Source organism: Heterocephalus glaber, unplaced genomic scaffold, assembly GCF_053883595.1.
Source record: "Heterocephalus glaber isolate CG9 unplaced genomic scaffold, H.glaber_assembly_v1.0 deba00001538, whole genome shotgun sequence".
Lineage (NCBI taxonomy): Eukaryota > Metazoa > Chordata > Mammalia > Rodentia > Bathyergidae > Heterocephalus > Heterocephalus glaber.
Genome location: NW_028258333.1, coordinates 21,545,127 through 21,833,484, shown reverse-complemented (window position 1 = coordinate 21,833,484; position 288,358 = coordinate 21,545,127). Strand labels below are relative to the sequence as shown.

The following is a 288,358-nucleotide window of genomic DNA, read 5'->3' as shown; positions in this document are numbered from 1 at the left end:
TGTGAAAACGCAAACTGGTCATTTGAAAAATGTTTTGAGGTTCCCTAAGAAACCATGGTTCATCTCCACTCTGGCAAACAACTGAACATTTAGTAGAGGGTTTGAAAAGAAGTCAAAAACTATAAGTCCAAGTGTGTAGCTTTACCAGATTGTATGTACATGACACAGTTAAGTTGTAGTAAATCTGTATGGTTTACAGAAAACAGGAAAAAACAGTCACTACTCTTTCATGTTGGTGTGAAAATTTAATTGTCTTTCTCTTCTCTTTGGGTCTCGCCTAAATAGCTTTGTGGCTTAGGAAGAAGCCTCTGCCATCCAAGTCTCCAGTGGCTTCTCATTTCCAAGCTAAACACCCTGTATTCTCAAAGAGAATTCCTTCCTTTTGGCTAAACAATATATTAATCAATAAATTAATTATATAATACAGGCTGCAAGCAAGCCTGTTTTTCTCATATTTTTCTTTTTTCTAGACTCCTTTAAACTTTCTACATTAATCTTATTCTTTTAACTTCTGCTGGGATTTATACTTTTAGTGTAACACAAAGAAAAACAATTAGGGTTAAATTAAAACCATGGGGTCTATTGTGAAGAGCAGAAATAAGGAAGACAGGCATGCCAGATGTTAGACTAGAACCCTCATCCCTTTACCAACTACCACATAAAAAATAGTTTTGAGGGAAAAGGAAAGTCAATAAAGATGGCATTGCCACATGGTTATCCATGCAGTTCCAGCCACTAAATTCTCTCATTTCCTCTGTGGTAGGGTGAGCTTGGAAGATAGTTTCATTTCCCATCTTTGGGATGATTCAGTGATTCTGCCTGCCTTTCTTGTTCCCTGTAATCAGATACGCTCCCACTTCTCAGTTTCTGATTTATCAGAGGAAAGATCTAACTAGTGCAGATGGTGTCAAGACCAGCTTTTCCATCCTGTTTTAGTTCTCAGCCCCTTTTTATTGTTCTACATAATCCTGTGAATGTTTTAATCATCTTTTTGCAATGAAAGTTATTAAACATGATTGAATGAAAATATCTCAGGCTTAAAAATTAACAACTGATCTTTTTATAATATATAAGAACATTAAAATGACATTTTCATAGATAGAGACTCATACAATTTAATGTGATTAACCAGTTAACAAAAATGTATGATTTATTAACAAATTCATTTTTAAGGGTTTTCACATCTTTGGTTTTAAAACCCAGTATAAATTTAAGTTTAGTGGTTTTATTGTATTGAGGTTGAGAAAAATGCTACCATGACCTTGAATTATTTTGTTCTGTTTTACAAGAAATGCAACTGACTTATTCTTATAACGTCTATAGTTTACTTTAAAAGACAAAATTTTTAATCATTTCTATGTAAATTACCCATTAAAAACATAGATGTTTACTATTTACTACTAAATGAAAATTCAAATCAGATTTATTTATCATAATATTTTTCTCTCTCTCTAATATAGGCCTTTGAAATATTAGGGAGGCTTTTGTATCTATATACTAGTTGACCAAATAAATACAAATTATATTTATTCAAAGGTATTTTAAAGTGAAGTTACAGAATTATCATTTATGTATTACTCATTAAGTTTTACTTCGACCTTAATAAATTTAATTCTTTCTGAGTTTAACTAATAGGCCATTACATGCATAAATTAAATAATACGTTACTAAGAACACAATAAATACATTGAAGTTATTAATTGTAGATTCTTGTTTTCAGTAATGTGCTAAATTACATACATGAGTGACTCTCTTGATTGAAATAATTAAAATGCTAAGGAATAATTAAGATAATTATTTTAAATGAGTTGCTGACCTGTTGTAAGAGAGGAGTCTACTGATCTCACAAAACAGTTTAAGCCGGACCTCTGTTGGAAAGTAGATAAGGCTGAGACAGCTTTGCCCTGGGAGTTCCTTCTGAACTATAGAGATTTGGGGCTTCCATTTGGATGTGGCTCCCCACACAGGATACAGCGTATAAGGCATAGTCATTCTCTAGAGAATCTAAGAAGTGAGCTCCACATAATCCTGGAATGTTAAGAGGACACCTTCAGTGTGAAGTTAAACGAAAAGCAAACATTGGCTTGCAAAAGAGGACAGCAAGGGAACATGTTTATCTCATTCTAGGTATCAAGGGAAGGAAAAATCTCCTGCAACAGTTCATTTTTCAAAATAGTCTCCGTACATATTTCATTTCGAATTTATGTTTTATGGTCCGTAAGACTGAAGTGGATAATTCAAGTCAAGTGTTTCTGGCTTTAGTTATGGAAAAATACAATGATATTCACTAAGTATTCCGAAAGCTTTCTTACATTTTCCAGCACCCCTTCAACTGGGCGGGATTAGGTGACTAATTCTGACCAATTGACTGTGAGTGTAAAAGACGCGGGCTATTTCTGGGCACAATGGTAGAGCTGATGAGGCAAGACTGAGGAAGACACGTGTTCCACATAAAGAAGCTATAAAATATAGGAAACTCAATCATCTTCTATGGAAGTCACATGACTTGAAGGGGGTCCCTGGATTTACAATGGACTTTGCATCAACAAGAAATTAGCCTTTGTTGTGTCAAGCAACTGTAATTCCAGACGTATTAGCCTAACCTGACTATCGAATACATTGCCAGGGTGATTGATAGAAGCAGATACAACTAATCTCAGAAAGAATTCAACTTGTACCAGTACTGAGAAACATACCACAGATAAAAATCTAGGAACATGAACAATTCAACAACCAAACTTCATTAACTACAAAAAAGTTACAATGAATGAAATGCAGATGAAACAACTATTAGTAGAAATAGACCGCTAAAACTTTAAATATCATAAATATCCAATGCACAACAGGAAATAACATGACAACACCCCTCTTTCATCCACAGGGAAATGTTGCAGGTTAGTCCACTGATATCTGAAACCATAAAGAATAATAGACCTTATATACACTATGCTTTTTATGTACATTGATATCAAAAACAAAGTTTAACTTATAAGTCAGACACAATAAGAAATGAATAGTAGTAACTAATAATAAAGTAGGACAATAATAACAATATGTTGTAATAAAAGTTATTTAAAACATTAATTATTTATTTCTGGAATTTTTATTCAATATTTTTGCACCAAAGTTGACCATGGGTATGCAGATAAGGGAGTGGGTTAAGGGCTATGTTGCATTTAAGATACAAAAGTACAGTTAGAAAATTTAATCAAGAAATAAGAAGCTGTAAAAACTATGAAGATTAAAAATGAATTCAATAGAACTAGTAGAAACAAAGCATAACTGAAATTGCACACTTAATGAGTTAAACAGCAAGTTATAAATCGAAGAAGCAAATCTGAAGACAAAGCTAAATAAATCATATAAGATGCAGTCAGGCAAATATGGAAGGAGTTTAAGAGAGACAAAATAAAGGAAGAAGGTATAACATATATCTAATTAGAGTTTTAGAAAGTCAGTAGAATCTGCAAAAAGTAATATCAAATAATTACATACTGTTTGAGAATTGTTGAAATACACCAGTCCTTAGAACCTCTCTGCAACTAATTTTCTTAACAGGTTAAAGACACATCCTAGGCCTGTCAAGTGAAAAACTACAACTTAGGGAGAAGGAGAACCATTAACAGGGCATTCTCAGAAATATGTCTGCTCCCTTCTGGGAGATATATATTCATTCTTTTCAAATGAGAACCAGACACCCAGCAAATTGAACTCTCAAAATGAATGAGAAATAAATACATTTCACACAACAGGAAATTGAGAGTGTTTGCTGCCAGGAGACAGTGAAAGGAAATCTTAAGAAGTACATTAAGCACAGGGAAATTTTGGAAAGTCTATGATGCAAACAAAAAAGAACAATATGTAAATACATTGTTAAATATGTGGCTGATACCATTCAAATATTGGCAAAACCCAAACTAATACACTAAAATCCAATACATTGTAAATTTTTAAAATCCAAATTTAAAATACTAATCAGCAAAAGCTTACAAATTGTAAAGAGAGGTGATCAAATTTGGCCTTTTTATAATTAAGAGGATAAAGGTAAATATTATTATATTAAATACACATGTAGTTATAGGACATATAAATTTTAAATAACCAGAAGAAAGAAAATGGAAAAAAACTCAAACAAAAATAAGAATGTAAGGACAAAAGGGGAAAAGAAATAGAAAAAGATAAAGTGGGGCCAGGGATTTAGCTCAGTGGAATGCCTGCCTGCCTCACAAGTGCAAGGTCTTGAGTTTGATCCCCGGTACCAAAAAGAAAAAAAAGATAAAGTGATACAAATACAAGAGACCTAGTGAGATGGTAGAAATTAACCCAAATATACAAGTATTCTGAAGAAATTATATAAATATATTCCTCCTTGAACATCCAACAGAAATGCTACTCCACACAAAGCCATGCACTCAAGTGTTCTGAGCAGCATAATACACAGACCCAGATACAGTACCAGAAATTTCTCAGACAACCATTCCACAGTAGAATGAAAAATAAATTATGGTATGCAGATGCTCCTTGACTGATGATGGGGTTATAATGAAATAAACCTGTCTAAATTGAACATGCATTTACTAAACCAAACCTACTGCCCATCATAGACTAGCAGCACAGTACACTGTAGAGTATTGTTTGTTTCTCCTTGTTTCCCCTCTTTTTTTTTAATTAAATTATTTTATAGGTACATTGTAGGTATACAACACAATTACATTTCTCATTGGGAATTGTACCTTTACATAATGCATCTTGGTTCTTATTTTTTCCCCATTCCTAGCCCTCCCTTCATGCCCTCCACCCTTCCCTATTTACAAAGATTTTATTTCCATTTTTTCCATTTCTCAGCATTTTTCCTTTCCCTTCTTTCCTTTCCCCTCCCCCTCTCACTACCCCTACCCCTTTGGACCTTTTCTTCCTATTTTACATTATCAATTATTCATTCTAACAGTTGGTACATTTTAGGTATACAATATAATAACATTCATCATTGGAAATTTGCACCTTTACATAGTCTCTCTTGGTTCTTATTTTTCACCCTTGCCCAGCCCTCCCTTCAACCCCTCCAGTCCTCCCTATTTACAAAGATTTTGTTCCTATTTTTCCATTTTCTCATATTAATCCCATTCCCTTCTAGCCTTTCCCCTAGCCCTCCCACCTCCTTCCCCTTTGCCCCTTTTCTTCCTATTTCACATTACCTATTACACATTTAGTCCTTATTTACACTTTCAGTTTCTCACACCAGAGAAACTATTTGGTATTTACACATGTGTGTCCCATTTATTTCACTTAAGAGTATCGCCTCAATGTGCATCCACTTAGCTATAAAAGTCTCTAATTTCTCATTTCTTATGGCTGAGTAGTACTCCATTTTATAAAAAAAAAACCCACATTTTCTTTATCCAGTCTCCAGTGGATGGGCATTTGGGCTGTTTCCAAGTTTCCCCTCTTGACCCTGTGGCTGACTAGGAGCTGTAGCTCAAGCTTTTTCCCAGCCTCATGAGAGAAGCCCCACTATATATACCTAGTCTTGGAAAATACCAGTTCAAAATTCAAAGCACAGTTTCTGCTGAATGCTATGCTTATGCACAATCATAAATTTGAAAAATCATAAATTGAGCCATTATGAGCCAGGGATTGTCTGTACGGTATAAAATAGAATCCCATATGTATTGGAAATGAGCAGCTGACAACTACATGAAACAATAGGGAAGAATCTCTCAAACATGTTGACCGAAAAGAGATAAGTGCAGAAGGGAAAATGGTGTATGAGTCCATTTACTTAAAGCACAAAAGCAGCCAAACGTAACCACGACGTTAGAGGTCAGGATACCGGGAGGAAGAGGAGGAGGAAGAAGATGTGACTTGAAGAGGGAGGGACACTGACAGTTGGTAAGATTTTCTTTCTTTTCCTGGTATAATTACACACATAAGTCCAGTTTTTAAAAATTCATTAAATGACATATTCATGATTTATCATTTTTTTGTGTATTTATAAAATTTTAGTAAATTGTGTTAGAAATCCAGCTTCATGTTATTCATAAAAGTCCTACTTATCATTCAAGGAAACAGAAATATTAGAAGTCAAAAAATGGAAAATACCTAGTAGTAGCTAATTGAATGATTAAACAAAATGGACTCTAAGGTTATAAAGCATTACTAGAAATACAGGCATTTGCTAAAAAACTACATGAAAGTTCTAAATTTGCACCTAATATAAATTCAAAATATGCAAAGTGAATTTTGCTAAACTAAAGCTATTGCCAAATTTGCAAATATAAAATATTTGAGTACACGTCTGTCAACAAAGAATCAAGCAGAAAAAAAATACCAATCATGTATAGATTAACATATACAGATAACAGCACAATTTAAAAGCTGAGCTAGTAGACTCATTGTTCCCAACAATAGGAGGATATATATTTTTTCTTCAACATACACTGAATGTGTATCAAAATCAGCCACATATCCTATCATAAATCTGGCTTTGGCAAATTTTAAGAACCGATTATCCCACAGATCTCATTTTCTAGCCAGAAGTTAGTTGAATTAAAAATCATTAACAAAAAAGTAACTAAGAATAAATAAGTTTTATTTGGAAATTTTAAATCCACATACATAATTATATTCAAATATATAAAAACAAGTCATTGTGCAAAGAAAAAATAATGATAAAATAATAAAAATATTGTATGTATGAAAATTCAGAGAAAAATTTACATGTTTATATTATATATGAAGCTTCAAAATTAATGAGTTGCAAATATCTCATGAAAGTGTTTAGGGGTTACCCAAAGAAGGAGAGAAACTTAGCAGAAATTTGTGAAATAAAAATCACAGATACAACAGAGATATCAGCAAAGCCAGAAGTTGCACCTTTGAAAATTTCACTGATAGGTAAATTTTGGGAAAAAATACAGCTTACTAAAATTTATTTTAGAAGAAAATTTCTATAGTCTTTTAAAAATTGAATAAGGCAGGGATGGTGGCAAATGTCTATAAGTCCAGCACTCTGAGTGGCAGAGGAAGGAGGATTACCAGTTCAAGTCCAGCCTGGGATACATATCGACTTAGCAAGATCCTATATCAAATCAAAATCTCACTCTTAAATATAGAAGGGAAAATTTTATGCAATTGACACACCAAAACCAGCAATAAATGTGAAATGACCGGTGTGACTATATTCCAAGAAAACAGGAAACTGATTATATATAATTTGCTACATTAATGAGAAAACATGGTTATTTTTCAGCAGATGCAGAAAAAGCATTTAATAAATGAAAATCCATTCACAAAGAAATCTCTCAGCACATTGGAGAGGTGGTCACTATTTCCTGTTGCTCTCCAGACTCGTCTCTGCCTGTCTCTACCTTCTCCTGGGCTCTGGGGTGTCAACCCCCAAGGACTGCTTCATTTGGCCAAACTTACCCTCAGCTACATGTGGGCGAGGAAACTTTAGGTGGGAAGAAAGGCCAGCATATTTCCACTGAGCTCAGGCTGTGTGACTGCAGCTCACTGTGTGTAGCAATTGCAGGTCCAGGAAAGATAAACATTTTTCTGTTGTGTACCTAAACTGTCTTTTATTCATTTTCACAAACCTGCCCAAGCCTATATAAGTTTCTTTTCAATACTCTTCAAAATCGTATCTTATAAAACCTATGCTATGGGTTGAATTTTGTTGCTCCCTCACATTTATATGTTACCCATAGGACAGTAGAATGTAAGAATGGAAATAAGGTACTAAAGAAAGCAATTAAATTAAAATGGGTCTTTAGGGTGGGTGCAGATCATTAGGATTGCCATCCTTACCAGAAAAGATTAGGACATAGCCATACCCAAAGCAATGCCTAAGTGAGGACGTCATTGAGAAGGGGTCACATACAAACCAAAAGGAGAAGTCACAGACTAAACTCAACCCTGCCAACATCTTGAGCTTGACTTTCTGGTCTCTAGATCTGTAAGAAAATACATGTCCATTGTTTCAGTCATGCAACCTGTGGTATTTTGTTAGAGCAGCACTAGAAAACTGATACAACCCATTAAGGACAACTACTAAAAAGACAAAACAAAACAAAAACAATATAGCAAGCATGATAATTAATAATGAAGTGATAAATATATTTCCTCTATTTTGAGTAAGAAAAAAGGATTCTCTATGTCACCTGTTCAACATTACAGTAGAAGTCCTAGCCAGTCTAGACAATAGGACAAGGTAGTAAAACAAAAAAGAAAAAGAAAAAATAGAATTAAAAGTATAAAAATTGGAAACAAATGACTGAAACTAACACTGTTAATCAAACAAATTACTCTGATTTGCAGACATACGAAAAGACTGTCTTTTGTTTTTTAGGAGGTTTTTTTTTGGTACCGGGGATCGAACTCTGGACCTTGAGCTTGCGAGGCAGGTGCCAGAACCACTGAGCTAAATCCCCGGCCCTGAAAAAACTGTCTACATGGAAAACCCAAAAGAATTTACAGATAAATTATTACAGTAAGTAAGTTTATCCAACTTGCTTTTTTACAAAATAAATATGCCAAAATTAATTGCATGTCTACATTCCAATAATAATCAGTTTAAAAGGTTAACTTTAAACATTAGCTATCACAACAGCAATAAGATGGAATAACTTAGGAATAACTCTAACAAAAATCTATAAGATTTTATGAAAATAAAATTTTTTAAGGCAGCAGATATGAAAAGATATACCATGACCTAGAAAACGAGAACTCAATATCATAAAATGAGTTTCTCCCTATATTCCTTAGTGGTAATCCAATCTCAATAGATTGTTTCTTAAAATTTAGCAATCTCACTCAAAAGTATTTATGAAAGGGATGAGAGCAAGGCAAGTTAATATACTTCTGCCAACCGTGAAGGCTTATTATAAAGCTATAGTCAAAATAATTAGTGTCAGAACAAAGATTGACAAATAGAACTTGGAATGGAATGGATTGGACTGGACTGGACTGGGCTAGACTAGATTAGACTAGACAAGACTAGAATAGAAATGTCAGAGAAACTATTTAAAAAGCTCACATGAAAGTGGAAACTTAATTTATGAAAAAAGTAATTGTGATTTATACAACAGTGAGTAAAGAGTGCTTTATAACTGCAAATAGTGTTGGCACAGTTGAGAAAAATTGTTTCCAAGTGAATTTAACATACAATATTAAAGCAAAAACTACAAACAGTTACAATTAAAAATAGAATATATTGTTGACTCCTGGGTAGGGAAGGAAAAACCAGGTACTAGTAGTATGCACAAGGCCCTGAATTCAATCCCCAGCAAAGAAGGAAGGAAAAAGGGAAGAAAAGAAGAAGGAAGGAAGGAAGGAAGGAAGGAAGGAAGGAAGGAAGGAAGGAACTAATATTAAAAACTTCAATCAATCAATAAGAAAAAGACAATTAAAACCCCTCCTCCTAACCAAAAAAGGGAAATGTTATACTGAACATAAGAATAAACACAAATTTTTCATATAAAAAGTAAAAGATCCTTTTTACATTTTTATCAGAGAAATAAAAATCAAAACCACTATGATACCATTTCGTATTTAACTGGCAAAAAATTAGAAAGCTGGTCAATTCCAAGTGTAGGTGAATATATTGAGTAATGTGACCTCTCATCTAGAAAACTTAAAGAAATAATGACAGCCATTTTAGAAAACAACATTGCACTCGCATATACTAGCATTCCACTTCCAAATAAATAACTTAGGAAAATATTTGTACATACACACCGGGAACCGGGAATTTAGGGAAGTATTTGTACATACACATCAGGAATATTATGTTCATAAATAAGCACATAAATATCATCAGCAACAAAATATGTAAATGAAACAATCAGTTTATGTGGTAGACTAGCAATGAACACAAATAAGCCACTTAGACATCATATTATGTGAATGAAAGAAATAATAAAATCAAAGAGAGGAGATGGGCTTGGGAATATACTTTTCCAGGTTACACCTCCAGCAATCTACCTCCCATTGGTCCCTACCTCCTCATAGCACATTCAAGCACAGAACCCATTAATGGATAAATCCACTGTTGAGTACAGCACCAGATAACCCAATCACCTTCCAAATACATGAGAGTTTTGAGAGACATTTTAGATTTAAATCATAACATCCAATAATTCAATTTAAAAATGAGCAAAAGACTTGAACTTTAGAAGTTGTGTAAAGACGTGCACATGACCAAAAGGTATACCATATTTTTAAAATGTTGATTTACTCATTAACAGAAAAATGCAAATCAAAACTATGAGGAAATATCACCTCCACCTGTTCTGATGGTTATCAATTTTAAAAAGTGTTATTGAGGATACGAAGAAATCGAAACTCACATTGTTGGTGAGAGTGCAAATGGTGCAGCTGCCATGGAAAAGGTAAGGAAGTTCCTCAGAAAATTAAAAACGGAACTTCCGTATGATCCAGGAATCTAACTTGGGATTTTTATCCAGAAGTACTGATATCCAGATCTTGAAGGGATATTAGCACTTCCATGTACTTTGCAGCATGATTCACAATATGTAGCAATAACCTAAATGTTCACTGATGAATGAATGCAGAAATTGTGGCATGCACTTGTAATGGAATATGACTGAGCCTTAAAAAAAGAAGGAAATCCTGTCATATGTGAAAATATGGATGAACCTTGAGAACGTTATACTAAGTGTAACAAGCCAGTCATAGAAAGACAAATACTGCATGATACAAATTATATGAGATATCTAAAATGGTCAAATTCATAGAATCAAAGAGTGGAGGGCAAATGGGAAGCTACTAATCAATGGACATAAAGTTTCTATTAAACAAGATGAATAAGTTCTAGAGATCTTCTGTATAACATTTTACCTCTAGTCAACGAAATGGTAAAAAAATAAAAATAAGCAATGACATGTAAAACAGTAACAAATTGACCTCAGTTATCATGCTTGTGCTCCCATTAGACCCCTGGCTACATTTGCTGCTTTTGGCCCACATGCCAGTCTCTAGCCTGATAGGCACAGAGGCAGCATCACCAGGTCCAAGTTCAGCAATCTCTGCTGGAGGAATCATCTGGAGCTGAGTGGCTCAGAAGAGTCTGTGATTTAACACTTTACTATGTTTATAAATATATGTAAACATATACCTATACATAAAACAGCATAAAATATTTCTGTCTCACATAATATTTTTCACTTTTATAATTGGTACTGGCAGTGAAGATACTTGAGCATTGTTTGTTATTCATTTTTTAACAAATGAAAACTCCACAGAGAGATACCAAATTTTGGCATAATTCTGAGAGATGAAATTGCCTTTTAAAACTAAAATGTATCCCATCACACACATAACGTAAATGTAAAAAAATGCATATGCAAATTAAATGAAATATGTATGTCTTAGTTACTATTCTTGTTGAGACACAATACCTGAAACTCACAAGTTAAAAGAAGAAAAGTTTATTTCAGCTCACAGTTTGTAGAGGCTTCAGTCCACAGTCGGCTGGCTCCAAGGCAGGGGTGTGGCACAGGGTGTCACACAGGAGACAATCCATGCAAGTAGGGTAGGCAGAAGGCAGTAAATCACCAAAGTAAGGGGAGCCACAGACATCGCTGTTCCTTTACATTCCCTTTATATTCCTTCCCTTTATATTCCATCTAAACTACCTGCCTTTTGGGTGGGGCCACCTACACCCAGAGCGGGGTGCCCTTCATCCCAGCATCACATCCTTTATCCCAGCATCACATCCTTTATCCCTGCATCACACATCCTAATTCAACCACCTTTGAAATTCCCAACCTATGACCTCATAAGGCTTTGGGGAGCCATCTCGATACAAGCCATAACAATGTATAAATAGAGAATTTATAGACTATGAAGTGGGCAAATCTATATAAACTTATATAAACCCTGAAATGATCTGCATATATATTTTCATTTTTCAACTTTATGGAGAGGTGCTTAATTATGATTTTCTTTTGTCTATTCTCAATAATACCACTAATTAACATCTTCATTTTCATTTTCACCTCTTCATTACAATTTTAAGTGACTCTCCATTGTTAAAAACAAATGATTGAGACTCTGAAACTTGACGTTTTTCTGACCCTCCCAGTTTGTAGGCCATGCTTCTCTGTGCTTCTGCACTCTAGTCACAATTATCTTCTTAGTACTCACTAATCCTCCAAACCTCTCTTCTATTACTGGAAAGATTCCTAGATCACTCACATTCTCTGTATCAGTCAGGACAAAGTTAAAACACAGAATCAAATAATACAAACATTTCAGTGGTTTGAAATAAACCTGGATTTACTTCTTACTCATAACTAAAGTCAGTTTGCACATTTGTTGTGTTCATAGATTACTTCCTACTTCTGATTGGTATTTGTAATGATAGATATTTTGTATATACTTTAATTTTATTGATCAGCCTATCTTATAATCAAGATATGATGAAACCAACATAAGTGTCCATTAACTAATAGCTGGATAAAGATGTGGTACCTATATACAATGGAATAAAAAAGAATGGAATTCTGTCACTTGTGATAACATGATGAAACTGGAGATCATTGTGCTGTGTGAAATAACCACGGAACATACAAACTCACTCATATCTATTATCTTAAAAAATGATCTCAGCCAGGCCTGCTGGCACACACTAGCTACTTCGGAGGCTGAGGCAAAAGGATTACAACTTCAAGTCCAGGCTGGGAAACACAGAAAAACTCTGTCTCAAAAAAACAAACAAAAGTTGGTCTCATAGAAGTTGAGTGTATAAAGACGGTTACCACATGTCAGGGAGAGTAAGGTAAGGGAGTGACAGGGAAATGTTGATCCGTGAGCACCAAGTTATAGTTAGATAGGAATAAGAAGCTCTGGTGTGCTGCTACACAGTAGGGTGACTATAGACAGCAGTTATGTACTGTATACCTCGAAAAGTAATAAGTAAGGGTACTGAATGTTTTCACCAAGAAGAAATGATTGAGAAGATAGATATATTTAACCTGATTTAAATACTAATGGAGCCAGGTATGTTGTCATACACCTGTGATCCTGGCACTCTAAGAGGCTGAGGTAGGAGGATTGTGAGTTGGAGCCCAGCCTTGGCAGCTTAGCAAATTAGCAAGACCCTGACTCAAGATTTACAAGAAAAATAAGAAATCAGTTAAGGATGTATTTCAGTAAGGAGGCCTTAGTTCAGTCTAGCACCACACACACACACACACACACACACACACACACACACACATACACACACACAAAGATTAATACTGTACAATGTATATATGTATATTGAAACATCACATATTGTCTTATTGCTATGTACTTTTTTATATTTTTAGGTATGATTTTAATTTTTTAAATAACATATTCAAATCACAGATGTTTTTCTCCAAATACTTCCAAATATTGTCTATCCTTTACTGTTTCTCACCTGAGTAAGTTCCTACAGTTCCTACCAGTCTGCCAAAACATGAATTGTGCAGATTACAGCCTTATCTTCAAGATTCATGTATGTGTGTGCATGATCATTCTCTATCAATTTTCCTAACAAAAACTTTCATCATTTTGAGAGTAAGAATCATATCTAACACTAAAAGTATGTTTTAAAATAAATACTGAAATTCATATTCTAACAACGTATCAAAATCCTTCTTACTTTCTCCACTCTTCACCACTTCAGCATAAAAAATAAGAAATCAGCTAGGGATGCACCTCACCAATGTTCAATGTTCAATTTTTTTCCCCTCTTTCAATTTGGGTAGTTTCTATTACTGTGCCAAGTTTGCTGATACTTTCTCTGCACCACCAGTGTAGTTATTATTTCATATATTATATATTTCAGTTACATGCTCACTTTGTACGTTTTCTATATTACTTAATTTTTTCTTCATAACACCCATGTTTTAATCACATGAAATATACTTATAATAGCTGTTTAACATTTCTGCTTACTAATTATGTCCACTACTTACTTTTGAGTCTTTTTTTATTTATTGACATCTCCCCACCCTGGTTATGCATTACATTTTCTTGCTTCTTTGCATGTCGAATAATTGTTTATTGGCTATCAGGTACCATACATTGTGAATTTCATAGTTTGGATGTTGAACTTTATTATATTCCTATAAAATATTTTTGTACTTTTTCTTAGATGTAGTTAAGTTACTTGGCATTAGTTTTACCCTTTCAAAAACTGTTGTTAAGCTTTGCCAGGGATACTTGGACACTTTTGGTCTAGGTTTAATTTGATTCCACTACTCAGACAACATCTTTTTCAGAACTTCACATGATACCTCATGCATTAAGGGGTCTTTTTATTCCAGCTACTGGAAACAGAAGTTGTTCTAGCTTTGTCTGAGCTACCACATTTATGCCTCTTTCTCCTTTCGTATGGCCCCTTCCTGTGGCAGACTACCATGACCTAAGAGCAGGCTGTAATATGGAGCGGGCATTTTCCCCTCATAATTGGCTATAATGTACTTGGGGCTTGGCCAAAGCCTACATGACTCACAGAAGCATGTCTGATGGTGGGGTGGCCTAGTACAGTTTCTGCACCAACGGCTGCCATGGAGATCTAAGATTTGATTTGTGAAGCAGCAGGGCTCCTAGTTATATAATGATGGTAGCCGAGGACCACCGGGCTCCAATCCACATTCCTTCCATAGAGCTGCCCATCCATTAATTTTTTTCAGTAACTTACTAGTTAACCATAACTGACCTTTGGTGAGTTCTGCAAGTATGTCTGAGCCTCCTTTCTACAATCCTTGCTCATGTCAGCTGATATCACCAGCTGCCACATGGGTCCCTCTACCCTATTTTTACCCAGGCCTGTATAATCAATAATATGGATGGACCTGATTGTTTGTGGTCCTCGCTACATGCTTGGCCTCATCACCATATGCACATGGTCCACCCCAGTTCCCTGCTTTCTATTTAAGTCTTGTTTCTGTGTCTTTCTTTCACCTTGCATCATATTGCCTTGCAGGAGATTGGGACTCTGGGCTGGGGACCCAATACCTTCCTTGTCATTGGTAGTTTCTGCACACACATGCATTGATCAATATTCAACCAAAGATGAGTGGGGCTCTATGCACACCTCCAGACTAGCACTTCCTCTGTCTCTCTTGTTCCCTTTTCCTCTCTTCTCCTCTTGAAAGTCTTCATCCTAGTACTTTGCCTGCAAATTCTACCCATCGTGGTCTCTGTGCATTTACAACTCTCTCTCTCTCTGCCCACTTGGGGAGATGCTGTGCTCCCTTTGGGTCCTGCACTGTGACCTGGAATATCTCTAGGAGTAAGCTGGAGCAATTGTAACATTTGCCTTAGTTGCTTCTCTTTCTCTGGGGATTGCTCCCATACACTGCCTGTTGTCCAGTGTCTATAACCATTGTTTTATATATTGCCGACTGTTCTCTACCTCCACAATTAGTTTTGTCCTTCCCTAGTAGCATCATTTGAGACTGTCTTGCATATGTTATCAAAAATGTAGTAGCCATAGACTCTGCGCTTGAAAATCTGAAATCCAATGTGTCCACAACTGGAGAAACTCTAGGGGTTAAGCTGACTAAATTCCTGTTTTCAAATTCTTGCAGTTTTTAGAAGTACTGTAGATGATGGTTCATTTAATCTCTTCTATCGTGTAAAAAAAAAATGTAATCACAAGCAACTTTTCCTGTCCTAAATTCCAGGACTCTCAACCCATTGGTCTATTCTCTTTGACGAAGTGATGTGTGAATATCTATCACTTGTAACTATGAGGATTAATGACTCATTGTTCCAACCATAAGAGAAAATATTCTTATTGAACTATTGTTAATAATTGCCTTGACTCCTAAGCAGGATTTGACCCAGGATAGGCCCTCCTGCAATATGGTTATCTGTGCCATCTCCACTGCCCTGAGTCTAGAGTTTTTTCTGGAATACATGGTATAGCATAACAAGGTTCTAAGTGTACAGGTGCTGATGTTAGGGATACTTAGTCTTCCTCCTCTGCCTCTTGCTAACCCTAATTTCCTCATATGTTAAATAAGGATAAAAAGAGTATTCCCATCATGGATGTGCTGTAAGATTTAAATAATTCAGAACACTGAGGTGTTTAGCATTCATTCTGAATCTTAGTGAGAAATCATTAACATTCATTGTTGTAACTATTTTATTATATTATGACAAACTTTCCCCTAGAACACTTATTTTTAGCAACAGAAGCTGAATGGGGTCTCTTCTTGAAAATCAAAAACATTATTGTATTTACTTTTACTTAGCTCTGTAGGGTTTGGCAGAATAACCAAGTAATTCTTTGTTCCACTAGAATGATTCAAACTCTCTTTATGCTTGGATACCTGTGAGTTTGTACAGCACAAGAATTTAATGCTGTTTTAATTGAACATTGCAAAAGCTGTATAAATCTTGAATGTAATGTGGAAAAATACATGAAACACAGAGAGAAACAACAGCAGGTTTGAACAAATTATGCCTTTTAGAGATGTTGATTTTGCAGGGAATGGGCAAACTTCTTTCTACAACCTACCATGTGTTTAAATTAAGTAATCTGGCCAATTTTATTGCCCAGCTTAAAAAATCAGACAAAAGCTATAAACTAATACACGCTTAATTTCCTTCAATACATGTCGAGTGTTAGTTGGGATTATTGGCTGTATAATCATACATACATGAAACCACTTGTCACCTTCAAACTACTCTAACAGTTTATTGAGGTCCACTTCAAATCATTGTCCATGAATAGCAATTGAGTTCATTCTTTTGATTCACACTTAGTAACTGCTTCCAGGAACCTTTCCAAATTCTGCATTTCCAGTAGATACTTTACAAGACAGAATCCTAACATCATTACCCAAATATGCCCTAAATTCTGGTTTGGTTGTTAAAGTGCATGAATAAGGAGGGTAATTTATTAGAACAGAGCAACACCTTTCACTCCCCATCCCTTTTATCAGCCCCTGTAGTGGGAAAAACACAGATTATAGTTGTTTCTAAATCTCTCATTTAGCATGACTTTATATTTGGCAGAGAATCAGAGAACATGAAATGTTAGAAAATGTAAGTGTATCTCAGTGAAAACTAGTGATCAAAAATTGAATCATATTAAATAGCAAAGAAAAGATTTACCCAAAAGTCATCTGGGGAAAATGCGAGGAGACAGACTGAGGAACACAAAACATCTTCATTCTAAATTCCAAAGAGATTGCCACCATGTTTTCTTATTATAAAATTTGGATAGCCTTTTAATAGCTATTTATATGTGAATAACATACTCTTGGAAGTTGTGTTATTGCTAATGTAACAAGAGTATGAATTTTACAGATCAATTTTTTACAAGAAGTTATTTATTTATATATATAAGTTGCTTGAGACAGAATCACCATGAATGAAAAATACATAGTAAGAGAATTAGAGATCATTCAAAAGCAGAAAATTTCTCTTCAAAATGGAAAAAATCATGGTCTGTTTGTTACCTTTATATGTGTAATTCAATCTGTAATATGGTATAGAAAAGCCAACTACTCTTTCAAAACCAGTATTTTCTGCTTTTGCACTGACCCATATTTTCTTTTCCAACATGCTTTTTGGTAAAATACAAAAATAAAAACAAAACTGGCTTATAGTTTCATATCATAGGAATGCACACAAACATTCATGGGAGGGTGATGATGAGTGATAAAAAATGTTTATTGAGTGCTTGCTCTTCGCTGGGCTTTATGTGCACTGCCTCACTTGATTGTCACAATATTCATACAAGGTGGGTACTATTTCCATATTTATTTTACAGATGAGAAAAGAAGACCTTCTTTCTGAAAAGAGCAGATCTTTCAGTCACAAACATACTTCATTAATACGGAATGTCATAGGGTGCTTCTTACCTGGTTATGTCCTCATTAGCCACTATAATTGCCATTGAGATTTTTGTGGGGGGGGGGTTGTTTGTTTGTTTGTTTTTTGGAGATCTGTGGGTTGTTTTTTTTTTGTTGTTGTTGTTTTTTGTACCAGGGATCAAACTCAGGACTTTGCACTTGCAAGGCAGGCGCCACAACCACTGAGCTAAATCCCCGCCCCTATAATTGCCATTGAATAGCCAGTGAGGAATCACTCGACCATTTATCCTTAAACTTAAACAAGGTCTTAACAGAGTTGCAAAGAGGCCTGAATGAAACCCTACTGAGAACTACACTTACAAATGACAATTCATGATGATATAAGAAAAAAGTGATATTGCAGTTTCCTCTTTTTTCCCCCTACAAATCAGATGATGCTGTTTACCCTCTGTATCTAAGAGAAAGTTGCCTGTCCCTAGCTATTCTCAACCCTCCTCTAGTTTCCCCTATTATCTTGGGGGACATTTGTTTCTTCCTTCAGAGACCTTAAAATCACCCATAGTTCCTCAATTTCATGTGTTCAGTGTTTGTTACTAATTTCTGTAGAAAGTTTTGTTTTCCTCTAATTCATTTTCAAAAATACCAGCAGCTCTCTTTTCTAGTTAACAAAAAGGTTCACATGATCCTGCAGCTCTGTCTGTCTCTAGCTTAGTGTTCTCTATCTGTGCCCTCTGTGGTAGTATATTCTCTGATTTCTCCTCTCCTTTGTATTAACACCTGTTGTAAGGAGCCTTCCTTCCTGTTTGGACCCTGAACTGAGAACATTACTGAGAGCAAATTCCAGCTTTTGGGAAACACTATGAACATGCCCCAGCATAAGAATTCTGTATTTGGAAACCAAGATAAGATAAATGCCCATCAACTGGTGACTGGATAAAGAAAATGTGGTTTTTTTATAAAATGGAGTACTACTCAGCCATAAAAAATGAGAAATTAGAGACATTTATAGCTAAGTGAATGCACATTGAGGCAATACTCTTAAGTGAAATAAATAGGACACAGATGTGTAAATACCGAATAGTTTCTCTGGTGTGAGAAACTGAAAGTGTAAATAAGGACTAAATGTATAATAGGTAATGTGAAATAGGAAGAAAAGGGGCAAAGGGGAAGGAAGTGGGAGGGCTAGGGGGAAGGATAGAAGAGAATGGGATTAATATGAGAAAATGGAAAAATAAGAACAAAATTTTTGTAAATAGGGAGGGCTGGAGGGGTTGAAGGGAGGGCTGGGCAAGGGTGAAAAATAAGAACCAAGAGAAACTATGTAAAGGTGCAAATTTCCAGTGATGAATGTCATTATATTGTATACCTAAAATGTACCAATGATTAGAATGAATAATTGATAATGTAAAATAGGAAGAAAAGGTCCAAAGGGGTAGGGGTAGTGGGAGGCACAGGGGAAAGGAAAGAAGGGAAAGGAAAAAATGATGAGAAATGGAAAAAATGGAAATAAAGTCTTTGTAAATAGGGAAGGGTGGAGGGGGTGAAGGGAGGGCTAGGAATGGGGAAAAAATAAGAACCAAGATGCATTATATAAAGGTACAATTCCCAATGAGAAATGTAATTGTGTTGTATACCTACAATGTACCAATAAAAGAATTTAATACAAAAAAAAAGATTACCTTCTTCACTACTTTGAAACCTAATACCTGAACGTGATATGACTATGCACAGGAAAATTATTTCTAAAGTAACTAGGACAAGGTTATTATTAATAAGTAATTTTGTACCTAAATACTAGTTGGACAAAGTTCCACTCTTGATTCCATGTTGCAATCCTAAAGTTGGACAAATTACAAATCAAGAAGCTGGGACTTTGAGTCACTAGACCACTAATGTTCTAGGTCTACAGTAAGATACCCTGAATTCTGTGCCATGTTAGAGTGTTCATTGTCTCCACCTAAGAGAGAAGTGTTTTGGATGTACTTTAGAATGGTCCCAAAAATGCAGTGCATTCTCTTAACAGCTCCTAATGAGAACCAAAGGACAAAGTTCAATTTTGTAATATGAGTTTAGAACAAACTCATTTTAAATAGGAGAGAATATGTTGTAATTGTTTTTGAATGCAATGAGTTGGTTTTAAAAATTATCACTATTGAGAAAACCTGTGGAAAAGGAAAACTTGTGATGTATCAGTTATGCTAGGTAATTCTTTTCCCTTTTTTGAAGTTCAAGTACCTTCACACATGAAGAGGCATCTTTGTGGCATTGCTGAGTTTTTAGCTATGGTTAAGATAAAACAAAACAAATTATTTGTATTTGTACAACATCTTTCATCTGGGTTCTTTGCAGAACTTCCAGTACAGTCCCCTTAATCTCCCCAGTGTTTTATTGAGGTATGCCTACTGGTTTATTCCTTAGGAATTTACATACTATGTAATTAATTGGCAATAGTCACCCTTATGAAAATAGGATCCTAATTTTGTGACTGTTTTCTGGCATGTTCAATGTTTCCTCTTTTTTATTGTTTGTTCTCAGTTATTCCCAAAGCAATTTCATCATTAATTTTTACTTTCAATCTATTTAAATGTGTATCTTTTTGAAGACTTATTTTTACCAACCTGAATTATACAGCCTTGTCATGGTGCCCACATTACTTTAAATCTGTGTTCTCCAAAATGAACTTCCAAACTCTGGTTTGGACAAAGTCCTTTGCTCAGGCTGATATTTTCAGTTGTGTTTTAATGGAACATTTTTTTCCTTTCAATAGTTTTGAGCTTCCTAAAAAAGCACATAGGTTTTTCAAGAAATAAAGGTAAATGATATTATTTTACTACTCTGTTTAAATTTGGTCATTCATAGGTTCCTTTCTAGCACTTTCTTATTCACAGAGACTCACTGTCACACACACACACACACACACACACACACACACAAGTGCTCACAAGTGCTCTTACCTGTATTCTAGAACAAATTGATGTTGAGTTTAAAATTAAAAGTCTGGCATCTTGCACCAAAAATCAGCAGACCTTGAGGGATCGTAGAAGTGTACACCAAAAGGATGAACAATTTTACATAGATTTGGAGGCCAAGACAATCCTATCTTGTCTCTCCAGTTTGAAACCTGATATCTAAATCTGACTGGTGTGACCATGCACAAGAACAGTGGCAGCTTTTAAAACAATATGGATCCAAATAATTCCTACTCTTTCTATACACCTCTGTAGCACCCAGAGATTAACTCAGTAAAGAACTGGGTGATCACTCTTTTTGCATGGCTTGAGTCAGTTACTAAGGGAGCCAAGAGTCTGAGTCTATAGACACCTGGATAGTCCTCCAGTGTAGCCCTACATTATAGAAAGTTGTAGGGCACAAATAGGCATAGGGGATCATTATCTGAAATCTCCATAGAAGGGGAAAAACTCCAAGCAGAGAACATTGGCAACTCATTCTACATGGTTATTGTCCATCAATAAGCAGCATGCACAGGTGCACCTCACTTGTACATAGTTTCTGAGTGGCCTTGCTCACTCATAAAATGTTAACAACCATCTTTATGCTGATATTCCTCCAGTTCTGATCTCCAATTATGAATTCCCTTCTCAAATTCAGGGCCAAATAGCCAATAGTCTACTATTATTATGATTCCAATTCCTCGCTAAACTGAGCTCCCAATCTCTCCTATATCTGCTCCTCCCTCTGTATTCTGTATGCCAGGCATCATTATAGCAATATAGTAGTCAAAATCAAATTCTATAGCCATCCTCAATTTCATCCTCTCTACAGCTCCAATACACCATTCACTCCCCCTCCAAAATCACATACTGAATCTGCCCTTCATCTCTACTCCATTGTCCCAACCATCATGGCCAATCAGGTTCACATCATCTCTAGCTCAAAGAAATGTAATAACTTTCTAATAAGTTAGTAAACTAACTTTCTAACAAGTTAGACTCTAGTAAGCTAGTCTCCTGGCCTCCATTCTTACTTCTCCCCTGCCAGCCCTCCAGACTTGTCTCTCCACTGTAAACAGGTGCTTACAGTTCCTCCAAGGCTGTTTGTTTGTTTGTTTGTTTGTTTGTTTTAGTACTGGGGATTGAACTTGGGACCTTTGGGCTTGCAAGGCAAGCGGTGGAAACACTGAGCTAAATCCCCAGCCCTCCAAGGCTGCTTTTACTCTTACACCTGGGGCTGCATATACAGTTCCCTCCAGGTGGACTCTTCTGATCTACTACCGATCCCTCAAATCTCAGCCTAGATATCTCTGACTTTACCTCCAAATCTAAATGCTTCCTTTATGGTTCCCAAAGACTCACTACTTTCCTTGTTACAGGATTGAGCTAGAATTCCTGCTTGCTTGTTTATAGTCCCAGGAGACTGCAGGCTCCTTGGGACCCAGAACCTGACCTGCCTTGCTTACCACTACATCCCTTGCAGGTGGCCTGGTTTGGGGCATAGTAAGTATTCACCAAATATTTATGATCTCAGAAGAAGAGAGAATGAAAGTAGGAAAAAAGAAAAATAGGAGGAGGGAGATTAGATATAAAGCCAATGGCTTTGTAAATATGTATGTAAATGTAAATAAATGTATAAGTAAATAAATCCCTGAAATCAGGGTTCTTTTTCTTGTTATTTGCCTCTCTATTATAAAACTATTATAAAGAAAATTATAAAATTATAAAGAAAAAATAAAGTCTATATTAGTATTTTTTCCTTTTCTCATATTTATTCCTTTCTCTTCTTTCCTTTCCCCTACCACTCCCACTTCCCCTTTCCCTTAGCACCTTTTCTTTCAATTTCACATTATCTATCATACATTTTTATCCTCATTTACACTTTCATTTTCTCACACCAGAGAAATGATTCAATATTTACACCTGTGTATCCTATTTATTTCACTTTAGAGTATGGCCTTAACGTGCATCCATTTAGCTATATATGTCTCTAGTTTCTCATTCTTTATGGTTGAGTAGTACCCCACTTTATTTTAAAAGAAGCGCACATCTCCTCTTTATCCATTCTCCACTTGATGGGCAATTGGACTGTTTCCAAGTTTTAGCTATTGCAAACTGTGTTGCTATAAACATGGGTGTGCATATATCTCTGTGGTATGATTCTTTTAATTCTTTTGGAAAGATACCCAGCAGCAGAATAGCTGGGTCAAATGGGATCTCTAATCCTAGTTCTTTGAGTTATCTCCACACTGATTTCCATAGTGCTTGCACCAGCCTACACTCCCACCAACAGTGGAGCAGGATTCCTTTTTCCCCAGAGCTCCACCAGCATTTGCTATTGGTTGATTTTTGATACCAGCCATTCTTTCTAGGGTGAGGTGGAATCTCATCATTCTTCTCATTTGCATCTCTTGAAAGACCAGTGATGTTGAACATTTTTTCATATCTTTATTTGCTATTTCTACTTCTTTGAGAAATGTCTGTTCATTTCAGGTGCTCATTTTTGCATCGTTCTTCAAATTTGGGAGGTCTGATTTTTTTTTTTTTTAGGTTCTTTATATATTCTAGATAGTAAGCCTTTGTCTGAGGAACAGCTGGTAAGAATTTTTTTTTCCACATTGTGGGTTGTCACTTCATGACTTTGGTGGTTTCTCTCGCTGTGCAGAAGCTTTTTAATAAAATGAGGTTCCAGTTGTTGATTATTTGTGCTATTTCACATGCAAATGAGGTTTTGTTCATAAAATATTTTCCTTTGCCAATGTCTTCAAGCGTTCTACCTAACCCCTCTTACAGCCAGGTTAGTGTTTCTGTTTAAATCTTTGATCCATTTTCAATTTAGTGTAGTGCATGGTGAGAGCTATAGGTCTAGTTTTAATCTTTGGCAAGTTGAAACCCAATTTTTCCGCCAGCATTTATTAAAGAGGCTATCTTTCCTCCAGTGAGGGTGTTTGGATCCTTTGTCAGAGATGAGGTGGCTGAGTATGTCTGGAGTTGTTTCTGCATCTTCTAGGCTATTCCACTGTTCCTCAGGTCTCTTTCTTTGCCAGTACCATGCTGTTTTTATCACAGCAGCTTTGTAGTATAGTTTCAAGTTGGGGATTGTGATACCCTCTGCCTTGTCTTTGTTGCCTAGAATTGCTTTTGCTATTCTACTTATCTTCTTGTTCCAAATGAATTTTTGGATTGTTTTCTCTAGTTTTGTGAAATATGCTGTTGGAATTTCAACTGGGATTGTATTGCTATATAGCAGTTTTGGAAGTATGACCATTTTCTCTCTGTCAGTTCTTCCTACCCAAGAACAAGGAATGTCTTTCCATTTTCTGATATCTTCTTACATCTCTTTTTTTCAGAATGCTGTAGTTTTCAGAGAAGAGGTCTTTGATTTCTTTCATTAGATTGATTCCTAGGTATTTCTTTTTTTTTTTTTTTGGATGCTACTGTGAAGGGAGTTGTTTCTCCAGTTTCTCTCTCAGTGAACCTATTGTTTGTGTACAGGAAAGCTATTGATTTTTGTGTGTTGGCCTTGTATCCAGCTACTCTACTGAATTTGGTTGTTAAGTTTAGAAGACTTTGGTGGAATTCTTAGGGTCTTCTATCTAGAGTATTATGTCATCTGCAAATAATGACAAGTTGACTTCTTTGTTTCCTATCTTTATTCCTTTTATTTCTTTCTGTTGTCTAATTGCTGTGGCTAGTGTTTCCAAATCTATATTGCACAGGACTGGTGATCTTGTTCCTGATTTTAGTGTGAAGGATTTCAGTTTTTGACCACTTAGTATGATATTGGCTGTTGGTTTTTCATAGATGCCTTTTATCAAGTTGAGATAGAGACCATGTGTTCCAATTTTCTGTAGGGTTTTTATCATGAATGAGTGTTGGCAGGATATAGTGTGATGGAAAATTTAGGAGAATTTCTAGAACCTCTCCTCACAGGAATTCTTCAAAGGGATCTATTTAGTTTTCTTCATGCCCCAAATCTTTGCAGAAGGCTTAATCATTTAAGTTATTAATAATCTTTTGTTTGCTTGTCTTTCTTTAAAAAAAAAGAATGATGTGTATTTTGGTTAGTTGTAGACCATCTTGTTTTTCCAAGCAGCAAGCCCATCTGTTAACACGATGAAAACTTATTTTGTTACCATCTTTCACAAATATTCATTAAGATTTACAAGTACTGTTGCTCCTTTCTCCTTTCCTTTTGTTGTGTCTTTTGTTTGCTTAGTTTTGGATATTCAGGGTCAATACTAACCCATAGATATTCTACAGTTAATAAAATTTTAAAATAATTCTATCTTCCACTGAGAAACACACATAAGCAAGTCTTCTCATAAAACCTCTGAATCTTGTTTTTATTTTTAATAACTATAACCTTGGGCATATTTCTGCATTCATCTCTTTATAGTTTTATCTCCATCATCAGCATGCAATCTTCTTTAAGTAAGAAACAAAATATTGTCTGATTATTTACATCCTTTCTCCTTTGTAAGATTCTAAGGCACTTTATTTGTACTAATGTTAATACCTTTAGGAAAGACAGTTAGGACTATATATTTCATCTATCACAGAAAACCTACCACAGATTTCACCTACCACAGAAAACTCCTTATACTACAAATTCACTAAAAGTTTATAAATAAATGCTTGACTGAAAGAATGTAATGTACAGTATATTATATTAGCTATATATTTTAACTATCTTCCTTGATTTGTCTGCATCTCTAAATTGTAAGTTCAATAAATGAATGATTGATGACAAAATGAGTAGCAAAGTGAGTAAGCAAAGAAGCACAAGTTTACCTAGGTTCAAAGACCTTGTCTTTGAACTCTTTTCTTCCATCATACACCCCAAGATGTGATGACTTCTTTGCTGCTTCTGAAAGCCATGCAATCCATTTATAAGAGAGGACAAATGAACCCAGCAAGCATCAAAGTGAGTTGTTAGTCTTGAGTCTGTGGAGAAGGGTAGAGACTGATGAAATGAGAGCTAAAATTGTGAGCATTGTTTGCCAGTAGTAGTGAGCTATGTGATGTGCAGCTCTGAGAGAGGAAGTGCAGACATTCTGACCATAGCTGAAATATGTGAATATTAAAATATGCCTTTTATACTCTCTACTTAACTCATTATGCCTGCTCTTTTTAAGGAAAGGTATTTAAAAACCCTGTGGTTGACTCTGTACAACACTAGAAAAATTTCATCCTCTTTTGTTGCTGTTAAATCATTTAATATGATCACAGATGCTAAGTTTCTTACCTTACATAGGCAATTGTTTTGAAACTAAGTCAAGAAAAACATTCTTCCTCCTTTTTGCCAACTTCCCATTTCTACCTGGTTTATAACTGTAAGAAGTAGAAGAAAATTCTAGAGTAAGTTATGAGTTGGCACCGATTGGTGGCACCCACAACCAGGAGAAATATCTTAAATCTCTACCTGGACACTCTAATTTTTAGTCTATTCCTAGGGGCCAAATCCTTTTATAGGTGGCCAACCATTGTGCATATGTTAAAGGAAAGGAAGTTGAAAAACCACTGATTTGTTATATGACTCAATATATTTTGAAGGCTGGAAATGTTTTTAATAATCTTACTAGGAAAGAAAAGACAAATATAATGGTTTCTACCCTTCAAAACCCTAAATTGGAGAACAAACAAAAAGAGTAGAACCAGGTTTACCTCTTCAGCTTTGTCACTAAAAATATTAATGTGATGTTTTCAGCTCTTATTTTTTCACTTTTAATTTTTAATTAGTACATGTTTACAGTATATGATTACGTTCCTCATGGGGAGTTGATACATACACACAACACATCTTAATTCTTTTTAGTCCCCCTTCTCCTCCCTCCAGCCCTCCCTCTTTCCTCCATATCTTGGTCCCCTTTTCTTTTGTAAAAGATCTATCCCATTTCCTATTATCTATCTTGTATTTTGCTCTTCATTTATATTGTGGGTTTCTCATATAGGAGAAATCATGTACTATGGCAAATAAAAGTCTTTGTAACCATGGGGGTAGCAGGGTCATTATTTTGTTTTTGCGTACCTTGCATCCAGGATGTATAAAATGATTAATCAGTATGAATTAGTCAAGATTTCTATCAGTACCTACTACACTTCATAAGCAGTTCATACTCTGAAAAGAAGAAAAAATTTATAAATGATGTGATGGAAGTGTAGCCACGTAGCTTTAAGGAAGCCTAATGTTTCATGGGGAGAAGATGAAAGACCCCTTAGTGTAAGATTAGAATAGGCTTTGTTGAGTGATTTATGTAAGAAACCTGAGAAGCTACACAGGGAGTCTCTTTTGCTGATCAAAGTGTGCAGATTTTTTTCCCTTGATGCTGTACTACACAACTGCTCCAAAGTGAAGGGAAGACTTCAGGCCAAGAGCACTCACTCAAGTTCTAAAATTGCCTGCGTCAGCTTAGAGAATGCCTGTGCCTCAGAATATAGCAACAGCACAGGTAATAAACTTTTCTTGTCTTGTCCAACACTTTATCCATCTCCAGTAGCTGGTATATGCTCTAATATTTATTTGGTGAAGAAAAAATCTTAGTAACAATAAAAATTGTTTCCACAAATTAAGAACTTATAAACACATGAGATTGTGCTAAGTTCTAAATCTATACTCCCTTAAACAAGCCCTGTACATTTTGAGAAGGAAAGAGTCTCTTGGGATTTATTTTGTTTTCAATATAGCCTTTCTATTTTAATTTAATTTTATTGTACATGTTTGCAATTTATCAAGTTCACATTCACCTTAGGGCATAAGTACGTGTACATAATACATTTCGGTTCTTTTTATTTCCCTTGGCCTCCCTACTCACCTCCCTCCCTCTATCTTGATATCCCCTGTCCCCATATTCATTGTTATTATTCTTATTACTTTTACTTCTTGTTTACATTCCTTGTAGGTATTTGGTATGTGTACTTGATACATCTTAAATCTTTTTATTTTCCCTCGCCCCTCCCTTTCCCCTTCTCCTTGATCTCTTGGACCCCTTCCCTTTTGCAAAAAACCTATCTCCTTGTTTCCTTTTATTGATCCATTATATTGCTCTTTATTTACACTTTGCCATATTCAAATGAGAGATACCATACAGTACTTAACCTTGTGTACCTCATTTATGTCACTTAACATTATACTTTCCAGGTGTATCCACGTTCCTACAAATGTCTTGAATTTATCTTTTATTATAGCTGAGTAGTATTCCATTATCTATAGACACATTGTCTTTATTCATTAGTCTTTTGATGGACATAAAAACTGCTTACTGGATTTGGCCATTATAAATTGTGTTGTTATAAATATCAGTATGCATGTAATATGATTCCTTTAGCTCTTCGGGGAAGATACCTAGAAGGGGAATAGCTGGGTCAAATAGAATTTCTATTTTAGTTCCCTAAGAAATCCCCATACTGATTTTCATAATGGTTGTACCAATTGTCAATGTAGAATTATTCCTTTATCACCACAGCAATTTAGTATTTATTATTTGAATCCTAATGATTGTCATCCCCTCTCATGAAGTTGAAATCTTAGTACTGTTTCAATCTGCATTTCTATATTGTTCAAAGATGTTAACAATCTTTTTGTATGTTTATTGGCCATTTTTACTTCTTATTCTGAGAAGTGTCTATTCATCACTTGCTCATGTTTTATTGAATCTTTTATTTTAAGTAGTCTAAATTTTTTGAGTTCTTTATATATTCTAGATAGTTTTCTTCGGTCTAAGGAATAGCTAGCAAATTTTTTTCCAATTCTACAAGTTGTCTCTTCACTCTTTCAGTGGTTTCCTTTGCTGTGCAGAAGCTTTTTAATGTGCATAATCCCATTTGTTGATTCTTGTTACTTCTTGTGCAATTGGAGTTCTTTTCAGAAAGTCCTTGCCTATTCCTATGATTTCAAGAGTTTTAACTATTTTACTTTAAAGCAGATTAAGTGTTTCTGTTGTAACATTTAAATCCTTGATCCATTTCGATTTTAGTTTAGGACATGATGAGAGAGATGGGTCCAGCTTCAATCATAGATAGATAGATAGACAGATAGACAGTTTTTCTATCACCATTTGTTAGATAAGCTGACTTTCCTCCAAAATATGTTTTGATTGCTTTCTCCAGGTTAAAAAGCTGAATGTGCCTGAGGATAGCTGAATGTGTCTGAGGATGTTTCTGCATCCTCTATGCTGATTTATTGATCCATATGTCTATGTTTGTGCCAATACCATTCCATTTTATCACTGGTGCTTTGTAGTATACCTTGAATCAGGTGTTGTGATGACTCCTGATTTGCTCTTATTGCCCAGGACTACTTTTGCTATTCTGAGTTTCTTCTGGTTCCATATAAATTTTAGGATAGTTTTCTCTAGTTCTGTGAGGAATGCTGTTGGTATTTTGATTGATTGTGTTGGATATATATGTAAAATTTTTGAGAGTATGGCAATTTTTGACAATATTGGTTCTGCCTATTCAAGAATAGAGGGCATCTTTCCATTTTCTGAGGTCCTCTTTAATCTCCTTTTTTAGAGTACTGTAGTTTCTGTTGTAGATGTCTTTCATTTCCATGGTTAGGTTAAGTCCTAGGTATTTAATTTTTCTTGAAGGTATTATAAATGGTATTGCTACCATTTTTTCTCAGTAGGTTCATAATTGGTATATATTAATGCTATTGATTTTTGGGCACTGATTTTGTGTCCTGCTGCATTGCTGAAATTGGTTATTAAATCTAAATGTTTTGGTGGAATTCTTTGAGTCTTCTACTAAGAGTATCATGACTACTTCCTTTCCTATATGTATCTTTTTTATTTCTTTCTCTTGCTTGAATGCTCTGGATAATGTTTTGAGTAGTATGTTGAACAGAATGGAGATAGTGGGCATCCTTGTCTTGCTCCTGATTACAAAGGAAAATTTTTCAGCTTTTCCTGACTTAATATGATGTTGTCATAAATGGCTTTTATCAGATTAAGGGAAGATTTCTTTGTGGTTCTTGATCATCAAAGGATGTTGGATTTTTGTCAAAAGCTTTTTCTGCATATATTTATAAGACCATGCAGTTATTTTCCTTGATTCTGTTTTTGTGGTGTATTACATTTATTGGTTTGCATAAGTTTAACCCACTTTGCAACCCTAAGATGAAACCTGCCTGGTCATGATGTATGACCCTTTTGATGATGTGTTGCATTGTGTTTTCCAGTATTTTACCAATGATATATGTATTTATGTTCATTAAGGAGATTGGCCTGAAGTTGTCATTTTTAGTGAGGTCTTTGTCCGGTTTGGGAACAAGAGTGATGCTGAGTTCCAGAAATAAGTTTGGAAGCACTCTTTCTCTTTCATTTCATTGAAGAATTTGAAGAGTATTAGTGATATCATGTCCTTATAGGTTTTGTAAAATTCAGGAGTAAATCCATCGGGTCCTTGGCTTTTTCAGTTGGTAGATATTTAATTGTATTTTATTTTATTTTATTTTATTGGTACATGTTTGCAGTACATGCATTTTACAATCATCTTGGGAAGTTGGTACATGTACATAATATAGTTTCTTTCTTTTAACTGCTTTACCTCCTCTTCCCTTCCTCTTCCTCCAGTTCTCCTTTCCCCCTTTTCACTCTTGTTGATATTGTTAATCTTAGTTCATGTTTATGGCATTTAATGTCCACATCCACAGAGGTCATTATGACCTTGTACCTGGCATATCTTCATTCTATTTCCTCATCTCAGCCCCTTCACCTCAATCCCTTGGACCACTGGATCATTTCTCCTCTGCAAGTGATCCATCTCCTTGTCTTGATCAATGCTGCTTTTATTTCTCTCAGTTTGTACTTTGCCTTACTCAGATGAGAGATACCATACAGTATTCAAGTTTGTGTGCCTGATTTCATTCATCAATATATTTTCAAATTGAATACATTTTCCGAAAAGTGTCTCAAACTAGTCCTTCTTTGTAGCCAAGTAGTATTCCATTATATACAGATATCAGGCTGTTTCCAAGACTTAGATATTATGAATTATGTTACTATAAACATTGGTATGCATGTATCACTGTAGATAATGTCTTAAATTCTTTGGGGATGATACCAACAACGGGGATAGATGGGTCATATGGAATTTCTAATTTTAGTTCTTTAAGAAATCTCCATAGTGATTCCTTTTTTTAAATTAATTTTATTGGTACATTTTAGGTATACATTATAATGACATTCATCATTGGAAATTTCTACCTTTCTATAATCTCTCTTGGTTCTTATTTTTCCCCATTCCCCTGAACTCACATTAATCCCTCCATCACTCCCCATTTACAAAGACTTTGTTTCCATTTTTTCATTTTCTAATATTAATTCCATTCACTTCTTTCCTTTCCTCACAATTCCACTTCCCCTTTGTTTCTTTTCTTCCTATTTCACATTACCTATTATAGCTTTTAGTTCTTATTTATACTTTCAGTTTCTCACACTACAGAAACCATTCGGTACTTAGACATGTGTGTCCTATTTATTTCACTTAAGAATATCACGTCAATGTGCATCCATTTAGCTATAAATGTCTCTAGTTCCCCATTTCTTATGGCTGAGTAGTACTCCATTTTATAAAAAAAAAAACGACACATTTTCTTTATCTAGTCTCCAGCTGATGGGCAATTAGGCTGCTTCCAAGTTTTAGCTATTACAAATTGTGCTGCTATGAACATGGGTGCACATATATCACTGTGGTGTGATTCATTTAATTCTTTGGGCAAGATACCCAGCAGGGGAATAGCTGGGTCAAATGGGACTTCCAGTCCTAGTTCTGTGAGTTATGTCCATACAGATTTCCACAATGGTTGCAACAGTCTACACTTCCATCAGCAGTGGAGCAGTGTTCCTCTTTCCCCACAGCCCCATCAGCATTTGTTATTGGTTGATTTCTTGATAGCAGCCATTCTTTCTGGGGTGAGGGGAATCTCAGTGTTGTTTTCATCTGCATCTCATAAATGACAAGTGATGTTGAACATTTTTTCATATGTTTATTTGCTATTTCTACTTCTTTGTCTGAGAAATGTCTGTTCATTTCAGATGCCCATTTTCTGATTGGGTCTTTAAATTTGGGAGGTCTGATTTTTTTAAGTTCTTTATAAATTCTAGATAGTTGACCTTTGTCTGAGGAAGAGCAGATGAAGATTTTTTTCCCACATTGTGGGTTGTCTCTTCACACTGTTGGTGGTTTCCCTTGCTGTGCAAAAGCTTTTTCATAAGAAGAGGTCCCACTTGTTGATTGTTTGTGCCAGATCACAAGCAACAGAGGTTTTGTTCATAAAATCTTTCCCTACACCAATGCCTTCGAGGGCTCTACCTAACCTCTATTCCAGCTGGTTCAGGGTTTCTGTTTTAATATTTAGATCTTTAATTCATTTTGATTTAGTTTAGTGCATGGTGAGAGATACAGGTCTAGATTCAATCTTTCACAAGTTGAAACCCAATTTTTCCAGCACTCTTACTAAAGAGGCTATCTTTCCTCCAGGGAGGGTATTTAGTTCCTTTGTTGAAGATGAGGTGGGTGAGCATGTCTGAAGTTGTTTCTGCATCTTCTACTCTGTTCCACTGGTCCTCAGGTCTGTTTTGTTGCCAGTACGATGCTGGTTTTATCACAGTAGCTTTGTAGTATAGTTTCAAGTTGGGGATTGTAATAACCCCTGCCATGTTTCTGTTGCCCAGAGTTGCTTTTGCTATTCTACATCTTTTCTTCCAAATGAATCTTTGGATTATTTTCTCAAGGTCTGTGAAATATGCTGCTGGAATTATCATTGGGATTGCATTGAATCTATATGGCAGTTTTGGAAGTAGAGCCATTTTCACAATGTTGATTCTTCATACCCAGAAGCAAGGAATGTTTTTCCATCATCTTCAATCTCTTTTTTCAGAGTGCTATAGATTTCAGAGAAGAGGTTTTGATTTCTTTTCTTAGGTTGACTCCTAGGCATTTCAGTTTCTTGGATGCTGTTGTCAAAGGAATTGTTTGTTCTATTTCCCTCTCAGTGAGTCTGTTGTCCGTGTAGAGGAAAGCTATTGATTTTTGTGTGTTGACCTTGTAACAAGCTACTTGACTGAATTTGGTTATTAAGTCTAGAAGACTTTTGGCGAAGTTCTTGGGGTCTTCTATATAGAGTATCATGTCATCTGCAAATAATGACAATTTGAATTCTTCATTTCCTATCTTTATTCCTTTTATTTCTTTCTCTTGTCTAATTGCAGTGGCTAATGTTTCCAGAACTATATTGAACAAGAGTGGTGATAGTGGACATCCTTGTCTTGTTCCTGATTTTACTGTGAAGGATTTCAGTTTTTGACCATTTAGTATGATATTGGCAGTTGGGTTTTCATAGATGGCTTTTATCAGATTGAGGTAGAGACTGTCTATTCTAATTTTTGTAGAGTTTTTATCATTAATGCATGTTGGATTTTGTCCAATGCTTTTTCTGCGTCTATGGAGATAATCATATGGTTTTTGTCTTTGGCTCTATTGATATAGTTAGTGTATTACATTGATTGATTTGCATATGTTGAACTATGCCTGCATCCCTGGGCTGAATCCCACTTGGTCAGGGTGTATGATCTCCTTGATGATCTTCTGCATTCTATTTGCCAGTATCTTATTAAGGATTTTTTCATCTATGTTCATTAGTGAGATTGGCCTATAGTTCTTTATTGGTTTGATCTTTCTCTGTTTTGGGGATCAAGGTGATGTTTACTTCCAGGAATGAGTTTGGGAGTATTGCATCCCTTTCAATTTCATTGAAGAGTTTAAACAGTAGTGGCAGTAGTTCCTCTCTAAATGTCATGTAGAATTCAGTAGTGAAGCCATCAGGACCTGGACTTTTCTTTGTTGGTACATTTTTCATTATGTTTTTGATTTCATTGATTGATACTGGGTCATTTAGAATTTTTAGGTCTTCTTCGTTTAACTTTGATAAATCATATGTATCTAGGAATCTGTGCATTTCTTCTGTGTTTTGATATTGGTGCATTGGTTCTCAAAGTAAGTATTGATGATCCTCTGGATTTCTAATGGGTCTGTTGTAATTTTATCCTTTTCATTCCTAACTGCACGGACTTGGGACTTTTCTTTCCTTTTTCTGATAAGGTGGCCTATGAGTTTGTCAATTTTGTTTATTCTTTTGAAGAACCAACTCTTGGCTTCATTGATTTTTTGTGTTGTTCTCTTAATCTCCATGGCATTGATTTCTGCTCTGATCTTTATAATGTCCTCCCTAGTATGAACTTTGGGTTTGTCCTGCTCTTCTTTTTCTAGAAGCTTGAGGTTCAGCATCAGGCTGTTTAATTTGGCTGGCTCCATTTTCGTAATATGAGTATTCACTGCTGTGAGTTTCCCTCGTACAACTGCTTTGATTGTGTTCCATAGATTCCAATATGTTGTATTGTTATTGTCATTTAATTGTAGGAATTGTCTGATTTCTTCTTTAATTTCCTCTGTGACCCATTGGTTATTCAGAAGTGTGTTGTTCCATTTCCATATGTTTATGAAATTCTTGCATTTTCTTTTGCTATTGAGCTCCAATTTCATTGCACTGTGGACTAAAAGTACACAGCAGATAACCTCAGCTCCTTTGCACTTACTTAAACATGTTCTATCAACAACTATGTGCTCTATTTTGAAGAACCACCCTTGTGCAGCTGAAAAGAATGTGTATTTTGATTTTGTGGGGTGGAACACTCTGTAAACCTATATTAAGTTCATTTGTTCAAGAGTTTGATTTAGTTGTAGCATTTCATTGTTTATTTTTTGTCTGGTTGATCTACCTATTTGTGACAGTGGGGAATTGAGGTCACCCAACACTATTGTATTAGTACATACATGACTTTTCATGTCTGTTAGTATTTCTTTTATATAGTTGGACTCTCTAGAATTTGGTGCATATATATTTATGATTGTCATATCTTCCTCTTGGATTGTTCCCTTTACAAGGATGTAGTGTCCTTCTTTGTCTCTCTTAATCAGTGTTGGTTTGAAATCCACTTGGTCTGCAAAGAGGATAGCTACTCCTGCTTTTTGGGGGGTTCCTATCACATGGATATTGTTTTCCACCCATTAATTTTCAGTCTAAGAATTTCTTTTTGAATTACGTGTGTTTCTTGTATGCAGCATATTGTTGGGTCTTGCTTCTTGACCCATTCTGCCAGTCTGTTTCTTTTGATTGTTGAATTGAGACCATTAACATTGATGGTTATAATTGATATGTATTGACTTATCCTTGTCATGACTTTTTCTTTTTGTTGGATTCTCCCCCTTTGTGTTTAGTTTCTTGTGCCCAATGGACTCATTCTGCTGGGCTTCCTGAGGTGGTGATCCTCATTGTCTTTTCCTAGGAAAATTTTTTGGAGAGCTGGTTTAGTATTCATGGAATTCCTAACATGCTCTTTGTCATGAAAGTATCTTATTTCTCCATCAATTTTGAAAGATAGTTTTGCAAGGTACATCAATCTGGGTTGGAGATTGTTTTCCTTTAGGGCTTGAAATACATCACTCCAAGCTCCTCTTGTCTTGATGGTTTGTGTTGAGAAGTCTGCTGTGATTCTGATGGGCTTTCCTTTGTATGTGCTTTGTTCTTTTCTCTAACTGCTTGTAGAATTTTGTTCTGTTAAGTTTCTGAAATCTTAACTATTATATGCCTATGTGTAGCTTTTTTTTTGATCAAGGCTAGTTAGAGTCCTATATGCCTCACTTATCTGTATGTCAAGTTCTTTTTCCCTTCTTGGGAAGTTTTCTGCCATCACTTCTGTGAACAGATTTTTTTATGTCGTCTGCACTCTCTCCTGTTTATTTCTCCATTGACTCCAATTAGTCTTATGTTATTGTTCTTTGCATTGTTTAGCAGCTGCTGGATTGATTTCTCATGGTCCCTTACTATTTTAAAGAGATTTTTCTTTTCCTGGTCACTAATTGCAACCTTATCTTCTATATCTGAAATTCTGTCTTCATATTGGCTCATTCTGCTGTGTAAATTTTCAATGGAGTTTTTACTCTCCAGGAAATCTGTTTGCATCTGTTTTATGGATTCCATTCATTTCCTATGTTGGGATTCCATCATGTTCCTCAGCTCCTCTATTTTTTCATCTCTGTCCTCTCTAGATTTATTAATCATGTCTTGCACTATGGTAACAATCTTTGCTCTTATCTGAGAAATTATTTCTGATTTCATTTTTTCCAGATCCTCTTTTGTTGCCAGTTCAGGGAGTCCAGGTTGTTGAATATCATATTGTTCTATCTTGTTTCCCTTTTGGGTTGCTTTAGGTGATCTGTGAGTCTGGTTTTGAAATTTGTTTACTTGTCTTCTCATTTCAATGGGGTGGAGGGGGAAGAAGTGTGTGCTGCTGGCACCTGCAAGGCTCACCTCCTCAGCACTTGGGGAGGCTCTGTTCCTTCGCACTGGGAGCAGTGGTTAGGCTGCTCAGAAATCTCACCTCCTGGACCCTCAGGGTGACTCTGTTCCTCATCACTGGGGGTGGTAGTACAGCTGCCCAGAATTCTCACGTCCTCCATGCTGTGGGTGGCTCTGCTCCCATGCTGATTTCTATAATGCTTGTACTAGTTTACATACCCACCAACAATGTAGGAGGATTTCTTTTTCACCACAGCCATGTCAGCATTTGTTATTGATTGTTTTCTTGATGATTGGCCTTCTTTCTGGAATCTTACCTTTGTTTTAATTTTCATCCCTTTAGTGGTCAGAGATGTTGATCATATTTTCATATTGTTGGCCATTGGTTCTTTGTCCTCTATGAGCTATCTCTTCATTTTGCTTGCCCATTTCTTAACTAAATCTTTAATTTTAGGTCGTTAAATTTTTTTGAATTTTTTATATATTCAAGATATCAGTCCTATGTCTAAGGAATAGCTGGCAACAACTTTTTCCTATTCTGTAGGTTGTTTCTTCATTGTACTAATTGATTCTTTTGCTGTATAGAACCTTGGTAAGTATTTTATTATTGCCTCATTCCATTGATCATTATTGGATTGTTCAAAATTTTTACATCTATTTGGTTTAGTTTTGGCAATTCATGGAATTTAGTAATCAGCCTACTTCTGCAAGGTTTTTCTAATTTGTTGGAATTTTTCACTGTACTTACTGCCATCTGAATTTCAACAGTGTTGGTTCTGATTTCACCATTTTCATTTGTAATTGCCTTGATGTAAGTCATTTCTCTCTTTTTATAAGTTTAGCTAAGTGTTTATCTATTTTGTTTATTCTTTCAAAGAACCAGGTCTTTAATTCATTGATTCTTTGTGTGTTTTTAGTCTCTATTTCATTTATTTCTTCTCTGAACTTTATGATTTCCCTCATTAATTTCAGTTTGGGCTTGAAATTTTTCTTGTATTTTAAGTACAGTGTCTTGATGTTCCTCATTAGGTTATTTATTTGAACTTGCTCTTTTTTTTTTCTAATGTGAGCATTGATTGCAATAAACTTCCATCTTAGGACAGTTTTCATTGTGTCCCATAGGTCCTGGTGTATTATATATTTATTTCCATAAAATGTTTAATTTCTTCATTGATTTCTCCAGTGGCTCTTTGGGGCTTCAGAATATTTTATTAAGTTTCAAGTTGTTTCTAAATTTTCTGGGTTTTTTTCTGTAGTTGATTTCTCATTTCATTGCACAATGGTCTGATGATAAACATGGGCTGATTTTGATTCTTTCATATTTGTTTAAGCTGGTTTTCTGAATTAGCATGTGGTTTATTTTGGAGAAGGTTCCGTATGCTGTTGAGAGGAATGTGTACTATGCTGCAGTAGGGTAGAATACTCTGCTGACTCAATAGATATATATTAATTCTATATGTTCAAGGATGTAGTCCAGCTCCAATTTTTCTTTGGTTTTTCATTTAGTCTATCAATCACTTTGCAAAAGTGGGATATTGAATTCACACAGTATGATTGTGTTAGCATTTATTTGATCTTTCATGTCCAGCAATATTTTCTTTGAAGATAAGCACTCCAATATTTGGTGCCTATATATTTACAGGTGTTATGCTTTCTTGTTAGATTATTCACTTAACAAGTATGAAATGACTTTCTTTGTTTCATCAGTTTTAACTTGAAGTTTAAATTGTCCAAGAGTAAACTTATTTTTGGCATCCTGGTGCTTGAAATACAATTTTCTATCCTTTAATTCTAGTCAATGAATAGTTTTTTGGATTAGAGGAGTTTCTTGAATACAACAGAACTATGAATGCTTGGGTTTTTGTTTTTTGTTTTTTGATCCAGTCTGATAATCTGTGTTTTTTTAATTGGGGAATTAAGGTTATTAATATTGAGAGTTATTACTGAGAAGTGTTGATTTATATCTATCATTTCACTCATTTACCCTTGATAGCTCCTTTTTCTTTTTTTAAAAAATGTATTCACCTTGCTTGATGAATTCATTCCATGTGTATTTTTGGCTTTGTTGGCTTACTCATCTCTGTCTAGGATATTCTTCAGTATTTTCTGAAGGGCTGATTTCATGTTCATAAATCACTTGCATTGTTCTTTTTCCTCAAATGTCCTCATTTATCCATTTATATTGGGGGGAAATGTTTTCCTGGTAAGTTAATCTTGGTTAGAATTTGTTTGCTTTTAGGGCTTGAAATACTTCACTCCAAGATCCTCTGGCCTTTAAAGTTCATGTTGTGAAAAGACTTTGAGCCAAGGGAAAAGGTCCCAGCACATTGGTGGGAATTGAACCAAGGGCCTCATACATGCTGGTAGGAATGGACATACTGTCCCACATACAGTCCAGCAGCCTGTTCTGAGGGCATCTGGAGGAACCCCCTGTTTCCAGGCCTGAGCAGCAGCGTGGCACTCCCAGATGCCTGGTCCAGAAAGCCCTTTTTGTACTCATCGTATGTGTACATCATGGACTCGTTGTTCTTGAAGAGATCAACCCACACATTGCCACCTTTTCAGTGAACATGCTTTGAACTATTGGAAAGTAGGATAAGAATTCAGAGGACTGAAGAAAATTATGCCGAAGATTGTGCATGCCATACTTTTGTAGCCACAATACAATTTTGTTTATATCTAAGGGAAAATTACTCTGTGGTCTCTGGAATTTGAAGAAGAGACACCCACCAGCCACAGGGGCAGAGCTGTGTGGGCAGAGCACCATGGGCTGACTGAGCCCAGCTCTGTCCAGCAGGACATGCCCACTTGTGACCAGGAGCCAGTGAGGACCCCCAGGCACACCCACCAGCCACCAGCAGAGTCACACAGGTGTCTTCAACAACAGAGGGCCCCCACTCCCACCTCTGGCCTCTTGACTGTGCAGCCACCTGGTTCCACACTACGAGGCACAAGGGGACATAAAGGACATTGCCCTGAGCTGCAGAAGTGAACAACAGAGAGAGGGCCTCTCTCAGGCTCCCTGATGAAAACTGAAGCCCAGTGGAAAAGTGAAGAGAATCTCTGCAATGAAGGCACACCAGATCACCGTACTTGGTAAGTTGGAGGGATCATCACCTCCCATTGGAACCTGGACTATCTTCAGGGGAAAGACAGCTGGAACCTGCAATAGAACCTTCCACAATTCAACCCTGCAGGAGGACAGGGAGCTCAACTTGGGACCTGCAGCCAGAAATCTGCCTGAATCTCATGGGTCTGTGACTGGCTTACTGAGACTCATTAACTTATAACTGCACACTGCTGCCCATGTTCTCTGTTGTGACAGGAGAAACATACCCTGAAGAAGTCCCTTCACTTTTATCTTTTATTTGTTATTTTCAAAATTGCCACTATTTTTTTGCTGTTATTTTAAATTTTTTCCCTTCTTTTTCTACTCTTTTAAAATTTTTATTTTTGTTTTTTTTTTTCTTTTCTCTTTTCTTTCTCTCTCTCCCTCACTCTTTGCTGTCCCACATTATTCTTTATTTTCCTTTGTGTTCCTGTTCTGGACCTAATTCTTATTTCTTCTTTATTTTTCTTTTCTTCTCTTTAGTTCTCTCACCTGTGTCCTCAGGCCTCACTGCTAACCTTCACCTATCCTTCTGCCTACCTATTCCTCCCTCTCCAACTCCTAACTCCCCATTCTGAAGGGTAAAGTTGCTTTATTGAAGAGTTTATTCACTATAAATGTATTTTGGGTTGGTCCTTGATTTTTTTTTTTTTTTTTGGTACTGGGGATAGAACTCAGGTCCGTGTGCTTGTGAGCCAGGCATCGGAACCACTGAGCTAAATCCCCAGCCCCAGTCCTTGATTTTGATCTAATTCACACAGTTAAAGGTTATCACATTTAACTACCACAATTAACTACCACAAATTGTCATTTTCTAAAATGTACTTGATGCTATTGTGTTGCTGATTGTATCACTTGGGCTAAGGTGTTGTGATTGATCTAATGAGTTGTCCTTCCTGGTATAATGAAAATGACATAGACTCAGAGCCATTAGAGACTCAGAACCTAAAGACCAGCTATATTTGGAAGACACCTCTGAGAAGAAACCATTCCATAAGGATTCTAAATACATCAACAAAGATACTTACAATAAGCAACTTCAAAGTATCAACCCAGGAACTAAACCTATGACAGTACCAAAAACAAAAATGAGAAGACACTTAAGTAAGACACAAACTCAGACTTCCGCCCCACAAAATGCAAATTCTGGGGGAAATGAGGTGGAAAAGTCCAATAATCAATCACCTAGACACCCTGAACTGATAGAACAGGAAGTAACAGAACAGATGAATGAGGCTTTAGAAAAATTCAAAACAGAAATATCCTCCCAGATAGCTACAAAGATGTGAGCAGAGTGAAAGACCAGATTAGAGGCTCTAGAACAGAAACAGATAAAAAAAATAGATGAGCTCAGAAATATGCTGGAAGCCAAGAATGCCCAGCAAAACAAAGAAATGGAAACCATGATAGCCCAACATAAAAAAGAAATGGAATCCATGAAACAGATTCAGATATTCAGGAGATTAAAACCTCCATTGAAAGCATGCAGAGCAGATTAAGGGAATCTGAAGATAGAATATCATATATAGAAGACAGGATTGCAGTTAAGGACCATGAAAACAGAGATTTCTTTTTTATTTTACTGTATATCATTTTATTGGTACATTTTAGGCATATGATATAATGACATTCATCATTGGAAATTTGCACCTTTACATACTGTATTGGTTCTTATTTTTCCCCCTTCCCCTGCCCTGCCATCAACCCCTCCATCCTTCCCTATTTACAAAGACTTTGTTTCATTTTTTTTAATTTTCTCATATTAATTCCATTCCCTTCTTTCCTTTCCTCCCACTTCCACTTCCCCTTTGCCCATTTTTTCCTATTTCATAGTATCTATTATACCTTTTAGTCCTTATTTACACTTTCAGTTTCTCACACTAGAGAAACTATTTAGCATTTACACATGTGTGTCCTATTTATTTCACTTAAGAGTATCACCTCAATTTGCATCCATTTAGCAATAAATGTCACTCATTACTCACTTTTTTATGGCTGAGTGGTACTCAATTTTATAAAAAAAAATTCTTTATCCCATCTCTAGTTGATGGGCATTTGGGCTGTTTCCAAGTTTTAGCTATTACAAACTGCACTGTTATGAACATGGGTGCACATATATCACTGTAGTATGATTCTTTTAATTCCTTGGGGAAGATACCCAGCAGGGGAAAACCTGGGTCACATGGGACTTCCAGTTCTAGATCTTTGAGGTATCTCCATACTGATTTCTACAGTGGTTGCACCAGTCTACAGTCCCACCAGCAGTGTAACAGTGTTTGTCTTTCCCCACAACCCTGCCAGCATTTGTTATTGGTTGATTTCTCAATACCAGCCATTCCTACTGAGGTGAGGTGGAATCTCAGCATTGTTTTAATTTGCCTCTCTCAAATGACCAGTGATATTGAAAATTTTTTCATACATTTATTTTCCATTTCTACTACTTTGTGTGAGAAATGTCTGTTCATTTCAGATGCCCATTTTTGGATTGGGTCTTTAAATTTAGGAGGTCTGATTTTTTTAAGTGCTTTATAGATTTGAAATACTAGACATTTGTCTGAGGAACAGCAGGTGAAAAATTTTTCCCACTTTGTGGGTTGTCTCTTCACACTGCTGGTGGTTTATCTTGCTGTGCAGAAGCCTTTTAGTAAGAAGAGATCCCTCTTGTTGATTGTTTGTGCTAGTTGACAGGCAATTGAGGTTTTGTTCATAAAATCTTTTCCTGCACCAATGTCTTCAACAGTTCTACCTAACCTCTGTTCCAACTGGTTCAGCATTTCTGTTTTAATATTTAGATCTTTAATCCATTTTGATTTTAGTTTAGTGCATGGTGAGAGATATATATAGGTCTAGATTTAATCTTTCACAAGTTGAAACCCAATTTTTCCAGCATTATTTATTAAAGAGGCTATTTTTCCTCCCGTGAGGCTGTTTGGCTCCTTGTGGAAGATGAGGTGGCTGAGTGTGTCTGGAATTGTTTGTGCATTTTCTAATCTGTTCCACTGGTCCACAGGTCTGTTTCTTTGCCAGTATGATGCTGTTTTTATCACAGTAGCTTTGCAGTATAGTTTCAAGTTGGGGATTGTGATACCTCCTGCCATGTTTCTGTTGTCTAGAATTGCTTTTGGTATCCTAAGTCTCTTCTTGTTCCAAATGAATTTTTGGATTGTTTTCTCAAGGTCCATGAAGTATGCTGCTGGGATTTCAATTGGAATTGCATTGAATCTATACAGCAGTTTTGGAAGTATGGCCATTTTCACTATGTTGATCCTTCCTACTCAGGAGCAAGGGATGTCTTTCCATTTTTCTGATATCATCTTTAATCTCTCTTTTCAAAGGGCTATAATTTTCAGAAAAGAGGTCTTTGATTTCTTTTGTTAGGTTGATTCCTAAGTATTTCAGTTTTTTGGATGCTATTGTGAAAGGAATTATTTGCCCTATTTCTCTCTCAGTGAGTCTTTTGTTCATGTAGAAGAAAGCTGTTGATTTTTGTGTTTTAGCCTTATATCCAGCTACTTTACTGAATTTAGTTATTGAGTCTAGAAGACTTTTGGTAGAGTTCTTGGGGTCTTCTGGATAGAGTATCATGTTGTCTGCAAATAATGACAATTTGACTTCATTTCCTATTTTTATTCCTTTTATTTCTTTCTCTTGTCTAATTGCCATGGCTAATGTTTCCAGAACTATATTGGACAAGAGTGGTGATAGTGGACATCCTTATCTTGTTCCTGATTTTAGTGTGAAGAATTTCAGTTTTTGACCATTTAGTATGATATTGCCTGTTGGTTTTTCAAAGACACCTTTAACTCAGATTGAGGTAGAGACCATCTATTCCAATTTTTGTAGGGTTTTTATCATATATGCAGGTTGGATTTTGTCAAATGCTTTTTCTGAATCTATTGAGATGATCATATGGTTTTTGTCCCTGGCTCTATTGATATAGTGTATTACATGATTGATTTTCATATGTTGTGACTTCCCTGCATCCCTGGGATGAATCCTACTTGATCGGGGTGTATGATCTTCTTGATGATCTTCTGCATTCTATTTGCCAGTATCTCATTAAGGATTTTTACACTTATGTTCATTAGTGAGATTGGCCTATAGTTCTTTATCAGTTTGGTCTTTCTCTGCTTTGGGGATCAAGGTGATGCTTGCTTCCAGGAATGAATTCAGGAGTATTGCTTCCCTTTCCATCTCCTTGAAGAGTTTAAACAGTAGTGGCAGTAGTTCCTCCCTAAATGTCATGTAGAATTCAGTGGTGAAGCCATCAGGATCTGAGCTTTTCTTAGTTGATAAGTTTTTAATTATCTTTTCAATTTCATTTATTGATATTGTGTTATTTAGAATTTTTATGTCTTCTTTTTTCAACTTTGGTAATTAATACTTCTCTGGGAATCTGTCCATTTCTTCTAAGTTTTCCATCTTATTGGTGTATAGGTTCTCAAAGCAGGTATTGGTGATCCTGTGAATTTCTACTGGGTCCATTGTAATTTCATGTTTTTCATTCCTAATTGCATGGATTTGGGCCTTTTCTTTCCCTTTGCTGATAAGGTTGGCTAAGGGTTTGTCAATTTTGTTTATTCTTTTGAAGAACCAAATCTTGGCTTCATTGATTTTTTTGTATCGTTCGCTTAGTCTCCATTGCATTGATTTCTGCCCTGATCATTATAACTTCCTCCTTTCTATGGGCTTTGTGTTTGTCCTGCTCTACTTTTTCTAGAAGCTTGAGGTTCAGCATCAGGTTGTTTAATTGGGCTCGCTCTGTTTTCCTAATATGCATATTCACTGCTGTGAATTTTCCTCATAAGACTGCTTTCATTGTGTCCCATAGATTCTGATATGTTGTATTGTCATTGTCATTTAATTGAAGGAACTGTCTGATTTCTTCTTTAATTTCCTCTGTGACCCATTGGTTATTCAGAAGTGTGTCATTCAATTTCCATGTGTTTATGTAATTCTTGCCATTTCTTTTGCTGTTGAGCTTCAATTTCATCACACTATGGTCTCGTAATACACAGGGGATAACTTGAATTCCTTTGCACTTACTTAAACTTGTTCTATTAGCAAGTATGGGCTCTATTTTGGAGCACAACCCATGTACAGGTGAAAAGAATGTATATTCTGATTTTGTGGGGTGGAACACTCTGTAAACATCTGGTAAGTTCATTTGTTCAAGAGTTTCATTGAGTTCTAGTATTTCATTGCTTGTATTTTGTCTAGTTGATCTATTTGTGACAGTAGGGTATTGAGGTCCCCCACCACTCTCGTATTAGTGCTTATATGATTATTCATGTACGTTAGTATTTGTTTTATATAGTTGGGTGCAATAGTGTTTGGTGTATGGAAATTCATGATTGTCATGTCTTCCTCTAGGATTGTTCCCTTTACAAGGATGTAGTGTCCTTCTTTGTCTCTCTTAATCAGTGTTGGTTTGAAATCCACTTGGTCTGCAAAGAGGATAGCTTCTCCTGCTTTGTTTCAGGTTCCTGTCACATGGAGTATTTCTTTTCCACCCTTTAACTTTCAGCCTATGAGTTTCCTTTTGAATTAAGTGTGTTTCTTGTATGCAGCATATTGTTGGATCTTGCTTCTTAACCCATTCTACAAGTCTACTTCTTTAATTGGTGAGTTGAGACCATTAACATTGATGGTTATACCTGATATGAATTGACTTATCATTGTCATGACATTTTCTTTTTGTTGGATTCTCCCCCTTTGCTTTTAACTTCTTGTCATGCCCAGTGGAATCATTCTGCTGGGCTTCCTGTGGTTGTGATCCTCATTGTCTTTTCCTAGGATTTTGTCTAAAATTTTTGGAGTCCTGGTTTTGTAATCATGAAGTTTCTTAGGTGTTCTTTGTCATGAAAGTATCTTATTTCTCCATCAATTTTGAAAGACAGTTTTGCAGGGTACATCAATCTGGGTTGGAGGCTGCTTTTCTTTAGGGCTTGAAATATGTCAATCCAACCTCTTCTTCCTTTGAGGATGTGCATTGAGAAGTCTGCTGTGATTCTTATGGGCTTTCCTTTGTATGTGATTTGTTTCTTTTCTCTAACTGCTTGTAAAACATTGTTCTTCTGTTAGGTTTCTGGAATCTTAACTCTTATATGCCTATGTGTAGATTATTTTTTTTTATCAAGTCTAGTTGGAGTCCTATATGCCTCACTTATCTCTGTATGTCAAGTTCTTTTCCCCTGCTTGGGAAGTTTTCTGCCATCACTTCTGTGAACAGATTTTTTATGTCATCTGTGCTCTCTCCTGTTTGTTTCTTCATTGACTCCGATTAGTCTTATGTTATTTTTCTTTACATTGTCTAGCAGCTGCTCGATTGATTTCTCATGGTCCCTTACTATTTTAAAGAGATTTTTCTTTTCCTGGTCATTAATTGCAACCTTGTCTTCTATATCTGAAATTCTGTCCTCACATTGACTCATTCTGCTGCATAGACTTTCAATGGAGTTTTTAATCTACTGGAAATCTGTTTGCATCTGCTTTATGGATTCCATCTATTTCCTATATTGGGAATCCATCATGTTCCTCAGCTCCTCTATTTTTTCATCTTTATCCTCTCTAGATTTATTAATCATGTCTTGCACTGTGGGCACAATCTTTGCTGTTATGTGAGAAATTATTTCTCATTTTGTTTTTTCCAGATCCTCTTTCATTACTATTTCAGGAAGTCCAGGTGGATGAGTATCAGAGTGTTCCATCCATCTCATTTCCCTTTGGTGTTGCTGTAGGTGATCTGAAACTCTGGTTCTGAGGCTTGTTTACATGTCTTCTCATTTCAGTGGGGGGCGGGGGGGTGCTCCTGCCCACATGGCTCACCTCCTCTGTGCTTGGAGCAGTGGTACGTTCACCTGGAAGCCTCCTACTTTGCACTGGAAGCTGTGGCAGGTTGAGCCGGAAGCCTCCTCTGTGCTGAGCATTGTGGCATGCCAACCTGGAAGCCTCTTCTGCACTGGGAGCTGTGGCACATTGACCTGGAATCCCTTGATGTGTTCAGAGCTGTCCAGAGACTTCTTAACAATAGTAAGGGACCACGAGAAATCAATCCAGCAACTGCTAGATGATGGAAAGAAGAATAACATAAGACTGATAGGAGTCTACTAAAAAACAGTAGAAAGTACAATTAACTTAAAAAACTGTTCACAAAAGTATTAGTAGAAAACTTCCCAGACAGAGGTGGAAAATTGGACAGACAGATAACTGAGGCATATAGAACTCCAACTAGCCATGATCAAAAAAAATCTACACTTAGATATACAATAGTCAAGATCCCAGAAACCCAACAGAAGAACAAAATCCTACAGGCAGTTAGAGAAAAGAAACAAATCACATAAAAAGGAAAGTCCATCAGAATCATGGCAGACTTCTCAACACAAACCCTCAAATCAAGGAAAGCATGGAGTGAAGTATTTCAAGCCCTAAAAGAAAATAACTTCCAACCTACACTGTTGTATCTTTCAAAATCAATGGGGGAATTAGATACTTCCACAACAAAGAACACCTGAGAACTTTCATGAACACCAAACCAGCACACCAAACAATTCTAAGCAATATCCTAGAAAAATACAATGATGGTCACAACTCCATGATGCTCAATAGAGGGAAGCCACCAGACAAGGTAAGACACTAAAGGGAAAGGAGGAAGAAAAAAGAAATAAAAGAGCCAGTAACAGTGAAACATCATGACAATGATGAGTCAATCTCTATCAATTATAACTATCAGTGTTAATGGCCTCAATTCACCAGTCAAAAGAAGTAGACTGACAGAATGGATTAAGAAGCAAAATCCAGCAATATGTTGTATACAAGAAACACAACTAACTGAAAAGGAAATTCATAGACTGAAAATGAAAGGGTAGAAAATGCTTTTCCATGTGACAGGAACCCAGAAAAAAAGCAGGAGTAGCAATCTTTTTTGCAGACAAAGTAGATTTCAAACCAAAACTAAGAGAGACAAAGATGGCCACTACATCCTTGTGAAGGGAACAATCCAAGAGAAAGAGATGACAATCCTAAATATATATGCACCAAATATGAATGCCCCCAACTATACAAATATTGATGGACAAATATTAATGGAAATGAAAAATCAAATAAACACAAATATACTTTTAGTGGGGGACCTCAATAACCCACTATCACAAATAGACAGATCATCTAGACAAACATTAACAATGAAATTCTAGAACTGAACCAAGCTATTAAACAAATGGACTTAATAGATATTTACAGAGTGTTCCACTTCACAAAATCAGAGTACACATTCTTTTCAGCTGCACACAGGTCATTCTCCAAAATAGATAACATGCTAACTCATAGGACAAATCTAAGTAAATGTAAAAGAATTTAAGTTATCCCCTGTATATTATCAGATCATAGTGCAATAAAATTGGAGAACAATAACTTAAGAAACCACAAAACTCCTACTTGGAAATTGAATAACACCCTCCTGAACAACCAATAGGCCACAGAGGAAATTAAAGAAGAAATTAGACAGTTTCTACAAGTAAATGATAATGCTAGTACAACATACAGGAATCTATAGGACACAATGAAAGCAGTTCTACATAGGAAGTTCATAGCAGTGAATGCCCATATTAGGAAAACAGAGAGAACTCAGTTAAATAACCTAATGCAGAACCTCAAGCTCCTAAAAAAAGAAGAGAACAACAAACTCAAAGCTCAAACAAGAGAGGAAATTTTAAGGATCAGAGCAGAAATCAATGCAACGGATACTAAGAGAATGATACAAAAAGTTAATGAATGAAAGAGTTGGTTTTTTGAAAGAGCAAATAAAATCGATAAACCTTTAGCCAACCTTATCAAAAAGGGAAAAAAAGGCTCAAATCTGTGCAATTAAGAAAAAAAAAGGGGAGAACATGCTGAATCAGCCTGCTGCAGACAGACAGGTCTGTGCATGCCCTACCAAGGTCCTGAGTCTCGGGGAAGATGCCTAATCACCCCAGTGCAGACAGGCAGGTCTGCCCATGCCCTACCAAGGTCCTGAGTTGCACAGAACATGCTGAATCAGCCTGCTGCAGACAGGCAGGTCTGTGCATGCCCTACTGAGGTCCTGAGTCACGTGGAACACACACTGAATCAGCCCACTGCAGACAGGCAGGTCTGTGCATGCCCTACCTAGGTCCTGAGTCATGCAGAAGACAGTGAATCACCCTGCTGCAGACAGGCAGCCACCTGATTCCACACTACAAAGACGCAGAAGATACCAGACCACCAGACCAAGGTACTGAGTCCCAATGTTCCCGGCCCAGAGGTAGGAGCTTCTGAGCCATCATCCTACTGCTCCTGGTCCAGAGGAAGGGGCTTCCCAGTCAACATCCCTCCCACTGCTCCCAGCCCAGAGGAAAGAGCTTTTGGACCACCTTCTGTCCCGCTGCTCCTGGCCCAGAGGAAGGGGTTTCTGGGCCACCATCCCTCCCACCACTCATGTCCCAGAGGGAGGGGCTTCTGAGCCACCATCCCACTGCTCCTGCTCCAGAGGAAAGGGTTTGCCGGCCACCATCTCTCCGGCTGCTCCCAGCCCACAGGAAAGGGATTTTGGGTCACCATCCCTACCACTGCTCGCAGGCCCTGGCCCACCTCACCCAGCTCAGAGGAGGTAATCCCGGTAGGCGCTAACAGACCCCCACCCCAGTCGAAATGAGAAAACATGTAAATAAGTCTCAAAACCAGACTCCCAGATAACCTAGAGCAGCCCCAAAGGGAAATGAGATGGAACACTCTGATACTCAACCACCTGGACCCACTGAACTGGCAACAAAAGGGGATCTGGAAAAAAGGAAATCAGAAATAATTTTTCACATAACAGGAGAAATTGTGCTTCTAGTGCAAGACATGATTAATAAATCTAGAGAGGAGCTGAGGAACATGATGGAATCCCAACATAAGAAATAAATGGAATCCATAAAACAGATGCAAATAGATTTCCAGGACATGAAAAACTCCATTGAAAGTCTACACAGCAGAATGAGCCAATGTGAGGACAGAATTTCAGATAAAGAAGATAAGATTGCAATTAGTGACCAGGAAAAGAAAAATTGCTTCCAAATTATAAGGGAACATGAGAAATCAATCCAGCAGCTGCTAGATGATGCAAAAAAGAATAACATAAGACTGATTGGGCTCAATGAAGAAACAGGAGAGAGTGGTGATGACATAAAAAATCTCTTCACAGAAATAATGGCAGAAAACTTCCCAAGCAGGGGAAAAGAGCTTGACATACAGATAAGTGAGGCATATAGGACTCCAAATAGCCTTGATCAAAAAAAATCTACACATAGGCATATAATTGTTAAGATTCCAGAAACACAACAGAAGAACAAAGTTCTCCAAGCAGTCAGAGAAAAGAAACAAATCACATACAAAGGAAAGCCCATCAGAATCACAGCAGACTTCTCAACACAAACCATCAAGGCAAGAAGAGCTTGGAGTGACATATTCCAAGCCCTAAAAGAAGACAGCCTCCAACCCAGATTGATGTACCCTGCAAAACTATCTTTCAAAATGGATGGAGAAATAAGATACTTTCATGACAAAGAGCACCTTAGGAACTTCGTGAATACCAAAACAGCACTCCAAAGAATTTTACACAATAGCCTAGGAACAGACATTGAGGATCACAACCCTAGGAAGCAAAGTAGAATGAACCCATCTGGCATGACAAGAAATTAAATGTAAAGGGGGAGAACCCAACAAAAAGAAAAACTCATGGCAATGACAAGTCAATAGGTTTCAGTTATAACCATCAATGTTAATGGTCTCAATTCACCAATCAAAAGAAATAGACTGGCAGAATGGGTCAAGAAGCAAAATCCAACAATATGCTTCATACAAGAAACACACTTAATTCAAAAGGAAACTCATAGACTGAAAGTTAAAGGGTGGAAAACAATATTCCATGTGACAGGAACCCAAAAAAAAGCAGGAGTAGCTATACTCTTTGCAGATCAAGTAGATTTCAAACCAACACTGATTAAGAGAGATGAAGAAGGACACTACATCCTTGTAAAGGGAAGGATCCAAGAGGAAGAGATGACAATCATAAATATCTATGCACCAAACACTTGTGCACCCAACTATATAAAACAAATACTAACGGACATGAAAAGTCATATATGCACTAATACAATTGTAGTGGGTGACCTCAACACCCCACTGTCACAAATAGATAGATCAACGAGACAAAAAATAAGTAATGAAATACTAGAACTCAATCGAACTCTTGAAAAAATGAACTTAACAGATGTTTACAGAGTCTTCCACCCCACAAAATCAGAATACACATTCTTCTCAGCTGCACATGGGTCATTCTCCAAAATAGACCACATACTCACACATAGAACATGTTTAAGGAAGTGCAAAGGAATTCAAGTTATCCCCTGTATATTATCAGAACATAGTGCGATGAAATTGGAGATCCATAGCAAAAGAAACTAAAAAAATTTCATAAACACGTGGAAATGGAACAACACACTTCTGAATAACCAATGGGTCACAGAGGAAATTGAAGAAGAAATCAGACAGTTCCTTCAATTAAATGACAATGACAATATAACATATTGGAATTTATGGGACACAATGAAAGCAGTCTTAAGAGGGAAATTCATAGCAGTGAATATGCATATTAGGAAAACAGAACGAGCCCAATTAAACAACCTGATGCTGAACCTCAAGTTTCAAGAAAAAGAAGAGCAGGACAACCCCAAAGTTCATACAAGGGAGGAAATTTTAAAGATCAGAGGAGAAATCAATGCAATGGAGACTAAGAGAACAATACAAAAAAATCAATGAAGCCAAGAATTGGTTCTTTGAACGAATCAACAAAACTGACAAACCTTTAGCCAACCTTGTCAGAAAAAGGAAAGAAAAGGCCCAAATCCATGCACTTAGGAATGAAAAGGGTGAAATGACAACAGACCCAGCAGAAATCCAGATGATCATCAATACCTACATCCAGAACCTATACGCCAATAAGATGGAAAACACAGAAGAAATGGACAGATTCCTAGATACATATGAATTACCAAAGTTGAACAAAGAAGACCTAAAAATTCTGAAAAACCCAATATCAACCAATGAAATTGAAAATGTAATTAAAAACCTATCAACTAAGAAAAGGCCATGCCCTGATGGCTTCACTGCTGAATTCTACAAGACATTTAGAGAGGAACTGCTGCCACTACTGTTTAAACTCTTCAATGAAATTGAAAGGGAAGCAATACTCCCAAATTCATTCCTGGAAGCAAGCATCACCTTGATCCCCAAAGCAGAGAAAGACCCAACTGAAAAAGAGAACTATAGGCCAATCCCACTAATGAACATAGATGCAAAAATCCTTAATAAGATAATGGCAAACAGAATGCAGAAGATCATCAAGAAGATCATACACCCTGATCAAGGAGGATTCATCCCAGGGATGCAGGGATGGTTCAATATATGAAAATCAATTAATGTAATACACTATATCAATAGAGCCAAGGACAAAAGCCATATGATTATCTCCATAGATGCAGAAAAAACATTTGACAAAATCCAGCATGCATTTATGATAAAAACCCTACAAAAAATTGGAATAGATGGTCTCTACCTCAAACTGATAGAAGCCATCTATGAAAACCCAACTGCCAATATCATACTAAATGATCAAAACCTGAAATCTTTCACACTCAAATCAGGAACAAGACAAGGATGTCCACTATCACCAGTCTTGTCCAATACAGTTCTGGAAACATTAGCCACGGCAATTAGACAAGAGAAAGAAATAAAAGGAATAAAGACAGGTAATGAAGAAGTCAAATTGTCATTATTTGCAGATGACATGATACTCTATATAGAAGACCCCAAGAACTCCACCAAAAGTTTTCTAGACTTAATAACCAAATTCAGTCAAGTAGCTGGTTACAAGATCAACACACAAAAATCAATAGCTTTCCTCTACAACAATGACAGACTCACTGAGAGAGAAATAGGGCAAATAATTCCTTTCACAATAGCATCCAAAAAACTGAAATACCTAGGAATCATCCTAATGAAAGAAATCAAAGACCTCTTCTCTGAAAACTGTGGCACTCTGAAAAGGGAGATTGAAGATGATATCAGAAAATGGACAGACATCCCCTGCTCCTGGGTAGGAAGGATTAATAAAGTGAAAATGTCCATACTTCCAAAACTACTATATAGATTTAATGCAATTCCAATTGAGATCCCAGCAGCATACTTCATAGACCTAGAGAAAACAATCCAAAAATTCATTTGGAGCAAGAAGAGACCCAGAATAGCAAAAGCAATTCTAGGTAACAGAGACATGGCAGGGGGTATCACAATCCCCAACCTGCAACTATACTACAAAGCTACTGTGATAAAAACAGCATGGGACTGGCAAAGAAACAGACTTGAGGACCAGTGGAACATATTAGAAGATGCAGAAACAATACCAGACACACTCAGCCATCTCATCTTTGATAAAGGAGCCAAACACCCTCACTGGAGGAAAGATAGCTTCTTTATTAAATGGTACTGGAAAACTTAGGCTTCATCTTGCCAAAGATTAAAACCAGACCTGTATCTCTCACCGTGCACTAAACTAAAATCAAAATGGATTAAAGATCTAAATATTAAAATAGAAACTCTGAACCAGTTGGAACAGAGGTTAGATAGAACCCTTGAAGACATCGGTGTAGGAAAAGATTTTATGAACAAAACCTCAGTTGCCCATGAACTAGCACAAACAATCAACAAATGGGATCTCTTCTTATTAAAAAGCTTCTGCACAGCAAGATAAACCACCAGCAGTGTGAAGAGACAACCCACAATGTGGGAAAAAATCTTCACCTGCTCTTCCTCAGACAAAGGTCTACTATCTCGAATCTATAAAGAACTTAAAAAGATCAGACCTCCCAAATTTAAAGACCCAATCAAAAAATGGGCATCTGAAATGAATAGACATTTCTCACACAAAGAAGGAGAAATAACAAATAAATACATGAAAAAATGTTCAACATCACTGGTCATTCGAGAGATGCAAATCAAAACAACGCTGAGATTCCACTTCACTCCAGAAAGAATGGCTGCTATCATGAAATCAACCAATAACAAATGCTGGCTGGGCTGTGGGGAAAGAGGAACCCTGCTCCACTCCTGGTGGGAGTGTAGACTGGTGCAACCACTGTGGAAATCAGTATGGAGATACCTCAAAGAACTAGAACTGGAAGTCCCATTTGACCCCACTATTCCACTGCTGGGGATCTTCCCCAAAGAATTAAAAGAATCATACCACAGTGATATATGTGCACCCATGTTCATAGCAGCACAGTTTGTAATAGCTAAAACTTGGAAACACCCAGAAGAGAAAAGCAATAACATTAGCATTTTAAGAAGAGTAGTAAACTCAACTATTATAATTTTACCTGGATATTAAGCATTTTGGAATAAAAATATAGTTAAACGACTGTTATTACTGTCAATTATGGTTGTTCTTGTGGTTGAATCCCTAAGTAGCTATCTTTTTATAGGACATAATCTAAGGAAAATAAATCAGCCTGCAAGTGTGCTTATTATCATAGGTGCCTGGAGCATAAGAGAAAGGCAAATATCTGAATCAAAAGGTTATTACCATGAACAATATGTTGGAAGACCCATACAACTAGAGGGCATGAATACATTTTGTACACCAGAAATGGAGCAGTAATAAATATCACAGTTACATAAAACCTTATGTTCTTCAATATACTTTGCCATTTTGGCCTATAGGCAGGAGAGCTAGGCCTAATCAACTGGTTTTTCCCTAAAATTATGTAGCATTGCTCCCGACATGAGAAACTGAAAGTGTAAATAAGAATTTAAATGATTAAAATGAATAATTGATAATTTGAAATACGAAGAAAATGTCCAAAGGGGTAGGGGTGGTGAGAGGGGAAGGGGAAAGGAAAGGAGGGAAAGGAAAAATTATGAGAAAAGAAAAAAAATGGAAACGAAGTCTATGTAAATAGGGAGGAGTGGAGGTGGTGAAGGGCGCACAGGTAATGGGGGAAAAAATAAGAACCAAGATACATCACGTACAGGTACACGCACCCAATGATAAATGTAAATGTATTGTATACCTAAAATGTACCAATAAAAGAATTTAAGGAAAAAAATAAAGTTTATGTTGAAAGGTCTGCTATAGTTCTAATGGGTTAGCTTTTATATGTGATTTTTTTTCCTTTTTTCTGACAGTTTAAAAAATTTTTTGTTAAACATCTGGCAGTTTAATTATAATGTGTTGGAGGAGCTTCTTCGTTGCAGTTGTTTGATGTTCTGTAAGCCCCACTTATTGTATGTTGAACTCTTTTCTCTTTCTTGGCAAGTTTACTGTTAGGAGATCTGTAAACAAATTTGTTATTCCACATGTGCTGCCTTCCTGTTTCCATCTAACTCCAGTTAGCCTTACATTGGTGTTCTTAGTATTCTCTAGTAGCTTTGGGATGCATTTATCTGTTTTTATTGTTTATAAGTCTTCTTTGAATAATTCATTGTAATTTAACATTTTGTCCTCAGTGTCACAAACTCTATCTTCACATTGATCATTTCTGTAATTTTATAAATTTCATAGAATTTTTTTATATTTGGTATTTCTTTCTGTTTGATTCTATATCTTTGGTTAATTTGTCATTTGTATTTTGAACAGTTTTAGTCAGTTCTTCCAATTTTTTGTTTCCCCAAAATTGACATTGGTCATTTTGTATGACAATTCTGTAAACTTTTAGATCATTTCCCTCTTTGAACTCACCAAGTTTCTTTAACTCCCCTTTAATCAATTTGTAAAGATCCACTTCCTGATGCTTGCTCTCCTCTGCATCAGTGCTCCCTGGGTTTACCTTGGGAGAAATAAAAGCAAATATATATTTTGTTTTGTTTTCTTTTTTGGTGCTGAGGCTTGAAGTCAAGTAGGGTAAGGAGAGGTTGTAATGAATATAAAGATCTCTTTATATGATACTGTAAGATATGCCTTTCACTGATGTGTTTTCAGCTTTATTTGTGCAGAGTTAGTATTTACCCCTTCAACTATTTAATGTACATATGACCACTATGCCAAAAAGCCTGAGTGTTCACACAAGTCCCTTCTTGGCTTAGTTGCAGTCTGACTGCCGATGGCCTCATCAAATGCCCCTCTCTTGCTCAGCATTCAAAACCTGAACAAACCCAGTCTTAAGAATTCTCCCCTCCAGGTTGCAGACAGAATCTGACATTGTCCCTGTGCTTGGCTTAGAAACACCCCACCGCCCCACTCCTCTCCTGCTCCCCATGATGAGATAACGGAGTTTGGAGCAGGTTCACTCACAGGCAGGGTCTGTGGACTCTGTGGAAGTGGCCAGTGGGAATCCACATGAATTTGAGAGCACAGTTGCATGCCAGCAGGGGCTCTGTAGGAATTAGCTGATGTGTTTTCTCGCAGGTATAGGACCATAGAGCTGGCAGGCAACGATTAGGCAGGGACCACAGAGTCTGCGGGCAGGAGTGTGTACCCATGGAAGTCTGCAGGTCCTGTTCACTTGTTTAACCTCTCTCTGCCCAGAATGTGTGTGGGCAGGTGCTTCCCTTGCCCTCAGCGTGCACTGGTATGCCCTTGCCCTTGGTGAGTGCTGGTGAGGATGCTGCTGGGCTGCAGTGTGTGCAGTAGAAGTGATAGGGAGAAAGGGCTGGTATATGCAGAGTCCAGGAGTATACCTAGGAGTCCAACCTCTGGTGGTATTCATTCATTCTTTCCTTCAGACTATTTGAAATGCTCTATAGTAGCTGCTCCCCCGAGCAGTGATGCCTGTGGCAGTGCGGACCAGCCATGGTGGCTCCACTTCTCCTCTTCAGTGAACTAGATGTTAAGTTTAATCTACAAGTATTGCCTTTCCAATTAATTTTCTGATTCATTGTGCAAGACACTCCCTCAGTGCAGAGTACCCATAGCTTCAGTGAATCCTTAGACCCTCTAATGTGACACCTCCTTTAGTCAACCTTGGTAGATCTCTGAATTCCCTCATTATCACCTTTCTGAAAAATTATGGCCAAAATGCTTTATGATAAAATTAAGTGAATTAAAATTTAATATTAGAAAATTTCTGAGTTGAAAACATTTTCATGATCATGAAAAATAAAAAATTTTTAAATTTTTTCTCTTTATAAATTTGCAAGATTGTAGAAAAGGGACTTTTGAGGTCATCCACTCCATTTCCCTAATTTTACAAAGGAAGAAATGATGCACAAATTGAATTAAACTCAGTGTTACACACTTAACTTGTGACAGAGACAGGAGTGGACACTGTGATGCAATACACAGGTCCCAGTGGCTTATTTTGTGGTATTCTTTTTCTACTCCCTTCAAGATTGTTAGAATTGAGCACTGGGAATGTAGCTCAGTGGTAGAGCACTTGCCTAGCATGCAGAAGGTCTTGGATTCTATCCTCAGTACCACAAAAGATTGTTAGAGTTGATAATTATCTAGAAATTATTAGATCAATAAGGTAAAATTAAACACAGTTACTGCACCATCTCTCATTTCTGGGGTAAATTTAATGAGCTGTCATTAAACACTGAAGCATGACTCAGTGAAGATTCTTAAGAAAGTGACTGTGACCCCAATCAGTAGGAATAAGGGGGTGAGTAAAGTAATAGCTACATTATACAGCAGATTTCCCATAAGCTTTTCTCTGTGTGGCTTCCAATTAAAAAAATAAATTACCATACCTATAATCCCATCACTCTAGAAAACTGAGGCAGGAGTATTGCAAGTTTGGTCCCAGTTCAGGCAATTTAGTGACTCAGCAAAACCCTGTCTCACAATAAAAAATTATAAAAAGGCTAGGGATGTAGCTTAGAATGAAGGACATGGGTCCAATCCTCAGCATTACAATCAATCAATCAATAAACAAATAAGTAAATTTTTTTTAAATCACAAGTTTTCATGGATGATTGTCCTTTGGGTAATTTTATTTTCATCTTTTAAGTGGGTCTCCCTAAGAAAAATGTTTGAGATCTTCTGTTTTGTGCCCCAAGGTAATATTGTCTCTTAAATTCTTGTGGAAGGAGGAAGCCATGGTTGCAGTTCAAGGTCAGAAGTCACAGCTACCCAGGCCTATAGAGCTGACATAAGCAATTACCAAAAAATCAAGATCCTGTTTCTTTATCTGTGAATGGATGCATGCCGTGGGATGTCCTGCCACCCCAAGACTTCAGAATTGGTTCTATAACATCTGCAAATGTGCTATTTGTATGACCATAGCTTATTTATCTGGTCATAGGAACTATATATTTGGATCTAGAATGTCTACCAACAGGCCATGTTTCAGGGCTTAGTGTGTAATATGGTGCTGTTGGTAGGCAGTGGGATGTTTGGGAAGTGAGGCCTAGTGTAAAGTCTTTAGATCATTGAGGTTGTCAGTCTGGAGCAATTCTACATAATTTTGGGGAACAATCATTTCACAATTAAATCATGATTAGGGCCTAGTTTTCCTGCCTACAGGCCAGCTATGGCATGTCTAGACATAACTTCATCTTTGTCTCTGGTCACACCTAAATGGTCCAGTGATACTGTGACACTCCAAATTACGCCAGCTAAAGACATCCCCGGAGAAACAAAATCTTCATCTGCATAGTTCCTCATTGTTCTGGGATTTTCACCCGCTGCCCTTTGAGTCACCTTTTACATTTGTTACTCTCCCCATGTACTGAACTCTCTCTGCCCTGAGTCATCTGTTACATTTCTTTCTCCCGATGTACTGAATAAAGGTGTGGTGAGCTCGTGGGCTTTCGTCTTTGAGGCCCAGAGCAGCACTGATCAGACCCAAAGCTCAGCTTCTTCTCTAAGTCTTATTTCTTCTATCTTTTCTGTCTATAGATTTTAGTACATGTGTCTATAGATTAATTAATTCACCTTGTGCTGTCATGGCTCACAGGAGACTAGGACTTACTGCAGAGGTTCTAGTAATGTCCCCTTTCCCTGTTCTCTATAGTTATCTTCTTGAAAAGGATTGTGGGATCACAGCTCATTCTCACTCTCTTTTGCTTCCTGGACATAAGGTGAGCATTTGTTCCACAATACATCCCTCCTATGATATGCTGTCTTGCCACAGGGCCAAAATAACAGGGCCAAAAGATCATGATCTTAAACCTCATGGACTTAAGCCTCCAAAAGTATACATCACAATAAGCCTTTCTTTTTTATGTTATTTTGTTATAGTGACAGAAAGTTGACTAACACTGGAAACTTTAGGTAACTCACAAAATAACTAACTGGAAAGTGGCAATTATTTTTTAGAGAAAGAGAAAATCCATAAGGATTATGACATATCCTTATAAATGCAGTTTGATGGTTCAGTTTCATCTGGTCTTCATCAAGCCAAATTGTGAAAGAAATTTTACAGTGCTTCCATCTATTAGAAAGGACCATATGGTAAATGTCCTCATTTAAGGAGAATCTGGTCTGGTATTTTATGTTACTTTTTTTTTTTTTATGATACCAAGGATTGAACTCAGGACCTTATGTTTGCAAGGCAGGCAGTGGAACCACTGAGCTAAATCCCAGGCCCTGATCTGTTATTTTAAAACAAGAGTTATAAAGGCCAGCATTACAATCCTCCCAATATTTAGTTCATCCGCAATCCAAACATTATAGTAATCTCTCACATTACTCAAGTGTCTAACAAAGTAAATTAAGCTTGAAAAGATGCATTTGAAACCAAACAACTCAATTCTACACTGCTTTTGTAGAGTCAGAACATTAAGAGAACATTTCTTAGTTCAACTTAGGAATGGACAATATAGTTATGCTATACCCTCAGTGAGGGAACCAAAAGACACAGTCTTTGATTTTAGCTCTGGTAAACAAGTCTTAATTTCAGAAATATAAATGTTTCAAGTCGGTCAACATCACAACGCATTAACCTATCCTGATAATCTAATGTAAACAAGATGCTCCACACAATAGATTGGAAAATCTAGACCAGAATCTAATATTATTTTTTCCTTTATGTCAAATACTGTCAACTTTATTTATTTAGGATCATCTCAGATATAGATTTTACAAACAGATTCAAGCTTCTCCCTCCCCCCCCCCAAAAAGAAGAATTCTTTGCAATTTCATAAGGTCTGCAGTGGGAAGATTTTTTTTTTTTGTACCTTGTTCTTTCTTTTGGAAGAAATGATTTAAAACCTCATGGCTAAGGGTTTTCCTGTAGTCAGACTCATGATTAGTTCCTAAGTTTTTAGTGTGAATTTATGATCACAGAGCTGAACCAGCTGCAGTGTTTCACTTCAAAAATTTTCTCCTTCATCGCATTAAGTATCTCTGGAATATCAAAACAAGGCTTTTGACAGCCCATTTCAGGAATGTTCATGTAGAGTTATGTAGAAACTCCTCAAGATTTCAGAGAAAGGAATTTTTCATATAATACTGACTATGTTGCATGATAATTCAGAACACGTAAGGAAGGTGGTTTAAATATCAAACAATGATTATATCAGAAGGACAATATAATAGCCTAACATAAACCTACAGGATGAGACTTCAAGGGTAGAAGACAATCATATGAATGAGCTACCTATCCAGGACATCTCCCAGCTTGGCAAGTCTTCTGATGACTGCATCATTGAAGACACTTTGACTCAACTGTCAGAAAATTCTGAGACTGAATCTTGCAGTTAAACTGATTTATGAATTTTTGGCCCACAGAGACTGGGAGTTTCATCAATTTTGTAATGAGTTTTACACAGCATTAGATATAAATGTGGGAATTACAATTAACTAAAGGTTTGATGTCACAATCTACAACCTGGAGTATAGTCTTAGCCATGATAATAGTAAGGAAGAAGTAAACAAAAATATTACAAGAGACAAAACCTAGGGTTTTTTTAAATAAAAGAGGCAAGGAAAAGAGATAAACCAAGATGGCATTATGAAGGTATGAGAATGGTGATGCCCACAATACAAAATATCAGTAGGGAATAGGAGAAGTGGCATTAGGGAAAATCACCTTTTAATCTTGTAAGTGTAGAAAAAAGGAGCTATAGTAATAACTATAAATTGTTGAATTTATAAAGATTTCTTAAAAATTGGTTAGGTCAATTACCTTATTTTAAGGGTAAAGCCAAAGCATTCACAAAGGTCCCTGTGATTAGAAGGGCAGGGTACTTGGTTTAGTGCTCTGCATGTGCCATTTTGAACTTCTTAATAATCTTTCAACAAAGGCCCTATATTTTCAGTTTTCATTGGATTCATAGATGAAGTGGCTGGTCTCCTGTACATTTCAACTTTTCTTTGTTGATTCTGAAACAATTACTTGATGAGCATGGCATCACCTGTTTCTCTTACAATCCTAAAACTGTGAGATGGGAGAGGGGCTGATAGAATGATTTTTTTCTTACAGCATTGCATTGTTTGTCATACATTTTGTTTGTTCCTATTAATAGCTGTTTTCATGGTGGTAAATCACCATAATGACAATTCATTTGAGACACAGATTGCCTTTAAACTGTTAACAAGTGACATCCCTGAGTATCAAATATAGATTCTTCATCAAGGAAATGGGGAATCCCACTATGGAGATGCTGCTACACACTGGAGAATGCTGAGTCTACAGTTATATTGCATAATATTGTGTGATATGTGTTAAAACATTCAAGGTGACTGAGGCTGATATAACTGTAGTCAAAATATTGAAGAAATGCCATATTCTTCTCTGTGAACTCTAGTTTATTATAGCAATCTAGACAATTTTCTTCCAGAACCAATGTCATTTAGTAATGATAAGCTATTATGCCAAAATATGGTTCTTTTGTTAGGAGGCAAAGTTTATAAGAAGTAGAATGCAGATCCTCAGTATATTCCAACATTAATCATTACAAATAATAGTTCAGAAAAAGAGGCAGGAATAGAAAAAAAAACACGTGCCCCACCCCAGCTGATGACAATGCTGGCTCCCTGGCCCTGCATGACCTGTCGTGGAGACAGGAGCAGAGAGACTTCCCCACCACTACTGCAAGAGCACAGAGGCCGAAATACCAAATCCTATCTCATTTTACTGCTGGATCCTCCACAGCACAGGGCAGAAGTGACAACCAAAAGACTGAACTGATTGAAGACAAGACATTTACCCAGGAAGAGAGTTTCGTTCCAAGACTGAAGTACTAATGCCATGACTGAGACCAGGTAAGAGGCAGCCTTGGGAGACAGGCTTGGAGAGGGTGGCAGGTAAACAGTGATCCCCTGGGAGACTCAGGCTCAGGGCAGAAGAAATATGGGGACAGTATACTGCAAAGGGATCCCAGGTTCAGTGGTATAATCTTCAGGGGGGGTGGACCTGAAGAAATGGCATTTAATCCAGTGGTATGCTTAAACTCTTTCACAGCTACCTTCCAGCAGAAATTAGTGGTCTGAATCACTACCATAGGTTAATATCTGGGTGGCCCGAGTGTCTTCCCTAAAATCATAGACCTCTTTGCTCTATTTAAAGGGACTTTGTGAGTGGTTCTTAGGATTTGTTAGTATCTAGTTGAGTGACATAGATATTTCTGTCAGTTGGTTTTCTCTATATGCCAAATCTTTGTTCACTCCCAAAAAACAGAGAACTGGGAAAAAGCACCCCAAAACCCCAGCACAAAGCACAAGCAAACAAAAAAATAGAAACATGAAAGGACAAGGCAATAAAATGCCTCCAAAAACTCCCAACTCCCACAAAACCAATTCAGGGACCATGAAAGAGGAAGAAATCATAAACCACATAGCAGAAAGACCTGAAAGGGTATCAGTGGAGGTAAAAATAGCTCAGTAACATACTTGGCAAATTTAGAGAAGATGTAATAAATCAGATAATGACCCTAATGAAACAAATGATCACCCCATCTAGAGGAGACACCAACAGAAATCTAGTGAAGCTAGAGAAAGATTCAAAATGTGATTGCTCAGCAGAGAAAAGAATGAATCTACAAAAAAAAAGCTTCAAACAGAAATTTTAGAGATTTAAAATACAATTAAATTAAATTATGTGTACCAGAAGGGACCAATGTGAAGAGAGGGTGTCAAATCTAGAGGGACAGATTGGAATCAAGGATTAATTAATGAGAGATACCTTAAAAACAAGAAGAGAATGTGAAAAATGGATTTAGCAGCTGTGAGATAACTCAAAGAAGACTAATATAAAGGTAATTATAATTAATGAAAGTTGATATAAAATTAATTGAAATTAGAAGACAGCACAAAGGACATAAAAAATGTTTACATAAGTAATAACCAAAAATTTACCAGATATAGAAAAAGAATTTAATAGACAGATAAGTGAGACATATAGAATGCCAGTTAGCCATGATCAGAAAAAAGCACTCCATACCACATAATACTTAAAATACCAGAAATTCCACACAAGAGAAAAATAATGAATCACCTATAAAGGGAAACCCATCAGAATTACAACAGATAAGTCAACACAAACCTTAAAGGTAAGGAAAACTTGGAATAAAATGTTTCAAGCTCTGAAAGAAAACAACTTCCAACCCAGACTGTTTTATCTTACAAACTTTTCTTTCAAACTTGATAGAGAAGTAAAATATTTCAATGATCAAGAGAACCTAAAGAAATTCATGACTCCCAAACCGACATTCAAAAAAATTCACAAAGATATCCTAGAAGAAAACAATGAAGCTAACAATGTCAAAATATCCAATACAATGAATGCATTAGTTAGGTTAATTGATGTAATCTGAAAACATAATGTCAAGTGAAATAAATCAGACACAAATTTAAACGTTTCATGGTTTCTCTTTATGAGAAACTCAAAAATATATATATATATATGCAAATAAGGAGCAAAATAGAAGATAGAAGGAAGATGAAAAGGAAGTGGAGAAAGGTTCAGATGGTTCCCCAAATTACCTATTCCCATGTTTCAAAATGTTTTACTATATATGTTAATTTGCTTTATTTATAATACTAGTGTCTCTTAGTTCTTAGAAAGTTTTATAACAGTATCTGTTTGTTTCTTCTTTGTAAGAGGGAATCTTTTATGTAGATGCCTGGTACTAACTACTCTGAAGATAGTGATGCACAGTGTATGAACAATTGTTATTCTCTTTTTATTTTGTTATAAAATTTTGAGTTTTTTCATAAAAAAAAATAATAGTTTTACATGGAAATAGATCTCTTAATCTCAAGATCCACCTACTTCATCCCTTTAATAGTAGCCAACACGTACTAGATAGAGGTGTTTGAAACCATATTATTTTATGCAATATAGGATATTTGTAATCCTTATATTTCTAGAACACTGTAATTTAATTATTTAATACTGATATTTTCATGTATTTAGGAAGAAAAAACATAAATATTCCTGGGAGCAAAAAATAATAATAATAATAGTAAGAAATCATCTTTTTATATGAAACTATAATCATTGCCAATAAATACACAAAATTAAACATTCAGAACCAAATAATGGTGACAGGAAATGGGGCACATTACAAAGGTTTTGTGTGCTTGAGTAATTAGTTCTTATAATTAACTAATTGGAATGATAGAAGGGTTTTTCTTTCAGCTATCTAGTATTGTGTGCTGCTTTCTAGGTTATTACAAAAAAACAAGATTTCTTATTTCACCTAACAAGCTTGCAGCAGTGCAATTTCATAAGTGTTAGAACAGGACATCTTAACCTTGATCTGTGGACTTCCAAAGGTCCATAAGACTATAAAGGCTTGAAAACTTTCCTTGATTTGCATACAAAATGTAATATAGATATTGCCGTGTGGAGAGCAATATGGTATTTCTTAGGGGTAGAATTCAGGCCTTCTTGTCTATCTCATTCCCACCTGATTCTAGAGGCCAATTTCAAATCCCATCTCCTTCTAGAATCTTTCTCCTAATCACTAGACTCCTCTACCCTCCCTGATCTTGGGAGGCTCTCCTACCTTTAGACCCCTGGGCTTCTTCTCATCTATATCATCCAGCTGTCTACTGGCACATTTTAGTCTGTTTCTCCAATATGTTGGGAGGTCCTACAGGGCAAGCATCATTGTGACTTTTTGCAGTTGTCTTGCCCCATAATACTTTCAGTATTATGCTTTTAGAATGATCGCAGTCTTAAAGATTCTTCCCTAGCACATTTCACATTTCACAGGACCTGAAAAACTGACCAAAATATTTCCCTACTTCACCTTGCCCCTACCTTCATGATGCCCTCATTAGATTCTCCTTCATATCAACTCACGTTTTCTTGAATATCTTATCTTACATTCTTTCATCCTGTGAAGGTTAAGTTTGTCCACTTGTCTAGATTAAGAGATGCCCAGTGAGGTGATTGGATGATGTGTGTGCTGTGCTCATCAGTGGATTAATCCTACTGATGTTCACAGCTGAATGTGTTGGTAGGAGGTGGGTTACTGGGTAGGTGCCTTTGGAGGTTAAATCCCTTGCTAGGGCTCTTCCTCTGTGCTTTGCTTTCTGGTTCCCACGAACAAGAAACCTTTGCTCTGCCACACCTTTGAGCCATGATATCGCTGCATTGGAGTCTGCTGATCATAATCTGAAACTTCTGAAAGTATGAGCCAAAACAAACCCGCCCTCATTTAATTTTTTAGATGTGAGATATTTTGTCCCAGTAATGGGAAATTTGGCCAATACAAATCTCACTTCCATTCTGCCTTTATGTTAATTGTATTGACAAGAAATGCTCAGATCTGGGTTAGGGAAACAGTATTTCTAGATCATAATATTGTGTGATACAGTTTTCCAGGATTTTAAATATTTGTGTCATGGAATAATAAATAAATCTCTTGATTATGCTTTAATTTACCCCAAGAAAGAAAGTATTTGCTTGAAAATTTTGCCACGGTGCCATATGGTGGACACATGTAATCCCAGCACTGTGGAAGGCTGAAGCAGGAAGATCATAAGTTTGAGCCCAGCCTGGGCAACTTAGTGACTTAGTGAAATGCTGTCTCAAAATTAAAAAAAAAAATTAAAGGGCTGGAAATGTAATTTAATGTGAAAGCCCTAGAAGTACCACCAAAAAAAAAAAAAATCCTTCACTCTCTTTCAGTTAACCTGTGATAAAAAGTGCAGGAGCCATGCAGTGTAAATTAATAGGACTGGCTTTAGAAGCCTAAAATCCACTTAGTACATGTGTATGTGAATGCATACGTGGTACATGTGTTTATGTATTTTGTTAGATGTTGTCTCCACTTCTAATATAGTTCCTGCCAAAATCTGTTTTATATTAGAATTGTTTATACAATTTGCCCTCCTCTTCTAAATTAGAGATCCCTAAGGGATGGGGGCCAGAACTCATTGTTCTTGGAGTCTTCCATACCATGTTTGCAGATGGAATATTCCTAATACATTTTAGCTTCATTTAAAATGGTGAATGATAAGGGGATACTCATCCAAGCACCATACATCTGGGCAAGAAAGTAGCATCTGACATGCGCTTCCTTGAACTGTTCTGTCCACATGAATAGTGGACAAAAGGGAGATTGAAATTGCCTATCAACAAAAATAGCATGTCTTTTTTACTTGAGAAACATCCCCAACCTTACTGATATGGGAAGTTCTGAAACATAGAAGGTTTAGAGTCCGAAAGAGCTGGAACTTTCTTCCCTTGACCAACTCAGAGGCAAGTCTTCCCAAATAAGTTTCTGAAAGAGTATGTCTCTAAGTTGTCACTGGCAGAGCTTTCTTCTCCACTAAGGCTGAGAACTGTGCTTTCAGATCCAGCTCTTCCTTCAAGCATTTTCATTGTATTTAGGTAGCATCACCGCTGCTTGGCACTGCAGGTGTGTGCAACACCTAGACATCAGTTAAAGCCCTGGTGGAGTAGTTTCATTTTCTGTCAAGCACTGTGGAAACCATTGTCCCAGTACACAGGGGATCAGAAAGTGTCTATGACAACCAGAGGCATTTGATTGAACTGCCTTATGGTGGGGTCTGAGGACCCCCTCCCTCCACATACACCACCCACAGCATATTTTCCCTTCATTGTTGAAGGCCTCAATTAAATTTATGGAAACTTTTAAAAGATTCTGTTTTAGTTGCATGGAACTTTCCTCCAGATGAAGAATGAAACTCAAGCTTATCTAGTCACAAAAACCTTTTTATTTAGACCACTTCTGGCAAACAGAGCAAGAAGAAACACTCTGGAAATAAATATATATTATTGTCTTTTTTCTCCATTTAGAAATATTTATCTCAAAGCACTTCACAAAATATAAAAAACAAAAATCTAACCAATTGCAGGCTAAAGATAGTAGCTAGTCACTATAGAACAACTAGCCTTTTCTATTCTTATTACTTTCATAAGATTTACATATAAAATTTTATTAAAGACTTTTAGTTTCCTTTTGAAAAAAGAAAAACAAATTTTTTTAATTCAAGATTCAAATATCTCCTCCTTCTTAAATTCAGCCCTTCTCTTAATTTTACCTACTGGCCATCCTGTTTCATTCAGATGCAGTTGCACAAGTTGTCTCCAAGGGTATTAGCTGGTCAAGTAGCCCGTGCTCATGTCGGCTTTCTAGGCTCATGTACATAAACTAATATGTCATGTGTGTTTCCTTGCCTCCCACAGATCTCTGTGGGTTACTCTATAATTCTGAAGTACTTGGCAAATTGCTGTCTAGTTAGCATCCAGCTAAACTGTATTTCACTCAAGTTTGCCATAGAGATTTAAGGAAATAACACATCAGATTACAGTAACTACTTAAGGGAATTCAGTTGTGAGTGTTTCTTAACATATGCTTAGCTTGAAGAAAAACAAAAGGAAGTATCTGGGTGCCCTTAGATACTACCAGGTACTAAAAATTGAAAAATACACACTTGGATTCTCAAGCACAACTGGCAAAGTGGCCCTCCATAAAATTATTCCAGCAGGAGAGTGGATTTGGTCTTTGTGGCTGGCGGTGACAATGCTGAGAAGAAAGGGTGGCATACCGGCTCTTCTATTGGTCCCAGTGTCTCCCCCATTCAGGCCACATTCCTATTGAAAACCGCAGTATTTCCCTCATTGTTTTCTGATTACCAGAATGGTTGACACCCTTTGTTTTACTTTGGAAGGAAAGATGATCTTTTCTTATAAATGTACACCAAACTCTGGCTAATTTGTAAGGGAAAGGGAATATTATGGAAGTCTGACCTTCCTCTGTACAAACACAGATCCTTTGCAGAGGTACACATGCTGCCCTTCCCAAGTTCACAAATGTGTTGGACACAGATGTAAAATTTCCTAAGTCATTACAGAGAGTAAACAGGGTCTTACTTAAAAATACTCTAAACATAAAAAAAAAAATCTCTAAAGCTGGTTTTAACTTACATGCTAAGCACTGGCTCATGTACTTGAGAGAGGAGAATGACAAGACAAGGGAATAAGGAAGTTGTGGAAGATGAAAGGAAAGAAAAAAGGAGGGAGGGAGAGAAAGAAGCAGAAAGAGAAGAAATAAAGGAAAGAAGGAACAAAACGAAGAAAGAGGGAAGGAAATCATCAATCAAGAAGTCATTATGTTTTTAGGCACTATGTTGTATGCTTTCCTACAAAAAGGAGAAATTAGGATGTGAATACGTTGTATTATCTTCCCAGTGCCATATTCCAGTAGGATACAGGGCCAGGTTATCTCCACACACAGCTTCTCTTGTTTCCACACATTTCCATTTGCCTCTCCTCAAAAATACTTGCTAGCTTTCCATTAGTGGTGACAGAACAAAACTCTCCACGAGTGCGTGTATGTATTCATCATTTTTACCTTTTGAGGTGCAGAGGTTTGCACCCTCTAAAAGGAGTCTATACCCCTTAGAAATGTGTAACAAAGTTAGAATGATTTGGTTACTGTTAAGTAAAATTTTCCTGAGGTTATCATGAAGAAAAGGTCTAGTGTTCAATAATTTCCAGGACTTTTGTTAAATATTGGCAACATGTATTGAAAACAAGTTGATGAGTAAATTTTTAGTTAGCTCTAGGGAAGACATTAAAGGGCTTTCTAGGTGACAGATAAGGGACATGAGCTTTACAAACATGTACCAGGTAGATATTCTTATTCCCATTTATCAAGTGAAGAAATGACAGCTTGCAAATCTTATGATTCACCAAGCTGTGTAACAAATCAACATATTTTTATTTCTAAGTCCATAAAATTAACTTCTACTTATACTATTAGCCAACATTATATTTATATATTTAACATCATAATGCTAACATAACTATTAGTGTTATGATTATGGTATACAATGTTGACATAACTAAAATCTAGACAATTAGGTACAATAATTAGAGACTACACAATTTTTATTTTGAGAAATCAGTATATACTACTTTATTGATAATTATTCTAAACTGAGGATAAATTGTGTTCAAGTCATTTTGCAACTGCAGTATTAGGTGTCATACAAGACTCTCCCATCTGCTCTAAGATTGAATTGCAGTGTGTTCATAATAACTAAAAGGCTAAGTATATGTATATACTTAATATCAGTATGACCATTGATGTAACTATTAGCTTCCTTGTTTAGATCCAACTGAAGCACCAAGTGTTTAAGTAACTTGCCTAAGATTCCGAACCTTATATATAGACCTTGAACTGAAGCCAACTTTTTTCACAGCTTGTGCTATTAATGATTTTTGCCTAATTTGTGCAAGCAAAACGGATGCACATATATGTTGAAAAATAAACAAATATGTAAGACTACTAGTACACACTCATCAAAAATCTCAACGTCCCTTGTGTGAGAAACCAAAAATGTAAATAAGGACCAAAATGGAGAATAGATATTGAGAAGTAGAAACAAAATGTTCAAATGGGAAGGGGAAAAAAAGAGAGGGGAGCGGTAAGGGAAGGAAGGGAAAAGAAAAGAAGAGAAGAGAAGGAAAACATGGAAACTTTTTTTTAAATAAGAAAGGGGGAAAATGTTGAAAGGAGGGGAAGGGAATTGGGGAAAAAGAAGAATAAAGTTTTATTATGTACAGGTACAAATTCCTTATGATGAATATGATCATTGTGTATATCAAAAGTGTACCAATAAATTTAATTTTAAAAGAAGTAAAATGTGCTATGTACATATACCAGCTAACCACAATGAGTGTTATTTTATGTACTGCATGAATGTACCAATGAAAAATTTTAAAAAAGAAAAATCCTGCAATCATTGAAAAAAATTAAAGAAACATGATGCTCAAATGTAAAACATGATCCTAAATGAAACCTGGTCTGGGAAAAACACACATATGCATAGCTCTAAAGGACATTTGGGGACAATTTTGGAAATTTTGGTATGGACTATGTGTGTATTAGATGAGATTTTTATCTCAGTGTTAAATTTCTTGACTGTCATTATTCTATTGTGGATGTACATAAAAGATTGTCTTTTTAGATCCTATGTGTAAATGTATTTAGAGTTCCAGTCTTGTACTGTCTATAATTTTCTATCCAATGATTCAGATATATATCTTTGGGATTTATTGTATTCCCATGGATCTATAATAGATATTCAGGAGACATTTAAGGAAAGATCATCCTCTCTTACTTATGTCTGAGTTCTACTCTTTCATCTTCTATTAGCTTTTTATTAACAGGAAAAAGCTAGCTTCTGAAATTTATATTCAGTGGCCTTATTTTAGAACTGGATTCTGCCTCTAAAACTTTCCAAAAATTTCTGAGAAGTTTTTGTAAAAATGAAAGACATTCAGAGTCACTGTTTTGGGTGCTTTTGTAGAAAGTAATCTGTGGATCAGAAAGAAAAATAATGCCCAACTGAAAAATAATGCCCAAACTGAAAATCTATGGGTGATGAAAGGGAGAAAAGATCCTTTATGAGATCTACTGGTGAGTTTTCAACATACAAACCTTTTGCTTCTCTAACCAGTCACCAATGAGAAAAGCACATGCCTCTTATATTATCTTTACATTTTTTGTTCTTTGATGATGACTATGGCAAATTCTCCTACTTTTGATCAGTTGGTTTCTCATTTTCTCTGTGGTACTATTAATGGAATTAACTAGAAGTCTGGAGGCTGGACATAGGATAAGCTGTAAGGAGTGAGGTGGGCTTTAAACTGTTTTAAGAGGGTGTTGGAAGCAAAATAGATGAGGAGTCACAGTTACAAATGCAGCCAGAGCACAACATGAAGGAAGAAAGCAAGTCTAGGTATAAAAACTACTCTTCTCTCTGACAGAATCTCCCCGTGTGTTCCCCTAGAAACATGGAGCTTTGACTTGGTTTTTCCACTCTTAATAGTGATCTGGGCATAGAAATATATTTTTCTAGTCTAAAAACAACAAAAATTGGACTGAAATAATAAATAGAAACTAGCATGTGGCTTGGGGTAGAGGGCAAAAAGGGTGAACTCAACAGGGCAGGTGCCACTTAACAGGAAGACACAGCTTAGCACAAGTAAGTTGCTAACAGGTGGGAATGTGAGCCTGGGGGACAGCTAAGATCTGAATGTTGGTGTCACACCCAAATTCCTACTTTAAAATCTAATATTCAGTGTGACGGTATTAAGAGGTAGGGGATCCAGGCATGACGACACAGCCCTGTAATCCCAGAACTCTAGGAGGCTGAGGCAAGCGAATCAGAAGTTTGAGGCCAGCCTGGGCAACCTAGGGAAAGCCTATAAAAACACACAAACAAACAAAAAAACAACAGCAAAAAAAGATGGAGCCTTGGAGAAGTGTGTAAGTCACCAGGGCTCTGTCCTCAGGCATGAGATTAGTGCGTATATAAAAGAGGCTCACAGGGGCTGGGGATTTAGCTCAGTGGTTTCTGCCGCCTGCCTCAAAAGCACAAGGTCCCAAGTTCAATCCCTGGTACCACCAAAAAAAAAAAAAAACAACAAACAAAAAGAGGCTCAGAGGAGCTCCCTTCTCCCTTGCCCCTTTTCTAGTGCAAAGATACCCTACAAAGTGCAAGCCATGAGGAACAGACCTCCCCTGATGCCAAATATACTGGCACCTTGATCCTGGATGCCCCAGCCTCAAGGACTGTGACTAATAAATTTCTGAAGCTTATAATTTGCTTCATCATGGCAACCTTAGCAGACAAAGACAAGTCAGATAGTATTTTTTCATGAAGAGCTGTAGGTATCAATTTTATGGTAAAATCTCCCAATTTAAAAATTTTGACTCAATGTATTTTAGATTGAGAGAAAGTTAATTCATTGAAAGAAATCAATGAGCTGCATTTAACGCCAATGCTAAAACTGCTATCATTCTCTCTCTCTCTCTCTTTCTCTCTCTATATATTGTTTTATTGTATGAAACATTAAAACCTAAACTATGTTTTTGTCTTAAATTATAATAGTAGTATTAGAAGTTTAACATTATGAAAAGTATTATCATTTGGAAGATTAGTGTAGTTGATGAAGATGGTTGGACTCTTAAGAAAAATGTTTTTGAGGGCCAGGGATTTAGCTCAGTGGTTCTGCCACCTGTCACACAAGCAAAAGGTCCCCCCGGTACCAAAAAAACAGAAAGAAAAATGTTTTTGAGAAGGATAATTTTGATAATAGCCTGACTTTACAGTAGCAACATAAAGTCCCAGGATGACCAAAGCCCTACATGGGCTTTTGAGTTCAGGAAGATAATTAGCCAACTGAATCAAACAAAGAAATCATTTCCATTTGATCTCATAACATTCAAGAATTTGAGCCTGTTTAAATGTTGTATGAGAGAAGGCATGATAGATAACCTTGTACAACTTCAGTGAAACAAATCCCCCTGTCTCAAGTACAATTTGAGATGGGTCCCCTGAGTGTCCATGGACAGAAATAAGGTCTTGTCTTATCATATGAATGCTGAGCAAAGTTGTTTGCTTTTAAGTATGAAAATATCATGATGTGTTCCCCTTGGCAGCCATGTCTTCCTCATATAAGCAACCCTGGCACACTGAACTTCTGTGAATCACTTGATGTCCTTGCACTATTAGTCAATAGCAGGCAAGAGATAAGGCAAAGAGGCCAAAGAGGAAGCCATGCCTCCATCCAACCAGATGATCAGTTTATTTAAGTAGAAATGCTGAGGTAGAATTTGCCTGCGTTCACCCTGGCCCTGCCATATAGCAAAAGAGTTTGTCTCATGACTTCAAACAAATGAAGATCCCCACAGACATAGCAGAGGGCCTGGAAGGGCCAGGAAGAGCCTCTGGCCATGGTGGCTTTGGCAGGAACTGCTACAGTGCCAAGCTGCCAAGTCTCCCAGCTGCATTTGGCTTCTCCCAGCCCTCAGAACATCTCCTCTTTCTCCATGAGAAATTAGGCTGCTAAGTACACCATATGTTGAACATAGGAAAAAGTAATTTCTCGTTAAAATTTTTTTAAAAGAAACACTGTGGATAACATGCTAATTTCCTATCTATTGTCTCTCCTTTTACAGTTTCTAAGTTGCCAGTGATGCTGGTGATTTATTCAGAAAATGAACCAAAAAGTTTCAGAACTTCTGAAAGCACTTCTATTCTCCTCCCATCTCCTGCCTCCTGTGGCTGGCCACTCACCCCAGAAACACACCTTATGGGAAACCACGGAATGGAAGGCTGGAGTAAAACTCCAATCCGTGTGACTGAGAAGATATAGATAGATAGATAGATAGATAGATAGATAGATAGATAGATAGATAGATAGATGATAGATAGATGGATAGATAGATAGATAGAGATTAGATACAGATTAGATATAGATATCAAAGTGGATCAGTGTTCCCAGGCTGAAGGCCAACTAACTGAAAAGGAAAGGGACAGCAGGCCAACAGTTAAGTAAGAAAACAAATACATTTATTCTTCCTATTTTCCTCTTTCTTCCCCTACCCTCTTCCTCCTTTTTTCTCTCCCTACTCAGTGAAACTTGAGGGTTAATGAATCCAGAATACTGGGAAGAAACATTTGAGGTGATCCACATGGCCTATCCTTGAAGGCTGACCCACATTTCCTAGCCACAGAATGATCTCGTCTATGCTTCTGGTACTGGCTTCAAGTGTAGCTCACACAATTCCCATTGCTTCCTTATGACGTGAGATTAAAGAAAAACAGCAGCAAGTAACAGTCTCTTGTTTTGCCCATACCAAACCTTGTTGTATCTCTAGCAAAGGGTTCCAAATCATGCAAAGACCCACATGCCACCTTCTAGATGAAAATTATGGGAAGCATTGTTCTCTTCAAAGCCAGGCCATGAAACCCTGAAGCCAGGAAAATGCCCTATAATTTATTTTTCCCATGTGGAAAGCCCAAGAGAGGAAGAAAGTAGATGATAAGCAAAAAAGGATGCAGGATCTGAGCAAGTTCTTGCTTACAATTTGGAAAAAAAAAAAGAGAGAGAGAGAGAGAGAATTAAATGACAATAAATACAATGGTTAATGGTTAAGAAAAACTTTTAACAAGATCTCTAGGTGTTAGCATTTTTAAATTATTTTCGCTGTTTTAGGAGTGTTGAGGATAGCATAGGGAAAGCCAGCCTTAAGGGGACTTTCGTGCTGAAACGTGCAAGGGAAAACAAACCAAGTGATACACAGCCAGGCCAATCTCTCCATCATCCACAGAACTCCAGAGTCTCACTGGCTTTGAGCTCAGGTTTTCAGGTTTGTACAAAGGATCTGGTTTCTTTAGGCTCAGAGGGAGACCTGCCCAGAGGCCTCTGTCTCATAAGCAGTAGCTACCCTTGAGATGTCATGGGACAGGCCTTGCTTGGCCCAATTTTGTGACCTGAGAAACAACATTCATATCTCTCAGCCTTGATTGCCTAGTCTCTAAAATGGACAAGTTGAGTAGCTGTCATCAAGTATGACAACTTTGAGTTAAAAATAAGTTCTACCTCAGGACCCAGTATAAATATATTTATAATTACAAATTAATATAAAAATTAAAACATACATTAAATAACTGAAATGAAATATTCTATTAAATAATATTTACTCTTCCTACCTGTAGTATACTTTGATATTGCTTATTTTTCTCTTTTCTTAATCCTCATCAGAGGCCTTTAAATTAATATCATAAAGTGTGGGCAAAGGTACAGATTAAAACCTCTGGTCTAGACCATGCATTCAACAGATATTTATTAAATATTAACATGTACGAGGTTGCCAGGTACAGTTGCAAGTTGAGCAGTCAATTAAAGTAACACAATTACCCTCATCATGCTTACAAATATACGATCCATACTACTAACTATAAAGTATGTCAGGAGCAGACAGTGTTGGTGTCCCACCCAGTTCCTGGACCTCATCCTGCCCGTGTGCTTCTCCTCCCTCATCATTCTCAGGTGCTCCTTCCTCCTCACCATGCCAGTGTGCTCCTCCTTCTTCACCACACCACTATGCCTCCTCCTATTCCAGAGACCAGCTTCTGCATTTCTTTTCTCTGGGATTTTTACCAGAGTCACAGCAGCCTTGTTTACCAACCTAGAGAAGTGCCAGTAAATTCACACATTCCTCCCAAGTATCCCACAACCAGTAATAAATGAAAGTTAGCATGTGAGATAGCCCAATTCCTTCCCCCTTAGATGGGATAACTGAGGCCTCTCCTAGTAACACTTGCACTGGAATTCTTGGCATAAATTCTACATCTGTGTAACTCAAACTATGAAAGGAAAGAAGTACTATGGTATTAAGTAAAGGAACTTCTTTTAAATGAGTAGGCCAGGGGAGGCCTCACTGAAAGGAAACAAGTGGTATTTGAGGAAAAACCTGAAGGAAGGAGGGGAGAAAGACATGTGGCTATAGGGCAGGGCACAGGGAACAGCTGGTGCAATGGTACAGAAGCAAGAGTAAGTTGACCAGTGGACTGAATGTGTGCCTGCCTGACCTCATATGTTAAAGCAGATTATAAGTGTGATGGCATTTGGGTCTTCAGGAGGTGACTAGGTTTAGAAGAAGCTGTGAAGGTGGAGCTCTCATTATTGGATAAGTGCCTCTATAAGGAGGTAAAGGGAACTCAAGCTTTCTCCTCCATGTAAGGATACAGTTAGAAGCCAGCCACCTGTGGACTAGAAAGAAAGCCCTCATCTGGAACCTGACCAAACTGGCACCATGATCTCAGACTCCACGTCTCCAGAATTATGAGATATAAATGTTTGTTGTTAAGCCATAGTCTGTAGTATTCTATATAGTAGCCCAAATTGACTAAGAAAAAAATCATCGCTATATAGTGGAAAAAACAGAGTAGTGAAAGTGAAGACCAGAGATACAATAGTCAGATGTAAGTAGGTGCTTTTGACTCTGACATTTTATTTTATGACTATATAAATGATTAAGGGTTGCAACATCTAGAAAAATGATTCAAAAATACGGCTTGCTGTTTTATGTCAAGACAAGCAGAGAAGCTGGTGGAGGTACAGTGTGCAATGGATGCTAACATCTCAGGACCCCCACCCACATGCACCTGTGGCGCTGTTAGACTAATGCACATTAACTTGTGCAGTTTCCTGCTTTTAACCAATTCCGACTGCCAGGCCTCAAGAGTCTCAGAAGTGTTCATGTTTCTGATCATCAGCTGAACTTAACTTTTCATGTGTTATTCCTACTCTAACAGAGCTGCCTTTGGACATTAGTTTCATTTAAAAGATGGTTCTACCAATTCTAAACACCAGGGACACCATCTTGTCCATTTGAGATAAACCAAACCGTTCCCCTTGGTGGGATTAGAAAAGTAGCAAGAGTATCAAAGATGGTGAGAAATAAGACATGAGTGTAAAGGGAATTCCCTTACTTTTCTAGAGTCACATTTTAGAGAAGAGAACTCTTGCAACATGGGAATTTCAATTCTTAACCATCATTAGTTACAGGAAAACCTCTCCGTCATTTTGTCTTCTATTTCTTCCATCAACATTTTAGTTTTCTTTCTTTATATCTCTTATTTTTTGTTTAAATTTATTCTCAGGTATCTTTAGGTGTCATTTAAAATGAGATTGTTTTTTATTTTCTTTTCAGGTAGTTGATTTCTAAGTGTACAGAAACAGAACTGATTTTTCCCATTAATTTGAATATACTCCAAAGAACTTTCCTACAAACTCAGAAAAAAAATTTTTCATGTGACAATACTAAATACTCTGAAGAAAATCAGCCTGCTTTTCTCTCCTTTTTTCGTGAGCCAATCCATCATCAAGTCTATAGGTCATTCATTTTGTGATGAGATTTCTAGCACTTGGACATAACTTAGAGAATCAACTTGTCAATAATATTAGCTTTAAAGTTTACTTACTGCATGCTCAATGTTGTTCTAAGTGAATTTACATCAATTACCTAATCCAATACTGAAAATAGTTCCGTAAAGGAAGTACACTTTATTCACATATCCTATATAAGAGTAATATGAAACACAGAAGTTAAGAATTTGCCAAAGACACATAACTGGTACGTAATGAAACCAGTCACCCAGACTGGTTAGTCTGACCGCAGAGCTCCTATTATTCAAGGCCACTCCATGCTGTTACCTCTCCTTTAACAAGGCCGTGGCTAGTTAGTAGAGTCCAGACAAGACAGACCACTGCTCTTTCCTCCATTTTACATAATCCTAACTATGGATACAATGTTCTTGGGCAAAAAAAAGGAGCACAGAGAGTGAGAAGTGAAGTACAGAATTTCCAAATCCAGATTCCGAGGAGAGCTGTTGAGTTTTTGCTTCTGTTACCAAAAGGAATCAACACTACTGATAAATTTAGTCAGGAGCACGAACACTGCCAATAACATAAAGGAGGTCTTGCTTCAGGAAAGACTGAAACTCTCCCTAATTCCCATGCTTTAGACACAAGTGAAGACAAAACTCAGCAAAGTCTTCATCTTGAACCAGGAAGGAAGTAATGGACTCCAGCCATTGGTTCTTGTCACCTGAGGCTGTTGAGATGGTGAAAATTCAATGGTGAAAGCTTCCTTTGTGTAGTTTTCCTTTTCCTTCAAGGAATGGAAGGTGGAATAAGGAAAAAAGGATGGCCTCTGGTCACAAAGCTGACCTGAAAGATTTAATCAAGAAAGTGAACTTTTGGGAAGGGTTCAGGAGGCAAAAAAAATCTCAGAAAATGAAATCCAGGAGGGAGACAGAGATGATAATCCTTAATAGTATTAGTCCATAGCAACAGCCAGGATGATTCAATTAAAATGAAAGCCAGCTCATGTCACTCTTCAACACTTTAGTGGCTTTCCTCTCTTTGCAGGAAGACCCTGTTCTAGACAGGTGCTATATAGTTATTATAACCTGGGTTCTGAACACCCCTCAAAGGTCCATATGTTGAAGGCTTAGTCCCCAGGCCATGGTGCTGCTGGGAGGTGATGGAACCTTTAGTAGGTAGGGTATATTAGAAGGAAGTTAGCTCCCTGGGGGAGGGGTGCCATTCAAGGGAATATTGGGATCTTGACCCTTTCTTGTCTCTCTCTTAACTTCTTGATTACCATGAGGTAAATAGGCCTCGTGTATCCTGAACTCCTACTATGATGTACTGTACTACCACAGGCCCAAAGCAATAAGACCCAGTGATCACGACCTGAAACCTTTGAAACTCTGAACAAAAATAAATATTTCCTCCTCTAAGTTGACTGCTATTTTGTATTTTGTCACAGTAAGAACTAACGCAATAGTCCTTATTCAGGAATCTGCTTAATTGATATAATCACTGAGGCCTATGCTGACTCCATTGGCTTAATTTCTACCTTGTCTTATCTCTTTTCTCTGCTTGGTTTTTTTACTTAGGATGTATTACAATCCTGCATATGGTTTACTTGTTTGTTTATAATGTGCCTTTCACTCACTGGAATATAATACCATAAAGGAATTATCAAACTGAGGCTGTCTCTGGAACTTAGTCTGGGATTTGTTGGTGAATGAAAAAAATAAAGTAGATAGGGAAAGAAGACAGCAAAAGGAAAAATAATTCCAATCAGTAAAGATATCTAAAAAATTAGATATGTAATCTAAATATGGATAGAAAGATGAGAGAAGGTGAGAACTGATAAGTTTCAAAAATAGGAATCTAACTAGGGCCCTATTTTAATAGCTCTTTCTCTTGCCTCCCCAAAATAAAAGATTCCAATACCTTCTACGTATTAAGCCAGCCACATGATTTGCATTAGCTCCAGTCTTCATAATGAACCTAAAATTAATTAATTTCTGTCCTGATTTTCCAGTGAAGAAAATGATGGCAAAATTTAAGAAGCTTATTCACAGTAGCCAAAAATGGAAACAATACAAGTGTCTATGGATGGATGAATAAACAAAAGCCAATATATTCATACAATAGAAAAATATTTGGCCATAAAAAGAAATAAACATAAAAAGGCCCCAACACTTGAGAGTTGACATTCTAGGAAATTTCCTTCAATATTGAACCTGAAAATGACGGAAGATGAAGACTGCTCATTGGTTTTTATTGAACATATTCCAAGCTCCTAATTTTGTGGACATTCCAACTATCCATAGATTTTAATTTTGCTCCTCACCTAATTGGAGAATGGTAGGGCTGAAAAGCACCTACACATTAGTACCTACACATTTAATATAGGCATTCTTAACCTAAACCCATGGAAAAGTTTCAGAATTCTCTGAACTCCTTAGAATTATATACAAAATTTTTTATTTAAGTACATATACAAACATTGCTTCTGGAAAGTGTTCATTGTTTTTGTACTATTTTCAGAAGTACATAAGAGCCCAACCTAAAAACCTCTGTATGAAAAAAGAAATGATCAATAAAATAAAAAGTCAATGTAGGGAATAACAAAAAATATTTAAAATAATATCTCTGGTAAGGGACAACATCCAAAATACATTTATAGAGCTCCTACAAGGCAATAGCAAAAAAATAAAAGCCTGAGTAAAAATAGTCAAAAACTTGAATAGCTATTTTTCCAAAGAAGGCATTCAAGTTTTCAGCAGATATATGAAAAAGTGTTCAATATTACTAATTAGCAGAAAGTACCACTCAAAACAATATTGAAATATTACCTTATAGCTGTTAGAATGGCTATTATTAAAAAAAATAATAACAATTGGTGAAGAGGTAGACAAATTGAGACCCTTGCACAAAGTTAGTGGGAAAGCAAATGAAGCAACACTATAGAAAACAATATGGAAGTTCCTAAGAAAATGAAAAATGGAATTACATATGATCCATTACAGGGTATATAAACTAAAGACATAAAATCAATATCTCAAATGGAGACTGGATAAAGAAGATGTGGGTTTTGTTTTTTTTTTAAATGGAGTACTACTCAGCCATAAAGAATGAGAAACTAGAGACATTTATAGTTAAGTGGATGAACATTGAGGCCATACTCTTAAGTGAAATAAATAGAACACACATGTGTAAATACTGAATAGTTTCTCTGGTGTGAAAAACTAAAAGTGTAAATAAGGATCAAAATGTATAACTGATATTGTGAAATAGGAAGAAAAGGTCTAAAAGAATGGGGGAAAAGGGAGAGAAAGGGGAAAGAAGGGAAAAGAAAAAATATGAGAAAAGGAAAAAATGGAAACAAATTATTTGTAAATAGGGAAGGGTGGAGGGGTGAAGGGAGGGCTGGAGAATGAGGTAAAAATAAGAACCAAGATACATCATGTAAAGGTACAAGATCCCAATGATGAATGCAACTATATTGTATACCTAAATGTACCAATACATAAACTTAATTAAAAAAATCTCAAAGAGCCATTAGCACTTCCATGTACATTACAGAATTATTCACAATAGCTAAGATATATTAACAACCTGAATAGCCCTCAACAGATGAATGAATAAAGAAAATGTGGTAATATATACCATGGAATACTATTCAGCCTTTAAACAGAAGAAAATCCTGTCATATATATGATGATATAGATGAACCTCTGAGACCTTATGGTAAATGAAATAAGTCAGAAACACAAGTAAAAATACTGCATTGTTTCATTTACATGAGGTTTTCTGAAATAGTCAAATACATAGAAACAGTAGAATGGTGGTAGCTAGAGGCTCATGGGAAGACCTAATGAAGAATTTTGTTCAATAAGTATAAAGTTTCAGTTATGCAAGGTAAGTTCTACAAGTGATACATTATAAAGCAATATGTATATTTCAGAGTATTATAGTGTATCTTACAATATTGTTGATAAGTCCCATGGTAAGTATTCTTATAACAAATGTGTGTGTGTGTGTGTGTGTGTGTGTGTGTGTGTGTGTGTGGTAACAGAAACCAAATTTGAAATTTACTTAACAGGGTATTTTCAGTCATATGATTCCTCGGTTTTAGAACTGGAAAGTGAAATTTATAACACAAGCCTATCTGTGGGGGGCCTTGCCCCCCCGCTAGAACTCTTGAGTGCCTTTTACGGACATATCCGGGCCTGCTGCAAATCTACCCGGCAACAAGGAAGTAGCCCCAGTACCCTCCTCTTGCTCCTCCCCTCTAGCCCTACGGTATATATGTTGTAACAGCTTCTGCAATAAACGAGACTTGATCAGAAACCTGTCTTGTCTCCATCTCTCGTGTCCCCTGTCCCCTCTCATCCTCGCTCCCCCTCTAGGGTCTCCGTTGACTTACCCGCGGGCCGGGACACCTATCCTTATATCTCATGGCACAAATAGAGAGTGGAAAGCATGTAAGTATTGTAAGCCCTAAAGGAAAACAACCACCAACACATATTGATGTACCCTGCAAAACTATTTCAAAATTGATAGAGAAATAAGATACTTTCATGACAAAGAATACCTGAAGAACTTCATGAATACCAGACCAACACTCCAAAAGCTTTTTAAAAATATCCTAGGAAAGGACAATGAGGATCACAAACCCCAGGAAGCCCAGCAGAATGAATCCATCAGGCACAACAAAAAATTAAATGCAAAGGGGGAGAATCCAAGAACATTAAAAGGTCGTGACAAGGAGAATTCAATACATATCAGTTATAACCATCAATGGTAATGGTCTCAATTCACCAATCAAAGGAAATAGACTGGCAGAATGGGTCAAGAAGCAAGATCCAACAATATTCTGCATATAAGAAACACACTTAATTCAAAAAGAAACTCATAAACTGAAAATTAAAGGGTAGAAAACAATACTCCATGCAACAGGAACCCCCCAAAAAAGCAGGAGTAGCTATCCTATTTGGAGATAAAATGGATTTCAAACAAAGGCTAATTAAGAGAGACAAAGAGCATGACATCCTTGTAAAGGGAACAATCCAAGAGGAAGAGATGACGATCATAAATATATATGCACCAAATAATAGGACTCCCAACTATATAAAACAAATATTAATGGACATGAAAAATGAAATAAGCACTAATGCAATAGTAGTGGGGGACCTCAATACCCCACTGTCATAAATAGATAGATCAACTAGACAAAAAATAAACAACGGAATACTAGAACTCAACAAAACTCTTGAAGAAATGGACTTAACAGATGTCTACAGTGTTCCATCCCCAAAAAATCAGAATACACATTCTTTTCAGCTGCACAAGGGTTGTTCCCAAAATAGACCACATACTTGCTCATAGAACATGTTTAAGTAAATGCAAAAGAATTGAAGTTATCCCCTGTGCATTATCAGATCATAGTGTGATCAAATAGAAAATCAATAGCAAAAGAAACCACAAGAATTTCATAAACACATGGAAATTGAACAACACACTTCTGAACAACTAATGGGTCACAAAGGAAATTAAAGAAGAAATTAGACAGTTTCTACAATTAAATGACAATGCCAGTAAAACGATTTGGAATTTATAGGACACAATGAAAGCAGTCTTACAAGGGAAATTCATAGCAGTGAATACTCATATTAGGAAAACAGCAGGCTCAAATAAATAACCTGATGCTGAACCTCAAACTTCTAGCAAAAAGAAGAGCAGGACAAACCCAAAGCTCATACAAGGGAAGAAATAATAATGATCAGAGCAGAAATCAATTCAGTGACGACTAAGAGAACGATACAAAAAATCAATGAAGCAAGGAGTTGGTTCTTTGAAAGAATAAACAAAATTGACAAACCCTTAGCCAACCTTATCAAAAAAAGGAAAGAAAAGGCCCAAATCCATAGAATTAGAAATAAAATGGGTGAAATTACAACAGAATCTTCTGGGAAAATTTATTAAATACAATTTCCCAGGCTTTTTTTTCCTAGAGACAAGAGGCCTGGAGCAGGCCATGAAATGTGCCTTTAAATGGCCACCCCATGTGATTCTGATGCCAAACTGTATTTGGAAATTACAGTTGTAAAACACAGCCCCTTCAGAGAGGTAGACTTAGCTCTTCAAGATGATCTAAAACATTGAAGAAAGAAAATAATTTCTAAGAAAAAAATAAATTAGCTGTATATTCAGCACTGAGGTTGACAACGATGTCTTCACTCAATTCTCAAATTAGCTCAACACAATTACTGGAAGAAGCTACAAAATATATATCCAAAATGCAAGGAAGTTCAGTAAACACAGGGGTTTCCAGAGTTCCCCACTTCTTGATTAGCCATTTATGTGCTTCATGCATATCATCAACATAGCTTATTTTATAAAGTCAAGATCTTTAAAATATGAAACTTAACAAAACATTGCTATAAAATAGAGAGTATAAAAATGTTTGCTGGGCCGGGGATTTAGCTCAGTGGTTCCACCGCTTGCTTTGCAAGCTAAGGACCCAGATTCAATCCCCGGTACCAAAAAATAAAAATGTTTGCTACCAGACAGGTTTCCTGTTTGTTTCATAGCAAAGCAATAAAAAATGTTGTTGGATTTAAATATTAATTTTCCATTTCCTTTATTATTGGTATGTGTTTACAATATGTAATAATTACTTATTTATTTTTAATCTCCCTATGTTTCCTTTCATAGAAAAAAATGTTTACAAAATGTGAATCTTGAAAGTATGATGCTAAATAAAAGAAGCTAGTTCAAAGGACTGCATGTTCTACAATTCTACTTATGTGACAGTCTGGAAAAGATAAAACTTTAGGAACAGAAAATGGATCAGTAGTTGCCAGACAAACAGAGAATGGAAGGGTTGACAACAAAAGATCTTGAGGGAATTTGGAATGAGGGGTGGTGAAAAAGTTCTTCTGTATCTAGTTGTGTTTACATAACCTTTTCTGTTTTAAGTTTTCCTACAAATGTATACTAAAATGTATGATATCTTGGTTACTTTCTCATTGCTGAGACAAAATACCTGACACCCACAGGTTAGTGGAACAAAAGTTTATTTTGGCTCACAGTTTGTACAGGTCTCAGTACACAGTTGGCTCCAAGGTGGGGTGTCATGACAGAGGGTTATCACAGAGGAGAAACAGTCCATGGCAGAGTAGGCAGGGGGCAGCAAGAAGCAAGCCTCTTTTTCCCTTCTATGCCATCCAAACTACAAGGCTTTTGGGTGGTGCCACTCACACCCAGGGTGAGCTTTCTTATTACCCACAGCCATAAACCAATTAGTGGACTAATTCAGCAGCTCAAACCCTTAATCACAGTATCACACACCCAGCCACCTCCAAAAAGCCCCAACTATGAACTCATGAAGCTTTAGGAAGACATCCAGATACAAGTCATAACATAAATTTTATGATATGTAATTAACACCCTACTAAACATGACCCTTTAACAAACTAGTGAATAAGTGTTGCCTCCCCCCAAAAAATCCTAACTACATTTTGTGCAATATTTTTTAAAATTGAAAATAAATTGAATTTAGAACCATATCTTTAACTCACTGTCTTGAAATGTTAGGCCAACATCTTTTTTACAACTGAAGCATACTGAATCTCAATATTTTGATAATTAATTAAAATATTAAAGAAACAAATGATTTATTCTATTAGTTTAAATATTTTTCTTTAATTCTATCTCATTCTCTAAAATTGCAGCCTTCATGTATTTGTAATATAGTATGAAAAAATTACTAATATATAATTTGTAAGTGGGAATGATGTATTTGGAAAGAAATATTCAAAATGATTTTAATGCTGAGACAATGAGCAAAAACCTTGGAGATCATTTCTCTAGTACATAATTTTTCAAACTCGAATGTGCATATGAACTACAGGGGGATATTTTTGAACTACAAGGTCTGACTCAGAGGGCAGAGGTGGGTCTGAGAGCCTACATTTCTAAGAGGGTCCTGAGTGATGCCTGTGTAGCTGATCCAGGGCCTACACTTTGAATAGGAAGACTCACAGTGAAATCACCTAAAGAAAACCATATAGCTATTACACAGTAACAATAACTGCACTTTGTGCAGCGTGCTTTGTCCTCCCTCCTTGGGTTTAGGAAATATGAGTCCTTATCAGGTAACAGGCCAGCTCTTTTAGCATCTTCCTGCTGCATGTCCCCATGGAGAAAATTATTCCTGTTCCCTTTCTCATAATGGTTGGTTGTACTTAGCCTCTTTGCTTACCCACTGCATAGATTTCTTTAGAAGGAAGGAAAGACTATCTAATAATAGTGGTTCCTTATATTTATAAATGGTTTATAATTTACCAAATATACGCACACATATCCACATATATCAGCCCCACAATGATCCCTGGAATAGAAGAGAGCAGATGTATTACAAACCCATTTACAAGTGCTACATTGCAGACACAAGAAGAGAGCTTTCAGAGTCAGGGTGATCAGGAACAACTTGACTAAGAAAGAACATGGAGCTGAAGATCAGGAACTAGGAGGGTTTTAAGTACATGAGAGGTGGGGGAAATAGTATTCTAAAGAAGGGAGAATGGATTCAAACACACTATACATAATGATTGAGTCATTATTCAAAAACCTAATAAAATCATCAGAATCAAAGATATTTAACTTTATTTTGTGAGAAGTAAGCACCATTAAAATTTTTAATTTAGAGACTGACATAATCATACTTCACAGGGAAGCATTTGAGTCTGATGTAGGCAAAATTAGCCCAGCTAGAGACCTACTGAAGAGGAAAAAGTAAATAATGAAGATATATACTAAGGTGGTAACACAGGGGAAAGGGGGAAAAAGTGTCCAGGTCTTGGTTCCTGACTGAATATAAAATGTGCCAGAGAGAACATTGGAAGTTGAAGCCATCAAAAAAGATAAGCTCAAGGTTTGTAGAAATATGCCTGCCCTTTGACCTAATTATGCCTCATCCATAATTTGAGACTAAGGAAATAAATTCCCCAAAGGCAAAATCTCTTTCTACATTTTTCACAGCTATGTTCATTGTAACATTATTTATAAAATTAAAAATTTGAAAACAACCTAAATGTTCATAATATGAAATGATTTAAGTAAATTGTAGTGCAGTGAGATTATAATGACATTATAAGATTAAGTATAATTTTGAAGGTTAAAACTAAACCTTTTAGAGAGATATATATCCTGGTTGGAAAGAACTAATGCCTTAATTAATATATGAAGATTAAATAAAGCCAGAGAAATTTTCATTTGGACAAATTAATCCTAAAATTTCATGAAAAGTAAATATATAACATTTATTATGAAAATTTTATAAGGAAAGAGATTGCACTAATAGGTAGCAGAATATACTATTTTTACAATTATAATATCAAAACTGCATTTGCGGCACACAATAGGCACCTCAAAGAAACAGATTGATGTCCAGAATAAGTATAACCCTATGAAACTGCAATGTGTGGTGTATAACATGAGAAACCAATGGAGAAATTTGGGGTTCTTTCAGTGAGTTGTAACAGAATAACTGACTATGCATTCAAAAGAAAATTAACTGAGTTATAATTTAAAAATGAATCCTAGCATAGTTAAAGATCTAATAATTTTTTAAAAATCCTTATCAGTAATAGATACAATGAAGGAAGACAGAAAATTCAGAAGACTTCGTGAATGGCTTTGAGGCGGTGAAAATTTAAAACTTTATGCAATGAAACAGTCCATAAACGAAATCATGGGAAACATGACTGGAAATTATGTAATACATTTTATAGTGTTAATATGTCTAATATGAAACCCCAAACTTTTAAAAAGACAAATATCTCAAAAGAAAAGTAGGACTAGGATTGAGCACCCATAACATAAAGGAAAAACTCAAATTGTAATAACCCCATGAACTCAGTCTAATGAAAAGTCATAAGACTGAACTAGAACAACCCACATCATATTTTTCTTATCAAAGTGGAAAGATTACTTGACAAAGTCTAGTCTAGTATTTGGCAAAGGTGTGAGAAAACACACTTGGTAGGAGTATATATTAATAAGCATTTGAGTATGCAATTTGGCAGTGTATATGAAAATTTTAAATGTTCCTACTGAATGCCTCAGTAACCTCACTTTTAGAACTTTCAACTACATTTGTAGAGACTTATTTGGTAACTACCTATCAAAATTTTAATGGTCATTTTCTTTGACCCAAACATGTCATTTCTAAGTGTATATTCAAAGACACGTGCAAAGATAAATAGGGCAGCACTTTGACCATAAAAAGGTGGCATTACCAAAGATCTAGGGAAGAATGAAAGAATAAATTATAAACTATGTGGTCACTAGAAAGAATGGAATAAATCTCTAGGTAGTGATATAACATGTATAATTACATTAAATTTTAAAGAGATGGGGTGGAAGTTCTTGCATTTTGAGTTCTAAAATATATGCATGTGCATATAGAGATATTACAATTTATACATATGAAAAAGGACAGATATGCACCTACTTGTTAATGATGGTTTCCTCTGAGAATGGCATTAGATGCAAGAAAGAGTATGTATGAATTGGATTATTTTTTACTTTATAGATATAGGTGTAGAGGTGGGATTGGGGATGATTTTTTTATTCTTTTGATATTTTCAGCATGTCTATTTTTAAGAAGGAAGGTAATTTTTTGTATTGGTTATTTTCCTGTTGCTGGGACAAAATACCCAGCACCCACAATTTAAAGGAGAAGAGGTTTATTTGGCTCATAAATTCAGAGGGTTCAGTCCATGGTTAGTTGACTATAAGGCAGAAATGGCATTATGGAGAAAATCTGCTCAGCTCATGGCTATTAAGAGAGAGAGGAAAAAGAAGAAGGAGGAGGAGGTGGAGGAGGAGGAGGGGCAGGAGGTGGAGGAGGAGGAGGGGGAGGAGGAGGAGGAAGGAGGAGGAGGAGGAGGAAGAAGGAGAAGGAGAGACAGAGGAGGGCAGAGAAGGTGGGGATGCCACAGAAAGACAGTTGAGTAGTAATGGAGAAAGCTAGGGAAAGGATTAAATTCCAAAGACGGCGGTGTGCAGCCAGTAGTGAGTACCATGCAATTAAAGCTTGAGAGGGAAATAAGTGAAGGAAGAAGGAAGGAAGGAGTGAATTAAGTTATGAAGCTACCCAAAAGGTTATCAGGGTCAGGGGAGAAGTGAGAAAGTTGTAGGTTAGAATGAAGAAGCTGATAGGGCAGAAAAGACTGAACAGGCAAGAAAGGCGCAAGAAAGGGGAAGGGAAAACAAGAATTTAAAGTTTCTTAACTTTCTACTACACAGCAGGCATTTCATATATGCTATCACCATTATTATTCCTCTTTCTGGATTTTGGGGCATATGTTACTGTCTTCCATTTACACTGATTAAATGATGCTCAGAGAAGCCAAGTGGTTAGGAAAGGCACAAACTGATGAGAATGTCTGGGCTCTTTCCTCTCTACTGAAACATGGAACAAGGTCTTAGAGGCAGTGAGCAGATATGAAGTCTAAGGCACAGCTAGAGAAGTCATCTATGTGAAAAGGAAGAACACATCCACCAAGACAGAGGCAGAAATGAACAAGAAGAGAACGCAAGAAGAGGCCCAGAGCTTGCCAGTGTTTAGAGAAGGAGGCAGTGAAAAACAGCTATGGGGCACAGAAGAGGGTGAGGATCAGCACCAACTCCCTCCATCATCACAGTAGCACTGGAGCAAAGTAATTCACTGACAGTGAACGCTGGTGGCTTAGAGACAGTGCACATCTGAGCAGAAAGCCAGCCTTGACCCTCCCTCCCAGGGACATGTGAAGTAGTCACCCCACAGCAACCTGTCACCTTCTGTAAACCATGGGTACAGATGAACTGAGCTGCCTGTAGCTGAGGAAAAGCAATGTCCCTGCCTTCCAAGAGCCACAGTCTGGAGTTACCTATGGTGATTTTTTTTCACTATTTGTTGAAAGAGTCTAATTAGGAAAAAAAAAACAAACCTATAGAACTGAAAAATCCTCTCCTTTCCAAAGGTAGTATATATAAATACAGACAGTCCCCAATCTATGATGGTTTTAAGATTTTCAATTCTTAATGATGCAAAAGCATAGTTGCACAACCACTCTGCTAAAATAAAGTTTATGTGAGATAATTTTTTTCCAAAATGTAGGCTAATGTAAGCATCTGAGTGTGTTTAAGGCAGGTTAGGCTAAGCTATGATGTTCAGTAAATGCATTTTTTACTTACAATATTTTCAATATAATGATGAGTTTATAGGGACATACCCTCACTATTATATCCAGAAGTGTGTAAGTTCTCTGCAAGTGAATATGTCGTCCACTGGTTTTGAAAATGAGGGAATTGTATACCTTTATTCACACTCATAACCAAAAGTAAATATACCTCCATCACTGCAGGAAGCATGGATGGGATGTGCAAGAAAGAAAACCAGAAGGAGTCCGGGGCTTAACTTGTAGAAGGGCAGGTTACTGAACAGGAAGCATTAGATTGCTATGTCTATGCTGGTGTCTCTGGCTTCCAATTCAAAACGATCACCAAAGCATCATGGGATTTTCATAGCTTCCTGCAGCTTGGCAGGTAGCCACTGAAGAATGTGATTTGCCAGTTATTGTAAAGCCAAGTGTTCCAATAACTTTTTTTTGAAACTCAATAGCCTCTGTTTAAAACAGATCCTTGGTGGCTCTTTGGGTTATTTAACTGTCAGATGCAATATTAACAAATGGCATCAGACACTAGCAAAGTACTTACTCAGAGTAACTATCTGAGTCAGGAAGTATTTGTTTCCTTACTTTTTTCTTTGCAGGAGAAAACATGATGGATTTTTCAAGAGAAAAAGTGGTGGTAGTTGTGTGTGGGTTACTATCAAAATTAAAATAAAATTCAGAACATATACCCCTACTAGAAAAGATAAGTTCTACATCTGTGGAAAACAATAAAACTAGGTTGCTTAGGTACTACCTGTATTTCAGTATTATTTTGATGTGCCAGAGCAAAAACCCAGCACCCTAGAAGTTTTGACTTTAGGTATTAAAAAAGAAAGCAAAACCTCTTTAGGTCACTGGCTGTTCCCTTTGCCTTCTTTTCTTTGCCTCCTTCTCCTGGAAGGTGAGATTCAAATTTCTGCAGCCCTTCTCAAATATGGTCAAACTGCTGCTCAGTATTGTTCTGAAATAAGGAAAGAATTTTTACACCAAGTCTCAACATCTTGATTGCCTGGAAAAATATCATCTTTGAGGTCATTCGACATTTTTATTATTGTTTTATCTATTTGGGGGTACAGTTTCAATGGCAGATGTATGGCCCTGATCATGCAAAACCAATCTAGGAAGAATCAGTGATTTCTTCTCCCTATCTTCTCTGCATTCCTGCTCCCCCAGCTGCCTCTGTCACCTTGCAAAACTGGCAGGCTCTGGGCATTTTGCACGCTGGAGAAAATCACTGTTTTGCCTCCAGCAAGGAACAGAAATGTTGTAACACTGACTCCTCCTCTAATGAAGAAAGAGTGAACAAGTGCACCTAGCGGAGCTTCTCAGAGCCACCCGGGCTGGGGACGCTGGAGCGGAGGCTGCAATCCCCAGACCCCCGTCTTCTGGGGTGGGCTTTCCCCGCCTTCCTTTTTTCTATTTTACTCAGCTGCTCTCCCGCTCTTTGGATTTTACCGGCTGTTCAGGAAACAGCTTGACACACCATGGGTATCCAAGTCCTCGCGCGGCAAGTGCTCCTGGCCTGATAGGGCAGACTTTGCTCCCTGGCAAAAGTGAGTAGTCGGGCAGGCGGGCGGGAGCTGTCCCCAGCTGAGGGTTCGAGGCCGCGCGCGGGACTGAGGCGAGCGTGGCTGCCGGCGCGGGCTGCTGGGGAAAACGCCAGCAGTGAAGCCAAAGCCTGCAGCAGCGAGAATTCCCCGGCTGTGACCGCAGCCGGCCTTGGTGTCCCTCATCGGGGGACCTCTCAGGTGTTTGCCACCCCACGCCAGCTTTTAAGCTGCACTGGGCACCCATTAGGCTCTTTAAACCGCATCTGCACGTGCGCCCCTGAGAACGAGTCTCGACGTGATCCTGAGAGTCTCAGAATGTGCGTTATTTGCGTCAAAATGAAAAGTGGTGGGAAAATAGTGGGGAGGGGCAGGGGCTCCAACAAGTGGTGCGAGGATACCAGGGGTCTCCCACCTCCATCGCGGCCTCCGGCCTCCGGTGGGGAAAGTTCAGCGTCTTTTGCGCTGACTCCAAAGGTGTGGCTCCTGCACGCCTCACCTCCAGCCTGCGGGGCCTGGCAGATAACCAGCCTCGGACTGGAACCCGAGCTACACCGCCGCGCTAGGAATTCCAACCCCAGAGGAAGCGGGAAGGAGAATGGGCAAACTCGGTACCCGGAAGCCAGCGGGCTGTGGAAAGGGAAGGTATGGGTTAGAGTTCGAGCTCCAGGAGTAGGAAAATATCCTTTTAGTGACCTCTACCTGTATCCTGAGGAAGCAACTCACATTTCCCTCATAACAAACAATTTAGGATTTTCTACGACTGGATTTGAAAATGGTTGCATACATTATTAATGTGGACGCATCCTCTTGTCTTTATTCAAGGGGTTGGCTGACAAAGATTTCCCACCTGAGTCTCTTGACCAGTGGACTGCTGCTAATCATACAGCGTATAGGTTGGCTGTGCAACCTTGGGCAAGACACTCTCTCTGGACCTCAGTTACACAGCAAAATTTAATGGGCCAGAAGTGCTGAACACTGCAAGGAAGAAAAAGCAGCTGAAATTTTTAATTTTAGTGAGTTTTTTTTAAGTGAGGGTCCAGGGAGATAGATATTTTGCAATTAGGAAGGGGACCAAGATATGGAAGGAGGGGGGAGAGGAGGGGAAGGAGAAGTAAAAACAATTGAGATGTGCTATGTCCCTACATGTATCAACTCCCCACAATGAATGCAATCATTATGTACTGCAAACATGTACGGATAAAAATTTTTAATTTTTTAAAAAATTAAAAAGTAGGGATCATGGATCCTTTTGAGAATTAGCTGTTGAGTTTTCTCCCCATGACAGAGAAGAGGAGGCTTCTTATGGAATGCACACAGAATTTCACATGCCATCCCTGAGAGTTTGCAGACACCTCTCCAGACCATACCTGCATCCCAGGTGAAAATCCACTGCCTCTAAGGACCTGCATCAAGACCACCTAGCCAAGCCCCTAAGGGCAGCCGGGTCAACTATGGGAGAAACTGGCAAACCTTCTCAGAGGGGTCAACCACACTGCTGAAGGAGACGGCCTTCCTTCCTGGGGTAACTCCTCAGACAGCCTCTCAATGGCTTCACAGTCTTTGCCTCATGCAGACCTTTCCTCCTAAGCCTTTCTAAAAAAAACTTTCCTAAGGCAACAGTCCTCACCTCTGGAGGTTGTGGTCCTATAAACAACACTGGAGACCCATCTGAAGAGGGTCACTGTCCAAAGAAAAAATGCTGTTAAGGTCACCCAGCTAGATGTAGACAGAGAGACCAAGCTTTTATTTGAAAATGAAATATGATTTGCTCCATAGTGCACAGTATGACTAGGTAATGGTTTTCATTTGAACCTCTGTACCTTGTTTTTTGAGGGACTAAGTGTTCATATGTTGTGGGGACCCAGGTTTTCCACTGGCATTGCCAGCAAGGTGTAGCTCTGGCCTGTGAACAGGAAAGCACACAGGGTTTTGGAAACCAATGTACTTTGCTTAAAATCATGACTCCCACACTTTTGTAACCCATTGAACTTTTTTAAGCCTTACTTTTCCTGTCTGCAAAATGTACAACTTTCTTGTACAGTTCTTGAGAGAAGAGAAACACTATTCATGTCATGCCTGACTCAGAGTCAATGATGACTTGCTATTAATATTAATGTGAGATTATAATTAAGTGTCCAGTGGTCTAACCTTTTTAGAGTGGCTTTCTCTTCTACAGGGTTTGTATTAGTAGACTGAGTGAAATCAGCTCTGGTCTAACTACTCTCAAAGATGAATGTGGTTCAGATCGCAGAGTCTCGTTACTACTTCAATTGTGCTAGGTCAAAGCAGAGAACTCTGTTTTGTCAACAAGTAAAATATAACCAGATGGTTGGATTCTCTATCCTTCTCTCTGTTCTCTTTTAGCCCATATTCTTGAACACAGATCATCTATCTGTGCCTGTAGCTACAAAACACTGGGCATGGAAAGAAGAGAACTCTCATGCATGGATCTATCACCAAACCTACCAGAAACTGTCCCTGTAGAGAGGTCTATAGTGTGATCTTTCACTGCTTGGCTTAGATTTGGCTAGAAACAGTTCATACCCACTGTTTCTCTCTGTCACTCTCTGGAGTCCTGGCCTCTTAGTCACCAGTGATTACATGACAGGGAAATGTGGGAAAGAAATATCAGAACATTAAAACAAAGTTGCATACCCACATAGTAGGCAAAGATTGATCAGCATATTCTGGGAAGGCATTCTGGTTTGCAAATGATAATACTGATAGTTGTTATTCATTGAGCCTTGAAGGTGAACTTTCATACGTTACCTCAATTAATTTTTGTAACAATGCTGCAGAAAATGAGTATCATTTAAAGCTTCAGATATAAGAAAACTGTGGAATAAAGACATTTACATAATTTGCCTAGCATGCTTAGCATGGGATTCAAATCCTGGTTTCCTTGACTCTATTTTTTTTTTGTATTAAATTCTTTTATTGGTACATCTTAGGTACACAACACAATTACATTTCTCATTGGGAATTGTACCTTTACATAATGCATCTTGGTTTTTATTTTTTCACCATTCCTAGCCCTCCCTTCACCCCCTCCACTCTTCCCTATTTACAAAGATTTTATTTCCATTTTTTCCATTTCTCAGCATTTTTCCTTTCCCTTCTGTCCTTTCCCCTCCACCTCCCACTACCCCTACCCCTTTGGACCTTTTCTTCCTATTTTACATTATCAATTATTCATTCTAACAATTGGTACATTTTAGGTATACAATATAATGACTTTCATCATTGGAAATTTGCACCTTTACATAGTCTCTCTTGGTTCTTATTTTTCACCCTTGCCCAGCCCTCCCTTCAACCCCTCCAGTCCTCCCTATTTCAAAGATTTTGTTCCTATTTTTCCATTTTCTCATATTAATCCCATTCCCTTCTATCCTTTCCCCTAGCCCTCCCACTTCCTTCCCCTTTGCCTCTTTTCTTCCTATTTCACATTACCTATTATACATTTAGTCCTTATTTACACTTTCAGTTTCTCACACCAGAGAAACTATTCAGTATTTACACATGTGTGTCCTATTGATTTCACTTAAGAGTATTGCCTCAATGTGCATCCACTTAGCTATAAATGTCTTTAATTTCTCATTTTTTATGGCTAAGTAGTACTCCATTTTATTTTAAAAAACCACATTTTCTTTATCCAGTCTCCAGTTGATGGGCATTTGGGCTGTTTCCAAGTTTTAGCTATTACAAACTGTGCTGCCATGAACATGGGTGCACATATATCACTGTGGTATGATTCTTTTAATTCTTTGGGGAAGATCCCCAGCATTGGAACAGCGGGGTCAAATGGGACTTCCAGTCCTAGTTCTTTGAGGTATCTCCATACTGATTTCCACAGCGGTTGCACCAGTCTGCATTCCCACCAGCAGTGGAGCAGGGTTCCTCTTTCCCCACACCCTCGCCAGGATTTGTTATTGGTTGATTTCATGATAGCAGCCATTCTTTCTGGAGTGAAGTGGAATCTCAGCATTGTTTTCATTTGCATCTCTCGAATGACCAGTGATGTTGAACATTTTTTCCTGTATTTATTTGCTATTTCTACTTCTTTGTCTGAGAAATGTCTGTTCATTTCAGATGCCCATTTTTGGATTGGGTCTTTAAATTTGGGAGGTCTGATCTTTTTAAGTTCTTTATAGATTCGAGATAGTAGACCTTTGTCTGAGGAAGAGCAGGTGAAGGTTTTTTTCCACATTGTGGGCTGTCTCTCAACACTCCTGGTGGTTTCTCTTGCTGTGCAGAAGCCTTTTAATAAGAAGAGATCCCACTTGTTGATTGTTTGTGCTAGTTCATGGGCAACTGAGGTTTTTTTCATAAAATCTTTTCCTACACCGATGTCTTCAAGGGTTCTACCTAACCTCTGTTCCAACTGGTTCAGAGTTTCTATTTTAATATTTAGATCTTTAATCCATTTTGATTTTAGTTTAGTGCATGGTGAGAGATACAGGTCTAGTTTTAATCTTTGGCAAGATGAAGCCCAATTTTTCCAGCACCATTTATTAAAGAGGCTATCTTTCCTCCAGTGAGGGTGTTTGGCTCCTTTGTCAAAGATGAGATGGCTGAATGTGTCTGGCATTGTTTCTGGATCTTCTAATCTGTTCCACTGGTCCTCAAGTCTGTTTCTTTGCCAGTACCATGCTGTTTTTATCACAGTAGCTTTGTAGTAGAGTTGCAGGTTGGGGATTGTAATACCCCCTGCCATGTCTCTGTTACCTAGAATTGCTTTTGCTATTCTGGGCCTCTTCTTGCTCCAAATGAATTTTTGGATTGTTTTCTCTAGGTCTATGAAGTATGCTGCTGGGATCTCAATTGGAATTGCATTAAATCTATATAGTAGTTTTGGAAGTATGGCCATTTTCACTATATAATCCTTCCTACCCAGGATGTCTGTCCATTTTCTGATATCATCTTCAATCTCTCTTTTCAGAGTGCCATAGTTTTCAGAGAAGAGGTCTTTGATTTCTTTTGTTAGGATGATTCCTAGGTATTTCAGTTTTTTGGATTCTATTGTGAAAGGAATTATTTGCCCTATTTCTCTCTCAGTGAGTCTGTCATTGGTGTAGAGGAAAGCTATTGATTTTTGTGTGTTGATCTTGTAACCAGCTACTTGACTGAATTTGGTTATTAAGTCTAGAAAACTTTTGGTGGAGTTCTTGGGGTCTTCTATATAGAGTATCATGTCATCTGCAAATAATGACAATTTGACTTCTTCATTACCTATCTTTATTCCTTTTATTTCTTTCTCTTGCCTAATTGCCATGGCTAATGTTTCCAGAACTGTATTGAACAAGACTGGTGATAGTGGACATCTTTGTCTTGTTTCTGATTTTAGTGGGAAGGATTTCAGGTTTTGACCATTTAGTATGATATTGGCTGTTGGTTTTTCATAGATGGCTTCTATCAGTTTGAGGTAGAGACCATCTATTACAATTTTTTGTAGGGTTTTTATCATAAATGCATGTTGGATTTTGTCAAATGTTTTTTCTGCATCTATGGAGATAATCATATGGTTTTTGTCCTTGGCTCTATTGATATAGTGTATTACATTGATTGATTTTCGTATATTGAACCATCCCTGCATCCCTGGGATGAATCCTACTTGATCAGGGTGTATGATCTTCTTGATGATCTTCTGCATTCTGTTTGCCAGTATCTTATTAAGGATTTTTTCATCTATGTTCATTAGTGAGATTGGCCTATAGTTCACTTTTTCAGTTGGGTCTTTCTCTGCTTTGGGGATCAGGTGATGCTTGCTTCCAGGAATGAATTTGGGAGTATTGCTTCCCTTTCAATTTCACTGAAGAGTTTAAACAGTAGTGGCAGCAGTTCCTCTCTAAATGTCTTGTAGAATTCAGCAGTGAAGCCATCAGGACCTGGGCTTTTCTTAGTTGATAAGTTTTTAATTACATTTTCAATTTCATTGGTTGATATTGGGTTGGTCAGAATTTTTAGGTCTTCTTCATTCAACTTTGGTAATTCATATGTATCTAGGAATCTGTCCATTTCTTCTGTTTTTCCATCTTGTTGGCGTATAGGTTCTGGAAGTAGGTATTGATGATCATCTGGATTTCTTCTGGGTCTGTTGTAATTTCACCCTTTTCATTGCTAATTGCATGGATTTGGGCCTTTTCTTTCCTTTTTCTGACAATGTTGGCTAAAGGTTTGTCAATTTGCTTGATTCTCTCGAAGAACCAACTCTTGGCTTCATTGATTTTTTGTATTGTTCTCTTAGTCTCCATTGCCTTGATTTCTCCTCTGATCTTTATAATTTCCTCCCTTGTATGAGCTTTGGGGTTGTCCTGCTCTTCTTTTTCTAGAAGCTTGAGGTTCAGCATCAGGTTGTTTAATTGGGCTCGTTCTGTTTTCCTAATATGCGTATTCATGGCTATGAATTTCCCTTGTAAGACTGCTTTCATTGTGTCCCATAGATTCCGATATGTTGTATTGTCATTGTCATTTGATTGAAGGACCTGTCTGATTTCTTCTTTAATTTCCTCTGTGACCCATTGGTTATTCAGAAGTGTGCTGTTCCATTTCCATGTGTTTATGAAATTTTTTGAGTTTCTTTTGCTATGGATCTCCAATTTCATCTCACTATGGTCTGATAATGTACAGGGGAAAACTTCAATTCCTTTGCACTTACTTTAACATGTTCTATGTGTGAGTATGTGGTCTATTTTGGAGAATGACCCATGTGCAGCTGAGAAGAATGTGTATTCTGATTTTGTGGGGTGGAAGACTCTGCAAACATCTGTTAAGTTCATTTGTTCAAGAGTTCGATTGAGTTCTAGTGTTTCATTACTTATTTTTAGTCTAGTTTGTCTATCTATTTGTGACCGTGTGGTGTTGAGGTCCCCCACTACAATTGTATTAGTGCATATATGACTTTTTATGTCCATTAGTATTTGTTTTATATAGTTGGGTGCACTAGTGTTTGGTGCACAGATATTTATGATTGTCATCTTTTCCTCTTGGATTCTTCCCTTTACAAGGATGTAGTGTCCTTCTTCATCTCTCTTAATCAGTGTTGGTTTGAAATCTACTTGAGCTGCAAAGAGGATAGCTACTCCTGCTTTTTTTCGGGTTCCTGTCACATGGAGTATTGTTTTGCACCCTTTAACTTTCAGTCTATGAGTTTCCTTTTGAATTAAGTGTGTTTCTTGTATGCAGCATATTGTTGAATTTTGCTTCTTGACCCATTCTGCCAGTCTATTTCTTTTGATTGGTGAATTGAGACCATTAACGTTGATGGTTATAGCTGAAACGTATTGATTTGTCATTGCCATGAGTTTTTCTTTTTGTTGGGTTCTCCCCCTTTACATTTAATTTCTTGTCATGCCAGATGGGTTCATTCTACTTTGCTTCCTGGGGTTGTGATCCTCAATGTCTGTTCCTAGGATATTGTGTAAAATTCTTTGGAGTGCTGGTTTGGTATTCACGAAGTTCCTAAGGTGCTCTTTGTCATGAAAGTATCTTATTTCTCCATCCATTTTGAAAGATAGTTTTGCAGGGTACATCAATCTGGGTTGGAGGCTGTCTTCTTTTAGGGCTTGGAATATGTCACTCCAAGCTCTTCTTGCCTTGATGGTTTGTGTTGAGAAGTCTGCTGTGATTCTGATGGGCTTTCCTTTGTATGTGATTTGTTTCTTTTCTCTGACTGCTTGGAGAACTTTGTTCTTCTGTTGTGTTTCTGGAATCTTAACAATTATATGCCTATGTGTAGATTTTTTTTGATCAAGGCTATTTGGAGTCCTATATGCCTCACTTATCTGTATGTCAAGCTCTTTTCCCCTGCTTGGGAAGTTTTCTGCCACTATTTCTGTGAAGAGATTTTTTATGTCATCACCACTCTCTCCTGTTTCTTCATTGAGCCCAATCAGTCTTATATTATTCTTCTTTGCATCATCTAGCAGCTGCTGGATTGATTTCTCATGTTCCCTTATAATTTTGAAGCAATTTTTCTTTTCCTGGTCACTAATTCCAATCTTATCTTCTTTATCTGAAATTCTGTCCTCACATTGGCTCATTCTGCTGTGTAGACTTTCAATGGAGCTTTTCATGTCCTGCAAATCTATTTGCATCTGTTTTATGGATTCCATTTATTTCTTATGTTGGGATTCCATCATGTTCCTCAGCTCCTCTCTAGATTTATTAATCATGTCTTGCACTAGGGGCACAATTTCTCCTGTTATCTGAGAAATTATTTCTGATTTCATTTTTTCCAGATCCCCTTTTGCTGCCACTTCAGTGGGTCGAGGTGGTTGAGTGTCAGAGTGTTCCATCTCATTTCCCTTTGGGGTTGCTGTAGGTGATCTGGAAGTCTGTTTTTGAGGCTTATTTATGTGTTTTCTCATTTCAACTGGGGCGGGGAGCTGTTAGCACCTGCAGGGATTACCTCCTCTGAGCTGGGTGAGGTGGACCAGGGGCCGCAAGCAGTAGGGATGGTGACCCAAAAGCCCTTTCCTGTGGGCTGGGAGCAGCGGGAGGGATGGTGGCTGGGAAGCCCCTTTCTCTGGAGCAGGAGCAGTGGGATGGTGGCTCAGAAGCCCCTCCCTCTGGGCCAGGAGCAGTGGGAGGGGTGGTGGCCTGGAAGCCCCTTCCTCTGGGCCAGGAGCAGTGGGGCAGAAGGTGGCCCAAAAGCCCTTTCCTCTGGGCTGGGAGCAGCGGGAGGAATGGTGACCAGCAAGCCCCGTCCTCTGGACCAGGAGCAGTGGGACAACGACTCAGAAGCCCCTACCTCTGGGCCGGGAACAGTGGGACTCAGTACCTTGGTCTGGTGGTCTGGTGTCCTCTGCGTCTTTGTAGTGTGGAACCAGGTGGCTGCCTGTCCGCAGCGGGGTAATTCAGTGTCTTCTGCGGGACTCAGGACCTCGGTAGGGCGTGCACAGACCTTCCTGTGTGCAGCAGGGTGATTTGGCATCTTCCGCCAGGACCTCGGCATGGCATGCACAGACCCACCTGTCTGCAGCGGGCTGATTTTGCGGGCTTTCATTTGCTTGACTTTAACACCCACCCTTTTTCCATTATACCTAATGCTGCCAACCCCTCTGGCATCATAAAATTTCATCATGCCAAATGGATTTGGATTATTCTTAAGGGCACAGATAACCAAGTCTGGTGAATGATCTTATGTGGTGATAACATATACTTTATTCATGATACATAGTAACAGGTAGCAAGTTAGGAGAATAACTCCTGATCCCTCCTAAGCCCAGCTGATAGATGAACCTGGCTCTCCACCACTAACTTCCTAGTCATCCTTCTAGGTAAAAAGAGCTTCATACTTTACCACTTTTAGAATCACACCATTTACATTTACCTTCTGTGTTAGTGCTTTTTTCACTCATGTATTCAACAAACTCTTGTTGAGTTCTGTTTTGCTCTGGGCATTTGACAGTAGAACCTCTTATAGAGCTTCATGGTATGACAGTGTGAAAGACAAAAGGCAGGGGAACAAACACCTAAGGATTATTTCAGATATTAATAAATGCTATTGAGAAAATATAGGCTGGGGCTAGAGAGTAATGGGGCTGGGGAAAACTTTAAAGAAGAATTCAGAGAGGATGTTCTTAAGAAGGTTATCATTTGGGTCAGAGATTTAGCTCGGTGGTACTGCTGCCTGCCTTGCAAGCCCAAGGTCTTGAGTTCGATCCCCAGTACCAGAAAAAAAAAAAAAAAGGTGACCATTAAAACTTAAACTTGAATTAAGAAAAAGGAAGAGCCTGACATGGGAAGGTCTATGGAAAGGGTTGCCTTAGCAGAAGAAATTACAAGGGAAAGACCCTGAAGTGAAATAAGCGAAATCTAAAGATGGGCCCTTTAGAAAACAGGTTGAATGTAATATAGGGGGAATTATTGCTTGAGTGCTTATTATACCATTATATTCTAGTCTGTGCTGTATACCTTATATCTGTCTTATTTAATCTGCCCAACTATCTGGTGAGTTAGCTATTTTCATCTTGACTTTATCATTGAAAGAACTGAGACTCATAGAGGTAAAGCAGCTAGTCCAAGGTTACAAAGCTGGTATTAGAATCATTTAGTAAGTGAACATTCTCTAAGTGTCACATGAATGATACAATTAGTTTTAGGCTTCCAGGGAGCTGCATGCCATAAGCTTTAAAGTATATTGAAAAAGATTGGGTAAAAGTTGGGCATTGAGGCATAAAATGTTAGATCAAAGACAAAAGGAGAGGAGATGAAAGGACATCCCACATATGGTGAAATGCACAACTGTATGGCAATGGATATGTGCACAGGAGTTTTGGTTTGCTAACACAGCAATGACCTTTGAGATAATCTCTTCTGGGAGATGGTGAGAGCACCAACAGAAGGAAAATCCAAATGTATATTAGTTAATTATTGACAATGATTCCTATGTGATGTCTCATTGCAGTTAGTGTGTCTGGACTTGCACTTTTCAGTACAGTAGCCATCAGCCACATTTGGCTGTTGAACAGTTGATATGTGGCTAATCCAAATTGAGATGTGCTGTAAGTGTAAATTACACCATAGATCTCAAAGACCTTTTACCCCCACATAAAAAAGTAAAATCTCTGATTTTTATTATGATTACAGGTTATAATATGTGATATTATTCAATTTGTGGTGTGATTACAAGTTATAATGTTTCAGGTATATTGGTTTAGATGAAACGTATTAAATTAATCACCCATTCACTTCCTCTTAATTTGTTTTAATGTGGTTTAATATAAAATTCAAATCATACATATGATTCACTTTATATTTTCATTGAATAGCACCGGTTTCAACTAGTAAATTGACAAAAATATATCGGGAATATTTCCCCCTATTTTTGGGCAACCTTTCCCGCTATTCTTCGCTCAATTTTTTCTCGTTTGCCCCCAAATTTAGTCATTTGGTGAAAAAGGAGAGAGAAGAGGTCCATCTCTTCCACACTCATCCTCCTCCTGCTGGTGAGCAGGTAGTAATTCGAAGGCTGCTATATTATGTCATTATTGGATTTGATGAAAAAGACTCATTGCTTACATTTATCACCAGGACTCATCCCCTCATGCAGGTGAACCTCAACAGGCTTTCAGAGAGCCTGTGACTAAAGGGGCATTTAAATTCTGGATTTAAAGTTTTACCTTTAAATTACTTCCTAAGAGAATCTCCTTGTAGATCTTGGCCCTTTAAAAGATCAGATGAGGAGACAGCCAGGATTTTAGGGTTGTTTTTTGATTTGGGGGTTTTTTTGAAGCTCATTAAATAAGTCATGATAAGTGTTCCTCTCCTTCTGTCTTCTTCATTATAGCAGCTTTAACAGCCCCAGTTTCCAGAAGGGCTGCTTCAGAGCCATTTCAAAAGGCTACCTCTGGTTTCTTTTGTTCACTAGCTAAAATGGCCCTCAGCTATGTCAGTGAATGATGTATAAATATAATTTTCCTTGGGGAATTTATTCCAAAGGGAAGAGCAGTCAGGTTGCAGTGTTTTTGGAGAAAGACTTTGGCCTGAGAGATCACAGGCGTAGATTCTACTTCTATCTACTAATTTGTGTGTTACCCTCAGCCTCCTTCTCCCCAAAAATCCTGAAGTTTAGAGTTCACGAGATTTCACGTAAAATGCTAATGGGGAAATATGCAATAAAAATTAGCTGCTGTTATCAATGATGACCTGGGTCCTGATGGCTGCTGTAGACATTTGCCTATAAGGAAGTTTTATAAAGCTACAACAAAAGACTAGGTACTTGGAGATACAAAAATGTCAGTGATTCATTTCCACTTAAAATAAAAATCTGAGGGAAATGGCCATAAGGAAGCTGACTCAAGTGAACTTTAGTATATCTATGTAAATAGCAACACTTATTTTTCAGCATCTTATAAAACAAGGCATCTATGCTAGACTCCATGAAGGAAATGAAAATGGAAGAATAAAGCAAAGTCTTTGTTCTGAAGGGAGGAGCATAGTCCTTAATTGAGAAGATGGATTTAAACATAATATGCCAGGAGCAATGTAAGAGAACAGTCTCTAAGTGTTATATGAATGACCCAATTAGAGTTTTGGGATTCCAGAGGGCAACATCCCACAAGCTTTAAAACATATTGAGAAAGACCAGATAAAAGTTGGGCATTGAGGAATAAAATGTTAGATCAAAGACAAAAAGAGAGGAGGAGAAAGACACCCCCTACAGGGGGAAATGCACAGCTGTATGGAAATGGATATGTGGATGGGGTTTTTGGTAATGTGGAGAAAAAACAGTTAGCTTAATTCAATGGCTCCATGTAGAACTAGCTTTACATCAGAATCTTTAAAGCACTAATGTCTCAGCTCCATCTCCAGAGCTTTCATTTAATCAGTTCAAGATGGGGGCCTAAATACCAGTGAGGATTTTTGTTTCTGTGATTGTTTTTGTTTTAATTCCCCTGAATATTGTAATTAATGTGAAGCCAGAGTTGATAATAACTGAGCAAAAACTCAGATATTTGTATCATAATCATGAGAAATGAAGTATTCTTTTAGAGAGGATTAAATGGTCAACCAAGCAATGTGGTCTTTACATTATGCAAATTTTATGTACACATGTAGTCTTTTTAAATTCAAGAAAATTCCTAGAATGATTCTATCAAAGGACATGGCCATGGCCTCTTGGTAACCAGCCCCTTCCAACTTCTGTGATTTGGGCTTGCTCTACAGTCAATTCCAGCTGAAGTGTGGGACAATTGGTATCTCATATCAGCTGGTAGCCACCAGGCTTCATGTAATTATTGCATAGGACTATATTATCATGCCTATTAGTGCCTGTGGTAGCTATTTTGTAATAATCTGTAAGCTTTCCTCGCCTCTTCAGTTTTACAAATTGGGAAATTGAATCAATTACTTGCCTGGGGCCATGGGTCTAGCCAGTGGTGGCAAACCTGTGGTATATGTGCCTCAGCCAGCTATTTGTTCTCACTGAAAGCTCTAAAAGGTTCACCATCACTAGGTTTAGCTGATGATAAAGATTCAATTAGAATTCTCAGCTGCTGAATTCCTTATATCTTATTAGATGACTAAGGTAAGAGTGGTGGTTAAGCTTGTGTTGATTTGATTGGCTCGTGAGCCACTGAGAGGATTATTAAAGTACACTTCTGGCTGTATCTAGGTGGGATACAGAGGCATGACCTGGACTGTATGTTGTCCCTGCCCACTCGCCTCATTGCAAGTTCTTTTCATTTGAGACAAGATTCCCTAAGTCTCTGCTCAAGAAGAACCTTCTAACTTCTCCAGGATTAATTTCACTATGCTTAGCCATTCAGACACTCAGAGGATGCTGCTTTCACAGTTCAAGGGGGCCTGGCTGCTACCCATGCTGTGGCAGATCTTGGTGTCATCCACATGATGCTAGTTTTACTGGCATGCAGAATACAAGAGTTGTAAGGTCATGGAGGCTTTGACCCACATTTCAAAGGAAGGACTGAGAGGCCAGCCAAGGATCCCTTGAGAGTGCAGGGCATGAAACTCTGGGAATGAAGCCAGAGAGTCACTGGAGACCCGCGGAAGTTGGAGATGCCAGGAAAGTAGAATATCTATCTTCCAAGCAAAGCTGCAGGCTCTGAGGAAAGCCAGCCCAAATGAGAGGGCTGCCATCAACAAGGCTATGGGGGTGGGGCCATCCAAACCCTCTGGAATTCATACCTAACCAACACGTACCCCAGATGATGGATATGGAGCTATAGGGTTTCATGCTTGACATGCTGCATTTCAGTCTTGCTTTTGCACAGTTCTTTTCTATCCCTTTATTCTTAACTTTTTGAATGAGAATATTTACCCAGTAGCATTGTACTTTGGTATTATGTAACTTGTTTTCATTCTTACAGAGGTTCAAAGCTATGAGTTTGCCTTGAGTCAGAATAGACTTTGACTTGGCCTCTTAAAAAATGCTAGAACTGGTTTTTTCCTTGTTTTTGTTTGTTTGTTTGTTTGGGGGGTTGTTTCATTTTCTTGGCAATACTAGGAATTGAACCCAGAACTATGTTTCCAGCTCTTTATTATTTTTTAATTTTGAGACATGGACTCACTGAGTCACTAAGTTGCCCAGGCTGTACTTGGACTTTTGATCTTTCTACTTCAGCCTCCAATACTACTTGGATAATAGGTGTGTGACACAAAATCCAGCTTAAAGTACTGGAACTGTTGAGACTTCAGGAAAAAGATCACTACATTCTTCATTGTGCATAGGGATAGTTGTAATAACATGTAGGGGAGAATTATTCACTTGTGGTTTTGGAGATTAAGTATGGTTTAAGGAGATGCATTTGGGTATCAAGTTGACAAGAGGTGAAATGTGGTAGTTAAGCTTAATTGTGTCAACTTGATTGGCTTGGAAGCCTTTGAAGGGACTAATAAGGCACACTTCTGGGCATGTCTGGGTGGGCCTAGGTGGATTATAGAGGCATGACCTTGAGAACTATATCTGGTCCCTCACCCCTTCCTCTCTGGATCTGTTCCTCTGCTTTGTTTGCAAGCTGTCATGAACTGAGCAGTTTTGCTCTACCTCACCCTTCTACCATGAAGTTTCTTACTTAGACCCAGCCAATCATTGCCTGAAACCTCTGAAACCACGAGCCAATTTAAACCTCTGCTTACATTCTGGACATTAGGTATTATGTCTTAGTGACAGGAAAGCTGACTAATAGAATAGTCTGCCAAATCTCCTGTTGGTTCATAGCAATGTCATTTCTTACATGAATGAATTAGTGTTGCAAATAAATAGGTGAAGATGACTAATTCATCTCAACTGCTAACACTGTGATCATATGAATGTCAGCTGCATGAGGGGAGCCAGAGCAATCCCATGAGTCCAATCCCCATCACTTTGGTGTCTACACTCAAATGAAGTTTGGACATGTCCACTTGCAGTTAATCCACTCTTACCTATACAATGTGAAGATTCTGGTTTTGTTACTGCTCCTCCACATCCCCAGTGCTTGACAGCTTGACTGATGTTTCTTGTCTGAAGTACCTATTCATTGAAAGGATGTCAACTCTTTGTTATATCCTTGAAAAAGAAGAAAGGCTAGCATTTTAAAAGAATTCCTTCTTTGTATTGGAAACTTCTAGGTTCATTAACAATGAGACAGGAGTGTGGGGACTCCTTCTGAAGGATGATAGAAGAAACCTAGAGTGCCTGAAGAGGCAATGTAGCATCTTTAGTGTGAGTGGGTGGGTCAATCTGTGCCATCTCAAAAGATTTTCTTGTTCTCTATCTCCACATCTACTATGGATTTAAGAGTAGTTTGGAAAAACTTTATAGCAAAAGTCAAACCTCTACAACAGTGGTCACAGTGGTCTTGAATACTGATTGCACCTGAGAATCATCTTAGGAGCTTTGAAAGTAATTAATAAAATAATACCTAGGCCCATTGAGTCAGAATTCTGGGAATGGGGCCTCAGTGGCTTTATTTATTCATTCACAGTTCTCCAAGTAATTATGATCTGCATTCAAGACCAAGAACTACCCTTTGGCTAAGATTCAAATCTTGATTACTTATATCTATTTCTTCATTTGCCTTGTCTTGGGTTACATGATCCAGAGAAACCTTCAAACCATTGTATTCTTTAGGAAGCATGATTCTTTTAGCATATTAAGTTTTCTAATTCTTTAAACAGACCTCATGCTCAGTGTCTCTGAGTAGCCTCATGATTAAAATTCCTTTTTCAAAATAACTATTTTATTAGTACATGTTTGCAGTACATGAAGTTTACATTCATCTTAGGGAGTAGGTACATATACATAACATATCTTGATTCTTTTTTATTCCCCACTCACCTACCTCCCTCTATCTCTATGCAGTATGAAAATTGAGTGGCCATAAGCTAGATAATTATGAAATTGAAAGATAAAGCTTAAGTTTACCTGTAACCTATGTACTAAATTTCCAAATTGTTATGTCAGTCTTTAATTAAGACTTGCTTTCTTGTCCCAGCTATTTAAAGGCCAATTAATTCCATTCCTTTTCACACCCTTATTAAAAATATAATTACAGCAATAGTCTCCAGATAATGTCATTGGCTAAACTTTACCAATGTGAGTTGGCCAAGAACTAACTGGATTGCATAATGCTCTCTCACATGCAGAAAGTCACTTGGGTTACAAAGGCTGTTCGTTTCACACTGGACTAGGGGAGTAATAGACTTTGGTTTGGAGGGAGCTAATTCCAAGTCACACTAAATATGGAAGAACCTGGAATGAGGAGAATAATTCTAGAATCAATTACCCCAGGCTCAGTTAAGTTCAAGACTCCAACACTTCTCAGAAAGTTGTATTAATGCCAAAAAAGGAACAGGTTTTCACATTAGATTTGACAGATGAATGGAGAGACAAAGGATAATGTGCCATTTTTATTTTTCTGTGATGCTTATATTGAAAGATTAGAAGACATACACATTGCTAAGGAGATTACAGGGAGACAGATGGACAAAGCAAGTATTATGGGCATCAGAATTTTGTATTTCCTCAACTAGCAAAGTTCTACTAATGAAAATTCTATCATGTTCCAAGGATCTTCTGTAGGAGCTGTAGATGGAGTGATGAAGTTTCTGCTTCTCTGGAACTTATGTTCCACTGAGGAAGAAAAACAATTGTTCACATATTGAAAAATTAAATTAAAGAGATTAGTGGGTGCTAAAATTAAATAGAAGGAATAGTGTTGTGAGGGCTACTTTGAATCAAATGGAATATGTTATCCTGTCTGTGGAGGTGGCGGTTGAGTTAGCACATCCATGCTAAAGATAAAACCACACAAGAATGTGAGAAGGGTCCAAGCAGAGGAAACAATAAGAGCAAGGTTGGAAAACATCTATTATGTTCAGGAAACACAAAAAAGACTCGCATGGCTGGACCTCAGCAGGGAAATGATAGAGCCCAGGTCTTTAGAAGGAATTAAGATTTTAACTGCTCTAAGGAAATTACTGATAGATTTTGAGCAGAGAACAAACATGTTTAACAATGCATGTTAGAGTTTTCAGAGGGTTCTGTATGGATAATGAGCTGAAGACTGGAAGCAGAGGGACTGTGGAAAGCTGAGGAGAAGTACAAGCAAAGAGGAGGAACATTGTGCTCTGGTGACAGTAGTGGAGTGGAAGGCTGTTGGATTCAAGATGGAATCAGAACAGTAGGTCAATCCAGGTCTCAGTTGGACAGGCTGGTCAGAGTACTACGAAACCTAGTTTGATCTGAGATAATTGCTCCTACCCCAAACCAATTTGGACCACAGGTTTTGAACCAGAATGGAATAACATGAAGTGCAATTCAAAAACATTAAAAATTTTGACCTTAGTTTATTTAAGCAGGAAAAAAAATCGTCACCCAAGGAAAAATTTGTTTGCTGCTTTTTACCTTTCAACCATAAACATTTCATCTTGTGTCAAGATCATTCTGATGGAGTTTGATGTTTTGATTACTCTTTTATGTAAGTGCTGGAATGGTCACTTTCACATTGTTAGTTTACCTCTTTTCCAAGTATTTTGGCCCTGGCTGTTTTTACCAAGTCCTTCCTGCTGTTAGACATTTACTGCTTTATGCAGTTGGTCAGTTTCTCTATATAAATACTAACATCATAATAACAAGCATTTAATGAGCACTTTCTATATGTTAAAATATTTTAAGAATTTCTTGTCTTTATTTAATCCTCACAGTCACCCTTAATGGGTACTCTTATCATTCCAAAGATTAAGAAATGAGGCTCAAAAAAGAGTGTAAGTCATTGGCCCAAGATCGTGTTGCTGTTAAGAGGCAAAGCTAGGTTTTGAACTGAGTTTGGCTGCAGAACTCTGGCTTCTTTGCCACTATGTTGTGTTCTTTCTCACAGAGCTCTTTTGTTTCTTCCCTTTATAACTGTCCCCTCCAGAATTAAACTTCTTTCTCCCATAAAAATTCCAAGGTGCCACTCAGAGGCACATCATCTGGGCAGGGCTTATAGCCATGGAACTGTTGAGGAGATAGCATAATTTGGAAATTGAATAATCCAGCTCCACAGAAAGGCCCACATCTCAACCACCTGCTATCTGCCAAGAATGATACCTCTCCCCTTGGCAATTGGCTGACACAGCTGGCAGCACTAGAGGACTCCATTCCCTATCAAACCCTCTCTGCCCACTATTCATTGTTCTATGTTGTACCCACCTACTTGCCCTTTCTCATGGGACTGAAGAAAGGAAAATCACTCCATAAAACATGTAGTGAATTGTAGTTGCTTCCTAGAACCTGTGGAAACTTTAAGAATTCATTAATCCATTTTTTCCACATTATTTGCTTTAAAAATATTGTAAGTTTCTATTCAGAATTTTAGTAGAAGTGAAGTAAGCCTGATACTTGCTTCAAGAAAATTCTTCTCCCATGTGACTTAATATCTCAATAAGGACTGTGAAAGTAACAGGGCTTGCTCTCTTCCTAGTGATGATAAAAGTAATGGAGTTAGCAGGATGGAAGGTTATACAAAGAAATTCATCAAGATTTCTTTAACCTACATAATGAATTCTTGAGCGATGGAAAGGCAATAATTGTAATGATTCATCTTCTATGCTACAAGTTTAAACTTGAAAAATATTTTAGTTCATTAGAAGGTCATCTTTTTCTGTCTTCAATTGCCATAGGGTAATTTCAATAGAGACTGACATGCATTCATTGGAAGTGTTGGATTTATCTAATCAAATCACCAAAAATGTACCAATATAATTAATTTTTTTAAAAAATCACCAATCTGTTCCTGTTTGATTTTTCAATAAAAGTACTATTTTAAAATATTAAACAACACTTGTTAGATATTTTGTATGGTTATATTAACTTCCAAATCCAAAACTTCAAAGGGAAAGAGGAACTGTAAATATAGTTGCATTAAACTATGCTGTTAATTTAGTTTTGAAGATTGCACTGACATCAATTAAAATTTTAAAGCCATTCAAGTCTTTGAATATTCTCCAGATAGCTCAGAGCTTAACTTTTTAAAAAATCAAGTTCAAGCAAGCGATGTAAATTGTTCCTTTATTGGGACAGTTTTGGTTAAAGCAGCAGAAATTAAATGTGTATCATGAGTAACTGTGTTCCAACCTAAAATCGTCATTTGAAGATCAGAGCAATGTAATGGCAGTGATGTGATCCATATGAATGGCTCCATCACCTTATTCAGGGCTTCACTCTATGAATTTCCTTTTAGCACATTTTCTGATTTTACCTTTCAAAGGATCTCACTGAAAACATAACATTGATCTCATTTGTGGCTTTTTAAACTATATTTTTGTACATGGTTTAAAATTCAAAGGTGCAAAAATATTCATGTAAAATATGTCCCTCACTCCTCTCCCTCAACCTTTAAAATATACACCATGTATATGAACACAGTGTTCTTTTAAGTCCTTTCATATCTGAGATGCTATGACTGTGAAAAAAGAGAATATTGACTGTTGCTGACTTACATTACTACTGCCATTCTCTTTACTGGTCCTAAAACTTCTATTATAAACTCAAGTATATTATTCAGTGTGGCTATTTGAGGATAAACAGACATACTTTCAGAGAAGAATTTCTCTTCTAAGTACAGAGGGAGGGATGAATTTACACTAACTGCCCTCATATGGGTATTGATGGACATACACTATTAATGGTAACTGTATAAGAAATTCAGCTGGAGTTGTGAAATATTAGCATGAGACTCTTGAGATTTGAGACTTCTCAGGCTCAGTCTTCTCCATGGACTTGGGCTTGTTAGGATTTACATAGGCCCCCTAAACTGCCAGTCATATTCATTTTCACAAGGCTAGAGATGCAAGATCCTCCCTACATTCAAAGTCTCAGGCCATTACAGGTCTTAGATATTCCAAGTAGCAAAGAATCGCATGCACTGAATATACAGAAGGATAGATAGACTTGAAAATCAGTCAATGGAGCTGCCTACTTGTTAAAATTTGGGAAGTGGATGTGTGGAGACAAATTCTGTGACCTGAAGGAGAATTTTAGAATATACTCACTCCTTTCATGGCATTGCTCTATCACCTTCATTTATCACCTTGTGTAAAAGATCCATATACTTCTTGGTTGACACCACTACATCGTAAGCAACTTGAGGGCAGCATTATGATTAATTCTCTTTTCTACACCCTGCTCCAGACCCTAACAATTGCTTTTAAATTGTTCTATTCAATAATTGAGTTAAACCTAGTGAATTACTTCAAATAATTACAGATTTCAGATGGTTAAAAACCAAATCCTTATCAGCTCAGATAAGTTTGAACAAAATGTCTGCCCATGTACCCTAAAGTGGAATTTTAGCTAATTATCTATGTAGATCTGTGCTGGCTTTTGTGTTGACCTAAGTCACAGGTTGTCCATGGTCATTATATACTAGTGACCATTTATATGTGTATCTCCTCTAGGAATCATATGGGGCACCCTCTCATTTTTACTTCTCCACTACTATTATCTTATTCTGCTTCAGAAAGAATTTCTTTTGCCTCTACATACCCCACTGAGATGCCCAATATAAGCCTCTGAGTCCTTCTCTTTTCTTTTTCGTCTCCTTTCTACTTTTCTATTTTCCTCTAAAATAACTTCCTCCTCTGAACTGATTTTTTCTAGGAATATGCCAAATAATCCTATAAATGATTCTAGCTACTATGGCTCAAGAAATACATACTACCATCTTGTTGATTTTCATAGCAGTGGTGGAAGCTTCACTAGCAGCTAGCACCTAGGTGAAGGAAACATTGTGAGAGCAGGCGAAACCTCCAGTCACATCTTGTAGTAGATTATTTTGGTGCTACATGCCATACTACAATTGTTAAGGGTTTTGTTGGTATCCAGCTGACTCACAAGTAAGCAGAGCTCTTACTTCTAATCCTAAATGTCAATGGGTTAGGCCTATCCAAGAGCCAAGAACTTGGATTCAGGATAAGAGTCTTTTGCATATCTTACAAATGAGACCATTCACCGGTATCAGACATAACAGCACAAATCTCAGCTCTAATTTTTCAGAGGTGAAGCTATGAAGCAAGTCAATTATACCTCTCTGCTTTACCTTTTCACTTGTTTAATGTAAAATATATGTTTTTCATAATTGAACAAATAAGATAAGATATAGAAAGCAGTTGGCACCACTCAGTTCATGGAACTCTTTAGTATTACCCTCACCAAAGAGAACATGACTTATTGAGAGAGACAAACAAATGTAAGTACAGCCACTAAGGCAAAATTCTAAAAGCATGGGACAAGTGTTGAGTCTGAGCTGTACACAAGTTAATGAGCCTCGAAAGTGTTAAAAATGTTCCATGACTCAGTAATATTTCCCTTCTTTTTTAACTTCAGCAATAAACCAACATGGCACTTCTGGCCGACAGCATTTATAAAAGAATTTACTTTCTCTGAGTACAAAACAATACATTTCTTCTTTCTGCTGTGTTTACTTCAAGGCTGTGCCACTGAGTTGGGTGACCCTGTGAAACTTTTCTAAATTTCTTTTGAGCCTCAGGCTCTTTGTTTGTAGAAGTAGAGAAGTTAATCCCAGGACTTATTTTGAAGATAGAGTAAGATAATGAATGAGAAGACTCTCATCTATCATTGGCCCTCAAAGGATTTCCCCTTTCCCCTGTGATCCCACGTATGCATTCAGATACTTTGAGCAGTGTGTCACACAGGAAGAAAGATGCTAAAATTATGACAAGTCATTTGTCGATTTGTGGCTTTGTCCACTCGGTCACAAATGGCACACTTTCAAGGCCATTGTTCTTACCAAATACTTATCTAAAGAGTGAGGTTATGAATGTCTTTGGAATCCAAATCTGATACACATGCAGGAAAACTCCTTAAGAGAGATGATCTAAGAGATTACCTGAATGTACCTTTTCATTTGCCCTATATTTGATGCCAGCAGGCAAATGAGAGCTGGTTGGGCAGTTGGGCGGTGTACAATTCCCAGAAGTGGAGAGAGAACAGGAGCACCTGTTCTTCCTCTGGTAAAGCCAAGGCAAATGGAAAAGCTCAGAAATGCATAAGCACCATTGTCAAGAAGCACAATAGGAAAAATCACATTGCTGGTGAAAGCATGGTTCCCTATGGCATGAGAGAGCCTGTCAGACTGGCCCCAGACTGGGCAAAGGCCTGAGTGACCAGGAACTGGGCTGGTCTTGCAGGAACTGAGCTCCAGGCACTGAGAATTAAAAACTAACCTAACAAAACAGATCTGTCTCCATTTGTGAGAAATGAAATGATATGGGTTTTGTGGCTCACTAAACTATCCATAAGGCCAAACAATTACAAAAGTCAGATGCCTTACAAACACACCTTGAGGTAGCAGGTATTTTAAGTTAACTATCTGTTGAGTTATATAGCAGATCATCTCCCCCCTTCCTGAGGTAATGGAAGGAACAGTGTGGCTGAACCAAGTTGAACAAAGCAAGAAGAAGCTGAAGATCAGCCAGGCCTCATAAGATCTGACAAAGCAATACAAAGCCTTTAGGGTATTTTGAGTAGGGGGATAGTATGATCTGCTTGGTATTCTTTAAGAACCACTCCGGTTACTCATTGGAAAATTGCATAAGGTAAGCTTAGGTGCCTATGAACTTGTTAAGAATTTAAGACCAACTGTTGGTAAGAAAAATGTGAAAAGATGAAGCTGGGCATGGTGGTGCACACCTGTAATCCCAGCACTCACGAGGCTGAAGAAGGAGGATCAGCATGAGTTTAAGGCCAGTCTAGGTTACATAGTGAGTTCAAGGCCAGCCTTGAACATATTTCCTGTCTCAAAGAACCAAAAGTAAAAAATGGAAAATGAGGTAAGAAAGCTCGTATGATTTTTTATAATGGGTATGAAGGTGGCACAAGCCCATGTATCATTGCACAAATGTTCTCCTTTGGAACCATGTGGAAATAAATGGTGTATACCACACTGCTTGGCTGAACTCTGAGTTTTAATATTTTGGGATCTCTAGCATCTACCTGAGAGGATAAGAAAAGAGATTTAATTAAAACTGTTTAGAAACTCAGTAGACATGATTTCCCTTTACATTTACTTGGAATTTCATCTCCATGAATTATTCCCAGCAATAAGCCAGCTGTTGTTGATATATCCTCCAGGACTGGCCAGGACTGCACAGCATGTCTTAAGTATTCTTGTGGTTGTTAAAAGTTTTGGCATTTTGATTTTGGTTTGTTTTATTTTATTTTGTTTTGTTTTGCTTTGTTTTTGCCCCAGGAAAAGAATCTTTATTCTTTTGTTTTGATAGATGAAGTATAAGAACATTTGATTATGTGTGTTTGATACTTCAAAAAGGTGGAAGAAAGTAATTTTACATCAGGATATGAGTGACAGGTATCCAGCAAATTATGGAGTGGGTTCTGGAAGTGACTGGAATGTTAAGAAAGGGAAATTGTATATAGGCTTAAAATTTTATATTTTAACATTATACAGTGGAATTAAGAAATTTGATATCACCCAGAAAAAAATCACTTTGATGGTGAATTTTTGCATCTATCATTTTTTAAAAGTCAGGAATATATTGTATATATATTGTTCAAATCATTCTTATTGTTATTTGACAGTTAATAATAAATATGTACATAAGTAGCACTGAATAGTTTCTGAAAATTATTTTTAAAGTTATATAACACTCCATTATATGAATGTACTGATTTTGCTAATTTAATGTCTAATATAATATTCATTTCCATTTCTCTGATTACCAGTTACAATTAATTTTTTCATACATTTACCACTCATCATGTTTCTTCTTTTATAAATTTCCCTTGTGAGCCAATTTTCAAAATTTCCATTTGGCTCTCAAGATTTTAATTTTTTTAAAATGAACTCTAAATTTTAAGGTTAGTTATTTGTTTGACTTGTTATGAATATTTCCCCTATTTAATGTTTCTAATTTGCTTAATGTTTTACAAACTAATAAAATTTTGTACTTTGAAACCTATTTTTTTCCTTTGTGATCACTTTTAGCTGTTGATTTAATAAATATATTCAGGGTCTATAACATGTCAGGCACCAAAGCAAGAGGCTAGGGTGAAACAAAAACAAAACAGGAATGCCTTTGCTTTCTGAAAGTTTACAGTGTAATGAGGGAGATAGTCAGGCAAAAGCCAGGCCATTGTAAAATATCATAAACTATGCAAGAGGAAAGACAAGGTGGTGTGAAGAACGTGATCTGGCCTTGAAAGGGTAAGGAAGGACTTCTTCTAGAAGGAAATAACTTTCTATCTGAAAATAAAGAGACAGGAGCAATGTGAATTTAAGAAGAGGAAACTGTAATACTAAAGTCATTGTTCAATGATCTAAATAGTAAGTGTCCTCTGTTCCTAGAAGGAGGGAAGAAAGAAGGGAGGGAGGGAGGGAGGGAAGGAGGGATTCTTGTCTCATTAGAGACAAGAGAAAGAGAAGAATAGAGAAAGAGAGAGAGAGAGTACAGGATGAGGAGAGCAGTGGTTAAGAGTTTTAGAGACAGTTGGGGAGACTATGGTGGCCCAAAATAGTATGGATGATGAGGATGAATGGAAACGTTAAACAGCTCAACCTTTTCCACTGAAGAAGCAATGCTTCAGTGGATATTAAGTTCTTATTCATATTAAAATTGAGTATTCCAGAGTAATCTATTCCAGAATATTTATTTAGTTTTATTGATAGGTCAATTCTTAGGCCAGCACTTCACTTAAACTGGTAAGGTATCTCTAACTGCTTTTTACTTTCAAAATGTATTTATCTACTCTTGCCAATATGTTCTAAAAGGTACACTTCAACATGATTTTGAAAAGTTAAAAAATTACATGTATATGTGTGTATTGAATATATAGTGTATATATATATATAGGTATATGTGTATAGCTCTCTCTATATATATAGAGAGAGAGAGAGAGAGAAAGGTATATGTATACACATATACTTAGTAAAATCTCACATTGATAACTTGATTGGGAACACATTAATTCTGTAGGTCAGTTGTGGAAAGACTGACATTCACCCATAAAGAAGCATTGAACATCTCCAGACTTGCATCTGTAAGTTCCAACATCTGAATGTTTGTATATTTACTTTCTATCTCATTGGAATTAATTACAAAAGTTTGTAATTCATCACAATAGTTTGAATCCTGGTATATATAAGTGATAATTGTTCCCATTCTAATAATCACATCTAATTTTATTTGATGTCTTATAGCATTGATCATAATTTGTAATGTTAAATAATAATAATAATAGTGAGCATCTAATCTTAATATCAGTTTCAAGAAGAATGACTTGTAGCATTTGTCAATGTCCTATGGATGCTAATAAAATTAAGGTAGGAAAAGATACTAATGAAATCCTATGTCTCAAGGTTTCATAATTCATATGACTGCATTAAAATCAACTGACTTTAGTCCAGCATTTCAAGAATGTATTTGACTACACAAGTACATCTTTCATTGAGAAATTTACATTATGACACTCAAAATTACATTAATTTGGCTTTACTTCTTTTCGGTTTTTTGAAAATTTTTTTTTCTGCTTCCTTGTCTTTTCTTTTTGGTCTACCTGTTGCAATATGAATTTGCAATATGAATGTGACAGTTAAACTGGATTGTCAATTTGCCTGGCTTAAGAGCTGCCATGGGGATTAATGAAGCACACATCTGGTTATATACCAGGGGGTTATGGAAGTATGACCCTGGCTACTGTAACTGGTCCCTGACCCCTTCTTTCTAATGCTGTTCCTCTGCTCTATTTCTCATCTACCATTCAGTAAACAACTATGCTGTACCACACAGTTTGGCATGATGTTTCTGCTTTGGAACCGGCCCACCATGGACTGAGCTCTTTGTAATCATGAGAAAATTAAACCTCTCCACTTTTAAGTTGTGTGTATTGGATATTGTGTCCCAGTGATGGGATAGCTAACTAATACAATGGACTGTAGTTTGGCTTCACATTTAAATTTTGTAGTAATTTAGAAGATAGTCATCTTTTTTTTAATTTCTACAAAACATTTCTAAGGTTTCCAAAGCATTTCTACCAATATTTCATACTTATCAAAGTCAGAGATGGTCATATATTTTTCTAATCAACTTCCAAACAAAATAGTATCTTTGGGTAACCTTACTAAAAGTGAGAAATTTAATTCAGTTTTACTTCCAACACTTTTCTCAGTATTTGTACAAATACTTTAAATATTTCTTATTCAGGTTTCTATCAGCAAACGTTTTACATGACTTCTCTTTTGTAATTTCTTTATGAAATACCATAGATTTTATAATATATTCTTGGGCATTTCTGTGGTTATTTGGTTCATGTGTCACTTTTTACATCTTAATTTTAGTTCCTATGTCAAACAGCTAAAAAATAGCTTGAAGAATTACCCTAAGTAGAACAAGTTGTATGTTTCAATGCCTTAATGAATTTAGAAAGAATTTCTATTGGTTTTAAACATAAAGAATGACTTGTATGGATATGAAATTCTTGTCTCACTATCATTTTTGCCTTTTACATTGAGTCACACAGCAGAAAAATCTGAGATCATCCATAGTTATGTTTCTTAATAACTTGTTTATCCTTCAGAATAATTATGCTTTTATTTAGCTTTTATAATTTATATATTTGGTCACAATATATCTAAGCATGAGTTTTGGGTTTGTTTTTTTTTTTACTTATTTTTCGTAGTACTTGAATCATTTCAATTTGCAGAGTTAGATTTTCACTTACCATGACCTCTGGGACATTTTCTTTTTTAGTTTCTTTTAAATTTCATACATTCCTTCCATTACATTTTATTTTGTTTTGTTTAAAAATACATTTTTGAAACTCCAACTCTTCCTTCTTAGAGTTAAATTTTATATCCAGTGAAATACAGAGATGATGCATGTACAGTTTGATTGGCTTTTCGAAGTGCATATATCTGCATAGCTCACATTCCTATTAGGATACAGAATATTTACATCACTCCAGAAAACTTCCTCCTCCCCCTGCCCAGGCAATCACAGTACCAGAAGCAACTGCTGATCTGATTCCTAGCATGTTAACTTAGTTTTTCCTGCTCTGAAAATTATGTAAATGGATTATACAATATTATGTGTCAGAATTATTTCTACTTTTTTCACTTTTTTCTCATGTGTTTTGAGATTTTTCCAAGTTGTTGCTTGTATTCAAAGTTTACTTCATTTATTGCTAAGTAGTATTCTATTATATAAATATAGTGTAATTTGTTTCTTATCTTATTTCTGATTCTTGGGGTGTTTCAAGTTTTGGATTACTTAGGTTACGTTTGTTATGCTTATAGTTTTCATTTCTTTAAATAATTACCTTGCAGTAGAATTTTGGAGTCAAAAGATATATGTTTAATTGTGAAGAAACTTCCAAAAGTTTACAAAGTGATTTTGCCATTTTACCTGCTTTCCAGCAATTTCTGAGAGTTTTAATTACTCTATCCTTTACAATGCTTGATACTATCTTTCATTTTCTCTATCCTAGTAGAGTATAGTGCTACCTTATGGACATCACCAATTTGTTTTTCATGAGCACAAATTAACACTAATTTGACTATTTCCTATCATATGTACCTGCCATCTTTCATCCCATGTATTCCTTTTAGAGTATATAGGGTAAGACATCTGTGTTTGGGAAAGTACTGATTCATTTTCCTATACTGTCAGTTTGGTCTCTCATTCCTTTCATGAAACAAGCAATTGTTTCATTTTTGGCTACCCTGAGATTCCTCATCTCACTCAGTATGCTTTTCCTCTCATTCTTTAATGTCATAATGACTGTCAATTTTCACAGCATTTTTTTACGTCAGTTGAGGATGAGAAATATTTTTCTAAAATTGTCAGTGAGATGATATTTCAGCTCTCTTGTTTTGCAATTTTTCCACTGTCTATGCTATTTGTTTTTCATGCTTACTCACTCACGAATGAAAAAAAACCAATCTACTCAGATCCAATATTTGTGAACATTTAGCATGTGCAATGTGTTCTTAAACCTGTTCAATACGTACTAGGCCATAAGTTTTCCAGTCCACAGTTGGAGGGCAGAATGACATGACCTAGCTCAATATTAGCTTCTAACAGGAATGTGGTGATGTGGCTTTCGATTTTGAGATATAATCTGCTCTTCCTTCACTGCCTCTTCACCTGCACACAAAATAGAGAACTCATTTAGGGGGACCCTTTCTTTTAAAATCTTTCCTTTCTCTCCACCTCCTACCCCTTTAGTCTGTGCTGAGCCAGTGACCAGTCCTCTAACATCCAACTACACTGTTTTCTGAAGCTTGTAATTTTATACAGATATAGAAGGGATGATTCTGTTAAGCTGAGGGATTGCTGAACAGTTTTCAGGAAGTGAATCAACTATATCCTAGGAGTATGCTTGGTTTTTGTTTATTTTTGTTTGTTTGTTTGTTTGTTTTTCCAGAAGGAAATGATATATTGGATAATAATTCTGATTCTCAACTCAGCAATATGGGTGATGTTAGTCATGACACATCCTCCAAGTTTTTGGCTATGAAGTAACTCTATGTCTTGGTTTTTATATTGTTGGGAGTTTTCCTTCTTCCTCCTCTCATGCTATGTCTTCTAAAGCAGTCAAAAATAGGAACTTCTTTGCAGGCATCTAATACATCTTTTTTGTAGGTCTTTTCTAGTTTTAGTATTTTTATTAACCTACATATTTCTCCCATGAACCTCAGCTGAATTCCTCATTTAACCAAGTCCAAGTCTCTATGAACAACTTACATGGTTTCTACACACATAAACATATTCAAATACATAGTGAACTTTAGCAATCTTTAGTATTTTAGTGTATAGTCTCATCCAAAAAACTCTTTTACAGATAACAAAAATCCTGAGGAAAAAGGGTGAGGGAAACCTAGCTAATCATATTTTTACTACTTTCATCAAAGCGTAATTGAGTTTGTGTATCCAAAGATGTGACATCGTCCCTGAGCAGCACGTGTTTTCAACTACTCTTTACTGAGCCCTAGTATGTATCAAGCACTGCACTAGAAAAATAGATATAAAACATGTATAAGACATGGCCATTGGCACTGGGTAACTTAGGGTCCTTCTCCTAGTTCTACCAGTGTCACTGTGGCTGATAAATCCAGTCTCGATTCAGAGTCCAAGGTTTTCTCTGCTACATTGCACTCATCCCTCCAATGCAGCATCTACCTTGCTGAATTCCACCAAAGATATCATAATGAGAATATTGCCTGTGGGAAGCAAGCAACAAGTGGGTTCTCTTGTTATCAGATCTATCTTATATAGGAGGAAAAGGAGACAAAAAGCAGTTATTCAAGGCCACACAGCTATTTAGGCGATCCAAACCAAATCTCTAGTCTCACCTAGAACACTTTACCTTGTCTTGATTTAGAGGTCTTGATGCGTTTGTCTATGTCCTCCCTGATTGGGAAGCAAAATCTGTCTTCCAGAATCAATATGATAAATGCCAAGTTTGAAACTGAAAAAGTTATTATATATAATAACACAGACCTCAGGGTCAAGGAGTGAAGGAAACTCACCCCAGCCATATTTCCAAATACCCTTTCCTTTACCTGTTCATGGCTATTTGATCCCATACATCAGGAGATAAGGAGTGTAAGTCTCATAAGGGCAAAAGAGTACTTACAAGGATGTGGAAAGAATATTAATGGATTTAACAGACTTTTGAGATGCTGGAAGCACTTTGTATTTACTACTCAACAGACTGAAGTTTGCAGGCTACAAATCTAAGAGAGAGATTATGTGCCTGATAAATATTGCTTGTTGGGTTTTGTTCAAATATGCATGGAGAAAATGCAAAAGATATTGTGGTGGAGCCTGAAGTCAAATCAGGACAGGCAGACCCTGCAAGTGTTTATATTTGTTGATATCAATGATATCTAAACAGGCCATTCTTTTACTTTACACTTAACAAAAGCATAAAGTATCATTATGCTTGGAAGCACAAATTTTAAATATATTTTTACAACATGACTCAAGTTCTGTGATTTTACAACTCACCTACTGTGTTTTGAATTTCCGTAGCAGTCAAATCCTTCATTGGGAATGAATATTTGTTGGAGGTTTGTGACAGTTAAGCTTGTTAACTTGACAGGATTGTGAGATATATGGAAAGGTGGTTGGATCGGGGGCACTACACTCATCTGTGGATTAATCCACTGAAGCTCATAGCCGAATTTGCTGTGGAGATAGAGCCTTCTTGGAGGAGGTGGAACACTGGGGACAGCCCTTGGAGGGCACATCTCTCACTGGTGCTCTTCTCCTATACCTGGCTCCCTGTCTCCACAAAGTGAGCGACTTTCTTCAAACACAACCTTCTCTTCCATGATCTTTTTGTACTGGAACTAGCCAACCATGGATTGAAACATCTAAAATAAACCTTGTTACAAGTGCCAAGTAGTTATGTCCCAGCGATGAGAATGTGTCCAGTACTGTGATGCCTCCTACTTTTCTCTTTTTGTTCAGGATTGCCCTGGGTATTCTGGATGTTTTCTGATTCCTTATGAATTTTAAAATTTTTTTTCTAGTTCTGTGAAGAATGTTGTTGGTATTTTCATAAGAATTGCATTAAAACTAGGTTGCTTTTGGTAATATTGCCATTTTCACCATATTAGTTCTTCTAGTCCAAAAACAAGGTTTGTCTTTCCATTTCTTTTTTTCTTTTTGTGGTACCAGGGATCGAACTCGGGTACTTAGCCTGCGAGGCAGGTGGTGGAACCACTGAGCTAAATCCCCTGCCCGTCTTTCCATTTCTAACACCCTCTTCAATTTCTTTTTTCAGAGTTCTCTAATTTTCACTGGATAGGTAGGTACTTCACCTCCTTGGTTTTGTTGACTCCTAGGTATTTAATTTTTTAAACTATTGTGAAAGGAATCATTTACCCGATTTTTTTCTTCGTGGATTCATTACTGGTTTACAGAAATGCTATTAATATTTGTGTGTTGGTTTTACATATTGTCACTTTGCTGAATTTACTTATTAGATCCAAAAGTCTTCTGGTAGAGTCTTTGGGGGTCCTCTGTAAAGAATCATTTCATTTCCAAATAAGGATAATTTGACTTCCTTTCTCATTCATATCACTTTTGTATCTTTCTCTTTTCTGATTTCTCTGACCAAAGTTGTGAATAGGACATTGAATAGGTGTAAGAGTGGACACCTTATTCTCAGTCCTGGTTTTAGAGAAAATCTGTTCAGTTTTTCCCCATTCAGTATCATAGTGGCTGTGGGTTTGCAATTTATGGTTTTTTACCAGTTTCAAATAAGATTCTTTTTTGGCCCTGCCCTTAGCCGGCCCCGGCTGGCGGGAAATGCGGGCCATCGGATCTCGGCTGTGTCTGAGTCTCCTGGCCTGTAATTCCCGCGCTGGGGGACGAAACTGAGACTTCCCCATCCCAAATCTCCGAAACGAGGCGGCGATGCGCTCGCCACGCCTAGGAGCGGCTGAAAGGCCCAGGTTGTGCGGTCCTGCGCAGAAAGCCGGTTTGCAGGGTGAAGTAATCAGGCAGACATTTCTAAAAGGAAATCGATCAGTAGGAAACCACTGTCAACCAAGGATCAAGGAGTCGCTGCCACCGCAGGAAGCAGTGGAGAGGACAAAAAAGTCAAACCTGTTCCATGAGTGGAAAAATAGTGAACTAAGATCCTGATAATTAAAGTCTGTAGTTGGAGGAGCTGATACAGAGGTAAAGAAAACACAGGGCTGGGGCTTTAGCTCAGTAGTTCCACCGCCTGCCTCGCAAGTGCCGAGACTCGAGTTCGATCCCCTCCGCCCAAAATGTGTGGATGAAGTTGCTTTCCAAGAAGAAGTGGTTGCAGTGCTGAAAAAAATCTTTAGAAGGAGCTGACCTTCCTAATCTCTGGTTTTATGGGCCACCTGGAACTGGAAAGACATCTACTATTTTGGCAGCAGCTCAAGAACTCTGGGCCTGAACTGTTTCGATCAAGAGTTCTTGAGTTAAATGAATCCGATGAACGTGGAATACAAGAAGTTCGAGAGAAAGTGAAAAATTTTGCTCAGCTGTATCAGGAAGTCGTTCCGTTGGGAAGCCATGTCCTCCTTTTAAGATTATGATTTTGGATGAAGCAGACTCAATGACCTCGACTGCTCAGGCCGAAAACCACACGATTCTGACTCATCTGTAACTATGTCAGTCGAATAATTGAACCACTGACCTCTAGATGTTCAAAGTTCCGCTTCAAGCCTCTCTCGGATAAAATTCAACAGCAACGGTTATTAGACATTGCTGAGAAGGAAAATGTCAAAATTAGCAATGAGGGAATAGCTTATCTTGTTAAAGTGTCAAGAGGAGACTTAAGGAAAGTCATTACATTTTTTCAAAGTACTACTCGATTAACAGGTGGAAAGGAAGTCACGGAAAAAGTGATCACAGACATTGCTGGGGTAATACCAGCTGAGACAATTGATAAGATATTTGCTGCATGTCAGAGTGGCTCTTTTGACAAACTGGAAGCTGTTGTGAAGAGCTTAATAAATGAAGGTCACGCAGCAGCTCAGCTTGTAAATCAAGTTTACGATGCAATTGTAGAGAATGATAACCTTTCTGATAAACAGAAGTCTATTATGACAGAGAAACTTGCTGAAGCTGATAAAGGCTTAGCAGATGATGCTGATGAATACCTGCAATTGATAAGCCTTTGTGCAACTGTGATGCAGCAACTAACGCAGAATTGTTAGTCTGAAAACTGACCAAAAGCTCACAAGAAATGCTTTGTAAAATACAGGTTGTGAAAATAAAAATGACCAAACTACAGGAAAAAAAAAAAAAAAGATTCTTCTTTACCTATTTTCATCAGGCTTTTTTTTTAATCATGAAAAGTTGTTAGATTTTGTCATCCATTGAAATGACCTTGTAATTTTTATCACTGATTCTATTTATTTGGTATATTACATTTACTGATTTATGTACATTGGACCACTTTGTATCCTCCCTATGAAATCAACTTGGTCTTGGTGATTAATCTTTTTAATGAGTTGCTAAATTCTATTTGCAAGAATTTTATTGAGGGTTTTTTCATCTATGTTCATAAAGGATATTTGCCTGTAGTTTGCTTTTCTTTTTTTTCCTGAGTCATAATCCAGTTTTGGTATCAGAGCAATGTTAATTTCTGAGTTTGAAAGCATTCTTTTGCTTCCTATTACATGGTAAATTTTGAAAAGTATTAGTATTAGTTCATTTCTAAAGGTCTGGTAAAATTCAGCAGTAAATCCTTGGAGTACTAAGCATTCCTTAGTTTATATAGTTTTTATTACTGCATCAATCTTCTTGTTATTGACCTCTTTAGATTTATTTGTGTCTTCTTGTCTCAATTTTGGTAGGTCGTATGTCTGGAAATTCATCCATTTCTTTGAGAGTCTTTAATTTGTTGAAATATATGATTTTAGAATAATTTCTTATACTTCTCTAGATTTCAATTATGTCTACTATGATTTTACCTTTTTATCTCTAACTTTGTCATATGGGTCTCTTTCTCTTTTTGCAAGGTTAGCTGAAGGTTCATTAATCTTGCTTATATTTTTAAGGAACCAATTCTTTTATTCATTGATCCAGTATGGCAGTTTTAACTTCATTTCTGCTATGCTGTTTCTTATTTCTTTCCTACTACTTGATTTGGGATAGATTTATTTTTGTTTTATTTTGTTATATATTCTGGATTACTCTGTTCTTCTAAGATTACAGCACTCATACCTGTCATCTTTCCTCTTAGAACTACTTTTATTTTGTCCCAGGGATTCTCATAAACTGAGTTTCCATTATCATTTTTAATTAAATAAAATTAAATTTAATTAATTAATTTTATTGGTACATTTTAGGTATACAATATAATGACATTCATCATTGGAAATTTGCACCTTTATGTAATCTCTCTTGGTTCTTATTTTTCCCCCTTCCCGTGCCCTCCCTTCAACCCCTCTACTCTTCGCTATTTACAAAGATTTTGTTTCCATTTTTTCATTTTCTCATATTAATTTCATTACCTTCTTTCCTTTCCCCTACCCCTCCCACTTCCCCTTCCCCATTGCCCCTTTTCTTCCTATTTCACATTATCTATTATACCTTTTAGTCCTTATTTACACTTTCAATTTCTCACACTACAGAAACTATTCAGTACTTACACGTGTGTCCTATTTATTTCACTTCAGAGTATCGCCTCAATGTGCATCCATTTAAATATAAATGTCTCTAATTTCTCATTTTTTATAGCCGAGTAGTATTCCATTTTATTAAAAAGCCACATTTTCCTCATCCAGTCTCCAGTTGATGGGCAATTGGGCTGCTTCCAAGTTTTAGCTATTACAAATTGTGCTGCTATGAACATGGGTGCACATATATCACTGTGGTATGATTCTTTTAATTCTATGGGGAAGATACCCAGCATAGAAATAGCTGGGTAAAATGGGACTTTCAGTCCTAGTTCTTTGAGGTATCTCCATACTGATTTCCACAGTGCTTGCACCAGTCTACACTCCCACCAGCAGTGGAGGAGGGTTTATCTTTCCCCACAGCCCCACCAGCATTTGTTATTGGTTGATTTCATGATAGCAGCCATTCTTTCTGGGGTGAGGTGGAATCTCAGCATTGTTTTCATTTACATCTCTCAAATGACCAGTGATGTTGAACATTTTTTCATCTGTTTATTTGCAATTTCTACTTCTTTGTGTGAGAAATGTCTATTCATTTCAGATGCCCATTTTTGGATTGGGTCTTTAAATTTGGGAGGTCTGACTTTTTTTAAGTTCTTTACAGATTCTAGATAGTAGACCTTTGTCTGAGGAACAGCAGATGAAATTTTATTCCAACATTGTGGGTTATCTCTTCACACTGTTGGTGGTTCCTCTTGCTGTGAAGAAGCTTTTTAATAACAAGAGATCCCACTTGTTGATTGTTTGTGCTGGGCAACTGAGGTTTTGTTCATAAAATCTTTTCCTACACCAATGTCTTCAAGACTTCCACCTAACCTAAGTTCCAGCCAGTTCAGCATTTCTGTTTTAATATTTAGATGTTCAATCCATTTCAATTTTAGTTTAGTGCATGGTGAGAGATATAGGTCCAGTTTTAATTTTTGACAAGTTGAAAACCAATTTTACCAGCACCATTTATTAAAGAGGCTATCTTTCCTCTAGTGAGGGTGTTTGGCTCCTTTGTTGAAGATGAGGTGGCTGAGTGTGTCTGAAGTTGTTTCTACATCTTCTAATCAGTTCCACTGGTCCTCAGGTCTGTTTCTTTGCCAGCACCATGTTGGTTTTACCACAGTAGCTTTATAGTATAGTGTCAAGTTGGGGGTTGTGATACCCCCTGCCATGTCTCTGTTGCCTAGAATTGCTTTTGCTATTCTAGGTCTCCTCTTGTTCCAAATGTATTTTTGGATTGTTTTCTCAAGGTTAATGAAGTATGCTGTTGGAATTTCAATTAAGATTGCACTGAATCTATGGAAGTATGGACGTATGGCCATATGGAAGTATGGCCACTTTCACTATGTTCATTCTTCCTACCAAGGAGCAAGGGATGTCTTTCGATTTTCTTTCTTTTGGTACCAGGGATCAAACTCCAGTCCTTGCGCTTGCGAGGCTGCCAGCAGAACCACTGAGCTAAATCCCTGGCCTGGCAAATGTCCTTCCATTTTCTGATATCGTCTTCAATCTCTCTTTTCAGAGTGCTATAGTTTTCAAAGAAGGGGTTTTGATTTCTTTTCTTAGGTTGATTGCTAGGTATTCGAGTTTTTTGGATGCACTGTGAAAGGAATTGTTTGCCCTATTTCTCTCCCAGTGAGTCTATTGTTCATGTAGAGGAAAGCTATTGATTTTTATGTGTTGACCTTGAATTCAGCTACTTTACTGAATTTGGTTATTAAGTCTAGAAGACTTTTGGTGGAGTTCTTGGGGTCTTCTATATAGAGTATCATTCCATCTGAAAACAATGGCAATTTGACTTCTTCATTTCCAATCTTTATTCCTTTTATTTCTTTCTCTTGTTTAATTGCTGTGGCTAATATTTCCAAAACTATATTGAACAGGAGTGGTGATAGTGGACATCCTTGTCTTGTTCCTGATTTGAGTGTGAAGGATTTCAGGTTTTGACCATTTAGTATGATATTGCCTGTTGGTTTTTCATAGATGGCTTTTATTAGATTGAGGTAGAGACCATCTATTCCAATTTTTTGTAGTTTTTATTATAGATGCATGTTGAATTTTGTCGAATGCTTTTTCTGCATCTCTTGAGATGACCATATGGTTTTTGTCCTTGGTTCTATTGATACAGTGTCTTACATTGATTGATTTGCATATGTTGAACCATCCCTGCATCCCTGGGATGAATCCCACTTGGTCAGGGTGTATGATCTTCTTGATGATCTTCTGCATTCTATTTGCCAGTATCTTATTAAGGATTTTTTCATCTATGTTCATTAGTGAGATTGGCCTATAGTTCTCTTTTTCAGCTGGGTCTTTCTTTGCTTTGGGGATCAAAGTGATGCTTGCTTCCAGGAATGAATTTGGGACTATTGGTTCCCTTTCAATTTCATTGAAGAGTTTAAACAGTATTAGCCGTAGTTCCTCTCTGAATGTCTTGTAAAATTCAACAGTTAAGACATCTGGACTGGGGCTTTTTTTAGTTGGTAAGTTTTTAATTATGTTTTCAATTTCGTTGATTGATATTGGGTCATTTAGAATTTTTAGGTCATCTTGGTTCAACTTTGGCAATTCATACATATCTAGGAATCTGTCCATTTCTTCTGTGTTTTCCATCTTATTGGCATATATGTTCTCAAAGTAGGTATTTATGATCCCCTGGATTTCTGCTGGGTCCATTGTAATTTCACCCTTTTCATTTTTAATTGCATGAATTTGGGCCTTTTCTTTCCTTTTTCTGACAAGGTTGGCTTAGGGTTTGTCAACTTTGTTTATTCTTTCAAAGAACCAACTTTTGGCTTTCTTAATTTTTTGTATCATTCTCTTAGTCTCCATGGCATTGATTTCTGCTCTGATCTTTATAATTTCCTCCCTTGTATAAGCTTCAGGTTTGTCCTGCTCTTCTTTTTCTAGAAGCTTGAGGTTCACCATCAGGTTTTTTAATTGGGCTTGCTCTGTTTTCCTAATATGAGTATTTAGTGCTATGAATTTCCCTCGTAGGACTCCTTTCATTGTGTCCCATAGATTCTGATATGTTGTATTGTCATTATCATTTAATTGTAGAAATTATCTGATTTCTTCTTTAATTTCCTCTGTGACACATTGGTTATTCGGAAGTATGTTATTTAATTTCCATGTGTTTATGAAATTCTTGCATTTTCTTTTGCTATTGAGCTCCAATTTCATTGCACTATGGTCTGATAATATACAGGGGATAACCTCAGTTCCTTTCCACTTACTTAAACATGTCCTATGAGCAAGTATGTGCTGTATTTTGAGGAACGACCCGTGTGCAGCTGAAAAGAATGTGTGTTTTGATTTTATGGGGTGGAACACTCTGTAAACATCTGTTAAGTTCATTTGTTCAAGAGTTTGATTGAGTTCTAGTATTTCATTACTTATTTTTAGTCTAGTTGATCTATCTATTTGTGACAGTGAGGAATTGAGGTCACCCAGTACTATTGTATTAGTGCATATATGACTTTTCATGTCCATTAGTATTTCTTTTATATAGTTGGGTGCACTAGTGTTTGGTGCATATATATTTATGTCTGTCATCTCTTCCTCTTGGATTGTTCCCTTTACAAGGATGTAGTGTCCTTTTTTGTCTCTCTTAATCACTCTTGGTTTGAAACCCACTTGATCTGCAAAGAGGATAGCTACTCCTGCTTTTTGGTGGGTTCCCGTCACATGGAGCATTGTTTTCCACCCTTTAACTTTCAGTCTATGAGTTTCATTTTGAATTAAGTGTGTTTCTTGCATGCTGCATATTGTTTGGTCTTTTTCTTGACCCATCCTGCCATTCTATTTCTTTTGATTGGTGAATTGAGACCGTTAACATTGATGGTTATAACTGATACATACTGATTTATCCTTGTCATGACTTTTTCTTTTTGTTTGATTCTCCACCTTTGTGTTTAATTTCTTGTCTTGCCCAATGGATTCCTTTTGCAGGGCTTCCTGGGGTTCTGATCCTCAATGTCTGTTCCTAGGATATTGTGTAAAATTTTTTGGAGTCCGGGTTTGGTATTTGTGAAATTCCTAAGGTGCTCTTTGTCATGAAAGTACCTTATTTCCCATCAATTTTGAAAGATAGTTTTCCAAGGTACGTCATTCAGGGCTGGAGGCTGTTTTCCTTTAGGGCTTGAAATATGGCACTCCAAGCTCTTTTTTCCTTGAGAATTTGCATTGAGAAGTCTGCTGTGATTCTGATGGGCTTTCCTTTGTATGTGATTTGTTTCTTTTCTCTAACTGCTTGTAGAATTTTGTTCTCCTGCTGGGTTTCTGTTATCTTAACTATTATATGCCCATGTGTTGATTTTTTTTTTTAATCAAGGCTAGTTGGAGTCCTATATGCCTCCTATATGCCTCACTTATCTGTATGTCAAGTTCTTTTTCCCTGCTTGGGAAGTTTTCTGCCATCACTTCTGTGAACAGTTTTTGTATGTTATCTGCACTCTCTCTTGTTTGTTTCTTCATTGACTCTGATTAGCCTTATGTTATTGTTCTTTGCATCATCTAGCAGCTGCTGGATTGATTTCTCATGGTCCCTTACTATTTTAAAGAAATTTTTCTTTTCGTGGTCACTAATTGCAATCTTATCGTCTATATCTGAAATTCTGTCCTCACATTGGCTCATTCTGCTGTGTAAACTTTCAATGGAGTTTTTAGTCTTCTAGAAATCTGTTTATATCTGTTTTATGGACTCCATTTGTTTCCTATGTTGGATTCATCATGTTCTTCAGCTCCTCTATTTTTTTATCTGTATCCTCTCTAGATTTATTAATCATGTCTTGCACTATGGGCACAATCTCTGCTGTTATCTGAGAAATTATTTCTGATTTTATTTTTTCCAGATCCTCCTTTTGTTGCCAGTTCAGGGAGTCCAGGTGGTTGCATATTGGATTGTTCCATCTCGTTTCCCTTTGGGGTTGCTTTAGGTGATCTGGAAGTCTGGTTTTGAGACTTGTTTAAGTGTCTTCTCATTTCAAAGGTGTGGAGGGATGTGTACTGCTGTCACCCATGCAGCTTACATCCTTGACACCGGCAGTGGTGGTACAGTGGCCTGGAAGGTCACCTCCTTTGTGCTGGGGATAGCTCTCAAGTTTCCATTATCATTTTAGTCTAGGAACTTCAAAATATCTCCTCTGATTTCTTCAGTGACCTATTAATCATTCAAGAGTGAATTATTGAATCTATATGTGTAGTTTTTTATTTTATTTTTGCTGTTGGTTTTTATTTCATTCCATTATTATCTAATGCTATATATAGATTATTTAAATTCTTTTCCACTTGCTTTATGGCCGAAAATATGGTAGTTTAACTCTAATATTTCTTTATTGATGTTTCTGTCAGATTAATCTAAGAAACTGAAGTATTGAAGTCTCCCAATATTGTATTGGTGTCTATCTGTGCTTTTATGTCAAATAGTATTTGTTTTATGAAATTAGATGTGGCAACAATCAGTGTATATATATTTATAATTGTTATCTCTTCCTTGTAAACTGTTACCTTTTCTAATATCTAGTGGTCTTCTTTGTCTCTTCTAACCAGCTTTGGTTTGAAGTCAATTTAATCAAATATAATATAGCTACTCCTTCTTGCTTTCAAGCTCCAGCTGTTTGGAGATCATTTTCCATCCTTTTACGTTCAGTCTGTGTACATCTTTACAGATGAAGTGTACATCTTGCAGGCAACATATAAATGGGCGTTGTTGATCCAATCTGCCAGTCTGTGTCTTTCAATTTGAGAGTAAAATTATTTATATTAAGTGTTGTTATTGAAAAGTATACAGTAATTGCTGTCATTTTGTTGTTTTTCCAGGGTTTGTTTCATTTCTGTTTCTCATTTGTTTAGCCAGCCTCCCAGTGAGGTGTTTTTTGGTTTTTGGTTTTTGAGGGGGTTTTGCCTTGTACTTTTGCTGTCTTCATGTGTTTAGGATTCCCTTAACTATTTTCTGCAATTCTGGCTTGATGGTCATGAATTTCTTTAGTTTATCCTTATCATGGAAGGTCTTGATTTTGCCTTTGATTTTGTAGGATAGCCTTTGTAGAATAGTGTACATTGGCAATTATTTTCTTTCAGAGCATTTCTTTCAGGAATGAAAAAACTTCATTCCAAACCCACCTTGCCTTTAAGGTTTCTGTTGAGAAATCTACAGTCACTATGATGAGTTTACCCTTACATATAATTTGGTGCTTCTAAAAGCTTTTAACATACTTTCTTTATCCCAAGTTTGTGGTATTTTGACTATGAAATGATTTGACATGGAGAGGTTCTTTTCTGGTGGTGTCAACTTGGGGTTATAAGTGCCTCCTTTACCTAGGTATCCATCTCATTCCCAAGGTTTGGGAGATTTTCTCCAGTCATTTCAGTAAACAGATTTTTATGTCGTTAGTGTGTATTTCAACCCTCTTCTCGGGACTGGTGATTGTTAAGTTTTTCCTTTAGAATTTTCTAGGATTACTTGAACAATCTTTTCATTGTTTCTTGGTTTTTTTCATTATTACTGATTGAATATTCTAATATATCCACCTTTGTTTCAAATCTTAATATACTTCCTTCTGATTCATCTTGACTACTGCTGAAACTTCCAGTTGAATTTTTTATTTAATTTATTGAGGTTTACATTTCCAGGATATCTATTTGATTATTTTTCATAACCTCTATCTCTTTACTGAAGTGATCTTTCATATCCTATACAGCTTTCCTTTATTCACTCACCTGCTTATTTGTATCTTCTGTAAATTCATTGACCATCTTAGTAATCGTTTCATTCAGCTACTCATTTCTCCCTGCTTTGATCTCATTAATCCTTTTAACTATTAGTTTTCTAATTATTTGTCTGAAATTCCATCCACTCCAGTATCCATGGAGTCAGCTTTGGGAAAGTTAAGAGTTTTTGGAGCAATCTAGTTTTCTTGTTTCTTATTGTAGTTGTGATTCTGAGTAGAGGTTTGCATATCAGATGGGAAAACTATTGCTTCCACTATCACCTGGGAGTCTTTTTGGTGAGTAGTTTTTTGTTTGTGATATACCCAGAGCTGTATATCTCTATATAAGAATTTCTCCCTAATCTGCTCTGAGTACTAGATTCAGCCCCAACAATGTTTTGAGAGAAGAAAGTAACTACTAATAATTTTAACAATTGATGAGCTAACCCTGTAAAAATGTCAGGTAATTTAGAATGCATTTCAAGCAATCTCTATTATTTGATTGTCTTGAGAAAAGATAGGAAGAGTAACAGAATGCAATAGGCTAGAAAAATTAAACCTTAATGACATTTAGACTAATTATAATTCACAGAGAGAGAGAGAAAGAGAGAGACAGAGACAGAGACAAAAAACAAAGAGAGTGAAAGAAAAAAAGGCTAAAAGAGGAATGAGCCAAAAGACAAAAGAAGGTATGTGAGGGGAAATAAAGAAAGTAGAGAAAGGAAGAGAATACAAATGGGAGGTGAGAGAAGAAATACGGAGACTATATGCAATTGTTGAACTGACAGTCACATACAATTATATATCACTAAGAAACAACTGTTGATGCAGGTATGTGCAACTGAACAACATAGAACATTTTAGCTGCAACAGCAGAAAATTCATCTGAACAGCTATTCCAATACAAAAATGTATAAAAAGACCAAAGTTAATTAAACAAGCCCTCCTCCCTCCCCAAAAAAGGAAGAGGACAGTGATGCTGCTATATTGGTTATGGTGAATGTCGCAAAGTGGCTTGTCTCTGCTCTTGTCTTTAACCCTCTGTGCTCAGGAGCCTCCAGTGCTCTCAGGCTAGTGGCAGCATTCTCACTCCCCTCTCACTGGTAGATGTTAGCTGCAAGGTCCTGGCAACACCCCTGCTTGTGGCCTCTGCAACCAGCTCCTCCATATTTTCATCTGTCCCTCTCTGGCACTTCCAGCCCACAGCTATCGTCTTGTTGGCTAAACTTCTCTCTAACCTCCCACTTCAGGAGCTTCTGGGCTATAGCAGGAAACAGCCCTCAACCATGCTGTTCTGGCGTCTTTTCTCTGCACCCCCAGATGGGTCCTAGCTATGCAGCGGCTTCCAAAGTCTCCCTCTGTGTGGTGATTTCTTGGCAGCTAGGTTTGAGCAGGAAACAGCCTCCACAAGCACCCATCCAGAGTCTTTTCTCCACTCCAGTGATCTCTTGGCCCAGCTATAGCACTTCTTGCTAGATCTCCCTCCTGCACACAATTTCAGTGTCATCTTGGGGTCAGGCAGGAGATGGCCTCCATCGGTGCTATTCTGGAGTGTTTGCTCTGCCCCTACTTCTTTCAGGTCCCAGACACTGCAAGTCTCTGCGTTTTTCTGTCTTGTAGAGCCCATAGTGCCTGATGTCATTCATATTCATTTTTATATTTTGAAATGTTAATGTTTATTGAAAATGTGAATGGGTGGGACAAACACCTGAATAACATTTTGTTCATCCTTTTACCACACTTACAAAATAAAGCATGGAAAAGTATTCCTATGGTCTTGTTGTTGATGAAAAATGGGCCTGGCTCTTCTCAGGTACTTCTGTGCTTTGAGGCTTGTTAGTAAAGGCTCCTGAGATCATTCCTCTTTTTACAGTGTAGGCACTTTGATTAAAATGAAATACCATATGGGGAGAGACTATTTTGCATATAGATAACCAACTGCAGAGAAACTTTGTCTCTTGCTTTGTTATCCCAGAATGCATTGTATTTTTGTCCACAAACTGTTTCTCACTCTTAGTTCCTATTCAAGAACCCAATGTTAAAACAAGTAGTCATATTAGGACTTTTCAATCTCTTGGGTCATAGCAAAATGAGATTCTGTACAACTTACCTTTGATGATGAAACTGCAAATCAAAGTGTCCCAATAGCAGGGAAAATGTCAGACAATAATGCTGCTAGTAGTAATATGATAGAAGTAAAAAGATAAGTGTTCATAAATGATCAGGCATGCTTCTCTCCATAAATCAATTCTCATTTAGATAATTTCTCAAAAGCATTTGCAAAACTGGTCAGCTCCTGTTGGCCTGGGGAGACTGTATACAACAGAAATTACTGATGAATTTAAAGAGTTAGTTTATTTTCCTTTTGCAAAGTTGAGAAACAATGGTAATGGGTTGCTAGCCTGCTAGAGAGCCTAAAAAGATTCCAAAATCCCTCCTTGTAAATAAGCTTAATTGGTAAGTCAATTCCTCTCTACTTTGACCTTCCTTGTACAAGAAGTTTCAGTCAAAGGTCAACTACCTATTTTTCAGGCTCATGGTTTTGCAAGACACTGGGGACATTCTCCCAAGTTGATGATTTCTAAAATCTGTCTTCTTCGGATGGCAAATGTTCCCAAGGGATCTTGGTACACACTAAATCAAGCAAGCCCATTCATCAGGAACAATCTGTGCTGCAAGCTAGCACTGGCCTTGCCTTATAAAGATTCATTTGATGTACTTATCAGTCATTCTTCAGGCTGTGAACTTAAAAGCCAGCACGTATCAATGTGCTACTGAGCCAGCCCAGCATGGTTGTCTGTGTCAACTCTGGTAAGAATTCCACCCTTTTCCCTTGTCCAGCTAATTATCGCTTCTTTTTACCTTACTCCCTTGCTGCAAGGCAATGCTTGCTATGCCTCTACCACTCTCAATATGGACCCTCGAGATGGTACCATTAAAGTGAGCATTTGAGCTGATAGTATCTGTGATTTACGCAGCTCCCCTTAATCACAAAATTTGATTCAAGTTTTCATGTACTCTTTATGAGGTAACAAAATACCACATTGTCAAATAACAGGAGGAAAGAATGTTTACAGTGGGTGGCTTACTGCTCACACCTGTATACTGCCTTTCCTTCGCAATGTACTTCCAGGGATCTTTTTATTTCTCATCCCATTTTTACAGAACTCCGGGAGGCAAATGTTATTGTTAGCCTCATTTTTTCAGAGATGAAGACACCATGGTCAAATAGTGAAATGTCATGTGTGTGGCCACATGGCTGAGAGGCAGCAGACGAGGGCTTTGTCACCAATGTTGTGACAGATGCCAGCCATCATCAATGTTCACTCTTCTACTTCATGGTTGCCTTCACAGTCCATGAAGGAAATCCAAGTCTGGGAGAGAATTGAAATTGAAATAACAGTAATAATAATAAAATTGATTTCTATGTTCTAGATACCATACTAATAACGTTTTATGCATTATTGTATTTAACCTTCATAATTTTGAATATTATCTTCATTATCCCCATTAATTGAAGAAGGTAGATTTCAGAAAACTTAAGTGATTTGCAAAGTTACACAATTTGGTAAAGGCAAAATTCATGCTCAGACCTGTGTGAAGGCATAAAATTTGTTAATGGATACAGTTAAACACTGGGTGGAAGAATAGGGATTTTTGTAGAGTCTTGAGCAAGAAGGATAAAAAACGTAAAGAAGAAGTACCCTATAATGGAAAGATATAAGTTTGAATTTTAAGCCTGTCTCTATTTATCTATGTGCTCCTGAGAAAATATGTTTACCTTTTGGGCCACTGGCTTCTTATAAAATTAATTTGTTTTGAGGGGCATTATTTGTCACAAGATAATCTAATCAGGCCAGATATACATAGGCTCTCTCTAAGCTCCAGTGCACTCTACAAAGACAAGGCACCATTCTTATTGTTAGAATCCAGACATCCCTAGTATGGTCACACTTTGTATCAATGCTCTAGGGTCTTACCTAAGCCCCCTACTCTTTTTGCTGTTAGTCCATCATACTTAAGAAAAGCTTTGTTCATGAAGAATCTGTCCATAGAATTATATCTACTTCCCTGTAATATAAAATTCATTAAATAAAATTAGGCTGCCCTCTATAGACAGTATATTTTTGATAGCCCTGTTACTTGTTGCTGGCAAAGCAACAATAGTCAATAAACCAGGTGGATAAACTCTGTGCCCTAGAGGTATTTATATTCTGAGAATGACTAGCAACCTTACCTCACCATAGAGCAAACAGGACTTTCAGAGGGTAGAATCTGGGGCAGATCTTGGACAAGATAGGAATCATTTGCTTTTATATTCAAGGTCATAACTACCATAAGGGATGCCATTTATTAAGTATCACATTAGTACTTGGTCTATGGGAAAGATGCATTAAATACATTATCTCTGAAACTCATGATGGCCCTGTGAGTTATTTTTATCTCCACCTTATAAAAGAAGAAAGTAAGGCTCTGGGAGACATGCTCAGGACCTCAGACCTGGTGGGCTTTCCCCTGCTCTTCCTCCCACTCTGTGAATTCCACGTTACTGGAACAAAAAGTCAATTTTCAAGAAGCTACCTCTTGTCCAAGAAGCACCTGAACATCATAGCCACGGGGCTTGGAGAACTTGCTTACAGGAAAGATATTTTGTATTTTCCAAAATTTACACACACACTTTGGCTGGGGCTGAACTGTGAGTAACCCCAATAGCTGCTTTATTCACAGTTTATCAAAGTCCTTAGTTATTTTGTATTCATTCAGTCCATTATTTGTGATGATAGATATGATATTTTTAGAATTTTTGAGGATTTCAGTATAAATTTTAAATCTATGAGGAGTAAGAGAATGATAAAATTTTGTGGAAATTAAAATAAGTAAAATATTAGTTTTCAGTCCCTTACAGATTTGTAATTTCCTTATTTTGGAATATCAGGATAGGTTTTATGGTTATTGTATTAGTCACATAATAACTAGATTTTATTTTTTTTACTTAAATACTTTTATTGGTACATTTTAGGTATACAATATGTTTACATTTATCATTGAGTGCTTGTACTTGTACATGATGTATCCTGGTTCTTATTTTTTCCCCATTACCTGTGTGCCCTTCACCCCTCCACCCTTCCCTATTTACATACTTCATTTCCATTTTTTTTCTTTTCTCATAATTTTTCCTTTACATTCTTTCCTTTCCCCATCTCCTCCCACCATCCCTACCCCTTTGGAACTTTTCCTATTTCAAAGTATCAATTATTAGTTATTAATCCTTATAATCCTTATTTACACTCTCAGTTTCTCACACAAGAGAAACTATTCGGTATTTACACATATTTGTCTTATTTATTTCACATAAGATTATGGCCTCAATATGCATCCATTTAGCTATAAATGTCTCTAGTTTCTCATTCTTTATGGCTGAGTAGTACTCCATTTTATTAAAAAAAAAAAAAAACACATCTTCATTATCCAGTTTCCAGTTGATGGGCACTTGGGCTGTTTCCAAGCTTTAGCTGTTACAAACTGTGCCGCAATAAACATGGGTACACATATATCTCTGTGGTATGATTCTTTTAATTCTTTGGGGAAGATTCCCAGTAGAGGAATAGCTGGGTCAAATGGGACCTGTAGTCCTAGTTCTTTGAGGTATCTCCATACTGATTTCCACAGTGGTTACACCAGCCTGCCCTGTCACCAGCAATGGAGAAGGGTTCCTTTCTCTCCACACCCCTGCCAGCATTTGTTACTGGTTGATTTCTTGATAGCAGCCATTCTTTGTAGGGTGAGGTGGAATCTGAGTGTTGTTTTCATCTGCATCTCTCGAATGACCAGTGATGTTGAACATTTTTTCATATGTTTATTTGATGCTTTTACTTCTTTGTCTGAGAAATGTCTGTTCATTTCAGATGCCCATTTTTGAATTGGGTCATTGAATTTGGGGGTCTGATTTTTTTCAGTTCTTTATATATTCTAGATAGTAGCCCTTTGTCTGAGTTACAACTGCTAAAAAATTTTTCCCACATTGTAGGTTGTCTGTTAGCTCTGTTGGTGGTTTCTCTTGCAGTGCAGAAGCTTTTTAATAAGATGAAATCCCAGTTGTTGATTCTTTCTGCTAGTTCTCGTGCTACTGAGGTTTTGTTCATAAAGTCTTTTCCTATGCCAATATCTTCAAGAGTTCTACCTAACTTATCTTCCAGCAAGTTTAGTGTTTCTGCCTTAATATTTAGATCTTTAATCCTCTTCGATCTTAGCTTAGTGCATGGTGAGAGATGTGGGTCTAGTTTTTAATCTCTGACAGGTTGAAATCCAGTTTTCCAACACCATTTATTAAACAGGCTATCTTTCCTCCAATGAGGATGGTTGGCTCCTTTGTCAAAGATGAGGTGGCTGAGTATGTCTGCAGTTATTTCTGCATCTTCTAATCTAGTCCATTGATCCTCAGGTCTGTTTCTTTCCCAGTACCATGCTGTTTTCACCATAGTAGCTTTGTAGTATAGCTTCAAGTTAGGTATTGTGATACCCCCAGCCATGTCTCTGTTGTCCAGAATTACTTTTGCTATTCTAGGTCTCTTCTGGTTCCAAATGAATTTTTGGATTGTTTTCTCTAGTTCTATGAGGTATATTGTTGGAATTTCAATAGGCATTGCATTAAATCTATATAGTAGTTTTGGAAGTATGGCCATTTTCACTATATTGATTATTCCTACCCAGGAACAAGGAATGTCTTTCCATTTTCGTATATCCTCCTCAATCTCCTTTTTCAGGGAGCTGTAGTATTCAGTGTAGAGGTCTTTTGCTTCCTTTGTTAGATTGACTCCTAGATATTTCATTTTTTTGGATGCTATTGTAAAAGGAATTGTTTCCCTAATTTCTCTCTCAATGAGTTTGCTATTTGTGTATAAGAAGGCTATTGTTTTTTGAGTGTTGACTTTATATCCAGCTACTCTACTGAATCTGTCAATTAAGTCTAGAAGTCTTTTGGTAGAGTTTTTTGGGTCTTCTATGTCAAGTATCATATCATCAGCAAATAATGACAGTTTAACTTCTTCCTTTCCTATCTCTATTCCTTTTCTTTCTTTCTCTTTTCTAATTGCTGTGGCTAATGTTCCCAGAACTATATTGAACAGGAGTGGTGATAGTAGGCATCCTTGTCTTGTTCCTGATTTTAGCATGAAAGTTTTCAGTTTTTGACCATTTAGTATGATGTTGGCTGTTGGTTGTTCATAGATAAACTTAATCAGGTTGAGATAAAGAGCTTCTATTCCAATTTTCATTTTTATCATGAATGAGTGTTGGATTTTGTCAAATGCCTTTTGTCGAATGCCTCTATTGAGATGATCATATGGTTTTTGCCCTTGACTCTGTTAATATAGTGTATTACATTTATTGATTTATGAATGTTGAACCATTCTTGCATCCCTGGGGTAAATCCAACTTGGTCAGTGTGTATGATCTTCTTGATGACCCTCTGTATTCTGTTTGCCAGTAACTTGTTGAGGATATGTGCATCTATGTTCATTAGGGAGATTGTCCTGTAGTTCTCTTTTGGGGTTGGGTCTTTCCCTGGTTTTGGAATCAAAGTCACATTTGCTTCCAGGAATGAGTTTGGAAGCCTTGCTTCCCTTTCAATTTCCTTGATGAGTTTAAAGAATAATGGCATTAGTTCTTCTTTAAATGTCTTGTAGAATTCAGCAGTGAAGCCATCAGGACCTGGGCTTTTCTTTGTTGGTAAATATTTTATTACATTTTCAATTTCACTCATTGTAATTGGGGTGTTTAGAATTTCTATATCTTCTTCATTTAACTTTGGCAATTCGTATGTATCTAGGAATCTGTCCATTTCTTCTGTGTTTTCCATTTTATTAGAGTACAGGTTCTCGAAGTAGGTATTGATGATCCCCTGGATTTGTGCTGGTTCTGTTGTGACTTCCCCTTTTTCATTCTTAATTGCATGGATTTGAGCCTTTTCTTTCCTTTTTTGATAAGGTTGGCTAAAGGTTTATTGATTTTATTTATTCTTTAAAAAAACCAACTCTTTGATTCATTAACTTTTTGTATCATTCTCTTAGTCTCCATTGCATTGATTTCTGCTCTGATCCTTATAATTTCCTCTCTTGTGGGAGCTTTGGGTTTGTTATTCTCTTCTTTTTCTAGGAGTTTGAGGTTCTGCATTAGGTTATTTATCTGAGTTTTCTCTGTTTTCCTAATATGGGCATTCACTGCTATGAATTTCCCATGTAGAACTGCTTTCATTGTGTCCCATAGATTCCTGTATGTTGTACTGGCATTATCATTTACTTCTAGAAACTGTCTAATTTTTTTCTTTAATTTCCTCTGTGACTCATTGGTTGTTCAGGAGGGTGTTTTCAATTTCCAGGTGTTTGTGGGACTTTTGCAGTTTCTCATGTTATTGATCTCTAATTTTATTGCACTATGGTCTGATAATATACAGGGAGTAATTTCAATTCTTTTACATTAACTTAGACATATCCTGTGAGCTAGCATGTGGTCTATTTTGGAGAAGGACCCGTGTGCAGCTGAAAAGAATGTGTATTCTGATTTTGTGGGGTGGAACACTCTGTAAATATCTATTAAGTCCATTTGTTCAATAACTTGGTTCAGTTCTTGAATTTCATTGTTAATGTTTTGTCTAGATGATCTGTCTATTTGTGATAGTGGGGTATTGAGGTCTGCCACTACAATTGTATTAGTGCTTATTTGGTTTTTCATGTCCATTAATATTTGTTTTTTATATTTGGGGCCATTTGTATTTGGTGCATATATATTTAGGATTGTCATCTCTTCCTCTTGGATTGTTCCCTGCAGAAGGATGTAGTGACCATCTTTGTCTCTCTTAATTAGTTTTGGTTTGAAATCTACTTTGTCTGCAAATAAGATTGCTACCCCTGCTTTTTTCTGGGTTCCTGTCACATGGAGAGCTGTTTTCCATCCTTTTACTTTCAGTCTATGAATTTCTTTTTGAGTTAGGTGTGTTTCTTGTATACAGAATATTGCTGGATTTTGCTTCTTAATCCATTCTCTCAGTCTACTTCTTTTGATTGGTGAATTGAGGCCATTAACATTGATAGTTATAATTGATAGAGATTGACTCATCCTTGTCATGATGTTTTACTGTTGTTGGTTCTTATTTCTTTTTCTCCCTTTCCCTTTAGTTTCTTACCTTGTCTGGTGGCTTCCCTCTATTGAGCCTCATGGAGTTGTGACCTTCGTTGCCTTTTTCTAGGATATTGCTTAGAATTGTTTGGAGTGCTGGTTTGGTGTTCATGAAATTTCTCAGGTGTTCTTTGTCACGGAAGTATCTAATTTCCCCATTGATTTTGAAAGATAATTTTGCAGGATACAACAGTCTAGGTTGGAAGTTATTTTCTTTTAGGGCTTGAAATACTTCACTCCAGGCTCTCCTTGATTGGAGGGTTTGTGTTGAGAAGTCTGCCATGATTCTGATGGGCTTTCCTTTATAGGTGATTTGTTTCTTTAACTGCCTGTAGGATTTTGTTCTTCTGTTGGGTTTCTTGGATCTTGACTATTATATATCTAGGTGTAGATTTTTTTTATCATGGCTGGGTGGAGTTCTATATGCCTCACTTATCTGTATGTCCAGTTCTCCACCTCTGTCTGGGAAGTTTTCTACTATTACTTCTGTGAACAGTTTTTTATGTCAGTTGTACTTTCTCCTGAATAACTAGATTTTATTAAAGAACTATAAAGGGTAAACTAAAGTGGGAGGATATACTTTGGGTGACACACTTTTTTGAGTTTTTGAATTTTGAAGTAAAGTTTTATTTAAAACTTCCTAAATTATTATTTTTAAAATTATAAATTTCAGCCTCTTTGAGATAAATTTATTTGTAGCTATAAAAATGATACCTTGAAAACTTCTCTATCATAACCAGAGGCATGAATGAGGAAAATTATTATCCTAAGCCATTATAGCACCATGAAGTGGATCACAGCTCTTCTTTTCAGAAAATGGCACTTGTCTTTCAGCTAAATATCTTGTTTATCTTTCAGTCATAACCACTTTTACATCTTAGGAGACTGTAAACTGAAAACGTCCACAGAATTCTTCAACCTGTCCGGGGTCTAAGGGTATAAACTGCATCAAATTTCATCTCTTGTCTGATCATGCATTTCTCTTGTAGTTTTTTGCTTTGGGGTTTTGTTTTGTTTTGTTTTTGGTTCTTGAGACAAGGTCTCACTCTGTAGTCCAGGCTGGCCTCAAACTTGTGATCTTCCTGCCTCAACCTTCCCAGTGCTGCCAGTGTTGGGATTACAGGTGTGCACCACCATGCCAGATTCCTAAAGTATTATATTATTTTTTATGCTTAGGGAAAGGCCATTGACTTGGGAACTGGATGATTCTCTGTAACATTTTACGGAGCATGAAAGACTTAGCACCACATTCCTGTGCATTTTCATGTCTCAGCACAAAAACTTCCTGCCTAGGAACTCTGCTTTCACTGTGGCCATCTCCTGAGAACCTAAAATCCAGCCCGGCAGGAGAACCAGTGCCACAGGTAGATGACACCCATTTAGTTCCTTTGAACTTGGTTGTTGCTAACATCTCTGTTAGCCATCACTGGTGAGCAAAAGCTACACAGACAAATCAGCTGGCTATGGGGAGGTTTCAGGCTTCTTGTTGTAAGCAGATCATCAGACTAAAGAAAACTTACCTAGAGGGTTTCTGGGGACATATTTCTGAGACACCATCAAAGCTGCTATGGACACAGTTCGAGGAACTGATGCTATGACCTAAACCAGGTGGGCAAACTGTACTCTTTGGTGGTGAAGAAGGGCTAAGGAGAGGAAGAAAGAGAGAACAAAGACCAAAGTGTAAAATTTAGTAATGGAAACAGAACAGGAAACTAAATTATATTTCTTTTAGCAGCAAAATATTTTTCTGTTTAGAGAACTGGTATCTCTCACTTAGCCAAAAATAACCACAAAAAACAAAAAAAGATTAAGTATCCCTGAACATCAGGGACAAAGAACGTAGGGTCAGGAGTTTATGGTTTTATGTCTGAGAAAAGGGAGAAGCAAAGAAAAGATGGGGGAGAGAAGAGAGTCCTATGAGCCTCCTCCATTGAAGGGATCAGTTCTCCAACTTCCCTTGGAACTGAGGGAATGCTCCACAGAATCAAGGGCACATTGTAATAAAATGTGATGTTTGCTTATACTGGCAAGCATAAGATGACTTTGTCAAGTGATGTTGTGATAGGGCTCAGAGCCAGCACTGCTGGAGCCAGTAAAGAGAATCTTCCCAGAGCAAGACTTCTCAGTCTTCTGCCATCTGCACTATGTAGTGGAGGAGGGGTTGCTGAGGGTCTGTACCTTGCTTATTTAGAACTGGGATAGACAATCAGGAGAGAAGCTGAAGTTTGTGGTAGAAGGGATGGAAGGGCTAGCTGAAGATATGGTCCCATCAGCTTCTACAATACACCACACCCTACCTGCTCCCCCTTGGTGGAAGCAGGCATCAAAGGCAGATTTTCACTCTAGCCAGGATGGGTATTGTTCCTTCAGCTAGCCAAGCTCAACTGTCTTCATGCTATTGCTTGTCCAAGAAGTGCCTTCAGGAGGTGCTGCTGATCCAAGGTGGTATGCCTACTTGGAAAGGAAACCCTGAACTTCTGCCTTCTTTACACTTTGCCCCAGGCCACTGTTTACTGGTGTGCATGCTCTGAGCAGCAGTCACAGGTAGTGGAGTCTTCCCTGAAGAAGCAGTTTTCTGCTATAGGCCTGTGGGGATGGTATTAGGCTAGTTGACTGGTTTAGCTTCAGCTTCCTCCAAGATTTAAGACCTTAGACCTTTATCTCTATCCCCAAGGACTGAAGAGGTGGGATGAGGGGACTGCCTTGAGTCATAAAAGCTGAACTGATGAGCAATGGTGCCTCTGCAAACCCATTTGCAAACTCACCTGAGCCCCAAAGAGAAGTTACCTCCCCACCACCCCAGATCTCAACAAGGAGGAAACCTTCCCATGGGAAATCCCAGCATTTGGACTGGGGAAACAGACAGAAAAGGATGAGTTGTCCCTGTGCTTGGTGAATGTTGAAGGCAGGTTATAGTTTCAAACAATCCCAATCCCGATGAGCCTGTGGGTCCCTCCTCCTATGGCACATGAGTGGGCCAGCCTCATTTTCCCACCTTCCCACTTGTGACTTTAAATTTCTCACCATGGCAAACATTCTTAGCAGACTGATTTGCCTTGAATTTGTAAAAACGGTGGTGTTAGGAGAAAGTGATTCCAAACTATCTACACCTTTCTACCCTCAAATGGCTTGACTATTGTGTTCCCTCCAAATTCATAATGAAATCTTAACTGTAATATTAAGGAGATGTTGGGAAATGATTAAGTCACATGAGTGAGGCCTCATGAATGGGATTAGTGTCCCTATAAAAGGGCTACTTGTCTCTTTCCACCACACGAAGACACAAGAGTTACCAATCTTCAACCCAGGACCCTCATCGGCTTCCAACAATGCTAGCACCCTGATTGCAGACTTTCATCCTTCTTAACTGTGAGAAATAAATTTCTGTTGTTTATGAGTCACCCAGCTTACGGTACTTCATTATAACAGCCTAAACTAAGACCCCCAAAACTCCTTCCTTTGCCTTCACTGAGCCAGGATGAAAACACATTGGAGTACCTGCTTATGGTTTTGGGCCAATGCCCAGTCCCCAGGCAGGAGCTGCAGCCTTCCCTGTTATATTGCAACCCTCATATGGTAGAGTGGAAGACAGAGAAGGATTTCAGCAGGAACAATTTTCCTACTAGCTGAGGACAGCTTTTGCTAGGGACTGGTTTTCTGTTCTGCTTGTGCTCACTGAGGTCTCAACCTACTGGCTGCTCAAACTTTTAGTTCCCTGGTGGATGCCATGGCTTTCTCTCACAGAAAACTCTTTGCCATCAGGCAAAACAGGTCAAGGCCAAATCAGTTTCATATTTTAGAGGGTGACTTTGTAAGTGCTGCCAACTAGGGAAGTCATGGGAAGCCTACTAAAAGGAGCAACAGGGTGTCTCCCAAATATTGCAATTGCTTCTTTTGGTGGCCAGAATATGGACAGTTAGAATACCTTGGACATTTCTACTCTGATGAGCAAAACCCAATTGATTTCTTTCCTTTTTTTCTCTCAAGAAACCAGGGAATTGACAACTATATCACACAACCTTGACCTGTCTCCTCTGGAAAGCTAGGAGCCATTCCTCCAGGACTGTGACAGTTCACCGTGCCTGGGCATGAGGGGAGGAGGCAGAGGAGAATGTTCTACCCTTCATACTGCCACCTCCACACCCTGCCTTGTTCAGGCAGGATAAACTTCAAGGTGACTGAGGAAGGAGGGGCCGGTGATCTCCGGGAAAGGAGTGTGTTTTCCAGCAGGTTGGGAGGAAATCATCTTGACGCGACTGTCCATCCATTTGATCTCCCAGCACTTCCTGAGTATCTCCATGTCTCAGGCCTGGGTTCCAGTGAGACAAAGGTGAATAGCAACGCTGGGCAAAGCCTAGGGAGTCAAGAATCTAGGGTTGGACTCTCAGCCATTGAAGGTTCTGTGCTCAGGGCAGATATCCTTGGCCCCCATGAGCCCCCACTGCAATGGGGGAAGGCTGCTCCCTTTGCGGGCTTCTCCTAGTGGGAGATAGGGATGAAGCATGCAGAGCTAGAATGCAAGGAGGTGCTTATTCTCATGGAAACCAGGCTTTGGAGAATTCTCTCAATAGTCCTAATTAGCTTGAAAGATTCAGAAATATGCTTGTCCTTAGAAAAGCCCCTTTTCTCCATGCCTGTACAGATTCTGAGCAGGCACATAATCCATGCACGAGAACCTTCAAGAAAACAGGACTATTTTTTTAATTCCTCTCACTTTTTTCTTTATTTTCTTTACCCTTTTCATTCTGTTTGCTTTTATCTTGACACACAGACTTGTCCCCTGCATGCTCAGAAAACCTAACGGCTCCTCCCCTCCTACAAGACTGAACCTGGGTTTCTCATCTTGTCCTTTCATGGAGTGTAGGTTCACTGCAGGCCTGTTGAATGGGGTATCAGGATAAATAATTCTATTGGTCTGTATTTATCAGGGTCTATAATTCATAGGGACCAATAGACTACTTTTCCCAGGGACTTGAAAATTGGTATTTTTCTTCAAAAATAGTTTTTACTCTTTTGCTTAGTGCCTATTAAAGACTAAGGTCCTCTCCCACCTCTGCTGGCTATAGCCAAATCCACATGAGCAAGCCTTCTCTAAGTCCCAAGTCCAAGCCCTGGGACCACCTGAAATAGAATGTGCCCTCATGTTTTCTAGCAAAGCAATGTCTTGCATTCTATATCCCAAAATGAACACACTACATATTTTAATATGCTATCAATCATTAACAGTGGACTGCACCTTTCACCAGGTTGTAAAGGATGACTGGCTAGGGCCACAGGGTTCACATTCTCAGTGTAGGAAATGCAGAGGAGAATGTCACTTGCCTTCAGGACGCCTGACCAACATGTGGCAGACTCCAGCCAGAATTGTCAATGAGGTGACAGACCGCAGGAAGCCCATAGGTGAGAGATGTGGGCCACATTTCCCTTTTCTCTGCTCATGCTCATTCTCTTTCATCCTTCCCATCTGGAATTGGAAATGGACAGAGGTGAGGGATAACTAGGGTATCACCGATAGCAGAAAGGGTCTATGGGCTGATTCACATTTTGACAAGAGCTGGCCAAGGGGATACCTCATTAACTGCAAGGTTAATATGGAGGCTCCTTCGAGACACTGGGAGTTCCAGAGAGAAAGTGTGGGTCAAACCTCAGCGCAAAGCTCAGCGCAGTATCAATACACAGGTCCCATGGCACACCAGCCTTTGGGGAGGAGAAAAGACAGTGGGTGACAAGGAAGCTATGTTGGTGTAGAGTTGAGAACATCTCCAGATCTTTCTGGAAGGGAAAGAAAGGCCAGATGGTGACCTCTGAAAAGCCGCTGAACCCTATGCCAGAGGTCTAAGTAATCTGGGCTGATTTTCTTCACAGACCTCAATATTTTTTTTTTTTGCAGTAGTCTTGGCTTTACAGAAAAGATGAGCATAAAGAACTGAAAGGTCCCGTATAACCCATTCTCCCTCTCCCCATTTCCTCTGTTGTTATTAACATTTTTCATTCATGTGGTACATTTATGATGCTAAACCAATGCTGATGTATTTATTATTATTAACCAAAGTCTAAACCAATGCTGATGTATTTATTACTAACTAAAGTCTATAGCTTATATTTTTGTTTATTCTTTGTGTTTTTCAGTTCTATGGGTTTTAACAAATACATAGTGACATGCATCTATCATTATAGTCTCATACAGAATAGTTTCACTACCCTAAAAATCCCATGTTTCACCCATTCCTCTTCCCTTCCCTCAAATCTCTGACAACCACTGGTCTTTTTCCTGTCTCTATGATTTTTCCTTTTCTAGAATGTCATGAAGTTGGAATCATGCAGAATGTAGCCTTTACATATGGGTTTCTTTCACTTAGCTTTTAAGTTTTCTCCATGTCTTTCTGTTGCTTGATAGCTTATTTCTTTCTAACACTGAGTAATAGTCCATTGTATGAATATACCATAACCTATTTATCTATTTGGGCAGATGTTTCAACTAAGAGGCAGAAACAATGAAAAGGGTAGATGAAGAGAAAGCAAGAGACATAGACCATGATAGGAGCAAGAACGAGAAAGGTTTTAGAAAAGTAGTAAGACACGCTAGAGAGATGGGCACAAACCCCTAAACTGGCACAAGGCAGCTTCCTTGAGGCCAATGCTCAGGGAGAGATGCCACTCCCTCGCTGACCTCTGCCAGCCCTTCCCTGCTGTTATAGATGGAACAAGAACCATGTTGGCTTCATTGTGAGAACCTGACACATTGTAGACATCCGATAAATACTTTTTGAACCAACAAAACCTCGAGTACTCTTTTCTGAAAAAGCAAAGTCTCTAGATACCAGAAGATACTGGCCCAGAAGCCCCTGAGCCTTTTATCCCTGGCAGGTCAGAGCAGCTTGCTCATCTGAATACCTCCATGTCTGGTTACTACTCTTTTTACCCCTCTGCTCTTGACTTATGAGAAGCTCTGTGTATAGAATCCAAGCCCTCATCTTTGAACCCAGTCATAAGTCAAGAGAATTAGTGCAAATTCCATGGAACAAAGAGTAAATAGGGTTATTTGGGTGTGGAAAAAAATAGCTAGGAGAGAAAGAGCAGCTAGCTGCACCTTGCAGATGTTCATATTTGAAAGGAGAGAATGTCTATATAATGATAACAATAGACCACATACAGTGATATGGGAGCCCAGTCTGAGGGGTGCAGCTAACAATCTGGGTGGAAGGGAATAGCTTTCCAGGGAACCTCATAAATCACCAAAAAATTGCAAGACCAAGAGAAGTCTGCTAGATGGAACTTACTAACTCCTTAAACTCTTGCAAAGGAGCTTATCGCCTAGACCTGTGTCTTGGCTCCAGGTCATTGTTTAAAACCTCTCCCGGGGCATGGTGTTGCTGTTCCTCAATACTCAGATAACATTCTGTGTGATGAAAGGGTGAATGAGCCCAGTAAAATGATAGGGTATTTTGCCTTGGGTCTGTTCATATCCTACCCATGTTTGTGCTCACATTATTTGTATGGTCAGCACAAGGCTAGACAGTTCATGAGAATATCTTACCTATGAGAAAGAAATTGGGGGCTGCTTTGCTTAAAGGCTCTTTGGCATAGTGGGGAGCACTCAGAGGCAAACATCTTGCTCCTTGTCCCCATTTCCGATTATATAAGTAGGGAAGTTGAAGGTTACCATAGGCAGTTAATTAGATATAGGTAGTAGGGGGGATGTTGGGATGCTAAGGAATAGCTGCTTTCTGTCTTGAAGCCTCCTGAGTGGCACTCCCTGAAGGAGGACATGTCCATGGAAAAGAGGACTCATGGTGACTCTGTGTGCTCCTAGTGTACCTATATAGAGCTCTTCAAACCACAGTATAGCAGAAATAGTCCAAATTACTTCCATGTAATTGGAAATTCAAGTAAGGGAGAGTCAGACTCAGATCTCAGCATAGCATAAGACTTGGGCCAGCTGGTCTTTCCTAAGGTATCACCATCTGGGAGCTTTGGCACCTCACCAGTCTCTGGAACATTTCTTGCATATATGAGCTTCCTCTCTGAAGAAAAGCATAGAACCTACCATTAAGTCTCCATGTCTGGACTGAGAATGGAGCACATCGGTATGGTAGAGTACTTTCCTAGGATGTGCCAGGCCTTGGTCCAAGCCCCAGCATCATGAAGTAGAGAAGTTCTTTGCATATAAAAATTGCTATGAGAAAAATACAGTGTCCGAGTATCACAAGAATCTGTTTTCATCTGCTATTTGGGTGCTAATTAGAATAGGATTTATGTCTCATTTTCTTGCTCATTAGACTTCATGCATGGAAATTCAGGGCACAGTTCACCATTTGGTAAAAGAAGAAAGAAATAGAAGTCAAATTTGTTACTCTGTCCTGGGACTGTGACTCAATCACCATACAACTCCTCTCTCCCTGTCCTTCTCCCATCCACATTTTTCTCCCTCTCCAGGTGTAGCTCTTCATATCTCATTCTATGCCCTTTCTTTTCACCCTCTCCTTAATTTCTCAGCCATAGACACTTGAACACCTTTAAATATTCACTCATAAGGAGAGTAAAATCTCTGTTGAGGGCTTGGAGTCTCCAGGGAATTGAGAGGTAGAGGAGAGAAGAAAGAATGCTGAGGCTAATACTAGTTCTCACAGGGATCCCTGCCTTTCCATGGGCATTAAAGGACAAGCACTCATGACAGAATGCGAAGCTGTGCCCTTATGGTGTAATCTTAACCTACAGGTCATTTATATTAACTCATATATTCTCTCCATATATATCAAAGTAGGCCTTAGCAATATAAAGATAAATGAAGCATAGTCCTTGTCCCCAAGAAGCTGGTAGGGGTGACAGCCCAGTGTACTAATAATGGTGCTAGCAAGTGTGATAAAGTCTGTGATCTCCTGGGGACACTAAGGCCAGAAGCTGCACGAGAGATCCTGGAACCCAACTGCCCTGAGCTGGAAAGAACTCCTCAGGACTAAAATTGAAGGTGAAGTTGGAAGGAAGAAGTCTCTAGGTAGCATGTTCCTGGAGGAGGGACCCCATTGCAAGAGGAAAAGCACTGAGGAAATTTGGTGGTACTGAAAAACTGGAGTTCAAAGCCCAGACCATGATAAATCTAGTCTCTGGGAAAATGAGGCCAAGGCAACCAACCCAGGATGGACATTGAGGCCAGGTCAGAAAATGAGGGCTAAGGAATATTGTGGGAGAACTACAGATGAGAGAGGTATAATTAGATTTGCATGCTGACACTTCTGGTTGAAATGTAGAGATAAGTTTGGAGGAGGCGAGACAGAAGACACTGAAAACATTTTAAGAGGGTATTACAATAAAATAGGATGGAAATGATTCTCCTTAGAAGTCTCTCTTGCTCCATACCTGGCTACCTCAGGCTTTCTGGTGGAGCATGCTGGTGAGAAAACTTTCTCAAAACAACTCACTCATTAATTGTATCATTTCTGAGCTGTCAGTGATCTTAATGACTTTCTCTTACTGTCATAATCATGTAAAATCACCACTGTGTAAATATTTCCTCCTGAGAAAAGCCAGCTATTCATCCAGTATCCATACCTGCTTCTCATAGTATTTGCCCATCACCAGGCTGAGGGTCCAGCGGCCTGGAATTTCCCCACAGCCTGTGTTAAGAAGAAGTTTCCTCTTTGATTATAAATAGGTGCACAATTGTCAAGACACTGGTACTAGTCCAGGATGTTAGAATACAGTAAGTTCCTAGGGAAAGATCACTGGCCACACAGCAGTTCAAGGTAAAATTATTCTTCAATACTGTATTTACAAGGGAAGATCATAGAACAAACTATCTGCCACTTAACTATGTAACATTGGTTGGGGAGAAATACTTGATTGCTCTGTATCTCAGTTACCAATGTAAAATGGAATAATTTTTATTAGTCTGGTTCAAATGTATTGACTCGCACTTCTAGAGACCAGAAAACTGCTATCAAGGTATCAGAAAGGTTAGTTCTCTTCTGGGGTCTGTGAAGAAGAATCTGATCCATGCTTCTTTCAGTTTCTGGTACTTTGCCGGCAATTGCTGACATTCGTTAGCTAGTAGAAGCATTACCTCTGCCTTCATCTTCACATAGCATTTTCCCTGGGTATCTGTGTCTAGATTCCCCTTTTTTTATAAGAACATAAGTCATACTGGGGATTAGGGCCCATTCTATGACCTAATCTTAATGAATTATATCTATCTGCAGTTTCCTCATTTCCAAATCAGGTCTCATTCTGAGAGGCTGGGTGTTAGGACTTCAGGGTATGATTGGGTGGGTGGAGGAGCACAATTCAACCCAAATACCACCTAATAGAGTTTTCAATAAATTATTTAATTCTTTTAAAGTACTAGCAACAGAGCTTGGCACTTAGAAAGTGCTCAATAAATATTAGATTATGCCAGATTTAAGTAAAAAGCTCCCAGAATAGCAGAATCCATTGTGATTCCTCTGGCTTCCACCAAAGTGGTCTTACCAGTCATTGATAGCTGGTGGATTTTTCATTGGTCAGGGCTTATGCAACCCCAAAAGAGTATTTTGAATACTACTGTGGGCTAAAAGTGCAGGATGAGAAGGGGTAGATGCAGTGAAGTCTAACCTCTACCCCCACAATTATGTACTATATAATGAAACTAGCCCTAGCGGGAAAAAACAACTACTATTTCTTTTTCTTTTTTTTTTTTTTCGGTACCAGGGATCGAACTCGGGTCCTTGCACTTGTGCAGCAGGCAATGAAACCACTGAACTAAATCCCCAGCCCTGCTATTTCTTATAGAGAGAAAACCAGTGAAGACTATCCTCCTGATGGTCCCACATAACAAGCTTCTCAGTGTCTGTGGGTCACCTACATGGGATTTTTAAACAAAAATGTGCTATATATTTGATACTAGAAATTAAACGTTTGAGTGGAGCAAAATGAGTTAGCCAAGGGTGCCCTAGTGCAGGCTGGGGGAGGAGGGTAGTTGCCTCAATGCTCCTCAGTGAGCTGTTCATGTCAGCTCTCTGGCCATCTCCCTGCCATCATAATCTTTGGCTTAAAGGGCCAGGCACAGCGAAACACAGCCCCCCTGAGTAAACCCAGCATCTTCTAGTGTCTTAAGGACCAGTCACTTCAACTGGGTAAACTGAAGTTTCAATCCTCCTCTGGGTAAAGAAGATACGTCCTCCAAAATTTCTCTAGGGTGAGTCTAGATTAAATTCTAGTCTAGACAGTTTGGCAGCACAAGCCAGTGTGATAGTAAGTCTTGATGACCTTCAGGAGAATGACACCCTGGGCCAGAACCTCAAGGGGAGGATATGGACCCTTGTTGTTGCAATAGAAATGGGAGCCACAGAGGTAAGTTTGAATTTTCTGGGAAACAAAGTAAAAAAAAACAGGTACAATTAACTTTAATGATACATTGGATTCATTCCAATATATTTATTTCAATGTACAATGATACAGTTGTGAATAAGGTATTTCCCATCCTCATAATCCTACCATGTCTTTTGAAATTCAGCCTGTATTTCACACTGACAGCACACTTCAGTGAGAAGTCACTGCATTTCAAATGCTGTAGAGCCACATGTGAGGATCAGCTGCCATCCAGGACAGCATAGTATCACAGAGATAAGCCCACCAAGGATCATCCATGCATGTTGTGAGCTCTGTGGCCTCTGAGGACCCTTTCAACGCTGCTATTTGATGAGTCAGAGATCACTAACATGCATGGAACACTTTCAGTCTGCACCATGTATTCTGAACAGAAGCAGACACAGCAAAACACAATCATCAACCCCTCTCCCCACCCATCCCTCACCACAAGTCTCCAGTAGGCTGGTCTCAGGCAAAGACACCTGGTCAGAGTTGGAGGCAACTCCTGTGATCCCTGGACAAGCTGTCCCTTCTATCTTTCAGCAGTGGATATATGAGAAAGAAATCCCACCTTCCCTGCTATGACCGCCCCTAATCTGCCCCAGTTCCAGAGTGAATTAGTAACAACTGAACAAAATCATAGTGAGCCAGGAGTTAATTCTTGTTGTTAGGCTCTTTGCTTTCCAGATATACATGTCCAAGAGGACTTTGGCTTCATTGAGTTCCCTGGGTCCAGAGCAGAGGGACAGACAAACACAGGTCTGTAATTTTATTAGAAGAGACCCAAGACTAAACCCTTAGGAAACTAACCTTAGGAACTTTAATCCATGTGGAAACTTTTGTTTGGAATGTGAACTTTACTATTTGACATTTCAACCAAACAAGGGATTTTGGAGGACAAAATCACATTACTTTAGAAAGAACTAGAGGAATACCCTGACAGGGAGTTTTGAAAGAGACTTACAATCATTGTTTAAAATAACTCTAAAAGATGGAGAGCTCTTAGGAGATTTGATTTACTGGTTACAGGGACCCACCATGAAATTAACACATCATGGAATTTAGGTTTGAGTGGAAGTGGGAATTGATTTGTCCCTTCTCGGGGAATGGATGAGGCATATGAAATAAAGAGAAGAGCCAAGTCCACAGAGAAAAACTAGTGACTCATAGGTCAGTTTGATTCTTTCTCCAGAAGAGCTGGAAGCTAAAGGATGCCTCAGAACATCAAAGAACTGTTTCTCTGAAGTCATTCTAGTAGTTTCTTGAAATTTTGTTGATGCAAAAGAAAACTTTCCTTCACTGATACCATGCAGAAGTGAAGTTTTTCCCCAATCATACCAAAATATCATCATTTTAAACTAATAACACATTTGTTGAGCATTTATTATATGTGTGGCACTATGCTAAACTTCACTGAACTATTCTGTTTCTTCAAATGTAACACTCAAATAAGAAACAGACTGATAAAACTGATGATCCTCCTGTTATTTGAAAGATTAAGTAAATACATGTAAAATGCTCAGAATTCCATCCTCCTATCTCACCTAGGGTCTTGGTGAGTCCCTATTTTGACCACCAGGTTCATACCCTGTCAGGAAGGAAAGACAGTAAGGAACTGGCAGGGTGGACCTGACAAATAGACACAGTATGGGAGGGCCTGTGTGGTGCAGTGCACCCCTTGACCATAACTGACCTAATCAATCTACTCCACCAGGACTGTTTGTTTGTTTGTTATCTTGAAAGTCTAGGGGGCCATTACTTAGAGCAAATATGCTTCTAGAAGATAACATTTTAATCAGCTAGACATTGTCAGCAATTCTTTTATATCTTCACAGACATTTGAAAGAGCAAGTTCTTACAGATAAGGGCACAACCGTCTGATGCCCTAGAATTCAGTCTTTAAGTAGAGATAGTCACTTGACATCCACTCATATACATTCTAGAATAACTTTTCTGTAAAAATAAACTCACATCATCTTGAGGCTGCCTTTTTTCAGTTGAGAAAAGTATTTTGAACACTCTTAAGCTCTGAGTGACTGACTTGGCAAAAGAAGATGGAGATGTCCATTAAATACTCAGCTTCGGGGCCAGGGATTTAGCTCAGTGGTTCTGTCGCCTGCCTTTCAAGAGCAAGGTTCCAAGTTCAATGCCCAGTACCAAAAAAAAAACAGCTTCTGGCTTTGCTCAAGGATATCTCTGCACACAGCCCTGAGGTTTCGACACTCCCCTCAGTTCTACACGTCTAAATAGAAGCTATCATATGTTCACATTGGTGTCTACAGCTGATTCAGGTGAACAAACACAGGGCCAGGATTCCCTTTGAACTCTCTGGCCCTTCTCTCAATGTGATGAAGAAGAAAACATCTGCTGCCTAGAAGACCCCATCTTCTTTGTCCTGGAGCCCCTGGGCTTCGGTTAAATTAAGAAAATGTGTTGGTATCCTTTAGAGAATGATCCAAGCTCTGATATCAGGCTGCAGAAGGCATGTATAGATGTATGAGCTTAACAGGAGGATTTCAGGCTGACAACCAGGACCTATTAAGAACCCTCTCTACCCTGTTATATGATGTACCTGTAACAAGAGGTATTGACAACTCACAGTGTGCCCAGTGGAGGGCAACAAGGAAACAGACATGAGACTGGAGAAGGAATTGGGATCTCCTTTCACCAGAGGAATGTGATGACTGTGTACTCTTTAAGAGACTGTCCCATGGAAAAGAGGGGAAAGATTTTTCTTTGCTTCAAATGACAAAAGTAGGAGCAATGAAAGAAAATTTTAGGCTGAACGGGTTCTCTAGCAATGAGAGTTGTCTACAGTAGGCAGACCCTCAGCAGCATAGGGCCCTTCTTTGAATTTGATGTGTTCACACAGTTGCCTGGGGAAAGGGACACACAAGTCAAGGAGTTGAGGAGGGCCTACAGAATCCCTTAGGTTATTGCTAACTGTGAGAGAATAGTTTTATGGTATTTTTTAAGTTGGGGAATAATAAAGGTGTGCTAGGTCTCTGTGTTCCACAAATGGTAACTTTTCACTTTAACCATTTCGTGTATAGAAAACTTAAGAAACAGGAAAGCTAAGAAGCCCCAGTGTCTTGATGAAAACACTTTCTAAGAAGCCAGTGGCTGACAAAATGAAGTGCTTGTGTCATGAGCAAGAGCATGGACTGTGGAGGCTGAGTCCACAGGGGTCAACTCCTGCCTCTACTTGCCTTTGGTTCTACAAACTTGACAAGTTACTTGACTTCATGTTTATGGCTGGAGATAGAAATGATAACATTTGCCATCCAGTCCACAAGCAGTTAATGCACCTAAAACATGAGAACTATGCCTGACACATGATGAGCTCTCAGTAAATGTGAGTGATGATTATAATGGCAGGAGAAGTCAGTATTTTTTTTCTTAAGTGCACAGGAGGATTTAAACAATATAACATCAGCTTACAACAAAAAGCACATAGATCTTTTGACTTGTTCTCTAATGAAAAAGAAAAGTTAAATATGATTGCCATTTTTGTAATAACAGACACTTTTCTTAGATGCCTATTCAAGAGTGATAAACCCTGTCAGTGGAGTGATTGACAGCTAGTCCTGTGACAAAAATAAATCAAGATATGTGAGGTCTTTTTGATAGTGAAGTTCAAAAAACAAAGTCCTTGGGATTTTCATTGTTTCCTGTGGCTATGTCATAGCTTCTTGTCATTTGCTTCCCAAGAGAAACCAAAATCAAGCTTTCATCTAGAAACTCATCTGCCCTAGTGTTAACAATGCAGGAACATCTGGTTGACAACTTAATATCCCTGCCTTATATTTTTTTCTCATAAAAGAACCATCTGAATTACTAGAAGAAATGAGAAGGGGATACAAGAGGCCCTTATATTTCTCATCTTGGGGGTTTGCCCTGAGAGGGACTACTGGGGACCTCAGATCCATTCATCCCTCAGCTGGTTTTTCTAATTTCCTAGTCTTGATTCTAAGCACTTTAGTAAGCTAATAAAAGAAAGGGCAATGAGATCCCTAATGTTTCTCTCAGAATTTATTATTCAGCTCTTAAGATCCTGCTTGCTTATTTGTCTAAATCAAATAGATCACAGAGGAAACAGCAGAGACCTTCTGCTGTTGAGCAAAATAGTTCCCAGTCATGAGAGTGGTACCCCTTTGTTTCTGTGTGAAACAAGGCTGTTCGATCTTAACACTGAAAGAGCAATTGTGTATGACAGGATGAGCTTATTTTCATACTCCCCATCTCTTAATACAGTGAGATCATAGACAACTCTAGGTGGTCTTTTTGGAAACTGGTTAATACCAAGAACAAACAGCTAAATTGATTTAATTCCTTTTAGATTGCCTACAAAATGGACAGTATTTTAAAATGCTAGGAACTGTTTGCTTCATTACTGTGTTCAGTGGCACAATTCAGTGCTTGGGTAATACTATATGTGCTAATCATCCATACATACCCACCACCTAGGACTCTTCCAACTGATATCTTGGTTCACATTCTCAAATTGTGAGTGAGGATGAAATATGAGCTAGAATCTCTGAGTGTGAGATGGAAGTTTTTTCTGATTTTCTTGTTATTTATTCCTTCTTTCTCTGTTGTTTCTTTCTTCTTTTATACTCAAATCTATCTGCACAGAAATCCATCTTTTGTATGGAATGTTTCATAATTTACTCTACAGAAGGAAAACAATTTCTGTCATCAGGAGTAGTTAACTTGAAGAGGCACTATTTGGCTATCAACTTATGGACCTCAGTTACTGGATCAATACTTATGAGTTGTTCTTTATATGACTTAGTACAATTAGAAATGGTAGTTAAACTCATCAAAATTCTCTTCACAAAGGTTTCATTTATCTGGAAGACTCTAACCACCTATCTATGCAAAATTCCCACAAAGCCTCTTGGCACAAAATCATAGGCATACAAGTTAGTCTCTCCCATGTATAAAATATTGTATCCAAAAGTTCAGTGAGAGATAGTAGAATACAATTCTGTTACAATAGGATATGCTCAAAGTATGCACTCAAGCACATATGGTAATTTGTCGACTCTACATAACAATGACTTGAAGACTTAAAATAGCCCTCAGGACTATGAGAAGAATTTCTCCAAAAGAACCTGGAAAACTCCTTAAATTTGTGTGGATTGAGGAAAGCTGCTGCACAGATAACTTCTCCTTACAGAGCCTATGTGGATCTCCTTCCTAAGAGCTTTTCCTTCTAACCAAGCTTTAAGATCTTGAGGATCTGATTAGCCTCCTTTATCATAATAGGGCTGAATTATTTAGCCTACTCTTTATTCCTTCTTCACAAATAATTGCATTTAGTCTGAAAATGAGTTCTAATGTTATGAGTTGAATACTGCAAATTGGTGTTATTAAACCTATGAGGGGCTGGAGGTGGACTCTTTTAGAAGAACAACACAGCCTGAGTGGCACCCCTTACTTTATAAGCACCTGCCTGGAAATGTTTTTGAAATAAATGGTTACTTTAAATAATTTGAGATGAATATAAGTGTACAGCACCTCTCTGCACAACCTTACTATAACTAAGAGCCACAAATCATTCTCTCATTGCTTCTTCACCTGCTGGAAGAGTGACTCACCTTTCCATTAGACAAAATGGCTAACTTGTAATGCCCAACTAATGTAAAACAATACTAGAATTGTTAGCATGACTTTGATAAGTTTTAGCCCCTAATGATATCAACCTTGGTTAAATAAATAGATTGACCAGTAAAACAGCAATGTAAAATTTGTCAGCAAGGCTAGGTGCTTGCTAGATATTCAAATACTAGTAAGCTATTAGGACAAATTTTCATTCCTACAAATCTTCAAGAATTAGTCACTTTAGGACTTAACTGAATCTGCCGATCATTACTGTAGTCCAAGGACATACTAATAAACAATATGTTTTTAGATGCCTGCTCGTGCAACTTCTCTAAAAACACTTAATCTTGAATTAAGGAGGTAGACAGCACTGAAATAACTGTACAGAGTCATAGGTAATAAGTGGAAATGCCATATTTATGAGGAGCTATATGAAATCACTGTGTAGCCATCCATATCCATGCTAGAGCTGGTTGATCTCAAAATCTCTCCAATTTTAAGAGAGAAAACACCAACCCACCATGGAAATGGTCTTTCTTCACCTCTGTACTCAAAGTACCTTCCAAACATAAGCACTCATAATGACAGACAGAGGGTAATGAATTTGCTCACTTAATTATTTTTGTTACATTGCACTGGGCTGGAAGCTTCAGGAGGGCAGTATCCATATCTCATCTCTTATCACATCCACCTTAGTCACATAGTCTATAACTAATAATCAGTAAGGGTGAAGCTACACAGAGAAGGCAAATATCAAAGGACTTTCAAAACATTAACCAATAAGGATGGTTAATACAGGATGAATAGCTGCACCAAGACAAGAAGCAAAGGTTGGCCTGGTAAATATATCTTTTAATTTTTTTCATCATATGTCTTTGTCTATTTTCCACCGTTATAACAAACATATCTAGGTAATGTGTAAAGAAAAGAGTTTCGTTTCACTCACAATTCAGTACTAAAAGTCCAAGACTGGCTAAATCTTTGAGAAGACCTTCTGGCTATATTACAATATGGTGGGTGCCATTGTGGTGAAAGTGTGTGCAAGAGCAAAAGATAAAACAGGAAGCAAGAGAAATTAAAGGGCCAGGCTCACTTCTTTTATGACTCCCTGCTCTCAGATGAACTACACAGGTCCCATGAGAACTTCACTAATCCCTCCTAAGGAATTTTCCTCCAGAGACCTAACTATTTTCCACTAGGCTCTACCTCTTAAAGGTTCCACTTCCCAAAGCCACCAGCCTGGGGTCCAGGCTTCCATTACATGAACATTTAAGGGGTATAGTCAAGCCCTATCCAAATCATAGCAGTAAGCATTTGTAGATTCCTCTCCAGGGAGCTGTGGACACAGTGCTAGGTATTGTGGGTATTATGTGAATAGAGGAGAAGAAAAAACATTTCTGTGTTGGGTTGGCATTTTCTCTCAAAATTGAAGAGATTTTGAGACCAATTTGTGTGGAGTTAAGTGAGCAAAGGGTTGGTGACCTTTGAGGCATAGGATTCATTAGTATAAAGAGCCTTGAGGACCCCTTTGTACTGAAAACAATGATAATCAACAAAATAATGTAAGTTAAGGGGAGTGAAAAGTCATTGGAAAGGTCCCAGAAGTTTCTATGACTTTGTTAAAAGATGGTTTATCACTGATGTTTTATATACATGCACCAAATCCCCAAGATGAATGTAGTCATGATGTACTGCAAACATGTCTTAATAAAAATTTTAAATTTTTTTAAAAAAGAAAAGATTTAGCCAGGTTGCACACACTAAGAAATACTATTAGAAAACTTTAAGAAAAGGGAGAGAGTTACACAATCAGAATTTCCATGACTGGATTATATTTATACTTTTTATTGTTTATGTTTTACTTAGTCTATTAACATCATTAACAGTACTTTGTAATTTTTTACAAGTATAACCTTTTCTTCAAATACGGTATTTCTAAAAATGATTAGGTACATTGTTAAAATATGGTTTTATATATTCATAAACAAAAATCATTTCTAGCAGGCTATACTTTCATTTCATAACTCAATGGAATAATGGAATAATTGAGTCATTCTAAATTCATCATGGAACAAACTTAGTGTGCCTCTATTACATTACATTTTATGTAAACTCAGAGAATGTAATAATTAACACATATCTAAACTGTCTCTTCCTGAGGCCCTGGGTTAAATCCCCAGTGAAGGAAAGACATGAAAGTGAGGGCAGAGGGATGAAGGAAAAAAAGGAAGGGAAGAAAATAAAATAACCCTTCCCAAAATTCATACGGTATCAAAGGGACCCAGAATATCAAAAACACTTCCTATAGAGAATAGTGAATATTCTGTATTTTTGTGTATGCAGCCAGATTTTAATATGTGTACTCTGATTAAATTGAGTTCCTTCATAACCCATGTGACTATCCTTAGACCCCAGGAATCATGCAAATGATGAGGAAAGCCACAAGTGCCCATCTTTTCTTTTTTTTCCAGTACTGGGGATCAAACTCAGGACCTTATGCTTGCGAGGCAGGTGTGGCACCCCTGAGCTACATTCCCAGTCCCTGGGTGCCCATCTTTTGACATGAAGTGTTTATGATGTGTAAGAGGAAAATATACATGGCCCTAGGAACAGAATGAAGATGAAGACAATCTCCTGAGTATAGAAATGCTCCTTAATATCACATTTGCTGAACACCTAGTGTGCAATTTAATTGTAAAAATCTGGTTTTAAAAAGTTAATCTTGAAAAAATAAAAAATTTTTTAAATGAACAAAGGATTCAAATAGACATTTCATCAAAAATGATATACAAATAGTGAGCATAAGGAAAAATGTTCAAATCATTATTCATTAGGGAAATGCAAATCAAAACCACAGTGAATCATCCCTTCACATTCACTAACTCATCTATAATATAAAAAAACAAGCAATAAAAATTGTTGGCTAGCATATGGAGGAATTAGAACCCTCTACCCAATGATAGACATGCAAAAATGGAGCAGCAGTTCCAAAATGCCTGAAAAATTTAGATAAAAAGTTGCTATGTGACTCAGCCATTCCACTATTAGCTGTATACCTTTACTAATGGTAACAGATACTGTAAATGAATGTTTATAGCAGCACTATCCACACTATCCAAAAGTGAGCAGAACTCAATTATCCATCAATGGATAGAGAAATAAAACGTGGTAATTCATACAATGGAAATTAGCCATAGAAAAGAATAAAGTAGTGATACATACTAGAACATAGATGAACCTTGAAAACTTATCTATGTGAAAGAAGCCAGCCACAAAAGAGTGGCTATTTCGTGAGTATTTATATAATATGTCTAGAATAGATAAGTCTATAGAGACAAAAGGCAGATTAATGTTTACCAGGGGATGAGAGGAGGAAGGAATGAAGAGTGACTGTGAAGGTTATGGGGTTTTCTTTGGTGGTGGTAAAAATGTTCTAAAATTGTTTGTAGTCATGGATCCAAACCTGGTGGATATAGCAGATTCCACCAAAGTATAGACTTTAATAGGGGTATGTGAATTTTATCTAAATTTAAAAGGGAAAAAGGAAATTTTTTTAAATTTTAAGCTTGGACTTAATGATGATTTTTTTCAAGCAGATTAGGAAGTACTGAAATTAGCCCTTGGTTTGGGAAAAGGCCATGAAAAAATGTAATTGGAAGAAGTTATAAGCAAAGAGAAGCTATAATTGGATGAGTCATAGAAAACTGGGAGAGATTAAAATGATAACAAGGGACTGTACAGAGAGATACTAAAATGAGGTTTATTAAAATACCCTGGGAGATATACCTGGGGGCTATGTGTGGATGTATGTATCTGTTACATGTATAATGTTATCTGCAATATATTATAATATATAACAAATATATATATATATATATAGTCACATTGAAAAATTTTTAAAGAATATACTATCAAAATGTTAACAATAGTTGTCCTCATTTACTGGGATTTCATGTGACATAATACTTTCTTTCATTTCTCAGTATTTTCTAACTCTGTGAAATGATCATTTAACACTTGGGTAACCAAATGTAAAAAATGAATGTGGAAGTCTGTTACCTAAGAAAGTGTGGTCTGTTACAGGACTAGAAAACTAAGGGCACTTTTTGAAGTCTTCCTAATGGAGACCAACATATTAAGATTAGTTTTCACACGGCAGCAAAGTCATAGTAAGGTAGTCAACACCTGCAGAAGAGTTTGGCATGCCACCACCTCTGAAATACCAAGTCTTAGAAAGACTTGTGCATAGAAACACTGAAGACAAATCATACAGATGCCTCTTCCTCTGTTTAACAGATTCTCCCTAAAACTTACCCTTTCACATCTGTAGTCTTCCTAACTCATTGCACACTGGACTTAGAACAAATGTATCTATATCTATCTGTCTTCTTATGTCCTTAATTGGGATATTTACAAGACAAATGACCCCTAAGAGTAATGAAAATTCATTTGCAAATTCACAAAATAACTTTAAGACCACCTTTATATTATTTCCCATGAGCTGAGGATAGAACTTTGACTAGGTTAGATCCATCTTGCCTCTCTGAGCTTACAGTCCACCCAAGCAGGAGTCAAGAAGGGGCTGGTCCAAGCAGTGCAGGTCCACAGGTCATGGAGGGGGTCTGACCTATAGCTTCGTGTCTGAAGCTGGAGGGCAAGGACAAGAATCCCAGTCCAGAAGAGTTTGTAAAGGCAAAGTCAAGCTGACATGACCCCTAACAGTTATGAAAACAAGGGCCTGGTCACACAACAGAAGTCAAATCTAGACAGAGTAGCTTGACATTGGGGTGCAGGAAGCGTTTCACTAAAAAGCCAAGCAAAAGATAAGGAGTAATGATGGATGGTGCAATTGGCAATGTGTGCATTGGTGCCTGGCATAGGGATAGAGAATATGCACAGGACCATTGTTTGAAAAAGAAGAGCACAGAGAGCATTTTTTTGGTATTCAACAGATATGGGTAATTTAATTATCATGTTTTCAATTAATAATATTTTCAAATCAAAAATTAATAAGCTATAACTGTGTATGACATCAGGGAAAATAATTTCTAAACCTATCTTTTAAAGGAATCATATTACCAATAATTTATTTCTTTTGCACTTATTTCACAATCTGTTTATGAAAGAATCAGTTCAAATGTCATTCAGTTGAATGACATGCCATCTTGGAAAGCTAAGAGGCACAAAACTCAAAAACTGAAAGTGAATCTGGGAAGAATTTAACTTCTTATCTGGAGGGTCATTCTTGCCAGAGACCTTGGAGGAGAGCAAAATTCTGCATCTTGTTGCTCTATTTTTTCCTTAAAGTGACACAAACTTCAAGCTGGTCTTGTCACTTGAGCTGTTAGATAATTCTGCCAAATTCTCTAGAACTGAGCTGCTCTGAAAATGACTCACTCCCTGGGGAATAAGGGTGGGAAAAAGCAGATGATCAATGTGTCCAAAACTCAGTTTTCTCTGCCTGCTTTCCACCATCATAGTTCCCTAGAAGCTTTCCTAGATTGTCAGATGTATAAAATGTCAGATTGTATAAAAATGAACCTACGCTTGAGAGGTATTGGATTTTGCCAGCCAACATCTATGTGTATATTCCTGGAGAACAAGACTTTGATAAATGATACCACACATGCACTGGAGCAAGAGGAAAAGGAGAAGTAGGAAAAGGTAAATATAACAATAGAAAGGGAAGAATATAAAAACAAATGGTAGCAATAAGGCACACTTTGCCAACCAGTTCTCTTCAAAGCCAATATTCCCAGAGACTATCAAGAACAATTGCAGCAACAAACAATAAAAAAGCTAACCCTAATAGCATAAGTATTAGAAACCATCTTTTTATCTACATGTTGAAAAGGCCAAAATGAATTTATCACCCTTTCTATAGAATTGTTTCCTGATCCAGATTTCATTTCTTCTTAAATAAAAGTAATAAAACTTGACTCAGAACAAATCAAGTCCCATCTAAGACCCTAGAAGAGAAAGTATAACCAGTAGTAAAAACAGATCTCAAATCAGATCAAGTTACCTTCAGTTAGCCCAAGGTGGCAGGAGATAACAGGAGGGTAAATAGCCCAGCCTCTGCTCGAAGCCCCCCTCAAGGTTCCCTGTGGGTAAGCTCAAGGAAGAAATAAGAGAGCTCAAGATGCAGTTCATGCATCTCAGGGCAGAAGGCAGGGGAAATGTGAGGAGAGAGGGCAAACAGAAGACACTCACAGCCCTCTCATGATTGGAGTCATTGTAGTATACACTGAATATCCTGCTTTGAGTAATTAAGACACCTCTGAGACATATAGTCCATGTCTTGAGTCTCATAGTTCCTGTTTTGTTTGGATATTTTGAGCTCACTTCTGAAAGCCATCCCAGACCTTCATGTTTTAAATAACCTGATTGCTATGACTGATTTAAAAAAAGCAAAATACTTCGCTTTTAATATTGACATAATTTACTGAATGGATAGTAAAGTTTTGCCCTGGTTTAAGAAGTACTAGTGATTCAGAGCACACACTAGAAGAGATTAGAAGAGATCACAAGAAATTATTTACTATTGCAAAAATAAAGGTTCTTTAAAGGAAGTCTCCTAGAATAAATTAAAGGATATTTAGGGGAAAAAAGTAGAGCCTAAGAAAGATATTCTGATGGACGTAAGCCTTCCAAATCCACATCTTCTGTGTCCTACAACCACAAGGTAAGATTCAGCATGTGTGCAGCACCATGGCCATATCTTAAAGTTGTTAAAATATTTCCATCCCACTTGGCAAACATCCACTGTCCGAAGCTTCAGAATTTCTCCCCCTCCTGGCTCCATCCCTCCATCACCCTGGACTCCTCCTTCAATTACCTTGGACTCCATTATGCAATGATGAAAAGGTCACCCTCCTCCTACTTTGCAGTCAGATGCATCTGTCCAGAGTGGTCAGTGCCCAAGATGTTCCCGTTGCGCCAGTGTTTGAACATCATCTTTGCCGGCAAAGGAGTTATTTAGGTGATGTTGCTCAGCTGCAGAGAGGAAAAATTGGTTACTTTTCTAGGAGCTGTCTGATTGGTTACTTTTCTAGGAGCTATCTGCCCACACCTTGCACTGGGCATGCTCCCTCTGTAGACTGCTGCCTAATTCAGTTCTAGGGGTCAACATGCTAAACAATGCTGATCTATGCAATGGCTATCCAATGGAAGCTTTTGTATATTTCTCTAGAATAAAATCTGAGTGCTTCTCTGAACACAGATACTGGAACTGTCAAGTTATTGTGAAAGGTAGAGTTACTATTGTTTTTTATTGTTATTCTTTGATTTCCCTGCTGTGGCTTTTTGTTAGTTTAAGATGTTCAAGTTTTCTAAGTAAACAGCAAGATTTCCCCTGAGTGATTTTACTACAAGTTAAACAATTATTATTCATCACCTATTAGTTTCATCACTCAACATGTTCTACGTGTAAAAGTGAGATCCTATTTAAGTGCAAAAGAACAATAAGCAAACAAAAACAAACTGGAAAAGAGAAAATTGGATCCATCTTTCCTACTAAGCAGTTCTTCCCTGCCATTAAATCGTAAACCTTTATAAAAGCAGGAGTTTTGTCTTTTTGTTCAGTGCACTATTATTAGTGCCTGTGAGAGTCCCTGGCACATAGTTGGCACTCATAACTGTTATTTAACTAATTAGTTAATAAATGAATCTCACACCTTGACTCTTGCTAAATTTGTATCTGCAAAAGGTGTTTAGGGCATATTAAATTTTGAGGTGAGTTCATCTATTTCCAGCATTTCTAGGCAAATGTGGATTTTATTTCTATTTTGAAGCAAACAAAATGAGGGTGAATAAATGGTTTGGCACTTGGAAAAATTTTCTCTGCTCCTGAAATCATCCAGAGATTCATGAAATCTTGATTTTCAGGATTTAAACTGTGGGATCCTATTTCACTGATAGCCCAATTGGAATTTGAACACAAAATAAACTTGTAGGGTGACAAGTCCTGTATCAATATTGCATATCAAGTAAATACATGGAAATATAAAATTAGAACTTATAACATCCTCTTATTAAGTCCATAATATACGTAATTCATAATGTACTCACACTACAAATAAGACAACACTCCTAGGACTACTTAATTCTGCTGTATTTTTTCTCACAAAGGACCATGATTACTTAGCCTTTTCACTGTTCATTGCTCATTGACTGAAATAGCTTCATTTTGTCCAGTTTGAGATATTTTCTAATCAGGTGCATGAGTGAGTCTCTCAGGAATAATAGGACAAGAGAAATTTGAAATTTAAAAATTTAGGAAACTTTAACTCTTAAGAAATTTAGTATATTAAGATAAGCCTCTTTTGCTATTTTAACTGATATTTATGATTCAATTTACATGTAGAATTTCAGAAATGCATATGTTTCATTTAGTCAAATCCATCTCCAGGTAGCATTTATCACATCCCTAGCCCTTTATTTTACAAATTCCAGTCTGATTACCCCAATATTGAATAGATCTAAAAGGAGACACAGTTTCTCTCCTTCCACTCATGCTTTAATGTAAGCCTTCTTTGATGTGGCCCAAATGCATAGTTCATTTCATTATTATCTCTCATCCTAGCTACAACTCATGAAGTAGAATTTATCTGGATGTGCTGAGCCCTACTGTTCAGAAAAAGCAAACTCCACTTCTTTTTGTCAGACTTTCCAGAAGGCTCAGGGCCTTGCAAATAACACCAAAGGAGACTAGATTGCATGTGAAAGCCTGATCCAATGAGACCTGCTGACCAAAACATACAGTAATATATGTTCATTCCATGTATCTATTGGAATATATCAATGCACTGTCCTATCATCCACATAGCCATGACTTTTAAAACAGTCATTTCAATTATAAAGTGTCACAGTGGAGCTGAGATAGAGGAAACCATTCATCAGACTCCACATGTGGAGAAGTAGAATCTGAATCCACACCTACAGCCAGGAGGCTGCTCACTCAAGCAGTCACTCCTCTTGCTGATCTCTCCCTCTTCATCTAGGGCATGAAACAGCTGGGCCAGCTCATTTCTGAGATCTCTCTTAGCACTAACTGACCCTCTGACTTGAGAAGCATTGCATTCTAAGGCTGCAGTACTAAACAGAAATCTCCAAAGGTCGTGTACATAATTGTATAATTACAATTCTTAAAGAGTTCTGTAAGCTAGGAATCTTGTGTGATTAATTTTTGCTGCATTTTTATTTCAGCTTATTTTGAATGGAAAAATCTTCATACAATGCTATATATGTTTTCTCTTACACATTTCATATGCATGAAAAGTATATCCCAGAGTCCAGTAAGCATCTCTGATTAGACATAAAGTTAAGTTCTATGAGTTTGTATAATTTAAATTTTGTGGTTTGTTTTTGGAGCTAATCTTGAATTGAAGATATTTTATGATCTAGCAGAAAGATGAAATGAAATGGAAGCTAACAAAATAGTGATGGTAAGGTAAATATATTTTATTTGTGTCACACTTATGTTGGAACCCTAAGTTCTTTTACCGTAATCATTAATAATCCTTTTGTTCCTGGGAGAAATAAAAGATTTTTTATAAATGTTAAAATTAAATGCTCAAGATTTTTCTTATGTGCATGACCCATTGGGTAATAGCCTTGTATTGTGGCTATGTATCCTATCCACAGAAGAATGTAATTAGGTACTAAATCCACAGTGGCTCAAATTTTATTAAAGTCTTAGAAAAGCAGCTTTTAAAAAATATTACCTGGAAAACTTCAAGATTCCCTTTCTCACAAGACTCATGGGACAGGATTATGCTCAAAAGCATTTAAATCTCATAATCACTTCCAAAATTCTATTGTGCACATATTTGATTTTCCAACATGAATCTGGGCTTCCAAGTATACTGGATGAAGCCAGATCTCTATTAGCCAGCTCAAACCAATGGTCAGGACATTTGTTCAGATAATCTAAGACAGCAATATGCCCTCAGAAAACAAAAAGGAGTTTTTCTGAGGAAGTAGGAAGCTGCACTGACTACATCAGTTTAGTGCATCTCCTCTGACTGGCACCACAACCAGATATAGTCAAGACAAAACATTTGGCAAGCTGGATCCCAGTCAGCTAATTCCTTTGACTTCCTATTTCACTTTGCTTCTATGGCTATAACCACCGTTTTGAAATTAAAGTCATGTGGGTGTAGCTTTACAGATCAGAATGCTCTTAAGAAGGTAGCACTCTATTGCTTCATAGAATGATGACTCTGCCAAGGTCCCTCCCCTGGCTTCAGTCTATGGTCATATTGAATGGCATCCCAACCAGCCAGCCCATCTTTTGCAAGTAGGCCTTCATGAGATTAAATGATTTTAGAGTTGGAAAGAAGTTACCAGCTCTATAATAAGGGTCATGGGGAGGGAAGTAACATGTATAAGAGTTAAGTCACTTTCACAGGTTGCACAGGTAGCTGGGCATAAGGCCAAAATGAGAGCTAGGGTGGTTCTTTCAGTAAATCAGCATGCCCATCTGAGGTCTGGCAAGGAATAGCAGAGTAACATACACCCTTGAGAGAAAGATCTTTGTATAGCAAGGATCAACAGATTTTTTTTTTTGTAATGGACAAGATAGCGAATATTTTCTACTTTTTCAGGTTATATGATTTCTGTTGCAACTACACACCTCTTTGTAGTGTAAAAGCAGCTATAAACACTATGTAGAGAAACGGGCATGGCTGTGTTCTAGTAAAAGTTGATTAATGACCACCCAAGTGTTAATTCTATACCATTTTCACATGCTATGTAGTATTGTTCCATTTAAAAATGTGAAAACTCTACTTGGCTCCTGGCAAACTAGATTGGGTCAGGGCAGGATCTTGCCTGTCCTAGGTACACAGCGTAATTCATGTCCCTGAGAGGAGGCACTGTGTCCCGGGGTGGCACTCAGCCTCCCTGCCTCTATTGCAGATGCTATAACCTTAAATATCACTTTTCCTTTGCAGCAATGCTGTTACCCTACACGAGTGATGCCAAACCTTTTAGAGCTTTCAGTGATAACAAACAGCCGGCTGTGGCACATGTGCCATAGGTTCGCCACCACTGTCCTACACTATAAAATTGGTCACTTTGCATTTTATCACTAAAGTGCCTTATTTAATAGATGACACCTTAGTTGTGAATAAAGTATCGGGGTCACTTAGAAAATTACTGAGGGGAAGACTCTTCTGACAAATGGAGATCACTACAGTCTTTGTGACCAGATCTTTGCCAGTGCTATTGCTGAGTATCAGTGGCCTGGGCTGCACTTTATATCATAAGACAAAAAAAAAAAAAAAAAAACTGCAAACATTGATTGTGAGCATAGCTTTAGTGGAAAATACAGAAAATACCCGAAAATGTTACTAAATTCACTGAGCGCATGGTTAAAGTGGAAGAAAACTCTTGGGTTTGTATATGAACAACTACCTCAAGGAATTTGCCACATTTCTCAGTCAACTGGAGCTCCGGCAGCCCATTCCTTGGAAAAACTTGGTTTGCTCACTTCAGCTGACAGCCAAGCTTCCCTTGAATTCAAGGGCTTTCTCTCCTGCTTACACTGTATTTGTGTCAGTAGGTTGGAGGGACTTCTCTTGATGCTAGATTTTCTGGATTAAGAATAAACAGATGCAGACCTGTGATCTTTCTGACTTGGATAGAGGCAACAGGTCTAAACTACTACATAAAACACGTTTTGCTCTACTGTATTTTGACTGTCCCCTCCACAGATGAAGTTGAAGTTTTATTGCAACTGGGACCATATTGAGAGGGAGGACATTTAAAGGGCTCCATCTTCATGAGTGAACAAATGCCTGTATGGTGGGAGTAGGTTAGTTGTTGTGGGATGGGCTTTGTTATAAAAGCAAGCTTCCTCACAGGCCCTTCTCTGGACCTTGGCATCTCTTTCTCTCACACACACATGTTTGCTTGCCCTCCTTTTATGAAGGACACAGCACCAAGGCCTTCACCAGATGCCAATGCCCTCCTCTCTCTGTTCTCAGCCTCCAGAAGCATCAGTCAAATACACTCTTTTCTTTGTGAAATACCCATCCTGTGGTACTGTATTATACCAGACAAAATGAACTAAGACATATACTATTTGTTATCTGACCAAAGTGCCCTCAGAACAAAAAAGAGACCCATGAAGTTTCTCTGGAAGCCAGCAGAAGGCTGAAGGATGTCAAAGCAACTAGTTGCCATGGTAGTGACTTTTGACTAGAGCCACTGCAAAATAAAGAGCAACAAGAAGGTCACTAGAATTATAATCCATACTTCTCCCATAGGTCCTGCCCGAGGACCACTGACACTCACTGCTCTTTCCATGCTGAAGAATATACCTAACTAAATCATTTATAATGGTGCACTGTTACCCATCATAATAATCTTTAGGACTTTTTGGTTGCAAAGGACAGAAATTCAACTCAAACTGATCTAAGTAAAAATAAATACATAAGTAAACAAATACCAATCGAAAACTCTGAAATAGCTATTGATTGATCTTCAGACACAATAGCATACATTGCTCCAGGAGCTATCATCTCTTTTCTCTCTCCTTCCTTATCTCTGCTTTTCATTATGTTGCCTTCATGTACTGACCAGTTTTCTCCATTGAAGAAGGAAATGCAGACTCTTAACTTTTTAATGTTTATAGGGTCCTCACAGCTCACAATCTCAAAAGAAAAGATTCTGTATCAGGATCTGTTAGAAAAAAAAAAAAAAAAACCTTATTTTCTCAGCTTGAGTTAGATGCTCACTGTTGAATTCATCATTGAATCCAGAGGAACAGAATATGACTGGACAGCATAGGTCACATGTTTGCCCTTTGGAGATTAGGTAAATCCTTAAACTGACTTTCCATTAGATTGTATGGTCTGAGCAAGAGAAAGTTCTGAAAATGAAACAATGTGGGTCAATTACAAAACTATAAACTATGCACTGTACTGGTAAGTTATTCATTTCTATTTAAGAAGTAAGCAAATCAGAAGCCACCCTCTGAAACATCAGTTACTACAGATATTTCTTTATTCCTTCTCCATTCCCTAGTCATCTTTCCTTCTTTTCACTGGTTTATGAGTTGAAGGAATACAGATGCTCTCAATACATTGATGACCTGGTTCAGGAGGTTAGTATATAAGCAACATGCATACAAATGATTGTAGTAGACTGTTTCTATGATGTGAGTGTGCCATCTTAAAGTTAAGTGTTGGCAGGTTAATCCCCACTGTATCAGTACTGAGAAGTGGTACCTTTAAGAGATGATTAGGTGACAAGTCCTCTGTCCTCATGAATCGATGAATGCTGTTATGCCCAGAATGGGTTTGTTATGAAACCAATTTCAGTGCCCTCTTGCTCTCTCATGCTGTCTTTCACTTCTGCCTTTGCTTCCACCTATGGGACGACATAACCAGAAGGTCTTTGCCAAATCTGGATCCCTTGACCTTGGACTTTCTTTTTTTTCCCCATTAAGTTTATTGATACATTTTCAGTATAAAATACAGTTACATTCGTGATTGGGATCTTGTACCATTACATGAATATCTTGGTTCTTATTTTTTCCCCATTCCCCTGCCCTCCCTTCCCCCTCTCCACCTTTCCCTATTTGCAAAGACTTTGTTTCCATTTTTTTCCTTTTCTCATATTTTTTCTTTTCCCTTTTTTCCTTTCCCCTACCCCTCCCACTTCCCCTGCACCTTTAGACCTTTTCTTCCTGTTACACAATATCAATTATACATTTTTTAAATTACAATATCAAGATCTAAGAGACATTACCACAGATTTTACAGAATTTAAAAGGATATAGAAAGCATATTACAAAAATCTGTTTTGAAATAAATTTGACAACTTCTAAGAAGTACATTGGAAGACAAATTGATGAAACTAACTCTGGAGGAAATACAAAATTTGAATAGCACCTATTAAAGAAAGTATATTCCTAGCTTGAAAACCTACCTATATGAAATCAGCAGGCTCATATACATTTTTACTGATAAATTATATCAAATAATTAAAGCAGAAAAAAGAAGGAGCACTTCTCCCCTCATTTTAGGAACTCAATATTGTGCTAATCCTAAAACTGGATAAAGATAATAGAAGAAAAAAGTATGAACATAGATAGAAATTTGTTTAACAAAACAAACTATTAGAAGTCAGATCTGGCAGTATGTAGAAAGTGGCTTTGTTATAGGGATGGCAGTGTTGGTTCAGCATTGGAAGATCCACCCCCAAAAGTCATCATTTAAACAGAGGAAAGGAAAAAGCCATATGATCCTGTCACTAGTTGGAGAAAAAGTATTGGACTAAATTCTACAGCTGTTCATGGTAAAAGCTATCAGGAGACTAGAAGTAGAACAAAACCTTCTCAACAGATTAAAGACATCTACTCCATACTTCCAGCGAGAACGCCTTATATGAATGGAGAAGACACAATGCTTTCTTCTAAAGGTGAGGAACAAAGGCAGATATGCTTACTCCACATCTGTCCATTAAACTTTGAAACCTAGGCCACACAAAAATAGTCTGGCAATAAAATGACACAATTAGGATAGGACTGGCAAGGTAGAAGCAAAATCTTTATATGTAGATGAAATGATCATCTACAGAGAAAATACTAAGAAATCTCTAGGAGCCCCTAGAACTTGTACTTGAATTTAGCAGGTTAGAAAACACAAGGTATATATAAAAATTCAAGTCTGTGTATACTTGCTATAAATGAAGAACTGGATATTGAAATTTAAAAGTTATGTAGGAGGACAAAGGACCTAGAAAAGTAAAAAAAAAAAGTGTTGGAAGATGTTTAGTACCTAATTTTAAGACTTCTTCTAAAGCTACAGTAATCAAGGCAGTGTTGGTGTAAGGAAAGACATATAGATCATTTGAATAAAACAGAGAATCTAGAAATAGAACCACACATATATGGTCCACTGAGTTTTGAAAGATTATTTAACATTAGCATTTTATAGAATATAAACTCAATTCAAGAGCCGAGGAAGCGATAGTGTTTTCAGCAAAGGGCACTAGAACACCTGGCATCCGTATATAAAAAATTAACCTCAACCCTTTATTTGACCTTGGACTTTCTTATCTCCAAAACTGTAAGAAATCAGTCCCTTTGCTTTATAAATTACCCAGTCTTGTGTACTCTGTTATAACAGACTAAGACAACCATCTGACGCTTGCTCAAGGTGGTGGCAAGTCACTCTTTCATGTATTAAAGAAGAAAAGGATAAGAGAATTTTTCTCCTACTGATGGGAGAATTTAGAGTGCAAAGGCTTTGATGCCAGTGCTAACATCACTGACTAACAGAAGCCTGGTGGAAGTTCAACCCGCAGGTTCTGAGTACTCACAGCGTGAAGGTGGAAAGTAGTTGGGTAACGGAGGCAGCCACAGCACAAGAAAGGAATGAATTTTTAATTGATGTATTCATGGAAAATTAATCAGTAGATTCGTGAGCTGGGAAAAAAATATTTAAATAGAACACATTTTAAAAGATTTTTAGGTGCCCTTTAAAAGAGAAAAACTGACCTCAAAAAAACATTAAAATATGAAGACACCTCTTTTCAAGAAATAAAACTATAAATGCTAGGAAAAGGAGAATAAAATCATCAGATTTCATTCCTTTGGCTCTTCACTCACCCTCTTCAGTTTTTCTATGTCTTTAGAGGAAAAGTCTCTGTGTGTGGAGAGTAGAGACCTGAGAGTCTTGGAACTTCAGGTTTGCATGAATTGTTTGAATCAGATTGGATGAATCAGGCCTCACAGTCCTATTTAGTGTGGACATGCTGCGAGCCTATTCCCACCTTCCTGATCTATATTCTGGGTTTACAGTGGATGTGCCACATGCAGTCCCTAAGGGCTACCAAGCTCTGTACCGTTAAGGAAAAATAGTTGAGTACGCTCTCAGAGATGTCTCATCAACCAAGAAATGGTCAATCAGATGTGTTAGCAACTGCACCTTAGCCCCCTTGAAATGCCCTACACTCCACCCCAAAAAACTCAGATTTTACATGGGAAGTCAATGTCCTAATACAAATATGGACCATTCGTAAGTGTGGCCCCCAAACTTGGTGAGAGGTATATAGTTCACATCTAAGGTATTGCCCTGGCCCCACATATATAGCATTCCACTTACAGAAGGATAATTAAATTAAAACCTTTGACATTCTAAGGAACCTGAGCCTAAACCATGTCAAAATATTACTTGTTCTCTTCCAAAAAAAAATTCAAGCAATATATCATTGTCTCTAGATAACTTTTTTTCTTCGTGTCCAGCATGTTTGCCGATGTTGTGAATGTGGTTACTAGACTTTATTTTAGATTTTTCTTTCCAGCCAGAACACACTGCAATTTCTCAATACATATTCATAGAATGGGAGGATAAATGAATATTCTCTCCTAGGGCCTCAAAGTTTAAAAGAATGATAGTGAATGGTGCTAATGCTTTTTTTTTTTTTTTTGCTTTTTGTGGTAATGGGAACTGAACACAGGGCCTTACATCTCAGCCCTTTTTTATTTTTTATTTTTTATTTTCAGACAGGATCTCACTAAGATAAGCTGCCTAGGCTGGGCTCCAACTTTCTGATCCTCCTGCCTCAACCTCCTAGAATGCTGGGATTACAGGCATGTGCCACCACCCCTGGTGATATTGCTATTTGCTGTAATGAACACATCTGAAGTGAAGGGACTAGATAGCTCATGAAATAAAATAATGTCTCTTCCAAAGAAGATTTATGATGTTTAAACAAGTCAAAGTTTAATACAGTGGGCTGTGATTCAAAAGGAAAGGGAAGGGGAAAGATAGGCTGGTGTTGTACCCAAGGCAGAGCCACCAGGCAGGGCATTTATTGAGCTCATTCTTGGAATGTGAGGTTGGCTTTGAATTTGAAACTCAACTGGGGATTCAATGAGACATCCTGAAAGAAAGAAAGCAGTCACCGACTTGAGGAAGGTTTGATGAGAAGCAGCCCATCTGGGCATCTGCAATTCTTCCATGAGATCTCATCACGGTGTCTTGGAAGTGGGCTAAGGGTCACTGAGACGGAGAACTGTCAGTACTCAGAATGCATTCTAAATTGAGAAGTATCTCTTCCTGTCAAGGCCAAAGGACAGAACTAATAAAGTACTCACTGATCTGGTAATTTTGAGAGAAGGAATTGAGAGAGCAATCCACAGAGGATATTTGAAGAAGGAGTGTGGTAGATAGCAGGGATAGTAGGTACAAAAAATCTTGAGGTAGGGACAGGTCTGAAATGTTCCATGAGCATCAGGGAGACCCAAATGGCTGGAATAACACAATTTGAGGGGTAAGAAAACAGGAGGAGGTGATTTCAGAGATCCTGGGGGATAGAACCTGGGGAGCGTTCTAGCTCATTGTAATAACGTTGACTTTAAGGAAGATGGGAAGCCATTGGAAGACTTTTTTATTTTGTTTTTATTTTTCCTGGGGCTTTTTTGCTTTTTTAAATTTATTTTTAAGTTGATATATGAAAATATATGTATTTATTGTGTACACATGTTGAAGTATATATGCATTGTGGGATGACTATCTCTAGCAAATTAACATATGCAATAACTCATACATTTATCATTTTTGTGGAGAACTGTACATTTATTTTTACTACCTTTCAAGTATGTATTAATTAACTATAGTTATTATATTATACAATACATTTCTTGGATGTATTCCTCTTCTATAACCAAAACCTTATATCCTTTGGTCAACATCTCCCCAATCACCTTAGCCCCTGTTCTACTCCCTACTTCTAAGAGATCAGTGTTTTTAGATTTCACATATACTTACTTCACTTAACATAATGACCTCCAGATTCATCAATGTTGTCATAAATGACAGGATTTCCTTTATATGGCTGAACAGTATTCCATTGTGTATACATATTACATTTTCTCTATCAGTTCATCCATGGATGGACACTTAGGTTGATTCTATATCTCAGCTATTGCAAATAATACTGCAATAAACAAAGGAATGCAGATGTCTCTTTGCCATACTGATTTTATTTCCTTTGGATATGTAGCCAGTAGTGAGACTTTTGCATCAAATAGTAGCTTTTTATTTTTCATATTTTGAAGAACCTCCATACTGTCTTCCATATTTCTATATTAATTTATATTTCTCCACCAACAGTTTGCAGGGGCTCCCTTCTCCCACATTTCGGATTACCCATGTTACATTTTGTCTTTTAATAATAGCCAGTCCAACAGATGTGAGGCAATATTTCACTGTGGTTCTAATTTGCATTTTCCTGTGATGTTGATCATTTTTTCATATACTTGTTACTTATTTGTAAGTCTGATTTTGAGAAGTGTATATTCAGACACTTTGCCCATTTTTGAGTTATTCATTTCTTTGTTATTGAGTTGTTATTTTTTTTTGCTGCTGTTTGTTCTTTATGTATTTTGGATGTCAATCCCTTATCAGACGTACAGTTTGCAAATATGTTGCCCATTCTTTACATCGTTTCTTCATTCTGTTGCTATTCTGCTTGCAAACTGAAACTTTTAAATTTGTTGTCATCCCATTTGTATACTTTTGCTTTTGTTCATTGGCAGATGTTAAATAGAGATGTGAAGTGACCTAATTTATGTTTTAAAAGAATCATATTTGCTGCTGTCTCAGAAACACATAGACTGCACCGGGCAAGGAGAGATTCAGAGATATGAGCTAAGAGATTAATGCAGGCATCCAGGCAAATTATGATCAATTACACTAAGTTGTTGGTAATGAGGAAAATAAGAGAAAGTTGCTTTTTTAAAAAATAAAATCTCCTTTAAAGTCAACAGGATTTGCCAGTGAGTTGGGCATGGAGCATGAATGCCAAGTCTTTTTAATCTGGGAAATGAGAGAGATGAAGTCAACATTTTTATTTTATTTTACTCATCAGTAACATACAAGTGAACATAATTATAAACTACATTGCTAGTTGTAGTCAAGATAAGCACCTGGAAGATTTAAGTATAGTAAAAATAAGTGTCACTAAATAAGAGACATAAATTTGTATTATTCTTCTATAAAAGTAATGTGTTGGGCCGGGGACTTAGCTCAGTGGTTCCACCGCCTGCCTCGCAAGCAGAAGGACCCAAGTTCTATCCCCAGTACCAAAAAATAAATAAATAAAAATAAAAGTAATGTATTAATGTGTATGAGTGTGCATTTCTCAATATGATAATCTTTACAACTGTTCACAAAATCATTAATTCTTTGGTTTGCATTTCCTTTTGCTAACGTTTTAGCATATTTGCAAGACATTGTGCCATTATTCAAAACGTCAGCACCTAATAATTCCTGTGGTATATTGGGTTGAGCCCTTGGTCCTGGTTTCAAGTCCTGAAACAGCCCTTCTTAGCTTTGGGATTTCCACCTCACCTCCCACATCTTAGAAATGATTTCCAAATCCCAGATGTCCTTAACTACCAATAGCCTCCATTTGAGCAGAAGCTTAGTTAAATATTTGGTCTTAATTGTATTCTAACCCACATCCTGGTTCTTGTTCTTCCTTGCTATAAATAGTTGATATTTTTAACAGTGGTTTATATGAGCAAAAGGCAAGTCCAGCTAGCTCAATTAGTCATATTCTGAAATTAATAAGGTGATTCTGTTGCATGTGTGCACAAATTAGCTGCACTCTGTTTCCTGGCCACACGCTCACCTCAGGTTCACAAGTGAGTGGAACTTATTATAGCATGAATCAAGCAAGAGAAGGCAACCCCATTGCTGCTGCTGAGAAAATGGCAAAAGTCCAAGCTTCTTTGCAGGTTGTCAGTAGTATTTTCTTCATATATAAAGGCTATGACATCAGATCATTTATGATGATGGCAAAACGTAAACAAATAGGAAGGATAAGGTGAGACCAAATAACTATAAGTTATAGGCACTGAATTGCGAGATTTTTCTTGTAGACCTAAGAGTTTCTCTACCTTACATTATTTGAGCCTCCAATATAGTATCTTAGAGTCTTTGCTTCCTCGGATGTTAAAGTTTGATGCCTTTACTTCTAACAAGGTCTTTTAGCCTCAGAGTTTTGTAATTCTCTAAGTCTTCTATGAGAATTGTTCTTTCTACTTAATATGGGAAATATATTCACATATATTTTATTTCATCTTAATCTTTGGAATCTGGTCTGAAATTATTTAAAGATGTCAACATACTCTATGGGATCTGAGGAAAAATTATTATCAAAATCAATTAAAGAAATCATTCATTCTGTATGATTGATTTTGAAATCTATCAAGTAGGCTCTGTGGAGGAAAGGAACCTTATTGTCCACAGTCTTTTGCTATAATTAAGCAAACAAGGTTGATACCTAAAACTTGGGTACTGCTTCAGACTTGGATCCAGAGAATGGCACTACAAGATCACTGACTTTCTGCAGCCTTGCAGAAATAATTGTGTGTGTGTGTGTGTGTGTGTGTGTGTGTGTGTGTATACAATGGTGGAAGGGAGCTGGCAGAGTAATGGGCAAGAAATAGGAGGAAAAAATATAATCACAAAAACAGCTACTCAAGCCAAGAATTTCATAGAATACAACACCAGCTCCGTGTGTAAATAACTGGCTTAAAAAAATCACTTCTTTGATTTGCTTGTTATAAAATAAGTTATTTCAGTATCACTGATAAAAGCCCAGGGGGAAATTATGCCTACTGACTAATTTTTTACATGACTCTTATGGGCAATAAGGGTTCCAAGATAAGAGTTTAAACCTCTGTCCCATAGATGTGGACAGGCAGACTTGAGACTGCTACATACTTTTGGGAGCGCAATCCCTTATCAACTGGTCTTAGGAACAACATGAAAAGGAAGACAAAAGGACATTCTAAAGATTTTACCTAAAATCCAAATTGTAGTTCTTTCAGGAAATTATCAATAAGCTAATTAAAGGCTAGATTTTCTAAGGGTTATTTAATTTGTGTAGCTTTGTGTTGGATGGATTGCTACTAATTATCTTTCCTATTAAAAAATAAAAAGAGCCACTCTTTAATTGTTTATTATATAAGTACTTTATATAAATGATTTCCCCTCTTCAATCTAACAAGATGGATATTGTCCCCACATTAAGGTGAAGGAAACTGAGACATAAAACCTTATTTGCTTAATGTCAAATGCCAAGACAGCAGAGGAGCTGCAATCTAATTTTAGATCTTGCAGTTCCAAGTCCCTCACCTTCTCATATACTCTAGTTGGCCTCTGTTAGCAAATAACCCATGCTTCAGCTGGTGGCCTCTGACCCACTCCTCTATATCCTGCTGATCTTGTTAGTATGAATGAGATAGAAATGATATAAAATCATCATGTTTACCATTGTCTTCAGAGTATGGTTGATTTCTTACACTGAACTGGTTTCTCCTTTATTGGAATGTTCATTCTGAGCTCTCTGCAAACTAACACTGTACGTGTTATATTTTCTCCAGGGGATAGGTCTCCCAACATATTATGAAGAATTAAAATTGGTGTACAAAGTTTAACTAATAAGCTGTGAGCTAGACTCTCCTCAGGAAGTACTGTAATTGTACTGTTGTCGATTCATGATGTCTGTTTGTCCCTAGGCTTATAGAACCTTAAAATTAAGCTAATTAATTACTCCTATTGTGTGCAGTATTGGCAATTTTCTTCTATGCTTTTCTATTCTTCACATCCTTGCTTCCAAATATATTGTGACAGGAACTGCTAAGCTATTATAATGGTTTTGTTAAGAAGTAATTTGGTGGGGGAAAAAAATTGCTAAAAACTCTTCTAATTTAAATGGATATCTGGCATGTACATCTAACATAGTAATGGTTTAGATGCCTGCTATTTCTGAAATATCAGTCAATCAGCTCATAGTATGAGGCTCCCAGTTTTAATCATTGTGTTTTATCATGTGTAAATATTTTTAATGTACCATATGTTTCCATAAGGTATAGAAGCGTGCAGTTATTTGCAAAATAATTCTTCTCTGCATGAAATAATAAAAATTGCTGAGCTTCTGTGCCTGGAAAATTCTGTTTACAAAAGCTTGCATAATGAATAGATACTGGGAGTGTGGTTTGTGGTTTAGACTGGCTCGCATAGATTAAGCCAGTATGACTTCCCCATGTAAGGCATCAACAACAAAAATCAAAAATAGTGGTTTTCATCTTACCTTGCTATGTATGACTTTGTAAAATTTTGAAAAACATCTTTTTATTCAAATGAGCTTAATCATGATGTAGTAGGCAACCAATTTCACCACTGTATTCCATTTACCACCTACTTTAAAATAAAACAGCCCAAACTTCATGGTGTGAAACAACAATCACTGTTATGCCCACAAATTCTGTGGGTCAGGAAATTTGACACAACACATTTGTGATGTCTTCTAAGTGTTGTGTAATATTGGAGGTCCCTGCTGTGAACACTTAAGAGGCTTGGTGACTGAAACATCTGGAAGCTTTTTCACTCTCATGTTTGGTGCCTGGCTCATTGACTCAGATTAGCTGGGACTCATGACAAAAGCAACAACATGTGGACTCTCTAAGGAGTGAGAAGTCTGGTGGCTGGATTCTAAGAGGGAGCAGGCAGAGAACAATAGGCCCAAGACAGTTGATGCTCAGAAAAAGCATCCTGGTCTTTTGTGATCTAATCTTGGCTTCATGCCTCACCACTTTCACCACCTGGGTAGAAAAGGAGGCTTGCTCTGCCTCTTGATAAGAGGGTAGCAAATTCACACTGAAGAATAGTGTATGTTGGATGGGAGAGATTGTTGGCTGTCTTCACCTTCTTTGGAATAAACCATCTGCCACACATGAACTTATAACAACACGTGTTTACTTTTTGTTCAAACAAAATATGCTATGGATCTAGGTGATACTCAAACATCTATCCACCTGTTGCCTTGGTGGTGAAACTTTCTAATTCCCTTCAATGTTGATTTTTGAACCTTATCAAATGATTTTTTTCACTTATAACTTCGGCTAGGTAGAAAAATCACACCTGCTTTTGGTTAATCCATGCAGAGAATTATGCTATAGAATATTGTGTTGAACATTTCTAAAGTATCTATGATTTGGAGCAAGGGCTTAAAGAAAACTGTTAGAAATGGAATTTATGTGAAGCACACTAGAAATATAATAGGGTCTTCAAGATTTGTTTAAACATGTAGATGGTAAAGCTATAAAACTGTTTCACTAAGCTTCTTTAGCAGAGATCCTACCTTTTGAAGCACAACTAACATGGCAAGAACACTTGTTAGAGATGCTTGAGAGGCCCAGTTGTCTGGTAATCTACCCCAGTATTGTATGTGAGAGCTGAATAGCGATAGGATCGTTGTCAAAAGTTTTAATTTTCTAATATTTCAGGGCTTCCTTAGGTCTGCCAAATTAGGTCAACCCGTTAGCTCTCAAATCTGAAGCACAATATTTGGCTCAATTAGAAGAAATAAACAGATATACCATCAAAACCACAAGTAAAAATGCTAATAAGCATCTGTGAGAACTTTACCTACCATGATAATGAAATCTTGGGGTTTTTTTTAAATCATTCTGATAACAACCAAGCTAGATATTGATTAAACTAAAGGAGAAATTTGCAAAACAACTCAGCATTTTGACTTCCAAGAAATTTAGTTGAATTGTGCTAAAGATTAGCGACTTCACTTCTTTTTGTGCTTTTGAATCCAAAGCACTATTTTGCTGCCTAAAGCTACATTTTTCAAGGCCAAATTCATGTATTCTTCCAAAACTTTTGAGGGCTAGCCCATCTTCAAAATGAAATTGTGTATGTGTGTGTGTGTGTGTGTGTGTGTGTGTGTATATATATATATACATTTTGCATATATATACATTTTCCATATATATATACATTTTGCATATATATATATCTTGCATATTTAAAACTCTGCCTGTAGAGACAGTTTCAAGAGCCCTCAAACATACATGATACCTATAATTTGTCTGCTTAGGTACGAATAATGGCATTTTAAACTTAAAATTGGGAATTTCTTTGTTGACAATATCAAGTTCCTATAAAATTGTTAATGAAAAAAGATGTCTTTCATAAACAAGCTTTGAAAAAATGGTTTGTAAGATCTCTCTTCTGAAAGGAGGAAAGGAATTAGTATTTGGGGGGCATTTACTACACTACAGTATCTTATTTAATCCTCACAAAATTCCCATCAAGTGTATAGTTATTATTGTTTTCTTACTTCCTAAAAATGAGGCCAAGATCAAATAGCCAATCAATGGCTTGGACTCCACCCCAAATCTCCCTTGCATCAAAGTCATAAGTTGTACTTTGCACTAAACAGTTACTATCTACTCCAGAGGACATTAAGATTTTTTTTCCTTAAGAAAGACTAAGAACCAAATAATGAGCAAAACATCAGCAACAATAAACATTAGCAAAAATAAATCTCTAATTCTCAAAAGCTCCATACCCTGAAAATTCAACCCAAACTAAATGGATAAATTATCATTGGTATGTATGGGATAGTTGATCTGCATCAAATGATGGTAAATCAAAGTAGAGACTGAACCAATTTTCTAGATAATTGAGGTCAAAATTGCTGCTCCTAAGGAAAAAAGTTGGAAGTATTTAGGAGTATGAGTTGCAAAATTGTCCAAGTTAATGCTATATGAATTTAGCCATGTAACTTTAAAGTTCATTCCTTTAAAAAATGAATGGAAAAACTAAACCTATGATTAATGCTCTGTTATTACCTTATCATTATTGTAAATATACTACATTTACATATTGTTCTCATGAGCTTTCAAGAAAAATTTTCTCCCATTTCTACCATAATAAATTGACTGATATGTTCTGCTCTGTGGAAAGCTTGTTATCTAGTTGGTTTCTTCAGAAATGCCATACACATTTAACAAATTTTGGGCTTTGTCTTTCTTTTTTTGGCACCTATCATCACTTACCATTTATTCTTCTTCAGAGAAAGAGAATATGTTTCTCCAAGGATGAATCAAATTTTCTTTTCTGAAAGTCAGTAGTACTTGGATCTCATCCATTCTGGGTCTTTTAAATTGTGGTTGTTTTCCCACAATGTGGGAAAAAATCTTCACCTGCTGTTCCTCAGACAAACGTCTATTATCTTAAATCCATAAAGAACTTAAAAAGATCAGACCTCCCAAATTTAAAGACCCAATCAAAAAATGGGCATCTGAAATGAACAGACATTTCTCAGATAAAGAAGTAGAAATAGCAAATAAATACATGAAAAAATGTTCAACATCACTGGTCATTCGAGAGATGCAAATGAAAACAACGCTGAGATTCCACTTCACTCCAGAAAGAATGGCTGCTATCGTGAAATCAAACAATAACAAATGCTGGCGGGGCTGTGGGGAAAGAGGAACCCTACTCCACTGCTGGTGGGAGTGTAGACTGATGCAACCACTGTGGAAATCAGTATGGAGATACCTCAAAGAACTAGGACTAGAAGTCCCATTTGACCCCGCTATTCCACTGCTGGGGATCTTCCCCAAAGAATTAAAAGAATCATGCCATAGTGATATATGCACACCCATGTTCATAGCGGCACAGTTTGTAATAGCTAAAACTTGGAAACAGCCCAAATGCCCATCAACTGGAGACTGGATAAAGAAAATGTGGTTTTTTAATAAAATGGAGTACTACTCGGCCATAAAAAATGAGAAATTAGAGACATTTATAGCTAAGTGGATGCACATTGAGGCAATAGTCTTAAGTGAAATAAATAGGACACACGTGTAAATACCGAATAGTTTCTCTGGTGTGAGAAACTGAAAGTGTAAATAAGGACTAAATGTATAATAGGTAATGTGAAGTAGGAAGAAAAGGAGCAAAGGGGAAGGAAGTGGGAGGGGTAGGGGAAAGGATAGAAGGGAATGGGGTTAATATGAGAAAGTGGAAAAATAGGAACAAAATCTTTGTAAATAGGGAGGAATGGAGGGGTTGAAGGAAGGGCTGGGCAAGGGTGAAAAATAAGAACCAAGAGAGACTATGTAAAGGTGCAAATTTCCAATGATGAATGTCATTATATTGTATACCTAAAATGCACCAATGATCAGAATGAATAATCGATAATGTAAAATAGGAAGAAAAGGTCCAAAGGGGTAGGAGTAGTGGGAGGGGCAGGGGAAAGGAAAGAAGGGAAAGGAAAAAATGATGAGAAATGGAAAAAATGGAAATAAAGTCTTTGTAAGTAGGGAAGGGTGGAGGGCATGAAGGGAGGGCTAGGAATGGGGAAAAAATAAAAACCAAGATGCATTATGTAAAGGTACAATTCCCAATGAGAAATGTAATTGTGTTGTATACCGACAATGTACCAATAAAAGAATTTAATACAAAAATAAATAAATAAATAAATCATGGTTGTTTTAGTTTGCTTCTCCTAATTTGGAATTTATTTTTTGTTTGGGGAGCCTGACTTTTAAAAAACATTTCTCTCAACTAATCCTGAATACATCAGACAATCATGGGTTTTAACTATTATGAGTCCCATTATCAATCAGCCTCCAGGCAAGCTCTATCTCCTAACACATGAATTGTCTTTATTTTTTTTAAGGTTTTTTGGTACATTTTAGGTATATGATAGTTACATTTATCATTGAAAATGTGTACCTTTACATAATATATCTTGGTTCTTATTTTTTCCCATTCCCTTTCCCTCCCTATTTACAAATACTTTGTTTCCATTTTTTCATTTTCTCATATTAATTCCATTCCCTTCTTTCCTTTCCCCTACGCCTCCCACTTCCCCTTCCCCTTTGCCCCTTTTCTTCCTACTTCACATTATCTATTACACCTTTTGATTTTTATTTACATTTTCAGTTTCTCACACCGGAGAAACTAATTGGTATTTACACTTCGGTCCTATTTATTTCACTTAAGACTATTGCCTCAATGTGCATCCATTCAGCTATAAATATCTCTAATTTCTCATTCTTTATGGCAAAGTAGTACTCCATTTTATAACACACACATACACACACACACAAACACACACACACACATTTTCTTTATCCAGTCTCATATTGATGGGGAATTGGGCTGTTTCCAAGTTTTAGCTATTACAAACTGTGCCACTATGAACATGGGTTCACATATATCGATGTAGTATGATTCTTTTAATTCTTTTGGGAAGATACCCAGCAGGGGAATAGCTGGGTCAAATGGGACTTCCAGTCCTAGTTCTTTGAGGTATCTCCATACTGACTTCCACAGTGCTTGGACCAGTCTACACTCCCACCAGCAGTGGAGCAGTGTTCCTCTTTCCCCACAGCCCCGCCAACATTTGTTATTGGTTGATTTCAAGATAGCAGCCATTCTTTCTGGAGTGAGGTGGAATCTCAGAGTTATTTTCATTTGCATCTCTCGAATAACCAGTGATGTTGAGCATTTTTTCATGTTTATTTGATATTTCTACTTCTTTGAGAAATCTTTGTTCATTCAGATGCCTATTTTTGGATTGGATCTTTAAATTTGGGAGATCTGATTTTTTTTGTTCTTTATGGATTCTAGATAGTAGACCTCTGTCTGAGGAATAACTGGTAAAAAAATTTTTCCCACATTGTGGTTGTCTCTTCACACTATTGGTGGTTTCACTTACTTTTTAATAAGCTTTCTTTAATAAGCTTTTTTAATCAGCTTTTTTTTTTGCAGAAGCTTTTTTAATAAGAGATCCCATTTGTTGATTGTGCTAGTTCACGTGCAACTGAGGTTTTGTTCATGAAATCTTTTCCTATGCTAATGTCTTCAAGAGTTCTACCAAACCCCTCTTCCATCCAGTTTAGGGTTTCTGTTTTAAAATTTAGATCTTTAATCCATTTTGATTTTAGTTTAGTGCATGGTGAGAGATATAGGTCTAGTTTTTAATCTGCACCAAGTTTAAACCAAATTTTCCAGCACCATTTATTAAAGAAGCTATGCTTCCTCCAGTGAGGGTGTTTGGCTCCTTTGTCTAAAACAAAGTGGCTGAGTGTGTATGGAGTTGTCTCTTCATCTTCTAATGGATTCTACTGGTCCTTGGGTCTGTTTCTTTGCCAGTACCATGCTGTTTTTATCACTGTAGCTTTGTAGTATAGTTTCAAGTTGGGGGTTGTGGTACCCCCTGCCATGTCTCTGTTGCCTAGAATTGCTTTTGCTATTCTAGGTCTCTTGTTCCAAATGAATTTTTGGATTGTTTTCTCAAGGTCCTTGAAGTATGCTGCTGGAATTTCATTTGGGATTGCATTGAATCTATATAGCAGTTTTGGAAGTATAGCCATTTTCACTATGATGATTCTTCCTACCCAGGAACAAGGGATGTCTTTCCATTTTCTGATATCATCTTCAATCTCTCTTCTCAGAGTGCTATAGTTTTCAGAGAAGAGGTCTTTGATTTCTATTGTTAGGTTGATTCCTAGGTATTTCAGTTTTTTGGATGCTATTGTTGAAGGGAATTGTTTGCCCTATTTCTCTTTCAGTGAGTCAGTTGTTCACATAGAGGAAAGCTATTGATTTTTCTGTGTGCTGACATTGTATCCAGCTACTCAACTGAATTTGGTTATTAAGTCTAGAAGACTTTTGGTGGAGTTCTTGGAGTCTTCTATATAGAGTATCATGTCATCTGCAAATAATGACAATTTAACTTCTTTGTTTCCTATCTTTATTCCTTTTATTTGTTTTCCTTATCTAATTGCTGTGGCTAATGTTTCCAAAATTATACTGAACAGGAGTGGTGATAGTGGACATCCTTGTCTTGTTCCTGATTTGGGTGTGAAGGATTTCAGTTTTTGACCATTTAGTATGATATTGCCTGTTGGTTTTTCATAGATGGCTTTTATCAGATTGAGGTAGAGACTGTTTATTCCAATTTTTTCTAGGGTTTTTTTTATCATGAATGCATGTTGGATTTTGTCAAATGCTTTTTCTGCATCTATTGAGATGATCACATGGTTTTTGTCCTTGGGTCTATTAATATAGTGTATTATATTTATTGATTTGCATATGTTGAACCATCCCTACATCCCTGGGATGAATCCCACTTGGTCAGGGTGTATGATCTTCTGCATTCTGTTTGGCAGTATCTTATTAAGGATTTTTGCATCTATGTTCATTAGTGAGATTGGCCTATAGTTCTCTTTTTCAGTTGGGTCTTTCTCTGCTTTGGGCATCAAGGTGATGCTTGCTTCCAGGAATAAATTTAGGAGTATTGCTTCCCTTTCAATTTCATTGAAGAGTTTAAACAGTATTAGCAGTAGTTCCTCTCTAAATGTCTTGTAGAATTCAGCAGTGAAGCCATAGGGCCTGGGCTTTTCTTAGTTGATAAGTTTTTAATTACATTTTCAATTTCATTGATTGATTTTGGGCTGTTTAGAATTTTTAGGTCTTCTTCATTCAACTTTGCCAATTCACGGGTATCTAGGAATCTGTCCATTTCTTCTGTGTTTTCAGTCTTATTGGCGTATAGGGTCTCGAAGTAGGCATTGATAATCCTCTGGATTTCTGCTAGGTCCATTGTAATTTCATCCTTTTTATTCCTAATTGCATGGATTTGGGCCTTTGCTTTCCTTTTTCTGATAAGCTTGGCTAAGGGTTTGTCAATTTTGTTTATTCTTTCAAAGAACCAACTCTTTGCTTCATTGATTTTTTTGTATCATTCTCTTAGTCTCCATGGCATTGATTTCTGCTCTGATCTTTATAATTTCCTCCCTTGTATGAACTTTGAGATTGTCCTACTCTTCTTTTTCTAGAAGCTTGAGGTTCAACATCCGATTGTTTATTTGAGCTCACTCTGTTTTCATAATGTGAGTATTCACTGCTATGAATTTCCCTCATAAGACTGCTTTAATTGTGTTCCATAGATTCTGATATGTTGTACTGAGATTGTCATGTAATTGTAGGAAGCGTCTGATTTCTTCTTTAATTTCCTCTGTAACCCACTGGTTATTCAGAAGTGTGTTGTTCAATTTCCATGTATTTATGAAATTTTTGTGGTTTCTTTTGCTATTGATTTCCAATTTCATCACATTCTGGTCTGATAATATATGGGGGATAATTTCAATTCCTTTGCACTTACTTAAACATGTTCTATGACCAACCATGTGGTCTATTTTGGAGAATGACCCACCAACACATATATTTTCTGATTTTCAACATCTACTTAGACTGAAAATTGGTAGAACTTTCTCTCAGTTCATTTCAACATGGTCAGTAAATCTGCTTTCATAAACTGTAAGTTTATGATTCACAAAATAAGCATAACAGCACAGTCTTGTGAACCTGAGAAGGCACTGAAGTCACTGTGAGCAAAGTAGCTGGACATGGTGATGCAGCACTCTGGGATGCTAAGGCAAGAGGATCACGAATTCCAAACTTCTCTGGGCAGTTTAGTGACTTAGTGACACCATGCTTCAAAATATAATTTTGCTAGAGATGTTGCTCAATGTGAAGGCCCTGAGTTCAATCCCTAGTACTATGAAAAAAAGAAAAATGAAAGAAGGAAGAAAGGAAGGAAAAGTGAAGTAATGACATTACTCAGATTCTGTTGGAAGCAGGGATGCTAGCAGTCAATCTCACTGAAAGCTGAGGAAAGAGTAACTGGCCTCAGAAAAGGGAGTTTTCTGAGAGCAGGACCCATCACAAAAGTGACCTATCATTTTCCCAGTTGTGGCTGTCCCCCCACACTATTGCTATATTAAATCTTTGTTGTCCTTTCCAGCTGGGTTGATATAAGAAACTGAAACCGAAAACTATATGAAGAGCCAATACGGTAGGACAAAAGAATCTGAGTTAACATCTTGACAAATGGAACAGCATTTGAAAAGAGAAAATGGATCTTGCTTAACCATACTACTCTTTTCCCAGTGTCCGTTCCCACTTTGAACCCTCCAGAAAAAGTTTAGAGGAATAGGGATTTTGTGAGTGTGTTTGTGTGTGAGGGGTGGGGTCATTTTCTGTTCCCAAGCCATTTGTACATCTCCACTTGCCACTTCCTTTCCTTTTCTCTAACTCTTTTCCAAAAGAGCCAGAGAAATCAAAAAGTCTTAGGGAGACTTAATAAGAGCAGAAATTGTATTTTCTAAAAACCTACATGATCACCCTGGTTAATTACACAATTGCTCCGGCAGAAGCACTCATGTCAGAAAAGCGCTGGTGGTGTCTTTCTTCACTCTAAGCCTAGATATTCTGAGGCCTCCTTGCTAAGAGAAATCAAATGTCCACATCTCTAAATGATTGCCAGCCACATGGTACCCTACCATGTACCTGAGTTCACATTCTCAGGTGGAATTGTGATGGTGACACAAGGGAGACATTGAGATGTTTCCCAACTTTCAATTAGGGAACAAGGTTGCCATCTATGTACTGAACACAATCATGTTGAAGAAAGGGCTTTGTTAAAGTGTATCTCCTTTTAGGAATGCGAAACCCTTCATGCAAGAAAGTGATGTGATACATGATACAAAGAAAGTAACTATCGGGCCAGGGATTTAGCTTAGTGGTTTCTCAAGGACTCGAGTTCAATCCGCGGTACCAACAAAAAGAAAATAACTATCCTCAAAAATATACTACTGTTTGCATGCCTGTCTCCTACTACACTGTGAGCTCAAGGACAAACACTCCATTTAGTTTATCTACACATTTTTCCTCTTATATCCTTTACCCTGGTGGCTAATACTATCCCTTCTAAGTAGTCGTTACTACAATGGCCAAATAATTGGTCACTTTGAATGTCTATATAAGTGATTAGTTATTTGATGGAACCAGACCCTGGCAGTGACTGAGCTATATATCTTTGAATCATCCTAGATTCAAAAAGGTCATGGCAAAGGTGTACTAGGATTTATGGAGGCTTTCTTACAGCAAGTTTACCAAGAGCTTAAGGAAATTCTATGAAGAGTATTTCAAATAGTTGTGCTTACTGCAATTAGCAGGGACCTAACTCATTTAGGGGAAAATCTCTGCTCAGTAGCACTCAAATACCATCTACATTAGCTTTATTTTCAAAAACATTTCAATTTGAATCCATACCATCCTAGCTTCCACTGAGCATGTTGGTTTATTCATAACTCTTCTCCTACTTTAGGTTCCTCCTTCTGACTGCTATTATTATTACAAGATGTTTAGTCAACATGTTTGGTGTTTAAGACTAATTAGAATAGAGAAAGTGAGCAATTTTATAACCAGCCTCAGGGAAGCTACTCTTTCCTTCTCCATATTCAATGGTTTATTTCACTAAAGAATATTTCCCTCAACCACCCAAAGCCAAGTAGTTTCCAAAGTAGTTTAGAACTCACCTATGGCCTTTGACTCCTAGTGTTTGCCCTTAGAGTGGTAATCCAGGTGAGGAGCCCTTCAACTACCTCAGCAATGTGCTATCCACACCAGACATTTAGTATGACCAAATTTGCTTTGACATTGAAATGACTTTAAAACTGGAGACTATAAAACTAGATATTCACTAATGACTTTTCTCTTAAATTGATGGATCAGAAATGAATAAAGCTTAAACCACTAAGACAGAATGGAAAAAAGCTCAAATTCAGTATACCAGTTTGGCCCAGAAAGACCCAGGCTTTTATTGCATGGAGGTTTTAGGGCCATGATATGACTTTTGGCACATAGAAAGTCCATCTAAATATCAAGAATGCTATGGTAACAACTTAACTATTTATTTCCTATCTCAACTCCAGTTCTCTGAGTCACAGATTGATTGATTGATCAATAGAGATAAGAATAGAGGCTGTTTGTTATATGTTATAGAGTTTTATAAAGAACTTCTTAACTAGAAAAGAACAGATATTGTTCCGAAGTATCAAGCTTTTGTTTATTCTTTCATTCTGCCCATAAACATTTTTTGGGCCTGCTATGAGCCAGGCATTCAGTAAAGTTTCAGAGATGCAAAGGTGAATTACCTATAAAGTACTTGTAATGAGTAATTCAAGGACATTTTTCTAAGTTGCAGTAGTTCGACAATTGTGTTGTGTATGAAGCAGAGTGGAGCAATGAAGCAAGCAATGGACATGCTCAAGAAGAAATCAAAAATCTCTTTATCTGTATAGCACAAAAAGTATCTTAAAGGATGCATTTGGTTAGAATAGGCAACCTGCAAAGATTCATTCCATTGCAAAGTTCTAAGAGCTTTGTCAAGCAGACACTTACTCCCTTAACCAGAAAGAAAGGCAGACAGGCAATCGCTTGGTGCACAGTTGATATTAATTGGGTGCTGTCTGCTGCTTCCTGCTGTGAGTCTATCAGAGGAGCAGACCATAAAGAGAAACATTGCTCTTCTTGTCTCTGCTTTGGTCTTCTTTCATTAAATCACCCTCAGGACAACAAGGTGCTCTAGCATTCAGAGTCAGAAAAAAAACAGGTAGGTATTTCTGTGCAGGGAAAAAGTACTTGTGATCTGATACCAGCATTAAACATTTATGAAGTCAATTTTCAGAACCTGCTGGATCAAGCTGATGTGAGAACTAGCCTTCCACACAGCCCATCATCTTCATTCCTGGGTGATTTGACAGGACTGATATTTTATCATGAATACAAAGGGCATGAGCTCTAGTCTAATATATTCGTTACTTGCCTCTCCCTGCTGGTAAATAATACATCCATGGCAATTTTAAAGACACATTGTTCCCCTTGCTCTTTTTTATTCCTGGAACTCTGGTTGTGTTTTGTAGATGCTGCAAAAGTCAAAGGTGAAATTACTTCAAATGACTCCTATTCTCAATCACTGGTGCCCACACAATATATATTTCATATTGTCTGTTTTGACCTGTATTTTTAGCTGAGAGCCTTCTTCTTGTACTCCTACTGTAGAATTTTCTGACTCAAGGAAGTCATCCATTTGTTCACTAACAAATATATATATCAAGCACCCACTGTGTGTTCAGGCACTATTGAGAAACAAAGATGTATCTCACTCAGGGACTGTTTTTTTTTTAAAACTTTTCCAAAATGTGCCACATCATATTAAGACCAAAGAGAACATGAAGTGGATCTTCAATAGAAATGGATTCATAATGACTGAGGAGCTGAGAGAATGCAAATGCTTTCCAGAGCATATGAGTTCAATGATGAGAAAGAAGAAATTGATAAGCTGAGACAAGAACAAGATGAGGCCCTCGGACTTTGGAAGGAGCCCCATTTGAAGACTGGGCGTATTAAAAGCAGATACATAGGTCAGTTTTCTTAGAAACAAGTGAGTCCATAAAAACGTTTTACTCAGAATGGGGCTTAATTTATGTGGATTGCACTATCAAAATGCATCAGTCCTTTGTGATCAGGAATTCTTGCATTTATTTGTTTAATACATATTTATAACCTGTTACTGTAGATCAGTCAGTCTTTGTAAGCACTAGGAAATAAGGGCCATGCCCTCCTGGAGTTTATATTTGGGTGAGAGGACAATGAAAACAAATGAGAAAATGGACAAATATGTCAAACAATTAGAGGTGACACATGCTCTGAAGAAAACCAGCGGGAACCCTGTGTCTGTCAGGAGGTACTTTATACGCAGCCTCAGAGGGCACCAGGGATACGGATGGGGCAGGGGAAGGACATCAGTCAGAAAAGCGAGTATTTACCTATTGTTTCCACAGGGTGGTTCAGCCTGAACAACAGCCATGTTCAGTGTTCTAAAGCAGGGTTGTCAAACTAGCCAGAAGATTAAATCAAACCTAGCATGTTTTTGTAAAGTTTTAAGACTGTTTTTTGTAAAGATAGTGTTCTTGAAACACAGCCATGCTTATCCTGGTACAGAGGCCATGACTCCTTTCGCACCATGAGGATATGTTTTATAGCTGCAACAGAGACTATGTGCTCCACAAAGATGAAAACATTTACTTTCTGGTGCTTTAAAGAAAATTTGCTGGCCTCTAATCTAAGATCCACGTGCATACTCATTTTACTGTATGTTTGTTTGTTTGTTTGTTTTCCTTAAAAGTTTGGGTCTTGTATGTTGCCTAGGCTGGTCATGAACTCCTGGGCTCAATACATCCTTCTGCCTTGGCTTTCCAAGCAGCTAGGACAAGCATGCACCACCACACCCAACTCTCTTCTCTTCTTTTGTTCTGTTTTTAGCCCTATAAGTTTATACCAACAGTTTCTAGAAACACTTATAATATACCTAGCGATGATGTGTGACTTGACATTGATTGAGTGGAACAATGTCCCAAGCACTTTTATAGTTCTTTCTGTTTCTTTTTTTTTTTTCTTAAATTCTTTTATTGGTACATTTTAGGTATACAATACATTTACATTTATCTTTGGGTGCTTGTACCTGTACATAATATATCTTGGTTCTCATTTTTTTCCTCATTACCTGTGCGCCCTTCACCCCCTCCACCCTTCCCTATTTACATACTTTGTTTCCATTTTTTTTTCTTTTCTCATAATTTTTCCTTTCCCTTCTTTCCTTTCCCCTTCCCCTCCCACCACCCCTACCCCTTTGGACCTTTTCCTATTTCAAAGTATCAATTATTAGTCATTGATCCTTTTAGTCCTTATTTACACTCTCAGTTTCTTACACTAGAGAAACTATTTGGTATTTCCCAAGCACTTTTAAACGCTTTACATGAATTGCACTTCACTTAACCCTTAGTCCTGTGTAGTGGATGGTATTATCATCCTATAGTTGAAGAAAATGAGAACATAGAAATGTTAAATAACTTACTTGGAATCATACAGCAAGTGGTGAAGTCAACTTAAAACCAAACAACTTGGTCATGGTGACACAGGCCTGTAATCCTAGCACTTGAGAGACTGAGGCAGAAGGATTGCCGTGAGTTCAAGGCCAGCCTGAACTTCACAGGGAAACTCTGTCTCAAAACACCAAAATAAAACCAAAAAAAGTACTACCTAAAACTATGAAATATTCTGCAATCCCACACTATGTATTTCCCATTGGTTAAAACTGCCTTTTTCAAAGTTGTACAAGCAAACAAACAACCCCAAGCCAAAGAACTTAGAGCTTCCTTTGGAGCCAGATGTTACTCTTATTCTTTGCTTAGCTCTCAGGACAGGAAGAAGGCTGCCACAGTTTGATATAGACTACCAAATTCACTTAAATGTTTACACACCCAATGGAAAGACCAACCATTTGAGAATTGCTGCTTTTCTTTTCTCAAAGCTAAGTGTGGGCTATGAATAAAGTAATTAATTACAACATTCCAGGTACACCTAATTACACAGGTAGGAATGATCTTTGCTCTCCTAGAATGGAGGGGTAGAGGTATTTTTACCATTTCATAGTGCTTTTATTATCTCACAGCTTCACATGGAATTTCCTAACTTTAAACCTTAGGATAATGTGTCTGTTAGAATTTTCTTATGCTATTTGAACAGCAAATTAATATATAATGCAGCAAGTGCTCTAATAAATGCTGCATGATAGAGTGGTCCAGAGGGATGACACTTCACTAGGAGTTGGGAGTGGCAGGCATTATCTGGCCAGCCCCCTACAGGATAAATTTAGTAGGTATAACTCACAAGATTTGAAGTGAGTGGCAGGGAAGAATTAGAAATCAAAGAGTCAAGGATGATGACTGGTTTCAACACTTGCAGTCTAGTTAACTATTAGCCTATTGTCAATATATATTGTTAGACACATAAAAATATATACTTACTGCACAATACTTAAACGGCTACACATTTTGCAGTTTTTTCTTGGATGCTATTATGTTTCACAATGGCAAGAGAATGAATCCAACCTCACTTTGCCAGTAATCAGCTATGAGTTTAGGGACAAATAACTGAGCCTTTCTCAGGCTCACTCTTTTAATCTTTATTAGGATTTTTTTAAAAATATATTTTTATGGTTCCTTCCACCTCTGGAATTCTCTTTTAAAATGCTGCCTATTTCACAGTACTTTTGTGGCCTCCACAGCTTCATGTAGAATTTCACAACTTTGAATATTAAGATGCTGTTTCTATCAGATTTATATTAAGCTATAACCAAACCTGGTTAACCAAGGACATAAACAAATTACTGGGTTTGTTTTGCTCAGGTATTAAAGAGTCCAGAGTTAAGCCATCCCTAGTCGATAAAGGAGCCAAGCAAGGACAGCAGGACTCAGGCTCCTTTAATCTTATTCTTAACCATCCTGAATCCCATGATAGCTTCTCTATCTCCGTCTTCAAATTTGTGCTCCAGACAAGAAAAGAGAGAGCAGAAGTTGCAAAAGTTAAGGTCAGCTGAATCTTCTTTCTTTGAATAAGCTTTCTCAGAAGTTCCTAGTATCATTTGCTTAAACATCACTGGTCAGAACTGTGTCACAGGACCATCTCTCAATGTACGAGAGGCTGGGAGATGCTCTTTCATTTAGTTGGGTACATTGGTGCACTAAATAAAATAAGGATTGTATTGGTAAGGAAGAAAAGGAGAAGGAACAATAGATAGGCATAACTAGCATCACTATTCAGATGTAACATTCACCTTATTTTAAAATAAGTCTGGTAACACTATTGACCAATCAGAACAGATGCTGGCCAGCAGGCTACAGCAATAGATACCAACTAGAGGGCATCATTGGTGATTTTCTGCTTTGCATTATAATCCTTATAAACACCTGATCCCTCCTCCCCCACATAGCAAGGCCTAAATCTATCAAGGACAAGATTCTATTTTACATATATTCTTTCCAGTCCTGAAAAAAGTGGTATATATAAAGTGTTCTCTTTTGTTAAGGAGAATGAATCATTGAATTATTCATATTATGATCTAGAGATAAAGGAACAAGGCAAAAAAGTGTCCATGTTATTACATATTCAACTTCCTCAGGAATGAATGACAGTTGTGAATGGTGGCTGCCTCATCCAAAATGCGATGGTACAATCGATTTTACACTTGATCTTAGCCAAAACGCTGAGAAGCGATAAGGTACAATTGATTTTAAACCTGGCAGATGGGTATGCACTCTCACAACTACACAAAAGGATTATTATAGACTTAAGAGAAGAGAAAATAAGGACTATTGTTTGAAGTGAAATGTTTCTTGAAATGTAAGTATACCCTAAGATATTTAGAGAATGGGTAATTGTCTATCAAGAAAAATACTTATATATGCCATATCCTGTATTCAGATTGTTTTTTGTAAGACCTATCTTTGAAGTATCATTCCTATCACATAAATGTAAATTATTCTGTGAAGTATAAGATTAGAATCTAATTGACACTTTGATTCATTGCCTAATATTTAACCTCTTGCTTTGTTTCTTTTTAGTATTTGAGATATATACTTACATCTGTGATCCATCAGAAAAACCTCTTTACTTTTGTGCTCCTATCTTACTAATTTTCTTTGTTAATATACTATAATGCATTGTCTTCTTCTACCATATAGCTTCACTTCCAGGGTGAATCTTTTTTTTTTCTCTTTTTCATAATTGTCAAGTGGAACCCATTTTATTACTAACACTTGTTGAAAATTATAAAGCTATTATTTTTATTCAAACCTCCTATAATTCAATCCCCTATGAAATTTTTTAAACTGCATGAAAAATATCTATACCAAAATCAGGAGAGCTATATTTTCTTTCCTTTTCCTTTTCTTTTTTAATTACATGTGTGTATATGTGTGTAGCCTTTGATCACTATCTCCTCCTTTAACCCGCTAAGAACTTTCTAGAAAATATATTTTATTTTCTCTGAATTTGGAAAACAATTTTTGACACTTCATAACATCTTTGAAGTCTTTTTCCTTAGTAGTAAATAAAATAATGGTAGCAAAACAATAATAACTTCGTAGATGCATTGAACAATGTACTCTCTAACAGTGACAGTACACATTTAAGGATTTCTAATTGACCCAGGACACTGCTCTGAACTATGTAATTGTTTCCGACTGGGGCCCTATTATGGCCTAACCAAAATAAAGTTTAAGTCTTGGAAACTAGGACATAACATAGGATACATGTATACTCTTCCTTTGGATTCCCTATACAGGATGTTTTTCTCAACCACAGTTTTCGTTACCTCAGGGACTTGTACCTTTCACACGGCTAATGAAACCAAACTGTAGATCTACTTCAGAGCACGTCCTGTTTTCCATCCATACTCAATCTTCTCTCCAGTACTCCTCCCTCACAAAACAACAAACAAATCAATAAATAAGGAACTTTCTGACTGCCCATTACACAGTAAAAATTGTATGGTTTCGCCAGGATTTTTAATTGTGGTAATAGACTCATAAGATTGAATTATTATTTTAACCATTTTTAATTAATTTTATTGGTATGTTTTAGGTATACAGTATAATGACATTCATTATTGGGAATTTGTACCTTTACATAATATATCTCGGTTCTTCTTTTTTTCCCCATTTCCTTCCCCTCCCTTCAACCCTTCCACCCTTCCCTTTTTACAATAACTTTGTTTCCATTTTTTCCTTTTCTCATATTTATTCCTTTCCCTTCCTTCCTTTCCACTACCCCTCCCCCTCGTACCTTTCCTTCCTATTTCACATTATCTATTATATATTTTGATCCTTATTTACTTTCTCACACCAGAGAAACTATTTGGTATTTACACATGTGTGTCCTATTTGAACCCTTCTTCACTGTTGGTGGCAGTGTAGACTGGTGCAACCACTGTGGAAATCAGTATGGAGATACCTCCAAAACCTAGAATTAGAGATCCCATTTGACCCAGCTATTCTCCTGCTGGGCATCTTCCCCAAAGAATTAAAAGAATCATACCACAGTGATATATGTGCACCCATGTTCATAGCGGCACAGTTTGTAGTAGCTAAAACTTGAAAACAGCCCAATTGCCCATGAACTGGAGACTGGATAAACAAAATGTGTTTTTTTTTAATAAAATGGAGTGCTACTCATTTATAAAAACTGAGAAACTAGAGGCATTTGTAGCTAAATGGATGCACATTGAAGCCATATGCTTCTGTCTCTATCTGCCTCCATAATAAGAGCTCAAGAAAAAATTTTAGGTAGGCATGTTTTCTTCTCCTCCTCCCTCTCTCCATAAGGCAGTGCTCATAGTGGACCCTGAATCAGCAGTATCAACAACTGCAGGAATTTTGCAGAAATATAAAATGTCAGGTTCCACTGTAAAACTATGAATCAGAAATTATGGGGATGGAGTTTAGCGATATTTTCATGAACCTTCCAGATGATGCTGGTGTAGATGGATATTTGAGGACCACTGTAAAGAACAGAGTCTGGTGGACCATCCTGCTAACCTGGAAGTAGGTGAAGTTGGGAATTGGTGCAGTCAGTAGGCGAGGCAGGAATTTGATGGGAACTGAGCATTTCCAGCACTGAAAACTCCAAGTTCATCTGCAAGGGCCTCAGTGGCTGTGGTGGATGGGTCTACATCCTGATGCTCCCTTGCTTATATAGAATTCAGTCATCTAGGATAGTGATTCTCAACCTAGGGCAATATTACCACCAAGGGAATTTGGCAATGTCTAGATAGATAGATAAATAGAGATATATATGGTGAGTATTTGTGCCTGTGTGGCAGTTTGAGAAGGAGGGTGTGCAGTTTTCATTAAATTCTCAAAGGTTGCATCTGTGTTCATTCTATGTATCGTTTCTCTGCATCATTGTTTCTGCTCATTCATCACCTCAGATTGGTGATGCTTTCAATTCACTCTAGAACAATGGCCACTCTCCTGATTTTCTACTTGTTCATTTCTCAACTTCTACACTTACTGCCACTTTCTTTCTTTTGTCATATTTCCCAGGTCAAATCCCCAACATACAGAATCTCATTATTACTTCTCTCTCCTATTTGAGAAACTTTACATACCAGACAGCCTAATGGCCCCCCAGCCCTTCTGTGCAATAGCTGCCCCAGATCCAGCACAGGATGAGAAAGACCACCAGAGTCAAGTCACCCAGCACAAAACATGGCTGCCAAGCCATGCTCCCTCAGAGGGCACTGGTTGAGGCAAGCACCAAAAGCAGAAAGTCCAGGTTTATTTTCTGTCTGAAAAAGTCTCACCCACTCCGAAAAAGCAAAACAAGAATGAACTGGATGTAATACAAAACGCAGAATGGGCAAAGATAGGCAGACATTCAGAAACTTGAGATGAGGTACTGCAGAGTCTAGTAGCAAAAGCAATGCAATGGCAGGGAAAAAAGCCCAGGGCTCAAGCAGCAGATGCAATCAAGACAAAATAGATAGAAAAATAGGCAGAAGCAGGAAAGGACCAACAAAATGAAACTGATCACAAAGGTGAAACAGTTCTCTCGTGCAGACTTTGCTCTCTCTTTACACACAAAACTTAGGTCAAGAAGCTTGGAAAACAGGAGAGGAAGTGCTGTGTGTGCTGATAAGGCCCAGGGAAGGGGTGGCAAAAAGCAGCTCTGACAGGTTTGCTTTGTCCTTTGAGCCATTGGTTCTCCATATGCATTCCTTCTCTTTCTGATCCTCTCCCCTCCCTTTTTCATGCTTTCCCCTTAGCTGACCTCACTAGAACAGAAGACTGTATTTTTCTGACTGAATGGGAAAAGAATACTTGTTTCCTAATTCTTTTTATGTTTGTTTTGCTTTTTGTTTTTTATACTAGGGTTCAAACTCTGGACCTTGTGCTTGCGAGGCAGACGGCGGCACCACTGAGCTAAATCCCTGGCCCACTTGTTTCTTAATTCTTACTTTTAAAATCAATAGAACTCTCTAGGAAAAAAATAACACAAAATTCTAAGTCACATTAAATCATATTTTTATTTATATTGCCTTACAAGAATTGTTGTCCTTTGGGTTAGTAGATTCAAAGGTAAAAACAAAATGTTTTTCTTTAATTCAATATTAGGGATAATTCTGTTTACTGAGCTGTACCATATCAACTCTAGGAAATACCTTAGAGCAGTGGTTCCCAAACTTTTGCTGGACATTAAAATTCCAATGCGTAGTTGGTACCCTGTGCCATTAAATCAGAATACCTAGAGGATGGGAGGTAGACATTGGTACTTTTGAAGTTTCTCAGGTGGTTTCAACGTGCAACAGATTTTGGGAAGCACTGTCTTAGAAGTTGTTTTAATAAAGCCCCAATACTAGCTTGCTATCTTTTCACTTTACTTTTTGCCAACAAGTGAAATGTAACCCAAAAAACACTCTTTTTTCAGTTCATTGAATGAAATCCTAGTTCACCAAGATTGTACTTTAGTTTAGTGCCAGAAGGGGTCTGGTGGATAATTGCTTACTTCAGTCAAAATAGCAGTGAAGCCAGCATGTTGGCATCCAATAGCCAAAACCTTAAATAGCAGTTATTAGTTTAATCTTCAACTGTGTCACTTGGTGTTTTAATTTTTCCAGACATAACTTTGGATCCAGAGTGAGTAGAGAACAGTATAGTTTCTGTAGCCCCAGATCTTTGTGTTGAAATCCAAAAGAAGGTGTCCATCAAACCCCTAAAACAACATCTAATCAGCTTATCTGTAAATACTTCCAAAGCTCACCCAAGTTCAGCTCTAAGCTTTGAGGTTTCTTTTTCATCTTCATACATAAAGACTTAAGCTATTTATTATTTAATAAACATGGTTTAAAAGACCAGGTTATAACCAGTCAGTAAGCCTTGTTTCTGACTACTGTCTGCTTTGCTGGCATGTTCTCACAACCACTTGGTACAAAAAGTATGACCTTTTTTGCTCCCAGCAATTATCTTTTCTAGTAGGCTGCAGATTCATCGTTTGTTTCTTTACAGCCTTGAAGGAGAGAGCAGATTCTGCAAGGAAGGGATTGTATTAAAAGATGTCCAATCTGATAGGAAATCTTCAACACACAAGTTAATAATGGGTTTCAAAAGCACACCAGTTTAATAGAAAGAAAATTCAGTCAATTTGTTCTCTATTTCTAAAAGAAATGAGCTTAAAATGTAGTTAACTGAGAGTATAGGGAGACAGAGACAATAACTTCAGAATTACACAACATATTTGGCTACTAAGAAAGTCTGTAGCATTTCTAGTCTTAAAGAGACAGGTTGCTGGAGAGTGGGACACATGGGAATGGGTGGATTACAAAGCTGCCTTGGCTTCTAGCTTGACTATATATGTTACATAGATTTCCAAGGCCTGTGTTAGTCAAGATGCTCCAGAAATGTGAAACCAGAAAAATTAAATTAGATAGATAGATAGATAGATAGATAGATAGATAGATAGATAGATAGATGAGAGAGAGACAGAGAGACAGAGGTGTGGGTCTCTGGGAATTGGCTCAGGCAATTCTCAAATTATGGAGGCCAAGAAGTCTCATGATCTGCCAACTGCAAGCTAGAGACACAGGAAAGCCAGTGGTATAATGCAGCCCAAGTCTGAATGCCTGAGAACCAGGGAATTGATGGTATAACTCGTACTCTGAGGCCAAAAGCCTAAGGACTGATGGGGGACTGGTGTAACTCCAAGAATATGAAGCCTGAAAAAAATGAGTTCTTATATCTAAGGGTAGAATAAGATAGATGTCCCACTTCAAGAAGAGAAAGAGATATCATCTTCAATCTCTCTTTTCAGTGTGCTATAGTTTTCAAAGATGAGGTCTTTGATTTCTATTGTTAGGTTGATTCCTAGGTATTTCGGTTTTTTGGATGCAATTGTGAAAGGAATTATTTGCCCTACTTCTCTCTCGGTGAGTCTATTGTTTGTGTAGAGAAAAGCTATTGATTTTTTGTGTGTTGACCTTGTATCCAGCTACTTTACTGAATTTGATTATTAAGTCTAAAACACTTGTGGTGGAGTTCTTAGGGTCTTCTATGTAGAGTATCATGTCATTTGCAAACAATGACAATTGACTTCCTCATTTCCTATCTTTATTCCTTTTATTTCTTTCTCTTGTCTAATTGCTGTGGCTAATGTTTCCAAAACTATATTGAACAAGAGTGGAGATAGTGGATATCCTTGTCTTGTTCCTGATTTTAGTGTGAAGGATTTCAGTTTTGGACCATTTAGTATGATATTGGTTGTTGGGTTTTCATAGATGACTTTTATCAGGTTGAGGTACAGACTGTCTATTCCAGTTTTTTGTAGGGTTTTTTATCATGAATGCATGTTGGATTTTGTTGAATGCTTTTTCTGCATCTATTGAGATGATAATATGGTTTTTGTTCTTGGCTCGATTGATATAGTGTATTACATTTATTGACCTGCATACATTGAACCATCCTCTTCTCAGAAAATTATGTAACTCTGAAAAGAGAGATTGAAGACAATATCAGAAAATGGAAAGACATCCCTTGCTCCTGTGTAGGAAGAATCAACAGTGAAAATGGCCACACTTCCAAAACTGCTATATAGATTCAATGCAATCCCAATTGAAATGCCAGCAGCATACTTCACGGACCTTGAGAAAACAATCCAAAAATTCATTTGGAACAAGAAGAGACCTAGAATAGCAAAAGCAATTCTAGGCAACAGAGACATGGCAGGGGGTACCACAACCCCCAACTTGAAACTATACTACAAAGCTACAGTGATAAAAACAGCATGGTACTGGCAAAGAAACAGACCTGAGGACAAGTGGAACAAATTAGAAGATGCCGAAACTCCATACACACTCAGCCATCTCATCTTCAATAAAGGAGCTAAACACTCTCACTGGAGGAAAGATACCCTCTTTAATAAATGGTGCTGGAAAAATTGGGTTTCAACTTGCCAAAGATTAAAACTAAACCTATGTCACTCACCATGCACTAAACTAAAATCGAAATGGATTAAAGATCTAAATATTAAAATAGAAACACTGAACCGGCTGGAACAGAGGTTAAGTAGAACTCTTGAACACATTGGTGTAGGAAAAGATTTTATGAACAAAACCTCAGTTGCCCGTGAACTAGTACAAAGAATCAACAAGTGGGATCTCTTCTTATTAAAAAGCTTCTGGAGTCATTTATAGCTAAATGGATGAATATTGAGGCCATACTCTTAAGAGAAATAAATAGGACACAAATGTGTAAATACCGACTAGGTTCTCTAGTATGAGAAACTGAAAGTGTAAATAAGGGTTAAAATGATTAAAATGAATAATTGATAATTTGAAATAGGAAGAAAAGTCCAAAGGGGTAGGGCTGATGATAGGGGAAGGGGAAAGGAAAGAAGGGAAAGGAAAAATTATGAGAAAAGGAAAAAAATGGAAATGAAGTCTACGTAAATAGGGAAGGGTGGAGGGGGTGAAGGGCACACAGGTAATGGGGGAAAAAATAAGAACCACGATACACCATGTTACAGGTACAAGCACCCAATGACAAATGTAAATATATTGTATACCTAAAATGTACCAATAAAAGAACTTAAGAATGAAAAAAAAAAAAAGCTTCTGCACAGCAAGAGAAACCACAACCACCAAAAGTGTGAAGAAACAATCCACAATGTGGGAAAAAAATTTCACCTGCTGTTCCTCAGACAAAGGTCTACTATCTAGAATCTATAAAGAACTTTAAAAAAATCAGACCTCCCAAATGTAAAGACCCAATCCAAAAATGGGCATCTGAAATGAACAGCAATAACAAATGCTGGTGGGGCCATGGGGAAAGAAGAACCCTGCTCCACTGCTGGTGGGAGTGTAGACTGGTGCAAGCACTGTGGAAATCAGTACCTCAAAGAACTAGGACTGGAAGTCCCATTTGACCCAGCTATTCCCTTGCTGGGTATCTTCCCCAAAGTATTAAAAGAATCATACCACAGTGATATACGTGCACCCATGTTCATAGCAGCACAGTTTGTGATAGCTAAAACTTGGAAGCAGCCAAATTGCCCATTACCTGGAGACTGGATCAAGAAAATGTGGGGGTTTTTGATAAAATGGAGTACTACTCAGCCATAAAAAATGAGAAATTAGAGAGATTTATAGTTAAATAGATGCACATTGAGGCGATACTCTTAAGTGAAATGAATAGGACACACATGTGTAAATACCAAATAGTTTCTCTAATGTGAGAAACTGAAAGTGTAAATAAGGACTAAGAGGTTTAATAGATAATGTGAAATAGGAAGAAAAGGGGCAAAGGGGAAAGGGAAGTGGGAGGAGTAGGGGAAAGGAAAGAAGGGAATGGAACTAATATGAAAAAATGAATAAATGGAAACAAAGTCTTTGTAAATAGAGAGGGATGGTGGAGTTGAAGGGAGGGCAGGGGAATGGGGAAAAAAATCAGAACCAAGAGAGATTATGTCAAGATGCAAATTTTCAATGATGAATGTTATATTGTGTAGCTAAAATGTACCAATAAAATTAATTTAAAAAGAAAGAGAGAAAGATGAATTCAAAAGACAGCTAGGACAATTAAACAATTTTTTAAAAAAGAAGAGAAAGAGAATTCAGGCTTCCTCTCTGGCTTTTCTCTTTTCTGGCTTCAATGAGTTGGACAAAACTTACCCACGTTAGGGAGAGAAGACCTAATTTTTATTTCACCTACTGATACTAATGCCAATCTCTTCCAGAGACAGCCAGAAATAATATTTTATCAGCTACTAAGGCAACTTTTAGCCTAGTCAAGTTAACATACACACTTACTCTCACAGAGCCTCACTGTCCCCATCTGTTAGGTGAGAAGTTAAGCTAAACGATCTCCAAGATCTTCCATTATACTCTAATGTTCTATGGTATTTAAAAATAAGACATGAGATCTTCTTTAAGTACTAAATAAGTACTAATTATTAAGTACTAATAACTTCAAAATTTCTTTATCTGAGGTCCCTTCCACATGAACAACTTATGGAATAATTCACCAATTTGTTTCTTATTTTGAATTGCAAAATATAACCAGATCCACTTTAGATGCCAAGAAATTATTATTAATTTTGTTGGATATGAAAATAATGTCAAGGTTATGTAAGTATATGGTCCTAATTGTTAGAGATGCATACTGAAATAAGTATGAGGCAAATAGCATAATAGCTGGGATTTTATTTTTTAAATAGTAAAATAAAGTAATAAAGATCTCATAATCTCAAGATCTCAGATCTCATAAGATGCCAATGTTTTTGAATAGGGAATGTAAATTCTAGAAAAAGGAGTCAGGCTAGAGGAGGCAGATACTGATAGTCTAGAACCAAGGGTCTAGAAGATTTAAGGGTCAAATAAATCTTTTCCTGAAGATCTGGTACATAGAGATTGAACTTACTGTATTTATCTTTTCTTCCTTCATGTTATACGTATATGTTGGTAAGCTGAAATCATTTTTCCTGGAGAAAATGGAAGGCCTAAGAGATTTAAATGACTTTTCTGGGAATGTTGCTACTGACAACATCAAAGCCATTTGAGGTGAGGTACTATGACTACCTCCCTTCTACATCACCTTCCCCTCCTGGGGAAGTAAAAAAGTTTTGAATATCCTTTTGGCACCATTTGTCCTATTGGATTTTGTGTCTTCTCAGTATGTCTTTAATCATTGTTAACACTTCTTCTAGTGATTAGAAATGGCCTTTTAAAAAATTAACAAGATACCACAGCAATGAACTTAGAACATTGTCACTAGCTTCTTATAGTAAATTGGCAACTTTCCATTGTAGGGGCCAAAGGTGCTACACCAGAACAGAACATGTTCTGTCTCCACATTGAACAGGTTAATTAAATCCTATACATAGCACCCATTTTCACAGATTGAAATCGTGTCAATTGGTTCATATAAGAAGTCTGAGTTGGTTACAGAAAAGTTGCCCATAACCATATCATCCAACTCAGATACAAATCATTTGCAATAGTTTCTTAGGGCTGCTATAATAATATGCTACAACTAAGTGGCTTAAAACAACAGAAACTGATTTTCTCACTGTTCTGGAGGCCAGCAGACTGGAGTCCAGATTTCAACAGTGCTATGTTCCCTTTGAAACGCTAGGTAGAATACTTCCTTCCCTGTTCCTAGCAGCTGTTAGGAACAGCATTCTTTGGAATTCCTTGGCTTGCAGCTCCTATAGTACCACTCCAATCTCTGTCACACAAGGTGGTCTCCCTTTGTGTCTCTTCTCTATGTATTTTAAGGTCAACAGTCATACTGGATAAAGGGCCTGTCCTATTCCAGTATGATGTCATTTTAACTAACTACATCTTCTATAACATTACTTCCAAATAAGGTCATGCTGTGAGATACTAAAAGACTTCACTATCTCTTTCTGGAGGAAGCAATTCAATCCATAGGACCATCGAAACAAATGACATTGTGAGAAATTTTCCATTTGTGTCCTCTGCTTTGACTTCAGCTCCTGACTTTACAGAATTGTAGAGCTAAAAGTTCACTTTCTGAGTGAAAAGTGATTTCGGATAAGAAGGATTGAAGAACGGTCCAAGGTAAATGTCCAGTGCTAGCCCCTTCATAAACATGTGTCCCATCCTGGGTGACCTGGTCCACAAAACCCAAGGGAGCAAATTCTGCCAACACAGTGAAGGCACAGTAGACCCAAGTTTCCAATGAAAAAGTATTCGTGACTCACCCTGAATCTTGCCCTTGCTGCTTTCACCTTCCCCCTCCTTATTCTCCCCCCTGTCTGGCTCATTCTCTCTGCTTTGCTGAAACCACAGCTGTTTTTAATCTAGCCATTTTGATCCTGTTGCAGGTGAGCTGTAAGCCAAATCAAGTCAAACCAAACAAATCCAGCTCTGTCACAAGCAAGCTATCCAAGTATTGTTTTCCTACAGTGGAGGAAAGATTATAAGGACACTGTAAGGACCCAAGGCAAATATTAATCTCTCCCTAAAGAGTCAGGTCACTAATGGGTAATCAGCAAAGAGACTGGTGTTCTTTTGAGCTGTGTAGACTGGTCATTGAAATTGTTAAGAGCCAGGAACAAACCTTAGCAGGCAAGCTGGGTAAATCTGGCAAGTTCTATGTCTTTACCTTCTGTTTTCTGAAGCACACATCCGAACATTGACATGCTCAGGAAAAATCACTGGGCTTTTAAAATTCTGATATGGTTTCCTTATGCCACAAATCATATTCACTCTCTCTAGATGATAGCAGGGAAAACATGTTTGCAGAATTCAGCTTAAGTGCCCACTCCCAATCCCTGCTTGATATTATATATGTCTTCCAGGATAGGTAAAAGGAAAGGGGAAGTCAAATTTTCTCTGTCATTAGCAGTAAATGGATTGTGAATGGAACAGGAAGAAAATGGGAGAAAGGAGAAATGGGTCCCAAAGGACCAAAAAGAAATATTAACATTGATTGCAATGATCAGTGCTTATCACTGCAGGTTGCAATAATTATTGATGTCTGAATAATACAGTAGGGGATGGCCAAATTCTTTTTAGATTTCAGGGCCTCTTCCTTCTTAGAAACCATTTGGGTCTCACCTCAAATGCGCCATAGTTGATCCCTTAACCATTGTGTAAATCCTGCCTAACTTTGTTAGAGACCTAGAATAGAGGAAGGGTTCTATCAGAGTTGCACAATTTCTTGGTGACTCATCTGGCAATTGACCTGTGGGAGTAGCTTTGCTGAACAGAAAAGACTCTCTCAATATTTAGAAACAAAATTGATAGTTGTAGAATCACACACCAGGAAATTTATACAGAAAATCAGTTTATTTCCTATAGTTATGGAGGCTGGTAAGTTCAAGTTGAGGAGAAGCATCTGATGAGAGCTTGTTTGCTAGTGGGGACTCTCTGCAGAACAGAACAAGCTTTCAAATTTAGGGCTCTTTTCATCTTCTTATATATAACACAACTAATACAACCCTGAGGACCCCACTCTCTTGACCTTATCTGCTTCTAATTACTTCCCAATACTCCACCTCCAAACAGCACTAACATATGACTTGGGGATTTTCTCAACATGAATTTTGGAGGGGGAAAACACCTAGGCCAAAACAATTAACATATCAATCCAAAATATACAATTTGCCATTACCTTAGTTGCTTGTACAGTGAATTGAGCAAATCAAAAACACTAAGTAGAGCACATTTTTGTCTTGTCACCTGATTTACCATCACTAGTATCCATAGAGGAGAGAATGTGACATCATTTCTCCCCCAAGACACTTCACTTTCTACTTTTTTATTTATCAACAAACGGCTCTGCTTCCCATTGCAGGAGCCACAGAGATAGAAAGATCTCCTCTAAGTCAACTCAGCTCTGGTTTAGAACATTGGGTCCCCACCAGCAAGGTTTTGGAAGAAAAGAAAGACAATGCAAGAAAGAGGTCAGGGATGGAAGCAGTCGTGGAGGTTTGTCCCTAAGAGTAATACTTAGTAAATGGAGAGCCAGTTATCTCTGGAAATACAACTTCTCAGCATTCACATACTTGATGGATAGATTTTAAAAGTAAGGAGTGGAAGACAAGTTTAATTATCAAGCTTCAAAGTAGGAGTGGATAAAATATCTCCCTTCTATCACTGTTTATTCAAAAAGAGTGGCTGAATGTGAAAAAATACGCATAATCATTTTTGCAAGTAGGAGAAATAATAGACTGGTATTTTTAAACATCATTATTGTCATACAATATACATATTTTAAAGTTCACCTGTTTTAAGTATACAATTCAGTGGATTTTAGTATATTTATAAAGTTAGCCAATATCACTATAATATAATTTGAGAACATATTACATTCTTAAGAGGTAGATCTTAGAAGTTATTCTTCACTCCTCTTTCTCTCCCCATTCCCCTTTCTCTACACCCTCAAACTCCTGGCAATCAGTAATCTATTTTCTGTGGATATACCTTTTTGGACATTTCTCATAAAATGAATCATATTCTTGTTAGATCTTTTGTGTCTGGCTGCTTTCTCTTAGGATAATGTCTCTGAGGTTCAGCCATGTTGTAGCATGGATCAGTTCTTCACTCCTTCTTATTGCTGAGTAATATTCCATTGTTAAGGATATAAGGTATTTTGCTTATGCATTCATTAGTTGATGGACAACACACTAGTATTTTAATTACAGGGACAAATTCCCATGATTCTGTAATCTGTACTGTACACCTTTTTTAGCAGTACGTATGAGTTAATATAATAGTTTCAGATCTTCATATCTTAAACTTAAGAGTATTTAGTATTGACAGGAAAAAATCATTTCTGTTTGATTTGTGGGGATATTTGCAAGGTGACCTAATAATAATGATATAATAGGTCATGATATTTATATTTGTGTTTTTCAACTATCTTTGTAGAGTGGTCTGTATTTAAGATTCATTACCCTTCTAATAAAATAATTTCAAGATGTATGAAGTGTATTTAATGACATGCACATTGAATACAAAACTGCCTTTGCGCACTCTGATGGCAAGTTCACAGCTGAGTTGGAGGTGAATTTTTGCTAGGGATCCACAGGCCCCGTGGTCTGTGTGTCAGCTTTGCCTTCTCACTGCTTCTGGCTCAGTGTAAATGAAAAGGCATAGAAAAGGGGAGAGATAGGGAGCTAAGAGAACTCTACAGGTTAGAATTCACCATGGGACCCATATTCAGGAACTTCATTCTCAAGGTGACCAAACCTTTCATGCTTACCATTCCAAAGCTGAAGGCTTCAGAAGCCTAGCACAGCCACTTCTTATCTTTGGTGTATTAAGCAAGTGCTTAACCTTGTCTATATCTTGTTCTCATCAACATATGAAGACTATAGTGGTTCTTATTTCCTAGAGATGATTTGGAGATCCTCATAATTTCTGACACATAACAAATGTACTATCAATGCTAGTTGTTAATATCATTTACATGTATTTATTACTTGCCATTTCCTGGTTCCTGTGTATTGAGACTTACAACAATACAGAGGTAGATATATGTGTTTCTACTTTACAGAAGAGGCAACTGAGATTTAAGAAACTTATATGCCTTGCTCAAGATCACATGACTAGAGAGTGGCACAAGTTATATTTATAAGCTTTTTGGTCTGGTTCAAAATTCTATACCATGCTATCTCTGTGTAGTGATTCAGGCTTGCCAACATTCTAAATGCTAGGATATAGATGTAATAATATGCCCAAAGGAAAAAAAAATCTTCTTTTTTTTAATAAAAATGATTGATTAATACAATTGTGCCCCTTTGGAAAATGATGGCACTAAAGCCTATGAGGAGAAGCAGAAGTGAGAACCTGAAATGAAGCCATTTGAACAAATTTAGGGCTCAAAAAATTCAAAGCAAATTATATAGATGTTCTTATTGTCCCAGCTCTGGGGATCCAAACCTTCTGGTTTATTCAGACTAAGGCAAACTAGACATGGCCCTCAGGCTTAAAATGATTCATTGACTTGTTTTCATCAGCTGAGAAATTAGTCTGTTGTGTCCATGTTGATATTTCAGTTCTCATCTTAATGGTTTAAGATGTTCCCATTAACACTGCAACTAACCTACCAATGGCACTTTTAAATTAGTCTGAAAAAACAAAAGAGTAAACAGAAGCACAGTTTAGCATACTGCCAAGTTCAACTATCCCTTAAAAGGGAGCATCAGATAGTGCAACCGACAGCTAGACAGGAAAACCAAAGTCAGCACTGACATATGTTATTAATTTGCTACTCCATGAGGGCTATTAACTTGTGTTGCCCCAAAAGGGAAAATACAGTACAAGGGCCAGAGACAAATAACATTTAGATGGTTCCCAATGGGCCTGTGGTAGCAGGAAAATGAAAACATCTTTCTGTTAACATTTCCCTCTAAACAGTATGCTTGATTATTCACTGTAAAGTAAGACAATTTTTGGCTACTAATCCTAAATAATCCTAAACCTTGGATATTAATACCAGGAAATATTTACTCTTTTATATTTTTGGTAAAAAGATGTTTTAAATTTAGATTACTATGAACAAAACAATGTTTAATTAAAAAGAATGTTCTTTCCCCACGTATGGTATTAGCAGCTTCCTTAAAAAAACTTTTATAAATCCCCTCAATGGGGATTTAGAAATCAGGGCAAAAGCAACATTTTAAGAATGTTCTTAGTATTTTGATCAACTTGGAATTCTTTTTCAACGTTTTATTTTTTCTGGATCTGGAAAATGAATCCAGGGCCTCACATATGCTACACATGTGCTTTAGAGCTTCATCCCAGCCCCTGAGGATCATTTTTTAACACCAATTCCTTGAGCATTCTAGACAATATCTTTTCATCAATTAGGGTTTGTTATTTGTTGCTAGTTTCCAACCTGCTTTGAATTAGTAGTGTAACCCTACCTTGTAAATGACCTTTACTTTCTCTGGGCAGGTAGCTTTATACTGGTAGCCTCTGAGCTAAAATAAGCAGAAATCCATCTAGTTCAGGTCCACTACTGATGAATGACTCATCCTCATGGTCGCCCTGGTCAAGATGACTGTTGGCTAATTTCTCCAGAATCACATTCATGATGCAGTTATTCACTGGGCTGGAACAACCGCCTGCTTTTATGTGATCGTGGTTAAGTGTTCTCATACTTGTAAAATATAGCTCTAAAACTGTCACATTCCCTGCTGAGCAGTCAAGGAGACCCAGACTTTGGTTCTATCAGTAGTACCCTTTATTTACTTTGTACTCATTCCCAAAAGGATTTGAAGTAATCTGCTCCAGATATGGCTCTGCTAATAACCAGTACTCTGACCTTGGACAGGTAACAATGATAATAAAATTTTGAACCTTTCAATGTTTCCAAATTATAAAACACTTCCTCATATCTTCTCTGATTAGTTATTATGCTCAGAGAATACCAATTGACAGATATGCTTCTGATAAAACTAGAGGATGGAAAATGAGGACATTGGAGAAATGCAAATGTAACCCTTGTAATCTATTCACTTGTAGAACTTATTTTCAATGTAGTGGTCCAACTTTGGTTTCTTCTCTGGCTTCCAGAAAAATTCCCTGTTTGTCAAGAAGTGGGAAAAGGGTTAGATATGCCAAAAGCAGGAGGTCAAGATGGGTACTCTATCAAGGATCCACACCAAGAACTTCTTGGAAAAAAAAAAAATGAATTGAGGAATTTGGCCTGGATGTCAGTAGCTGGAAAAGGGCCTGGAATTTTCCCCAGCAGATTAATGCAGAAATATCTAACCTTGAACAGAGGTTAAAAGCTAAAGATTAAATTGTAAGCCTCAAGCATCCCAGGATACTAGCATTTCAGAGTTGAATGTCCCCTACTGCTCTTGCAGCCCCAATCTATGCCACTGGCCCCTATAGGATTTCACATGACTTCTGTGTAAGCATCCACACTGACAAAGAACATACATCCTATTTGAGTGGTCCATTTCATCCCTGGCCATAGTGATCATTAAAAAGTTGTTTTTCCTTAAAACATGACCATTTGTTCCAGTAATGGGCAATTGAACTGTCCAGTGAGGTACTCCAATTACCCCTTTACGGGAACCAAACCTGACTCCATGCAATTCCCCACTGAAGAGAGTACAGTGGTTTGAATGTGTCTCTGAAAGCTCCGATTCAATGGTGTTGAGAGGAAAGTGGAGCCCAATAAAAACTGGTTAGATCTTGAAGGCTCTACCCTCATGAACACATTAATACCACTTTCATGGAAGTGGTGAGTTCAGAAAAGCAATTTGAGCACCTTCCTCTCTCAGTCCCTCTAGATCCTGCCCTCTCCTCCCCTTTCCCACCCTCTCTCACACATGCTGTCTTGTCTCCCACTTTCCACCGTGAGGTGATGCAGTAGGTCCTCGACAGTTGCAGGCTATTCAGCCTTGGACTTCCCAGCCTCACGACTGGATGAAATAAATTACTTTCTTTATAAATTACCCAGTCTATGGAATTCTGTCACAGCAATATAAAATGGACTAAGATAGAGGGTCTCCCTTCTTGTGCCTTTGGATCCATTTTCTCTGTGATCACAGCAACCCTGAATGATTTCAGGGCAGCACACAGAGCCCCAGGAAAGTGACACATTTTCCTCCCCCTCTCAACCTCTCCTTGTCTTCTATATCATCCGTATCTCACCTTCTTTTTATGTGACCTGCACCCATCGCTTATAATTCTTCTAGAAAAAGACAAAGGAATTCAGTGAAGAACGCTAAAGAATTTGGTTCAAACCCTGAAAAGTTTCCACCTCTAAAGCCTCCTAAATATTATTTACCTGATGAGAGTGGGAAGGTGTAATTATAGACTATAAGTGAATATTCTTTATAAATTCCAATGTACTGTAAAACTATTGAATAGATTAACTTTCAGTTCTTGAAGACTTCAAGCATCATGGGTCTTAGCTCTTTGTTTCGCATTAGGAGACATTAGCAGAGAAAAGAAGTGACTTGTCCAAGGGCTCCAAGAACCAGCTAAGGACAGAGCTAAAAAGGAACTCAGTTTTTCCAACTCACAACCCCTACACCCTCCACTGCATTTCTGTTGATAAATGAAATAATACTAATCATCCATGCAAAGACCTTAGGATAGGACCCAACATGTGTTAGATGCTCAATAACTATTGACTGGATAAACACACAAGTGAACAAATTAAGGAGATGACTAGGACTCATTTTTCATGATTTTTTAGAGGTCTACTCAAAATGTCACGTATTATTTTAATCATTTTAAATTATCTCTCTGTTTAGGAGATTAGTTCTCAAAATGTATTCAGGGAGGTTTGATGAAATCATGAATTAAATTACTTAGAAGCAGTGTCTGGTAATAAGTGCTAACTAATTATTCTCTTTCTATTTTCTTGTCATTTTGTTAAAACAAGATTATGTTGTATGATCAGGACTCACTAATCTGAAAGTCATTTTTTAATCCCCTAGTGAAAGGTATTCTGGAATTGTCAGTTCCTATCCTGTGCCTTTAACTGAGCCACCCACATCCACTGCTTCCAATTGGCACCCAATAAGACACAAACAAAACCCTAGATTCTTTCACTTCCACTTCTGGCCTTGTGTTTATTCAGCTCCCAACCTTTGGCCACTGTTTCCCATCCCCAGTCAGCACTTGCCTGTTGGACCTAACAACTGAATTGATTTGATCATAGGGCTCTTGCTTCCACTCCCAGTATCAACCTCAATCAGGATTTTAAATCTCCCCTTGATCCCCACCCCCAGCCATTCTAGTAGCTCTACTCTTACCTAGAGCTCATTCTCTCTCTTTTTTTTTTTTTTTTTTGTTCATTTTTTTTTCTTTTCATTAAGTTTGTTGGTACAGTTTAGGTATACAATACAGTTACTTTCATCATTGGGAGCTTGTACCTTTACACGGTGTATCTTGGTTCTTATTTTTTCCCCCTTCCCCTGCCCTCCCTTTACCCCCTCCACCCTTCCCTATTTACAAAGACTTTGTTTCCATTTTTTCATTTTCTCATATTAATTCCATTCCCCTTTTTCCTTTCCCTACCCCTTTCATTTCCCCTTCCCCTCTGCATGTTTTCTTCCTATTTCACATTATCAATTATATATTTTGATCCTTATTTACATTTTTAGTTTTCACACCAGAGAAACTATTCAGTATTTACACATGTGTGTCCTGTTTATTTCACTTAAGAGTATTGCCCCAAGGTGCATCCATTTAGCTATAAATGTCTCTAGTTTCTCATTCTTTATGGCTGAATAGTACTCCATTTTATAAAAAAAAAAACCCACATCTTCTTTATCCAGTTAGAGCTCTTGACTCAAGGTGATGTATTTGTCTTGGAACAATCAAATGCTCTTCATTTCACTTTCATTGTTGATTTTTTTTTAATGTTTGGGGCTAAGAAGATAGGACTTGGGCTCTTTATATTTCTGTGTTTCAGGAAAGGGAAAAATGGAATTTTACCAAGTGTTATTTTTTTCCCTTTTCTTTTTGTATTAACTGAACTGGCTTCAGATCCCCCCTCCCCTCTTTCCATCTGTTGCCTCTGGTCTCCCATTCTAATGGTGCTCAGATTCAGCCTGCCCACTGAGTGGTTCCCAATCTCTATCAGATGCACTTGTTCCTTTCCTTTCAAGAGCTTCACTTCAATGTGTACAAGTTCCCATATATGATTTAGATTAGTTGCCAGAACACTGCAGCTTCTTTCTGAATTTTAGAGTTTATCTGTCAATTTGTCAATATTGCAGACTAAACTTAGGTTAGTGTCAGAAAACAAGAAAGAACTTTGGTAAATCAATTAGAATTATACTGGCAGTTCTGGTGTGGACAAGAAATATTTATTGTCTTTTTTATCTCTTTGTCTTACAGTGAATTTCCATTTATATTATCTTCTCATCTGCTATTTGTATATCAATCTCCACTCTATTCCACCCAGAATATTGAGTTCCTTTAGAATATGGACTTGATCTACTTATATTTACAGCTCTGTCCCCAGAACTCAAAATAGTACTTGGCAAGTAACCTGCAACCAATCAGTGTTTGCTGAATCAATAGGTGAACAAATGGGAAGCCAGATGGAGTGTAATTGGACCATACCCTTTAGCATAAAAAAAATTCAGTTCAAGTTTTGGGTTATGTCACTTCCTAGTTGTGAGACTTCTCTGAGTTTTTTTTGCATCAAGAAAGTAGACATAATAATAATATATTTCTCATAGGCTTGAGGGAAGTTTTTAATAAGGTAATGCATGTAAGATTCTTAGCACAGTAGGCATAATTTTAGAACTTACTAAATATTGACTATTGTCTATTATTTTTCAATGGAAATATTTAAATATTGAAGCTTTTTAGAGGTAATTACTGAAGAAATTAGTTCAATTAATATTTCAGCCGTATTTTATTTAAAGAGTCAAGTTGACAAAAAAATGAATTGGTCACAGTCACCATGTTTATAGAACTATATGAGGCTTTTAAGAATGAGTGGGATGCAGGGATAAATATGACACAATCCTGTTCATTCTAATAACATGGAATCTAGAAGATTCAAGTGTGTAGCACTATTCTGAGTATACATAAATATGAGGTACTATTACCTTCCACATTATCTGACTTATGCTGCCTGCTCTGCAGAAAATTGTGGTATATACTACACTCAGCCTCTGCTTTGAACTCTTACAATAATGATACCCACTCCTACTACAACAGCTTATTCTACTGGGGGCTAATAATCACCATTGGAAAGATCATTCTTCACATTAGCACAAATCTACCACACTATAATTTTTACATATTGATCCAATTTCTGCCTTCTGGACCTACTTGGAATCAACCCATGTTTTTCCTTTCTAAATAAGGTCTGCTGGCCAAATCTAACCCACTGTTTATATTTGTAAATAAAGATTTACTGGAGCCCAACCAGGCCTATTTGTTTACATATTGTTTACAACTGTATTTTGTCCTACAATAAGAAAGTTGTTGCAGCAGAAAACTTATGCCCCACAAGGCTGAAAATATCTGCCATTCAGCTCTTGAAGAAAATACTATTGATTTCTGTCTACATGACAGAACCTAAAGTCAACCTATATGATTCCTCTCAAAATGTTAAGCAAGGGATGAGCACAAGGTTTCAAGTGGAGGCTAAAATAGGCAGAATTAAGCTAAGACTATTACCTCCTTCCTCTTGATGTCACACTTCCAGTAATGTACCCAGAGGTCAGATTGGTCTTTGAACTATAATACTGAGATATATGAAACACTTAATCTCTGAGATATTTATCCTAAGAACTTCAGTTAATAATATCTTTCCACCCTGCATTGTTGTACCCTAGGGTTGGAAAGTATATGTCAAACTTTTCATCTGTCTAGTTTGTTCAGAGCAATCAGAAACCATTCAGCATATATTCAAGGACTATCTCAGTCAGGTCAGACAGGAAAAGATAGTACTCTCTGGCAAGATTTTTAAGAGAATGTATGTCTTAGCTACTTTTCTTGTTGCTGAAACACAATACCTGACACCTACAAATTAAGGGAGAGGTTTATTTTGGCTCACAGTTTGTAGAGGCTTCAATCCATAGTCAGCTGGCTCCAAGACAAGGCAGTATGGCAGAGGGCCATGGAAAAGAAGAAATAGCCCATGGCATGGCAACAGGAAGCAGAGAAAGATCAAAAGAAAAGGTAGAGATATATACCCTTCCAGGCCACACCCCCACTGAACCACCTCCTCCAACCAGGTGTCACCTCCCAACATCACATTTAGCCATAAACTACGGTGGGTGGACCCCCACTTGAAGCTAAGGGCAAGGAAGCCATAGGAGTCAGACACACAGGTCACAGAGCAGGAAAAGAATAAGTGTAGGAGCCAGAGCAGAGAATGACCAGGGCTATACACAGAGATCCAGGCATCTAATATGTGCTGAGTAAATAATAGATGAATGGCTGACATGAGCCCAAGGCCTATCACTCAACAAATGTTTGTTGAATGGTAGAAAACATGACCCCCTTCATGCCCTTCTTCCAGAAAGCCCTCACTGCTTCTCAGTGTGGCAGACTCTCCAAAGCCAGTGCACCCTCAGCCTGTGTCCCATTCCCTCTGTCCCTTTCCCTAACCTCTGCTAAACCCTCAGGGTTTCCCATCAAAAGTGTAAAAAGAGACTGCATTTTATACAGACAGTAACAGAGAGGAAAAGGAGTTGTTCTGAACAGAGATAAGACATTATTAAACAGAGATCTGTAATGATTCCCAGACCCTAAAATGCATTCTGGAATATTTACAGTTTTTTTTAAGTGAAAACTTCAGTGTCACTGGACTCTATGGAGAAAAATTTGTGGCTTCTGGGAAGGCATCCCCCAGACATGTGTGTCACAGGCTCTGAATTCACCAGACACCTCATTATCCAATGCCCTGGTGGTGGATTTCTCTCACTCAAATGGCCCCATCACAGCCTAAGCTGTGATTGCAAAGCTTTGGTTTGGGCTCTCAGTTCACTATGCCAATAGCAGCACTGTTTAGAAAGTGGTGAACATGTGTAAGAGAGAGATTCTCAAAAGTCGGAACTGGCCATCACCAGCTTCCTGTCAGCCATGTCTTGCTCTGTCAGTTGAGTCAGTGTGGGGAATATTCAGCACTGATTTCCTTAAGGGATGATTCTTAAGATTCTGAATTTCAAAGAGCTGGAAATGATTTGAAAGAGGGAAAGAATCAAACTTGAGCTTCGGGGAAAAGTGGCCAAAGTCTCAGTTTATCTTTGGCTACGTCAAGATTTGTCAGTAAATTCCACTCATGATCCCCAGTGTCAATTTTCATAAAATCTAATCCCAGAAAGATTGACCGGAAAAATCTATAGATCAGATACCAATACTAGCTCAGTGTTAATTTTCTGATTTTAATCATTGCACTACATTTATGTAAGAGACTCTCTTATTCTTGGGAAAACAAACTGAAATATTTAAATACAAAAGGGACATCATGACTGTGACTTATTCTCAGATGATTTAGAAAGAAATAATTTTTGTACACAGAGAACAGGATGATAAACCACATGTGGCAAAATATCAACAATAGGGTACCAGCGTGAAGGCTACATGGGATTTTTTTATTTTGTTTTTTGTTTTACCATTTTAGTATAGTTTTTGTAAGGTTAAAATTACTTCACAATAGTCAAAAAATTAATTCCAGAAAATGAGAGCGACTATGTGCCTTTCACTGAAGTGACAGTGTTCAGCGTGCTCAGTGTGACAAGGTGAGACAAAGACAACAGGGTCTACTTTGTCACATTTGAGCAAAAATGATTCATTTCCTCTTTCAGGTGAAGAACTTTTCTCCCATTCATGGAGTCGAGCACTAAGGATGCTTTGCACATGAGCCCTGAAGGTAGGATGAATTCGAATCTGTATCCCCTGTCACACCTCCCTACTGCCTGTTTCATCCAGGCAAAGGCAGGAACTCAATCATCTTAGTACAGAGATCATCTCAAACCTGTCAAAGTCCACACTGGGGTATTCTGCAGTCCTCAAAGACCTTTTCAGTCTCCCCAGCCTGTCCGGCTCTGACAGCCTATGTTTATCCCCTTCTTTGTTTTCTTAAAGCAAAAACTAAAGGTATTAATATTTGATATCTTCTAGTGGCACAATTAGAAGATTCTTATTTTCTCCTTATAGTTTTCTGTACTTAAATTTTCAATGAGGGCTGTGTTACTCTCAAAATCAGAAAGAAGCTTTGTGTTTGCTTTTATTTTTCCAAGCAGCTCTATACAAATTCTGTCACAGCTTTCTGTGTTCCCTCTCAGCCTCCCTAATGTTGCTACTGCAGTACATCTTCTCCCTCCTAGCCCATCTTCCTTGTCCACTAACAGCAAAAAAAATATATATATATCCTAGATTGCCAAGACTAGCTGTTAAACAGTCATGAAGTATTATGATTTTATTTTATAGATGGAGAAAACTCGTGGTGTGCCTCTGTGTTTGCTATAGTCAAATGGGTTCAACCCTCGAAATAAATTTGATGGATGTAATCCTGAGGCTGCACACTCCCTCTTTCAAAGGAAATAAAGAAATGTAAGAACTTGTGAAGATGGGAAACTGTGTTATCAGTTGAAGAAAATGCTAGGCAAAAATTTCCTTGGATTCTTAGGTCTATCTCATTGTGTTTAGTAGTCTCTCAAAAATAAGAAAGTGATGACCCTTTGACAGCCAGAAGCAACTTGTTGTCAAAAATGTCTGACCTTCCCCTTTAGAGTTTTTCAAACACCGCTGACATTCTGGGCCAAATAAGCTTTTATCATAGGGATTTTGTAGGTACTAAGTAGGATACTTAGCAACATCTCTATCTCTAGCCACTCTACATCCAATAGGACACCACCTCGACATCAGCTTTAAACTCAGCCAAAAGTGCTATAGCCCAATGTGTGGAATGTTTTCAGAAATTGCCTAAGGTTCTGAGAAGGACATTTCTCTCCAGTAGTGACAATAATATTTCCAAAGGTTGTCAAATGTCCCCAGGCTGAGGACAAAATCATCCCTATCAAAACCCTGTTCAAAGTTTCCTCAGCCCAGCAGGAGCTTTTGTTTTTGTGAAAATGGACTAAAATTTACAGTGTTCAGATTAAATACTAGCAAATACCTATGGAAGAAATGCCATAGTTGTCAAAGTGCTTTGGGTACAACAGAACCTTGCGGCATAAGAGCCCTGCTCAGAGTTCTGGAAATATCAAACAGGTGAGTCAACCCAGCCAGCCTTCTGTGGGTTTCTTTCTCCTTTCTGGGCTTCTGCCTTTTGCCATCAAATGCCCCAAGCTATTTACTTGAAGGAAAGGCAAATGAGGGAGGACAAAGGAATGCTGCATCTGGGATGGTCCTGCCCTTCAGGAGACTGAGGAGTTGGGAGAGCACTGTGTAGTCTGAACTGTGTGGCAAAGCACTCAAAATATTTATTTGCTACTTTTTATTTCTCTATGCACTCATTTATTGACCACATGTTTACATGAATGATTGGGGATTTAGTTTCCAATTTACTTTACAAAATTTCATATTTTTTTTACTATTTTTACATTCTGGGGTAATACTTTAACTAGAAATCCTTTGTCCATTCCCTGAGTCTGCAGAGAAGGGGAAGTGTTGATAGTAGACTCACCTGTGGTTTCACTGGGGAACTGTGACCCTAGGAGAAGGTAAATGTGCATTCTTCTTGCTTATCTCCAAGTGCTCCTCAAGGGGTTTTTATCCCTTAGTTGTCCTCTTTCCCTGACATCTACTCCAAATTATCCTCCACACTTCACCCAATATGATATTTGATTTCCAAAGATGCTTCTGCTGCCAGTGGATAGCTATAAAAATACAGACAGGAACTTGAAAGTAGTTATGGTTGGCCAAGAGACACAGTGCAATTTCAGGGTGAAAAGAATGTTTATAAAAGAATGAAGAGGGAAAAAAATTCCCTAAATGGGGGAATTAGAATTATGATTACAGTTGCAATTTATGTCCAAAATTTGGCCAATGCACCACAATCCAATGTATAACCTTTAATCTGGTTCCTGGTCTTTTTATTTAACATGTAACTCTCCAAATTGATCATAATCATTCCTGGCAATCACTCCCTGGCACCTCTTTACCAGAGTGGAGCAAAGCACCTCTCTGCTTGGCACCCTAGATTTTTTTTTTGAAAGACCTCTGGCATCTGTCAGGTTCTGCCCATTCCAACTATCATACCTCTGGCCATTTTCTAGGTGTCCATCCTTCTCTCCTTAACCATGTAGAAGAGCTATGAAAAAATGGAAACATGACATCTAGTTTACTGCCTACAACTGTGCCATCTTGAACACCATCGTCAAAGTCCCAGAGTATCTCAGTCTGGCTTCCTCTGCATATTTAGCACCGCCATACTGTCATCTTCATACATGTCCACAGGTGTTCAACAACATTTGTTGAGTGAGTGATTGACTGAATGTTTTTATAAGGCCATACAGAAAACACTACTCTAATTCACAAGTTCATGGAAAGAGAACTTGGCCCTGAGCTGCACAATTATTTCTTCCTATTACTCAGTAGGCCCTTTAAATTACCAAAGGATATGTTACCAGATTCTCTTGATTCCTCAATAATCTTTTCAGGTACATTAATTTGAACTCAAAGATGGAGGGACAAAGCCCACTGAGATGTGGCTAGTAAGATGGTTGTTTATTAAGTGAACAAAAAGTTCAACAGCAGAAATCAAGGAAATGTGAGAGCTCTCAAGAAAAGGCAAAACCTCAATTGTGAAATCTTCAAATGGCAAGGAAACCATGATCTTCAGCTCATTTTCTTTTAAGTTTTTAAGTTTACGGACTTTTAAATAAAAACACATTTTTATTTAGGTTTTTAACAAAAACATATCATTCAGGAAACACAACTTTGATTTTAATCAATAGGATACATACTTCTGAAATTATTTCCTTCCTTACCTTCCTGATTGAAATTTTCCAAGGAGTTTTGAGGTCATTTATGAGCTGAACCATTACAGTCTGAAGTGGTGGACACAAGATACCATAGAGACTGAATTCAGATTAAGGTCGTACAGATCAAGGACTTTTTTCTGAAATGAAATGTCCAGGATTCAAGAATTTCCAGCTTTAGAGTTTTCTTTTGCTACCCTTTTTCTCTCTATCTTCTCAACCTCTCCTTTCTTTTTCCTTACATTCAATTTGACCACTAAAAGTTCTCACTTTGATTAGTTAACTCTTTTCTAACAGACATAACATTTCCTTCTACTCTACTAGTGCTTCTAATGTATGAATTCAGAAACCAATAATCAAATTTTAGAAAATTCAAACAATTTGAAATGAATATGAGTTCTGAGTAAAGAAGGAATTTTCCTACCAGTCCTGTAGGTAAGTGGATTTTGTTACATTTAATTTGCCCAAAATCCTATTGGGCTTCCTTCCTGGATCTCATATATGGTCCAGATAGTTAAGATTGCTAGATAAGTGAGCTTTAAAATGGTGGTACAGAGTACAGAGGAAGGGGCTTCTGGACCACCATACCACTGATCCCAGTGCAGAGGAAGGGGCTTCTGGGCTGCTGTACCACTGCTCTCAGCCCAGAGGAAGGGGATTCCAGGCCACCATACCACCACTCCCAGTGCAGAGGAAGGGGCTTCTGGGCCACCATACCACCACTCCTGGTGCAGAGGAGGCTTCCAGGCCACTATACCACCACTCCCAGCACAGAGGTAGGGGATTCCAGGCCACTCTACCACTGCTCCCAGCACAGAGGAGATGTGCCCTGTGGGCACCAACAGCACACACACACCCTGCCCCCCCCCAGTGAAAATGAGAGACATATAAACAAGTCTCAAAATCAGACTTCCAGATCACCTAAAGCAACCTTAAAGGGAAATGAGATAGAACACTGATACAAAACCACCTGGACTCCCTGAACTGGCAACAAAAGAGGATCTGGAAAAAAATGAAATCAGAAATAATTTTTCAGATAACACCACAGATTGTGCTCATAGTGCAAGACATGATTAATAAATCTAGAGAGGAGCTCAGGAACATGATGGAATCCCATAGGAAACAAATGGAATGCATAAAACAGATGCAAGCACATTTCCAGGAGATGAAAATTCCATTGAAAGTCTACACAGCCAAATGAGCCAACGTGAGGACAGAATTTCAGATATAGAAGTTAAGATTGTAATTAGTGTCCAGGAAAAGAAAAACTGCTTCAAAATTGCAAGAGAAATCAATCCAGCAGCTGTAAGATGAGGCAAAGAAGAATAACATAAGAAGGATTGGAGTCTTTGAAGAAACAGGAGAGAGTGCAGATGACATAAAAAAAAAACTCTTCACAGAAGTAATGGCAGAAAACTTCCCAAGCAGAGGAAAAGAACTTGACATACAGAAAAGTGAGACACATAGGACTCCAACTAGCCTTGATCAAAAAAATCTACACATAGGCATATAATTGTTACGATTCCAGAAACCCAACAGAAGAACAAAGTTCTACAAGCAGATAGAGAAAAGAAACAAATCACATACAAAGGAAAGCTCATCAGAATCACAGCAGACTTCTCAAGGCAGACCTTCAAGGCAAGAAGTGCTTGGAGTGACAAACTCCAAGCCCTAAAGGAAAACAGCATCCAATCCAGATTGATGTACCCTGCAAAACTATCTTTCAAAATGGATGGAGAAATAAGATACTTTCATGACAAAGAGCACCTAAGGAACTTCATGAATACCAAACCAGCACTCCAAAATATTTTACACAATATCCTAGGAAAAGACAATGAAGATCACAACCCCAGGAAGCACAGCAGAAGGAATCCACTGAGCACAACAAGAAATTAAATGTAAAGGGGGAGAATCCAACAAAAAGAAAAAGTCATGACAATGATGTCAATATGTTTCAGTTATAACCATCAAAGTTAATGGTCTCAATTCACAAATCAAAAGAAATAAACTAGAAGAATGGTTCAAGAAGCAAGACCAAACAATATGACCCATGCAAGAAACAAACTAAATTCAAAAAGAAACTCATAGACTGAAGGATAAAGGGAGAAAAACAATACTCTATGCAACAGGAACCCAAAAAAAACCAGAAGTAGCTATCCTCATTGAAGATTAAGTGGATTTCAAACCAACACTGATTAAGAGAGTCAAAGAAGGACACTACATCCCTGTAAAGGGAACAATCCAACAGGAAGAGATTAGAATCATAAATATATATGCACCAAAAGTTAGAGAGCCCAACTATATAAAACAAATAGTAACAGACATGAAAAGTCATATAAGCACTAATACAATAGTAATGGGGGACCTTAATATCCCACTCTCAAAAATAGATATATCAACTAAACAAAAAATAAGTAATGAAACACTATAACTCAATCAAACTCTTGAACAAATGAACTTAACAGATGTTTACAGAGTGTTCCACCCTGCAAAATCAGAATACACATTGTTTTCAGCTGCACATGGGTTGTTCTCCAAAATAGACCACGTACTCACTCATAGAACATGTTTAAGTAAGTGCAAAGGAATTGAAGTTATCCCCTGTATATTATCAGACCATAGTGTGAAGAAGTTGGAGATCAATAGCAAAAGAAACCACAAGAATTTCATAAACACGTGGAACTTGAACGACACACTTCTGAATAACCAATGGGTTACAGAGAAAATTAAAGAAGAAATCAGACAGTTCCTCAATTAAATGACAATGACAGTACAACATATTGGAATCTATGGGACACAATGAAAGCAGTCTTATGAGGGAAATTCATAGCAGTGAATACTCACATTAGGAAAATAGAGTGAGCTCAAATAAACAACCGGATGCTGAACCTCAAGCTTCTAGAAAAAGAAGAGCAGGACAATCTCAAAGTTCATACAAGGGAGGAAATTATAAAGATCAGAGCAGAAATCAATGCCATGGAGACTAAGAGAGTGATACAAAAAATCAATGAAGCCAAGAGTTGGTTCTTCAAAAAAATAAACGAAATTGACAAACCCTTAGTCATCCTTATCAGAAAAAGGAAAGGCCCAAATCCATGCAATTAGAAATGAAAAGGGTGAAATTACAATGGACCCAGCAGAAATCCAGATGATCATCAATACCTACTTTGAGAACCTATACACCAATACGATGGAAAACACAAAAGAAATGCACAGATTCCTAGATACATATGAATTACCAAAGTTGAATGAAGAAGACCTAAAAATTCTAAATGACCCAATATCAATCAATGAAATTTAAAACGAAATTAAAAACTTACCAACTAAGAAAAGTCCGGGTCCTGATGGCTTCACTGCTGAATTCTACAAGACATTTAGAGAGGAACTACGGCCACTCCTGTTTAAACACTTCAATGAAATTGACAGGGAAGCAATACTCCCAAATTCATTCCTGGAAGCAAGCATCACCTTGATCCCCAAAGCAGAAAATGACCCAACTGAAAAAGAGAACTATAGGCCAATCTCACTAATGAACATAGATGAAAAAATCCTTAATAAGATACTGGCAAATAGAATGCAGAATATCATCAAGAAGATTATACACCCTGACCAAGTGGGATTCATCCCAGGGATGCAGGGATGGTTCAACATAATGCAAATCAATCAATGTAATACACTATATCAATACAGCCAAGGACAAAGCATTCAACAAAATCCAACACGCATTTATGATAAAAACTCTACAAAAAATTGGAATAGTCTCTACCTCAATCTGACAAAAGCTATCCATGAAAAACCAACAGCCAACATCATACTAAATGGTCAAAATCTGAAATTCTTCACACTAAAATCAGGAACAAGTCAAAGATGTCCACTGTCACCACGCCTGTTCAATATAGTTTTGGAAACATTAACCACAACAATTAGACAAGAGAAAGAAATAAAAAGAATAAAGATAGGTAACGAAAAAGTCAAATTGTCATTATTTGCAGATGACATGGTACTCTATATAGAAGACCCCAAGAACTCCATCAAAAGTCTTCTAGACTTAACAACCAAATTCAGTAGAGTAGCTGGATACAATGTCAACACACAAAAACCAATAGCTTTCCTCTATATGAAAAACAGACTCACTGAGAGAGTAATAGGGCAAACAATTCCTTTCACAATAGCATCCATAAAACTGAAATACCTAGGAATCAACCTAAGGAAAGAAATCACAGACCTCTTCTCTGAAGACTATAGCACTCTGAAAAGAGAGATTGAAGATGACATCAGAAAATGGAAAGAGTTCTCCTTCTCCTGGATAGGAAGGATCAACATAGTGAAAATGGCCATACTTCCAAAACCGCTATGTAGATTCAATGCAATCCCAATGGAAATCCCAGCAGCACATTTCACAGACCTTGTGAAAACAATCCAAAAATTCATTTGGAACAAGAAGAGACCTAGAATAGCAAAAGCAATTCTTGATAATGGAGACATGGCAGGGAGTATGACAATCCCCAACTTGAAACTATACTAGAAAGCTACTGTGATAAAAACATCATCATACTGGCAAAGAAACAGACCTAAGGACCAGTGGAACAGATTAGAAAATGCAGAAACAACTCTAGACACACTCAGCTACCTCATCTTCAACAAAGCAGCCAAGCACCCTCACTGGAGGAAAGATAGCCTCTTTAATAAACGGTGCTGGATAAATTGGGTTTCACTTCCTCAAAGATTAAAACTAGATCTGTATCTCTCACCATGCACTAAACTAAAATCAAAATGGATTAAAGATCTAAATATTAAAATAGAAATGCTGAACTGGCTGGAACAGAGGTTATATAGAACTCTTGAAGACATTGATGTAGGAAAAGATTTTATGAACAAAACCTCAGTTGCCCATGAACTAGCACAAACAATCAACAAGTGGGACCTCTTCTTATTAAAAAGCTTCTGCACAGCAAGGGAAACCACCAGCAGTGTGGAGAGATAACCCGCAATGTGGGAAAAAATCTTCACCTGCTGTTCCTCAGACAAAGATCTACTATCTCAAATCTATAAAGTACTTTAAAATATCAAACCTCCCAAATTTAAAGACCCAATCCAAAAATGGGCATCTGAAATGGATAGACATTTCTCACACAAAGAAGTAGAAATAGCAAATAAACAGATGAAAAAATGTTCAACATTACTGGTCATTCAAGAGGTGCAGATGAAAACAACACTGAGATTCCACCTCACTCCAGAAAGAATGGCTGCTATCATGAAATCAACCAATAACAAATGCTGGCGGGGCTGTGGGGAAAGAGGAACCCTGCTCCACTGCTGGTGGGAGTGTAGACTGGTGCAACCACTGTGGAAATCAGTATGGAGATACCTCAAAGAACTAGGACTGGAAGTCCCATTTGACCCAGCTATTCCCCTGCTAGGTATCTTCCCCAAAGAATTAAAAGAATCATATCACAGTGATATATGTACACCCATGTTCATAGCAGCACAATTTGTAATAAAAAAAAAAACTTGGAAGCAGCCCTATTGCCCATCAACTGGAGACTGGATCAAGAAAATGTGGGGTTTTTTATTAAAATAGAGTACTACTCAGCCATAAAAAATGAGAAATTAGAGACATTTATAGCTAAATGGATGCACATTGAGGCGATACTCTTAAGTGAAATAAGTAGGACACACATGTGTAAATACCAAATAGTTTCTCTAGTGTGAGAAACTGAAAGTGTAAATAAGGACTAAAAGATATAATAGATAATGTGAAATAGGAAGAAAAGGGGCAAAGGGGAAGGGGAAGTGGGGAGGGGTAGAGGAAATAAAGAAGGGAATGGAATTAATATGAGAAAATGAAAAAATGGGAACAAAGTCTTTGTAAATAGGGAGAGTTGGAGAGGTTGAAGGGAGGGCAGGGGAAAGGGGAAAAATAAGACAGATTATGTAAAGAAAAATAAGAGAGATTATGTAAAGAATAAAAATAAGAGAGATTATGTAAAGAAAAATAGGAGAGATTATGTAAAGATGCAAATTTCCAATGATGAATGTCATTATATTGTATACTTAAAATGTACTAATAAAATAATTTTAAAATGGTGGTACATATCTGTATTCCAAAGTAAGACAATAGCACTTAGTAAAATATAGTATTCTTAGCATCTCAAAAGACAAGTGGTATTGTCAATTATAACAGAGTCTCTCTATATATTACTTATTGAATCTGTTATGACACTGGTGAATACCAACAAACAGAAGGCCTAACTCCCCATTGGTTACTAGGCTTCCTAGGCCAAAGGAAGTATAATGGCCCTGTGTACATATCTGCATTTTTGGCCACCATGACATTGGCCTGGCAGATCCCAGTAAATTACTGTCAACTCACTGCTTTACAATAATAACGCCTCTTGTTTAGCTGGCATATAATCAATAGTATGTCCTCCAGACACCTTTCTCTGAAACTACGAAAAAGGGGAGAAAGATTGGTAAATCAATACTCAAAAAGTTAGTCAAAAGTGTGTAAGCATTGTCTTCTTGGTAGTTTATCCATGGAGGTTTTTCACCCTTTACCTGCCAGATATCCTATTGTTGCATTCATATACTGTGCTCAGCTCAGTTTTAGAGACAGAAATGACTTTTACTATTATAAGAGGAATATGACTTGGACAGGAAGTTTGCTGCTTTGCTGTCAATATAGGATGGCTTGGGATATTTTCCCTAGATGTGGCTGAGCAGAGGGGCTAACCAACACCTGGGTTTCAGGGACGCAATTTTGAAAGTCCTTGCTTACCTGAAAGCTCTCTTTACAATCCTCATCTTTCCTTTAAAGCTTTTTAGGTGCATGTACCCAGGCATGTGAAGCCCCACTGGACCCCATGGGTCAATATGGAAAGAACAGCTGGTCAGGTTCACTTTCGTGCAATTCAGATGGTTTCTTGCTTAGCACAGGTGTTTTAAGATCAGAGTAGCACTTAAATGCTTGCAGAACGAAGGATGAGTAACCAGGCATGACAGCTTCCAATAAGCACCCTCCACCCAGCTGAAAGCCACACTCATCCCTTCATCACTTCATGTATTAACAAGAGCAAGAATTTTATATTCAGAGATGAGGGGTTCTACATCACGTTTCACAGCAAACACTTGGCAAAATTCCTTATAAGGTGTCTTAGTCACTTTCTTGTCAGTGAGAAAAAATACCTAACACCCACAGCTTAAAGGGGGAGAGGTTTACTTTGACTCACAGTTCCAGAAGTTTCAGTCCATAGTTGGCAGGCTCAAACACAGAAATGGCACTGCTGAAGGGCCTGCCATAGCTCATGTCATGGTGGCCAGGAAGCAGAAAGAGAAAGGAGCAGCTGCAAAGGGAGATAAACCCTTCTAGGTCACAAAGTCAGTGACCAGGCTCCAACCAGGCCCAACTTCCCAACATCACACTTAGGTGCTAAACTCACCAGTGGATGAATCCACCAATGACCATAGCATCCCCATGATCCAACCAGCCTCCCAAAGCCCTACCTCTGAGTGATGAGAGTTTTGTGGATATTTCAGATCAAAACCACAAAATAAGGCATCTTTGCCTTCTCCTCCAAACCTTCTCTCCTATCAGTTGCTGTATTTTTTTCTCATTATTAACCCTCACTGTCTTAGTTACTTTTCTCATTGCTGAGACAAAATACCCAACACACAAAGATAAAGGAGGAAAGGTTTATTTGGCTTACAGTTTGTAGAGTCCATAATTGGCTGGATCCAAGGCAGGGTGGCATGGCAGACAGGCGTCACAGAGGAGAAACAGCTCATGGTGGGCAGAAACCACCAAAGCAAGTAAGCCAGCCACAATGACAATAGCAGCTTCTCTCTGCCCACTTTTATATTCTACCTAGACTATCTGGCTTAGGGCAGGTGCCTAACCAATCCCTGGACTAATTCAGTAATCACACACCCTTAATGCCAGTATCACACATTTTAGATCCAGCCACCTATGAAAAGCCCCACCTAGGACTGCATGAGTCACAGAGGCACATATAGATACAACCCATAACACTCACCAGTCTCTAAAATCCCTTCTGCATTCCCAAGCAATGTTTCAGCCAGCCTTGGCTTGCATGTCTCATTTACCAATATGCCAGGATGATTTCTAATGGTAAGCAGAATACCTCAGGGGGCTTTCAGTGTTTCTGTCATGTAGCGTGTTAAAATTTTTACTCCACAAAAATGGCTCTCTTTCTATGCAGGAATGTATCTGATGGGAAAATGAGATTTTTTTTATATTGTTTCAGAGCAAAGAAGGATTGGTACATAGTCACTTGGTAGAAAGTTTACTTCAATCCCTGCCTGAAGGAAAGACTTCTTGGGTCTCCCAAAATTGGAGGATCCCCCACCACCAAAATGTCCAGAACCTGACCTTATCCTAGTAACACTGATAATAAATCTAACTTTCTTATCTTTCTGAATCCTCCCCTGCATCAGTACAACCCCATCCCTGGGTTAGAAGCTCACTGACGCTATGTTTGTTCAGATTCCTCAAACTTAATACAAAGTTCCATCCATAGTAGGGGCTTAATAAATGATTCTGAATAAATAAAATACATTGCTTATCAGAGGCATTGCCTTTAGAGGGAAGTTGGTAAGGATTTTGCACTCTTAAAGGGCTATTCATCATTGGGATATTTAGTTGAATAGGTAATGCCTTTTTCATCATGGGTGGCTTAAAAATTGATAATAATGGCAACATGTATTTTAATAGAATTTTTAGCACTCAAAGTATTTTCATATAAAATATTTCATTTCATTGATTTCCCAACTCTGGAAGATTTAAGGATGATATAATTAAATTTGCAAATGCTTCTGGCTACTAGATAGTAAGGTACGGGCAACACTTTGTCTTTTAAATTCATATAACATTTCTCAATATATAAAGAATGTTAGATACAACTTGAATCATAAAACACAATTCCAAAAATTTATTTGAAATGAACAAATATGAACAAGAATATTTCTGAATGAAGAGATCACCCTCAGTGCTATTTATAAATACAAAACATTGGGGAAAATATAAATATCAAATCATAAAGGATTATTTAATTAGATCAGGGAATAGACATACAAAAATATTATTTTTCCTTTAAAAATGTTATGAGTTTTAATAGTGTAGAAACATGAAAAAAATAAGAATTGGGCACTGGAAGCTGATGTGTTTGATCTTAATTCTAATATATGTTTGATCCTAATTCTAACATATATATATATAAAGAAAAACTGAAAGTACCTACATACCTAAATGTAGTAATGTGTTGTTACTTTTTTTGTAGTTGAGGAAAAAAAATCTCAATAAAAACGTTAACAGCACAAGAACAGCCCCCTATGAGAACCTGGCCTTCAGTGGTACAAATACATGGAAATGGTCCCCACTAAAGGCAATATAGAAATTACTCATATGTTTGTGGCAAATGTTCAGCAGTGATTGACAGCCTACTGCCATGTGCTTGTCACTGTGCAAAGCTGAGCGCATGTTTGGCCCATAGGGAATGATTCCAACAGTCCTTGAAGTCCTACAGTCTGCTTACTTGTTTTCACAAATTGCTCACACTTCTCTGAATTCCCTCGCTACCTCCTCTGAGGGTTATTGAAAATATCCAGGGACAAACCAATCATTATTTGGCTTTCAGTTTTTGACAAGTGTGTGAAAAGCAATGTCATGAAGAATGTCCTTTTTAGAAGAATTGGCCCATCTTATTACTGAACAGTTTATTAAGTTCAACAGGGTTCTCTCTGAGAAGTGGGGTGCTTGTTTCACTCAGGCCCCCCAGCTTTTGTTGGTCCTTGTTACGCAAATTAAGAGAAACTGGAAATTCAAAGGGTGGTAAAGAGGGAAAGAGCTGGAAAAGTCTAGAACAAAGAAGTCTGAGTATCTCTCCTCCTTCCTAAATGCTAGCGCCCGTCCTGAAGTCCCCTTTCTCCTTTCCCTGAGCTCCATCTTGTACAAGCACATCCTGTCTCTACCTGGCTGAGTCATTCTTTATCACCCACGTACAAGATGTTCTTTCAAATTTGCTTCTTCATTCAAAACATCTGGGCTACTTATCTAGCAAGATAATTGCTTGTCGTCTGTCTTACTGGCTCATGTTCACTTTTTTCTTTTTTCCATTTTTCTCAGCTTCCCTTAGAAAAAAGCCACCTGTCCAATTAGAGAGGTCATGGCCATGGTCCTTAGTTAGGCAGGTCTGGAAGTGGGGAAGCGAATAGTCCCAGAGCAAATTTCTTGAGTAAGAATGGGAGAGGGGCAGGGAATCCAGGCCTTTTACTGCGTTTTCAGAAAACCACAGGCTTGACCTAGTAGCTGGAGTGTCCTTTCTTTCTTCCTCACTCCCTCTCTCCCTCCCTTCCTTCCTTCCTTCTTCCTTTGATCCAACAGCCAGGAGCAGGCCCTGAGAATACCATGTTGTGCTACAATAACCTTTTAGTACAGGATTAGTCTGGTGAAGAGGAAATCTAGTGAAACAATTAAGCATAAATGACCCCAGTAGTAAGAGCAAGCTCTACAGATGCCATGAAAGGCAGAAGTGTGCAGATTTGACCCAAAGAGGTGAGGGGGTCTGCTTTGGGGTGGCTCCCTCAGCTGAGGAGTAGAGAGCCCCTTGGGTTCTATGTATAACTGGGTCTAACAGACACTGCTGGCTGCTTCTCTAAACACAACCTCTCCCATTGCTTTTGTGTGGAGTCCAGTTTTGTCAGACATCAAGTGTCCAGCTCTAGAGCATGTCAGACTAAGCAAATAATCATGGTAACCTCATTCACCTTTTCTGTGATTGGCATGGGAGTTCCCATCCCACTTAGTTCTAGCCACTGAGACATGGAAGAAGTTTTCTGGGGCTGCTGGTAAAGATTTCCCTGCTAGTGAAAAGAGAGCGGAAGGAGTCTCTCTGGCTCTTTGGAGAGATCATGAGCTGCTAAATCAAACCTGGAACTGGTTTTCTCAGGATTTCTTTTAGGTGAGCATTACATGCCCAGTATTGAATCTACTTTTAGCCATGAAATGCTATTAATTGCAGTTTAAAGCAGCCTAAGTGCAGCTTGGGGCTATAGGAGGATGGGGGTGGAGGGAGTTGTAGTCTCTGCTTTTGCAGCCCTAGGAGGAATGAAAGCTCCCATCAGCAAAGCACTTCTGTAGGGCTCCCTTGCACTGGATAGGTGGGGTTTACAAAAGTTTATCAGGGAGCCAAATTTCAAATCTAATGCCTTAGAGGAAAAAAAAAAAAAAAAGAAAAGAAAAAGGTGGATTTTGGCAGAGAAGTATTGAAATGTTGCTGTAAAGGGAAGGAAAAGAGTGTGTGTTTAGGGTTATTGCTTTATTGGGTACAATTAAAGTGATAACTTCATCTTTGTTTGTTTGACTATCCTTTGAAATTTTTCTTTTCTGTTTTTTGGAGTGGCTGATTTAATGTAATCTCCAATAATTATTCTGCAGATCTGTTTATTTATATGCCTGCTATGTCAAAGGAAAATACAGAATCTGATCTGCTATGTAACCAACTATGTAACCAACTATGTAAGTGGCTCCCGTACATTGTGAGCCATTGAGAGTAAGTCATAAATATTTTGCCACAGACTATGGAAAGACCTCTAAATGAGCAACGTTAATCTACTGTTCTGGTTACTTTTCTGGAAAACAAAATCCACTGGTAGTTCCAAGGTTCTCCTACTCCCTGCAGTTGAGCATTTTGGGAGCCAGGGAAGTATCATCTTCCTTGTATCTTTTGCATCAGGAAATAGGTGGTTTCTAGAGCCAGTTTTTCCATTACAGCCACATTGACTTTGACATATGCCTTCCTCTTTCTAAGCACCAGTTTCATTTTATATCAAGTGGAGAGAGTCGTGTCTGCTTTACTTCCCCCAGCCAACTGTTGTGAGGATGAAATGAATAATCATTGTGAAAGTATTCTATATGTCTGCAAAATGCTATGCAAGTAGAGGCCTCTGTCACCATATGAATAACAATCACTCCTCCAGTGTCATCAGTAAAGGAGACAGTTACCCTAAAAGTTTCTCATGACTCAGACTGTGTGGAAGTCAAGTTCCAGAAGGAGAAGATGCTCCTTTTCCCTTAAATGTCTTCTGATATGGAAACTCCCAGCTCTAAGTGATCTCTTGGATACTGCTACCTGGTGCCACCAGAGTGCTGCTCCTGTCTGTCAGTGATGTGCTGAGTCCCTCTTCTCTCGGGACACAGGACAGTGTCCCTTGCTTTACAAGGAGCCCACAGAAGCCAGATGCCAGACAATGGAGAAGATGGCCTCGAAGTTATTTTATTTTATTTTCAAGAGCTTTGTTGTAGGGCTGGGTCCTTGGGAAAGCAGTTTATCTCTGGTCCCCTTTCACCTTCACTTTGATATTCTGTTCTCTTCCTACTCTTCTCTATTCTTGTGATGCTAGGCTACCTCTATTTTCTAGAGCTTGCCATTGGTAGGACCAACTCAGCTTAGAGGAGTGCTGTCCAATACAACTTTTCTTTTAAACCTAGGGGCTGTCTACCACTGAGCTATTTCTCTAACCCCTTTTGTATTTTTGTTTTGGGATAGGTCTCCCTAAATTGCCCAGGCTGGTCATGAACTTGAGATCCTCTTGCCTAAGTCTCCCAAAGCTGGGATTATGGGTGTGATCACCACTTCCAGTTTAACAAAACTTTCTGTGAGGATGGAAATATTCTAGATCTGCTTTGTCTAATACGGTAGCCATTAGCCACTTGTAACTATTGAAATGTACCAAGTGTGACTGAGGACCTAAAGGTTTAATATTATTTAATTTCAACTGATTTATATTTAAATTACCACATGTGGCTAGTGGTTTGCTATATTAGTGCAGATTTAGAGCTTAATTCTAATCATTTCAGTGTCTCTATTGTCTCTATAGATTCTAGATATTCAGTGTCTCACCTGACCTGAGTTCCACTCCAGACCCTTTCAAGAGAAGTACCACCACCAGTCCACACACCCACTAACAGTGGAGATTTCCTTTTTCCCCACAGCCCTGCCAGCATTTGTTATTGGTTGATTTCTTGGTAGCAGTCATTATTTCTGGGGTAAGGGGGAATCTCAGTGTTGTTTTCATTTGCATCTTTCGAATGACCAGTGATGTTGAACATTTTTTCATATGTTTATTTGCCATTTCTACTTCTTTGTCTGAGAAGTATCTGTTCATTTTAGATGCCCATTTTTGGACTGGGTCTTTAAATTTGGGAGGTCTGATTTTTTTTAAGTTCTTTATATATTCTAGACAGTAGACCTTTGTTTGAGGGACAGCTGGTGAAAATTTTTTCCCACATTGTGGGTTGTCTCTTCACAATGTTGGTGGTTTCTCTTGCTGTGCAGAGCTTTTTTTTTTTTTTCAAACCGGGGATCAAATTCAGGACCTTGTGCTTGGGAGGCAGGTGGAGAACCACTGAGCTAAATCCCCATCCCTCCAGAAGCTTTTTAATAAGAAGAAATCCCACTTGTTGATTCTTTGTGCTAGTTCAATGGCAACTGAGGTTTTGTTCATGAAATCTTTTCCTACACCAATATCTTTAAGAGTGCTAAAGGGGTAGCAGTGGTGGGAGGAGATAGGGAAAGGAAAGAATGGAAAGAAAAAATATGAGAAAAGAAAAAAAAATGGAAACGAAGTATGTAAATAGGGAAGGGTGGAAGGGTGAAGGGCGCACAGGTAATGGGGAAAAAATAACAACCAAGGCCTCCCGAGCACGCACTATCTCGCGCACTCGCGCAGTGCATGTGTATTGGCTGGACTGAGGTGGTAGCAATGGACGTCTTGGACGGAATTATCTATTAACAAACGTCTGGAGTCGGGCGTGGTGGCACACGTCCAGCACTCGGGAGGCTGAAGCAGGAGGGTCGCTGCGAGTTCAAGGGACTGTATCAAAAACCCCAAAAAGCCAAAAACAAAAAGAGCCAAGAGATTCCTTGAGGAGAACCAAAACTTAGTGAAAATAATAAAAATGCTATGCTGATCAAAGGGAGAAATGCAAATGCAACAGTGACACAAGTACTGAAAGACATATATGCACTGAAAAAACCATATGGCGTTCTGTATAAAAAGAAATATATTACAAGACCATTTGAGGATCAGACATCACTGGAGTTCTTTTCAAAGAAGTCAGATTGTTCTTTATTCATGTTTGGATCCCATAATAAGAAGCGGCCCAATAACCTAGTAATAAGTCGTATGTATGACTACCATGTGCTGGATATGATTGAATTAGGTATTGAGAAATTTGTGTCTCTAAGAGATATTAAGAATAGTAAATGTCCTAAGGGAACAAAACCCATGTTAATATTTGCTGATGATGATTTTGACACTACAGAAGACTACAAAAGACTAAAAAGTCTTCTTATGGATTTCTTCAGAGACCCCCACAGTGGCAAATATCCACCTGGCTGGGTTAGAGTATGTTCTGCACTTCACCGCTCTGAAGAGGAAGGTTTACTTTTGAAGCTATAACCAAAGAAGAAGAAAAATATGTTCCATGATACTTTTGGTACAACTTATGGAAGGATTCATATGCAGAAACAAGACCTAAGCAAACTACAAACAAGGAAAATGAAGGGATTGAAGAAGCGACCTGCAGAAAGGATAACAGATGACCAGGAGAAAAAGTCAAAGAGAATTAAAAAAAAATTAATGGAACTTAGCCAACAACTAGAGTTTTATTGTAATCTATTTACTATGGGAATCATCAAGCTTCAATACAATTCAATTTCTGTTAAAAAAAAAAAAGAACCAAGATACATCATGTACAGGTACAAGCACCGAAAGATAAATGTAAATATATTGTATACCTAAAATGTACCAATAAAAGAATTTAAGTTAAAAAAAAGAGAGAGTTCTACCTAACCTCTCTTCCAGCTGGTTTAGTGTTTCTGTTTTAATATTTAGACCTTTAATCCATTTTGATTTTAGTTTTGTACATGGTGAGAAATATAAGTCTAGTTTTAATCTTTGGCAAACTGAAACCCAATTTTTCCAGCACCATTTATTAAAGAGGCTATCTTTCCTCCAGTGAGGGTGTTTGGCTCCTTTGTTAAAGATGAGGTGACCAAGTGTGTCTGCAGTTGTTTCTGCATCTTCTAATCTATTCCACTGATCCTTGGGTCTGTTTCTTTGCCAGTACCATGCTGGGGTTTTTTGGTTTTTTGGATTTTTGTACCAGGGATAGAACTCAGGACCTTTGCGCTTGTGAGGCAGGTGGCAGCACCACTGAGCTAAATCCCTTGCCCTAGTACCATGCTGTTTTTATAACAGTAGCTTTGTAGTACAGTTTCAAGTTGAGGTTTGTGATACCCTCTACCTTGTCTCTGTTGCCTAGAGTTGCTTTTGCTATTCTAGGTCTCTTCCTGTTCCGAATGAATTTTTGGATTGTTTTCTCAAGGTCTGTGAAGTATGCTGCTGGAATTTCAAATGGGATTGCATTGAATCTATATAGCAGTTTTGGAAGTATGGCCATTTTCATTATATTGGTTCTTCCTACCCAGGAGCAAGGGCTGTCTATTTTCTGATATCGGAACTAGGACTAGAGGTCCCATTTGACCCAGCTATTCCCCTGCTGGATATCTTCCCAAAAGAATTAAAAGAATCATACAGGGCGCGAGGGGCGGAGCGAGGGCGGCTGGGCGCTGTTGGGCTGGGCTGCGGCAGACCCACGTGGGAGCCGTGAGGGATGACTCCCTGCCACTTCCGGGGGCAGTGACGAAGATGCCTACACAGAAGAGAGATAGCAACTGGCTACACGTCTCAGTGCTGAACTAGTTCCTCAGGTACCCTGGCTCTGGAAATTGCTATGGGAGATTGGATGATTGTTACAGATCCAGGTCTGTGGGGAGAAAGCAAAAATATCTCTCAATACCTCAGAAACAAAGATGTCTCTATCAGGTTTATACTTACAGCAAGTGCTGTGTACTTCAATTCCTTTATCAAAAAATGTACACAGTTTTTTTCAGTGCCTTCTGCACAGAAGAGAATATTGAATAAAGTATTTCATATCTTGATCAGGAATTGACTACTTTCAGGTTTCCTTCATTGTATGAAGAACCCAAAAGTAAAGAAGCAAAGAGAGAATTAAATATAGTTGCTGTTTTAAATTGTATGAATGAGCTATTTGTACTTCAGTGGAAGAACCTGCTCGCTCAGGAAAATGTGGAAACACAGAATCTGAACTGGGAATTGATACGGACCATCTTCAGAGCTGCTAGCAAAACTTAAGAAACAACTGGAAACTTCCAGGAGGGACATTATTGGGCTTCAGCAGAGGGACAGGCAGTTACAATTCAAGAACAGGAATTTGCATCAGCTACTGAAAAATGAGAAGGATGAGGTACAAAAATTACAAAATATCATTGCAAGTCGAGCTACTCAGTATAATCATGATATGAAAAGAAAAGAGCGTGAATATAATAAATTAAAAGAACATCTACATCAACTTGTTATGAACAAAAAGGATTAGAAAATAGCCATGGACGTTTTAAGCTACACGGGCAGAGCAGATGGAAAACGGGGCTCCTGGAGGACTGGGAAAACAGAAGCCAGGAAGGAAGATGAAATGTATAAAATTCTCTTGAATGATTATGAATACTGTCAGATACAAACCCTAAAGGAAAATGCTGAACTTAAGAAGGTTCTTCAGCAAATGAAAAAGGAAATGATTTCCCTTATTTCTCCCCAAAAGAAGAAACCTAGAGAAAGAGCAGATGAAAGTACAGGAACTGTTATCTCTGGTGTTGAAGAAGATGCAGGGGAACTGAGTAAAGAGAGCATGTGGGACCTTTCCTGTGACACTGTGAGAGAGCAACTTACAAACAGCATCAGAAAACAGTGGAGAATTTTGAAAAGTTGTGTAGAAAAACTTGACAACCAAGTTTCAAAGGTACACTTAGAAGGTTTTAACGATGAAGATGTAATATCACGTCAAGACCATGAACAAGAAACTGAGAAACTGGAGTTAGAAATTCAACAATGTAAAGAAATGATTAAAACGCAGCAGCAACTTTTACAGCAGCTCACTACTGCATGTGATGATGATACCACTTCACTATTACGAGACTGTTATTTGTTGGAAGACAAGGAAGGCCTTAAAGAAGAATGGTCCCTTTTTAAAGAGCAAAAAAAGCATTTTGAGAGAGAAAGACAAAGCTTTACAGAAGTGGCTATTCACCTAGGATTGGAGAGAAAGGCATTTGAAGAAGACCGAGCCAGTTGGTTAAAGCAACAGTTTTTAAATATGACTACCTTTGACCACCAGGACTCAGAAAATGTGAAACTGTTCAGTGCCTTCCCAGGAAATTCTGATCACGACAATCTTGCAGTGCGCTCAAGGCCACCGCAGAAGAAGCCTCACAGCGTGTCTCATGGGTCTCCAATTTGCACATCTAAAATGACTAAGTCTCTGCCTGCTTCTACTACTTCAGACTTTTCCCAGACACGTTCCTGTGTATCTGAACATAGTTCAGTCAATGTACTGAATATAACTCCTGAAAAAATGAAAACAAATCGGGTTGGAAGAAAATGTAGCAATCAGGCATGGAGCATGGGATCCAGGCCTAGACCACAGGAAGCTTGCTACAATGGATGCTCTTCGACCTATGCAAATTCTCAGGTGGAAAAAGACGACTTACCTTAGATGTGTGGATGGGAACTTTTTTCACTAACATATTCATCAAATTTATCTCATTGAAGTTGAAACAGGGTGTGTCATAAAGTGAGTCATCTCTGTTAATTTAAGAATGGTCTGAGTTGTTTGTTTGGACTTCCCTGTCTTCGCCCCCAAAGGCTGAAATGGTAAATCTATGTAAGAGGATAGAAAAGCTTTGGCTATGTCCCTTTAGTAACAGAAGCATCTGGCTCTGTGAAAAAAGGAATGTATAGAGGTTTGGATGGAAAAAAAGCACTAGAATGAGTTTCCTCTTTATAAGCATTAAAAATAGCACTTTTAGGAAACTGATGATTGTAAATGTTTAATTTTTGTCCCAAATATAGTTGGCATTGGAAGTTTAGCCTTTACTTAATGTATACTGTAGGGTTTTAACAAAGCAAGTTCTATATTTATTATGTTTAGTGTGATTTTGGAATTACCTCTTCATATGTTTTAAATAAAGTAAAATTTATGTGTTTTGTAAAAAAAAAAAGAATCATACCACAGTGATATATGCACACCCATGTTCATAGCAGCAGCACAGTTTGTAATAGCTAAAACATGGAAACAGCCCAATTACCCATCAACTGGAGACTGGATAAAGAAAATGTGGTTTTCTTATAAAATGGAGTACTACTCAGCCATAAAGAATGAGAAATTAGAGACATTTATAGCTAAATGGATGCACATTGAGCTGATACTCTTAAGTGAAATAAATAGGACACACATATGTAAATAGTGAATAGTTTCTCTGGCATGAGAAACTGAAAGTGTAAATAAGGATCAAAATGTACAATAGATAATGTGAAATAGGAAGAAAATGTGCAAAGGGGAAGGGGAAGTGGGAGGGTTAAGGGAAAGGAAAAAAGGGAATGAAATTAATATGAGAAAATGAAAAAATGGAAACAAAGTCTGCAAATAGAGAGGGATGGAGGGGTTGAAGGGAAGGCAGGGGAATGGGGAAAAAATAAGAATCAAGATATATTATGTAAAGATACAAATCTCCAATGATGAATGTCATTATATTGTATACCTAAAATGTACCATTAAATTTAATTTTAAAAAGAGAAGTACCAGCAAGTTTATCTCATAAATAAATTGGTATTCATAAATTAAGCTTTTAGTCTCTTAGATGTGTAGGTTTTGAGCATTGCCATACGTTAGTCAAAGAAGGGGCTCAGATAGTAGGAATTCAGGGGACTTTGGCAGGTACGTGTCCGGGTAAAAAGATTACATGGATAGAACTTTAGATATACTTCACAGCACACTCAGTGGATGGGCACATCCTCCCCAGGACGCTGTGCTGCCTCTTACAATCTGCAAAGAATTAATGCAGTAGTTACCACCTAAATTAGGTTGTGTTGGGTGCCTCTGGACTGGCCCTAGATGAGTCAGGCTAAGTAAGATAGCCATTACAGCACCCAACCTCAAATTTCAAAGCTGAACAACAAACTCATTCATGTCATGAGCCAATGGATGTCAGAGTGGAACTCAAAGCCTCCCGTCTATTGACCACACTGAGCAGTTAGGACCTTGAATCCCTCAACTTCATCTGGGAAAGAGAGTGACTAGTGGGAAAGAGAGAATATGAGAAGAGAGAAAGAATGAATATGTGAAAAATTAAGACTAGACTAGAAGTGTATCATTCCTGCCCACTTTCAGAATCACAATCACTGACCTATCAAATTATAATAGAGACAATGAACTGAACTTAAATTATATGGAAAGAGAGAAAAGGAGAATAAATTCTAATGGACCCTACATGTTTTAACCAGCCCTGTGATCTGACTTCCAGTATCCTGACAGAAATGATGGTGAAGAGCAGGAATTAGAGAGGAAAAGTGCTTCTGACACATTCTTGAGAACCTTTTCTTAGAATTGTCAACTTTCCAAGATGTACATATGGCCCATCCTCAGTGTTCCAAAGATTCTCCCATCAGGCAGTTGGCCATAGCACTTCATGCCAGACACTGCTTCATTAACTGGTTTCCCCTCACAGCAAGCCTAATGTAGAGATATTAATATCATTCCCTCTTACAGATGAGAACACTGAGAAGAGAGGCTCATGAGTGATCCATGGTAACACAGCTAGTGAATGGTATATGGAGTGAGAGGAACTTGGCCTGTCTCCCCACACTGCCAACAGGATACATAAGTAAATCCTATATGTCCTGTATGACTGAGAGGAGAAAATAGTTGGATGTGAGAATCTGATCAACTCACAGCCTCACTGCCTCCATGTAAGTTCTAAATGTGTTTCCTGTGGAAAGGCAGCCACTCTACTGTCTCCACTGGCAATTTCCTTCTCCATTCCTTTCAGTTCCAGCTGGGGCTCTTAAACTTCAACTTGAATGAGAATCCCCTATGTGCTCATTAAAAATGCCCCTACCTGGGTTCCACCCTTCAAAGATTTTGAGTCATTAGATCTGAGGTGAGCCGTAGCAGGCAGAATAGACTAGAAACAATGACCCAGGAATACTGGCTGCTACTGGAGGGTCACTCAACATTACAGCCACCTTTAGGTAGCAGAATATGCCCAGTTGTCTCAATATTAGGAGAAGGGCTGACTCAGAGTATTCAGAATCTCTAGCCCCAAGATCCTCTCACCTATGACCCCAAAGTCTTATCTGTCCCCATTCCCCATGGCCAGGTGGGTTTTGTACTCCTGGGGAATCTTTGAAGGTAAGGGCCATTGGTCCTTTGTAGCCACTTGAAGTGGAAAACATATGGTTAACATAGACCTCACAACTCAACTGCTGATTTCCTCTCTCTCCATATGCCACTCTCTAACTGTGTGATGCTAGACGACTCCCAGATCCTCTCTGAGACTCAGCATTCTCATCTGTGTGACAAGAGTAATAATACCTATGCTTGGACTTGGACTGTGTTCAGGTGAAGCAAGCTAACAAGATAGTGCCTGGCACTTATAATGTCTTGCAGATTTTATTACCACAGTTCTGAAAACACTGGAGGCTTTTAAAGTAGGTTGTTAGTTTCAGCCACTTGCTCCTTTGAGCTTCAATTTTCTTGAGTGTGAAATGGGACCAATAATGTACTCATAATAATAGCTGTCTTGCCCTCTGCACAGAGTTATTATAAAAATAAAATGTAATAATGATGTGTCAGTGCTTTATAAACTATAGATCACCATGAAAATAAAAATGTTGTCATTTTATCTTTGATGCTGCTAATTTTTTTTCTTTTGTACTGGGGATGGAACTCGGGTCCTTGCGCTTTTGAGGCAGGTGGAGGAACCACTGAGCTAAATCTCCAGCCCCAGATGTTGCTAATTTGAAGCAAGACTCAGGATCGCAGGTCTGGATCCATGCTGCTGTTGTGCTGCTGCCATATGCAATGGTGGCTGAGCAGGTTACCTTTCTGAGCCTCAGTTTCTCCTCCTGTCAGTAGGGCCTCCTATGGGAAGCATTGTATGTTAGGTGTCATGGTGTTGGTCAGTGGATCTCAACCCTGGCTGCATGTTAGAACCATCTAGAGAGCCTTTGTAATGATCATGTCTCAGTTGGCCCAACTCTGAACCAATCAGAGTAGTCCATTGATATCCTCAGGGGACCCCTGTGGATACAAAACCTCTCTTCAATAAAATGGAATAGTATTTATATATAGCCTACACTATCTTCCCTTATACTTCATTTCTAGATTACTTGTAATACCTAATATAGAGTAAATGTTAGATAAGTAGCCCTTATACTATATTGTTTAGAGAATAATGACAAAAAAATGTCTGTACATGTTCAGTAAAGTGCAACTTTTTTCCAAATACATTCAGTCTGGGATTGGTGAAGCCACAGATGCAGAACCTGTGGATAGGGAGGGTCAGGAAAATCAGAATCATTATGGACAGGGCATAGGAATGGATCCTTAAAGTGTCCTTGCTTGTAATATGAATGTGGATTGGAAGCCACCATGTGTGTGGAACAGCTCTGTAAACTGCAAAACACAATGTACAATGTCCAGGTGCTTCATAATTGTTATTTATTGATTGATGGTCTCATGAGGGACTAGTTCCTCTGGAAATCAGGCCAACCATCTGTCCAAAGTATGCACTTTAGACCTAGCTCCTATTCTTGCCTTTAAGGCAAAAAGGCCAAGCAAAAAGAATCTCACTCAAGTAAATGATGTTGCTAGCATGCTGTGGAGAGTGAGTAGAGTTGGTGTAATAGGGTTTAGAAGTGACACTTCCGGTCACAGGTAAGCTCACCACATTTGTTCTATTAAACTGTCTCCAGTCCAAAGGCACGTACACTACAGTGAAGTAATTTACACAAATTAAATTCAAAGCCAGATCTTTCTACGGAAGTCCCCTGTGCAGCACAAACCCTGAGCCACTCCCATTTGGACGATGCCCTCTCTGCTAATCATCTGCTTTTGCAGAACCCAGCCATCACCTTGCCCTGCATACTCCTCCTCTTCCAGGCATCTTCACTGAGCACAGATTTCCCTCTGAGGGATCTTTGAGCTTTATGGGTGATGAGAAGTAAGGTCTCTAAAACCAGAGGTGGGCATTTTAAAGCAGTCTTTGTACTATCTAGTAACTTTCACACAGCCATAATGTCACTATGAAGCTGATAGATTTGAATGTGATGAATATCTTATATAAAAATAATTCACTTGTGGAAAGTTCCACATGTTTTCCACAAAAGAGTATTTCAAAATGAGGAATAGGAGGGAAACCTACCCAAGAAGCAACAAAATGTAAACTTCATAATTGCAGAGATAAAAAATAATAATGGGTGATCACATGAGCAAGGTTCTACCTGTGAACACTCATGGATGTATGTGTAAATATGCCACCAGGGCCATAAGCAAGGAAACCCTCATTGCTGGGGGCACACATTTGCACAAAGCTAATTACTGGCTGGGCAGGAAGAGCTAGAAGCTTCTTCTGTCCATCGTCAGGCTAGGGTTACTTGACACTATGTCACCAACTTTAGATGTCTGCCTGAAAGAACAGCTGCCACGTTCTCCTTAAAATCAGTTCAGATTTTCTTGTCAAACATTACAGAGGACACTGGCTCCAAGAGTTACTTTTGATCACAGTGTAGGACCTGTTCTGCTGCACACAGATGTCCTGTTTCACAGTGTGTTAGAGTTACACTGGCTAAAGTTATCTGGAGGAACAGAATCAATAGGAAAAAATTATGTATAATTATGGAAGGGAATTTATTAGGTAAATTTACAGAAACAGAGGTTAGAGAGTCCATAATGGTGGTCTGCGTGCTGTAAAGTTGGAAGGTGTAGTAGCTGCTGCAGAACAAGAAGGACCAAGGATGCAGCACCAGTCTCAGACCAAAGACCTGGAAGCTCTGTGGAGACTCACCGGTATAAGCCTGCATTAAAAGACTAAAAAGACCAGAGGTTGGTAGCCACAGGTGATGGCAGCAAAAGACACACCTATCAAGCAGACTGGAGCTTTTTAAAAAGGTGCACGCACTTCCTTTATCTTTCCCTTTTATTCCAACCAGGCTACAATGCTATTGTTGGTGCTACCCACAATTAGGATGGGTCTTCCCCCTTGGTTTGCTGGCCTACTTGTCAAACATCCCTTGAAACACTTTCAGACATGTCCAGAACTGTGCTTTAGTAATCTGGTAGGTGTTTCCTAATCCAGTCAGTTTGACATATCACAACTGACTGTCACACATATCTTTTTGTTTATTAATTTCAGTGGTACATTTTAGGTATACAATACAGTTACATTCATCATTGGAAATTTGCACCTTGACATAATCCATCTTGGTTCTTATTTTTCCCCCATGCCCCTGCCCTCCCTTCAACCCCTCCAGCCCTATTTACAAAGACTTTATTTCCATTTTTTCATTTTCTCATATTGATTCCATTCCCTTCTTTCCTTTCTCCTACCCCTCACACTTCCTCCTCCCCTTTGCACCTTTTCTTCCTCTTTCACATTATCTCTTATACCTTTTAGTCCTTATTTACACTTTCAGTTTCTCACACTAGAGAAACTATTTGGTATTTACACATGTGTGTCCTATTTATACTTAATGTTGTGTTCAGTTTTTTCACCTTTGGGGCTTCACTTGTTCTCTTATTCATTCCTCAGTCACTGACCACTAACTTTAGAGCTTGTATACAACTGTCTTTATCTTTAGCCTGGTGTGAAATAGCTAATCCCTCCTATTCTTCTCCCCACCCTGAGCACATTATGTCCTTTGTTTTCCAAGTTAAATGCTGAAATTCTCTATTGGAAAAAAAAAACAGACTCCCAGAAATGAAAGGACACATGTGGGGCTCTCACCTTGTCATTTCAGCCTCAGACCACCTAAGACTCAGGTGGAGCAGGGCCGATAAGGAGATCCCACAGGAAGAGAACCCCAAACAGAGCACCTAAGGAAGTACCTGACCGTTAAAACAGTGGGTGAATGTACACAAAATTCATTTGCAAGAAATGAGACTTTTTGCATTTTTAGGACAAGAAAGGCACTAAAAATTTAATTTAGGTAAATAATCAGGAAGCATGGGCAGTGGTGTGCTAATCTTTTATGGTGAGCAGCTGAAGTTGGTGTGGATTATGAGGCGCGCAGGGTTTCCCTATCATTTGCATCTTCATCAGTCCTAGAATAGCCCAAAATTTGCCAAAACCTAGGAACAACTCAAATATCGACCAACAGTAGCATGAATATATAAATTATGGTATTTCATTCATGGAAATATGAATGAAGATGAATGAGATGAGGTGAAAATGAATTATGTAAAAACTACATGTAAGAAAAAGAATGAATCATAGAATGTGAAATGACAAGACAAACACACAGTCCTAAAATGTGCAATTATATTTACTATACATAAGATTCAAAAGTAGGCAAAATTAATTGTAGTTTTAGAAGTCAGGAGAGTAACACTTATTGGGAAGGTTAGCAGCGATCAGTAGGCAAGAGCTGGGTTTCTGGGGGTCTATTAGTGCTATTTCTTAACACGCCTGGTTCAATGGGCATATTCAATTGCTGATAGGTTACTGAAGAATAGTTATCATTTATGTGTAGCATATGTGTGTCAGTCTTTAAGAAAGACTTGCATTGTGCCTGCTTGTCCATCAAGGATTTGGGTTTTTAACAGCTGAAAAGACCCTCAGAATCCCTGCCTGGCATGTGAGGTCCATTTCTAGAGTTGGAAAAGCCATGATGAACAATGGGGCCACAGAGGCGTATGAGGTGGGAAATTGGGGCAGAGACCATGCTGTACAGAGATCACACAGCACTAGATCTTGCAAGGAAGTCCCACAAAATGGGAGAGCTGAGACTGTTGGCATTCAAGAGTGATTAGCCCAGGGGCTGAGTGGGCCAGAACATGCGGATGAAGCCTAACCAAGAGGAATGAGGGGTTGACAGTGGGAAGTAATGGTGTTAAGAGCTCTCAGAAAGCCACACTGCCTCCTTTTATGGCATTCCCTCCTTAATGTGAGTAGTGGACTTGGCTCAGGCCATGGAACCACAGCCATGATTTTCCATCTGTGCAGAATGGTTGTAGTTTCTCAAAAGGGCGTGCTGCCAGGCTGTGGACTGCTAGAAATCTTTCTCCACTGCTGGACTCTGTGGAAGTGACTTGACTGAATGAAACAAAGCGATGAAGGGAGGCTTTTGGAAAGAGTGAGCCTAAATAGGATCAGCATTGATACAGACCAACCCAAGGAAGAATGGGGTGTCCTTACCACAGCATGGTAGGAAGGCATACTTGAATAACGTAATGGGAAGAATATGAAGACAGGTGAGTCTCTGGGGATTTAGAAAAGAAGAAACCAAATCAGAAAGTCATGGGCAAGGTGTGAGGGCTGCAGATTTGTTACGAACCTATCTTCAGGTCCAAGTTGTGAATTTTTTTTTTTTTGGTACTGGGGATCGAACTCAGGACCTTGCACATTCGAGGCAGGCAGTGACACTACTGAGCTAAATCCCCGGCCCACAACTTGTGCATTTTTATTTTTTTTTTATTAATTTTATTGGTACATTTTAGGTATACAATACAGTTACATTCATCATTGGAAATTTGCACCTTGACATAGTCTCTCTTGGTTCTTTTTTTTCCCCCATTCCCCTGCCCTCCCTTCAACCCCTCCAGCCCTCTCTATTTACAAAGACTTTGTTTCCATTTTTTCATTTTCTCATATTGATTCCATTCTCTTCTTTCCTTTCTCCTACCCCTCCCACTTCCCCTTCCCCTTTGCCCCTTTTCTTCCTATTTCACATTATCTGTTATACCTTTTAGTCCTTATTTACACTTTCAGTTTCTCATTCTAGAGAAACTGTTATTTGTTCATTTTTAAACCACAGTCCTATCCAGAGAGCTAGAGAGAAGCAAAGCCTCAGATGATTGATGGGCCCTGGACTGGGTATGCAAGGCTGATATTCTGCTACCTAAACTCCAAATATTTGGAGCCAATTGCATCTATAACATCATGAAAAACTTGGACCCTCATTGGATGTTCCAGCCCAAATTGAATTGGTAAATAAGGAGGGCCATGCCTATATTTGTTCAAGTTCTTGCAATGGAGAATGGATTTAAAGAGATAAAAGCCAAGTTCATACTCATCCTACTGTCTGCCTGCCGTAAAAACTGGTCAGTAAGTCAGTAGGAGATTGATTTAGTGCTAGGACTCACCCAATATGTAATGAGGGTTAACATTCAGCATAGCTTCCCTAGGCATGAGTAGTTGCCATTATCTTTATTTCTGAAGGTATAGTTATCCAATGATGTTTCCTTCGCTGGGAACTGAGATGCAAAATAAATTGGGAAATCATTGTTGAAACACAGCTGCAATATGACTATGAGTATGTCTAATTACCTGGCATGAAGGTTTTAGGCATTAGAAAGCATATAGTAGTGACTGATCCCGGATATGTCTCAAGAAATCCTAGAGCAAAATTGTTTCTTTTTAGTACATAAAATGCTTCCTAAAAGCATTATTATAGGAAAATCTTTAATTAGCATAGTTTCTTTGATCCTGCCCCAACCCACAAAGAAGTATAAGTAGAGGCCTAAATCAACTGCCTGTGCCCATCCTACTCATCTCAGCATTTCTTGTTCAAAATATATGAAGTCGTGCTCTGGCAGAGCTATCTGGATTGCAAATGTTCTCACCTGATAGGTGTGATTTATGGCATGTTGATTTTAAGCATTTTGATGCAATGCCCAACAGAGTATAAAGACATATTATAAAGAGTCTTCAGTCCATGGGCGAAATCTCATTTCCAAGCCAGGCTGAGATCACCAGATGTCAGGACAAAGAGCTCTTTCTGGATTAGGTGTATCTAATGAGGCTGGATTCAAAAGACAGACAGCTTTTGAGATACTCAAGCATAAATAAATCAGTAGGTGAGATAATCTTTCTCAGCGCTAGCATTTTCTGTTCCTGCCAGGATTCCATGCTCACCCAAGGACTGATGTGTTGCTCACCTCAGGTTAGTTGCTTTTTTTTTCACATGGGAGAATAATTGCATCATCCATCAAATTGAGATGATTTATCAGATGTCCTCAGATTTACCAGAATACAATACTCTCTCCCATGAGCATGTGGCTGACAATCTACTACACCTGTTTGTTTTTTAGTTTCCTCATCTATTAAAATTGGATGCTAGTGACCTGTACCTATCCATGGGGTTGTTTTGAGGACAAAATGAATTTCAAATTAATAACGTACTTAGCTCAGTGCCTCTCTCATAGCAGGTGCTCCAGAAGTAGTCAGAATAATTTTAAACTTATTAGGAGTCCTTGACCACTTGACTTAAATCAGAGGACATTGAGAGGCTAGAGAGAACAGGTGGTTTAGAATGGCCAAGCAGGAAGGGCATTTGGAAGGAATACTGGAAATGCAAATGAAAGGTCTGCTAAAGAACAATACATGGCTACTTCACAGGACCCATTAGTGAACCAAGATTCATTATTGAACCAAGACCCTTAATATAAAGGAGCTTCATGATGGTACCTCTGTACCCCAAACCTCTATTGTCACTAAGATTTCTATTTCTGAGTATGTCTCACAAGAAGTAGTGGTAGGTTCAAGAAGCCTTCAAAGGGTGTCCATTAAGTGGTATGCAGTGGGAGATGGAGAACCACTCACCATCTCTGGGGAAATGGGCAAAATCTGGTCTTGTAGGGGATCATTAAACCATACTCCGGCATTTCAAATGACCCAAGATGGCCATCTTTTCCCCTGGATGTCTTCCCTTTATTTAAATAAAATTCAAATGGAAATTAAAGACATGTGTTTCTGAGAATTTATTCTTATTTCACCAAATCTATTGTTTTCTGAGGTTGTTTGAAGTCTAATAAGACTAATGAGCCTTTTCAAAATGTTTTTTAAAATCCTTTTTTCTTAGGACATTTAGAGGCTTTGAAAGCTGTTCCAAGGGTAAAAAAATAGATTAATAATAAATTGCTCAAAATTCTCAACCCCTGAGGGTTTGAAATTTACTTAACACTCCAAACCCAAGAGGTATGAATTGTTACTAGAGTCTATTATCACTTTTTATGGGGTTTTACGAAAAGGAGAAAGAAACCACGTGGAAGGTCAACAGAGTATGTTGTGGAGTTTGCTTCACAGCCATGTGCAAAACCCAGACTTCTGGAACCTTCTCAGCAAAACCCCCAGAGGAGGTCCTTCCCACCTTCTTCTTGGATGAATCAATTGGGCTAAATGCAGTCACTGAGAATACTGACTTTTCAGCCTGAATTGTTTTTGGCTGGTGGATCACAACACTCCTAGAATGTTTCTCTTGTAGCACATACAATCTATGTCTCATTAAGTGGGTGATATATTATTAAATGCCATGGAGTGAAAAGAGAACAATTTTTCTTTCAGGAATATGAAAAGGAGCAACCCACAGCACCCCTTGAACTCTCTACATTGTCATCTGATGACCTCTAGTGGTGGAATTTTCCCCAGCTCCTGTGAATCAATGCTTCTGAGACAAACCATCCCATGTTACATTTTCCTACATTTCCTTCCTTCTGCTTTGTCATTCACTTTATGCAAGGGACAAGAATCAGTTGCAAACACCCAGAACAAAGTGGTTCATGTGCCTCACCAGACTGTCATTTCACAAAAGTTGCTTGTGTCTTCTTTCAGGAATTCTCTGATACATTTCCCATAACAAGGAAAAGGAGCCAACATGAAGGAAAATGTGACATCCACAATGGTTTTCATCCTGCTACTTTTTCTCAACATCAGACTTCTGAATGGTGAGTAAGAAATGTCCTGTTCACTTTTATTGGCTAGGATTTTATCAAGAGGGTGGAAAGGCCACTGTGGTCTTGCAAACCAGTTATAAAAAATGAAAATGTTCATGTCATATGGTACTCTAAAACTATTTGCAACATTTTTGCATTAAAATTAATGCAGAAAACTTGTGCAAAGTCTTTTCTCTGTTCTTTCTGCTTTCAGTTCTCATTTGGGGGTTGTAATGAAACAGTTCTGAGAATGACAGGATTTGAGTTCCAGTCCAGGTTTTGCCAATTGCTAGCTGTGTCAACTTGACCCAATTGCCTACTCTCTCTGGGTTCTCAAATTTTCAAAGTTAGGATGGTAAAAAACCTTTAATAACCATAAAATGATGTAAAGGTTGCTGTTACATAGTGGAAATTTGGTATGATCAACACTATTACTTGTGCTAATAGAAATAAAGTCCACAGCTAAATTAGAAAGCATGTGCTTGTGTATTATTTCTGTGTGTCTACCCCTGTGCATTTCTGGATGTGCATATTTCTGTATGTACATATGTGTACATTAACTTTTCTATGGTGCTTGATTGCAAATGTTTCTCTGTGTGTTCCTGTGTATCTGTGTGTGGAAATATGCCTGTATATGTATAAGTATTTCCACGTGCTCATATTGTGTGTACATGTATGTATACCAGTGTGTACTTCCATAAGTATGTTTCACATGCATTTCCCTCTGTGTGTATTGTATGTTTGTGCATATGTGTATAGTGCATGTATGTGTATACATCTCACATGGGATCTACATACCTGTATGTGCCCGTAGTGCCTGTGTAATTGTCCTTGTGTGTCTGAACATTGAGACAGTCCAGTAAGTTTAGCCATCCTGTCTAAAGTTCATAAAGAGGACAGTTGACTAATTATAATTTCACAACTTTACCCTCTTCTTTTGAGTTTCCTAAAAGTACCATTAATGACCAGGATAATGTGAAAGATAAGCTTCTAGAGAGAGGGGTAGGGAGAAAACAGAGGTCAGAGTAATCCATAAGAGAAATTCTAAGCACTCAAATGATCAACAGTCATCCTGATTGGCTTCAAGTATGCTCATTACTGGACCATCGATTTTGAGGTTTTATAAACTTTCCTTTCTATGTTACATGCTCCTACCTACCCTTAATAGAAACAAACAAAAGAAACCTTGCATTTTTGCCATGACTGCAGAGAACATTATCTTGCAGGAATCTCTCTGGAAGATAAGCAGTATTACAAATATTGGCAAAGCTGCTCCAGGCCCACATGAGAGTTCTCAGAGAGGCCTGGGAGCCGGAGTGTAGCTCAGTTCCCACTGACAGGACCAGCCTGGTGTCCTGGGTTCCACCCTATGCTCCATTTCGTGTCATCCCATTAGATTCTTCTTTCTGACCAGGTTACCTAGAGACCCCTCTTCCTATCTTTGTCCATTCCTGAAGCCCTGGTACTCCACTAGAAGTTCTGGCCTAAGATCTTGTGTGCGGATGGGGACAAGGGTAGAAGAGAAGAGAAAGGACCCCCTGAGCTGCTGGGGCCAGCCTCTAACAGCTATTCTGTCCCTTCCTGACTTCTGGACTAAACATTGGGACCTCAGGCTGGGTAAGAAGGAAACGCAGCTGGACTTACACAGTTACACTTGGCCTCCCCAGCTGAGTCGTATCAAGGCAAACTCCCAGGGCTATTCTGCTCCTCTCTGGACCTAACAGCCAAGGAAGCCAGCTTGCCTAGAGCTCTGGGGATTTGACAACTGAAAAGTCTTATCTCATTGGCATTATATTTTTCGCATCATCTCATGCAGACCTTATAATTTGGGAGTAGATACCGCTCTTACATAATCATAGTGGTTATAACTCAGAAGGAATTGTCACCTATCCTACCTCTTACCATGCCCCTCATTCCAAAAAGATCCATAGAATCAAAAGAAATCCCTTAAAACTAAGAAAAGAGGGAGAAAATATAAGAGAAGGAAAATAAAAATCAAGATTCAGAAATGGCAACAAGGAGGAGGGGGAGGTAGGCCATAGGACTAGCTCATTAGGCCAACACTGAATGAAATCCAGGGAAAGGGAAGGAAAGTAGAAAATAGGAAAGGGGGGTGAGGAAGGAGCTGAAAGTCACCCAGATAAAGGGAGCATCAGTGTAACAATGAACAAACACGGGCCGGGGATTTAGCTCAGTGGTTCTGGCACCTGCCTTGCAAGTGCAAGGTCCTGAGTTCGATCCCCAGTACCAAAAAAAAAAAAAAACAGTGAACAAACAAAAGGGGATGGCAGAAAAATGGAATTTTGGGATTGCAGACGTGCCAGAGGGCAATGTATTGGCAAAGCATGCACAGATTGCTTGTACCTGGAGAATTCTTTGTATGGTCATCTTTATATTATGGGACAATATTGGCCTTCTAGACTCTGTGAGATTCTTCAATTCCCATATATCCATCTTGTTCCCAGGTTCACTCTCCATTGAATTTTGGTTAATCATTGGTCCTCACATAAGCTGTTGATATCTCTATCTCAAAATACAACCACATCCACCACCACCCCAAAGAAGTCTGTCTCTCTCTCTCTCTCTCTCTCTCTCTCTGTGTGTGTGTGTGTGTGTGTGTGTGTGTGTGTGTGTGTGTGTTACCAACACCTGTAGAGCCCACAGACAAGAGATACCAGAGGCTGACACTTTGGCATTTCTGAACACCATGCCCCTAGACCTATTGACCCCGGGGCCTCATTCATCACTGGCCTGGGTGTGTTCAGTATGTATTAGCAGCGGAAGACTCAAATGATGGAATAAACCTCAATGTTGACTCCAGTGGCTGTGCTATTTTTTAGGAGAGTCGCCTCCTGGAAAACCTATCATCTCTAAATGTCGTTCTCCTGAAAAGGAAACGTTCACATGCTGGTGGAAGCCGGGAACCAATGGAGGACTTCCCACCAATTACACACTGACTTACTACAAGGAAGGGTAAATTTTTTCTCTCCTACCAAACCCACAAGTCTGTCCACACACTCCAGGCCAAAATAGCATTGGTTCTGGTTTATAATTACCACATTACCCTGGATTTATACCAATCAGGCTCATACCACTGAGGAAAGAGAGTCTGCCCACCTTTCACAAACTCTCTCAATCCACATAAGCCCATCAGCCACAGCAGCAATACAAAATCAGCAGTGTTTCAAATTACCTGTCACAAGGTTGCTTATGGGGCAACCCAATGTCCCATACAAATATTTCCTAAATGTTAATCTCAGATCTATAATCTCTTATCTATAACCTTGTGCCGTGTATAATTTTTTTCTTGGTAAATATGTTACTTTTGCAACATAAGATTACCATGTAAACTGATACCCTACAATCCTTGACAAATACGATACATTAGGCTTTCAAATTTGTTTCATGTCTAGGAAAATAAAGAATACTGTAAAAAAAAAGGTGGTGAGGATTTTTCTTTAATAAATTCCTGATCCAGAGTGACGGTCTCCTGGGGGGTGTATTTGGATGTAATGCTGTCACAAAGACTAAAGAAGATTGTCTCTGGGTGAAAATGTCGCTAAACTCACAATGAGACCTTTCTGGAAATCTTGGGGGTGCTATATCTTACCTCCAAAAACGAAAGAATGTATTTCTAGTAGAGACAGCTGGTCCACTTTTCAGTGACTCTGCTTCGTTGTACAGAAAGCTGTCCGCCCATCTGGAATCCAAAGGGGTGTCATGAAAACAGATTTCAGAAACTCCAACTGGTAAACAAAATTGAATAAAACTCTACTTGTGTGGTATATCTGGAATTGAGGCTCCTCGGTCAAAATATAAGCAGTCTAATGAGCTACTTTAGGCTGAAATATCTGCTTTCAAAGTTACTTCACTCTGTTGCTGACTTGATACCATTTGAAGTATATTGACATTAGGTTTGATCCTTCTGAATCCTCTTTTGTAATGTAATTTAACATGTACGTGTAATGATGCTGCCTGGTGGATGGTCCTACTGTGTGTACTCCACATGAAAGTCCCAATTTCCTGAAGTGACACAATTACAGTGCCCTAGGTATGGCAGTGCCTTGGCCATTGACAGTTCAAAGATTTATTAGCAGGAAACATGTACCACAAAGCTCACAAAAAAATGCCATGAGAAGGGAAGGATTGATGAGCAGCAGAAAAAATTGAGGCTCTAAAATAACCTTTTGTACCTCATTCTCTTCCTCATTCCATGCTGATGTGGACAGAGCACAGGGACCTATTCTTCTCCTGTAGTTTTTGCACTTTTAATGCCTGATAAGCCAGTGGTATTGATCTTTTAAGGAAAGAACTAGTCTGGTTTTTACTTTTTATTTACTCCTAATATTTTACTCCTTGCAGAGAGAATATCATCTATGAATGTCCAGACTATAATACCAGTGGTCCCAACTCCTGTTATTTTAATAAGAAGTATACCAACCTATGGACAATATATGTCATCAGAGTAAATGCCACTAACAACATGGGAAGCAATGCCTCAGATCCACGTTTTGTGGATGTGGCCTACATAGGTAAGGGGAAAAGCAGTGGGTGGAGGATTTGTTACTCCGTAATTTGTTACTCAAACCCAGTTTGAGTTTTCTTGGCTTATGAATGGATTCCTCAAAGTAGAGATGAGATTATTCACAACATCTTGTCAACTAGCATTTCTAATTAATTTTTCCTCTTGCGTTATTCATGACAGTAAGTGTGGCATGGAAGACTTGTTTTCTTATGCTTTCCCTTGACCCTAATTCCCATCCTATTGTGCCCAGCATAAATGTTCTATGTATGTTTCCTGCCCTCACACTGCACTTGATGCCCCCATCTTCCCTAAAAAACAGATTTCTTTTCATTCTCCTTTTGAAATATAGAGCTATTTCATGAAGAAGCAGTTCTTAGAAGAAGTTTATCTGGCTCTGGATCCACAGAAATTGCTCTAATTGCTTTACCTCAAACTCAATTCGTAACATGCATATACTTCTTAACAGCCTACGTTATTATTTTACAAATAAAAAGTTGGGGAGCAAATAACATTACTTGAGCAGCAGGCTGAAGGCCAAGATTACAGTACAATGTTTAGAGAACCCGTTAGCCAAATAGAACAAACATCCTGAGAGCTCTTCCTTGCTCTACATAATCAACATTAAGCTGCAGGGCAACTGGGCATAACTACAGTGTCTTTTGTAATTAAGGAGGATGACAAAATGAATCCTAGAACAAGAGATGGCTTGTCCAGGACTGGGTTCATTCTTATCTTGAATAATAATCTGTGAAGCTAACTAGGTCCAAAGTCATCTAAGTCTTCTTGACCTACCTAATGCCACACAACAAGAAGAATCAAACTGGGACCCTCCAGTATCCACTTCTATATCATCCTGTACAACTCAGATTCCTGAGTTGTGTCTCCTTCATTTTTTAAAATTATGGTAAAACACACATAACAAAATCACTATCTTAACCATTTTAAAGTGTGCAACTTGGTAGAATTCGTTCATTCATAATCATTATATTCATTCATTCACTGTATAATCATTATCTAGTTCCAGCTGCCAGCTGAGGGAAATAAGCTATTTAAAATTGTTTCCTTCTAAGCCTATCACCTTAAATGGAAACTCCATACCCTCTAAACAGTTACTACCTATGCCTTCCTCTCCCAGCCTCTGGTGATTTTAATCTGTTTCCAGAGCTTTGCTCAGCCTGGATATTCCATTTATATGGATCATGCAACATGTGACTATAGACACATATGTTTATCCATTTGTCAGTGGGTAGACATTTGAGTTTTTCCACCTTTGGTTATTGTAAGTAGTGTTGCTGTGAACATTAATATACAGGTTTTTGCTTGAACATTTCTTTTCAATTTTTAGGAATATATATATATATATCTAGGAGTAGAACCAATGAGCAATATATCATTTCTATGTTTAAATTTTAGAGGAACTTTCAGGTTGTTTCCCGCAGCATCTACACCAGTTTACATTCCATCAGCAATGTATGTGAGGGTTCCAATTTCTCCATGTCCTCAACAACATTTGTTATTTTTCACTTTTTAAAATTCTAGCCTTCCTAGTGGGTATAAAATGGTAGCTACCTGCGGTTTTGATTTGGATTTCCCAGAAGATTTACGGCACTGAGCATCTTTTTATAGGCTTTTGGCCATTTGTGCCTCAAATTTGGCAATCTCAGCACCTCATTTTTCTCAACTTAATCCCAGGGAGAGCTGCCTCTAGAGTATATTGTTCTGTAGCGCTCAAATATCTTTTTTCACCAAATATGTAATTTTAGACAACAATTTTTCCTCCACTAAGCCTATTTCCTCCTCTGTATAATGGGTAAATTAGTAGAATGCTAAGATGTTGTTGGAGGGATTGAATAAAATGATGTAGGGATAGTGTTTTATGTAGGTCTTTGCATGTAGTAAGAATTTATCTTGCTATTAGGAATTCAGTAAGCATTTGTTGAATGAGTGAATGGGCCAAGAGGCTATTAAGAGGTCCTTAAAGGTATCATCACCAAAAAGCCCAAATTCAAGGCACATTTTAATAATATAATATCTGGAAGAATAGACTATATTAGCCATTGAAAGTAAGATGTATATTAAATGTGAAATGTAATTGACAAACCAAAGATGAAATCTGTAAACTTCTACCTACAAAAGTGTAAATATAAATAGATGGTTCACAACAATCATGTAAATGATCAAAGAGAGTACAAACTATTTTAAATCCCTTCCCAGTACTCTTCCACAGCTTAATCTCTGAGGAAACTAAGCTATTCTAAATCCGTCCCAGTAATCTTCCATCCTAACCTCCACTTGCAAATCTTAGTCCAATTTGATCCCTGCCATCATGCAAATGATTTGGGTTTGTATCTGACCATAGCTGTTGGAAAGCGAAGAATATGCCAAGAATGAAATCTCAGCTGTATATTACTCTTACCATGCAAACCTCATCTTGAAGTGTAAACATGAGAGAAGGCATGCTTTTGTCTTCCAGCAGCTTACAATGCAATAGAAAGATCGGGCTAATAAATGATAAATGCAATTCATGATAGAAAATAGAAGAGCCAAATAAAAGGTGCAAGCAATGAATGCAACTGGAATTTCTTTTATATCTATAGTTGAACCAAACCCTCCTCAGAACATAAGTTTGGAAGTAAAACAGCCAGAAGACAGAAAACCATATCTATGGATAAAATGGTTCCCACCAGCCCTAGTTGACATAACGTCTGGCTGGCTCATTCTACAGTATGAAGTTCGATTAAAACCCGAGAATGCAGCTGAGTGGGAGGTGAGTCAAACAGAAACCTTTTAAAGGAACCAGTCCTTTAGCAAGAATGAATCCCCACAAGTGAGATCAGATCATTTATCCAATTAGTGGACAACCATATCGATCTCCTCATGCAGCCATGACCCATCAGATGTGGAAAGGCCTTCTCTTCTCTACTGCGATTGAAAAGGGTTCATCTTCAGCTCTCCCAGAAATAGTCCTTTGCACTACACAGCTTTCTCCCTGCTGTTTCCCACCCACCTTCCTAAGTATATCTTAGACCTTGACATCCATGAAAGCACATAAATTACACCAGGGCAGGAAGTGGTGGGTATCCCAGTGTGATCTATCTATGGTCAATGGCTCTGTAAATAAATACTTTAAGATACTTCAATGTAAAGAAATAATAACAGTATAGCACAGGCAGTATGATACTTTATCTCCGATATGTCTCCTTTTAAAAAGAAACATTTCCAAACATAGCCAAAATAATAAGACCACACATGAGAACATTTATTCATATTCTTTAACAATATGAAATAGCCAGTCTGTATTTTATCTATTTTATCCCCTCACTACATTTCAAAAATACCTCTAACAACTGTTTTGCCAAACTAGAATCCACTTCAGAAAACATGTAGTCTCTAGTTGTTATCTCCTTTCAGTTTCAATGCACTCAGAAGGCTGGGCCACTTGAGCAATAGAATAACTCACCTTTTCCACTTGTCCAATTTGTTCTTCATAGGTTCATTGAGCTAATCTCTCTGCCTCTGTTTTCTGCAACCAGACATTAGATCTAAGACTTGATTAGATTCTGACCAAAAAATTTTGAACCCACATACTTCAGAGGCCTTATATCCTTCCAGTTGGAAGATTAGAAAACCTGTTGAATTTTTGTGAGAATTTGGGGGGAGGGGTACTGGGGATCGAGGCAGGTGCTGGAACCACTGAGCTAAATCCCTGGCCTTTTCATAAGAAATTTTTAAAATAAGAAAAGGTCTAAAGGGGTAGGGGAAGTGGGAGGGGTAGGGGAAAGGAAAAAATGTGAGATAAATAAGTGGAAACAAAGCCTTTGCAAATGGGGGGGGTGGGTTTTAGAGGGGTTGGAGGGAGGGCAGGGGAATGGGGAAAAAATAAGAAGCAGCATACATCATGTAAAGGTAAAAGTTCCCCATGATGAATGTAAATGTATATGTATCGTATACCTAAAATGTACCAATAAAAGAATTTTTTAAAAAAGAAAGTGATAGAACTGAAAAGGTAGAATAGAATAATGAAAGCATAGTATCCTCTAAGTATAGTCATCAACCCTAAAGCTTCCAATAAGTTATTATTTAAATGAAAATATCATTTTTCATGACAAAATTCAGAAATGATTTCCTTTTCCCTTTTCCTCCTTAGGTACATTTTGCAGGGCAGCAGACACATTTTAAGATTCTCAGCTTATACCCAGGACAAAAATACTTTGTCCAGGCTCGCTGCAAGCCAGATCATGGATTCTGGAGTAAGTGGAGCCCAGTAACCTCCATTGAAATTCCTAGTGGTAAGTGTCCTGGTTACCTGTTGCTTATACTCCTTGCTTTACCATTTTTAAATGGTAAATTTGCATGTAATTACTACTAACAGAGAAATTATTTTGAGGCTTAGCCAAAGAATAAGCAGAGATAGGTTTATAATCTCTTTACCAAATACACAGATATTTGGAAGGGTTTGCATTGCTCCCTGGATTCCTTAGTCACTGTCATTGAGGCTCAGTTTTTAGAATCGTCTGTAGGTGTGGGTTTCGAGTGTCTCAGAGGATTTAAGAATTAGTCATTCTGTCCTCCACGTCCATCTCATCCCTATCATTTAGAGGGTCTAGCTAAGACCATCATCTAATTCTCCCAGAATTTATAAGGAATCAACTCAAAGGTATGAACTGTTATTTAGTCTCTGCAAAGAATTTCATTTTGGTCTCTTAGCCAAAGCACAATATATGAGAGACCTTCAGTTCTAACAAAGTGCCATTAAGTATGTGGCATCTATAAGGGAGCAAGTCATCTTGTATTTCTAAAGTACCTTACAGTTTACAGTGTCTTGACCTCATTTGGTACCTCTAACTCTCCTGAGTATTCAGAGAAAATGTAATTGCCATTAGGAATGAAAAGAAACTAAAACTCAGTGAAGTTAGGAGCCTTTCCAGAACAACACTACAAAGTCTAGCTCTTCTCACAACTTGTCTGGCTGAAATATCAGAGATTTGTTTGGCATACTGGAAAGAGCACTGAACAACTGTGGGTCAGGACATGCATCTGGTTCAGCCCTGGCTTATACTAAATAAAAGCACGGGGTTTAGAAGCAGAAGGCCTGGATTCTCATTCCAGACTATAACACAATAGATACATGACCATTCATAGATTTCTTCACCTGTAAAACAAGGCAATGTGTTTTAAAACCTTAACATGATTGTTGGAATTTTCTAACAACTTGGTAAGTGTTGGCTTTTATTATTATTACTGCAACTGATCATGGATTTCTTCCTTAAAGATCAAATAAAAGAATATGTGAAAGGATTTTAAAATTTGTAGAGTATTATAAAATATGTACAACATATTAAAATATTAATATTGGAAAAAAGCAAACCCGTCACTGATGCTACTCTGAATTGCTCTTCAAATCAAAAGACATGCTTTTTTTCCAATGGAAAAAAATTTTGTGTTCAAAAGTTTCATGCATAGGCTAGATTGGCTTGTTTTTAATGATACTGTGTGTGATCAAAGCTTTCTGGCTATTTGTTTTTTAGACATCAACATGAGTGATACAACTATGTGGATCTTTGTGGCCATTCTCTCTGCTGTCATCTGTTTGGTAATGGTCTGGGCAGTGGCTTTAAAGAGCTACAGGTATTTCACTATCTCTCACCCCTTCTTTCAATCACAGTTGTTGAGAATAATGGCAAAAACAATAATACAAAGGTTAAGGAAACATACAGATAAGTCAGCATTTCATTTTAGCCATTACCTTGCAGTGTGTTTCCCCATAAAAAATCTTTTGAGTATTTTTAAAAGTAGAAAAATGAACTCATTTGAAGCAGGTACTCTTTCCATCAAATGAAGACTCATGATTGTGAAACAGTAAGAATCTGGCAAGAGCAGGTAAAATTAAGAAAAGTAAATGATTTAAATAAAACACTACCTTCAAAATCAGCTTCCTCAATTAGCCAGAGCAAATTTTAACGTAGGTCTCTCTAATTATTATCTTCATCACTTATTGTTAGTTTCACAGAGCCCCAGAACTCTTCATGTAGCAACTATTGGAGATAAAAGTCATTTTTTAAAAGTTGCAAAGTGAAAAGATGAGTCAATTATCTGATCTCTCAAATTATTTTGTAGCATGATGACCTGCATCTTTCCACCAGTTCCTGGGCCGAAAATAAAAGGATTTGATTCTCATCTGCTAGAGGTAAGGGCCAAAGACAGACTGTGTGTGACTCACTGCTGTGTAATAATTAACTTTATACATGCACACATGATCCCCAGAAAGCCAGCTTAGCCTTCGTAATCATTCTTCTCTAGCTACTGCTCCTCCTCAGCATGTACGTTAACAGAAAGAGGTGTGAGGGATGAGGGTCGTAACTATCAGATACTAACAGTTAGAGGGCATGGAGAGAAACCCAAGAAAATACAAAAACACATAGTAATGCTTACTAGATTTACCAGGGCTGCTCATAAGAGAATCATTTGGATCAAATAATCAATTTAGTAATAGGGCGAATATTTTGATTCATATAAAACAGGGACCCACAACCACTATATATTGGTAAATGCTATTACTTGAATGTTCTTTTAATAAGACCATAGTAATAGAATATTCTATTGCCCCTGTTGCTCTTTTTCAGCAGTCAGTTAATAGTGGCTCAGTCCAGGGGAAGCTGGTCTTTGCCAAGACACATTATATTGATCCAAAGGAGAATTAAAGGTTAAATGTGTTTTGAATAAAAAGGGAGATTAGAATATTTTAAATTTCTCTCTAGGTTCAAATATAGAGTTTCAATTTACCTTAACCTTAATAGTGATTGATCTTAAAACTAACACCTGTATATAAAAACAAATTCCACTCGTCCCATGGAAGGCTGAAGTTTAAGAATCTGAAAAGTGAGTACCAGAGAATTTGATTTGTCTGCAATTCCCTTTGATTGCAAAGATCATTGCAGGGTATTTGGGCTCCTGGTCCAGTGCTCTTTCCCCACTATCTAGTCTAACATTGACCTTTACAGAACCAGCATTAGTACCTCATCTAACTCAATTAACTACCATGTAGCTCACATCACAACCTCCTAGCCATTCAGAAATATAATGACAATATAGCTAATTTGAGGATTGAAAAAAATGTAATATTTTTCCTTTCATTATCTCTAATCCTCCAAACATCTCTCTCAACTAGGTAGTATTACTCACATTTTTAATGGAGAAGCTAGGATTCAGTACTTTTGACAGTAGCTTGTCAAAAGTCATCTATATTCTATAACTGATAAAGCTAAGGCATAGGCACCAGCACCTTACCTCAGTCAGAGAATCAGAAAAAAGAGAAGAAGTAAGGGGAGGAAGAAGGAGAGGGAGAAAAAATGAGGAGGAAGAGGAATAGAGGAGAGAAGAAAATATGGAATAGGCAAAATGAGAGAATGGAAGGAGGAGGAGGAAAAAGAGGCAGAGAAGGAAGGAAATGAGAGGAAATTGAGTAGAAGGCATACAAAAAAAGAGGACAGGAAGAGAGAAGAAACAGGAAGAGGAGGAGAGAAAGATGAGGAATAGCAGGAAAGGAAAGAGACAAGAATTAACTTATCACCAGATCTAAAGAGTGGTAGAAGTTAGAAGACCAGCAGTGAATCCAGAAACGCTCTGCCAGTGAGTGCCAAAGTGCTGGATGCATTGTGAGCACGATGGCCTCAGATGTTTCCCAAGCTCTTTTAACTTGATTATGTTTATAGTATGTGTGTATACTACTTGTCCATTAAACTGATGATCATTATTGCTTAGAGAGAAGTTAAGTCAAATTCGTAAGTTGGCTCAAAAGAGAAGTATTTGATGAATAGTACCCAGAAAGTGATCATAGATGGCCTGGTACACAAATGCCTGGTGTCTGGGAAGTCCTGTGAAGCTGTTACCATACTTACCCTGCTCAAGTAATGAACAGATATCACTCAGCTGTGATGCAGGCTGGACATGTGATAAAGCTAACAGCTATCTCTCCTTGTGTTTGTTCCCCTAGAGGGGCAAGACTGAAGAACTGCTTGGTGCCTTTGGATGCCAAGACTTTCCCCCCACTTCTGACTCTGAGGACTTGCTGGTTGAGTTTTTAGAAGTAGATGACTCTGAGGACCAGCAGCTAATGCCAGCTTTTTCAAAAGAATACCCAGGTCAACCTGTGAAATCTCGACGTCTGGATCTCGACAATGACTCTGGCCATGGAAGCTGTGATAGCCCTTCATTTTTGTCTGAAAAGTGTGAGGGACCCTGGGCCAATCCTCCCACTTTCCACACACCTGAGGTCATTAAGAAGCTAGAGAATCTGGAAGCAAATATTACTTGCACCTGGGACCCCCAGACCAAAAGCACGAAAGACAAAATCCTTTATTTCCATGCTAATGGATTCAGATCTTCAACCTGGCCTTTGCCACAGCCTACCCAGCACAACCCCAGGTCTCCTTACCACAGCATTGCTGAAGTTTGTAAGCTGGCTGAGGATCCCAGAGCTGCACTGGCCACTGTGTTACACAAAGCAAGCAAAGATGCTTTGAAATCCTCTAAAACCACTGAGACTGGAGAGGAGAAAAAGGCAGTGGAGCAAATGGAGGTGGAAAGCTTCACTTCTAAGACTGGACAAGACACAGCATGGATGCTACCCCAGGAAAATGCCTCCTTTATCTCTGCTAAACCCCTGGATTATGTGGAGATTCACAAGGTCAACAAAGATGGAGCACTATCACTGACCCCAAAACAGAAAGAGAGCATTGACCAGACAGAGAAGCCAAGGACTCTAGAAATCATTAAAGAATATGCCAAGGTGGCCAGAGTTATGGAAAACAACATCCTAGTGTTAATGCCAGATCCACGAGCTCAAAACATAGCTTTATTTGAAGAATCAGCCAAGGCAGCTCCACTATCGTTTCAGCAGAACCAAGCTGAGAAAGACATGGCCTGCTTCCCCGCAACACCAAGCAACTTCAGACTCCAACAGGACAGGTTGGATTACCTGGATCCTGCAAGCTTCATGCATTCCTTTCATGGGTAGCCTGATGAATGGATGATTGGTAAAAATGTGATTTTTCTTCAGGTAACACTGCAGAGTTATGAAAAATGATCTTCTAGCCGATGTTCAAGAATGTGAGTAGAATAACACTACTTCACTCCTTTTCATGCTTCATGTTCAACCACTTGCCTCTTTCTTTAACAGCTGATTTCCAGAACAAATCATTTTGTCTCCTAACCGTGATTTGTAGATTTACTTTTTGCTATTAGTTATAAAAATTATGTGTTCAATGACGTAAAAGCTCATTGCTTAATATTCTTGAGGGACAGTGCCAATAAGGTATATCCTCTGAGAAAGGCTTTCATGGTTTGGTATGTGTCAGAAGGAAATGAAACAATCAAATGATTTTGCATAGGAAGGTGATACACAGAAAATGAAAACCAATTGCCTAACTTTTACACTACTCTTTCATTTTTATTAGGATTGTCCAAATAAAACACATTTAAAGAAAATACATTACAGAACAACTGACAAGTTGTTTACACCAGTTCCTATACCTTACTAACACATTGCTAATATGCAAGTAAAATGACACCTCTAATTTTTTCTTAAGATAGTTTGAATGTGACATGAGTTTCTCCCCCTAAACTTTATTTCATTCCAACATCTCTAGAGAATATAGTTTTCGAAAGTAAAATTCTCTTATGTAAGAGGCAAATGAAGTTCATGTGGTGAATCTTTTTTAAATGTTTTCCTGCTTCATTTCAGAAGGATAGATAATTTATTATATACCCTAGTCTTTTCTTGGTGAAAAAAAATTCCCAAAAGACTAACTTTAAGTTAAAAGAATAACAGCAGGATGACAATAGAATACTGCCTTACTGTACATACAAATTCTACTTTAGTACAATCCCATAAGTTTAGCAATGTATTTTTGAAGACTATTTTTCTATTGTGTAGGCAAAATAAAGGACTATTTTCTATTTTCCCAGTATAACTCTTTATGTATTCAGTGGGTACAGTACTTGCTGCTACAAGGTTATAATGAGTATTTCCAATATATATGCAGTCCCTGTTTGTGGAGTAAAATCCCATATGAAATAGATGATGAAATTCAGTTTCCAACACAATGGACTATATTCTTTGATTCTTTTTATGTCCAAAATACTTTAAGAAGCAACCATTACAACAAACCTGGGGTTTTAGGACTCTTCACAGACTAAAAGTGATTTCTTCTGTGACTTTAGAGCTATTCTGGGGCTCCTGCCCATCAATGGGTGGGTCTTCATAAAGCTACCATAAAAAAAGGAAAGTGTGATTTCTAACATCTGTTAGGTTTTGTTTTGTTTTTCTTAACAATCTTGGGCATCAGAAGAATTTTAAGAAAAACCAGGAGTTAGTATCTCTCTGGAGTAGATCTATTTGCAAAATGTTGGCAGAGGTAGATACAGTACACATATCAAAAGTGTCCAAGCAAAAGTTCAGGAAACCAGGTATCTGTAGAACAACAGGAACATCTCCAAAAGTCAAGGTATAGTAGTGAGAATCTACAAGTCAGTTCCAAGGTTAGGCTCCTTGAGAAGGGTCAAAGCTTGGATCTCCATTTTAATGGGAGCATCCATTGCTTATCTGCTGCTCAAACTGCCTCCTTATATTTTCCATTTCACTTCTTGACAAATCCATTCTCCTTTCACTCACTAACTAGACATAGAGAACTTGAGCTCACTCTGTGAGTTAAATATTCAGCTCCATATTGATAGGAACTGGACATGGATGTTTCCTGATGATTGAAAGTGAATACTTTGCCCATGCTTTCTGAACTTCAAAAGAAAAGATCTAAAACTGTATTTCTCAGTAGTTTATAAACAATGTCTTGTGAGCGAAGGAACCATTAGGGAAAGTTATCCACACTCATTCCATCCCCTACATCTTTAATCCCCAGTGTCTGAGAAACAACTATATGGATATCATCTGGCCACTGTTTGAAAATTTTGTTTGCAGAATCTCAGGCTCCAGGCCAAACCTATAAAATCAGCATCTGCATTAAGATCTAGATGATTCATGCACACACTGAAATCTGAGAAGCATTGTCCTAGATGAGCTTTCCCACTAAAGGTTATTTTACCACATGCAAATAGTCCTCTATTGGGAAGTACAGATCAAGTCTGTTCAGCTTGCAATGAACAATCCTGTCTATAAGAAGAAGGCCAAAAAAAAAAAAGAAAGAAATCTATTAGTGGACTAAGATGGACAATGGTATTTTGTTTATATGAATATGATAAAATTTATATGTCTATATACATTTATCTTATAGCTTGAAAACTTAAAAATAATCTGCTTTTCACATAATTTTACATATATGAAGAATATTTTGACTGGCTAAAGATTCAAATCAAATCTCCAAAAATCACCAATTAGCACTCATTAAATAAAGTCAAGATTGCAATATTATCAATGCTATGATCAACTAACACTGTCTATTTGAGGTGGTTTTTTTTAATGGCCTAAAATATTTTCTATTGAGAAGACAGCTGTTTGTATGGAAGAATGCATACTAGGGGTCAAGAGATCTGGATTCCAGTCCTAAATGTTTTATCTTGGAGAGATTAATTCTCTTTTCTGGATCTTGCTTTCCTTTGAAGAAAACATTGTACCAAATAATCTCCAAGATCTTTTTAAACTCTGACTCCTTGCTTCCATGACTCACTGAATATTTTCCTACAAAGATAATTTGAACCAATGCCTTGTATCTTAATTAAGCTATCAAATAATTGAAATAATTGCTCTTCATTATGGAAATACAAAGTAATCGTTAGTGATGTGCTCTTCATACTTCACTTTTTAAATCATCAGCTGCAGTTTGTCTTAATATATTTCACATTCATTTTATAAGTTATTCAGGCATGGAATCATATTCTAAGATTGTGTGAAAATACGTAGAGATGAGAGGCCTAAAACAGAAAAGAGACATGTCAAAATAGGCAATGAGGATCGGGGATTTAGCCCAGTAGCACCATTTCTGCCTCGCAAGCTCAAGGTCCTGAATTTGATCCCAGGTACCAAAAAAAAAAGAAAAAAAGGGAATGATTCTTTAATTGATCTTTAATGGAAGCAAGTCTTGTTTATTCCTCACTTAGTCCAGCAGCCTCTAACCTTTTTTCGTCTTTTTTTTTTATTAAATTCTTTTATTGGTACATTGTAGGTATACAACACAATTACATTTCTCATTGGGAATTGTACCTTTACATAATGCATCTTGGTTCTTATTTTTTCCCCATTCCTAGCCCTCCCTTCATGCCCTCCACCCTTCCCTATTTACAAAGACTTTATTTCCATTTTTTCCATTTCTCATCATTTTTCCATTCCCTTCTTTCCTTTCCCCTGCCCCTCCCACTACCCCTACCCCTACCCCTTTGGACCTTTTCTTCCTATTTTGAATTATCGATTATTCATTCTAATCATTGGTGCATTTTAGGTATACAATATAATGACATTCATCATTGGAAATTTGCACCTTTACATAGTCTCTCTTGGTTCTTATTTTTCACCCTTGCCCAGCCCTCCCTTCAACCCTTCCATTCCTCCCTATTTACAAAGCTTTTGTTCCTATTTTTCCCTTTCCTCATATTAATCCCATTCCCTTCTATCCTTTCCCCTAGCCCTCCCACTTCCTTCCCCTTTGCCCCTTTTCTTCCTATTTCACATGACCTATTATACATTTAGTCCTTATTTACACTTTCAGTTTCTCACACCAGAGAAACTATTCTAACCTTTTTTCTTATATCTGCCTATTGATCATAGTTCACAAATAACCATTGCCTAAGAAACTTAAGGAACCTTATGCTCTGAGGTATAAAAAGTCATACTTTTATAAACAAATAGTTAAATATTCAAGTTATAAAGTTAGTGGAACCTGGGTTTAGTCAATGAATGATTTCTGGGAGCTTATGATTCAAAGAGCAAAATGTTCTCTGGCCAGTTTGAACAATGTACAAAGAGCACCCTAATGTAAGCACAAGTTACTATTAGCCATGTCACTGATCTTTGTAGATGTTAAATTTTCCTAAGTGCCTAAGGCCAATCCTAGTAGTCAGTTATGGACTAAAGATTCAAACTGATTTGATCTGAAAAGATAGATCTCTTACCGCCTATATAAGATCAAAGTAGTTTGACTCCCTGTACTGTGATGACCCAACTGAATTGGTGAATCCCAAATTAAGGAGCAACCAGAGGCACCTGAGTTCCAGGTAACAGTCTCTAGAGGAAATCTGGGTTTCTCTTTTTTCAGCTGCCCTCTGCTGCCCATCACTTGCAGGAAGAGTTGGCCTTGCCTTTAGTAACTTTCCTATCTCCTTAGAGTAGACAAGAAAGAAACTGATTTGTATGTTTTTTAAAAGTGCCTTTACTTTTTTTTAAAGTTTTTGTTTTGCAAGGAAATGATATTGGGTGAAAATTAAAATATACTTAATATGAATTTCTTTTAAATGAATTGAGAGATGATGAAAGGGAGGCCAGAAAGGGAATGATAAAACAGTCTAAGGGCTAACTAGCACAGTATTTAATGGTTTTTGTATATTGTTTAATTAGATTATCATACGGCTAATGTGAATAGTGTAACTTAGTTTGTCTGATAAGAAATTGAGTCTGGCTATGATTTGAGGATAAACCTACCACCTTCATTTAAAAACACTGATGCACTTCTGAATATCATTGAAAGACCAGTGTCTGAAAAAGACAATTGTGCACTTTGAAATTTCTCACACAGATGGAAAAATATTAATGACTGAATCATCATTCCTAGTGTTGCTAAAATAGATTTGCCATTGATGAAGCCTGTGTGTACGTCAGTGAACAAATTTCCTTTTCTGCCTTTTAGACTAAAGCACAATATTGTCCCTATTAGAATAGTAACTGAGTACTCAATGTTCAGCTCTAGATCACATTACTGCCACTAAGCAGACTATATGACCTTGCTTAAATTTGGTAAATTTTGGTCCCCATTTGCTAAATAAGTGAGTAGGCCAAAAATATTTCTAACACTTCCAGCTCTTTCTTTAATTCTTATGCTTCAGGTAATCAAAAATTTCAGGTCAAAGGCCTAGGTGCAGTCACTTGCTGACATGTTCTTGGCCTAACCAGTGAATTCTTGAGTCAGTGTGTCTGCAAAAATGCATCAGAGAAAAACAGATTCATTTCTTAAAGCCTGGAAGATTTAATATCTTTGTTTCTCCTTTTCCTTCTTAGCTTTACATACCTTGTAGATTGTCTGCTTCTCTTCTCCTAGGGGCCAAATATGTACAGTAGCAACCATAGGACCTGCAACACACAAAATTATTCATAAACAATGACTTTGGCCCTGCAAAGGACTGGTCAAACATTAAGTCAGCCCTACATACATCTAAGCCCAAGCTGAGGGTCATGAGCACCATTTAGAAATTTGCATGAACAAAGATTCAAGCCTGTATTTATTATTTGGTTAAATCAAAGGCCATCAATAAATCCAAGCTGTCTCATTGACTAGATACTAGAAGTCTTAAGAAGAAACAAAAATATAGTGATTATTTTAGAGCTTATGATCTAACTAGAAACTGTATTTATAATTGCAACCTAGATTTATTCCATGGTTAGCAAACACATCATCTGTAAACCAAACAGGAGTTCTTTCCAAATTTTTGTGTTTCAGGAAGGTGATTTTTGGTATGGGGACATTGTAGAATCTATTTCAATTCAAATAAAAACAAAAGAAGAAAATAGGATGTTTCCAAAGTTATGGGCATCTTAGAGTGCTAATAAATGCCAAGGCTAGCCACTAAACATCTTAGTGAAAATGATAAATGCAATAATTTTCTGAGTTTATGGCTATGAGATCTATTTAATTTACACCAAAGGCTGGCAGCTAGTCTGCCCACATCAATTCCTTTGACTTATGCCCTAAATTCAATTTAAACAGCATTGAGATGTGTACAGTGGAAAGATATAACCTGTTTATATGGTGTGGTCAATGACCAGAGGGACTCTAAGATAATCTTAGTTTATTAATCAATTAACATTTTACCTGCTGCTATTTTAAAAAGGAAAAACAACACTAAAATCTTTGGGAACTAAAGCAGTAATGTCAGAAATAATTTTTAATAGGTATGGTCAAATTATGCTCCACCTGAATAAACTTCAAAATACTGAGTTTTTCTGTGCACATTTTGCAAATCTTGAGGGGGGATCTTTTTATCATATTATCTAAAATTGAAAACTATATAGCAAAAATACCTCTGAAAAATTATTTGTTTTATAAAATTCCTGGAAAAAATAACATTGAAGTGACAACCTTCCCTCTGTGTCCTAATAACCTTCCTTCAGAACTGCTTACAGAAAGGTATTATATCTCATGCTTTGACTCTTTCAGTGACATATATATTTGTCATATGACATTACTCACTTTAAAGAAACCATTATATTACTTTACACTATATTGTTTTATGTGTTCAAAAATGCTATATGTCACATTAAAATATATAATCTTCATGAAACTCATCATGTAATAAAATGAAAATCATTATTTAATGATACAATTTATCCATATATAATTTCAATATGATTGTGTCTATGTCTATAAAACAAAACTAAAAAAATGTAATAATATATTTGTTGAAACTGTGAATGTACTAATTTTTTCTGTATTCTGTCTAGAAATAGTATATGCAGTTGTACAGCTGATCTGGGAGCTATGTGTTTAAAGTACAATCCAACAGCTGCTTAAATGTCATTCCCCCCATTTTGCTTCGTGAGACTCCTGAGTCTTCATGTATGTTATTTGCATCATAGGCTGGCTTTTGCACTTCATTCATGGAAACAATTTAAGAGTCTCATATGGAAACCAAAGCAATCTAGACTTAGCCCACTGAGTGAGTGTGTGTCCTGCAAAAAGCCATACTGAAGTGAAGTCTGCCATAGTGCAAGGTTCGACGTCATCAAAGCTGCCACTACCTCTGCTTTTCCTTTTTCTCTAGAAAATGCCAAGCAAAATTCCTTGGCATTAAGTGGAAAATCAGAAGTGATTGTTACAATATGTTGCTGGAGTTTTTTTTAATAGAATACACCTTCTAATTCACCACTTTGCAGGTTTTTGTTGTTTTCTGAGTAACCATTTTTTACATTATTATTCTTTTATTCAGAAAAACTGGCTGATGAGTAAAGTTCGGAAGGAATATATAGTCATCAGATTTTTAAAAATCACAGAGTATCAGTTTATTTCTTGTAAGTTACTTCAGGGTGGTTACCCAAAGCCATGAAAATATATGTGATTATTGAAAATACCCAGCTCAGTGCCTAACTCCATAAATATTTACTTCCCTTGATTACCTTTCCTCTATTTTTTTCTTACTTGAAGAAGAGCAAATTTACATGTGTGTTGCTGAAACAATTTTTCTTGAAGAGTGTTTGCTGCTAACAGATCTATAATCAGGAATACAATTTAATTTCCCTATATCCCTTAAAATAAATCTTTTCTTTATTTCACTTTAGCCATCAAATACACTATGGTATGGGAAACATCAGCCATTTATAAGAAATAATCTCAATTAAATTTTTAAAGCTCATTTCTGTTATTGTTATAACATCTGGTTTTTTCCTTTTTAGCCTTAAAGAATTTTAGTCATCTGATTTGTTATCTTGCATTTTTAATTTTGTAAACCTTTGATTATTGCACATTTTGCTTCCTTTTTTCCAAGGATTTACTCATTTGCATCCTTCTATTTTGTATGGACAGTTAAATCTTTCTCAGAAGAATGGAGATTATGCTAACTGCTATTCTTACATCTTCATTTTTACTGCATGCCAAAAGACAATGCTTGCCAAACAAAATCTTGGACATCCCAGTGTAATATGATTGTTATATTTCTATTTATGTAATTATTCAAAATACTCAGTTCAGTGCTTGGCTCAATAAATGTTTATTTCCCTTGCCTACCTTTTGTCTATTTTTGTTTTATTTAAAATGAAGGAAAAATAAAAAATAAAAATAAATAAAATGAAGGATGAGGGCCAGGGTTTTAGCTCAGTGGCACTGTACCTGCCTTGCAAGCACAAGGTCCTGAGTTTGATCCCCAGTACCAAGAAAATAAATAAATAAATGAATAAAATAAAATAAAATGAAGGATGAGTAGAACAACACATGTGGTCAATGCAATTTTTTTCAAGTTTTTTTGTTGCAAAAAGATCTATAATCAGGGAATTGGTCTTATAAGTTCAACCAAAACATCTTTTCTTATTTATCCTGCCATATGATTACAAGGCAAAATTGCCCTCCTTTACTTCATTCTGGTCATATGCAAGGCTGATAAAAAATAAAATGAGAGGCCCAGGGATTAGTTCAGTGGTTTTGCCACCTGCCTTGCAAGCTCAAGGTCCCAAGTTCGATCCCCGGTACCAAAAGATAAAAGAAATAAAATAAATAAGATAAAGTGAGATGGAACCATGTATATTTGGATCAAATAAGAGAAGCTTATATAAATATTGTGAAATAAAGGAATCACCAACCCATCAAAAAAAAGATACAGAATCCCTTTGAAAATTCATAAATATATTATTAACATCTTGTCTGACAAATTCTGTCAGATGAAGTGTAAGTGGATAACATACTTGCAAAAAATCTAGATCCAAAAATCATCTACTGTTCCTGCTAGTGTCACAGGCTTGCAAAATTGCAAACTATTCACTGCCACCTTTTAAGGAGGAATGAATTTCTTTCTGATATGAGTGTTGGACTCTCAAACTTGGCTTCAGGCAAAGAAACACTAGCTCTCTTCTATTGGAACCTTTAATTTTGGGGTCTATTTATATTTTCAAGATGCAAAATTTGGAGTGTCAGTCTCCAGTCATAGGGTTAGTACAATTAGTGATGAGCTGTGTAAATCACACGTAGTTTTCAAAAAGTATTGCACATGCTTTCTGGAAGGAAACCAGAAATTCTAAGTTTCCACATCTCGGCAGAATCCCCTCTTAAACTTTAATGTAATCAAGACTGCTTCCTACATCTTGTTAACCAAACTTTATACATTCTGGATCTATCTTGTTTTTAAGGACTGGGAGATACAATTTCCGTATTGGTATGAAGGAGAAGGGTGGGAATGTGGAGAAGTATAAGAAATATAGTCATTGAAAAGCCCCGAACAGAGAACTTCCCAGATATAGGGGGAAAAAACTCCTACCGGCTTTGAGTCCTCCTAAAGTGTGCAAGCAAAATTGAAACTGTTGTTGATATTATAAATATATTCCACTTGAGAAGTCCTAACACCTAAAATTGGAATTCTTTTATCTATAACCCCCTCCACCCACTCCACAGGATCCATCAGCTCCCATGGCTCACGCAAGTGTTAAATATCTTCTTTTGTTATAAGGTTCACATTAAAACATATCCTTCAGACTGACTTGAAGCATAGATGTTTTTATAGTTGCAGTAAAGTATTTTTTAAAGAAAAGGTTAGGGGATGTCAGTCAAATAAAACATTGTGTGAACGTTGGACAGAAAACACTGGTATAAGAAAAAGTAACTCAGAAATTTTCATTACTATATTTATAAAAGTGTTTAAAGGTATTTATAAATGTCAAAGTTACAGTTTTAAGGTGACACATTTGTTACTTGTAAAATTCGTAAAACTTACAAGGTAAATTTAAATGACATTTATCAATAGTTTTACTTTACATGGTCAATATTGATGTGGTTGCTGAACTATGTAACTTTATAATACATTTTTCAATCACTTCTCAGAGTAAATTCTCTTGTGATGGTAACAATGCTTAGTTTAAGTTGGCTTAATAAAATATTTCCTGAGAAATGGTGTGTGTGTGTGTGTGTGTGTGTGTGTGTTTAAAAATGAAACTTGAGACAAGCTTTTTTTCTTTGCTTCAACAACATAATTGGAACGTATTTTTAAGGAAAGGGGAAAATGGCATTCTAACACTCTCTAGAAATATGCAGACACATTATAAAACATATCTTAGGACACTCACAGTAGTTTTTTCACACACAAATATTTGTGCTCAAATTTCAATCTCTTATCTTTTCTCGTCTTCCTACTAATGGTAAACATGTCATTATATTCCAGCTTATTGGTTCTGTTTTAAGCAGATATCTATATATCTATATAGATATAGATATATGTATGTATTTTTAATTAATCTTCCTATAGATTAGCTTTTTATTTCCACCATTTTAAGTAACTTTACAATGGACATTCCTATGCCAATTTCATTTTGGAGGGTTACTCCAGCATATCAACCTAGAAGCAGAATTGTTGGGTGTTATGAAAAGCATATTTTAGCATTTCTCAAGTATTAATTCATTGCTTTCTCTCGCTAAGATAGTTGTACAAATGTACAGCCCTAACATCAGTGTAGGAGCTTCCCCATCTTTATCATTATGTAATGTTGTCAGATGTTTTCATATTTGCCAATTTTATGAGTATAAAGTGGTACACTGTTGTTATTTTAACTTTTATTTTCCTGTTCAATCCATCTTACATCTGAATAACTCATCCTTTACCTGCTTGTCTTTTATGGCATCTTTGTAATCTTCTGGATTTCTACATATGCTCAAATCTTAATCTGAGCCTCTACTTTGGTATATTTGTCTGTTTATCTATCCCTGTGCTGGTACTCCATTGATTTATTGCCTTATCATATGCAAAGTCCAGCGATCTGGTAAGTTATTTCCCCCACCACCATACCCTTACTCAAAATTATTCTAGCTATTCTTGTTCATCACATCAATTTTGATATCAAGTTTCCCAAAAACTTGTGTTGGTGACTAGATTATGAATTAAGTTTATGTATTATTCCAAGAGTAGTTACATCCTTAAAACATTGTGTCTTCCTAATCGTGAACATAAGCTATCATTTCACTTACACTAATCTTCAATAAACCTTTATATTATTGTTATAAATGTTCATGTTTGTTTTACTACATTCATTGCTAGACACTATGTAATTTTTCATTGCTTTTGTAAATGGCACCTTTTAAAAATTATCTTATTCTAAGTGTTTTTTTCTTGTGTGTAAAAACAGTCACTAGTTTTTAATATGATCTTGCATGCTACAACTTTACTATAATTATTAGTTGTTACAATGTGTAAATTTTCTTGAAGTTTTCAATTTTTACAATTATATCATAAGAAAATAATAATGTTATTTCTTCTTTTCCAGTCCTTATATCTATTTTTTCTTCTTTTATCCATTTCTTGGGGTGGGGCTTCAGCACAGTATTAAATAAAAGCAGAGTAATGGGCATTCTTTCTTGCTCCTGACATTAAAAACAATGCTACTGAAAAGTCATTATTAAGTATAATGCATCATGTAGGTGTTTACACATACCCTTCATTGTGTTAAGGAAATTCCTATATATTCCAAATTTGTTAATAATTGTTTCTTGTGAATTGGTATTAAAAGTTTTCATATATTTGTTGGCCATTTGTATTTCTTCCTTTGTGAAGTGTCTATTCATTTCTCTTGCCCACTTCTTGACTGGGTTTTTAATTTTAGGTGTTTAAATTCTTTTAGTGTTTTGTATATTCTAGGTATTAGTTGTCTGAGGAGTAGCTGGAGAAATTTTTCATATTCTGTAGGCTGTCTCTTCACTCTACTGATTGATTCTTTTGCTATACAAAAGCTTTTAAGTCTGATATAATCCCTTTTGTTGATTCTTGCTGCTATTTCTTGTGTGATTGAAGTTCTGTTTAGAAAAATCCTTTCCTGCACTTACGTCTTCAAGTTTTTGCCTATTTTATTTTCCAGTAGGTTTAATATTTCTGTTTTAATATTTAGATTTTTGATTCATTTTTATTTTAACTTAGTATACGTGAGAGATATGGATCTAGTTTCAATCTTCTGCAAATGGATAACCAGTTTTCCCAGCACCATTTGTTGAACAGGCTATCTTTCCTCCAACATATACTTTGTCAAAGATCAAAGATCAAATAGTTTCAATGTGGCAGGGGAGGTTTCTCTATCCTCAGTTCTATTCCATTGATCCATGCATCTGTTTTTGTTCCAGTATCATGCTGTTTTTATCACTACTGCTTTGTAGTACAGCTTGAAGTCAAATATTGCAATGCCTACTGCTTTGCTCTTGCCCAAAATTCCATTTGGTCTCATCTAGTGCCATATAAATTTTAGGTTTGTTTTCTCTAGTACTGTAAAGTATGCTAATGTATTTTGATTGAGACTGCATTGAATCTGTATAACAGTTATGACTATTTTGACAATATTGGTCCTGCCTTTCCAGGAGCAGGGGACATCTTTCCATTTTCTCATGTCCTCTTCCATCTCCTTATTCAGAGTACTGTAGGTTTTTTGTAGAGATCCTTCACTTCCTTGGTTAGGTTAATTCCTAGGTATTTCATTTTCTTGAAGCTACTATGAATGGTATTATTTTCCTAATTTCTTTGTCACTGATTTCATTATTGGTGCACACAAATGCTAATCATCTTTGTGTATTGATCTTGTACCTGCTACAATGCTGAAGTTCATTATTTTTTGGTAGAGTTCTTTGGATCTTCTGAGTAGAGTATTTTTTCATCTGCAAATAATGATAATTTGAGTTCTTTCTTCCCTATATGTATCCTATTTATTTCTTTCTCTTGCCTAATTGCTCTGGCTAATGTTTCAAGCACTATGTTGAAGAGGCAATAGTAGAAATCTTTGTCTTTTTCCTGATTTTAAGATGAATGTTTTTAGTTTTTCCCCATTTAGTTTAATGCTGGCTGGCTACTGTCATGAATAGCCTTTGTCATATTCTGGTCATATTCTGGTATGGTCCTTCTATACCTGTTTCTTCAGGGTTTTTATCATGAAGCGGTGTTGGATTTTGTCAAAAGCCATTGATAGTATTATATAGTTTTTGACCTTGCTCCTGTTCGTGTCATGTATTACATTTATTGACTTACATATGTTGAACCCTACTATGATCTCTGAGATGAAACTACTTGATCATGATGTATGATGTTTTTGATAATGTGCTGCTTTCTATATGCTAGTATGTTGTTGAGGATTTTTGCATCTATTTCATTAAGGAGATTGGCCTATAATTTTTTTAGTTGGGTCTTTATCTGTTTTGGGGATCAGGGTGATACTGGCTTCCATAAATTAATTATAGAGCATTCCATCCCTTTTAATTTCTTTGATGATCTTGAGGAGTACTGGTGATATAACATTCTTTATAGAATTCAGCATTAAATCCATGAGGTCCTGGGCTTTCTTCAGTTGATAGAGTTTTTATTACTGTATCAATTCATTGCTTGTTATTGGGTTGTTAAGCATACTTACTTCTTCTTGGGTTAGTTTTCATAGTTTGTTTGTGTCTAGGAATCTGTTCATTTCTTCAAATTTTGCTAATTTGCTGAAATATAATTTTTCAAAGTAGTTACTGTCTTCTGGATTTCAACAGTATCTATTGTGATTTGACCTTTTTCATTTCTAATTGCATTCATGTGAGTCTTTTCTTTCTTTCTCTTGGTGAGTCTGGCTTAGGGCTTATCTATTTTGTTTATTCTTTTGAAGAACCAGCTCTTCAATTCACTGATTTTTTTTTTGCTGATTTTTTAGACACAATTTCATTGCTTTCTTCTCTCATAGACACAATTTCATTGATTTCTTCTCTCATCAACACACTCTGAGTTTAAGGGCAGCTCTTCATCTATACAGGAATAACCCTAGGCATAGTGATGCAACTTCTAAAGAATATCATCCTGACATGACTGAAAGAAATAATTGTGCTTTTGTTGTGAAGTTCAAGAGAATGGATAACTGGAGAATTTCAATTGCTAGTAGTGGGACCCATCATTCTACCAGAAGAAATTGATTTAAATTTATAAGATATTCCTTTTAAATATAAAACTTCCTCAATAAAATTATCCACCTGCCATTCTGCCACATTTATTATTGAATATTACTTAATGAGCATTGTGTCAGGTACTGTGTTAGGACAAGTGAGTAATATGGACATGCTCCATGGCTTCTCAGGGACTGCAGTCTAGTGAGAAAGCTGGATTAATCCATTTTTCCAGGTCTCTCAGAATGCGGCTTTTTAAAAAATAGCAAGTTCAATAATTCTGATAAGACTTGTCAGAAGAGTCCTGATGAATAAATGAAATGACTTCAGCATTCCACTCTTTTTTTCAAAATAATCAGTGTTGTATGAAACTCTTATGGTTATAGTTTCAGAACTACATCTCTATTTGGTTATTTCCTTCTTACACATTTGCCAGTCTCAATCTGGACACCTTGTACACACCACTCTTCATAATTTATAACTAATTTATAATTTCATAATTTATAACTATATAATTTATTAACTATGAAATGGAATACATATTATATGAAGTTTCATGGAAATTAAATTCTAACTGAAATTCTTCAAAAAAATCTCTTTTATTCAATTCTAAAACTAAAAATGAGCTGAGAAAGGAAAAAATTATTTTGCAAAGACTATTAGTAATCTTCAGTAACTTTTAATGGATTTAATGCCATGATATTGGCAGGAGCCCTGGGAGCAAAAAGCAAAGTTCAGTTACATTCAGGACTTAACTAATTAACCACTACTGAACATGCATGCAAATAGTTTCTGCTGCAATTTTTAGAGTACCTGGTCCCTAAATATTTTTTCAAGGAGATAGCTCAATATTTCTTTACCTGGTGAAATATATTCTGTACTTTCAAAGTTATGCATTCTGGGCTGGGGATTTAGCTCAGTGGTCCTGCTGCCTGCCTCAAAAGCGAAAGGTCCTGAGTATGGTCCCTGGTACCAAAAAAAAAAAAAGTTTTGCATTCTCTGAGAATAGAGAACTTCAAGTGGGAGGGATAGGGGAAAGGAAAGAAGGGAATGGAATTAATGTAAGAAAATGAAGAAATGGAAACAAAGTCTTTGTAAATAGGGAGGGATGGAGGGGTTGAAGGGAGGGCAGGGGAAGGGGGAAAAATAAGAACCAAGAGAGATTATGTAAAGGTGCAAATTTCCAATGATGAATGTCATTATATTGTACACCTAAAATGTACCAATAAAAGGATATAAAAAAAAAGAAATAGAGAACTTCAAGAAATGTCAAAAGACTAATACTCTGCACCATCTATCTGCCATTTGAGTAACTAAGGTAATTCCTCCTCAGTAATGTTCTTATAGAAAATGGAAAAAAAGGGAGAAAAAACAAACAAATCCACATAACAAAATCTTCAAGAACTGTGTGATAATTTCAAAAGGTGTAGTACATGTATAATTGAAATATCAAAAGGAGAACAAAGGACAGAGTAGAAGAAATATTTGAAATAGTAATGACTCTTATGGTCAGGACGTTCATGGCTCCTCAAAATTTGTATGTTGAAATCCTAACCGCCAGCATGATGGTATTAAGAGGCAGGGCTTTGGAGAGATGATTAGGTCATAAAGGTGAAGTATGTCATGAGTAAGATTAATGCCCTTACATAAGAGGTCCTAGGGAACTCGTTCACATTTCTGCCATGTAAGGACACATAAAAGTAACCATCTGTGAGGAACAGGGCCCTCATCAGACAACAGATACTTTGTCTTGGACTTCTCAACATCAAGAATTCTGAGCAATAAATTTCTGTTGTTTATAAATTACCTAGACTAACATATTTTGTTATAGCATCCAATACTGACTAAGACAATGTTCAAGAGCTTTCCAAAGTTAAGTAAAATATGTATCAGAATACTATGAAAGAATTATACAGTACAACTCATATCTATATTTTTCATGAAAAGGTATATTATTGAGCATACAATTTATGAAATGACAAAAATATACACAGATATACACATAGAAAAATATTTCTGAAAGAGTGTTTACTAAAATACAATGTTTAGATATGATGTTTCTATGTTATGCTTTTCTATGCTTGTTTCTTCTTTCTTCCCCCCCCCACCATTAACTTTATTGATACATTTTAGGTATAAAATATAGTTACATTCATCGTTGGGATCTTGTACCATTACATGAGTCTCTTGGTTCTTATTTTTTTCCCCCTTCCCTTGCCCTCCCTACACCCCCTCCACCCTTCCCTATTTGGAAAAACCTTGTTTCCATTTTTTCCTCTTCTCATATTTTTTCCTTTCCCTTTTTTTTCCTTCCCCTACCCCTCCCAATTACCCTGCTCTTTTAGACCTTTTGTTCCTGTTACACAATATCAATTATACACTTTTTTTAATTAAAATATTAAGATCTAGGAGATGTTACCACAGATTTTACAGAATTTAAAAGGATATAGAAAGCATATTACAAAAATCTTTTTTGAAATAAATTTGACAACCTCTAAGAAGTACCTTGGAAGACAAATTAATGAAACTAACTCTGGAGGAAATATAAAATTTGAATAACACCTATTAAAGAAAGTATATTCCTAGCTTGAAAACCTACCTATATGACAACAGCCGGCTCATAAACATTTTAACTGATAAATTATATCAAATATTTAAAGCAGAAAAAAGAAGGAACACTTCTCCCCTCATTTTAGGAAGTCAACATAGTGCTAATCCTAAAACTGGATAAAGATAATAGAAGAAAAAGGTATGAACATAGATAGAAATTTGTTGAACAAAACAATTAGAAGTCAGGAGCCCACTGCAGAAAGGCAGGTCTGCGCATGCCCTACCGAGGTCACAAGTCACGCGGAACATGCCGAATCAGCCCTTGCTGACACCTCAACTGGACACCTCCCCCGCCCCGCTCCTCTGTACAGCCACCTGGTTCCACACTACAAAGACACAGAGGACACAAGACCACCAGACCATGGTACTGAGTCCCGCTGCTCCTGGCCCAGAGGAAGGGGCTTCCAGGCCACCATCACTCCCACCACTCCCGGCCCAGAGGTAGGGGCTTCTGAGCCGCTATTCCACTGCTCCTGGACCAGAGGAAGGGGCTTCCCGGCCACCATCCCTCCCGATGCTTCAAGCCCACAGGAAAGGGTTTTTGGGTCACAATCCCTACCAGTGCTCCCGGCCCTGTCCCACCTCTCCCAGCTCAGAGGAGGTAATCCATGCAGGCGCCAATAGCCCACCCCCAAGTTGAAATGAGAAAACACGTAAATAAGTCTCAAAAACAGACTTCCAGATCACCTACAGCAACCCCAAAGGGAAATGAGATGGAACACTCTGATACTCAACCACCTGGACCCACTGAACTGGCAACAAAAGGGGATCTGGAAAAAATGAAATCAGAAATAATTTCTCAGGTAACAGGAGAAATTGTGCCCCTAGTGCAAGACATGATTAATAAATCTAGAGAGGAGCTTAGAAACATGATGGAATCCCAACATAGGATGGAATGGAATCCATATAACAGATGCAAATAGATTTCCAGGACATGAAAAGCTCCATTGAAAGTCTACACAGCATAATGAGCCAATGTGAGGATAGAATTTCAGATATAGAAGATAAGGTTGCAATCAGTGACCAGGAAAAGAAAAATTGCTTCAAAATTATAAGGGAACATGAGAAATCAATCCAGCAGCTGCTAGACGATGCAAGAAGAATAACATAAGACTGATTGGAATAAATGAAGAAACAGGAGAAAGAGCGCATGACATAAAAATCTCTTCACAGAAATAATGGCAGAAAACTTCCAAAATAGGGGAAAAGAGCTTGACATACAGATTAAGTGAGGCATATAGGACTCCAAATAGCCTTGATCAAAAAAAATCTACACATAGGCATATAATTGTTAAGATTCCAGAAACTCAACAGAAGAACAAAGTTCTACAAGCAGTTAGAGAAAAGAAACAAATCACATACAAAGGAAAGCCCATAAGAATCACAGCAGACTTCTCAACACAAAACATCAAGGCAAGAAGAGCTTGGACTGACATATTCCAAGCCCTAAAAGAAAACAGCCTCCAACCCAGATTGATGTACCCTGCAAAACTGTCTTTCAAAATGGATGGAGAAATAAAATACTTTCATGACAAAGAGCACCTTAGGAACTTCGTGAATACCAACCAGCACTCCAAAGAATTTTACACAATATCCTAGGAACAGACATTGAGGATCACAACCCCAAGAAGCAAAGCAGAATGAACCCATCTGGCATGACAAGAAATTAAATGTAAAGGGGAGAACCCAACAAAAAGAAAAAGTCATGGCAATGACAAGTCAATACATTTCAGTTATAACCATCAATGTTAATGGTCTTAATTCACCAATCAAAAGAAATAGAATGGCAGAATGGGTCAAGAAGCAAAATCCAACAATATCCTGCATACAAGAAACACACTTAATTCAAAAGGAAACTCATAGACTGAAAGTTAAAGGGTGGAAAACAATACTCCATGAGACAGGAACCTGAGAAAAAGCAGTAGTAGCTATCCTCTTTCCAGATCAGGTAGATTTCAAACCAACACTGATTAAGAGAGATGAAGAAGGACACTACATCCTTGTAAAGAGAACAATCCAAGAGGAAGAGATGACAATCATAAATATCTATGCACCAAACACTAGTGTGCCCAACTATATAAAACAAATACTAACAGACATGAAAAGTTATATATGCACTAATACAATTATAGTGGGGGACCTCAACACCCCACTGTCACAAATAGACCAACTAGACTAAAAATAAGTAATGAAATATTAGAACTCAATCGAACTCTTGAACAAATGAACTTAACAGATGTTTACAGAGTCTTCCACCCCACAAAATCAGAATACACATTCCTCTCAGCTGCACATGGGTCATTCTCCAAAATAGGCCACATACTCACACATAGAACATGTTTAAGTAAGTGCACAGTAATTGAAGTTATCCCCTGTATATTATCAGACCATAGTGCAATGAAATTGGAGATCCATAGCAAAAGAAACTCAAAAAATTTCATAAACACGTGGAAATTGAACAACACACTTCTGAACAACCAATGGGTCACAGCGGAAATTAAAGAAGAAATCAGACAGTTCCTTCAATTAAATGACAATGACAATACAACATATCGGAATCTATGGGACACAATGAAAGCAGTCTTACGAGGGAACTTCATAGCAGTGAATACACATATTAGGAAAACAGAACGAGCCCAATTAAACAACCTGATGCTGAAACCTCAAGCTTCTAGAAAAAGAAGAGCAGGACAACCCCAAAGCTCATACAAGGGAGGAAATTATAAAGATCAGAGGAGAAATCAAGGCAATGGAGACTAAGAGAACGATACAAAAAATCAATGAAGCCAAGAGTTGGTTCTTTGAAAGAATCAACAAAATTGACAAACCCTTAGCCAACCTTGTCAGAAAAAGGAAAGAAAAGGCCCAAATCCATGCAATTAGGAATGAAAAGGGTGAAATGACAACAGACCCAGCAGAAATCCAGAGGATCATCAATACCTACTTCCAGAACCTATACGCCAATAAGATGGACAACACAGAAGAAATGGACAGATTCCTAGATACGTATGAATTACCACAGTTGAATGAAGAAGACCTAAAAATTCTGAACAACCCAGTATCAACCAATGAAATTGAAAATGTAATTAAAAACTTATCAACTAAGAAAAGCCTGGGCCCTGATGGCTTCACTGCTGAATTCTACAAGACATTTAGAGAGGAACTGCTGCCACTACTGTTTAAACTCTTCAATGAAATTGAAAGGGAAGCAATACTTCCAAATTCATTCCTGGAAGCAAGCATCACCTTGATCCCCAAAGCAGAGAAAAACCCAACCAAAAAGGTGAACTATAGGCCAATCTCACTAATGAACATAGATGCAAAAATCCTTAATAAGATACTGGCAAACAGAATGCAGAAGATCGTCAAGAAGATCATACACTCTGATCAAGTGGTATTCATCCCAGGGATGCAGGGACGGTTCAACATACACAAAGCAATCAATGTAATACATTATATCCATAGAGCCAAGGACAAAACCATATGATTATCTCCATAGACACAGAAAAAGCATTTGACAAAATCCAACATGCATTTATGATAAAAACCCTACAAAAAATTGTAATAGATGGTCTCTACCTCAAACTGATAGAAGCCATCTATGAAAACCCAACAGCCAATATCATACTAAATGGTCAAAAACTGAAATCCTTCACACTAAAATCAGGAACAAGACAAGGATGTCCACTATCACCACTCTTCTTCAATATAGTTCTGGAAACATTAGCCATGGCAATTAGACAAGAGAAAGAAATAAAAGGAATAAAGATAGGAAATGAAGAAGTCAAATTGTCATTATTTGCAGATGACATGATACTCTATATAGAAGACCCCAAGAACTCCACCAAAAGTCTTCTAGACTTAATAACCAAATTCAGTCAAGTAGCTGGTTACAAGGTCAACACACAAAAATCAATAGCTTTCCTCTACACAAATGACAGACTCACTGAGAGAGAAATAGGGCAAATAATTCCTTTCACAATAGCATCCAAAACACTGAAATACCTAGGAATCATCCTAACAAAAGAAATCAAAGATCTCTTCTCTGAAAACTATGGCACTCTGAAAAGAGAGATTGAAGATGATATCAGAAAATGGACAGACATCCCCTGCTCCTGGGTAGAAAGGATTAATATAGTGAAAATGGCCATACTTCCAAAACTGCTATATAGATTTAATGCAATTCCAATTGAGATCCTGGCAGCATACTTCATAGACCTCGAGAAAACAATCCAAAAATTCATTTGGAATAAGAAGAGACCCAGAATAGCAAAAGCAATTCTAGGTAACAGAGACATGGCAGGGGGTATCACAATCCCCAACCTGCAACTCTACTACAAAGCTACTGTGATAAAAACAGCATGGTACTGGCAAAGAAACAGACTTGAGGACCAGTGGAACAGATTAGAAGATGCAGAAACAAAGCCAGGCACACTCAGCCATCTCATCTTCGACAAAGGAGCCAAACACCCTCACTGGAGGAAAGATAGCCTCTTTAATAAATGGTGCTGGAAAAATTGGGCTTCAACTTGCCAAAGATTAAAACTAGACCTGTATCTCTCACCATGCACTAAAGTAAAATCAAAATGGATTAAAGGTCTAAATATTAAAATAGAAACTCTGAACCAGTTGGAACAGAGGTTAGGTAGAACCCTTGAAGACATCGGTGTAGGAAAAGATTTTATGAACAAAACCTCAGTTGCCCATGAACTAGCACAAACAATCAACAAATGGGATCTCTTCTTATTAAAAAGCTTCTGCACAGCAAGAGAAACCACCAGCAGTGTGAAAAGACAGTCCACAATGTGGGAAAAAATCTTCACCTGCTCTTCCTCAGACAAAGGTCTACTATCTTGAATCTATAAAGAACTTAAAAAGATCAGATCTCCCAAATTTAAAGACCCAATCCAAAAATGGGCATCTGAAATGAACAGACATTTCTCAGACAAAGAAGTAGAAATAGCAAATAAATACATGAAAAAATGTTCAACGTCACTGGTCATTCGAGAGATGCAAATGAAAACAATATTGAGATTCCACTTCACTCCAGAAAGAATGGCTGCTATCATGAACTCAACCAATCACAAATGCTGGTGGGGCTGTGGGAAAAGAGGAACGCTGCTCCACTGCTGGTGGGAGTGTAGACTGGTGCAAGCACTGTGGAAATCAGTATGGAGATACCTCAAAGAACTAGGACTGGAAATCCCATTTGACCCCGCTATTCCACTGCTGGGGATCTTCCCCAAAGAATTAAAAGAATCATACCACAGTGATATATGTGCACCCATGTTCATAGCAGCACAGTTTGTAATAGCTAAAACTTGGAAACAGCCCAAATGCCCATCAACTGGAGACTGGATAAAGAAAATGTGTTTTTTTTATAAAATGGAGTCCTACTCAGCCATAAAAAATTAGAAATTAGAGACATTTATAGCTAAGTGGATGCACATTAAGGCAATACTCTTAAGTGAAATAAATAGAACACACATGTGTAAATACCGAATAGTTTCTCTGGTGTGAGAAACTGAAAGTGTAAATAAGGACTAAATGTATAATAGGTCATGTGAAATAAGAAAGGGGCAAAGAGGAAGGAAGTGGGAGGGCTAAGGGAAAGGATAGAAGGGAATGGGATTAATATGAGAAAATGGAAAAATAGGAACAAAATCTTTGTAAATAGGGAGGGCTGGAGGGGTTGAAGGGAGGGCTGGGCAAAGGTGAAAAACAAGAACCGAGAGAGACTATGTAAAGGTGAAAATTTCCAATGATGAATGTCATTATATTGTATACCTAAAATGTACCAATGATTAGAATGAATAATCGATAATGTAAAATAGGAAGAAAAGGTCCAAAGGGGTAGGGGTAGTGGGAGGGGCAGGGGCAGGGGAAAGGAAAGAAGGGAAAGGAAAAAATGATGAGAAATGGAAAAAATGGAAATAAAGTCTTTGTAAATAGGGAAGGGTGGAGGGGGTGAAGGGAGGGCTTGGAATGGGGAAAAAATAAGAATCAAGTTGCATTATATAAAGGTATAATTCCCAATGAGAAATGTAATGTGTTGTATACCTAAAATGTACCAATAAAAGAATTTAATACAAGAAAAAAAGAAAGATGAAGTTAAAAGTTTTAAAACCTGGTCATGACTTTGTGTTTTTGTTGGATTCTCCCCCTTTATGTTTAATTTGTCACGCCCAATGGATTCATTCTGCTGGGTTTCCTGGGGTTGTGATCCTCATCATCTTTTCCTAGGGTATTGTCTGAAATTTTTTGGAGTACTGGTTTGGTATTCATGAAGTTCCTGAAATGCTCTTTATCATGAAAATATCTTATTTCTCCATCCATTTTGAAAGATAGTTTTGCAGGATACATCAATCTGGGTTGGAGGCTGTTTTCCTTTAGGGCTTGAAATACATCACTCCAAGCTCTTCTTGCCTTGAGGGTTTGCATTGAGAAGTCTGCTGTGATTCTGATGGGCTTTCCTTTGTATGTGATTTGTTTCTTTTCTCTCACTGCTTGTAGAATTTTGTTCTTCTGTTGGATTTCTGGAATCCTAACTATTATATGTCTATGTGTAGATTTTTTTTGATCAAGGCTATTTGGAGTCATATATGCCTCACTTATCTATATGTCAAGTTCTTTTCCCCTCCTTGGGAAGTTTTCTGCCATCACTTCTGTGAACAGCTTTTTATGTCATCTATACTCTCTCCTGTTTCTTCATTGACTCCAGTCAGTCTTATGTTATTCTTCTTTGCATCATCTAGTGGCTGCTGGATTGATTTCTCGTGTTCCCTTACAATTTTAAAGCAATTTTTCTTCTCCTGGTCACTAATCGCAATCTTATCTTCTATATCTGAAATTCTATCCTCACATTGGTTCATTCTGCTACACAGACTTTCGATGGAGTTTTTAATCTCTTGGAAATCTGTTTGTACCTATTTTATGGATTCCATTTTTTTCCTATGTTGGGATTCCATCATGTTCCTCAGATCCTCTATTTTTTTATCTGTTTCCTCTCTAGATTTATTAATCATGTCTTGCACCATGAGCAAAATCTTTGCTGTTATCTGAGCAATTATTTCTGATTTCATTTTTCCCAGATCCTCTTTTGTTGCCAGTTCAGAGAGTCCAGGTGGTTGAGTATCAGATTGCTCCATCTCATTTCCCTTTGGGGTTGCTGTAAGTGATCTGGAAGTCTGTTTTTGAGGCTTGTTTATGTGTTTTCTCATTTCCACAGGCAGGGGGGTGGTGCTTCTGGCGCCCACACGGCTCACCTTCTCTCCCCTAGGAGCTTGGGATGGTGGTGGGGTGGCTTCCTTCCGGTTGCTGGAACTGGCTCACCTTCTCTGCCCTAGGAGCCTGGGATGGCAGCGGGGGAGCTTCCTTCTGGGTGCTGCGACCAGCTCACCTTCTCTGCCCTAGGAGCCTGGGATGTAGGCGGGGAGCTTCCTTCCAGGTGCTAAGACCAGCTGAGCTTCTCTGCCCTAGGAGCCTGGGATTGAGGTGGGGAGCTTCCTTCCGGGTGCTGGGACCAGCTCACTTTCTCTGCCCTAGGATGTTTCTTCTTTCTTTAAAAAAAAGCACATACTGTATTATGATAATCAGAATAATTTTTTCCTTTTAAATAAAGAAGGTATAACCTCTCACATTCCTTCCAGAAATTACTCAAAATGCACTGTCTGCTTCCCCACTCTAGGTAGCTCCTCATGTTAGATGCTTTGTACCACAACAATCTCAAATTTTATGGCCCAAGAAAAATCTCCAGCCAAGGGAAACTGCAGGCTTCAGTGCTCACAAAGGTCAAAATGATCACAATCCATTAGAGCAGTACATTCCAGGCATTAGGTGTTCAGTATCTTCTCCCCACAGTCCAGCTGCATGATAGACTGTGCACCCACAGAGGTACTGTATGTCCACTGGTCTTACTGACATAAGTCACTCCACAGGAGTACATGGCTGCTTCTTCTGGTCCCCAAAGCAAAATGGACTGGAAGCTGGGAGCTCAGGCAAAAGGGACAATCGACATTGAATTTAAAATGCTTTCTGTGCACTCATTTCCTATAAGCATTGGACTAAAGGGTTTCTTCCCAAATACTGGTGAAGAGTATGACCAAGTCAGTTGTCTTCTTACAAGATTAATGAACTCTATCCATCACTACTTGTTGGGAGCAATTCTACATAATTTGGGGGGGAAATCACTTTACAATTAAAATTATGATTAAGCCTAGTTTTCCTACCTACAGGCCAGCTATGGCATATTGAGACATAATGACATTTTCACTTCCAGTCACAGCTAAATCCTCAATGGTCCAGTGATGCTGTGATGCTCCAGGGCAGGATTACACCAGCAGAAGAAATCCTGGGGAAGAACAAAATCTTTATCTACATAAGTTCCTCATTGCTCTAAAACTATCAAAGCCACCCTCTGAGCCATCTGTTACTCCCAATATACTGAATAAAGGTGTGGTGAGCTCTGGGTTTTTCATCTTTGCTGCCCAGAGCAGCATTGATCAGGCCCAAAGCTCAGCTTCTTCTCTAAGTCTCATTTTTGTCTTTATTCTTTAATTTGCCTTGTGCTGTCATGGCTCACAGGAGACTAGGGCTCACTGCAGGGGTTCTAGTAATGTCCCATTTCTCTGTCCCCTACACCTACTCCCTTGCAACCTCTAGTTCCAAGTGTCTTTGTCACTATTTCTCCTAAATACTGCCATGCACAACTCATTGCCTCCCATTTTTTAAATAATTGCAAACTTGGAAGAGATGGACTCATAGCAACCTTGTTGGATCTTAAAAACATGGCTCAAGGTGGGAAAAAATACAAGTATTACAAATTGCACAAGTTTAAGTTAACAATTAGAAATGCATTCACCTCAAAAATTACATATTTTACAAGCATATATGCCAACAAAGGGATGTAAACATACTAAATGACAGCCTTTGGGCCTTACAATTAGGAAGCAGGAGTGATGGATGGGAATTTAAGAAAATTAAAATATCATAAAAGGAAAGCACACTGACTCCTCAGCC

At 37.5% G+C, this 288,358-nt stretch overlaps 1 protein-coding gene and 3 pseudogenes across 4 annotated transcripts; all 4 read left to right on the top strand.

The window, feature by feature from the left end:
- Positions 1 to 89,798: 89,798 nt before the first annotated feature.
- Prlr (prolactin receptor) lies at positions 89,799 to 265,318 on the top strand. Of its 4 annotated transcripts, none has more exons than XM_087189288.1 (10): positions 89,799 to 90,111; positions 144,104 to 144,446; positions 249,312 to 249,424; positions 252,253 to 252,385; positions 253,775 to 253,944; positions 256,535 to 256,704; positions 258,085 to 258,226; positions 259,466 to 259,565; positions 260,055 to 260,124; positions 261,931 to 265,318. In XM_087189288.1, exons 3-10 carry the CDS (start codon positions 249,355 to 249,357, stop codon positions 262,951 to 262,953), a joined length of 1,878 nt encoding a protein of 625 aa, XP_087045414.1. In that variant the 5' UTR covers positions 89,799 to 90,111; positions 144,104 to 144,446; positions 249,312 to 249,354; the 3' UTR covers positions 262,954 to 265,318. The 4 variants fall into 4 exon arrangements, with proteins under 4 accessions (XP_087045414.1, XP_087045415.1, XP_004848686.2 ...); XM_087189289.1 differs by lacking the exon at positions 144,104 to 144,446 and having other exon boundaries at positions 89,800 to 90,111; positions 261,931 to 262,904; positions 262,996 to 265,318; XM_004848629.3 differs by lacking the exon at positions 144,104 to 144,446 and adding an exon at positions 217,429 to 217,493 and having other exon boundaries at positions 89,800 to 90,111.
- On the top strand, positions 90,445 to 135,899 carry LOC101721603 (replication factor C subunit 4-like; annotated as a pseudogene).
- LOC101711405 (ribosome production factor 2 homolog pseudogene) lies at positions 226,339 to 235,551 on the top strand (annotated as a pseudogene).
- LOC101696591 (afadin- and alpha-actinin-binding protein pseudogene) lies at positions 236,490 to 241,829 on the top strand (annotated as a pseudogene).
- Positions 265,319 to 288,358: the final 23,040 nt, after the last annotated feature.

Coding starts and splice junctions, on each gene's coding strand:
- Prlr (XM_087189288.1), top strand. CDS start 249,355: ATGAAGGAAAATGTGACATCCACAATGGTTTTCATCCTGCTACTTTTT. Junction 256,705..258,084: donor AGAATGCAGCTGAGTGGGAG/GTGAGTCAAACA, acceptor TTTCCTCCTTAG/GTACATTTTGCAGGGCAGCA. Junction 258,227..259,465: donor CTCCATTGAAATTCCTAGTG/GTAAGTGTCCTG, acceptor TTTGTTTTTTAG/ACATCAACATGAGTGATACA.